The following is a 288,358-nucleotide window of genomic DNA, read 5'->3' on the forward strand; positions in this document are numbered from 1 at the left end:
GGCACTTTATCTTCAGGGTGCAAAAATCAGATGGTACAGAAGACAGTAGGTGATACAACTCATCATGGTCGGAAAACCGTTATCTGTGAGGAAAAGTGCAGATACAGATTTTTAACTTCTAATGAGGTCTTGTGACATACAGGGGAAAAGTTTCTATAAAGCAATCAATCTATTAACACTAAATTATTTTAATAAAACACCCTGAGTCTTCCTTTTGTCATCGTCTTTGGATATTTTTGGAAGAGGAGGAGCCATTTTTCAAATTAAACACAATTGAGGTAAGAGGATAAACTCGTGTTTCTCAACCTCTTTGACACTGTGCCCTCCTTGGCTCTTGTTTCCTTCCTTCCACTCACTCCCACTCATGTGCTTTTCACCTGGGCCCCCCCTAGAAAGATCCTGGGGTCCTGTATGTCCTCTGGTTGAGAAATGGTGGATCAAGTAACTGGACAATGAAAGCCCTCACCTCAGAGTCGGCACTTGATAAATATTTATTGAAATGCCTGTTTGTGAAGTGAAACTATAAGGCTCTTCTGCAATTTGATATTTTTCCTCTTAACAGTATATGCTTTGGGCATCTTTCCAAATGAGTTCCTGGAAACCATTATTGTCTCTGGCCTCCTTGTTGATTGCAGGAGGCACTGCAATTCGTTTGGCCAGATTGATGGACACAGATTCTTCCTGCTTCCTGCTTCCCTTTCTATCACAGTCAAAGTCCTGTTGTACATCCTTTGTGTTATCTTTACGCACAAGTATTAGTCCTTCTCTAAGACAAGCCAGCACGAGGGAAGACATATACAAGACGGGATTTCAAGATAAAACACTAATACTTCTTCAGCACCTCTAAGAGAGGATCAGAAAAAGGATTAAGACTTCTCAACTCTGTCCCTTCCTTCTAGGGTCTCCTGTTCTGTTCTCAGAGGGGCTTCACCAATTGTCTGATTTCAAGTAGGCAAGTACTCAAATAGACAAGTACTCAAGTGTTTAAGTGGTTGATTCGTCTGGTGAGCTTAGGAAATAATATGGAGGGGGTTGGCTAGGGTGATACTGGAAGTATAAGGGGCATCAACAAATCATTTCCCACGTGAGCAGCTGGGGCTCTAGTCTACTAGTGACATGGCGGAATGTACATGGCCCAACCCAGATCAGCCCTGGCTATGGGGCAAGGGGGCTGAATATTGACCCATTAGCCCATTCCTTGTTGTTGAACTGAGCATTGAACATTTGGCTCTTTCTACCTGTCTGGGTCCAGCTCTAGTGGGTTCCTATAGCTGGCAGTTGTAGAGCTTCAGCTGGTCAAAGCTCATCTGCCCTTGCCTGGGTGAGGTGAGTGCGGTGGTTATAGGGAGGATGTGGGACAGCATCTGCTCCCTCCTTTTTCTGCAAGTGTCTTGCTTGCTAAAGAGAACCAAAAAGACCTGAGTTGGAGAAGCCTGAAATTGACATTTGTCTAGATGGACACATGCCACTTGGCTGGGCTGCCAGAACTTAACACCCCTTTCTGCAAATAATAATGCACAAAAGGAGAGAGAGAAAGAAGAAAGGTGCCTGCCACAGAGGCAGGCGGAAGCAGTGGGGGTCCGAGGGGTTGTGGGAGGGAAACTGGGGATATTGGTGGTGAGAAGTGCACAGTGATGGAGGGATGGGTGTTGGATTATTGTATGACTGAAACCCAATCATGATCAGCTTTGCGGTGGTCTATCTCACTATAATTCAATAGGAAGAAAGAAAGAAAGAAAGAAAGAAAGAAAGAAAGAAAGAAAGAAAGAAAGAAAGAAAGAAAGAAAGAAAGAAAGAAAGAGAGAGAGAGAAAGAAAGAAAGAAAGAAAGAAAGAAAGAAAGAAAGAAAGAAAGAAAGAAAGGAAGGAAGGAAGAAAGAAGGAAAGAAGGAAAGAAAGAAGGAAGAGAGAGAATAACAGGAAAAAAAAACCAACCCTTTGCCTCTGTGCAGGGTGGTGGGGGAGGGGAGAGACCCTTTGATTCTGCATTTCCCGGAGGGAGTTGAGCTCCCTTCCTACCATGAAAGTTCAATAGAGGTTATAGAGGACCTATCTCACCTGAGTGGTAGGTGTGGCCCCAAGATTTGGGGTCATCATGAGCAATGCACCGTGGCTGGAACTGGATTCAGAACTAGAGCAGAGCTGCTGTGTGTCGTAGCAGGATCCCTCTAGGGCCCTCTCCCAGCCTCCCACCTCCCTCAGTTCCTACCCATTTTCCAAGGCTGCTTTGATAGTGTCCATCAACATCAGAATTCTTTTTATTTTTCCTTTTGTGTGTGTGTGTGGTGGCAGGTATGCATGGGGGGGCAGTGTGGGTGGGGAAGAGGGGGCTGTGGTGTGGTAACACCCAGCTGTGCTCAGGGTTTTACTCCAGGCTCTGCACTAAGGAATCACTCCTAATTGTACTTGGGGAACTGGGGTTTGAACCTGGTTCAGCATGGCAGGCACCCTACCCACTGTACTATCTCTTGGGCTCCTTACATCAAAGTTCTTAAGACACTTTCAAGAGAGAGAGGAAAGACACACACACATACACATATAAACAGAGAGAGAGATTATGATTTTAGTAATAAAATAGTGTTAACTAGAATCATTTATTTCTCTTCTCCTCACATCATCTCCTCAAAGAAATACCCATGTACTGTAGCACTGTAGCACTGTTGTCCAGTTGTTCATTGATTTGCTTGAGTGGGCACCAGTAATGTCTTTGTTGTGAGACTTGTTGTTACTGTTTTTGGCATATCAAATACGCCATGGGTAGCTTGCCAGTCTCTGCCATGCAGGCGGGATACTTTCGGTAGCTTGCCGGGCTCTCCAAGAGGGATGGAGGAATCAAACCCAGGTCAACTGCATTCAAGGCAAACGCCCTACCCGCTGTGCTATTGGTCCGAGTGCAAGGCAAACGCCCTACCTGCCAGGTGTTTGTCTTGCACGTGGTCGACCTGGGTTTGATTTTCAGCATCCCATATGGTTCCCTGAGCACCGCCAGGAGTAATTCCTGAGTACATGAGCCAGGAGTAACCCCTGTGCATCACCGGGTGTGACCCAAAAAACAAAAAACAAAATGAGTCCAGAGGCTAGTGATGCCTTGCCAGGGGGTGAGACCAAGCGAGCTGCACCACACAGACTGCAGAGCTAATCCTGATGCTCAGAATCACAAAGATCAATTTTCCTTCACCCATGTACACAGCTCAAAAGTTGACAGATATTTCATGGGCTACAAACTCAGGAGTCTCTTCATCAGTGAGAATAAGGATTGAGTTCAAAGGCTGGTTTCTGGAGTCATCACACAAAATCACGAAATTCCATTGATCGTCAAATTTCTTGAGCGGTCTCAGTAACCTCTCCATTCGTCCTATCCCTGAGATTTTAGAAGCCTCTCTCCACTCGGCCTTCCCAACGATGCTGCATTGGAGGCTCTTTCAGGGTCAGGGGAAGGAGACCCAGTTTGTTACTGGCTTTAGCATATGAATACACCACAGGAAGCTTGGGAGGCTGTCCCATGTAGGCAGGAAATTCTTAGTAGCTTGCTAGTTTCTCCCAGAGGGAGAAGTAGGTTATAAGATATTGCACGACTGCTTTGCTTTTAAGTCTGGGAGCTTGCTTTTAAGTCTCTGGATGTTGGCCGTTGATGGGACTACTCACACCTGGGTTCCTCTCCCGGTACCTTCATGCGTGAGGCTTGTCCAAATGTGTGGAGAGGGGCCTTGAGCATGGCTGTGGCTAGGTTCTGGAGGTCTTCAGCTGCCAGGAGCTCTGCTCGGGACGGGAAGGGAAGCTGGAGCCCATCCCCTCTGAGGGGCCCAGGGGAAGACAGCTATGTGTGCGGGCAAGAGACTCTCTGCCATAGGGAGAGACAAGAAAATCCTAGGAGTGTCAAACTACCCTCTGAGGGGTTACCACCTGTGAGAGTTCATGGCCAATAGTATGGGCACAGCCATTGGGGCAATTGCACTGGTTGCCACAAAGACATTAAAAGTGAGCTGTGTCCTGCCCTTCCCCAAAAATATGCAACTGGAGAAAATGAAGCAAAATTTGCAGTGTTGAGTAAAAAAAGGTCCTGGTTACATAAGGGAGGGAGCCCATCCCCAATCCTCATCCCAATCCCCAATCCTCATGCACCAATGGAGCCAGTTCTAATGGAAGGAGAACAGAAATATCTTTAAAATGAATCTTTAACAAGATGACCTGAAATTTGACAAACTCGTTTTCTTTATTTTGTTTTTAATAACCAAGGATCTGGACCTGGGGACAATTGGTGGTGAGAATGAAAAACGTGTTCTGGAAATACCAATGAGGAAAGCATCACACAGCTGGTGGGTTGGGGTAGGGGGTAGGAAGGAAAAAACCCCTTGGTTTGAGGAGAGAGCCATCCACTGTAGACCTGGGCAGCCTGCAAATAATAGGAGTGAGATGCTAAGGGTCAAAAGCATATGAGGAGAAAATGATATTAAAAAAATAATGAGAGAAAACTCTTGACTGTAGAAAAACTCACATTTTCAGAATAAAAGGATTCATCCACTTCCAAAAAAGATCAAATCACAGCTTGGTGAATTTCTCAAATTCAAAAATAAAGAGAATCCAATGTGTTTTTAGACACAGAGAACACTTACTTATAAGAGGAAATGAATGAGATTAGTTTTAAGCTTCTCATCTGTAACAGTGGAAACCAGAAACCAGTGAAATAGGGATGCTAGATTTTGAGAGGAAGTGGACTCGGTCCAAGAACCTCAGATCCGGCCAAGTTACCATCATCTGTTAGGTCTGTTTTGCTGGATATGCACATAACCAGAAAGAATTCTAGTGTTTTCTAATTATGCTCAGATCCCTTTGCACATAGGTGTGAAAGTCCTCTAGAAAGGTTACATTAAAACAGGAGATAAAGATGGTAAGTTAAAGAATACAAAAATACATTTGGGAATATGTACATTACAATATCATATAGTTGAATCTAAAACCTGATGTTTATGTGCCTGGGGATATTGGTATCAGTTAAGATTAAGATATCAGATTGCTGATAAGCATTTGTATATGTGTGTGTGTGTGTGTGTTTGTGTGTGTGTGTGTTTGTGTATGCTTGTGTGTGGTTTTAGAACAATACTTGGCTGTGTTCAGGGCTTATTCCTGATTCTCTCTTTTTTAAAATTTTTTATTAGTGAATCACCGTGAGGTACAGTTACAAACTTATGAACTTAGATGTTTGCATTTCAGTCATACAGTGATTATTTACATCCCTCTACCAGTACCCATTCTCCGCCACCAATGTTCCCAGTGTCCCTCCCACCACCCCCACCCCAACCCCCACCATCCCATCCTGCCTCTGCAGCAGGGCATTCCCTTTTGTTCTCTCTCCTTTTGGTGTTGTAGTTTACAATAGAAGTATTGAGTGGCCATCATGTTCGGTCTATTGTCTACTTTTGGCATGCATCTTTCAACCAGAGTGGGTCCTCCCAACATCCTTTATTAGGTGTTCCCTTCTCTATCTCAGCTGCTTTTTCCCCTAGCACATGAGGCCAGTTTCCAAGCTGTGGAGCAGACCTCCTGGTTCTTATCTCTACTACTCTTGGGTGCTAGTCTCCCATTCTGTTACCTTATATTCCACAGATGAGTGTGATCTTTCTATGTCTGTCTCTCTCTTTCTGACTCATTTCACTCAACATGATAGTTTCCATGTTGATCCACTTATATGCAAATTGCATTACTTCATCTTTTCTAACAGATTCATAGTATTCCATTCTGTAGATGAACCAAAGTTTCTTTAACCAGTCATCTGTTTCTGGGCACTGTTTTTTTTCCAGATTTTGGCTATTGTAAACAGTGCTGCAATGAACATACAAATGCAGAAGTCATTTCAACTATACTTTTTTTTGCCTCTCCGGGATATATTTCCAGGAGTGGTATTGCTGGGTCAAATGGGAGCTCAATTTCTAATTTTTTGAGAATCATCCATATTGTTTTCTAAAAGGGCTGAACCAGTTGAAATTCCCACCAGCAGTGAATGAGAGTCCCTTTCTCCCCACATACGAGCCAACACCAGTTGCTTTTGCTCTTTTGGATGTGGGCCAGTCTCTATGGTGTGGGATATCTCGTTGTTTTGATCTGCATCTCCCTGATGACTAGTGACATAGAGCATTTCTCATGTGCCACTTAGCCATTCAGATTTCTTCTTTGAGAAAGTTTCTGTTCATTTCCTCATCCCATTTTTTTAAATTTTAATTTTTAATTAGTGAGTCACCGTGAGGGTACAGTTACAGATTTATACATTTTTGTACTCATGTTTCCCCCATACAAAGTTCGAGAACCCATCCCTTCACCAGTGCCCATTCTCCACCACCAGTAAACCCAGCATCCCTCCCACCCTCCCCAGTCCTGTCTTCCCCCACCCCACACTGCCACTATGGCAGGGTATTCCCTTTTGTTCTCTCTCTCTGATTAGGTGTTGTGGTTTGCAATAAAGGTGTTGAGTGGCCATTATGTTCAGTCTCTAGTCTACATTCGGCACGTGTCATCCTTTCCCCGCATGACCTCTGACCACATTTTACTTGGTGTTCCCTTCTCTGAGTTTCCCAGAATGAGAGACCAGCCTCCAAGCCATGGAGTCAACCTCCTGGTACTTATTACTACTATTCTTGGGTGTTAGACTCCTAGTCTATTATTCTATATTCCACAGATGAGTGCAATCTTTCTATGTCTGTCTCTCTCTTTCTGACTCATTTCACTTAGCATGATACTTTCCATGCTGATCCACTTATATGCAAACGTCATGACCTCATTTTTTCTAACAGCTGCATAGTATTCCATTGTATAGATGTACCAAAGTTTCTTCAACCAGTCATCTGTTCTAGGGCACTCGGGTTTTTTCCAGATTCTGGCTATTGTAAACAGTGCTGAGATGAACATATAAGTGCAGATGTCATTTCAACTATACTTTTTGGCTTTTCTGGGATATATTCCCAGCAGTGGTATTGCTGGGCCAAATGGGAGCTCAACCTCTAGTTTTTTGAGAATTGTCCATATTGTTTTCCAAAAGGGCTGAACTAGTCGGCATTCCTACCAACAGTGTAGAAGGGTCCTTTCTCCCCACATCCTCTCCAACAGTGGTTGCTTTTGTTCTTTTGGATCATCATCCCACTTTTTCATAGGGTTGGATGTTTTCTTCTTGTGGATTTCAACCAGTGCCTTGTATATCCTCGATATCAACTCCTTCTCTGATGGGTATTGGGTGAATATCCTTTCCCATTCTGTAGACTGTCTTTGTATTTTGATCACTGTTTCTTTTGAGGTGCAGAAGCTTCTTAGTTTAAGATAGTCCCATTTGTTTACCTCTGTTTTCACTTGCTTGGCCAGTGGCGTGTCATCTTTGAAGATACCGTTAGCTTCAACGTCTTGGAGGTTTTTGCTGACCTTGTCTTCAATGTACCTTAGGAATTCTATTCTGATGTTGAGGTCTTTAATCCATTTTGATCTGACTTTTGTACATGGTGATAGGTAGAGAGTTGAGTCCATTTTTTTTGCATGTAATTCTCAAGTTTTGCCAGCAAAATTTTTTTAAAATGCTATCCTTGCTCCACTTCACATTTATTGCTCCTTTATCAAAGATTAAATGATCATATATTTGGGGGAGAGGTGTCAGAATATTCAAACCTGTTTCATTGGTCTGCAGCTCTGCCTTTGTTTCAGTACCATGCTGTTTTAATTATTACTGCTTTGTAGCAGAGTTTGAAGTTGGGGAGGTTGATTCCTCCCATTTTCTTTTCCCCAAGAATTGCTTTAGCTATTTGTGGGGGCTTATTGTTACATATGAATTTCAGGAGTGTTTTTTCCATTTCTTTGAAGACTGTCATGGGTATCCTTATAGGGATTGCATTGAATGTGTACAATGCTTTGGGGAGTATTGCCATTTTGACAATGTTAATTCTTCCAATCCATGAGCTGGGGCTATCTTTCCATTTCCTCGTGTCCTCTTTTATTTCCTGAAGTAGCATTTTGTAGTTTTCTTTATACAAGTCCTTTACCTCCTTAGCTAAGCTGATTCCGAGGTACTTGATGTTTTGAGGCACAATTGTGAATGGGATTGCTTTTTTTATGTCACTTTCTTCTCTCATTATTTGCATATAGGAAAGCCATGGACTTTTGGGTATTGAATTTATAGTCTGCATCTTTACTATACAAGTCTATTGTTTCTAGGAGTTTCTTGGTAGAGGTGTTAGGGTCCCCTAAGTATAGTATCATATAATCTGTGAATAGTGAGAATTTGATTTTTTTCTTTCCTATCTGAATGTCATAAATACCTTTTTCTTGCCTAACTGCTATTGCAAGTACTTCCAGTACTACATTGATTTTTTTTTTTTTTTTGGCTTTTTGGGTCACACCCGGCATTACTCAGGGCTGACTCCTGGCTCTGCACTCAGGAATCACTCCTGGCGGTGCTCGGAGGACCATATGGGATGCTGGGAATCAAACCGGGGTTGGCCGCATGCAAGGCAAATGCCCTAACCGCTGTACTATCCCTCCAGCCCCTCCAGTACTATATTGAACAGAAGTGGAGAGAGTGGGCATCCTTGTATCATCCCTGATCTTAGAGGGAAGGCTCTTAGTTTTTCCCCATTGAGGATGCTGCTTGCCATAGCTTGTGGTAAGTGGCTTTGACTATATTGAGGAAAGTCCCTTCTATGCCCATTTTGGTGAGAGTTTTCATCATAAATGGGTGCTGGATCTTGTCAAATGCTTTCTCTGCATCTATTGATATAATTATATGATTTTTATCTTTTGTTGATATGATGGATTATGTTGATTGATTTCCAGATGTTAAAAAACCATCCTTGCATTCCCAGGATGAATCCCAGTTGGTCATGGTGTATGATCTTCTTGATGAGTTGTTGAATTCTATTTGCTAATATTTTGTTGAGAATCTTTGCATCCATGTTCATCAGGGATATTGGCCTGTAGTTTTCTTTTTTTGTGGTGTCTTTCTTTGCTTTTGGTATTAGGGAGATATGAGCCTCATAGAAACTGATTGGGAGGGTTTCTGTTTCTTCAATTTCCTGGAAAATCTTGAGAAGAACTGGCAATTGGTCCTCTTTAAATGTTTGGAAGAATTCACTAGTGAATCCATCTGGACCTGGGCTTTTGTTTTTGGAAAGACATTTGATTACAGTTTCAATTTCCTTGATTTTAATAGGACTATTCAGGTATTCCGGGTCTTCTTGATTCAGCCTTGGGAGATTATAGGAATCCAGGAATTTATCCATTTCTTCTGGGGTCTCTTGTTTCATGGCATACAGATTTTCAAAGTAGTCTCTCATGATCTTTTGAATTTCTTTGGTTTCTGTTGTGATATCCCCCTTTTCATTTCTGAATCGGTTTATTAGGGTTCTATCTCTCTCTCTTTCTTTGTGAGTCTTGCTAGTGGCTTATCAATCTTGATTATTTTCTTGAAGAACCAGCTCTTGGTTTCATTGATTTTTTGGATTGTCTTTTGGGTTTCCATGTCGTTGATTTCTGCTCTAAGTTTTATTATCTCTTTCCTTCTGCCTGGTTTGGGCTCTTTTTGTTCGTCCTTTTCTAAAATCTTGAGCTGTGAAGTCAAGTTATTTATGTGGGCCCTTTCTTCCTTCCTGAGAAATGCTTGCAGGGCTATAAATTTTCCCCTTAACACGGCTTTAGCTGTGTCCCACAGGTTCTGGTAGCTCGTGTCTTCATTCTCATTTGTTTCCAGGTACCTTTTGATTTCTTCCTTGATTTTCTTCCTGTATTTTCTGGGCTGTTCACTCCATTGTTTCTTTCAAGTCCTCCTTTAATTTAATGGATACCTGTTCCATCTTTACATTGAGTTCACTGAACATCTTCAGCATTTCATCTCTGAATTCTTAATCGGATAGCTCAGGTTTGTGGGAAACGCCTATTGAGGCTCCTGGACTCTGTTCCTCATTCTCTCCTTGTGGTGGGGATTTGCGCTGTTTCTTCATGTTGTTGTGGTAATATGGAGGAATGGCCTTCAAGATCACAATCCCTATTCCCTCTTGTTGTGAAAAAGGATTCTAGATGGGCTTGGTCAATGGTGGTCACCTTTTTTATGTTCCCCTTCTAGAGCATGTCCTTCTTCTCAGATGTTCCTCCATTCCTTATGTGAGGCCTCAAGTGATGCTTTCGGAGAATGTGCTCTTTAACATTGGGCTTGTACGGCTGCTTGTATTCATTGGTATTTCGGTGAAATTGGAATAGAATAGGCTGTTAGCCTATTGGCCTACTGGTTTTGGGATAGCTAGGATATTACTCACAGACTTAGGTGATGAAGACTGAGATGTAACAACAGATTGCTTGGTTTGAGGAAAATAACTGTGACTGCGTGAGTGGCCACCGGCTCCAAAATAGGCCATGCCCACTTCTACGGAGCCAAGCCCACTACTGCGATGTGGGTGGAGTGCCTTGGAGGTGGGGTGGGGGTAATGGCGGCCAGGTCCGGTTCACTGACCTGCCAGAGGGAGCAAACTGGGCGTAGTGCTGGAGGGTGGCAAAGGGGCCGATGGGGCGGTGCTCGGGGAGGGTCTTATTCCTGATTCTATGTGCAACGATCATTCCTATCAGGGCTCAGGGGGCCTTATGGGGTGCTGGAGATTTGGCGCTTAATTTGGTTTTATGCAAGGGCATTTGCCCCACCTGATCAACATTTTTAAAAGACACCAGGGGCCTAAAGGGCTAGTACACTGGTTAAGGTACTTACTTTCTCAGGGTAACTCAAACTGACTCAGTTAAATTTTAGGCACTGCCTATTGGTTCCCAAAATATGGCCAGGCATGATCCCTGAGCATAAAGCCAGGAACACTAAAGAGTCCCTGAACAGCACCAGGTATGGCCCCCAAACTTCAATAAACCAATCAAGTACAAGAGCCAGAGTGAGAGCACAGTGGGTAAGGTGCTTGCCTTGCAGGAGACCAACCTGGGTCCAATCCCGTGTCCCATATGGTCCCCTGAGCACCACCAGGAGTGATCCCCAAGTGCAGAGCCAGGAGTAAGCCCTGAGCACAGCTTGGGTGTGGCTCCCAAACCAAAAATTTAATTCAATTAAAAGCTGTTAAGAAGAAACAAGTTTTGGTCTGCTATTTTGGTTTTCTTATGCTATTGTGTTTGATGTGGGGTGTGTTGGATGTTACTCTGGAGAACTTCCTCTGCCATAGTACATGAGGGGCTGTGTGGGTCCTGGGGTCAAAGCCAGGCTTCAACACATGGGCACCCCATGCCATCCCTTTGAGCCTTCTCCCCAAGATAAATTTTCTATGAAAAGCAATCACCATTCTTATTCTCCTTATGACTAAAGAGAGTGTTTAAGGGGAGTGGTCCTTTTCTTCCATTCTTGAATGGTCTGTATCTTCAGGGATGGCTCCCCTGTCCCCCAGGCTCTGGACCTCTCCCTGCTGTTCTGTAGGAGAGCCCTGTTCACAACAAGCCTGGGCAGACTCCCACTCACCCCGACACACTCTGCCCTCTGTCCTGTTCGACCATGGCGAGCCTGTGCCTCCCCCAGCCCATGCACCTGCTGCTGCTGGATCGTCCCCTCGTTCACTGGGTGGTCTCTGTGTTCTCCGACCTTCCTGTGATGTGGCAGTCCTTTCCACTGCTCTAGCAATTCAATCTAATACTGGACATTGACTTTCAATGTTATTCATCATATTCAATTGATTTCTTCATAGCTCTGGTTATGAAGTTAGTCTTTTTCTCCTTTCAGTTAATATTTTATCTCTTTCGCTTGTTCTTCGGTTTGAGGTACACACCCAGCTGTGCTCAGGGCTTAACTCCTGGCTCTCTGCTCAGAGATTACTCCTGGCAGACTTGGGGAACCATATGGGTGTCAGGGATCATACCTGGGTTGGACTGTGTGCAAGGCAAGTGCCCTACCCACAGTGCTATTGCTCTAGCCCAGTCTAACATTTTCTTTCTTCCACTAGGTCAACAGCTCCATGAAGGGAAGGGCAGGGTCTGTTGTATTTCAGGTCTAAACCCCTGGAGCTAGCACAGTGGCTGACTCTTGCTGGGCACCCCTCCCTTTGGAGTGAGTCTAGGGGATGGTTCCTGGAGCACAGCACATGCCGGCCTGCCTTCAGGAACAGGGTGTCTTATGCTGCTTGCCAATAAGACTGTAGGGATTGACAGCATTGGCTTTGACTCTGACCATCTCCGCCTGCTACACACACACACACACACACACACACACACACACAAACACACACACAGATACATACTGATACACAGAGACACACACAGAGACACACACAAACACACAGAGGCACACACAGAGATACATACAAACACACAGACATACACAGACACACATAAACACACACAGAGGCACACACAAACACATTCACAAACACACAAGTACAAACACACACACATACAAACACACAGACACACTCATAAACACACAAACACAGACAAGCAAAAACACAGAGACACACAAACACACACACATACACACACACTCCAGGAAAGTTTGAGAATGCATTTGGGCAGCATGAAGCTGGACAGACTGTGTGTAGTCCCATTGGTCCCTTGTACACACTGGCCAGGATTCAACTGTATGGTCTACATAGAGCATTTTGGGGACATGTGTGCCCAGATAGGCTGAAAGCTCAAGCACAATTTATTTTCACAGCCCAAGAATAGTATGCAGTAAATCAGAATCATTTAAGGAGCACAGTAAAAGCAGGTGGTGGAGTCAGATCATAAGGGAGGCGAGGGGCTGGGAAGAGAGCTCTGATATTGGGGTTCATCCTTGTATGTGGACCCAGTGACCCAGTTAGATTCCTGCCACGATACCATCTGTCCACTTCGGCACTGCTGAGTAGCACCACTTTACTGGGCCTGAGCATTGGTGGGGCCTGTCTGGTTGCTAAGTACCTCAAAGTTCTGAACCATTTATGTGAGGCACCCCAAAGTAAAATATATAAAGGAGTGGTAGGGTTTTAAATTTTTTGTGTTTTGTTGTTGTTTTTACACGAGCACCCTGTTTTTCAGTTTTATGAGCACCTAGTATTATTTCTTACAGTATAAAGCAAAGTCTAAGCAAGGACTTTGGAGCTAAATAAGGCCAACATTAGAACAGGAGACCATATGGGATGCCAGGGATCGAACTCAGGTTGACTGCGTGCAAGGAGCATGCCCTATCTACTCTACCATCTCTATGATCCTGAAAGGCCATTTTAGGGGGTCTTTAGTGACTGGTTACCAATCAGGTGCGGGGTTTTAACACAGAAGCCCCAGTGTTGTAACCACAGTAATATGACCTAGCCCAAGTTAGCCTGGATCAGGGGCTGAGTTTGAGCCCCCAAACGATGGACCACCAAGGTGACAATAGAGCATTCCCACCAGTGAGAATCACACCTGCGACACCAGGGTCCTTGTCTGGTCTCTGCCTCCTTTCCTGGAATCTTTTTCTATCATCTCCCTCCACACCCACTAATGACAACAGCGACAATACCACTTCCACGACCTCAACTTTGCAGGGACAAATGGGCCGTTCTTGGAAACTCGTCTCAAGCCTTAAGGCTTGCTCTATCATCAACCTCCTGCCCCCCTACCAGGCAGATGTGGGACCCCAACCCTCCATAAGCAGCCTCCACATGGCCCTAGTCTGGCATCTTCAACCCCAGCCTGTGCCCCTCAGTGCCCTGCACACTGGCCCCTTCCCTTTCTCTGGGCCAGCTCAGGACCTGGGTGGGGCATGCAGCCCCGGCCCACGGCCACTCAGGAAACGCCTGTCTCTATTTTGAGCAGAGGAATGAACATGTCACACCTCCCTGGGCCAGGACACCTCCTCCCTTGCCAAGAAATCATGCTCCAACTGTGGCTTTGCCCGGGAGGTGGTTCTGAGGGCTGTGCACCCAGGATCGTGGGGAGAGGCTCGGGGCACCCAGTTCCTGGGGTTCTGGAACATTCCTCCTGAGTCCAGTCTCCCTGCATCATTTCAGAGCCTCCCAGCTTCTGATCATCCGGGGGCTTTCTGTATTAGACTATGCCATTATAATCATACCTCAGGTTCTCATGGAAAAGCATCCTTTTGGGGGCTTTTTTTTTTCCTTTTAATGACCTTTGAATCCCAGTTTGCAAAGGCCTTTGGGAACTTTCGATTTGCTTAAATCCTGAGTCTCCAAAAAGTAAATCTGATTTTCTCTTTCTTCCCCCCAGTCAGCTATATTTAGCAGCATGCACAATAGCTAACCTTGGAGGCGCGGCCCTTGGACAGGCCTGGCCCTATTGTCTGCACAGCCGCCCACGTGCGCCAGAGGCACCCCAGCCGCCCACTGGGAGCTGCCGGCAGGGAGGGGCAGCGGGCGATGGAGTCCAGCTGAGGACTCCTCAGGCCCCGCCCTGCCTGTTCTTTGCTGGAGACTTGGGGATTTGGGATCCCTGAGCCTTGGCTTATTAAACTGACAAACGATTGTAAATTTGGAAAGGGTCAGCAGGATTACTCCACAGATTTGTGAAGCATCTGACTCAAGCCTGGGGTCATGGCGGTTGCTAAACCAATATTCACTGCTAACTCGACTTTCTGGAATCATTCGGTGTTGGGGGGAATTGAGGAAAATGCTTTGACTCTGTGTGTCTGTCCCTCAAACACAGCAGCCTTGAAAGGACACCCACTCACTCCACTCCCTGGGAAGTTTGGACATGTGGTGCCCGCATCACCTGTGGCCCTGAAGCTGCTTCCTAGGGGTTAATGGTGGAAGGCAGAGGACAGAGGATGGGATAAAGTCTTCTGGAGATACCATTGCCACATGCTGAAGTGCTCATAAAATGCATTTGACCTGTTCGTGTATTCATGACACCATAAATGGAGTCGGATTGAGTACAACCAACAGTTCCAGGAGGTACCCCATCGCCTTTAAAACTCTACCTTACCTTCCAAGTGCTTAGAGATGTGTCTCAGTGGTCCACACATGTCTCACATCTGTGAGGCTCAGGATGGGGTACCTGGCACCGCATTAATAATAAATCAAGGAATTGTTTAAATTCTTCCAATCTCTACCCCATCTTCTACACTCTAGTTTTCTGTTAAGATGAATAATATGGAGAATTTGCATTTTCAGTGTCTTGTAAGGGAAAGCATACATAGTATCCATAGTATCTCTCTCTGCCTTTTTAAATTTGGGGGTTGCACCTGGCAGTGCTCAGGTGTCAGAAGTAAACTATTACTTCTGACAGTGCTTGGGGAACCATCTATAGTGTCAGGGATCAAACTGGGGTCAGCCTTTATCCCCTGTACTATCTCTCCACACTCTCCCCCCCACACACACACCACTTGTCTTCTTAGCACTTGTCTTCTGATTACCCGCCACACTGAGGCATGACCAAAGTTTCAATCCCCTTTTCTGTTGAGTAGTCTCATAGTATCCCATTGTACACAGGCCGTTTATTCACTGACTGGTTTGTGGGTATTTGCATTGTTTCCTGCTTGAATTATTTATGAATTCATATGCTAGGAGTAGTGGGGTACATGAATTTGTTTCTCTTCTTTTTTTCTTGAGTGCCCCATGTTAGAAGTCCTAGATCAGAAGACCTGTATATGTTCTGCCAAAATCTTTCTTCCAGAGTGGTTGTACCATTCTATATTCCTGCCAGCAGAGTTTGAGAGCTCTAGGTCCTTACAGCCTTGCTCACACTTGGAATGGTTAATCCTTTTCATACAAGCCATGATAACAACTGAGTATCTTATGGTGGTTTTAACTTACACCTGATAATTTGTGAAGCTTTCAACCATGTGTTTATTTGCTATCTGTGTATCTCCTCTTTGGTAGAAACGTCTGTTCAAATATTTTACCCACTCAGAAAAGTAAGCTGTTGATTTTCTTACTATTGAGTTTTTCTACATTCTTTATGTAAGTCTTGTAGGAATCTCCATCGACTACCTGTCCATTTTTATGCCAGTATCACTCTCTTGACATTAGTGCAATCTTACACATGGATTACGTGAGCCCTCCAATAATAGTCCTTTCCAGATTTACTTCAGCTGATCTATGTCTTTAGTTTTTATAAAAATTTTTAAATTGTTTTTCAATTTTCAGTGTTTAAACCAGAGCCAAACCCACTGGGATTCTGAGGAGCTGAGTCCACAGAACAATTTAGAGAGAACTTGAACTGTATCTGATGGATGAGACTTCCCACTGACTCTGGTTTTCTTGCATTTGACTCCATGACCCTTTTGGGTTTTCAATATGTGGATCTCATACTTGAATGTCATAATCACCCCTAAGTACTTCCTTACTTTTGATGTTATTTTAAAAGATATCTTTTTTTAAACATTGCCATTCTGGTTGTTTACGACCATAACTGGAACTACAATTGCTCTGGGGCCAGCTAATGGTGTAGCCAGCAAATTTAACTGGGCTGATTATTAGTTTTAGTACTTTTTAAAAAAATTCCATCAGGTTTTCTATAGGCAATGGTGTCAGTGGCCAATAAGAACACTTCTTCATTTGTGAATTGGACAACTTATTCCTTTCCTTGACTTATTAGACAGATAGAAGCTTCAGGATAACGTTAAACAAAAGTGAGAAGAATGGGCATCCTGGCTCTCGACTGCAAGGCAAGGCCGCCAAGTCAGGTGTGTTTGACACAGCCCTGTGACACATTCCCTCTTCTTAGACTGATTTTCTGATTCCAGACAGCTTCCCCAGCCCCTCCAGCCACCTCACACGACAGCTCGGATTGACAAGTGAAAGGCTCTGAGCACCTGTCACCATATTAATGGACAATGGCCAGACTGGAGTCATGCCACAGCTTGGCACAGGGAGCTGCTGCACTCATTTGTACCTAAGTCCAACATACCACACAAGATCCTTCAGTGCAGCAGTGTATGACCAAACCTCTTGATTCTAAGGCTTTTGATGACTGAAATCACCCTCTTACCTCCTATCAGGTCTGTAGTCCTGGCAAATGGTAGATGGTCTATGAGGGCCAAGTGAATGAATAACTCCATCACCTAGTCCTGACCAGGGGAACCCCTTCACTGGGAAGGTCCATTGTGCCATGTTTGTGGGGTTGTACTTTCTTTGGTGGTTCTCTGACCCTCTTTTATGGGCACTCCCCTTCTCTGGATGTGAGGCTGATCCTCCAGCCTGCTGTATCACTGTGAACCTCATCCACTGAACCAGCAACTAACAGGGTGGTGCTGGCTAACTGATGCAGGGATTACTGGAACTCCCACCTTGTGTCCCTCCACTCCCTGGGCATTTGGGACATGTCTGGCAAAAGCTTGTGTTGGGGGCAAGATTCTTAGTGACCATAGAGAGGTGTCAGGAGGGAAATCAACCCTGGAAGGTAAAGCCTGCCTCAGCCCCTGCCTACTCAGTTTGCTCCTCAGCGCTCTGTGTTCATCTTCCATGCATGGAGCTAATGTGGAGTGCTTGCTGCTTCTGGGCTGCAGATGCACTGCATGCAAGATAGGTGTGGCCCTGCCATGCTCGGGTCCTCTGTTACACTTGGGAATGCTTAGATCGGCAGGTACTTGCTAGTTGAGGAAAAACATGGGTGAATGTGACCGAGGAAGGAGCGGGTGGAGAGGAGAGAGGGGACACTTCAGATAAGGTGAGAGTGTGGCCCCAGAGCTGGGATTCCACAGGCTGGAGGGACAGTACAGAGGTACAATACAGACCTTGCCTGCAGCCGACTATCTTTTGATCACCACACCATATGGTCCCATCGCTCTGCCAGGTGTGGCCTGGATGCCCCTGAGAACTGCTGAACTGGTCCAGGCAATCCCTGGCTCGGGCTGCCAGCCTGGAGGGTGAGCACTGATTGGGAGTCCCCTCAACATTATTTCTTTGTTTTTTGTCTCCTCATTCTCTTCTCTCTCTGCCTATTCTTTCTTCCTTTTTCCTTCCTTCCTTCCTTCCTTCCTTCCTTCCTTCCTTCCTTCCTTCCTTCCTTCCTTCCTTCCTTCCTTCCCTCCTTTCTTTCTTTCTTTCTTTCTTTCTTTCTTTCTTTCTTTCTTTCTTTCTTTCTTTCTTTCTTTCTTTCTTTCTTTCTTTCTTTCTTCTTTCTTCCTTCCTTCCTTCCTTCCTTCCTTCCTTCCTTTCTTTCTTTCTTTCTTTCTTTCTTTCTTTCTTTCTTTCTTTCTTTCTTTCTTTCTTTCTTTCTTTCTTTCTTTCTTTCTTTCCTTCTATCTTTCCTTCTTTCTTTCTATTTTAAGGAAGGAGCTGGAGAGACCACACAAGGATAAGGTGCTTGCTTTGCAGCATCCCATATGGTCCTCAGAACACCGCCAGGAGTAAATCCTGAGTGCAGAACCAGGAGTAACCCCAGAGCATCTCTAGGTGTGGCATAAAAAGAAAAAAAAATCAAATAGATTAAAACGAAGATCAGAGGGCCAGGGCGTGTGGAAGAGAGATGAGGGAGACAGAAAGGGCGTGCGTGAGGGCAGAGAGAAGTGGGCAGCAGACCTTCCTGTCAACAGCATCTGAGCCGGAGCCGAGAGCAGACATGAGGCTGGGCTCTGAGCTCTGCTTCGGGACTGACAAAAGTTGGGTGATTTTCTGACAATCCAGGGACTTGCCCAGCAGGGGGAGCGCCTGGAACACACCCGCCGAGTCCTCCCCAGTTAAGAGCCAGTTCTCATGGCGAAAACCTGACTCCAGGCTCCCGAGCCAGGGCTTGATCCATGCCGGGATGGAGGGTGGCCAGGAGGGAAGTGAGCAGAGGGTCTCTGCTGCCTGGGTGCCTGCGCTGAGAGCATCCTCAGGGCTGAGCTGCTCAACCTCCAACACACCTACCAAGAGCCTCATTTGGGACCACAGTTTGGCTGATGCTGGGCCAAATGTGTCTGTCCTACAGCAATTCCATTTCTGGGAAATGATCCTCAAGAAAGACCCATCCCTGAGGCTAAAGAGGCTTGCTGTGTGCTGGAGTGCTGTCTGTGAACTAGTGGAAAACCCAGAAACGGGTCCGACCCGGGGAATTGGGAGACAAACAATGGCTCCTGGCTCTTGGGGAGTCATAAATAATGAGCCACGTCCAGCGCTGTGGTGGGAATCTCTCCACACTGCAATTTCCCACAGAACTGTAGCGCCTTCCCACTATAGCAAGCAAAATGCGGCCACAAGCCAAATACAGAGGCCTGACTCTGATTGACCTCCCCAGAAACTTCCAGAAAGAGAACTCAGAAGAGAACCACAAACTTGTAAAAGAATCGCTGTAGCTTGGGCCAGAGAGACAATACCATGGGTAAGGCACTTGCCTTGCATGCAGCCGACGGGTTCAATCTTCCACATCTCCTATGGTCCCCAGAGCACCGCCAGGAGTGATGCTTGAGCACAGAACCAAGAGTAAGTCCTGAGCATTGTCTGGTGTGTCTTCACAACTGCACCCCCCAAAAAAACCCCCCCAAAACTCACCATTGTGACTTATGGAGTAGAGAGATAGTCTGGAGGTTAAGATACTTTGCACACGGCCAATTCCAGTTTGATCCCCAGCACACATGGTGCCCTTAGCACTATGACTGAGCTCTGAGCACAGCTGGGTGTGACCCCAAAATAAACACCAGCAACAAAGGACTTAATAAAACATTTGAGCTTCAAGTTGCACAGAAAGGAAATTGGGGAGCAGTGATTCTATGTAGGGTGCAGGCATCCCTGTTCCAAGCACCATGTCACCCCTCCCTCCCCCCCCACACTCACTCATCAGCACCTGTTTATGAAATGTGGCCCCTGCACGGGCTAGGTGGGAGCCAGCAGGATGAGGCGGGAGAGGCTTTGAAGCACACAGTGAATGGAGGCGGGGAGCTCTTCTTTCCCCAGAGTCAGACTTCCCTTTGTCCCTGAATAATGGTATCACTTTCGAAGGTCCTAATATTTCCATTACTCAGACTCAAAGCTTCAGTTTATCTGAAACAGGGCTTCATTATTGGCATCAAAGTGAGTGGCTTTTGGCCAGGAGAAGAGAGTTGGCATCGGGGTAAGGCTCAGAGCCCCGGGTCCTTCTTAGCTTGTAGAGAGTCAGCTCCTGAAATCCTCCCACAAGACTCCGGAATAGCAAAGGGAGGGAGTGCGTAGAGGTGTAGAAATTCACCTTCCTGGATCTAATGCAACGCAGGAGCCTTTCTTTTGCTTTTGGGTTTGGAGCCACTTCCTGTGAACCAGTGGCATCACTGTCTGTGCTCAGGGGCCATACCTGGCAGTTTTGGGGGGGCCCATATATAGTGCTGGGAGTTGAACCATTAAAGCCAGGAGGTCTGGACCACTTTCTAATGAGTGGATACTCATTCCTTTTTTGCTCTCCTCCCTGCTCAGTTCTCTTAGGGGGGGTCCCTAAGAAGGCACAGTGTCCTGTGCAGAGATGACACAACTGGTCTCTGCGCTGTGGGCACTTTCAGGGAGGAATCTGGGCCACCCCTGCCTGCTCCTGGCTGCCCAGAAAAGCTTCTGACAGGAGAGAATTTCTCGGGACTAACCGTTGCCCTTCTCCCTCCTGCCCTGCACCCTTTCTTCCCGTCTGGGACTGAGCTGGAGACTGTAGCGCTGACTGCACTGGGGACCCTCAGGGTTGCAGGGTGTGGTGGGAAGGTGACACACCCAGCTGAGAGGCTGCAGGGTGGGCCGCGAGGCACCCCGGGATCATTTATTTCCTTGACGCTTCCAGGGACTGGCTGTAGCTCCAGGGGTTACTCTGCCACATTGGACAGTTTTCATTCCTCTCTCGGGGATCCCAGCCCTGGGGGTGCCGTCTGACCCTCTCATGTGGTCTGTGTCTGGTTTCTGTATTAGCCCCTCTTCCTAAGCTCCTCATTGACTAAACTAATTCGTTGGCCAGGTGACTGCTAAAGGAAACTGAGATCACTTAGAAGGTTGAAGAGTGTAGAGGGACCCTCATCCCCACCCCATCAGCCTCATCCCATGAGGTGAGCCCCACCAGCCACCAGCCACGGCAGCGAAGTTAGATGCAGACGAGGGAAAGAAACAACAGCACAGAGCCCAGAGCCAGGCAGCCAAGCCCCGGCTCCTCCAAGCAGGCGTGGAGAATGGGTGGGTTCACTCCAAGGCTCCAGGACCAACCCCCCAGTCCTCCTGACAGTCCTCCAGGCCCCATCCTGGAAGTTCCTTTCCAATCTTCAAATGCTCCAGATCGCTCCCTAGTGGGCTGAGCCTGCCCCTCTTCTTACGTGGAATCCAAGCCCCGGCCCCTCTGCTCCCAGCCCCTCTGCATCCTCTAGCCTTCACTGACAGCCTGGCGTGATTTCAAAGGCACTTCAAGTGTGTTTTGTTAAATGGGATTCGTGTGTGTGTGTGTGTGTGTGTGTGTGTGTGTATGTGTGTGTGTGTGTGTGTGTCTCAGGGGAGGGGGGTTCCCTTGCAGGGCACAAGCTCCAGAAGGGGTGGACTTCACACTTCCCTGCACCCACCACAGCTAGCAGGTGTCAAGCTAATTAGCCTGAAATAGTAGGGCTAAAAATTGTAGCTGGAGCATGAGCTGAACTACAGCACAGATGCGATGCGCCCCAAGCACTTTTCATGTTAAATTCCCTTACTTAGCCTTGGCTGGGTGCATCATGTGCAAAGTTTCAGGGCCTCTGCCAGAAGTTCCCTGCAGGGAGGCCACCCCAGGCTGCTCTGAGGCTCTGCTCAGCCCTCCTGGCCCTGGAGTTAGACCGACCCACTGCATCCCCCACCCTTCTTGACCTGGTGTGGTTCCCCAACGCCTCCTGTGTTACTGCTATCAAAAATTCCCAACTCAATCATCCTCACCTACATCATCTGATACCAGTTGGAACCATTCCCCCTTTTTATTGAGATACACAGTTACAAAGCTGCTCAAGGTTGAGTTTCAGTCATACAGTGTCCCAACACCCATCCTTTACCAGTGTACATTTCCCACCACCAATGTCCCCAGTTTCCCTCCCCCACCCCCAGCCTGTCACTATGGCAGACATTAGACATCTCTCTCTCTCTCTCTCTCTCTCTCTCTCTCTCTCTCTCTCTCTCTCTCTCTCTCTCCTCTCTCTCTCTCTCCTTCCCCCACCCCTGCCTTTGGGTCACTATGGTTTTCAATAGGTACTGAGAGGTTATCCTGTTTGTTCCTTTACCTACTTTCAGCATGCAGTTATTTATCCAGAGTGCTCATTTCCAACTATATCTGTCATAGAGAAGACACTTCCCCACTAGCTTGCACACCCTCCCCCACCTTTATTCTTCACCCAGTAAAGTGCTCTGCCTTTGGCATGAGAAGAGCAAGGCCAGCTCGAGCCTCTGGGGTCCTGGTAGGAGGAGGAAGTGAGCCAATCCAGCAGGCATGGGAGCAGGGCTGGAGACCCCCCCCCACCCCGATCGTGAGGGAACCCGAGAGGAGACTTCATGTGCTAAGGAGGCAGCTGGGCCAGTGGTGGGTGGGGGCGCCTCTTGGTGCCCCCTCTTCCAGCCGGCACTGCCCTGCCCCCGTGAGCTCACACCAGTGCCGCTCCCAAGGGTCAGCTGAGCCCTTAGCGCTGCTGGCCGGCCGGGTGGGGCCGCAGCTTCTGCATGCTTGGCGCATCTCGTTGGTGTCTTGGTTTCTGAAAGATTCACGCAGGGCCAGAGAGAACAGCTGGATCTGAACGTCAGCCTCATATGACCTCCCTGGAGCCAGCATGGCCGCTTCTCCTGGACATGAGTGCTAAGGGGCCGCTTTCATCCCTGTGGGCTCGGGGCCCCCATTCTCCCCTGAACTCCCACCTTCAGCTGGATCTGTGACCCCAGCTTCAGCTCTGAGAAGGGCCCCATCCCTGGGGTTTGTTTAGAAGGTCCTTTAGAAGCATCCCCCCACCCCACCCAGAAGGCACTCAGGATGCAGGAATGCATTTTGATGGAGGAGGAAATTCCTGGCACCTGACCTCTGGGCTAGACATCGGCAGGTGGCCTGGGGTCTCCCTCCTCACAGTAAATCATTTCGCCATTTCTCCCTCCAGTCCAGGGCTTGGCATGTAGCAGGCATTCAGCACCTACAGAACCACTTTCTCTGGAAGGTTCTGACTTTCCCTACTTCCCCAGGCCAGGGAAATCCTCACAGCTCTCTGGAAAGAGGTGCTGGGCTCCCAAAACTGATGGAAGGAAAGAAGGGCGGGGTGGTGGGGAGAGAAAAGACATACTCTCGTATCTCCCTGCAGTTGCTGAACCAATAAACATCTGCAGAGAGGGCTGAGCCAGCTCTCATTAAAAATCACAAAGTCAGTGCCTTTTCTTTTTTTTTTTCAAGAATGTTGCTTTTTACATATTTGCATAATGATACCAACGTGGCTGCCTGTGACCTGGTCCGGAAACAGGAGGGTTCCCGCTGGGTTCCAGATGTGGCCCGACCCTGCTGGCTTCCTGTTCAATCCTGCCTGAGCAGAGCTTTGTGAAGGGCTCAGAAAGAGCAAGACACCCCTTCTCTGCCGGCCTGCTCTGGTTCTCAGCCGCTCCCTCCAGAGTTTTTTCCTGGAAGGCTTAAGCAGCTGCCTCCACCCCAAGTTTTTAATCTGAAAGGCCCAAAAGAGGGGGGGTCCTAAGTTTCATTTCTAACCAGTGCCCAGGTGATATTGCTGGTACCACGTTAATAAACAGTTTCAAGCTGTACTTCCAAATCTCAGGGGACATGTGCCACTCCAGGTGTGACCCCATGACCAATAGCATTAGGGGTGCTGAGACCCTCATCTGAAACGCAGAGTCTGAGGCGCCACCCTAGAACAGGTCAACCAGTATCTTACCGTTGACAAATCTGAGAGCACTAGGTGATGAGGGGACTGGCCAGCCCTGTCATCTCCTGGCTTCCCTGGGGCCCAACTGAGGCAGAATCCCATAGGGCAGGGCTCAGACAACAGAGAGCCATCTTCACACCCGTGCCTCTGATGCCGAGTGAAGAAAACAGAACTCTCAAGTCCCAGGGTTCGGTTCAATGACTATTTTCTAATACTAACAGTGAGCAAAGAGCTTGGAGAGAGAGGACATTGGGGAAAGCACTTACCTTGCACACGGCTGGCCTGGATTCAATACCAGGACCCCATGCAGTTCCCCATACAGTCCCCCGAGCACTGCTAGGAGCAATCCCAGAGCATAGAGTCAGGAGGAGGCCTGAGGAGCACCGATGCGTTCCTCTCCAAGATAAAAGGGGGGAAAACGGTGAAAGGAAGAGGGAGGCGTGGATCATGAGACCATGTACCAGAGGGTCTCCAGGGTGGATTCTCCCCTCCTTCCATGCCTCCTCCACTCTCAAGATAAAAGGGCTTTTCTTTGTAATCATTCCTTTAGTTTTCTATTGCTCTGTGATAAGTCACTACCCACATAATGGCTCAAATCAACGCTTGTGCCAGGTGTGACCTTTTCTCTGGTGGAGGGGTCAGGCCTGGGAAGCTCAAGGAATGTTCAATCAGTGTTTCTTACCTGGGGGCTCTGGGACATAGGGAGGATGGTCCACAGGCTCCAGGAATTGGATGTTGGAATCTGGTTCCTGGCTGCAAGGACAAGGGAGGTGTCCTCATGTCCATGCCGGTCATTGGGGTGGGAAGGGGTGCCTGCTCCTTCACCTGCACACCAACAACTTCGTTTCCAATATTTCTGATTCAAACTCTCGGACTCCCGCCCCTACCCGCGAGAACTTGGCTTCTGAAGGGCCGTGAGACTGGATGAGGTGCACCTGGACAGGCTCTCTTTGGCCATTAAGCAGAGAAAGAAAGTGGGCAAAGGTCACAGAGACTCTTAAAATCAGGTCTACCATGAAGCCTGTTTTGTTTTTATCTTGAAACTAATTAATGGTCTGTTTCAGTAAAATAAAAAGGGTGAGCATGTCACATCTGCTCACATTTTCCTCAAGTGATAGGACCTGGGAGGATTTGTCAATAATTTGACAATGGTTGTGCCTGGTTGTGAGAAATATAAATTGTCTCTACTTTTTATTCTTTTTTTTTTTTAATGAAATGCTTGCAAGGGTAAAGTGTTAACATTATAAAAAAAAAGAATAAAGTTATCTTCAAAAGTAAAGACATCTGACTCGACAAGATGTTAAAAGATACTAAATTAACACCAATTTAAGTGGTGTGGTCTTGGCACAAACACTGATAATGCAGATCAAAGACCCGGAAACACAATCTTTTCCCCAGACACATAATGTGATGCAAGAATAAATCTCCAAGGAGGCAGACCAATGTCACAAGGAAGGAAGTTATTGTTAAATTCCTGGGGGAGGGTTGGGGTGGGTCACAATTTAGAGGTGAAATTATTCATTGATTCCTTGAATTCCCATGGCCAAGAAAACCAAATTAAACTTGGGGATTTGAAGATGAACCAGGACATGACAGACATTTAAGAAAATAAAACTATACGTTAAAGAAAGTTGATGTTGCTAAAAGTTGAGAACATGATTAAAATGACAAAGAGGGCTTCTTTACAAACATTATCCCTGGCTATAAAATCCATGAGCGTCAAGAAAGGTATGGGTTATTGAAAACTGACTTTTCTGAGTTAGGCCTGGGGTCTCGCTCCTGGGAGAATTCTCCCCGCTCTGTAACTATACACCACAAGTAAAGGAGCCTCTGGGATGTTGAGAGCTCTGTGTGCAGACAGCATCTCAACCCCGACATGCAAGGGTCTCCCAGGCATGACTGCTGAGGGGAACCCCCCCCCCCCATCTCATCTCTGTCTGAAGTGCGCATGACTTTCTTCTCTCCACCTAGACCCTGGAGGTCTCTCAGCCCTGCTCAGTCTCTGCTTACACAAGACCTCCTGTGTCTGAGCTAAGATGCTTTAGCAGCAGTGGACTTGCTTGCCGCCTTCGAGGAGCTCAGGAGCTGTGGTGTCTGAGTCTAAGATATTTGGAGAGCAGGGGCTTGAAGGCCAGGGCAGATCAGAATGAGGAGCTGCAGACCCCTGTGCGCTTCCTGAGAGGGGTCCCTAGCCACTGGCCCCATCTGCTTTAGAAGATGAGGGATGCTCATTCCAGGCTGCAAATTCACTGGGTCTGAGTGGGGGGTGGAATCCCTTCAAATGGGGCTGGGATTTGAGGCAGCGGAGATGGTCCTGGCTTGGGTGTCAGAATTTCCCCCCTCCCTTGCTCTACTGAAGAACTGAGGGCCCCGGGAGGCGCTTAGACCCTCATCCCATTTTGCCTGCCCTCCCCTCCAGCCTGGCTTGCCTAAGCCCCATCCTTTCTCTCTCATCCCAGGGATCCACTTCTGGGGGCCTGAACGAATGCCTCATCAGGACCCTGTACGCACACAGATGGCTTCCTTGAACTTGAGTTATTTATGTGTTATTGCCAGGAAGCCATGGGGACTCACTGGCCCCCCACCACGGAGAGGGAAGTTTCCCATCTGTTCACTCCAAAGCTCATTTCCACCCAAATGAGGATATTTAATCAGAGGTATCCCCCCATTGCCCTCCCGTCCCCAACCCCCACCCTTCATCTCTGCAGGTCCTGAGTCTCAGACCTTCTTTCTCAAAATAGAACTGAAGGAAAAGGGGACCTGGGGTGGGGGGGGGGACTCTGAGTACAAAACTTCTTCGTTCCTAGATGGGGATGAGAAGGGTGGGTCCCCTGCTCAAACCGAGGTGACCCCCCCCCCCCCCCATGCCGTGAGCAGGCAGCCAGATTGCTTCGATCACTCCAAGATCCCTCCTTATGAGGCCTGCGGGCCCGTGGGGCTTTCTCTGTGGGGGGTGAAGGGGCTCTTCTTAGAGGTGGTTATGCCCGCAGGCCGCCCCCTGCTTTCCTGATGTAGCTCCTCCAACAAACCAGAAGTGGGTGAACGGCCCAGAAGGACGCCCCCAGTGTCCGGGAGCCTCCTCTTCCTTCCTGGGAGCCCCCCTTGTTGGACGCAGCCCGTGTGTGCTGTGGGAGTCAGTGGACTCCTGCTGTGTGCCAGGCCCCAGGCTGGCACCAAGGCAGGCTTGGAACAGGCTCTTTGGCCCCTGCGCTCCCCCATGCCCAGCTGCCCCCAAGTGCAGGCAGCCCCACCCCAGCTCAGGAAGCCGGAGAGGAAGCAGGAACTGCTTCCAAAGCAGTTTTCAGGGCCGTGCTGATGGAAGCACAGGGCGAAGCGAGGGTGAGGCCAGCAGGGAGGACCTCCTGCACCCACTCACCTGCGGCCTTCTCCAGGCCCGAAAAACGGCCGCCAAGACTAACTTAATTCAAAGCATGTCCACCTCGCTCTCCGTTCTCCAGCGGGCACCTTCTGCTGCTCCAGGCTGCTCCTGCAAAGCCGAGTCGAGGTGCTGTCCATGTGACCAGACCCAGGGCCAGCCTGGAGCTGCTGTCGCACCTTCTCCCCGAGACGCCCCCCGCTTAGGCCGGGTTTCCCAGACTCACACTGTTGACCAGGCCCAGAAAGAGCTTTCTCGGCGGAATCCCTGGGGCCCTGGCAGAGCCCCAGGCTTCCTTGCTATACTTTCCTTAGGTGGGTGCCCCATCACTGTTTGGTCAATGCCTCCATAGGTTGACCCCTCCCTCCTTGGACCCCTCCCCCCATTCTCAGACTGACCTCTTCCCTGCAGTCCCAGCTGGGACCTGCTCACGTGTGAATCTGTGCACTGCCCGAAGAAGTCCCTTGTTCTCTTCCCAGAGGAAGCTTCTCTCCAGTCTTCTGCATTTTTGAAAAAGCAGCACCACCATGAGCTGGCTGAGCCCTTCTCAGTGAAACCATGAGCATCGCCCTTGAGTGCCCCCGACTCATGCTCCACTCCAGCCCATGGTCATGGTCAAGAGCAAGTCTGTTCTTCCCCGATAGCTCTCAAGTCCTTGCATGTTCTTTCATCTACAGAGCCATGGCCGGCTTCTTCGCTGTGTCTAACAGGGACTGACCATATCGGCCTCCTACTGGTTTCCCAATTTGTGCTCCTTTGGGGGGAGACTCCCCAGCAGAGCCTAGAGGCCACTCATGTTGTGTCCATCCTGGAGGTGGGTCAGCAGTGCGGGCTGGATCTTGAAGGGATCTTGGGGGAGAGATCGGAGCAATCTGACTGCCTGCTCACGGCACAGGGTGTCACCTCAGTTTGAGCAGGGGACCCACCCTTCTCGTCCCCATCGAGGAACAAAGGAGTCTTGTGCTCAGAGTTCCCAGGGTTCCCTTTTCCTTCAGAGCCTCGTGACGTAGTGCCACTTGGGCCCAGTGGTGCTGAGGGCCACTGGACGACCCCTCATGGTGTTCAGGGGCACCCCGCAGTGCCGGGGACTGAATTTGTGGTCTCACCCATACAAGGACTCTTCTGTATGGCCTGAAGCGTTCATGCTCACCCACTCTACCCTACACACTGAAGTCCCAGCAATTTTTTTCCAAACAACTGGGAAATTTAGAAAACAATTATAATAAACTAATCATAATAAACTAACCTAACTTCTTCCAAAGATTTGTATACTGAAAAGTATATAACATCATTAAAGGAAGTTAAAGAAAATAGATACATCCTATGTTTAGATGTATCAAACTCAAGAAAAAAACCAGAAACAATTCAGAAATAGGTAAATGACTTGGAGAGACAGTTCTCTAAAGATATATACATGGTTGATACTCCCATGACAATATAAGATTAAATAGAAATTAAAAACATAAGAAGACACCACTTGATGTTTAAAAGGATAGGGGGAGAGAGAGAGAGAAAGAGAGAGAGAGGATGGAGAGAACAGACGGGAGAGAGAAAAAGAGGAGAGGAGGAGAGAGAAGAGATAAAGAGAGAGAGAGGAGAGGAAAGGACGGAGAGGAGAAAGAGTGACAGCAAGAGTGAGCAAGAGAGCACTCGCATGAGACAGAGAGAGAGAGAGAGAGAGAGAGAGAATAACAAGTGTTGACAAGGGTGTGGAGAAACTGGAGAATGGCACAACTACTGCGGGGAACAGCATGGGGGTTTCTTAACAAATTAAAAAATCCTACTGCTAGATGCAAAGATCTTCAACAAAATACTAGCAAATAGAATCCAACAACTCATCAAAAAGGACTCCTCCAGGGGATGCAAGGACAGTTCAACACTCGCAAGTCAATCAACATAAAACACCATATCAATTAAAAGGAAAGATAAAAAACCATATGATCATATCAATAGATGCAGAGAAGGCATTTGGCAAGATCCAGCATCTATTTATGATTAAAAACTCTCAGCAAAGTGGGTGTTGAAAGAACTTCCCTCGATATAGTCAAAGCCATCTACCACAAGCCCATAGCAAGCATTATTCTCAATGGGGAAAAATTAAGAGCCTTCCCTCTAAGATTGGGAACAAGAAAGGTTGCCCACTCTCACCATTACTATTCAACATAGTACTGGAAGTACTTGCCATAGCAGTTAGGCAAGAAAATGATATCAAGTGCATCCAGATAGGAAAGGAAGAAGTCAAGCTATCACTATTTACAGATGACATGATACTATACTTAGAAAATCCTAAAGACTCTATAGAAAAGCTCCGAGAAACAATAGGTTTGTATAGTAAAGTGGCAGGTTACAAAATCAATACCCAAAAGTTTATGGCTTTCCTGTACACAAATTATGAAAGAGAAGAAAGAGATGTAAAAAAAAATCCTGTTCACAATAGTGCCTCAGAAGATCAAGTACCTTGGAATCAGCTTAACTAAAGAGATGAAAGTCCTATACAAAGAAAACTACAAAATGCTACTTCAAGAAATAAAAGAGGGCACTAGGCAATGGAGACATAGCCCCTGCTCATGGATTGGGAGGATTAACATTGTAAAAATGGCAATATTCCCCAAAGCATTCAATGCAGTCCCTATAAGGATATCCATGACATTTTTCAAAGAAATAAGACAAAATACTCCTGAAATTCATATGGAGCAATAATAGATTGCTCCATATGAATAGATAAAGAAATCCTTGAGGAAAAGAAGATGGGTGACATCACCTTTCCCAATTTCAAACTGTAATACAAAACAGTAATAATGAAAACAGCATGGTTTTGGAATAGAAATAGGCTCGCAAACCAATGGAGCAGAGTTTAATATTCTGACAGACTCTGAGGTATATTATCATTTAATATTTGATAAAGAAGCAAGAAATGTGAAGTGGAGCAAGGATAGCCTCTTCAAGAAGTGGTGCTGGGAAAACTGGACAGCTACATGCAAAAAAATCAACTCAGACCTCTGTCTAACACCAAGCACAAAAGTCAGATCAAAATGGATTAAAGACCTAAATATCTGACCTGAATCCATAAGGTACATGTAGGAAAATGTAGGCAGAACCCTCCATGACATTGAAGCTAAAGGCATCTTTGAGGATGAAGCACCACTGACTAAGCAAGTGAAAACAAATATAAACAAATGGAACTACATTAAACTAAGAAGATTCTGCACCTCAAAAGAAACAGTGACGAAAATACAGAAAGATCCCGTGGAATGGAAAAAATTATTTACCCAATATCCATCAGATAGGGGCTTAGTATCCAGGATATACAAGATGCTGGTAGAACTTTACAAGAAAAATACCTCCAACCCCATCAAAAAATGGGGAGAAGAAATGAATAGAAACTTTCTTAAAAGAGCAATTCAAATGGCCAAAAGGCACATGAAAAAATGCTCTACATCTCTAATCAGCAGGTAGATGCAATCCAAAACAACAACGAGATATCATCTTATACCATAGAGACTGGCACACATCAAAAAGAAAAAGAACAACCATTGCTGTGCGGATGTGGGGAGAAAGGGACTCTCACTTATTGTTGGTGGGAATGCCAACTGGTGCAACCTTTTGGGAAAACAATATGGACATTCCTCCAAAAACTAGAAATTGAGCTCCTCTATGACCCAGTAACACCACTTCTAGGAATATATCCCAGAGATGCAACAAAACACAGTAGAAATGGCATCTGCATTTGTATGTTTATTGCAGCATTGTTCACAATAGCCAGAATCTGGAAAAAAACCGAGTGCCCCAGAACAGATGACTGGTTAAAGAAACTTTGGTACATCTACACAATGGAATACTATGCAGCTGTTGGAAAGGATGAAATTATGAAATTTAAATATAAGTGGATGGACATGGAGAGTATCATGCTAAGTGAAATTAGTAAGAGACGGAGAGACATAGAATGACTACACTCATTTGTGGAATATAAAGTAACATAATATGAGACTAACACCACGGACAGTAGAGATAAGGCCAAGAGAATGGCTCCACAGTTTGGAAGCCGGCCTCAAGTGCTGGGGGAATAGGCAGTTGGGATGGTGAAGGTACCGCTAAGTAAATGGTGGTAGGAGGGATCGCTCGAGATGGGAGATGTGTACTGAAAGTAGAGTAAGGACCAAATATGATGACCTCTTAGTATCTATATTGCAAACCTTAATGTCCAAAAGTAGAGAAAGAAGGAAGGTGCCTGCGTCAGAGACAGGGGCTGGGATGGGGTGGAGGCGGCAGGAGGGATACTGGGAACACTGGTGGTGGAGAAAGTACACTGATGGAGGGCACGATCATTGTATGACTGAAATTGAATCATGAAAGTTTGTAACTGTATCTCTACAAAAAAATTCTATTGCTTAGGATTCAACAACACGAGTTCTGGATTCCTTCCATCCCAAAGGATTGAACTTTCACAGATACTGGTCCTCCTATGCTCACAGCAGCCTTACGGATAAACAAAATGTGCTTAGTCCACAGTGGAACATTGTTCAATCTTAAAAGGGAAGGAGATTCTGAGACTTGCTACATCACAGTTCAGGTGAAGCACCCCCCTCTGAACTCATGGGATACTTCACCAGGCTGGGCTTAGAACTCTAGGGCCCCCCAGCACTGCTGAGAGGGGAGAGGGTCTCACAACAAAAATGAGAATGGATAATTCCATGCCGTGTCTATTCGACCGCAACTTCAAAAGGAGTGCCCTGTCGCTCCCAGCAAAAACTGTCTTTACATGGGTGGCTCCTCTTTGTCCTAAGGTCCACGTCTGGGATTTTTAGTGCAGACTGTAAGGCCCAGCCCGGCCTGGCTTCCAGACTCTTCCACACAGGGCTTTGCTTGCTCCTTCCACTCCAGCCACACGTAACATTCCAACATTGGCCAGACTCTGCACAACGCTCTTCCTGCCAAATTTCCTTCCCACCCCCTCACCCTTCTGCAGCTGCTCCACTGTCCACCACTGGCACCGGGGTCCAGGGCAGCAAGGAGCCCTGCAGTGGGCCGGGGCTGGCGTGGGTGGCTGTGTTGCCCCACATTCCCACCACCACCGTTATTCTAGAAAGTGCCTTAGCCCAGAGCTTGGCCAGGGCCATGGCCACGGAGCAGATGCGTGTGCTCTCCCTGCCGGGGTGTGAAAGGCGGCCCCGCTTGACTCCTCCGGACGGGTGGACGCCCGGGGCCCATCCCTCATTCCCTGGCTCTCTCCCTGGGCTCTGGAAAAATTTCTGAGAACAATATTCCAGGCAGCTTCTCTTAGAGCTGACACTGAGTTATAGCTTGAGGGGTATTTTCCTCTGCGTGAGAAATTCCCTGCTCTCTCTCCCCTCGTTGTCCCTGACATCCATGTGGGCCGGAGGGCACATATGGCTGCTGCCTCCCTTCCTGGCCTGGCTGCCTGTGAGCGAGGACAAGTCCCGGCTGTGAGGCAGAGACCAGAAGCCTGGGGGGCTTCCCAGCAGGGAGGGGAGGTGGCCTTTCTGGCCACCCTGGCACCTTTGTACTACTTGTCCAGTGCTCCCCAGGTCCCTTCTCCTTGCAGCCTGGGGTGTGTGGCGGTGGGGGGCAGGGGTGTGTTCCTGCCTCTTCCTCCACTGAGAGCTCACACACCGCTGACCCTCTCTGACTTCTGCTTTCCACAGCAGTCAACTGAGGAGCCCACAGACCCTCAGTATCTCCTGGCCCACAGGAGGAAGAGATTGTGAGCTAAGGAGCGTAGCCTGGAGCGGAGGCCACCCCAGGCCGCCTCTAGGCCTCCAGCTGGCTGAGACAGCTGCCACACCCCGCTGAAAAGCCCTTGCACCCGATGCTGAGGGGCCTGGCCATTTTCTGTAGCCTGACCAGCCCTGAATGACAGCAGAGAGGGAAGAGGATCTTCTCAGACTGAGCCCTTTCCCCTTCTCCCTCTTCTTCCTTTTCCTGATTGGAGCTCAGAGGACCCCTGAACAACCTCCTTCCGGGAGGGCTGGACTCTGGTCTCTTTATGTTTTGTTGCTGTTGGGGGTGGGGCCGTTGAGTTGTTTAGGGCTTCGTCCTGGTATTGTGCTCAGGTTGGGGAATGCTAGGTTTGGTCACGTGATAGGCAAGTGCCCTACCCACTGTACCATCTCTCTGGCCCCTCCGGCCTTCTGACAGAGGCAGGCTCACAACTTCCTCCAGCAGTCAGCCTCCTCTGGGAGCATTCTGGACACCCTCCAACCCAGGCTGCACTTCATGCTCACCTGGGTCTCCAGGGAAACAGAAGAGAGAGCACTGAACAGCTGGAGAGTTAGTATAGTGGGTAGGTGTTTGCCTTGCATGCAGCCGTCCCAGGTTCAATCCCCAGCACCCCATCCGGCCCCCTGGGCCTGCCAGGAGTGATCCCTGAGCGCAGAGTCAGGAGTAAGCCCTGAGTACCACCAGGTGTCCCTAAAAGCCAGAAATAGAGGGGGAAGGCTGTTTAGAACCCCTCAAAGAGGACCCCAGCCCTCTTGGGCAGCAGCTGGGCATGATTTTGTACCAAGAAGGCCTCTCCCAGGAGAGGTGAAAGAATACAGTAGAGCCCCTTGGGGGAGCAAATGAGGCCAGGGGCCACAGGGACAGATGGAGGGCTTTGGGATTTTTAAGGATTTCCCATGACACTTATTCTACATTTAAAGATCTTTGAAAGTGAAAGTACTCTCATTTGAACGGGCATATATGCACACGTCTCTGCCACGCTCTCTGCTTCAGCCAAGATCTGGACACCACCCAAGTACCCAACAGAGATGAGCAGACACAGCAGCCGACGACCACTGAGCCCGGAGAAAAGGTGAAACCAGGTAGATACATCCTGGATAGAACTTGCCGGGGCGGGGTGGGGGTGGATGGGGCGGGCAGGTGATGCTGGTGAAGGGTGTCCGATGAGCTTGCTCATAGCTGAGCATAAAGAAACAAAGCAAGGATCTAGACCCTGCCCACTGGAGACAGTCAGAGGATGTGGTGAAGGAGGGCAGGGGACCTTGGGATGACGGTAAAGAGATCCTGGGACTCTAGGGTGGTTGGGGCGTAGCAGCACTGCACACATGAAACAACACCTGCCCTATTATAAGTGAGGATACCTCAACAAAAGCCCATTGGAGGCTAAAACAGTAAGTCAACCCTCGTTTTGGGGGTACAGGTTGTCCTGATGAGTCCAGGAGTGTGTCCTGAGAACTTGGCCCCCAGGAGGTGCAGGATTCCCTTCACCCCAGGTGTTGGTGACACCACAACGAAACCCCCAATCTGACACAGCATCTCTCTGGGCCCTGAAGCCCTTCAAACAAATGGGGATCTGAAGGTGGGTGGACATGGGGGGTGGGGTCTGAGTCCAGGGCAGCCGAACCAGCTTACTTGGCGAAAGTGACCCTCTGCGGCCCAGAAGACGAGTTCCCACCCCAGAGTGGCCACTTCACTTCTTGTCTGAACAGAGGTACTCCCTCTTCTGAGCCCGGGTCCTCGCCCCTTCAGAATAAGGAGATCCGGGCACCACTTAGCAGGATGGTACCCAGGGCTCATGAAAAGTCCCACACAATGTGGGGAGTCTGAAGGCTGGAAGAAAAATGGGGGCACAAGGCAGGAGCTGGCAGAGATAGGAGTGAAAATGAACTCCCCCTTAGACTCGGGTTCCGGAGGTCCAAGAGAGCTGACATCTTCTGGCTGGGCTGCTCCAAGCAGACACATGGGCCAATTCGGCACGGGCGCGCGTTTCTCTGGTTTTATTATCACAAACACCCCCAAACTCTGTCACATGTGGGAGATCCTGGGCTCCACCCACCCTCTCAGGAGCTCCCCCTGCCACATGTGAACGTGAGACACGCTCCCCAGAGCAGTCCGACCATAGCTTATCAGGATGCCGCTTCTCCAGCTGTGCAAGAGCTTTACCAAAACTGGGCCAGGAGCCCCCAGGAGGCCAGATCACATCCACGCTTGATGGGCCACTAACACACGGAGCCCTTTTACTGCGGCACTTGGCACGGGCAGGAGCTGCCGCCTTCGGGATGGGTCCTTCCGGGAAGTGAATGTCAGGCTGTGACATCCGGGTCTTGGCATGCAGTGGGTTTACACACACAGAGACACGGACACAGACAGACACAGACACACACACACACAGACACATATACACACACACACAGACGCACATACACAGAGGAAAAACCACTTGTCCCTCCTTCCTCCCCTCACCCACCCGGGCTCAGATCTCATGACGGTGCGGCCCCCATGTACATGGAAGTGGAAATTTTGGTTTCAAAAACGTTCAGTCTCTTTGGCAAACAGAGAAACTGGCGGGGGGCTGCTGAGGTGCCTTCCGCCTGCGGATCTTCACCCTAGTGCTTCATCCTCTCTAGTAACCGCTGATAGACGGGGGCTGAAAGAGAGTAGGGGGCAGTGAGCAATGACTCCCTGAGGCTGGCTGGGACAGCGCAGACCCCCTAGCAAGGGCCCAGCTTTACCTCTCCCGCCCCCCCTTTTTCTGCATAGTGTAAGCTCTGGTTTGCGAATGCCTTTTTTTCTTTTTTTAAGTTTTGTCTGGGGGCCACACCCTGCGGTGCTCAGGACTTCCTCCTGGCTTTGTAGAGAGGGATCACTCTTGGGGACCAGATGGGGTGATGGGGATTGGATCCAAGTCAGCTGCATGCAAGGCAAGTGCCTGCCCATAGCACTATCCTCCTCATCATTGGAGGTTCTGGAGTCTTCCTTCCTTTCATGCCTGAGATGGAACCTAAGACCTTGAACAAGCAAGGCAAAGCCTCCACCCCTGAGCTACCCCCCCCACCCCCAAACTGGGGTTTCCTACATCTCTGAGCTCAGAACCGTGTCTTCACTATGGGCTCCTGCTAAGACCTGGTGCTCACCCACCAGCCCGCCCCCCACCACATGGTGCCCACTGGGAAGGTGTGCTTCTGCCTCCACCCTCGGGTAAGGGGAGGGACTCGCATCTGGCCTGTGCTTCGCTTATGCAGCAGATAGCAGGCAGGGGCCTGTCTGGGGGTAAGACCCATCGAGGCTCAGAGACCTTCAGTGCAGTCCAGACTTACCTAGTCTCACGGAGCTGTGGGAAGCCTGGAAGAAAACACGAGGGGTCAGGCTTCCTGGTAAGAAGTGTCCCTACCTGCTCACGGCCCCCTTACCCACAATGTATGCCGGCGAGGAGAGAGGGGAAGGGGACCCCGGAAAGGCTGGGCCTGAGGGTTCCCCTCTGCAGGCCTCCGCAGCCCTAAGGGATGTGTTAGTCCCTTCCTGGGAGAGTCTGAGAGGTCCTTCCTGGGACACCCCAAAAACTAGGCTCCTACAGTCTGGGGCTTCGGAGTGTTGGGAAGGCTCACAGGAGCAGGAGCTCAGGGCTGAGAGGACTTTCATGAGGGGCATGAAGAGGGAAGAAAGGAGAGTCAATGCAGAGTGAGTCCCCCCCCACCCCAGAAGTCTCTGCATTAAGGACGGTCTCCCATAGTCTCTGAAAACTCGACCTTCCAAGGCACCCCAGCTTCCCCAGGGGCTTCCCCTGATGCAAAGCAGCAAAGAAAGCTTGAGTGAAGCTCTGGGAGCAGCAGAAATGGCCCAGAAAGAGAAAGGGATGTTCTGAGAAGGAGGAGGGTCTCCCTACCGCCCTGCCCCCAGATTGCCCCTGAAGCCCGAGTTGAGATGCCCACCACCGCCCAGAGAACCCCCTGATGGGCACATCATGGAAGGAACACAAGTGTGATTTGAAGGTGCAGGCTTGGGGCAGGCCAGGCACCGGGAGGCAGGCGGTGTGGGGGAAGGACGGAATCCAGCCTGTCCTGGCCCTCCCCCTCCCCCTCAGCAGGGGTCCCACACAGCAGTCTCAGAGGCCCACCGGCCAGGCTGCTTCTCTCTCAACCCCACATGTGGAGAGTTTTCAAGGTTGCTGTGGAAGAGCAGAGTCAGAAGACGGGCGCAGCAGCCCCCCTGAGGCCGCACAGGCTCCTACCCTGGCATAGGCAGATGCCTGCTTGAAGATCTCCAGCGCCGAGTCCGCCAGCTCATCTGTCCTCTCCTGAGGTCTGCTGGCTGTGGGGGCGAGAGGAGGAAAAGCGGAGACAGGAAACGTGAGCATGCGATCGACTGGGGCCGAGGGGCGCAGCTGCGCCTTCCAATTCATGCTCAAAAGAGACTTGATTTTTTTTCCCCCTTGAATTTTCCTTGGGGTGGAACCTGGTTCCTGATGAATACACAAGTGGGGAATAAAACTGGCCTCAGGTTCAGCTTCACTGGAGGAAAAGCGCATTGGCACCAGGGGAGATGCTAGGAGGCGTGCTTTGGGTGTTTGGTTTTAGAGCCACACCTGAAGGTGCTCAGGGCTGACTACTGAATCTGCACTCAGGGATCAATCACTCCGGGCAGGCTCAGGGGAGCGTATGGGGTGCGGGAATTGAACCTAGGCTGGTTGTATGCAAGGCAAACACCCTCCCCGCTGTACTATAGCTCCGGCCCCAAGGAGGACTGCTTTCAATCCTGCTAATGGCATCCCCATGGCCAATAACTGGGCTTGTGTGAGCAAGGCTAATGGCCCAGCTGAGAAGCCACCAGGAAGCTATCCCAGGGCGTGTTTGCAGCTGAAAGTTGCTCCTTGCTTTGATGTCATGCAGGCTTAGCTGTTGGTGTTTGCTTAATTTTCCTTTCCTCTGCTCCTTGCTGAGGCTCCCAGACTGGGAAGCTGCATATGGCAGCCCTGGGCATCAGATGCAGAACGACACACTCACCTGGGGCACTGGTAAAGCTCTCTGAACCATCTTCTGGACCCCAGGATAGATTTTCTCCTGAGCATGCATGGCCATGTGGACAGAAGGGCCAGCTGCTGGCTCAGTGGAAAGCTGGTGCTCTGGGGCCTTACCTGGAGGCTGCAGGACACTGGGGATGGCGTAGACCACGCCATTGGTGGCCATAATGTCGACCTCATCCACAGGCTCCTTATTGACATTCACTACGTTGTTTTTCTAGGGAGGAAAAGGGGTAGGTACTGTTGAGTACGAGGCCTACTTACCTTAGGCATTCAATGATTTGTCACCGAGTACTTCTAAGTACCAGATCATGAGTCAAATGCTACTTCTAGTGCATGTATATGTGTGTGTGTGTGTGTGTGTGTGTGTGTGTGTGTGTGTGTGTTGGGGGGGGTGATGGAACCCTCCCTACCTGATACAAGGGAGGACCTCTATTTTCCCAAAGTTGCAGTACTGCCTTCCAGAGGGGTGCTGGTGGTATCCATACAGGTGGTAGCAATTGTGGGAGTAATTGTGCAATTTTAGGGGAGCTTCTGTTTGTAGGACAGATAAGTTTGGGAACCTCTGTGCAGAGAGAGACTGCACAGACAAAGGATTATGAAGGTGTTCCTTTGGGCCATTCATGCAGCCCTCCCAGAGGCCGATGCACTGGGGAAGAGGGGGAGACAGACTCGAGAGGCCAGACATGGCTTAAGCTAAGTGGGTGGGAATTAGGGGACAGAGGCCAGGCCCCAGATCTGGGTTTATCCACATCTTGTCCAGCAGATGTTTTCCTGACAGGAAGTGCCTGCAGGGTCAATCTTTCTCACGCCTTCTGTGGCCTACCTGAGGCCAAATGGGGAAGGGTCAACCTCAGCCTGTGGCACATGGGACCCTAACACCCAAATCGGGGAACTGTGACATCTGGGGCACAGAGATGTCAAATCCACCATTCATGTCCCAGTACTGCTCTGCGCCCTCCACGCTCTCCATGGTCTCTCTCTCCGAGAGGCGCTTCAGGGCACAGTGTGTCAGAGGTCAGGAGCAGGAGTGAGTATGGCCACTGCGGAGGCCCGTGCTGGAGCAGCTACGCGCCCAGGTGGCTCTGTGCACTGCACAGATACACTTCTCTCTCTTCAAGGCAGAAGCCCTCTGACATGCTTCCTGCATCACCGATGTGCAGGGCAAGGGCTGAGCACAGGCTGGGCGGCATAGCAACTGCACCTCGGGCTCATGGCTCATAGCACAGGGAGGCACTGAGTCTGGCAGTGGGAGGCAGGTGTGTGTGTGTCTGTGTGTGTCTGTGTGTGTGTGGGAGGGGTGAGGATGGATCTCTCAATATACCCAAGTAGCTTCCTATGCTCTACTTAAGGGAAAGAAGAGCTAATAGCCTCTTCCAGATGCCAACTAAATGCTTTATGAGTCGGCCAGTCTGGAGTTTCTAATCAACATCTCTATGGACTTGCCCTTTTTTCTCTTTCTCTGGTCAAAAAACAGTCAGAGACCAAAAAAGTGCCCTGAAGACTCTATGTCTCTCTATGTGTGTGTGTGTGAACTGCCATGGTGGCTGAGATGGGCTTGGGAGTCCCCGGGCTGGGCCAGTCCTCGCACCTTCCCGTGGACTCACCGAGCTCACTTCCAGCTTGTCACCTTGCAGGGACTTCAGCCGCACCAGGGCCCCGATGCCGCCGCTGACCAAGATTTCATCACCAATGTGGTACTTCAGGATGTTGGCAAGTTCCTTGGCATTGCCTACGGGGTAGTGAGAAAGGGAGGCAGAGTTCACTGCCAGGCTGGCACGACGTGGGCTCAAGGGAAGCCCCAGAGAAGAACAAGAGGTGGCGGTTCCCGCACAGCCCCCAAGCACTCCCCGAGCCCCTCTAGTCCGCTCAGTCCTTGGACCCACTGAACAGCCCTCAGGGCCCCCGTCGCTGGTCTGGCCCGGAGTTGGGGGGCCGGTGAGCGAAGTGCGTGCGCTCTGCGATACAGAGAAGGAGTTAATCCATACTTCTCCGGGTGACTCATGTTTCCATGAGCTAAATATTTGCCTGGAAAGCTGGGGACCTTTCCAGCCCCGGCATCTGGGACATTTCATCATCAGCGTGGCTCCCGACAGTTATAACACAGTAGTGAAATATTTACACATTCTGCCCTCAAATGCATATTTCGAGACGGCTGTTTCCTGAAGGGAGGACTTGAAAGAGTCAACAGCTGCGCGCTGGAGGAGCGGTGGAGCCGATGAGGTCAGGGCCGCGGTGGAGGGGGGGTGGGGGGGACGCCTCCCTGGCCCTCTCCGCATTCCTTCCATCCCATATCAGCCTCTCCACCAACTGGGGAGAGCGGGCGATTGCTCATAAAGGTGCACAGGCATTTCCTAAATGAAGTGTGGGAGGCACTTCTGGACGCGGCCAGCTGCCCTTGCCGCTCCCATCACCACTTTCAGGGCTGTGCGTCCCCGGGGCCCCCGCGGCGAGGCTATTTCCAGCATCTTGGAAGTGCGCCCGGTGGGCGGGGGAGAGCATTCTGGAAAGTCCCCTTGTTTGGCTGCTTGCAGGTTATTGATAAACCTATTTGAGTACCCGAGAGGACTGAACCCTCGGTGCCCAGGGACCCCCAGATTCGCAACCTGCAGCCTACAGGAGCTGCCCTATAAAAACACCCCTGCTGGAGGGGAGGAGGGGGTGCGAAGGGGCTCCTTCCTGCCTGCGCTTTCCTGTCTGGACCCCCCTCCGTGCCCCTAGTATGCCGGGGTCTGGGGCTGCACTCAGCGGGAATAGGGTTCTACATCCCAGACAAGGAAAGGAAAGCCAAGCTGGCTTGAGCCCAGCCTGGGGGACACTCCAACCTGCTGGACAGGGGACAGTGGAAAGTCTGTGCTCAGAGGGGGAGACAGACAACCCTCCTTTCGGGAGCAGATGCTGGGGGTGCAGCTAACAAAGGAAGAAAAGGAAGTGTGACCTCAGTTCAGCTCAGCAGCTGAGCTTTCTCTTTCCTGGCACCCGGGGGAAGGGGACGTGGGTGAGCATGGCCCTGCCTGGCCCAGGCTCGGCCGCAGCCTCCTCCTCAGGCCCATCTTTCCCTAGGGGGCAGCCAGGTCTCTTGAGGAGGTGCAGCCCCTGTAACAGCCTGCCCAGCCTCCTCCCAGCGCCCCCCCCCCACCCCCGCAAGTCCTCCAACCCAGGTTTTCTACAGGGGGACACTGCAGCCCACAGGGGACAAATGACTTTTCAAAGGCCACTCAGAGGGGAAGTGCCAGAGCTGGGGTTGGAGGGGCTGGAGTCTTCAAGTCATCCAAGGGCGCATGTCTTCAACCCCTCTCTGGCTTCTCCAGGGCTGAGTTTCCAGGGCCCCGGGCTGGCTGCTTGGCCAAGGGCAATGTCCCCCTCCCTGAGAGACAGTCCCACTGTCATTGGCAATCAGCTGCAGTGCTGGCCTGACTCTACACTTCTCTCAGCCCTTCTCTGCCTTGTTTGGGGGCCTAGGGAGGTTGATGGCTCCCAACACCTCCCCCCTCCACATAAATACTCTCCCTTGCCCAGAGGGAGGCAGGCAACTGTGGGGGTGAGGGAGGGGTGCGGAGATGTGCGGAAGCCCAGGTCAGCTGCCTGGACCCTCCTCCACAGCTCCCCTCCTCCTGGAGAGCGGACGGGCTCCTGGATGCCCTTGGCTGCCTCCCTGAACTGCACCCACCCCTCTGCGAACAGCCGGGGACCCCCAGCTTTAGAGCAGTTGAGCGCATCCTGTAGCGGGCCTTTACCCAAGAGCTTGTTCAGTTCTTCCGGGGGCATGGCTTGGAAGGCATCATTCGTGGGAGCAAAGATGGTGTACCCCCCTTCCCGGTTGAGCGTCTCTGTCAGCCCGGCAGACTGGATGGCGGCCACCAGCATGCTGTGGACACAGTGGGGTGGGGGAGTCACCTGCCTGAGGCAGGGTGGAGCAGCAGCACTCGGGCTCGCAGTCCCACCCCGCCCCCCCCTTAATCCAGGTACAAAGAGTGGCAGGTTCCAAGCAGCTGCTCTTGCCATCAGGGGCCAAGTTCAGCTGACTGGCCAGAAGGCAGAGGGCAGAGGTCAGGGTCAAAGGTAGAGAGGCAAACGAGGTGAGAGGATTCCTGGGAGGCCCAGGTGGTGTCCTGGGTGCCTGTGCAAAGGAGACACACCAGGGGACAGCACCTGGGGGTGGCGCAGCCAGCTGAAGAGGAGGGTGCAGAGCGAGGAATGAGAGAAATGAAGTGGGGTGGGGTGGGGTGGGGTGAGGTGGGTGGTGCTGAGATGGAGCAGCAGGGGTGACTCAGCACCCCAAACCAGTGCCCTCTGCTGGGTGTTTTCCTTACAGTTCGGTGTGAAAAAGCAATTCTGGGGCTGGGATGTTAGCACAAGCGGCAGAGCACCTAGCTTCTTAAATCATGGGATCACAACTGAATGCAGGGGGTCATGGAAACATTTTTCTTGGTTCTGTTTTGTTTGGGGCCCACACCCAGCTTACTCGGGGCTCTGCACTCAGGAACCACTCCTGGCGGTGCTCAGGGAACTGTGTGGGGTGCTGGGGATCAAACCCAGGTCGGCCACGTGCAAGGCAAACGCCCTTCCTGTGTACTATTCTCTCCGATCCCATGGAAATATTTGTTTTAAAATAAGTTGAGCATGTTATCAGTAATTGTTTCTTATGCCTATTTTATATACCTAGGGGCATATAAATTTTTTTTTTTGTCAAAAAAGGAGTTGCAAGAGGCTGGACAGATAGTACAAGGGTTAAGGCACTTGGCGTGCAACACAGCTGACCTGCGCTTGATCCTCAGTACCCCCCAAAGGTTCTCTACACCCTGAGCACCACCAGTGTGACCCAAAAACAAAAACAAAAAAGGAGGAGGGGGTGGCAAGCAGACACGAGATTAAGAAGCCTCAGAAGAGAAAGCAAGTGCTTTGCATGCACAAGGCCCAGAGTTTCATCCCTGGCACTGAGCAGCCTTGGGAACAGCAACCAGTCTCCTGCTTGGAGAGGACCCTACACAAGAAGACCCCGGGGCCAGAGACAGTCCAGCGGGCAGGCATTCCCCGATGCGTGGCAGACTCAGGCTCCATGCCCAGCATCCCGTAAGAACCATCAGGAGTGATTCCTGAGCTCAGAGCCTGGAACAGCTCCTGAGCACTGATGGGGGTGCCCCCAGACTTCATTAAACTTGAAATCAAAACGAATTTAAAATTCACTTTCCTCCCTGTTCCTCAAGGTTGGGACTATGCACCAGAAGAAACCTGCTTCCCCATGTCATGCCCAGACGGTCAGGACAACGCCCATGACATTCACTCACCCTACAGCAAGAGGGATGCTTGACACCCAGCTCCACCCAGCCCCCGGCCCCAGCATGGGCACACAGGTGGGACAGTGCACTTACCTGAAGCGACTGTCACCCTTCAGGACATCCATGACGGTTCCCATGGGAGGGGTCAGCACCCGGTCCATGGTGAACAGCGTCCCGTAGCGCCCTCTCTTGTCATGGGCAGCAATGCAGCTATTCTCAATGCACAAGCTCTGGCAGGAGGGGGCAGAGAAAGGGCCCGTCACCTCACGACAGGACCTGCTCATCTGCCTGGGGTGTGCCCACAGCGCCACTCACTAACTTCCGTGAACACCGCGGTGGGTCTTCGGGAGGAAATGGTGTATTTCCTCCAGCAAAGGGGAAAAAACAGTGCCCTTCTGGAAAGAGCCATCATCACAGAGGCCCCAAGAGAGCGGACCGGGTGACAACAATGATGTCTGCTCATTTAGTGACAATCTGATCTGGCCAAGTGCTGCCCGTGGGGTCCAGACACAGGCAATGTGTACTGGGTTATTTTCCAGCCCTCCTCGGTGAAGGAGGCTTCTCCTCTCATAGGTGAAAAAGGATTTAAACTCCTCCCCCTCTTCTCTTCTCCTTCATCCTCTCCTCTGAGCTCCAGGTGGACTACTGAACCCCTTGTCCTAGGCTGGGGTGTGGATCTTCCCCAAAGACCTTCCCAACAAAGAACAGGAAAGGCGAATCCTTCCGCAGATTCCCGCTCTGACCTCAGACAGAATCTGCACAAGTCCCTCCCATCCAGAGCTCAGAAACACCGACCCAGCTCCAGGCCTTGGCGCCGGTACCTCAAGGGACTGGGGCTGAAGGCCCAGCACTTACATTCCGATACACAAACACTCTCAGCTTTTTGCCTCCCAGGGTATCCAGAGTCTGCCCATGGTACAGGTACTTGGAGGCCAGCTGGTCTTTAACCAGGTGGTTGAGAAGCAAATTCTTAGTAGGCGCATCTGCAGGAGGGATCCCATCTGCAAGAGAAGGCACAGGCAAGAGGCCAGGCATGAGCTGGAGAAGGAAGGCGGGGAGCAGAAGTGCTCGAAGCGAGAGAATGGGGTGAGGGCTCCACCCCCTTATCTGCAGATGGGGATTGGGAAATCAAAGGGGGCTGCCAAGCCTCCTTAACATCTGCTGTCGTCTTTTTCTGATTCAAAAACAAACAGAAAGGCCTAGCTAACCGAGGATGCTTGGAGTTTGGCATGGGGTGACACGGGAGTGTGTGGCCCCTTTTGTCCCTTCTCTGTAGCTGTGATTTAGCTGCACCCTGACTCCAACCTCTGTTCTAGCCCACGGGCCACAGAGCCCAACACTCAGATGGTGAGGGACAGCTCTGCTATCCTGATGAAGTGCAGGCGACCTGAGGACTGAGCCCCCCAGGTGCAACTACTCTGCCCAATGCGACAGCAGCAGCTCCTGGTGGCAAAGCCACACGTGAGTATCCATCAGAGGGGATGGGTGCACTAAGATTCTAAGGGGTGCTGTAACTTGGGGAGTCCGTGGTGGAGGGTGAGGCGGCAGGGTTAGAAGGAAATGAACAGAGCTGCCTCTGCCCTCTCTCCCCACCCATGTTACCTTTGAAGACAGAGTTCAGGGGGGCCAGGAGAGTCAAGCGCTCGCTGCCGGAGAGGTGAGCGCTGAGGCCGGCCTGGCGGAAAAGGTCCATGGCGGTGGAGACGTCAGACTCGGCAGCCAACTCGAACAGCGTCTTGGCTGCGGGGGAGAAGCAAGCGGGTTCAAAAGTTAAAAATGCTGTTTTCATTGACCATTTGTCCAGCCCAAAGTGTGACATGCAGCAGCAGGAATGTCATCCCGTGAGTCAACAGCTTTTCTGGACACTGCTGGGCCACCGCGGGCTTGTGTCATCTGGGGAACCGTGGCCCAGAAAACTGCACTGGTGGGAGGAGCAGGGCGGGGCGCCCCGGCCTCTGCCCCCTGCCCCCAGCAGCTGTGGTGAGGGCGCTCGTGGTCCACACCAGGGGTGAGGGCAGTCCTGGCTGTGTCTCCAGGAGTATGGCTTGCATTTGCTGTTTGCCCATGAAATCCCTCCACGGATGGGCAGTTGACCACCGTGGAAGCCTGCATGAGGCCAGAAGCTGAGCACAACGTGAGCTGGAAATGTGTTCTCCCGGGCTAGTGCTCAGGGCTGGCTTGGACATGCTGAGGTCAGCCAGAGGCCCTCGCTGCCCGGTGGAGCCCGCAGACCTCCTAGGAGCCTTTTGGAATAGTGTCCTGCTCTCCCCACACCTGCCATGGCGTGCCCCCGGCCCCTCTCACTGCACCGAGAAGCCTGGCCTACCTGAATCTGGGATGAGCAGCTCGTCGATGAAGTGGATCACGCCATTGGTGGCCAGGATGTCTTTGTTGGAGATGATGGCTTTGCCGTTGATGGTGAGCATGTCCCCACTGCAGCCCACCTCTAGCGTGGTTCCCCCCAGGGTCTCCATGGACATCCCTGCCACGATGGCCTCGGCACACATGGCCGACTTCAGGATGTGGTTGTTCAACAGGTCTGAAGGGACAACAGGTCAGGCCCAAGTCAGGGTCCCTCCAGTTGCCCCTCCTCAGGGCCCGAGTCCTCCTCCCCTCTTGCCTGTCACCCACTGGAACCTGTGGGAGCTCTCACAGGGCTCCCCCAATCAGTCATGTCTTAGCGGTGGATACTGGGTAAAACATTAAGTCTCTGGGTCTCAATAGCCTCATCTAGCGGAGATAAGAATTTATGTTCAGGGGCTGGAGCGACAGTACAGCAGGTACGATGTTTGCCTTGCATGCGGTGGACCCGGATTCAATCCCTAGCATCCCATATGGTCCCCCAAGCACCGCCAGGAGAGATTCCTAAGTGCAGAGTCAGAAGTAACCCCCAGCATAGCTGAGTGTAACCCAAAAAGAAAAAAAAAATTATGTTCATTGAAAGGGTGGGGTGCCTGCCAAGCAGGGGTCATTGGTAGTGGGAAATGGACACTGGCAGAGGGATGAGTGTTGGATCATTGCATGACTGAAACGCAATCGTGAACAACCTTGTAACTGTATCTCACAGTGACTCGAGAAAAGAAAGAGAAAAAAGAATTCATGTTCATCATCTAAGGCTCACTTAAGGTTGGCTTGAAATTCAGGGAAGACAGCACAGTATTTGGGGTACATGCTATGCATGCCCTGGCACCACTTGCACCCCCCACCCCTGCCCAGCATCCCCAGGTCCAGCCCTGAGGGGGCCGGGCACTGCCAGCCTGAGAAACACCACACCCTCCGGCCTGAGCACTGGACACCTGCCGAGTGAGGAGACTCGCTACACATGACCCCCAGCCCCTGAGAACTACTTAGGGGAGCTCCTACCACCCCATTAAAAACTAAACCTTGAAGATCGATCGCCCTGCACAGAGCCTGACAACAGAGGAGATGCCGAGAAACTGTTTGTCACTGGGGAATGCAAGGTCACGGAGAAGGGAAAACCTCAAAAGGAGTTAATCTGTGGAGCTTTGACTTCTGTGAAAACAGTAGAAGAGGTGGAATGCTATCACAGGACTAATTACGGGCACACTGCTGCCTGTTTGTTTCACCCAGCTACCAAGGTCTGTGTCACCTCGTGCCAGCCACCCTCTGGGGCTGGGGGGGGGGCATTCAGTGCCCCTGGCCTTTGCCGCCCACTCACCACACCTGTAAAATACACATACATGCATTTATGCATCCAGGCACCATCGAGTGACAAGGCAGGGGCTGGGGCACCGGGGAAAGGACAAGGAGCCCCCTGGAGGGTGATCCCGGCCCAGCTAGGCACAGCAGGGCCCGGGCTGCTGCCCCCAGGGCTCCTGGCCCGGAACTGAGACAAGTTTCATTCCGGGTTTCAGCTGTGTATGGGAACCGGAGCCGCACTGCCCTGCACAGAGGGAGTGAACAGAAGTGCTGACAGCCTGAGACACTGGCCCCACACACCTGGCCACTGCCGGGATGCTCACTTCTCGGGGCAGGAAAGGAAAGGCGGGGACAGAAGAGCTAGGAGCGACCTGCTGGGCCCTGGGAGGAACACAGCCAGGGCCGGAAGTCAGCTGTCCAAAGGGGCGCCGGGCTGGGCCCTCTGATGCCAGCCTGTGGCAGCAGCCCCCAGTGAGGGCTCTTATTCCAAACAAGATAGATAACATATGGATGGGTTTAAACACTTGCCTTGCAGATGGATGACCCCGATTCAATTCTAGGCACCACATCTTGTCCCCACCTGGGCCCCTCCTGGCCCTCAGAGTGATGAGCCAAAATGAAGTCCTGAGCATTACGGGGTATGGCCCAACAACAAACTAACAAAACAGGAGCCAACTGTTACATATTTCCTGGGGATCGGGGGCCATGGAGTGCTGGGTTTAGAACTCAGGGCCTCCTACCTGTGAAGCATGAGCCCTGCAAGGCCACCATCAGCCCAAAGATTACAGGTGTTAAGGCATCTCGTGTTACCCACAAGGCCCAGGCCAGAAGCACACTGGGGAGGTAGGGGTTCCACTTCCAGCATGCAGGTGACTGTCCCTTCTGCCCCAGGCTCCGAGCTGCAGCCCAGCTGTGCCCCATGGGCCTCTAATATTCCCTGAGTCTGGCCAGCACCTGCTTTGGGCCTCCAGCTCTGGCGGCTTCCTCAGTGTGGCTGGGTCTGCAAAGGTGGATTGACTCTATCCTGCCCACAGATGGGGCTCACCCTGGGCTCTGCAGGGCCACAGCGGGCTGGCCAGGAGCCAGGGGCCGAGGGGCCAGGTGGGCAGGGTGGGCCTATCTGAGAGGCCCAAGTGGCCTCGGGCTCAGTCTGGCCACTCCCAGCAGGGGGCGCCCACCTCTCAGCGCGTCCGGGTCGCCGAGAATTCGGTTCAAGGTCGCCGTGGGAATCTTCTCGAAGGCCTCGTTGGTGGGAGCCAGGAGAGTGTACTGGCCATCTCCCTCGAGCACCGTGTTGAGACCCGCTGCAGCCACAGCAGCCTGTGGGGGGAGAGCAGGAGCAGGTGCTCCGTGTTGGCGCTGGCACTGTGTGCAGAGATGCACAGGCCCCTTTCTTGACCCTGATCCTGTCTCACGGCAGCCACCATGGTCTTTGTGTAGCCGAGCACCAAGCCACGTGGACGACACCTCTCGGTCCCTAGCTCCTTCCGGCCCACCGCCTGCCTTTGCCCTCTGACCCCAGCCCCCACCCCACTCTTTGCTCCTCGGACTCCGGTTCCTTTTCAGGGCCTGGGGAAAGCAAGACAGGCAGCTTGGCATGGACCTGTTCCCCTGCCATCCCTGAGGAGACGAAGGCTTGCATGCTAGCTTTTCCTCTTACCCTCTGGTCAAGGAGTTCCCGGTGAGCTAGCTGGGGGGTCGGGGGTGGGTGGGAGGGGCTCCATGAGGGCAAAGACCCCATCTCCTGTTCTCTCTGGAACAGCCAGGAAGACGGCTCCTCTGACTGCAGGACACGGGGCTCCCCTCACGGTCATCTGCCGAATCTGCTTCTGGGCCTTTCCTTTTGCCCCTTCCCCTGCCTGGTCTCCCCAGTCCTCAGCTCCAAAGCCATCTTGTCCTGAGGGCCCCGCTCCTGACTTTGCCCCTGGCCCCCGGTTCACCCGCTTGCTCTTGTTCACAGATTTCAGTGACTGTCAGAGGCCATCCTGCCAGTATGGCCCTCAGCTGTTTCCCCAGGAAGAGGCGAGTGAAGACCCCCAGGGTGTCTGCCCTGTGGCCTCGCAGGGGGACTAGCTAGCACTTGGCAAGGCTGCCAGTGCTGAGGGGAAAGGGTTCGAGGAAGGCCACAAAGGAAGAAGGGAAGGAGTATTCGCCCAACTGAAGTGGTGAAAGAAGGCTGCTCTGTGGGGGTCAGCGGCTGATAGTCCAGACGAGCCCCCAACTTGCTGGGACACCACTGCCTACAGATCCCAGAGGCGAGAAAGCAGGGGCGGGGGGGGGGGAAATTGATATAACTACTTAAAAAAAAATAAAAAGGAAAGCAGGGGCGGGGAAGAGCTAGGATCCTGCGTCCCGTCAGCGCCAGGCTGGCCCGTGTTTGCCGCTCTGTGTTGGAGATCTCCAGGGGCGGAGCCCGCCCTCCCACTTGGTATCCTGTGGTCAGGAAGTTTTCCCGGAACCAGGGCAAAACCCCTGACGGGGCAGTGGCCGGCACTTCCCCCCTCGACAGAGCCAAGAGGTGTGCCCCCGCCCCCGCCTGGTCTGCTGGGAGACAGATGGTGCTGGGCACGGGGAGGTCCGGGAGCCCCAGAGCCCACTGGAAGTCCAGCCCCCGAGTCCCTGAACCACACCGGGGGCTTCCGCTGCTCTGGGCTCCAAGGACACACAGGTCTAGCTCCAGCAATAATTGGGGATCCTGTGGTGGGCACCCAAGCGGCCTAACGTCTCACATGTGAGGACCCCCATGTGGGAGGAAGGGCCCTCCCACTTTCTGGATCCCCAAGACAGCCTCTGCTGCCCAGGACTCCTGGTGCTCTGCCTCCGGCAGCAAGAAACACCTGAGAGGCAGGAGGGAAAGCACAGGCGTATGGCGCCTGCCTTGCATGCAGCTGACCCAGGTTCGATCACCGGTGCCACAAGTGGTCCCCTGAGTGCAGAGCCAGGAGTGATCCCTGAGTGCAGAGCCAGGAGTAAGCCCTGAGCACCGCTGGGTGTGGCCCACAGTCAAACAAAAAGGGAAACCACTGAGCATTCCCAGTGAGCCAGGGAAGTAAAGGCACCGGACGAGGCAGGCCTGGGAGCACTGGGTTTCCCTGTGGTGGAGCCATGTCTGAACAGCAGATCCTCCCCCTGCCTGGGGCCATTCCAGGAAACTCGCTGACGTCCCCTGGATGCTGCCAACATGGAGACAGTCTCTCGGGAGGCCGAGTGTGCCCCCTCGGGCTCCCCCAGGGGTGCCCACTCACCCGCAGGGTCTCGAACGTGTCCTCGATCTCCACGATCTGCTGGATGCTGTTGGTGGTGGTGGAGATGACCTTGTCGATGAGGTGCACTACACCGTTGGTGGCGTGGTGGTCGGCCTTCAGCAGCCGGGCGCAGTTGACCGTGACGATCTGCCCGGTGACAAACGGGGGCGGGTGAGGGAGGTGATGGGTTCCAGGTGATGCAGGCCCGGGAGAGGAGAGAACCCGGGGGGAGGGGAGAGGAGAATGAGGGGCAGAGGCCAAAGCTGTAGGACCCAAGGGGACAGAGGCCAACATCCGGCTTCCGACCTGGACTGCAAGATCAAGGCCGGAAACCAGCCCCCACCTGTGGGTGTGGGGCGGGGGGGGGAGGGCAGCAGGCCAGCGGGCGCTGCTGGGGGTGGGGGCTCCCTACCCCATTGGGATAGTGGTGGATCTGGATGCCCGAGTTCTGGTACATGGAGGTGAGGATCGTGCCGTGCTTCATCTCATCCGTCAGCACACGCCTGTCCACCATGTGGTAGCGGAGAGCGTTGAGCAGCTCGATGTTGATGTTGCTGACCAGGGAGTCCAGCACTTCCTGAAAGGGAGGGATTGTGAGGGGGGATGCTGACCCCCACCCTCAAGGGACCACCGTGGGAAGCCCCGCTGAGCCCCAGCTCTTCCCGAGCACTCCACGCTGTGCCCTGCCCCTCAGGTCCCCTATCCCCTGTGACCACGCAGCCCCTAGGAAAGGTCCCTCTGCCAAGGCGGCAGAGGAAGAGGCTGTCTCACCGCTGACAGGGACGCCCAGGCCTCATTGCTGGGGGCGAAGATGGTAAAGCTGCCGGGCCCTTCCATCTCGGGCCTCAGTTTCTCCGTGCGGTCTGTGTACAGCTGAGTGGTGGTCGAGCCCACGACGCCCAGGGTCTCATAAAGGTTTGACAGTGGCAGGGCTTCCCGGGCAGAAGACAGAGAAGCAGGATGAAGCTGACGGTCCTCCGCAGCCAGACCCCACCCACACCTTCTACCTGTCTGCCTGGCATGTCCATCTGTCCATCTGTCTGTGGTGAAGAGTGTGAGAAGCCCTGAGCCTGTGCCACACTGTTTTTAATAAAGTGTTTTGGGTCACACCCAAGCAAGGTGACCCTTGGCTCTGCACCCAGGAATCAAGTTTATGGAGGTGCTCGGGGGACCCTAAGAGGTGCTAGGATCAAACCAGGGCAGGCCACATGCAAGGCAAGCGTGCAGCCTGCTCTACTATCTCCCAGCAACCGTGCCTGGCTTCTTCACGCAGTCCTGGAGCCCAGGGCCTCCCTGCTTGAGCTCCCCTTCACATCCATTCAGGGGCAGCGGTCAGGGTGGTATGGCAGAAGCAGGACCCTCATCCAGACCAGCCTGGCAAATGCACTTGGAGGCCGGGAACAGCTCCCTGCCAATGGTGGCCTCCAGTGGGAAGAAAGAACTTCACGATATTTATGGCGCTTTGTGAAATCATATTTAAAATGTTATTCTAGGAGCCTAGAATGGCCGTCCCTCTCACACAATGAGCCGGATGTTGATTTTATTTTTTGTTTTTTTTGTTTTTGTTTTTGGGTCACACCCGGCGATGCACAGGGGTTACTCCTGGCTCTTCACTCAGGAATTACCCCTGGCGGTGCTCAGGGGACCATATGGCATGCTGGGATTAGAACCCGGGTCGGCCGCGTGCAAGGCAAATGCCCAGCCCGCTGTGCTATTGCTCCAGCCCCAGGATGTTCATTTTATTTATATTTATTTATGTATGAGTGTTGCTGGGGTCACATTGGTGGTGCTCAGGGCCTACTGGCTCTGTACTCAAGGGTTACTCCTGGTGGGGCTCAGGGGACTGACTATATGGGATGCCGGGGATTGAACCCCGGTTGGCTGCGTCTGCAAGGCAAGCACTTTATCTGATGTACTATCAGTCCCTGGGCATAGTTTTTAGAGGTGTATCTCTATGGAGCCAATCTCCTTTCCCCACTCCCCAGCCCCCGCTTCCCAGTTAAAGGCCCTACAAAGGCCATCCACTACCTTCTTGAGACCTTGGCTACCCCTTCCTTTCCTGACTCAGTCTCCCATCCTTGAACACAACAGTGAGCATTTTATTGTAAGCCTCCACATGACTCTGCACATATCGCCAAGACTCTGTCACAAGTCCTTGGTGGTACATGGGGCTGAAGGCAAGAGCCTGACCACATTCACAAAGGCTCATGAATGTAGTCACTCCTGGTACCCTCCATGGGAACTGGGCAAGCCTCCTGGCCAGCCATGTCTCTTCCTGATGTCTTTCTAGGGCCACATGCATCTGGAGTGTGATTACTGGAGAGCCAGACCAGGCCTGACCGAGCCGATGCTATCCGCTCAGAAACACGGCGGGGGGCCCTTGGGAATCTCTCCCAGTCAGTGCCAGCCAGGTCAGAAGCTGGGTCGGGGGAGAGGGAGTGCGGGCAGGGCAGAGCCAGAGGCTGCTCCACCAGCTCCGCTGAGGCTGCGGCAAGAAGAAGCATAGCAGGACACCAGCTGGAAGCTTCCCTTCTCAGCAGTCACAGAGCCCAGAAACCCAGCACATGGGGGAGACCCTGCTGTCTTCCGGTGGTGCATCTGTTCCCCCGACTCTCCCCACCCTCCAGGCCCACAGGCCCAGCTTGCTCACCTGCTGGACAGCCCTTTTCTCCTGGGACCTTCTCGTAGCCGGGACAGCACTCGTAGCTGATGACGCTGTAAGAGATGCACCCAGGCCGGATTAGGCACATTCCCCTCTTCATAGACCATCGGGCCCCTCTCCAGGGTGAAACAGCTGCGCCCAGATGAGACTTGGCTCAGAGGGTCGGCCCTACTGCTGGGTCAAGCACAGGGCCCTGGCGGCTCTCCCTGTGGCTCTGAAGAACGATGCCACTGGTGCTGTCACCTACACACCCCAACTGGCACCGAGTCAGAGCACTGTGGGAGGGACGGGCCCCAGAGTGGGCCCTGGGGTATGCTGGCCAGGGATCCTGATGTCCCGATGGTAGCGGGTAGGACCCAGTCCTATCCAGTCATCTGCCATGGACTAATGGGGCCCTCTGCAGCCAGCTCTGGCCTCCTCCCTGCGCTGTTTCCCCAGAACTAGTTCTGGCAACAAACTGGTTCCTTTGCTGTGGAGCTGACCCTGGCTTGGACCCTGACACCCCAAACACCACCAAGAGTGATCCCTGAGCTCAGAGCCAGGAGTAAGTCCTGAACACATTCGGGTGTGGCCCCCAAACAAAAACAGAAGTTTCCTGATCTGGGAAGCGCAGAGATGTCATGTGCCAGGACAGCAGGAGGGGCCCTGACACCACCGCCCCTCGCTTGGATCTAAGGATTGGGAAGGTGGAGGCGGTGTATCTGGACCCTCATTACCCCCAGTTTTGAGAGCCGGACTTGAAGACTCTCAGAATGTCAGGGCTGGGAGGTAGTAAGGTGGTTAATGCACATGCCTAGCAAGTGTCTGTCCTGGGTTGGTTACCCCCATACCACATGCCCCGCCCCCCCGGCACTACAGGGGCAGCCCGGGGCAGCCCAGCACCACCAGGCCTGACCAGCATTAGATCTGACTGGCTGAGAATCACTCCTGAGGCCTCTGGGCTCCAGAGCACAGCTTGGGAGGCCCGAAGCCCCAAACACTAACGCTCTCAGAGTTAAAACCAAATGTCTTTTATCAAGATATTTGTTTTTTAAATCTCTTTAAGATTAGAACACTTTTAATCCATGAAAGCCTGTGCCTCGTTTCAAATGGAAAAATATGAGAAGGTATTTCCCATCCACTCCTGTTCAACCACCCCACGATCCTGAAACAGCCGGCCTTAGAGTCTTCGTGATTGATTGGAGGGAAGCCAAAAAGACCGTCGACTGGATTAAGCTTTGATAAACCTCAGCTACCCCCTACAACTCGAAACAGCACGTCGTGCTCCATGAACCACCCTTCGGGGCTCTGTAGCACGGGTTTCAGGGACCCCAAGGTTCTGGGAGAATTCAGGCAAAGGCCTGCCCTGTAGGAAGCCCCATCTCAGCCCCATCACAGCTGTACGTGAGCCCCCCACAGCCACCCCTTCTTCCTTGTCCAATGCTCTAACCCCTTAGGACAGGGTTCAGCCTGGACTTTCACGCTCTGAGGGCTTTGCACCCATGAGATGCTCACTGGACATCCAGTGACATCTGCAGAAGAGAGACAGCAGACGTGGAAGGAAAAGTGGGTGCTGGAGTAGCAGTGGGGAGCTCTCCCACCCCCCACCCTGAGCTGTCATGCAAAGGAAGGCGTCTCAGGGCTTCCTCCATGAGTCCTGTGGTGAAACCGGTCCTTGGGGTAGGTTTTAGAGGGTGCTTGCTTAGGTGAGACTCTCAAGCTCCAAGGGGGCTATCAGTAGTCCCTGGCCAGAAAGGGTCAGGGCCATGGTGCAGTGGGTAGAGCACTTGCCTTGCAGGTTCAATTCTTGGCTTCCCCCTATGGTCCCCCAAGCATCACCAGGAGTAAGTCCTGAGTGCGGAGCAAGAAGTGACCTGAGCACAGCCAGGTGTGACTCAAACACAATCGAATTTTTTCTAAAGCCCCTCTCCCCACCCCCGGAAATGAGTGCACAGGAGCAAGTAGGCCCTCCCTTCCCAGCCCTGCCCTTTCCATCTCCCTACTTCCTCCCCCCCCCAAACCCCTGTTTCTTTGAGTCTTTCCTCTCTGTGCTGACAAGGGCCACACCAGGGCTGGGAAGGTCCCAGGACTGACTCACATTTCCAATCTTTGGGAACTCAAGTCAACTCTGACCCACAGAGCCAGCAGGGAGGCAGGAAAGCACCTTCTCTCTGCTCCTCCTTCTCTAAAGTGGGATCAGGTTTCACTGCCGGGAGCATTCTGGTTCTTTCCAAATTCACACTCATTCCCAACCAGCGAGATGATTTCCGAGATAATTTCCAGGGGGATTATTTCTCCTTCTGAAGGAGACAGCTTTCAGTGTCTCCTAACTAAAACTGGGGACAGCTCCAAACCTCAACCCACAGGGCGGGAGGTACCCCTAGGCAGAGGGTCCTGGGCTTTCTCTGAAAAGTACCAAAACTCTGGTGGCTGGGGCAGAGGTGGAACCACAACCTCAAAGTCTAGTTTCTTTCCCAAGACATAACTGGGAGGCTGGGAAGTGGCCTTGTGGGACAGCGAGAGGGCCTTGGTCCTGGGTTCCATCCCCCAAACATCCTATCTCTGAGCGTGAGCTTGGGGACCATGGGGGCGGGGAAGCACAGCCAGAGAAGTGCCTGGGTAACCTCGTACTCTGCGGGGGGGTGGGTGAGGGGGGTGCATACCGGCCCTGAGAGGGCTCCAGACCTCCCCAACAAAGGCCTATTTCCTGGAAGATAGAGCCTCTCTCTGCCAACACGCTCCCACTCACCCTTCTTGAACTCACCTCCATGGCCCCTCCCTGCTGCTAGGAGGGCGGGTGTGGGGTACAGGGAGAGGAGGTGTGTGCTGCCAGGGCGGGGATACTTTTGTGTCTGTTTCCCAGCTTTTCACACTCCTCAGCCCCCCCGGGAAAGCCAAGAGCATCAGGGAATGGCGGATGGAGAAGACACCGGCCATGCCTTGGGGGTGAGCACCAAGTCCTCAGCCAGTGTGCTTTTGCCAGAGCCTGAGGAGGAGCAAAAGCTATGGAGAAGATCTGAGGGGGCCCCCAGCCTCTCTCTAGAAAAGGCAGAGGAAAGGAGGGGAGGTGGGGCGTGGGCTGGGGCTGAGATGTCCCCCAGCTCCTATCTTCCCTTTGCAGGAAGGATGGATCTGTCAGTGGACAAGCTGTTCTCTGGCTTCTCCTCAGCCTGACACAGCCCAGAGAGTGGAACACCTCATGTCAGAGGGAGCCAAGCCTCTGGGGCAACGCTACACTCACCTTCTAATTCTGGCTGCCTGAGTGGGGACAATTTGAGGAAGAAAGTGAGGGAAGGTGCCCAATTTAGAAGGGCACTTCAGGGCAGGGCTGGGAAAAGGACAGCGTTGCTCTGAGGTCTAAGAATAGAGCGGCTCAGGCCTCTCTCCGCTGTTCCCCTCCAAACGTTGACTCTGGATGAGATAAGGAGAATTATTGGCCTGTCTCTTCCCCAAATCCTTTTCCAAGACTTAATATGAGAAGTGAAAGCAATCCCCGCATTCCAAGCGCGCTTTTGGGTCTGGGCCGGCTTTTGGGTTGTCGCCGGGATGGGGAGAGCCCACGAGTAGGTGGGTGGGCGCAGCGCCGAGAGCCGTTTCCTGTAACAGAAGGTGAACTGCTTCCTCCGTCTGTCCTCGTCCCCAGTGAATGGCAAAGCAAACACAGACACACATACACACAGGTCTCCAAGACATCCACGTGTCCATGGGCAGACTGCCCTGCTGGAAGGGGCTCACGGCTTAGCTGGCCTGGGAAGCTCCATTCTTGATCTTCTCCGTAGAAAATTTGAAATTTCCCATACACGCCATGAAAAGGGGCTTGTTGGAACTTTCCATCCACGGCCAAAGACCCCACCACTGACCCACTGCCGGGGGTGAAGGGCAGTTAATGAGAAGACAGAGTCTCTAAAAGTGAATGTAAGCCATCACTGCAGCACTAGGCCCTTCATGCTTGTGTGTAGTGTTTCAGTTGTTACGCCCTTCAATTTCTTTGGGTCTGGGGGTTTGGGAGGGCCCCCTGGCAGCTAAAGGCAAGAAGGGTTTCCGGACCAGAGGGAACTACCCAGAGAAGAGAGCTGCTGACTTGGGGTCAGAGGCCACCCGCACATCTAGAAGGCCTTCTCTGGGCACCACTGGGTGCTGGCGAGAGAGACCTGGGTGGGCTGCTGAGCTTAGCCATCTCGGGCCCAGGTGGTGCTCACCCCCACGTGACCAGAATGACTTGAGCGGGCTGCAGAGGCCCATTGTTCTGCATGGACATGGGCGAATACTCCCACGCACAAGGCCACCGTGTGACTCTGAAGTCCAAGGTGACATCAGAGAGACACTCACACAATGCTCACTCCATTGGCAAGTTCTTCAACGAACACAAAATTGTCATCCTACAGGCTCTGGGTGTCAGACAGCGTCAAAACCTGGCATTTTGAGGTCAAAAGCAGAGGCCCCTTCTCAAGTTCTAGGGGAGAAACTTATCTTTCTCTGCCTCGAGAGGCCTCCTGTAAGCCCAGGCTTGTGGGCCTGGCCTTTCCCTTCAAGGTTGTTGGTCATGTCTGTTTCTCCGACTCCCTGGGCTCACCAGAGAAGCCATGCCAATCCCCCATCTGAGTCCTCCACGGAATTGGTTTCTGCAATCTCTTTCCCTACTACCTGGAGATGCTTGCAGATCCACAGACTGTGGTACAGACCGTTTGGGCGGTTCAGTTTTCTGCTCACCACGTTCCCTTATTCCAACATGGTACTTGGCTCATGTAAATACTCAGTAGAGGAAGAATCCCGTGCCAGCCAAGCTTCCCCCAGGAGTTAGAGAAACGGACTAGAACCTGTGGAAAACTCTGCCTGATACAGGTGTTTGACAGAAGCCTCACTGAAGATCAAATTTCCGTTATTTGGGGCAGATTATTCATGGGGGGCAGGGGAAATCCTAGCTGGTCACTCATGAAATTTTTGTTTGTTTGGGGGTCACACCCAGCCATGCTCAGGGGCTATTCCTGGCTCTGTGCTCAGAGGACCATTTGCAGTACTGGGAATTAAACCTGGGTCAGCACCTTAACCTCTGAGCTATCTCTTTGGTCCAGGAGACTTAATTTTGGTGGGAGTCTTTCCAAGTGGTGCTTAGCAGGGGGACCAGGATTTCCTCCCAGCCATTCTCCTCAGCCAACCAGGTCCCACTGGGCAAGGGTTCTGGCCCAACAGTGCAGAGCTGCTTCAGTTCTGCGGCATCAGAGACCATCAGGACTGTACCTGGTGATGTATGCAGGGCCATGAACTGGGGTCCCACACATGCAAACACGTGCCCAAATTCCTGAATGATCTCTTAGTGCCCATACAGGAAACATAAGATAAGGCAGGAGATGCTGGGGTGGGCGTGGGGCAGTCTGGCTTCCCTCATGCCTTCTTGCCATCTTCCTTTCCCTCTTGGGAGACCAGGGTTGTGGGGTACTGGGACAGGGGGTGAGGGTGGTGGGGCAGAAAGGCCCCTGGCTCAGCTTCACTGACTGGTTCTGGTGCCCTGACCCAGGATGAGATGTACTGGAAAACAGCGCTGGCACGCTGGGAAAAGTTCACTTTCTCTGCTTTCGCGCAATGCTAAATGAGGGAGCAGGAATGTTTCAGCCCTTGGGCGAGGCCATGCTTGCTACCCAGGGCGGCCCTGCCAGCTCATCTTGGGTGCAAAGAGAGCCAACTGCACTTGTGAAAAGTAACGCAGCTTGTGAAAGAACTTCAAAAGCTTGCAAGGGGATGGCTGCCACCCTCGTCTGCTGGCTCTGGCTGGCAGAATCTGCCAGGACCACGTTTACACTGTCTGGGTGCCCGTGACGGCTATCCCAACCCTGTGACGTCGGCACCCCAAGACTTGGCCGTGAACCCTGAGGAGCCCTGAGCACAAAGGCGGCCCGTGGAAAGGCTTCCGACCGCAACTTCCCACATCTCAGCTCCAGCTGTGGCTCAGGAAAATGCGACAGTGACTGATGGTGGGAGGCCTGCAAGCCAAGTGGGAGGCCAGCTTCCTGCTCACCGTGTTTGATGAGCTACCGTGGTGGCTCCTGCACTGCTTAGGATCTGAAGGGAAAGCGCCAGTGAAACTTCCGAGTCATCCAGTGCCTCATTCATTCACGGAGTAGACTTGAGACCGGGTAAGCACTTCCGGTAATGAGATCCCTGACCCGGGCTTAACAAACTCAAGGGTTTCTCTTTGGGGAACTGCGAAAGAGCGAGTGTCTGACATTCTGAAAACAATGTCTCAGCACACAGGCGGGCTGAATGTGGCTCGTCCCCTCCTTCCTTCATTGGCACATGGGGAGCCCGCAAATCAGGGCGGCAGAGGGGCGACGCCAGGGTCTCTGTCAGCCCACAAGACACAGTCCTCACCTGCTGGCCCAGAGCTGGGCGTCCATGCAGGCTTTCAAGTGGAAATTCTCCCGTAGCCTTAGGGCATCTCGAGACCTGCAGCCCCAGATTGCCCACTCTGCACCCAGTGCAGCCCACTCAGCTGCCCCAGCCGTTTGCTTGCAGTGGCTGAACTGCTGACCACAGTATATTGGCACTGAAGGGTCTACTTTGCTCTGGCCACTGCAAAGCTCTCCAATGATCAGTGTGGCCCTCACCTGGATAAGTGCACCAAAAGACTCCTTCCTTCCTTCCTTCCTTCCTTCCTTCCTTCCTTCCTTCCTTCCTTCCTTCCTTCCTTCCTTCCTTCCTTCCTTCCTTCCTTCCTTCCTTCCTTCCTTCCTTCCTTCCTTCCTTCCTTCCTTCCTTCCTTCCTTCTCTTTCTCCCTTCCTCTCTCCCTCCCTCCCTCCTTGAGGTGCTCAGGCCTTACTCAGGAATCACTCCTAGCACTCTCGGGGACCATATGGAGTGCTGAGGATTGAACACAGGTTGGTCATGTGCAAGGCAATCATCGCACCCATTGTTCTATCATTCCAGTCCCTCAAGTGACCCATTTCCAGGGTGCCATCACTGCAACCCACACCCCCTGCCTTCTCCCCCTTCTGAGCCCAGCAGGTGCATGGCTCCCGGGGACAGATGGCAGCTCCCTTCTGAGCCTGTATACCGAACGCTCAGGAAAAGGCTAGGGCCTGGCCTCAGCTCTCTCGGAAGCTCAGAGTCAGTTCAGCTGCTTCCCCTTCCTGCCCTGCCCTCTCGGGCCTCTTCCAAGTCAGGACTGCCTTCCTGACACGGCACGTGACAGTCCAGCAAGGGACCCTCTTGGCTGGGATCAGCCCCTGTTTTCCTAGCCCTGTTTCCTCTTTCGAAACGCCTGGAAGCAAGGGGCACGCTCAAGCAGTGAAAGTGCCTCTGGGAGCCCAGGCCATCAGCAGTACCTGGGACTGGCTCTGCTCTCCCCGGCTCTGCCCCTGGTTCTTCCCACTGCCCACACAGCCCTACCCAGCTCTCCCTTTCCCAGGGCCTGTACCTCCCAGGGCCACCTCCTTCACATGCCTTCTCACTGTCCCCTTCACAGCCAGCCTGGCCAGAGGGGAAGCTGGCCAGGCCATCAGGAACCTTGGCCTCTGCAGGGAGCACAGAGGAAGCTGGAGGCAGGCTCTGAGGGGAGGGGGCAAGGGAGGGAAGGAGGAGGGGGAAGGCAGGGGGAGGGAGGGGAAGAGAAATGAGGGGAGGGAAATGGTACTATGAGGGAGCCAGAAGAGGGCTTCAGCATAGAGCCCCCCTGAGACACCATGGCTGGTGCCACCCCACTGCCAGCTCTAACCAGGGATGGTTCTGGAGGGATGCTGGGCTCTGGGATATGGAGGAACTGGACACTTGGTCTACGTTCCAAGAAGCAATTATCTGGGGCCTGGTGGTGTGTGCAGATGCGCGAAGAAGGGCCTGTTTCTTTGAGCAGGCCAGCTTATTCTGCAGATAAGGTAAAGCTACTAAAGGTGCTACTCTGCCCTGGTATCATGGGGCATGTGAAAGAGCTGGCATCATCTTTGGCGGAGAGCGGTGGCAAGAACAATCCTGCTACTGGTTGGTTCCCCTACACTTGAGGGTCCTCTTAGCTCACTCAACCTTCAGTTCTGAGGCCAGGATGGGTCTCGACAGTTCTCAACAGGTAACCAGGGAGCTGCTGCTGTCTCCCTTCCTACGTGGTCCCTAAGTTTCCTCCAATCACACTAAGGTTGATAATCGCCTCACATGATGTGGGCCCCCTGGGGGAAGGACAGTAATTCCCCCTCCATTCATATGGTTTATGAAGTTGGAGGAGTTGTCTGCTCAGTAGCAATGTCACAGGCCAAATGATGACAAATCGGGGCCATGGGAAAGCGTTGGAGAGAGTGGCTCTGAGCCTCTTAATCCTCCTATTATACAGCGGAAGAAGGTCGGGCCCTCACAAGTGGCCTGGAGGCTTTGCAGGGGCCTCTCCCTGTTGTCGGGAGAGAGCTGGCTGGTGCCGCAGCAATAGATTCGGTTCCCTGGAATTCTGTTAGGACAAGCTTCTGTTGGGTGGTAGGGAAGTTGGGGTGAATGCCACCCTCCACCCTGTGTGGATGGAGACACTGATTAGCACTATTGTAACCACAATAGGTCACACCCCAGGGACAGGCTCTCTTCCTGTGTGGCCCTGATTTATAGATAATAGGAAGTAGGCTTACTGAGCACTTGAGGTAAGCCAGGTGACTGATTCAGTCCCTGCCTTCTTTCATTCCATCCCCACAAGGACCCCCCAGGACTCCCTGACCCCAGGACTCTGGCTGCTATTCCTGGTTTCTCAGATGATGTAGCTGAGGGTTCCAAAGGTAAAGCTCCTTGCCCAAGTGGCAAGAGGCAGGGTTTGAATCCGGGAGCAGAGCTCAGGTTGCTAATGAACTGTTTTGTGCCGGGGTGAGCATTCATCTTTGGGGGGATGCGGCCCTGGACTAGGTTAGCAGGTGGGATTTAGAATGACTTTATTGATGTGTGTTCTTGGTCCCTGACAGAGGCTGGTGCCTTCCACCCTGCTCTGAAAAACATATCCGATTTTTCTCAGGAGCTTTGAACATGCAAAGCAAAACTGGCCAGCCGACAACGGCCCTCCCCAGCACACAGTTTCCAGACAGGTTTGCACATGCATCTTCCGGGCTCGGCAGGCAGCCTACCCTTCAGAAGTCTGACCCAGCCCACGGGCCCCTGCAGCCTGGCATCCCTGCAGCCAGGGTGACCTCGTGTTGGCCTGCAGCAGTCACGAATACTCACGTGGACTTGCCACATATCTTCCTCTGGTACCACTGCTTGCAGTTGGTGAAGTACTTCTTGTTGGTGCCAATGACCTTCTGCACGGCGCACACGTTGGGGCTGAAATCAAAGGTGGCAGCGTGAGCAAGACGCCCCGCCACCTCACGCCATCCCTCAGAGGGTCATGACAATGCTGGAGATACAGAGAAGGGGCAGCGGGGTGGTCTGGGAGTACCCTCTGGTCCTCCTGATCGAGATCACCATCTCTCCTTGCCACAAGAGGCCCCCCTCCAAATTAAAAATGACCCAGATACAGGTCACGCATTGACAGCATTCTTTCTTGGACGTCGACACTTGCTCACTCCAAGTACATCTTCAAATTTAAAGAAGCGCCTCTTGAAGCTCTCCAGACCGTGTGCTCCAGATGGAGAGAATGAAGGTAAGTGAAAGAGGCGGGTCTGGCAGGAGCAGCTTTGAGAGCAGTTAGACTCCTCTCGTACCCCATCTCACGCCGAAACATAACGGGCACATGCCCGGCCTCGCCAGACTGCCATCGGCCCTGTTGCAGGAGCTCAGATTGTGTCAGTCCCAGGAAGCTCTGCAGATACGTCCCCTGGTCAGCTGCTCCCCCACCACCACAACCACCACCACAGCCTACAAGAGCGCCCACCTACACACTCAAGGGTTCGGCCAGCTGCTGCTGAGACCTCCCAGCTGGTGTCCACCACTCACTGCCACTCATTACTCAGGCCCCAGTTCCAGTCCCCCTTCCCCAGAGAGCTTCTCTCTCCCCCTAGGAGATGCTTTTCTGTCCCTCTGACCAGCCTTGCTTTGCTGCTAGGGACTTAAGTGGACCTTGTAGCTTAAGTGTATCTGGGTGTAGCCTCTCCTCTCTTCAACCATTCTCCCAAGAACCTGAGGGCAGGTGCTCTGCCTGGTTCTTTCCGGCTTGTTCTAGATGGGGTCCAGCACCAGGTTCGGATGAAGGAGGAGCCGGGAATGAACTTATGGAAAATACCATTGCTGGGCTGCAGAGACAACTCAGTGCGCTGGAGCGCATGCAGGAGGCCTCGGTTCTATGCTGAACAGCCCCTGGAGCAACCCACCCCCACCCCCCAAAAGACAGACCAGAAACAAACCAGATACATGAAAAATGGTGGTGGGGGATATTGGTGGAGGGATGTGGACACGGGTGACCAGATCGGTGGTGAAACATCATGTGCCTGAAACCCAATCATGAATAACTTTGTAATTTCATGGTGACTAGATAAATAGAACAAACAAACTGAAAAGACTGTTCTCAGGCCCTTTAAGCTTGGAAAGACCCCCCAGTACTCCTCAGGAAAACTGAGCACGAAGCAACTGCTGGGTCCTGCTTAGATGCTCCCAGAGCAGCGGGGGTCTTGGTTTCATGGGTTTTATTCAGTGCATTCGGTCCTGAGGTCCTGAGGCTGGGCAGCTCAAGCCACGAGGTGGCAGGAGTTCTGGTAGGAGCCTCCCAGGGTGGGGTGAGGTCAGGAAGAGGCAACAGGAGGTGTGATGACAACTGGAAGATTTTCCGAGGGAGGTGGCAGTTATGTCAGGGGTGGGTGTTTGGGCAGACTGAGGGCACCTGCAAGCACGCAGAGCTCAGCGTCCCCGGCTACACTCTTCCCAAACTCCACGCCCTGTTCCATGTATGTGCTGGAAGATGCTGGTGTGTGCTGGGAGCACCATCCTTACACCCTGCCCATCGCCTGCTGACCCCCATCAATGCTGAACACGATCAGGCTAAGGCTTGAAGGGTGGTGGGGAGTGAAGGGGGAGCCCTGACCCTTTGTCTCTCTTCCTGCTTGCTTCACCCATGTGGCTGTCATCTCTCACCCACCATGTGGCTGAGACAGGTGATAGATGGGGAAGGCGGAGCAAACAGTGGGGCTGAGGGTGAGAGGGGCTAAGATGGCCGTGGAATCCTGGGACCTACAAAAAGAGCATCCCATCATCTGGTCCCCAGCAACCCAGCTGGGTCTGACCCAAAGCCACAGCCCCCAGAGATTTGAGCCAAAGCCCCCCTGATTCTCTGTGTGGCAGGCGACTCAGAGAGCACAGCCAGTCACCAAGAATCCATGGCGGGTCCCTCCCACTGAAGCCCAGGAGCTGGCGACTACTGCACGATCTCAGACGTCTTTCTAGGGGAGCGGGTGGAAGCAGTCATCGTGGATGAACTGCTGCTTGTGGGTCGGCGTGGGGAGTCCACAAGTCTCTAAGGACTGCCCGGCGGAGGTGGCTCTGCAGAGTTTCTGCCACTTATGCCCTTGAAGAAACGGGTGTGATGGGCACCCTGGCCCCTCGGGTGGGCTGTGTGGACGGGAAGTGTCGGCTGCAGTTTAATTGAGAAGCGTGAGTTGTTTCTGGGCCTTCTGCCTTAAGCACAACGGCTCTACTGTTCCACATGCTCTTCGACTTGATTGGAAAATCAAGGGTGGCAGGAAATGCAGTCCTGTGTTGGGGGGTGTGTATCTGCATGTCTGAGTGCTTTGCTCCTTCTCTCAGTGTTTCTCCCCCCTTTCCCCCAGTCCTCTACCCCAGGGCAGAGGTGAGGGCTGCCAGGGGAGTCTCCCTCCCCCCAACCTCAGAAAGGAACCCTGTGGTCTGACTCCGGTACATGATTGGACAGACACGCCTGCTTCTCATTGGCTGCCCGAGTCTGCCAGTGTGTGCTGTAGGGCCAGTGGATGTTATAAATATACAAATAGCCCTTGGCAGAAAATAACCTTCCCCACCCCTACCCTATGGTAACATAGACACAGATGGAGTCCAGCGGCCAGACCGCAGTCTCTGTCCTCTCAACCGCTTTCTGGGTTCTCACCAAGTCACTGCATCTCACTAAGCTCAGTGTCTCCATCTGCAAAATGGGGCCAGGGAAAACTGGCCGCCCTGTGTGGTGGAGATGATGCATGCAAGCCTGGTCAGGGGTGACCAAAAGCTGCAGGACAGCCCAGCCCTTCCCGTGTGGCTCTTTCTTACACACACATCCCCTCCTCCTCCTTACTCGTCTCCCCACTGCACTGGACTAGGCTGCCCCGTGGCAATTTCAGGGACCACTAGTGAGAGGAGACGCCAAGGGCCACCGTCTGTGGCTGCTCATGTGGTCCCCAAGCCTCATCTGTCCATCACCAGTGTCGGGTGCAGAAGGGTGCGGGTGGGTGGGCAGTAATCTGAGCCGCCATGAGAAGGTGAGCAAGAGAATTTACCAGTGTGTGTGTGGGGAGGGAGGGGTGTCAGTGACAGAAACTAATGAATCACCTTGTGGAAAGCCATCGGGAGGTGGGGGACACTTGTAAGAACAAGAAGCCTGTCTCCCCTGCTCTATCTTTTTAGGGTCCAAGGAGTAGGAGTTCTGGGAGAGGGCTGGGGCTCAGTGGAACCCCACTGCCCACCTGTGTGGGCGTTTAGGGTGGTGGTACCAGAGGGTCTGGCCAGGCTGTTGTCTTAGAGGGTAAGACTCTCTTTCTGATAGGGGTGCTCGGGATCACACCCAGACACCATCCCTTCTACCACCGAGTCACACCCCGCCCTCCTTCTCTTTCCGAGCTGCCCCTTCAGGTTACCCCTAGGTCAAAGTGCAAAGTGATTCTCCCTCTTTCCCCTCATGGTCCTAGGCAGGAGGGTGGGGACAGTGAGGTCTGGTCTGGCTTGGTGTCACCCCCAACGTCCCTGTCCCTGCAGCCTTGGGCACCCAGAGGAAGAAGGAACAGGGTGACCCATCCCTGAGGGAACTCTCATAAGGGCGCATAGTCAGCGCCTGGACAGTCCTATAAGGCCAACCCGAGTGCCCCCACCCTCACGGCCATGGGGGTCCCAGGACAGACAGTCCCAGCCACACCGCAGCCTGACAACGACCCAGCGCCAGAGCAGGTGGCATCTGGGTAGCACATGCATCTGCTCCCATCTCATCTGACCTGGTGGTGGAGAAGGAGTCGGGGCCGGCCAGGGTGGCTCATGGAGGGGCTACAGAAATCACATCCCCTTCTGCCAGGCTATGTGCGGGTCGCCCTCCGCCTGACTCTGCCTCCAAAGCCGCAGGGTTTCCACCTTTCACAAGAATATCTGCGACCATAACTTTTCCACACCTGCAAGCCCAGCCCTTGTCTGAACAGTTACATCTCTTTACTCTTGCCTCCCGGGCTGCAGCGCGGACCGGCGGGCGCTCCCCAGACTCCGTTTCCCTTCTGTGCAAGTGTGTGAGGCCAGGGACTCCTCATCCGGCAGGGGAGGGGACAGGGCGGGTTTGGTAGCCCACGGCCGCCAGCCGGCTTGGCCAGGTTAGGTGAACAGAACCGAGTGACGGCGGCGGGGTGGGCTTCCCCTCTGCCCCGGCCAACTCTCCGCGGAGACTCCAGGCCAAGAGCCGCCCACCCCGCCCTCCTCTCCCGGGGACCGGTCAGTCTCGTGCTCCTGGCCAGGGTCATGGGGGTCCGGGCCCGCTTTGCCAGCCCCTGCCTCCCTCCAGGGCGTTCCCTGCCTCGCCCCCTCTCCGGGGTGGACCAGCCCCTCTCGGAGAGCGCCCACGCTGCCCCCTGGCCCTGCGGGGGGCTTTGTCCCCTTGCCCCGAGCTTACCCGTGCTGCCGGCCCCGGAGCCGGCTGTGCTGCAGGACCAGCTGGTAGGGCGACTTGAAGGGGCCCGCCCAGCTGGCGGCGGGCGCCAGGGCCAGCGCCAGGGCGAGGGGCAGCAGCCGCACGAGGAGCGCCATGGAGCGGCGGGGCGCGAGCGCGGAGCCGGGGAAGTGCGCCGCGCCGCCGCCGCGGGCCAGGTTAAGTAAGCGAGGGGCGGGGAGCCGGGCCGGCTGCGCGGAGGAGGAGGGCCGGTGCCCGCCTCGCCGCCCCCGCCTCCGAGCGCCCCGGACGCGCGCCTGCCCACGGCTGCAGAGGTGTCTGGAGGGCGCTCCCCACCTTACACCCGCGTCTCGGGAACTCCTGAACTTCCAGAACCTACAACAAACAAACAAACTAACAAACTAACTAACAAACAGAATGCTCCTACCAGCAGGAGACAGACAGGTGCTGATGTCCGGGTACTTGCCTGCTACCCTCCTCTCTGTATTCCCAGTACCCGTTTCCTCCCTGCCAGGGCCACAGGGAGCGAGTCTTACTTAGCATGGACGCGCCACCTTCAGCACCCCTGTGAGCAGCGGCTCTGAAAGGCTGGGCGCAGAGAAGGAGGGTGACACCTTCTCTCCGGGGCACAGTCATTCTCTCAACACGCAGCTGGGCAGTGCCCAGTGCCAGACAGATGCTGGCGGGTGGAGAGATGGGAGAGCAGCTCCCTGCCCAGGGTGCGGCAGCCCCGGGGCACAGGCCGTCACACAGCCTCACGTGGCGTGCATGAGTCGGGCTGTTTCTGGAAAAGCTCCCCTGTTGCCCTCCTGGACACGCCAGACCTCCACGAGGCCTGAGCACGGAGGAGGTGGCCCAGAGACCCGCGGGGAGCGGAATCAGCACTCATGGCCGGAGTCTGGTGTCAAAAGAGCAGGAGGGATGGCGGGTCATGAGCCCAGTCCCACGTGAACCAATGGAGACGTGGGCAGGCGATGTAAGTTATGTCAGGAGTGGGTCGGGGAGGCTCTGGTAAGTAGAAATGAGGGGAGTGAGGAGGTAGGGGGACCCAGCCAGGAGGCAACCCGGTGAGAACCCGCCTGGAGGAGGCCGTGGGGGGCATCAGAGGGGTGGCAATGCCGCAGGGCTTGGGGCTGTATGTGGGAGAGGGGAGTGCTGCAGGGAGTGGGTGCCGATGGCATGTGTGTGTGTGTGTGTGTGACTACTAGACTGAGCTGTGGTAGACAGGGCATAGGTCTGCCAGGAGAGATAGGAGGTTTGGGATGCTCACAGGTCATGCGGATGGCTGGTGTGTCCCATAGGCAGCTGCGAAGAAGGACGTGGTGCCAAGTGAGGAAGCCAGGGTAGGAGTCAGAGGTGGGGCAGCCTCCGGCGATAGGAGCAGAAGCAAGAGACTTCTCTGCAGAGGGGAGCAAGAGGTGGGTGACAGCGGCCAGTGGCCAAGAGTGGGAGGGCAGAGAGCCCAGTGGGGCAGCAGCCGCGGGTAGGGAGCTGGGCTGCACAGCTGGATCTGAGGATTGTGCATGCTGGTGGGGGGGGGGGGTCCCAGGGTGTGGTGGGCAAGCAGTGGAGCCAAGGTGTGAGGGTCTGTGGGAGGAGGCTTTCAAGGGACTTGTCTGAGGAGGAGAGGCCCAGGTTGGTGGATGCAGAGGAGGCCAGTGCCAGGGGTGAGGGGGCTTCCTCTGAGGGACAGGAGGGGAAGCAAGGAGAGGTGTGGGGCAGGGGGTTTTGGGGGCTGGAGGAGCAGGGGACCCAGGCAGTGAAGCCACGTCTCCACCGAGAGCCTGACTTGGCAGAGCACATAGAGTGAAGGGACAAATTCAGGGAGATTTTAGAGGTGGCATTCACTGGCCATGGAGGCAGGAATCTAGGGGTGCTCCCGAGGCGTCCCCCGAGCTGTGCCTTCAAGGCCTATTGGTGCAGCCTAAGTCACAGCCACTGGCAGGTGGTTCTATATCCAAGGACCAGGCTGGTCCCAGCCATAGAGAAGAGAGGAGAGAGGGTGAGTGAGGGAAGAGAGAGCATGGCAGGCAGTGCCCAGGGAGCACCCACTGGGGAGATTCGAGCAGTTAGAGAAGGAGCCCCGAAAGTAAGGCTGAGCAGACCCAGCAAGGCCGCCGCAGGGAGGATTTCAGAGCCCCCCTCCTCCAAGGCAGACAGAAAGCAAGCCAGGCAACCAAGGAACACAGTGATAGAGAAGGTTTTCCAGAATTTCTAACTCTGGTTGGTGACTTCTACGTTGAACACTAGGGGATGGCCTGGGGCACTTTGGTGTAAGAAAGTCAAATTGTCCCATCTTTGCCCCTTCCCATCTTTCCTGCAGTCAGGGCCAAGGCATCTGTCCCCAGACCATGTATAAGTCATAAGTCTGTGTGTGTGTGTGTGTGTGTGTGTGTGCGTGTGTGTACGTATGTGTGTAGGGAAACTCTTCCAGACAAGGCTCATAGTGGAGTAACCCTCCTGCGACCTTAGGGCCTGTGGTCTGTGTCTGGGACCCCAACAATTAGCACCTCTATAGCCATGATTCTTTTCTCCACTGTGGTATTCCTTACCACTTTCTTCTTTTTTCTAGATTCTCAGGGAGAAAAAATCCAGAAAAGCAGGATAAAAAGAAAGGTTTGGGCTGGGGGCCACAGCCAGTGGTGCTCGACACTGTGCTAAGCATGCAGTCAGCCCTGTGAACCAGTGCTCTGGCCGGGAAGAAGAATTTCCATGATTTCCATGTCCAAAACGGTTCTGTGTGATGATCATATTGGTCAGTGCCCCAAGCAGAGCCGTGTCTTTGGCAATGGTCTTACTCAGGATGTCCATCTGATGGCCACTAGGCTCAGGAGTGCGGAAGGCAGCTGAGCGGGGGCTGTGGTCTGTGCCCACCTCATCTGCTGTCAAACAAACTCGTGGTAAGAAGGTGGTCTGACCTGCAGGGTAAGTGAAAGGACGTTTCCGGGGAAGAAGCGGCCAACCTTTGGCAACTGTGTCTGATTCGGTTTAGGCTGGAGACTTGGAACACTGTTGGCCTTACCTGGGCTCTATGTTGCAGGGTGTGGGCTGTGGAGTATGTGATCTCCGCGTGAATCCCAGGCCCGTGAACTGATAATCAGTGTCGCCTGGGTGCACCATTTGACCCCTCTATAGTAGTAGCCTCAACTACAACTTATCTCATAGAACAGTCAAACCTACCTTCCGCAACTTGTAGGTACGTGACATGATGGTGTTATCCACACCAAGAGGCCAATAAACAGGAGTTGCTCTCTCCTCCCCAGTAATTGTTTTATATATTAAAGGTCACTGAAAAGATATTATCATCACTCAGCAACTGTTGAAGGAATCATCTGAAAGAATGATCAGTTCATTGATTGAAAGCAAAACATCTCTCTGTTGCAACATGACGACTTGGCAGAGGACGTTGTTGAACACTCAGAGTCAAGCTCGGGCTTGAAGTCTGCCCTGGCACAGCAGCACTGGCTGCCCCAATTTCTAGGGACCATGTTCCCTGGGCTGAAGGGCCCGGATCATGCCTGCCTTCTGGCTCAGCTCTCCCTCCAGCAAGATTTAGGGGCTTTGGGGCAAGTCAGGTAATCCTGCTGTAAAACAGCGGATGACTCTAGTTTTCCATGAGCTCAGTAAAGAGATTACAGTGGCACTTCATTTATTGTTCGGATAAGAAAACATTCCACCTCCGTGCCCCACCACTCGCCCCCTTGCCCAAACTGTAAAACTCTGATTTCTGCCACCAGAAACCTGTTGTGCCACCAGACAGCTGCTCGGAAAGGGCTGTTGTGCCTGCAGATGAGCTATGGCATGAGCAGGCTGGGAAGAAAGTGCAGTGGGGTCAATAAGGCACTGGCCTTGCATGCAGCTGACCCGTGTTCGATCCCCAGCACCATCTATAGTCCCTTGAACCCTGCCACGAGTGATCCCTGCGTGCGGAGCCAGGAGTAAGCCCTGAGTGCCACTGGGTGTGGTCCCTGAACAAAACACAAAACAAAACAAGATGCTGCTAGAGAGAGTCACACCCCCGCCCGCCCTGTCCTTCCTCCCCAGGATGACCCGGACCCAGCCAGGGTGAGCCTAGCTCACTGATGGCCTTGGGAAAGAACGAGCAGACTTTTTCACAAACACTATATAAAAACAACTCCTCTCACATTCCGTGGTAAAGACAAGGTTACCCACAAAAAGAGCTCAGTTTGTTTGGTTTTTATTTTTGCTTGGGGGCCAGACTCAACTGTGTTCAGGGCTGCTTTCTGGCTCTACACTCAGGCATCCAGCCTGGCAGGCCTTGGGGGACTCTATGGGATGCTGGGTCAACATTGTACAAGGCAAACGCCCTACCCATTGTACTATGGCTCCAGCCCCTACTTTGATTGTTTTTAAAAAATAACCTTGCTGTGCTTGACAACAGGTCTTAAACATCAAAATGAATTAGTAGTTCCAACAAGTTCTGCGGAGCTGTTGCAGGGCCTGTGGGCAGGAGAGCTGGCGCTGCAGCCTCACTTCACGCTTCCCAATGCCCACCCCGTCCTCCCCAGGGTTCTGGCGCCGTCTGGACACTGGAGGAGTTAGATGACAGGGTCAGATAATTTCCCGAGGGCAGTCAGCCTTGACGGTTACTGCACAGCGAATCAGAGAGTTCTTCAAGTTGTTAACCAAGACATGAACTTGTTAGGAAGAAAGGAGGGTGATCCTCCCCCCACATCCAGGGGCTGAGCTGGTCTCAGGGACCACCAGGACCACATCTGGTGGTGTGGGATTTGGGGTGGGCACCAGGTGTCAGGGATGGATGTTGCGGTGGGGGGGGGGGAGTGGGGGGTGGCACACGTATCTGCTGCTTGAGTCATACCCTGGCCCTGGCAGGGTAAGTTTTGGGCACAAGATCTCCGATTTCAAGGAGCACATGATTCCAAATCTGGGAAATTTCCATGCTTCGTGCAACACACAGCACTTTACCACAGCAATGACGGCAGGCGCCTGGCACACACACAACTGCCAGAAACACCCTCTGCGTCCCAGCGGGGGGCCGTGAACGTGCCAGGGACGGGGATTCGGAGTTATTTGCTCAGAATTCTCCCTAACCTGGCTGCTCCAAATACGGTCTGCACGCAGCAGTCTCCGCACAAATCAGGGCCTGCTAGGAAGGGGGTTCGTTAGAATCCCACAGATCTGCCCCTCCATGAAGGAGCCCAGGAGCCCACACTGACACTGTGTATGTGTCAGTGCCTGAGTTGCACAGGCCCACAGGGTTATGTTAAATAACAAAAGCCCCACTTAATCCTGCACTAGGAGTCAGCTTTGGTAAAATTTGCAAGAAGTATAGCGGTTGACATAAACACGATGGTCCATCTTCCACCTTTACCCCTGGCAATGTGCCCCAAATCTCCCAGTGGATGCCTGAGCCCATGGGCGGCCCGGTTCTCCCCCACCCCCACCTCTCCTATGGATAACATTTGATCTATACAGCAGAGTCGCAGTGACTACTGAGATGACAGAACCATTCCTACCGTGCGGTCCAATACAAGGGATGTGAAGGAGTGTTCCCTGGAATAGGATCCTGGGTATAGTTCTTCGGAACCTCGGGGACCCACAGGTGACAGAAACCCAAGAAAGTGAAGCCACGTGTAAAGGAAGGGGCTACTGCACACCCAAACATTTGCTCCAAGGAAAATCACCACATGGGGGGCCAGTGAGATAGTACAGCAGGCAAGGCACTTGCCTAGCATGCAGCTGATCGGGTTCAATTCGCGGAGCCCCATATGGTCCCCAGAGCCCACCAGCAGTGATCCCTGAGTGCAGAGTAAGAGTACGCCCTGAGCACTGTCTGGTGTGTTCCCCTGCAAACCCCCAAGCAAACAAAACAAAACAAAATGCCACATTGGAGATCTCTGCTGGCACTGTGAGTCAGCTCACGTTGGTGGCAGGGGTTGGAGGACGGCAAGTGGCATTTCCTGGGGCTCGATGTTTGATATTCAGCGTGTCCCCACACTCTACAGGTGAAGGAAAAGGCCTCCTCCTATTCTTCTCCCCTTTAAGACCCACTAAGGGCACCGAGGTGGTCTCCAGTTTTGTAGCAGCAAGAACTTACACTGATAGTGTTCAGCCTCACGAGGGACCAGGACAGGCCAGCCGTTGTGGGCCTCCCCACGTGGTGCTGGGGCCCCCCAAGTTCCCATTCCTCAGTGACTGTGCTGTCAGCAGCCTTTCCCACTGGGCCCGCCAAAAGCTACTCAATGGCTCCCACCCAACTTTATTTTCCAGGGAAACTGATTCTTCAAAGACGCGCATTGATTTGGCTCAGAAAAATCTCTTCAAAGAGAAGAACCCAGAGGCCCTGGGCAGCAGCTTCTGCTGGCTGACCGCAAAGATTCCCTCGGTGCAGTGCCCGCAGGAGAGTGCCCACCCCGGCCTGACTGACCTGACGAGTGAAGCTCAGCCCCGACTTCCCTCTGCTCCCCTCGAGCTTCCTCCCACGGAGGGCAAAGGTCTTGGAGACAGTCAGGCATCTCTGACATCCCCATGGTTCCTCCTCCACCAGCTCTTCACTGGGAAATCCGTGAGCTTGGAAAGCACCGGAGAAGCTAGACGAATGGTAAAAACCAACACAGTCCAGATTCTGAAAGACACGTAGGAAGTCCTGCTCCCCGCCACCCCCTATTGAAGCTGGCCTCTTCAGTCCTTTACAGAAGTCCGACTTTTGATCAATCCGGCCAGCGCAGGGTCTGGCCTCTCTCTGGACACTCCACGCAGTCCTGCCTCTGCTTCCTCTGCTCAGGGTTTCCACTCACAGGGAAAAGCTCCATTGAGAAACGGCTTTGTCACTGAGAAACTCTGTGTCTTCAGGCAAATTCCTTACCCTCTCTGAGCTACTGTGTTTTTCAGTTGCTCTGTTCCACGGCCTTTCCACTTCATGGAGGGTCTAACAGTTGTTGCCTTTAGCCCTTGTGTTTATAGACCTGGGCTCCATTGACCATCTCAGAGAAACTCAGTCCAGAGCCCAGTTCACGTACAGGGCTTCATTCATTGTCTGGCTTCATCTCTGAAAGTCTAGCTTACAACCAGATCCCAAGGGACAGGTGTGAGATACACAGAGCCAGGAACTGCCTTATATTGCTGGACAGGACCGAGTTGGGTCCCCTCTGGGTCAGGCAGAGGCTTGTAACATTGGTCTTGGTTTTCTTTCCTGGTAGGGGTATTCATCTCTGCACAAAGGACTAAACTCTTTCTGAGGCCAGGTGCTGTATCACATCCAGATTCTTAGAATACATCACCAGCCCCCTCCCCCTCCAGTGCTCCCCTCCTCCCCCTATTCCGCTGCTCACTTGGCCCTGGTGGAAAGACAGCCTCAGCTAGAGTACTGTGACAGCATCAGAGCAGAAAGGGGCAGAGAGGCTGCTGTGACTGCTGGTGCCACAGCAGCCATGCTAAGAGAAATCACTCTTATTCTGATACCACTATGCCTCACTCAGAACAGCCCCATCCTCTGAATCCAAGGTACAGCAAGCAATGCGCACTGTGTGGACAGGGTGTAAGAGCCATACATTTTTGCCTGCTGGTTCAAACATTTGGGAACATGTTTATTCTCCATATTGGCACCTTGATCTTGGAATAAAAGGGAAAAAATACTCCCCACTCCAGTTCTCCATGATACATACCGGTTGACTCTGAACATTTCAAATGGTCCCCTGAGCACTGCCAGGAATAATTGCTGAGTGCAGAAACAGAAATAAGCCCTGAGCATCACCAGGTGCGACCCCAAAACTGAACTAAACTAAATAAAAAATAATGCTGAGATAAGAGGCAGCATTAAAAGTGCCTAGAGAGCAGCTTCGAAAGACTGTAAAAGCGGGGAGCCTCTGCAGCACCCCAGGAAGAGGGCCTAAGTGAGACCACGTGGGTCCGAGGCTGGGGACTCAGGACCGGAACCCTCCTTTTTGCAAGCATGTCCGCCCAGAATAGGGCTGATGAAAGACTCGTTTTAGCATACCAACCAGAAAGGCATTACTCTAAGTACTTTCCACGCACTGAATTGCTTTTCATAGAATCCTAAGGCTTGGGTATTGCTATTTTTCTTGCAGATGAGGAAGGCAAGGCCGGAGGAGGGGAGGAACTTGTCAGAAGAGCGACTAAAGCTAGTAACACAAGACTCGGCACTTGAACAGAGGGGGCCCCGTATCTTGCTCCTGTCCTGTCCACTGCACTAGACCCTCTCCAGGTGGCACAGTTGTTTCTCAGAGAGCTCTGTAACAGTACTTAGAATAAAGTAAAAGTTCATTTGTTTCTGATGCTTGGCACAATCTCATAGCTGACAATGGGGCATACTTACCAAAAAAATAAGCCAAATTTCTTTCATTCCTTTCAAAATGACTGACCCATAATTAGTGATCTGTGCCTAAAAATTCTTCAAACTAATAACCTGGTTGTTCTATGGGTGCATTTTTATTTACATTCTCTCACATCTAATACCACAAAAAGCCACAACAATGGAAGCATTGAACCCACGGTGTGGGTGATTAAAAAAGATTTGTTTATGTGGATTAGCACATTTCTGAGGTCACAGGGGAGAATCTGAGTTCATTCTATAGCTCTACATCACTTTTACTTAAAAATTTTTTTCTATGTCATTGAAAAAATATGTGTAGACAGGAAACTTTGAGGGAAATCATGAGGTAAGGCACGCAAATGTCGGGCTGAGAACGCCACGCACCCCAAAAACCTGGGCAGTGTTAGGAACCCAGGTGACTTCACTGAAGAAATATTTTTTAACTAATTTTTTTCTTTCAACAGAAACTAGTGATGCCATCTTATGTATAAACAAGCAAACGGTAACTGACAATGTTCGGGAACAACCAGTTTGTTCCCACATGTGCTTTGGGACCCAATGCTGCATGTACTGAATTCAGCTGCAGGCTGGCCAGAGGGCGGCAGGCAGAGAGACAAGTGAGTCATTCTCGGCGGGTGGGGGCGCAGGGGGGGGCATGGGGGCAGCCGCATGTACATAAATGGCACCCCCACCCCTTGCCTTCATCTATGTAACAGGAACTTCGAAGGGAAGTACCCAACCATGCAGACGATGGGGTGAGGGGAGATGCGGGTCAGCGGAGGGTGGGGGGCAGGGAGCAGGAAGCTTCCCAGTAGAGGTGATTCATCCCCAGCTTGAGACTGCGGCCATGTCAGCAAGGTAGACAGCAGAGCCAGGCTGGTTCTGGGGGTTTGGCTTCACTGTTTCTCATGAGCACCTCACAGCTGCGCCTTCATGCCAGCAGCCAAGAAAACACCATCCTGGTTGTTCTATTCAAGATCTCCAGCCTCTCCCCTCTGCTGTAGAGACAACCACCCTGAAGAGCCTGAGGCTGGATTTAAGGTCTTTCAAAAAAAAAAAAAACGGACCCAAGGTTTCCCTGTGGGCATTTTTTTCATGTCCTCAAACCCAGGATAAGGCTTAGCCGGGTGGGCCCCGGTTAGCCTAGGGGGGCTCCGGGTCAGCCGTGGGGCCCCTGCACCACTGCACCATGCAAGCGCAGCTCTGGGTCCTTCTACGAGGCCACACACTCATCTCCCCTATGTGTGCAAATAGCAATCTACATGCGCGCACCTCCGCTCTGTGCCAATCTCCCCAAGCCCGAGAGACAGAGGTGGCAGGACTCTGCCAAACCTGGGAGGGGCACCACGCTTCAGGCCGAGCTTCCAAAGGCTTGGCTCGGTGATGAAAGTACAATACACTATGCGACTTCAAAAACATGTTTATTTAGATACCAAGTTCCTCCAACACCTCATAAATAAGACCTTGGCTTCATCTTGGGAGAGGTCTGTGACAGATACTGGCCTCTTGTTAACTCTGGCCCCTTGAACTCACGCTGGGGACCGAGCTGATCACTCCAAACCAGTAAGTGAATAAATAATGCCGCAGAAAGAGAGATTGCGGGTCACCAGGGCCGGCGTGCTCACGCTGCCTCTCTCTCCGTTAACTGTTTCCAGATGTGGCAGTTGGCACCGAGTCAGCACCGCGACAATAACTAATGAAAGTCCTTCCTCCCCGGTGCACAGCAGGCGGCTACTGGTCCGGCACAGTGGCCTGTTTGTTTTCATCCCTCAATTGGAGGAATGGCGCTGGTTAAATGCTTTGGGGGCACCGGCTGTGGAATCAATGACAATCAGACACAGGGAATTCAGTGCAAGGTGCCCGGAGAAAAAGAAGGACGTGAAAAGTGCGGTCTTGTACCAGTGCTGTTTGCCGATGGAGCATGAGACAGGCGGGCCAAGAGTCCATCTATCCATCCTGTCACTAAGGGAATGGTCCCTGCAAGGTCAACCCCGGCCTAGGGCTGACCACAGAAAAAGGATTTCCGCTACAGCAGCATTCTTCAACCCTTTTACACCTACGGACCTCAGAGGTCCTGCATACTGGTCCACAGAATGGAGGCTAGACCGAAGCAGTAGACCAGTGACAGTTTTTGTTTTGTTTCAGGGCCACACCCAGCGGTGCTCAGGGCTTACCCTTGGTTTTACACTCAGGAATCACTCCTGGAGGGGCTCGGGAGACATTATGAGATGCTGGGGATTGAACTGGATGCATGCGAGGCAAACGCCCTGCCCACTGTATTCTCCGTCCAGCCCCACAGACCAGTGGCTTTCAACCTTCGACCCCTATGACCCTGCAATGGTCCGTGGTGGAGCTCTGGTTGAAGATCACCAACCGCTTCCGAGTTCCCAAGAGCCCAGGTCCAAGGGATGAGCTTCTGACTTTGGGGTGCTGACATGCAAAGGAGACAGAACAAGGGGAGAGACCAGGTTCTTGTGGGGCTAGTCAGGGCAGAGTCCAGGTGAAGGGCAATGTGGGCAGTCAAGGAGAGGGTTGTCTTCCATGGCCTATAGACCTGTGCCAGGGGTCAGGCTCAGAGGGGGGACGTGACTCTGTAATCCTGCTTCCAGCCGCCTTTGACTTCGGAAAATTTTCCTTCTAAGTTCCATTGGTTGGCCAACTGGCTCTTCTCAAGGGAAAATCCGCTCTGAATGCTAAAACTGGACACATCAGTGAGTTTGCCATAAACATGGCATTCTTCAGCAGACAGAGGGGGGCAGTGTGCCTGTGCAGGCATGGCACTGACCACCTTGGGGTCAGCCAGAAAAATGGATCTCATTGCTTGCTTGAACTCCAGCCCTTGTGGGTTTTTTGGGGGAGAAATTCCACAAGTGGGAATGCTTTGCAGCAGCCCAGAGAATCCGCGCTTTCATACTAGCTGATCTTAGTTTGGCTTTGATTCGTCAGTGACCAGAACTGGCTTCCCGAAGTCATCTGCAGGAGTTATCTATGTGGACCTGAACAGAAAGCTCCAGAAGGAAGAGCACGGAGCTGGCCAGGGCGGCCTGTCTGCCGGAGATGGTGCTGGGTCCTGAGCGAGAGAGCCAAAGGCTTGGCCTCTCTGCCTTGTGTTGGTCTTGGCCAGGCATGCAGGCCGAGACGAGTCACTCCAATCCATCCATCCCGCAGGCTCCCAGCTGGGTGTGCACCCCCCTTGCAGATTATGCGCCTCCATAATCCTGACTCTGGAACAATCCATGGCTGTATTCCAGAGCCTGGCATCGTGGGGATTCATGTCTCAGGGGTCAGCAAGGTGGGGTTCCTTGAGCCTCTTTGTGAGTTAGACAGGGTTCCAGGCCGTGCTGCCCGGAGCCAGGGGTGTAGGATCTGAGCTCCAGGGTTACCCCAGGCGGCCTCTATTTCTAGTAAGTCCAACACCCAACTGGCATTTACTGAAGGGCCAGCTGTGGGTGGGGCGTCACTGAGCAAAGGCACAGACAAACACAAAAGATGTAGAAGATTCTTCAGGTTTTCCAGAAGCTCATCATCATCTGGGAAGAGCCCCCCAAAAGGCGAGGAAAAAATGCAGTTGTCGGCCAACTCAGCAAAGCTTTCCGGCTCTCAGGACGCAGCAAGTTCCTTCTCACCTCCAGCTTGCCCAGGAACACACACTTCCTGCCAGCTCTGTGGCTCTCTGTGGCTCTCAGTGGCTCACAGGATTTTTAAACCACACTTCCTCCATGAAGCCTGCCTTGATGCTCTTTCTTTCTTTTTCTTTTTCTTTTTTTTTCTTTTTAGGTCACACCTTGCAATGCACATGGGTCACTCCTGGCTCTGCACTCAGGAATTACCCCTGGCGGTGCTCAGGGGACCATATGGAATGCCAGGAATTGAACTCAGGTCGGCCGTGTGCAAGGCAAATGCCCTGCCTGCTGTGCTATCGCTCCAGCCCCGATGCTCTTTCTTGAAGGCTATCCTGGCCCCTAGTTTTCAACTTCAGTGGCATATCTATCAGCGTTGGAACTGTCCGGTTACATCAAGGTGACAAGTTGGGGGAGGGCAAGGGCAAGGTCTGCCTCACTCCCTGCCCACTTCCCAGCACCTGCTCAGTGACCTATTTGCTTATTTTTGGAGGATGCAGTGTGGGCTAAGAAGAGAAGGGCTGCTGTGAGGCTGGGTGAGTCAGGAGCGGCCTTCAGAGCTCCACCGTGCCAGCACCCGCCAGAGATGTCCAGTCTCCATGGAAATAGTGCCCGGGGACCATGAACAGTGGGGAAGGTGCTCACAGGCCAGGCTCCTTCTTGGGGTCTCCCATTTGACTCTGCGACAGTCCTGCTGAACAGAGACTTTTTAACCAGGTTTTAATAGCTGAGTGACTGAGCCTAGGAACAGGTGGATTGGCAACTGCGTCTCATTTTAAAATCGACTTGAGGGCTGGAGAGGGATTGCATGGTAAGGTTCTTGTCTTGCATATATCTAACTCGGATTTGATCCCCAGTTCCCCATATGGTCCCCTGAGCACCCTTAGGAGTGATCCTCGAGCACAGAGCTGAGTCCTCAGAACTGCCAGGTGTGGCCTCCAAAGCAAGATAAATAAAATTTAAAAAATCACTTTATCACTGTCATCCCGTTGCTCATCGATTTGCTCAAGCGGGCACCAGTAACATCTCCATTGTGAGACTTGTTGTTACTGTTTTTGGCATATCGAAAACACTGCGGGTAGCTTGCCAGGCTCTGCTGTGCGGGTGAGATACTCTCAGTAGCTTGCTGGGCTCTCCGAGAGGGACAGAGGAATCAAACCTGGGTTGGCGGCATGCAAGGCAAACGCCCTACCCGCTGTGCTATTGCTTGTTGACCATATATGTGAATAACTGCCAAAGACGTCATTTAAAAAAATTATTTACTTTTTGTATTTTTGGATCACACTCAGCTATGCTCAGGGGTTATACCTGGCTCTGCACTCAGGAATTACTCCTGGTGGTGCCCTGGAGACCAGATGGGATGCCAGGGATCAAAACCGGGTTGCCTTTGTGCAAAGCAAACATGCTACCCACTGTACGATCACTCTGGCCCCAAGAGCACTACATCTTAAGTAGGTGTGCTATAGTGGAGATGTTGGAACTGTAGATGTTTTTCACGCAGTTGATAGAAAGTGTTTGGTGTCTGTCAACTCTACCTCTTACTGACCACGAGACTGAGGCACGTCCCTGAACCTCATCTATATTCTCTGTAAAGTGGAAAGAATAAAAGTACCTCTTCAGAGGGCTTTTGGGAGGACTCAAGTGCTCAGAATAAGGGCCTGGTCAGACTGCAATCAAAGCGGTTGCTATGATGATGATGATGATGATTGATGATGATGATGATGATACAATCTCGTTGTCAATAGGAGCCAAAATAGAGTTGCTCTCGGTCAGAAAAGTAGATTTTCTCTCTTTTTCCATTAGAATAAATACTTCCCTCCCTTTGCCCCCCTTACCCTCCCACATCAAAGCAGGCCTCATGACAAACACATCTCCCTTATGAACTGACTCCAGCAAGGCTGGGCGAAGCTCTGGCGGGTGGGCCCAACCTCAGCCTCTGCACTACTGTGCTCGGCTGCCCTTTGGTAAAATGCCCAGGTGATGGGGAGGAGAGGGAACCCTAGCTTTGCTTTGCAGAGTGTCTGAAGGAAGAGGGGATGGAGGAGGGGAGGGGAGAGAGGGTCAGCTCCCAGGACAGTGCTCCCTCACTCCCAGGGGAGCACTTGTAGGAGAATCATTCTGGGAAAAAACCCAGACACCCCAATGGCCCCTCCTCCCAGAGCCCCTCCAGTATCCCTGGGGCCTGTGTGTTCCTGGGTCTGCGAAGCTCAGCCTCCCCTTTGAACAGGCTGCCCTGAGCTGGGGCCAACTTGCCTGGCCGACCAGGTGACAGAGGCCAGAGTTCTCAGTTTCCCACTCCACCAACGTGCCAGTGAGGGGAGAACTGTCTACGAGACACGGCATCTGTCCCCAGAGTGCTGCCTTGGCCACCGACCAGTCTGGTTCCGTGGACCAGCCTTGCAGGCACAGCCTCTAGCTTCCGAGACAGCCCCCTGTGCCCCACCTTGCCAGTTTCTGCTACAAACCCTTGGTTTTCACTGTGGCAGCAGCCTCGGAGTCCCACTGAGTCCAGGGAACTTCACACAAATATAGATGGCCCAGGCCACGCCTTTCCCCAGTTCCGCCCAGAGTCCCAGAAGCCATTCTGGAGCTCCTGGGAGCCTCTCGGTGGAGTGGCTGATCCTGAGAGCCCCCTTTCCACTAGCTCTTGCAGCACCCACCACTTCTCTCGCTGCCCCCAACCTTTGCCCAACCTCTGCCAGACCCTTCTCTGCCCTCCCACCTAGCCAGGGAGTGGATCTCCCTTCGCACTCAGCCTCAGCTCCCCACGTGTGCGCCTCTGATCTGTCCACTTCCTGCACATCTTTGGAGGTGCCTCCTGCCTCGGCCTTGAAGTCCTGGTTCCCTCTGCCGGGACATGGTCTCCCTCCTGTGTTTTGCCTGACATCTGTGGCCTTTCTCCTTCCTACTTGGGAGTCACACGGGGTCTCTCCCTTCTGCCGACCACTCGCCCCTAGACTGAAGGCTGCCAGGGCCTAGTAGAGTGGCACTCAGCCTTGTTTATCCCCCCCCCCACCCCTGGCTGGGCACACGGAGCTGTTCCTATGGAAGTGCTCCTCACCCCACCCACCCTTCCGGAGCTAGAGGGCAGGACCAGGACATTGCTAGAACCTGAGGAATTTAGGCCAGGCCTGGGCGTCCGCTCAGCCTTCGAGACAGCTTCCCCACCCACCAGAGCTTATTTGGCATGGCGGCTTCTTTCATGGATTCAAAGCTCTTTTCACATGACTGTTCTAAGGGGAATGAGCAAAACCCACAGGAGGCACGTCACTTTGGTCTCTGAAGCACAAACATTGCCTAGAAAGAAAACGTTCTCTCCCCTGTGCAGTGATGTTAATGCTGGACCTTCAAACACGGGCCCCTCCCTTCTCAAGAATGGCACTACTCTTTACTTGGAAAAGATAGGTTCATTACCATGGCTGGCAGAAACCGGACCCCGGAACTTCAAAGGGGATATGCACCAATGGTTCCTTCCCGCTCACTCTCCCTGCCCCAGCCTGGCCTTGGTTCAAGCCCATGATAAATGTGCTTTTAATGCAGAAACTTGCATTAGCATTTGAGCTTGGGCTCCACCTCTGTTTTCCCTTCACGTTATGGAAATAATTTAGTAATTTGCTCCCATAAAATCCCGGCATTGAACCAGCTATTTAATGTCTAGAAGCAGGATGAGAGGGATGAGGGCTGAGGTGGGGGGAGGGGCCGCCAGCTCACCCTCACCCTCACCGCTACCCGCTTGCTTACGTGCTTACTTGCTTCTCAGCAGAGCCTGCCACAAGCCTCCCTCCACAGGGGGGTTTGGAATTCAAGCTGCTGCCTGCTTTGGGTAGTTTTCTTCCTGCCACTTCCGCTCTGCATTCAGTAGAGATCTAACTGACATACAGCATGGGATTCTTTAGAGGTCTACAACATGAAACCTACATAATGTATTGTTCAGACATAAATAACCACTGTAATAAAGTTTAGTTAGCATTTTTCACCACACAGTTGCACAATTTTTCTCTTCTGATGGGAATGTTTGAGCTTTAGCAATGCTCAGATATGCAATAGAGCACTGTGGGCTGCCCAGCAGACCCCAACACGCATTTGCCTTATGGGGGGAAGTCTGTGCCTCTGAACCCCTCCACCGATGTTGCCTACTGTTGGCTACTTTGGCAGCCACTGGTCCATTCTTTAAGTGTGTGTGTTTAAAATTCTACATGTAAGCAAGAGCACATACAGTTCTGTCACTTGTCCTTCTCCGACTTACTTCATTTAGCATAATGCCCTAAGGTGCAAGGGATGGCGAGACAGTACAGTGGAGAGGGTGCTTGCCTTGTACACAGCTGATCCAGATTCCATCCCTGAACACCATATGTAGTCCCCTGACCACTGCTAGGCATGATCCCTGAATGCTGAGCCAGGAGTAAGCCCTGGGCAATGTCCCCCCTCAAAAAAATCCCCAAGAATCTCAAATAATAAAGCCCTAAGGTCCATCCATATTGTCACAAATGGCAGGATTTTTTTTTTGAGTAATATTCTATGGTGTGTTCTATGATAATAATTGGTAAGCTACTTCCTCTTCTCACTGTGCCTGTCTTGATTCATATTTGTATTTGTGTTTGCGTTTGTAGATATACACATATATATACATAGTATATTCTAGACACAATATTTTAATTTTTGTAGTTTTGGGGGGTCAGACCTGGCAGCACTCAGGGATTATTCCCAGCCTTGGCTCAGGGATAGCTCCTGGAGGGGCTTGGGAGACCATATATGGAAGCAGGGGTCAAGGGGTCAAACCTGGGCTGGCTGCTTGCAAGGCAAGGGTCCTACAACTATATGACTGCTCTGGTTCTGGTTTTATTTTTTAATATGCATTTGTTATATTTTTTTTTTGGAGGCCACACCTGGCAATGCTCAGGAATCACACCTGGCTCTGCTATCAGAGTTCACTTCTAATAGTGCTTGGGGGATTGTATGGGGTGCCAGGGATTGAACTTGAGTCCGTTGTGTGCAAGGCAAGCACCTAACCTGCTGTACTAACTCTCCAGCTCCTATAATAGCATATGTTAAAGTCTATGCATCCACCAATTTCCATGTCTTGACTGTTGAGAATAATGTCATAATAAACATTGTGTGTGGGGGGGCTGTAGACATCTTTCTAAGATACTGCTTTGGGCCCCCTCTTCCCAGGCTTCTGTTTGCCCATCATTTAGATAAGGTCTGGGCAAATCTCGGTGATAGTGTTTGTGTGTGGTGGGGGGGGGGACTCTTGCATTCAAGTTGCATTTATCCTGTGGTCTGCATCTGCACACAATAGGTCTCTAGAAGAAGGATTTATTAACACTGGGCAATCCTGAATATATTCACACCAAACCTAAGGGAACATGTGGAAAGTGTTGCTTCCTGAGATCACGAAAGTTAAGAGGAGAGGTATTCAGCAGGGGCAGAGCTGAGGAGGTCTGTCTCCGCACTCACCCAGACATGGGGTGGGCTAGCAGCACCTCTGGAGACCTGGATTAGCAAGGGGAGGGTTGAGCGGGGAGTGTGCATATTGACAGAAACTGTTTAAGAGACGCTCTTCTGTGCTGGGCTGGGTCAGGTGACAGAAACAGCGAGGTGGGTCCTGAGCGTTTTGAGACCTTTCAGTCATCTATTATACTTGGCTGAGGACAAGCGTGCTGAGGGGTGGGGTGGGAAGAGACCCTTCTACCTTGGGGCCCTATGGCACATGCAACTGGCCTTGAGCCAGCACCCTGCAAAGCTGCTGTTTGCCTCTAACTTTGCTTCAACGCCCGTATCCCCACAAACATCGCCAGCACCTTATCTAGTTTTCACTCTGCTGGGAGTTTTTCATTTCTCCAGAAACCTCAGCCCCCATGGGAAGAAAACAGTGTTGACCGAACACCAAGAAAGTTTACTTTGCACAAGTTGGCACCTTCATCTCTTCATGGGGGGCACAACTATTGAAGATCTAAGATCTAAATTTGGATCTCAACTTGTTTTTGAAGAAATCTTTAGGAAAATGCCACCTCAACGTGAAGAGGGTTCTCAGAGATCTTTATTCTGAGTTGAAAATTTCTGATGAGAGCTGCAGTTTTGCTGTGTACTGGGAAAAACATGAATTAAGACAGGCGCAGTGAGAAGAGGAAGTGGCTTACCAACTATCAGCATTAATCCTTGAGATTCTGTTTAATTACACAATGCTCTGCTTCCTCTTCTCAATTAGCACGAACAAGCCGGTGTCAGAAATATGAACTATCCAAAAACCAGAGGAAACACGAATGAATCAATCCTGAAAGGGTGAGCTCTTTACGTGCAGAGTGTATGGCACTGCCCGAACACAGACTGAACGTCGCGGAGATTCTAGGAAGTCATTTTGTAAGTGCATTTCTGATTTTCTAAGTCACATGTCGAAAACAACAAACAGCTTTGAAATCTTTGGCTACAGCCACCCAGAGTAAATTGCTCCCTTATTAATCTCAGAGGACAGTTACCAAAGAAAAGATTCTCTTCTTGGTTCACAGCCATAATTTGTTTCAAATGTATCTATTTAACTCATCCCCCGGGCCCCCACATTGAACACACAGACCTTAGAATAAGTTTTCTATTTACTGTCATTAGGCATTACTTTTCAATTAAAAGAGAAGATTTCGAAGATCATCAAATAAAAAAAAATATTTGAAAGCTTAAAACAAATCCTCTTGTATTTCTAATGAGTTTACAACTCTTATCACAAGGTTAGATTTAGCAACACCTTTGGCCAATCTCCCAAACACCCTGGCATATTTTATGTGACGTGTGAGTCATGGGGGCCAGAGTTTTTCTGGAATGGGATTATTTCCTTGGGGCGAAGTCTCATAAATGGCAATTTCAAGTTATTGGTGATGATAGATTGGGGAAGTGACATTTATCCAAGTGAAGACAAAGTGAGGAAATACTGCTTGCTACTTTTAAATAAAAGAACAAGCTATCTTATAGAAGTTATGCCAACGGAAAAGCTTGAGGTGGTGGCTGAGGCTGCAAGGGCCTGACTTTAGGGAGAAGCACTCTCTGATTATTGTCAGACGCCAGAGGAAAACTTGGGCTTGTAAGCATTTCAAGAATACATGCACCTTGTTTTCTCTACTCTGGGTTGTTTCCCATGTGGTAAATTTCACCATGGCAGTTTTAGTAGACAGCAAAGCCATTGAGGTTATTTCCTAAATGGTCTAATTCAACCCACTGACAGTTGAACATCTGTGTGATGAGACAATAAGTGATGAATGCCTTTGAAGTTAGTGCCTCTGCCCGGGACAATCCCTCTGAGAAGAGCCATTTCTGTAAGGTCACTTACTGCCACATTTGTGTTCTCAAATCAAGGTAACAGAGAAAGAAGGACCCACAGTAGCAGGTGTGCAAGGAGACAATATCAAGGTCAGAGAGATAATATAAAGGATTGGGCACTTACCCTCCATGTGACAAAACCGAGGTTAGGTTCCCAGCACTTCATATGGCCCTGAGTCCTGCCACGAGTGATCCCTGAGTGCAAAGCCAGGAGTAAGCCCTGAGCATCACCAGATGTGACCCAAAAAACCAAAAGGCAAACAAAACAAAAAGAAAACTAAGATATCTTTGGTGATCTGACTCAGCACTAACAGAGAGATAATGTGAGTGACAGATGAACTTCTATATTTCTAGAGGCCATATTTTAAAAGGTCTAAGAAGCACCAATTAATTTATAAGTATCAAAGGTGAAGTAAAGAGTGTATTTTTAAGACCCCATATAATTAAAGAGTCATTTCAATATAGATGCCATACAAAAGGAATTCGTCAGATATTTTATATTCTTTTATTTTTCAAGATTCAAAATTCAGTGTGTATTTTACATTTAAAGCAGATCTCAAATCCCACTGGCTACATTTCAAGTGCTTAATCGCCCTCCATGTCTACAGGCTTCCATACTGGATACACAAGTCTAGAAAATGAATGACTGGAAGCAGGGAGGAGAGATGAAGAGGAAAAGTAGGCGTACTGTGGATTTTGAAGTGTTTGGCAAAGGTAAGAGTTCTAAGCATGGCGGTGAACTGTCAGGTAGATGGACAGCATTGCCGAGATGCCTGTAGTTTTTTCAGAACCTTCCAGGAGTGAAAATAATTTATTTGAGTTATTTTGAAAATGCAGTCACAGGAGCAATAGCACAGCGGGTAGAGTGTTTGCCTTGCATGCGGCTGACCCGGGTTCCATTCATCCATCCCTCTCAGAGAGTCCGGCAAGCTACCAAGAGTATCCCGACCACATGGAAGAGCCTGGCAAGCTACCAGTGGCGTATTCGATATGCCAAAAACAGTAACAACAAGTCTCACAGTGGAGATGTTACTGGGGCCCATTCAAGCAAATCGATAAACAGTGGGATATCAATGCTGCAGTGCTATTTTGAAAATGATTTGTGTTAGATGCTGCTTGAAACTGGACTGCTAAGCTGTGGCTTTCTAAGGAGGCTATGTGCCTGTGAAGAAGGTAACGGAAGATGTGGGGTAGAAAGATGCTGGCTGTTGTGGATGAACCTAGACCTGCACAGGGCGTGTCTGTCCTTCGCCTGGCATGGGTCACACCCAGCTAAGGAGGGACAAAGTCAGCATCTCCTCTCAGAGGTAAGAGAGGGATACACGGTGTGGATGGCTCATCAGGGTTCTGCAGCGGCCGGAGGAAGCAGGCATGGGTGAGAGACCCAGAGTCTGCCTTGTGGCCTCGGGGAGGCTGGTCACCCTGGGCCAGAGGTGTTCCCCAGCTGCACAAGCTCAGAGGGGCTGACCCGGGCCTTCACAGAGTCAGGCGAGCCAAGGTCTGAGTGCATCCTCAGTCTCCAAGAGGACTCATGAGGGGTGGGTCCTCCTGGATTATCCACCAGCAACTTTTGGGTGATCTGGGCTTGGAAAACTCAGTAGAAAACCCAGTGCAAGGCCCCGGTTCACTGAGTCAGACCACCTTCCTGGAACTAGGCGGTGGGGGGGGGGGTCTCTCTACAGGGTCCTGGATGACACCTGGGATGTGAATCCTGACTTCCTTGGAGCCCCTGGTTGATCCCACATAGATGAAGGAAGGACAGAGAATGTGCTTCCAGAGAAAGATGGGGACCAGAGCCCCTGTGGGTGGGGCTGATGGTTCCAACTGCTCCCAAGAAGCAGAGAGGACTTGGGAAGTACCTAGAAAGGTGTTCCAAAATGTGGGGGCTTCCAAAGGCCCAGGGCCAGGAGAGAGATGCCATTTATTTATTTATTTATTTATTTATTTATTTATTTATTTATTTATTTATTTGCATTTTGGGTCACACCCAGCAATGTTCAGGGGTTACTCCTGGTTCTGCACTCAGGAATTATTCCTGGCGGTGCTGGGGACCATATGGGATGCCGGGGCTCAAACCCAGGTCAGCTGCGTGCAAGGCAAACGCCCTACCTGCTGTACTATCTCTCCAGCCCAAGAGAGATGCCATTTTTTGTGGGGGTCTGAGGGCATTAGAGAGGAATGGTTTCTAGAGTAAGGGAGAATAAAACCAACACCAAGAGAATAAGTGTTGGAGAAATCAGACAAAGGGAGAATTAGTTCTTCTGACCCCAAGCCCCGGGATCCTGTTCAGCCTCTGGAAAGATCCATTTCACTGATCAACAAATCCTCTTTCTGACTTTAGCTAGTTTGCGATGTGTTTTTGCAACTTGCAACCAAAGAGCCTTGGACACTATGTTGTTCGGTGCTTTCAAGGCCAAGCTTGTGGTTTCTGTCCTCCTGGGAGCCATTCCCTTTCTCCTGGTTCCAGACCACAGACATTTCTCTCCCTTATGGATCGGATCCAAACTTGCACGGCCACAGTGAGGCTGACAGAGCGAGCAAGGGGGCAAGCACAAATGCAGCCAAAGTCAGTCCTGCCCCTGAGAAGCTGCATGGAAATGAGAAGGGCCAGCCCCAGAGACGAGGGCTGATCGGGCTTCTTTCTGCCAAGGGCAGGTGGATGTTTGTAACGCTGTTCACAGGCCATGCCGCACAGAGCTGGGCCGTGGGCAGCTGACGAGAGCTATGCACATGTGTCCCATCATGAAGCGGGTCTGGCTAGCATTTCAGAGGCTACCCACCACTCCCAGAGCAGGAACAGGTCCCGCTTTAACCACTGGGCCTTCTCCAAATGCCTCCACACTGGGATGTGCCCCACCCTCCTCCAGCTGGCTCAGGGCACATCAGCGGTTCCACAATTCACCTCGAGTCATCAAACTCATCTGCCCTGGCCTGTCTTCTGCCAGTCTGGACCTTCTCTCTTTCACGGTCCAAGTTTGCCCCAGCCCCTCTGCCCAGCAGTCTCCTCCTCTATCAGGGGCTATTTCCTCCATCTTATTTCTTCCTGCCTCAGATCTCATTTCTGGCAGGGAAGGGCGTGGAAGGGAAGCACGTGTGACAGTGCTCAGGGGCTACTCCTAGTGCTCAGGAGTCGACCCCGAGTCTTCTGCATCTCTTGGCCCACTCAGACCTTAAAGAAGATAGTCCCGCCTGACCTCAATCTCTCTCCGCTGCCCTGTTTTAACTCCTTCATCAACTGCTATGAATCCCTTTGTTTTGTTGGTGGTTTACCATCGGTCTCCCCACAATATTAAAACTCTTGTGTGGGCAGAAATCTTATTTGTCTTGCTCACTGCTCTCCTCCTGGGATCTGCAATAATGCCTGGCCCAGATTAAATAATCAATTTATACGAATCAATCAGTGACACAAATGGAATACCCACGGGCCACGTGGGCTGACAGATACCGCTGGACATCTGGGGAGTGTCATCCTTTGCTCTTAAGCAAAGCCTGGCGCAGACGGACTTCCTGGGTTTGGCAAATCACTGCAGTGCACACACACCGTGCAGAGGCTCTGCCAGCGGAGTGAACAGGACACGGTTTTGAACCACAGAGGAAAGACACAGACAAGCACCAAACAATGTGGGAAAACACTGTGGTCTGGCTGGGGAGTGGGAAGGGAAGCCCGTCTTTCTGTGGGATGTGAGATACTCAGGGGGTGAGGCTGGGAGAAGCCACGGGAAAAGGGCATTCCTGTGGCATGGAGATGTTGCCCTTCTTCCAGTCTCTCACCCACACTTACTCTAACTGTGACTCTCCCCCACCTCAGCTCCCACACTCCACCCCTGCTAAGGTGTGGGTAGGTGTGAAGAGTGTGTCCTGACAGCAGGTGAGGGGGAGGGTCGAGCATGATGCAGTCTGCTTTTGCGTGAGAACAGCCAGTGCAGTGACTGGTGTCCCTGGGGCGGGTTGCATCCACTTGAGTCTATGGTCTTGGTGCTCTGTGAAATATCTTGACCTGGGTAAGGAGCCGTCACTGAGACAGGTGTGGAGGCGGTGAGCCTCTTGGCTAGTATCTGGGAGGACAGCCATGGGAGGACAGGGCACAGGAGGCCTGAGTCTCAGATTGCACCCAAGAGATTTCCACCCAAGATGAACTTGGTCAGGTGACAGGAGCTGCCTTGCTCTTCACCCCGCCACTGACTCACCTCTGCCTGCCAGACGCTTGCAGGGGATACAGAATCCTGAATGGGGCAGCGAGTCCACCTGCTGCACTGGGCAGGTGCCCGGGGGGCACACCCTGATGTGTCAGAACCTACTCATGAGGGCCTGAGTCCCCTCGTCTCAACTCGGCCGATGAAAGGATCCTGGCTCTTGTCAGAAAGAAGGAACGGCCAGCTCCTTCTGCTGAAAGCATGGATCAGTTGAGCACGAGATGACTCCCTTGCATGTTCTCCCTTCTACAATGTCACTTTTAAAGGGACGCCTGAAATCTCTGTCCTGCTCCATTACACACACACAGACACAGACGCACAGACACACACACACACACACGCACACTACACACAGAGAATGGTTATAATTAATCATTGGTTCTCCCATCAAAGCAAATGTAGCAGGCAGAAAGACAAGCTAGAGAAACTCGAGCCTCAGACTTGGATGCACACAGGGACCTCCAGGCCAAGCACAGAGACCGGGCTCTGACTCAGAGATACCTACTGTGTGTTTCTTTGTGCCCCCGAAGTCACACATAGCCCAGGCCAGCGGGTCCCTCCTCTGCGGCGCCCCTCTCAATCACAGCAGCCCAGGCAGGCGATGAATGCTGCAGTTGGAGGCATGCTGGAAACTTTCGACACCGATCCCCTCATTTGTAAACAACGCAAGAGAGTTCCAGAAGGGAGTCCTGCCTTGTTTGGGGTCACACAGCCAGTGCACACAGGAGGCCGGCGTTCATGAATCCCAGCCCAGGCCCTCCCCGAGCACCCGTCACCCGGGAGTGATTTTCCACGGTCTCCATCCCAGCAACCTGAGGAGACTCTGGTCTCCCTGGATGGATGACTCGTTGTCAGAATGAAGGAACGGCCAGCTCCATAATCCCCTAGAGCCCTTTAACTGGAAGTTCCCTTTGGGCTTCGGTTTCTAAATAATACTTGGTAATAACCCCCTACTGAGTACTATTATAATACTTGGTAATTATAATAATACCAAGTATTAATAATAATACTTGGTAATAGCCCCCTTCTACCCCCTACTCAGTAGCCCCCTACTGAGCTGCTCCCAATATCTCATGTAAATACCTAAAACAACAGGGAAACAAGGAAAATCCCCCTAATGTGAATTATGCAAATGTAAAAACCGGATTTTAAAAGAAAATGCTATTTTCAAGACCTCATCCCACACTGTGGACCACAGAGCCTTCACCCTTCCTGACCTCCATTGCCTGTCCCCAGCCAGAAGCATAAGAGCTGAGTGATCTGAAACACTGGGTCCAAGCATCCTGTGAAGTGAAGATGTGAGGAACTGGGCTCCAGGCTCGGCTGGGTGAGTCCCCTATACAAGGCATAAAGGCAAGGTAGGTAGGGCCGAGACACTGGCACTCCATTCTGGTTCTTTCTACCTTCTCCATTTCTTACTGTTCCAGAGCCTGAGGGTAGGGCAGGAGAGGAAGGATTTCGGGTGAACAGATGTTCAGTAAATGAGAGTCTGCCTGCCGGTGACTCACAACAAGGCAGAAAGTGGCACCATGATCTCACGGTTACTCAACCAGTGACCAGTCTTTGACAGACACCCATGGGGCCAGAGGTCATAGCCACAAATGCCATCTCAGCCTCCCTACTGAAAATGAACGGACCTAGAAAGAGCTACTGTTGAGGGACAACGACGACGACAACAAAGGCAGGTTGATTAAAAACAAAAAAAGGAAGTGATCATGGGACCGCTGTGAACAACACTTGGCTTTGACATGGCCACGGTTCCAAGGCGGCAGTAGCAGCTTTCACAAGCAAGCAACTGTCTGAGGTGCACGAGCAGCAGAGCCCGCTCCCTGGAACAAGGAGTCAGGAATGAGGGGCTACGTGAGGTGCAAAGCAGGATGGCTGAGTGGCGTTTCCACGGGAGCTGGGGAGGAGCGCCAGATAATCGAAATAATCCAATTGGTCACTTTACATTCCACCTGCCTGGGGTGCAAGCCTGTCAGACAGCAAAAGCAGCTAAAGGTGGGAACAAGTAAGAGAGAAAACGAATCTCTGCCTGGTTCTAGGTTCTCTCAGCTCTCACTGCATGCAAGGATAGAGAACAAAGATTGCAGGCCGCGGGGCAGAGAGCACCAAGCAAGGAGAGGCAAACCGCAGAGCACCAGCGGCCAACCAGTAGACTTCTGAGTACTGGACATTGTGAGACCCAGTCACCATGGGACCTGGGCAGCGTAGAGGTGGTTAGGAAAAATGACAATCCAGCATGCCAGCCCAGATGCGGACGTTATAGGAACTGCAACTGGCGGCCAACGTGCACCTGCTTTTGCACAAGTTAGCTGCAAAATAAATAGTGCTCATTTTTCATTATCTGTGTGATCATTTTACCCACAGCCCTCAAGGATTTCAAAGCTAGTGGAATCCTCTGGAACAGAAGGAAAAAGGATGGAAGCAGAGGAGGGTGATGCCCGGGAACATCTCCTTCCCTCCCTCCCAGTCCCAAGCACCCCTTCCTGCTTAAGGAAGAAACTGGTCCCTTTGGAACTAAAGCAGTAATGAAAGATGTGATTAGAGGGGGACTCCTTGAGTGTGTAAAGGGAAAGGCCTCCTGGTATTCTACGTAAAACAGAGTTAAAGGGGACCTTGGGAGGAGGTGACAAAGCAGGCCTGAAACTGCTCTCCTTCGAGATGCTTGCTTGTATCTGGGGACTTGGCTGGAAAATAGTTTCCTGCACTGATATGCCATATTTCACTATACAATCATAGATTTTTTTGACAAAATCTTTTTTTTTAGTTAAAAAAAAGTGATATCCAGGGGCTGGAGAGATAATACAGGAGTATTATCACTTGGCCTTGCGTGAGCCTGGTTTGGGACACCCATGTCCTGTTTGTGGAGGCTGGGGGAGGGAGGTCAAGTAGAGACCTGAGGAATACTGAGTACAGCCATGTCCAGTACTCGGAAGTCTACTATGGCAGCTGAGCCTGGTTTGATCTCGGCACCACATATGGTCCCTGAGTGCCACCAGGAGTGATCACTGAACGCAGAGACAGGAATAAGCTCTGAGGAGAGCGTGGCCCAAACCCTTCCTCCCAAATAATTGGAGTGAGAACAGTACATGGAACTTCTAGAAGGCTAGAAACCAGTTGGGGTGTGGGTGGAAAAAACAAAGTACGATAATTATGCAGTGAGATGTGCCTGAGTGCTCGGAGGGGCTCCTGGTGGCTTCCTCTTTCCTCGGGGCGTCTAGACTCTGCTGGACCCCAGGTGGAATGCTGGGATGATCAATCCTCATAAAAGAACCGGGGGAAGCCAAGCCTCTAATGAGCTTCCTTAAGCAGACATGCGCCAAATATGGTTCCCTTCTCCCTGCAGGGCCGGGCTGTGTGGGAGCCCCGCGTCAGGCCTGATGGGAGAGAAGAGAGAAGCCATCACCGGATTCCTCAGGTCTCTGCTCTGCCTCCCTCCCCCAGCCTCCACAGGCAGGATGTAGATCCTTGCTACGTTGCTGTAATAAATAATTCGTCTTGGCCAGCAGTACTCTTCATGCGGAGTGTTATGAGTCACTCTTGTGAATTTCCAAACACAGCGATGGCCCTGGGGAACCCTGACACAAGGATTTTACTCAAAATATATCCCAGAAAAATATCTGAGTTATAAGAATAATCCAAGGAGGAAAAAGCAACTTCTTACAGAGAATCTAACACTTGATTGGCTCAGACTTTTTCTTTGTCACTAAGCTATCAGAGGATTCTGAAGGGAGAAAGTCGGGGCCCAATAATATAGCAGCCTTCAGAGCAAAGGGAAGACAGACGTTCTTACTCATGTAAGGATTCAAAAACAGACTTACACCAGTGGCTGAGATCATCCCCTTTAAGAGTGTCAGAATAGGAAATTCTGGATATATGCTGTCCTTGTTTTAAGAAACTCTTAAATTCAAAAGTCCAAAAGACGAACTTCCCACTTAGAGAACACAGCAATTTATAGACAATCTTTTGCTATTTCCCTCAGCTGCTATTTATTTTCTGCTCATGCAGTTTTATGGAAAGTAAGAGATGAATTTCTTGTGCTATTTTTTTTATCCCCAAACTTAAGAGACATCTTTAACCAATGTTGGTGGCCACTTGAACTATTAAGCAATTTAGCTCACTTCCTAATAATCCCTAAATAGTAAGGCAAGCAATAGGTCTCAATTTGTGAAAGCTTTGGTACTGAGGATTGTCGTTCCTGAAGGATAGCTGGGCTCCACGGAAAAGCAGAGCAATGAGCACGGTCTGGCCGGGGGCATGGAACACATCAGTCTGTGCCATTCAACTACTCTTCCAGGTCTCATTTTCATAACGTAGTGGCATAAAAATGAATAAACAATATTGATTGTGCCCACAAAAGAACAGCAGCTCAGTGCAATAAAAAGACTATTTGCATTTCAAGAACTGTTTGTAATAATTTCCTACATTTATGAAATTAACACCGAACAGACTGGGAACGGAGCTCAGTGGTAGAGCACTTGCCTTGCATATGTGAGGCCTTTGGTTTGATCCCTAGCACTGTAAACCACACACACACACACACACACACACACACACACACACACACATGCACGCACACACACACACACATACATAAACCACCACAAAAATAACTTAGCAAATGAACATTGGGGAAAAACCTATTCCCTCTGGGTGTGTGTAATTGTGTGTTAATGTACCGGGAAAGTTAATGAACAACTCAAATGCAATTACTATCTGTCATCAAGTCTTTTTTTAAATTGTTTTTGATTTGTGCCTCTAATTGTGCCATGGTTAAACTACACTTTAAAAAGCAACAATGGAGGGGCCGGAGCGATAGCACAGCGGGTAGGGCGTTTGCCTTGCATGCGGCCGACCCGGGTTCGATCCCCGGCATCCCATATGGTCCCCCAGCACCGCCAGGAGTAATTCCTGAGTGCAAAGCCAGGAGTAACCCCTGAGCATCGCTGGGTGTGACCCAAAAAGCAAAAAAAAAAAAAGCAACAATGGAAAAAAAAAAGCAATAATGAGGGCTCAGAAGAGAGCACAAGGTCTAGTAAATGCCTGACCCCAGGTGGATTTCCAGCACCTCATGCCCCTGGCCCCCAGCATCAGCAGTAATAACCCTGGTTGCCCCCAAGGACTGATGGAGTGGCAACCCAGAGCTAACACTCCATCCTCAGGTCCAGCTCCACTGCATGATTATTGCCAGAGTGGCCCCTCCAGGGATACCGAGAACCCATTGGGAGACACCTCACCCAAAAAAAAGCACCTAAGGATTATGATCTTCACATATTAAAAAGCCAGGTTTGGAGAGACAGTACAGCAGATAGGACACCTGCCTTACACATGGCAGACTTGTGTTTGGTCCTCAGCATCCCATAGGGTCCCACAAGCCCTTCCAGGAGTCATCATTGACATAAGAGCCAGGAGTAAGCCCTGAACACCACTGGGTGTGGCCCCCAAATTCAAACAAACAAAAAACATATTTAAAAGCTGTTGACAAAACCACCAAGTTGTGGAGTGACCCATTTTTACATCTTGGATCTTCAGTTCACACTGCCGCAAAAGTTCAATTAGAAACAACAGGATAAAAAACTACGCTTAGAGGCTGGAGCGATAGCACAGCAGGTAGGGCACTTGCCTTGCATATGGCCGACCCAGGTTCGATTCCCAGCATCCCATATAGTCCCCCGAGCACTGCCAGGACTAATTCCTAAGTGCAGAGCCAGGAATAACCCCTGTACATCACCAGGGGTGACCCAAAAAGAAAATAAAAATCTACACTTAATGTTAAAGTTTATCTAACAGTTCTGGGGAGGAAGGAAGCTTTAGTAAACAGTAACTAAAGAAGGTACAAAGAAAGATATTGATAGATCAGTTATGTAAAATTTTAAAGCTTATCTGACAAAAGTATACAGAAACAGCTTTGGAGTTAATACAGAAGTTAAGGTGCTTTCTTAGCATGCAGCAGACCCAGGTTCTATCCCTGGCACTGACTATGGTTCCCTAGCACTATGGGGAGTGATCCTTGAACACAGAGCCACCAGAAATAAGCCCTGAGCATAACTGGGTGTGGCCTCCAAACCCCCTCCCCCCAAAAACCCCCACAAAACCCAAAAATATCTTAAGGGAAAAAAAGCAGATGATAAAGTAGGATGTGTATTTGCAACATAGATACCAATATCCTTATGTAATAGACTTTTTGCAAATAAATTGTCTTGGGAGGGTCAGACCGAGCTGTGCTCAAGGCTTACTCTTGAATCACTCCTGGCAGTGCTCAGGGGACCATATGTGGTACCTGAAATAAAACCTGGGTCAGCTGCATGCAAGACAAGAGCCCTACCCACTGTACTATCTCTCTGGCCCCTGCAAATCAATTTGAAAAATGAATCACACAATAGAAAAACATACATAAAGACTGCATAAATGCATAAATTTACAAAAGATTCAGTAAATTTACCAAAGAATATAATAACTAAAAACCTGAGTCGCAAATTCAAAAAGTGAATCATAATTTGAAAAAAAGAAAAATCCGCCCACCGCCGAGATGTGATCCCGGGGGCCGCACGCATGTGCGGCCTCTCCGCAGCTGCACAAGCGTGAATCCAGACCCAGCAAAACCTCTTTCGGCGTGGGCAACTCCTCGCAGAATGTCTCCAGCCTGAGAACTAAGCCTCGGCCCCGTGCCCGCCCTGGAGGGGAAAGGTATTTCTCTCTCTCGCCTCTTTCTCTCCGGGGATGAAGGGCGCGGTGGCCGCCATATTAAGACGACCACAGATTGGGTTTTCAAGCCTGCAATTATCTAATATCTGGAAGAAATCTCCCTGGACTTCTTGTTAAAGTACAGAAATTCAAAACCGCGCGGCCGCAGTAGCAGACCTTATTTGTCTTCACAGTAGGTCTGAATCGAGTGGGGTACTCCTAACAACAATAGTGAGGTTTGTGTTGAAATATTGAATGTAACCAAAGTAAACAGAATGTAAAATGAAACTTATCAGTTACAAGGTAGGGGGTGGGGGGGCGGGATGGGAGGTGTACTGTGTGGGTTTTTTTTGTTTGTTTTTTTTTTGGGTGGTGGTATATGGGCACTGGTGAAGGGATGGTTGTTTCAGCATTGTATAACTGAGACCTAAGCCCGAAAGCATTGTAATCTTCCACACGGTGATTTAATAAAAAAAAAAAGAAAGAAAAGAAAAGAAAAATCCTTGGGGCCAAGAAGATAGTCCAAAGGGCTGAGGAGAGGGACTGAAGAGATAGTCCAGTGGGTAGGGCATTTGCCTAACACAAGCCAGCAGGGGGTTGATCCCTACAGTCCCCTGAGCCTGCCAGGAGTAATTTCTGAGGGCAGAGCCAGGAGTAAGCCCTTAGTACAGTTGGGTGTGGCCCCCAAACCAATAAATAAATAAAGCAATGAGTGCATGCTTTTATGTGGGAGGCCTGCGTTCCATCCCAGGACCACAACGTCCCCCGAGAACTGCTGCGTGTGGCCCAAACACAAAGAAAATAATCCTTGTTAATTTGATATATAAAAGATTATAATACCCAGTGTTGCATGTATTAATCTCCCAAAGGCAATATGCCACATTTTCCAAAAATTTTTGAAGTAGGCATGCCTATTCATAAGGAAACTTTTATTATGACCAGTCATGGGAGTTTATATCAAAAATCTCAGAATTGAGTAATCATCCTGGGATTAGAAGGGCAAAATTTGGAGCAATCTAAAATCAGAGAATTGACTAAGTAGGTTAAGACTAGTCTATATAAGTGGGATATCCATGCAGCCCTGAATATCATGTGCAAAGAACTACAGACTTAGTATGAAAATTGTCTCTTTGCATTGGTTAGTGAAACATAGGCTACAAAGTAGTTTGCATTCCATACATAATTTGGTGTTGATGTTTCTGGATCACACCTAGTGGAGCTCAGGGCTTACTCCTGGCTCTGTGCTCAGTGATCACTTCTGGCGGAGCTTGGGGACAATATGAGCTATCTGGCATAGAACGAGGTCAGCCACAAGCAAGGTAAGAGTCCTGTCTGCTGTACTCCAGCCTATATTCTGGGGTGGTGTCAAGCTGTGGAATATGAAGTACCCAATTTGCAGCTGTAACCTGTACCCTCTGAACTGGTCTCTTCATTTACAAAAGTGGCTTAAAGCACTTATCTGATTGGTTGTACAATATGTAGCCAGAGATCATCCAATATATAGCTGCACTGTGAGGCTCACGAGTGCTTATTAGGCCATGATGGCTTTTTAAAACTAGCACTGTAGCACTGTCGTCCCATTGTTCATCGATTTGCTTGAGTGGGCCCCAGTAACGTCTCCACTGTGAGACTTGTTGTTACTGTTTTTGGCATATCGAATACGCCACGGATAGCTTGCCAGACTCTGCCGTGCGGGTGGGATACTCTTAGTAGCTTGCTGGGCTCTCTGAGAGGGATGGAGGAATCGAACCCGGGTTGGCCGCAGTGCAAGGCAAACGCCCTACGTGCCGTACTAAAAAGATGAGCAGATCACACACTAAAGTCCTTGGGTGCGGGCTGGTTTGGGTTTCCTTGTACAGATGCAGACTGCATAGGCAATGTTAAAACACCGAGTGAGTGTAGCGTTAGGAGCAGGCTACCAGGAGTCTTGGGGAAACAGCTGAAAGCCATCTTTCTAGGAAGAAAACAAAGAAGAAAGGGCCAATTTGGGGGGTAGGGGAATCCACCCCCACACTCTAGGAAACAAGCTCCCCGCCTCTGGGCCTGTGGGGCGGAGGAGGAGGGCCGTTCCCCCCAGCCAGGCAGCAGCCGGGGTCTCCGCTGCGGCCGCTCAGAGCGGCTCACACTGCCCCATTGTCTAACCGCAGCCCCACGCGTCAATGAGAAGCAGATGGCAGGATGCGTCCCCGCGCGCACCTCGGACGCAGGGCCTGCTCGGAGCCCAGGGGCAGGCAATCTGCTTTTCATTTCACGGGCAGAGAAAAGCCACAGAGGAAGGAGGGAGGGAGACCATCGTTTTCAGGGTGTCGAGGGAGTTGAAGCAAGAATAATTCAATTCTCTGAAAAGCAGCCCAGGCCCGCAGGTTACCTGCAGCGCCCGGCCGACACTCAAGCTCTCCTTCTGCCTCTTCGGGCCAAGCCCATCCCCAAAGCTGGGGTCCGGGCCCTGGGAAGCAGCAGGGGAAAAGGTCAGACCTAGGGCTCCTGGTGTTTGCTTTGCAGGGAGTCACTGGGAACGACCCGAGTGGGGCAGGGAGCAGCAGACCCAGCAGAGCCCAGGAAGTGGGGCTAGCAAAAGGCTGGGCTGGTCCTCCCAAGGTCATTATTCATTTTTTAAATTTATTTTTTAATAGTTTTTAAAATGAAATTGTGATTTAATAGAATTGTGATTTGCAAAATGATCGGTAGTTGTGTTTTAGGCATATAATATTTCAACACCAATCCCACCACCAGTGTCAGCTTCCCTCCACCAGTGTCCCACAGTCCATTCTGCCCCCTCCCCTTTCCCCCCCCCCACCCCTAGCCCTCTTGACAGCCACATTCCAAGGCCATTATTTTGCAGCAGCCCTTCAGGCTCCCTTCTCCCCTTGCCTGGAAGTGCTCTCCTTTCCTGGATAAGAAGATGCGTGCTGGACTGGCTGCCCTGTCCAGAGATCCCAGCTCTCTGCTTCCTCCATGTGCTTCCTTAGGCAAGCGCCTTAAACTCCCCGAACCTCCGTGTCTGCCTCACACAGATGGGCAGGGCCTGGAGTGACCTCACAGGAAATCTGAGGGCTGCGGGAGATGATCTATAGGAAGTGCTGACTCGGAACTTAGTTTACGAGCACAGAGTGAGTGTGCCTTGCCTGCTGGCTTTGAGAACTGTTATCACAGCCAGAGCCTCCCTGAATCTTCTTTCTCTCTCCTTTGTCCCGCGCCATCACTGACACCTCTGAGGCATCCTGCACTCTCGGTGGCTGAGTTTTTTTTTATTTTCTCCCAGCAGCAGCTATTTTCAGTCTGGGCCTGAGGGTGGTCTCTGCCTGTGTGCCACATGGGGGTCCCCACCTGCAGTCGCCAATGACTCATGTTGTCTTTGGGAGGGGTCCAGATCCCTGCATGTGCTCCCTGGGTGACCGCCAGACACAGCCCAGCACTTTCCTCCGGCAGGCAGTTGTGTAGCTGGAACCACCATCTTGGGAGCCGAAGATGGTCCCAGAGAAGGACCACCCGGAAGCCCAAGACAAGGTGAAGCAGAAGAAAGCCCAGTACGCAGAGGGTGGCAGAGACACGATTTGGATAAGATGATGGATAACAGCTCTTCCAACTCGAGTCCACCATCAGAAAATAAGGGAAGGTATAGAGCAGAATCCTAAGAGGATCATGCCCAGACTCCTCTCTTTATAGTTAGAAGCTGTGTATGTGTGTGTGTGTGTGGGGGGGGGGGGCAGATGCCAAAGGAGGCTCCAAAAGTGGGGAGGCTGGCCTCTAAGGTAACCCCAGGATTCCTGGCTCCTAATATGACTGTGTCCTGCACCATATCCTTCTGTGAGCCTGAGTGGGTCCTACACATATGATGGGTATCACACAAACACCACTTTGCGGGGCTGAGGCATTGTGCAGATGTGATTAAGGCCCCTTGAGTTAACCCAAAGTGATGGTGGGTAAGCTTGACCTGCCAGGTGAGACCTTAAAAGAACAAGAAGCAGCCATAGGCATGGAGATGTCCATCAGGAAAGGCTCTGAGGATCAACCAGGCCGTGGCGACTTCGGCCCGAGACCAACTGAGGGGCCTGCATTCTGCCCACCACTGAAAGGAGCTCTGAGCTCTTCTGAGCTCTCCCACTACCTCCAAAGAGGACCCCCGAGCTCCAGACCAGAACACAGTCCTGGCGAATGTTATGCTATTAGCCTGGTGGAACTCTGTGCAGAGAACCTAGCCACCCTCTACGCCCAGATTCAGATCCATGGAAAATGTGAGATAAAAAGAAAAAATGTGTTTTATCCTCAACTTCTCTGCTCCGCCCCACCTCAGGGCATGCCTTTGCAGCTGGAGAGGCCAAGCTGACTTTGTCCTGGAAGCAGTCAGAGAAACAAGTCCAACTACACACCCTCCTCTCTTCCCATTTCTCCCTTCTTCGCACCAAACCACCTACTATACCAAAGAAAAGGGAATCTTACGAAAACTCTATGCTCACCCACGTCTCATTTTCTTGCCTGAGACATTCATCTGGATTTCTAAAACCAATATTCAAAGCCTCTAGGCCTTTCTCTCTCCAACGGAACACAAACTCTCTATTCCACCTCTGCCTGTAAGCATTGCCCCCTACTTCATTGTCTCCAGCCTGCTCCTGGGGACAGTGCTCCAGGCCCCATCTGACAGGGCTTTTACATAGTACACCCCACCCCCACCCCACCCCATCACATGACACCAATATCCCTGCTGCTGATTGCACCCAATAATAAACTTCCACCCATGCGCCATCACTTCCATCTTCTCTTCCTGTCAAGATTCCCATCTCTCCAAGAGCAACGATCACGGGAACTCCAGGTGCTACAATCAGAACCAGAAAAGGCATTTGTAGTCTTAACACTCCCAAGCTGGAAACTATCCAGATGCCTATCATCAGGTAAAATGAGAAACAAATCGCATTATTTCCCTAGAATGGATACTGCTCACTAAAAAAAAAATTAATAACATACTACCACATGGATGGATCTCCAAAGCATGATGATGAACATAAGGCATAGCAGGGCATATACTGTGATTCATTTATAGGACAATCCAGAAAGAGCAAAAACCAGTCTATCAATGACAGGAAGCACATGTGTGCTTGCCTAGGGACAGAAATCAGAGGAATGAGGGCAAAAATTTGAGGGGAATTTCTCAGATGACAAGTAGCTGCCAGGCAGCCTCTCCACTTGACCAAATTCCTGAAGATTTCTCCCTGGATTCCTGAACCTAATCAATAGTACAGCCAGCCCCACCCTCCACACAGCCCTGACCCTTCTCTACACCCAGTCTGAACTTGGCTCTCCTCTCTCCAGAGTCTGGGCCTGACTGCTCAAGGGAAGAGGCTGGAATTGCCCCCTCTCCGCCCCCGCTGCCCCAACTTGCTGAGTTGCAGCTGTCAGTCATGAGAAGAGGGTCAACACATAACAAGTTTTTACTATCCCAGACATTTCAACTGGACGTTCACTTTATTATACATCAATATTTAAATAGCGCAGCAGGTAGGGCGTTTGCCTTGCACGCAGTTGATCGGGTTTGATTCCTCCACCCCTCTCAGAGAGCCCGGCAAGCTATCAAGATATCTCTCCTGCATGGTAGAGCCTGGCAAGCTATCCGTGGCATATTCAATATGCCAAAAACATAATTGGAGACGTTACTGGTGCCCACTCGAGCAAATCTATGAGCAACGGGATGACAGTGACAGTGTGACAGTGACAATATTTAAATCCCAGAATAGAGCTAAGAGGTGAGGAGTATTTGCTCCACTTTGCTGATCAAAAAAAGCCCTGGCCTCAGAAGATTTAGTCCAACAGCTAGTTAGGGACACAGGGTTCAAATCTCCCTCCCGTCAACAGTGTCCAGACAGACCTCATATACAGGGCCACTGGACTCATTTCCGTGATAAGATCCCTCAGGGGCTCCCCGTTGCTTACAGGCAGTATTTAAAATAGATATTTTTTGCAGTTATAGACTGTCAAAAAATTATTAATGTGGATCACTAAGTAATCCCACAAACATCACAGAGTTCATCACTAAGTAATCCCATGGTTACTTAGTTACAATGGTTACAATGGTTATGGTTACAATGGTTATGGAAATAATTTATATAAAATATTCTGAAGTAATCATGAGTAACATACACATCTACAGCACTCTGGACATCACAGAGTTCACCCTGAGTGAGGAGGTGAGACCCAGCAACGCTTTGCCCTCCTGAGAGTCTCAAGGCCCTCTCAGTTGAAGCCCTGGGCCCTGCCTTCTTCCTGAGATGTCAGTGTTTACATGTGTTGGGAGCCTTTGTTCAGGGGCCCAAGAGACATCCTTCTCACCTTCTTCTCCCTCACCCAGAGAGATGCACCCAGATCATTCGCAGCTCTCACTTGGCTGGCCTCAGCTCTTTACTGCTGATAATACACAAGGCCTCAAGTGCAAGTGATGACAGTATCCTGCCTGGGAGGGCGGTCCAGCTCCCCACGTCCACCCTTGCCCCCAGTCAGAGTGAGCCACACAAAAGGAAGGGGGTTTGGACTCGGAAACCTCCTGATCATAAAGGAACACGGTCACCTTCTCAACCTAACCAGGATCTTCTCACTTTTTATTTTATTTAAAAAATTCTTCTCTAACCATGAACAGGAGCTGAGAGGACATAGAAAGGGGTGCTGGCCCCTTCATTTGTTGTGGAACCACTAGACGGTGCCAGCCATAGAAGAATGTTCTTCGAATGCACTCCTGCTCTCCTGTCTGCAGTGGTTATGGAAATAATTTATGTAAAATATTCTGAAGTAATCATGAGTAACATACACATCTACAGCACTCTGGTGCTTCTCTGACATGAAATAATAAATGTGGGGATGGGGACATCTGGTTGACAGGTTGATATTCTAAGATATAAAACAAATTTGATGATGTAATTAAATACCTATCTTTCCACTTCTTCTTGTATTTAGACAAAGATTCCCCTCAGGATCTATCTATATTTATACACAGAGTTGGCCACATGGTCCTATAAATCATGTGAAAATTCAGAGCAGATGTTAGTTGGAATTCTGTTAGAATTCGGTTTTAATGGCCAGATGACCGAGAGCCGACTTCCCGTGTGCTTCACTGATTGGGTAACAGAGCTACTTGAAAGGTGTATTTACAGTCGAGGGGGGCTGATTTTTAATCAACAAATGTGATTGTTTCTTATGGAGTTTTGGATGACTCACACTGTGGAGTGTGAAGGTCTTTCTGGGAGGGTCAAGGATGGGCCAACGCGGAAAGGACTTTCCAGAACCTTCCTTGACCTTGCATTCTTGCTCTTTCTCCTACTGTTGGCCCAAAAAGAATTTTTCCTGGGTTTGATCACAGTAGTCTCTATAAGCCCGCAGTCTCTGAAAGGTCCTTTTGAGAGCAAAGTGGGAAATGTGAGTTAAACCTACCAGTGGGAGAAGGCAATCCTAATCTCATTTTGAGATGGCTGTGTGCATCTCAAAATGTTTCTTGAAATCCTCTCATTTAAAAATATATTTTTATCTTATGTGAGTGTTTACTCCTTTGAGTCTGTTTCATTTGAAGTCTGCATTTGGATCTTTGAAGTACAATTTTCCAGACGTGGTTTTCAAGGGAGGTAAGCACATCCTTCTGCACACAGGCCTGTGTGTCGGAGATAAAGTCAGTGACGTTCTGCTTCGTGTGATGCTCTGACCAGCCCCCCTCCCCCGCCGCCCGGCTTTTATCTCACCCTTTTATGTTACCAAGTGAAGCCTTACAGAGCTATAGTACATATTTTTTCTTTTATAACTTGGAAAACAAAGGAATAAAGTGGCAGTGAGCAATGTGGGAGGTCCAGTGGATACCAGAATCACAGGACGACTTAACCCAAACAATGACTCAATGATATTTTCTGACATAGAATAATGTGATTTAATTCTACAGGTCACTAATGAGGTTAGGTGTTCTTAATAACTCAGCTGGGCAAATAGCTGCAATTTCAGGGTAAAGGGTGTGTGTGTGTGTGTGTGTGTGTGTAAGAGGAACTGTACTGAATGCCCAAATACATGCTGCTATGGGGTGGGGGTGAAGAGATGATTTGAACATTTTTCTCTCCCTACCATCATTGCAGCCTGTAGGGCAGCTGTGAGGCTAGACGGGCAGCCACAGACCCCACACAACTTGCACCACCTCAGAGTAGCCTGGATTCCGTCTCTGTGTGAGACACAAGGAAGAATGAGAAAATCATAAGCCCAAAATTACTTTTCTGGTTGAGACCATTACAAGAATCACAGCAAACAGTGCTGATGTCATCAGCTAGTTTCATGGTGAGCTATGGGGCTGTTATTAAGTTTCAGTGCCAAAGCTGCACCATGGTGCCTTTTTGATGCGTTGTTTCATATAGTTTCTGAGTACTGACTTGGTAGGTGCTAGATTCTATGCTAAAATTGTGATCACGTGACTTTCCAGTAAGCAATTGTATATGTTGCTTACATCAGCCTGGTGTATAATTATTCATAATATATTGCCAGATGGAAAAATGCAGTTTGTGCCACAATCAGACAGACAATAAGAATATAAACAAAATGATTAGTAATGGCTGTTTGGGTTATTAGATATTGGGTCATATTTATATAGCAATATAAATATGTCATGAAACTAGGTGATAACATCAGCACTGTTTGCTGTGGTCTTTGTAATGGTCTCAACCAGAAAAGTAATTTTGAGTTTATGACTTTCTCATTCTTCCTTGTCTCTCACACACACTCTTCGACTGAACCCATATTTATACAGCAATGTAAGTTGCTGTATAAATATGACTCGCTATCTAATATCTATATATGCAATTATACTGCTACTCAGGATATGCCTAACTTGAGCTACCAAGCATAGAAAGTCATCTGCAATCAAGGAGGACAGCATACTAACTTTTGCTGTAGTTACACAAATCTTCCGGCTGGAGAGATATGATAGTGGGTAGGATGCTTGCCTTGCACACAGCTGACCTGGTTTTGATCCTGACGGGTATTCCCTATCCTCCTCCAGGACTGCCAAGAGAGATCACTGAGCACAAATCCAGGAGTAAGAATTGAGCACAGCCAGGTGTGGTACCAAAACAAAAACAAGTGAACAGAAATTACACAAATCTTCAATGAATGACAAATCTTTCCACTTATACCTTTACAAGGGTTCACTTCAGAGGAATTGCCCCCCCCCCACCAACTTAGATCTTTGTCGATTTCTTCCTTGCTCTGAAGAACACAGCTCCTAAGTGGGCAAGCTGAGCTCATGTTCTAGAGAGCCTATATGTCAATGACAACGTGTTTTGACATTCTTTTTGCATGTAAGAAAGTGGAATTTACGTCAATGTCAGTGTCAACATAAAAACCAGTGCTTCCATTTTCCATGGAAAACTGCATCAGGCAGATGCTTTTAATTCTTGGGCCAAGTTTAGACATGAGCCATAAACCCCAGGTGACTGAGTTGAGATATACAGAGGGACCTGTAGAGGAACTCCTGAGGGCTCATGGGTGGCTCTGGGGACACCCCACCGGCAGCAGTGGCCCAGAATGTAACTTCTCGCAAACACCAAGTGCACTGAATAAAAAGTTTGGAACTTCATGTAAGTGTCTCATTTTTTATGTATCTGCAGACTTTCCAAGAAATAAAACAAATGGAATGCTTGCATGGGGGAGAGATAGTTCAAAAGGCTGGAGCACATCCTTTGCATATGGAGACCCCAAGTTTGATCCCCAGCATGGAATGTCCCCTGAACACTGCTCGGTGTAGCCCTGGTGGCCTCCCCGCACTGAACTGTCAGGCCCGCCTAGCTAGGGTAAGTAGGGAGTGGCCCATGGCCCACAAGCAGTGCTGGGGAGCTCACTACCCCACAAAACCAGGCAAAAAAGAAATACCTGGCAAAGGAGAGATGATCCAAGGTCATCTTACTGCAGGAAAGAGGTGTGTGGACTTGTCAAATGAAATGTGAGGTCTTTATGAGTCATGGATACACCCCAAATCATGTGACCCTTTGCTAATTCGCCACAGTCTGAGGGAGGCTGCCTCACCATTGCTATAAAGTTCAAGGCACAAAGTGTATATTATTTTTACTCTGTAACCAACCAGTGGAAAATACCAGTTTTGAATTTGGACCTGCCAACGTGTACCTCTAAGTTTTGCTTTGGTTATCTCAGCATAAATTTCCTTAATATGTTTGCTAAACAGGGTAACATTGCCATGGCTACCTTCTACTGCCCCAGAACTTCCTTTACACATTCTGGCACTTTCTCTTAAAACTACCACATTGGACACCAATGGAACACATTAGCACGTTCTGTGTTCTCAGCATGGATGAACAGCCCAAAGAAAAAGCTACAGGAGAGAGGAGGCATAAAGTTGGGCAGAACCAGAGAGAGACGGAGCTCCAAGATCTGCATGAGAAGAATGCACCGTGCTACATAACCGTTTCCTAGCATATAGAGCCTCATGTTCAGGCTCATCAAAATCACTTTCTATGTGCAGGGCCAGAATGGACAAAGCAGTTCATTTGATGGAGCGAGTTTACAATGGGTGGGGGGGCAGGGCAGCATCTTCTACAGAGCTGGAGAGAAATGGCTGGTTCCTGAGACTGCAGAGTCTGCAGGGGCTCTGCGCTCTGCTTTCTGCTTTCCACTCACCGAACACAAATGTATTTCCAGCAGTTGCTTTGGAGGATTGGGTGAGCTCCAGACCATTTGAGTTGTGTGTCAGGCTCCTCAGAGAATGATGGCCACCAGATGCTTCTTCTGCTGACCTGGGATGAGGACATTGCAGGTGGGGAGAGCATAGCAGGACCCAGTGTGACCGTGGCTTCCCTGCCACTGTCCCGAAACCTGTCTACATCTCCTCAACTCCACCGCAGCAAATGCTGTGAGTACTTCAGTGTCCACTGTCCCTCTGGGTCCTTGTCTGCTGTTCCCCCCCAAACTGTCTCCTCCAGCAGTCAGAGTCCTGTCTCAAAACGTTTGCCTAGGTTCGGAGCTTTCCTGCTGTAGTCTGGGGCAGGATCTAAAGTCCCATTGGCCTAAAGGCACATGAAAAAATGCTCCACCTCACTAGTCATCAGGGAGATGCAAATCAAAACAACAATGAGATATCATCTCACTCCACAGAGACTGGCACACGTTCAAAAGAACAAAAGCAACCAGTGCTGGCGTGGATGTGGGGGAAAAGGGACGCTCTTTCACTGTTGGTGGGAATGCCGACTGGCCCAGCCTTTCTGGAAAACAATTTGGACAGTCCTTCAAAAACTAGAAATTGAGCTTCCATATGATCTCACAATACCACTTCTGGGAATATATCCCGAGGATGCAAAAAAGCACAGTAGAAATGACATCTGTACCTATGTATTCATTGCAGCATTGTTCACAATAGCCAAAATCTGGAAACAACCAGAGTGCCTTAAAACAGATGAATGGTTAAAGAAACTAGTACATCTACACAATGTAATATTATGCAGCTGTTAGGAGAGATGAAGTCATGAAATTTGTTTATAAATGGATAGACATGGAGAGTATCATGCTAAGTGAAATGAGTCAGGAAGAGAGGGACAGATATAGATGGACTGCACTCATTTGTGGAGTACAAAATAATATCACATGAGGCTGACACCCAAGGACAGTAGATACAAGGGCCAGGAGGATTGCCCCATAGCTGGAAGACTGCTCATGAGCCGAGGGGAGAAGGCAGATGGAATAGAGAAGGGATCACTAAGAAAATGATGGCTGGAGGACCCAGTTGGGATGGGAGATGCGTGTCGATAGTAGATAATGTACCAAACATGATGACCCCTCAGTGTCTGTGTTGCAAGCCATAATGCCCAAAAGTAGAGAGAGTATGGGGAAAATTGTCTGCCTTAGAGGCAGGGGTAGTGTGGGAAAAGGGTGGATATACCAGGGATATTGGTGGTGGGGAATGTGCACTGGTGGAGGGATGGGTGTTTGATCATTGTGAGATTGTAACCCAAACATGAAAGCTTGTAACTATCTCACGGTGATTCAATAAAATAAAATTTAAAAATAAAAAAATAAATAAAGTCCCATTGGCCTTTACAACCCATGCAGAGGGTTTCTCTGCTCCTCCACTTGCACCCCCACCCCCCCATGCCACTGGCTCCTCTCACCCCACCTTTCCCTCTTATCCTCATGAGGACACACTGGTCATGTTTCAGCACATGCTAGGTCACATGTAGAGTACCACCCTCTCTCCCCTACTGCTCTTTTTGCAGAGTTTGGCTCAGGCTGACTTCCTCGGAGATTATGGATTATTCCGGGAGACTGATCCACGTTCTTCCTCTCCCTGGTACTTCCTTACATCTGGAGTGAGGCACTGAGCAAACAACTGTCCTGATACTCAGGAATGGCTCTGCCTCGGGGATTAGGAGCTCTGTAAGAGCAGGGCGTGATTTCTCTTCGCCACTTCAACCCAAGCACTGGGCCTGGCGTGAAGCAGGAGGTCTAGAAGTGCAGGCATTAACTTGGTATGTCCCCAGGCATCAACCATCTCACCCCCCAGGCCCCTAGACAGCACTGAGAGCAGCTAGCGGTTGTACCCTGTATGGATGTACCCTCCTTTTCTTCTTTCTTTTATATTTCACCTCTAAAGAATTGACAAAGTCAACAACTAAGACAATTACTTTTTTTTTTCTTTTTGGGTCACACCCAGTGATGCACCAGGAATAATTCCTGTCGTATTCACTCAGGAATTATTCCTGGTGGTGTTTGGGGGATCATATTATGGGATGCTGGGAACTGAACCCAGGTTGGCTGCGTGCAAGGCAAATGCCCTACTACTGTGCTATTGCTCCAGCCCAACAGTTACTTAAAAAAACAAACAAACAGTTTTTAAGTTGATTTGGGGGCAGGAGGGGTTAAAAGGGGGTAAAGACACCCAGTGGTGTTCAGGGGCTACATCTGGCTTCGTGCTCTGTGCTCAAGGGCCATCATATGTGGCACTGAAATTCGAACCAGGGTCCTGCAAGTGCCTTAAGCTTATACTATCCCTCCAGCTGCAGGGGTAACTCTCTCCAGTGAGAACTCATACTTAAAAACAAGGAGAAGAGGTAACCTCGTTTTACTCCTTATCTCTATCTGCCGTCTTCAAATACCATTTCTGGCTAACACTGTAGGCCATTGCAATGGCAGGAAAACTTCAAATGCTTCCAGCTTAGAAGCTTGTCAGAAGCTGCAGCTGAGCTCCTCTGGCCCTGAACATCATCAGAGCTGGTATTCTCTGCCTGGAGCACCTGAGGCGTTCATCCAACTATAAAACAAGTACAAGCAAATGGGCTCCCAGGCCAGACGGTGCTGCTCCTCAGAATTCAGTTCCCAGGAGCCTTGGCAGCGAGACCATGCAGGTCCTGTTCATAATGGTGAGAGAGTGCAGAAACCATACTCAACACAGAGAATATTATAGTGAATGGCCCTTACTGGGAAAAAGAATGCCTGAGAAGCAATTCCGGAGCTTCCCAGCTTAGAACCTGCCTAGAAGATAAATATGTTGAAAGAGCAACGACTTCTGCTTCAGGATCTGTTAGTGTTGTTGACTTCATACAGCTATTCTCAGAGCTCTTCAGACACACCCAGTCTACTGTTAAGCCCAAGCACCGAGCTAGTAACTTCAGGCTCTCACCTCTCCAGATTAATCCACTTGGAAACTCAGCTACAACAGAGCTTACCAAAATACTCAGAGTAAGTCAGAGGCAGAATCAGGTCCAAGAACATGCTCCAGTTCTCCAGGCCAGCTCAAGATTCTTTTGTTCAGTTTGCAATTACAAAGCGGTTTTACAAGGTGTGGTCCCAGGGGCCACCTGCGTCAAAACAGCTGCAGAGTAATTGTCAGAAGCTCTCTGTCTCAACTGTCTTCAGTGAGACAGAGCAGAGCAATTGTGCTCAGAGACCTCACTAAGGGTCATTGGATCTACTACCATTTGAGTCTCATGGAGCGAGGCTTCCAGAATGTTTGTCTGGAAACATTCAAGACAAAAATCATACCTTCTCCAGTCTATGCTTCAAGTTGAATTTATACTCCTTTAAGATAAAGATGGTTAAGGATGCAGAAGAAGTTCAAGTCTTCTTGTATCTCCTGCTGGGAGTCACTGGTCCTAAGGCCTGGGAAGGGAGCACCAGCATTGTAAGAACTGGGAAGAGAAGGGATGTTGTGCAGAAATTAGAGGGAAAGGTCTTCCTTTCAGCCACCTCTGGTAGAAATGGTCCAAACCACTGATTAGAATTGGTGTCTGAACAAATTTTTTATAGCTAAGAGGACCAGGCTGTGGGACCCAGGACTGCCAAGCAGAGGAAGGGAAATGGGATACCCCCGGATTTGGGTGGAGACACTGAAAAGCCATACTACAAGTGGGGAGAAATAGAAGTAGGTAGGTCTTTGCAAAGATTATAGCCCCATCTCAGTTTTGGAATTGCTTTTGAGCATGCTGGGATGATATGGGATGTGGCAAAAGTGATTCCTCCTTGGAATTATAATCTAATATTTGCCCTCTATTGCACAAATTCTCTCTACTGAACAACAGAAGATTCAAAAATAACCAGAGCCATGATATGGGAGACAGACGATATGAGAGACAAGACAATATAGAAGAAAAATGAGGAAAAGAATAGGGAAAAGAAACATACCTATAAGGGTTTCAGATGTGAGTGATCAGCCAGACCTTGGTGTGTAGTTGCTATGCACCCTATTACCCAACAGAACCAAAGGGCAAGTGTGAGGGTTTTTTGGTTTTTTTTGGTCAGAAGGAAGGAAGAAAATTGTATGCAAGTTCCAGAAACTAGAAATATAATGAATGACATTAGTAAGTCAATGGAGCAGTTTAATCATAGATTAGATACAACTGAAAAGAAAATTAGTAACCTGAAAGAGACAATAACATTTTGACTTCAGCTGTAAGCACTGTTGTCCCGTTGTTCATCGATTTGCTCGAGCGGGCACCACTGTAATTCATAGAAGTCTGTGCTCAGGAGTCATTCCCAGAAGCACTAGGGGCTCAACTTCAGGTGGTTTTAAAGACATTAAAATTTAAGAAGGATTGGGGCTGGAGCGATAGCACAGCGGGTAGGGCATTTGCCTTGCACGCAGCCAACCTGGGTTCGATTTTTTCCCCTCGATATGGTCCCCTGAGCACCGCCAGGGGTGAATCCTGAGTGCAGAGCTAGGAGTAACTCATGTGCATCGTTGGGTGTGACCCAAAAAGCAAAATAAATAAATAAATAAAATTTAAGAAGGATTGAGTAGAAAAAAGGAAAAATACTAATGAAGCACAAAGAGAAAAAAATAAAGGAAAATATAGAAAAAAATGTAAATGGTTATCCTGAGAACTATGTAACCCTCCACATGGTGATTCAATAAAATTTAAATTAAAAAAAATGTAAATGGTAAAGACAATGAAATGCAATGCAGGTCTCACACATTTCTAGTGAAAGTCTCCAAAGGAGACTTATAAGAGAACAGGATAGAAACAGTATTTTAACAGACAATAACTGAGGGCTTTTCAAAACTGATAAAAGCTATCAAGTCACAGATTCCATCTCCAAGAAGGCTAAGCAGGATAAAAAGAAACCCACACTTAGGTAGAGCATAGGAAATCTGCTGAAAACCAAAGACTAAAACAAACCAAATTATAGTAAGGGCTGCCAAAACACCTCAAAAACCTTCAAAGCAGTAACTGACACTCAGTTCTGACTTTTAGACAAAAAAAATGCAGATCAAGAGACAATGAATTGTTATCTCCTAAAGGATGGCAAAATATTAAACCAATGATACATAAAAACATATAAACTTTCAGGATAATATAGGGATAGATATTAGTAAGAAAAAACTGATATGTTCTTCCTGATCTTATGAGGAAAAGCTCCTAGTCTCTCATCTTCAAATACACTAGCAGTACACTTGTTTGTTTTAAACTTTACTATGTCATGTTCCTCCTCAATTTTGAGTTATTAATCATAAAATTATTTTAAATCTTGTCAAAAACTTTCTCTGTTTCTAATAATATGTCATATATTTTAATATTTTCTTGTGTTGATGTTAAGTATTAATATAGCACATACAGAAACCAGATTTGTATATGTTGAATCATCCTTACATTCCTGGAATAACTTCAAGTTAATCAGAATATATTATCCTTTTCAAATACTGGTGACTTTGGTTTACTTAGATTTTGCTAAAGATCTGCACATAAGTGTTTATTAGAGATATAATCCAGTTTTCTTTTTTCCTTTTTTATGATGTCTCTGTCTGCTTTTGGTGTCTGGAAAACAGGGTTTGCATAAAATGTATTTTGAAGGAATTCCTCTGTTATTGTTTTTTTAATATGGTTTTTGGGTGACACCCAACAGTCTCAAGGCTTACTCCTGGTTCTGTGCTCAAGGTTAGGGGGACTCCTGGTAGGGTTTGGGGGACAGCATGGGGTACCAGCCACAAGTTGGCCGCTTGTAATGTAAGAGCCCTACCCTCTGTACTAGCTCTTCAGTCCCATCTCTTTAACATTTTGCATTTTAAATAAATCAGCATATTCAAGGAAAAAAATGAAGGGGGTGGGGCAATGGGGTACAGAACATGCAAGAAAACTGCACGAAGAGGGGGATGGATTTAAGGGAAATGTATCAGTTTCCACTATACTTGATCTTAGCCAAAAAGGAGCGATAGCACAGTGGGTAGGGCGTTTGCTTTTCATGCGGCCAACCCGGGTTCAATTCCTCCATCCCTCTTGGAGAGCACAGGAAGCTACCGAGAGTATCCCGCCTGCATGGCAAAGCCTGGCAAGCTCCCCGTGGCGTATTCGATATGTCAAAAACAGTAACAACAAATCTAACAATGGAGACATTACTGGTGCCCTCGAGCAAATTGATGAGCACTGGGATGACAGTGATACGGTTGATGCAGTATCAGTTTCCACATGAAATGAATCAGTTCAGATAATAAAGAATCTGCCTCTACCTTTTCTATGTTGTGTCCTGGCAGTTTTAAGCTTCATCCTGAAAACCGGTGCTCCCTTCTTTGGCCCCTGGGGGAAATTCCCTAAAGGGCATTCTCTCCCCAAATGAATTGTATCCTCTAATCCAGCCACCTTCAACCTTTTAATACCTGTGGACCATACCTGTCCTGCACACCAGTCCAGCTGTTAGAAGCAAGGCAGCCTGACCAGCGGTTTCCAACCTCTCTACACTGCAGCCCTGCACGGGTCCGTGGACCCATGGCCAAAGAACACTTACTGCCCTTCAGAGCAGTTTTGAGCTTGCATGGCAAAACCCAACTGTTCTCCCTGCCAGCCTTGATTACAGTGTGAGAGGCAGGAGCATGTCCTCTCAGGTGTGTTGTCCTTAGTCTCAATGTTCTGCCAGGTCTGGGGTGGGCCTCTAGCTCATTCAGGGCAGCTAGAGCCATTTACATGTTTTCATTAAGATTCTATTTAGACCTGCAGGTTCAGTTAGAGACACTTATAAGAGCTTTATCTAAAACACAGGGATACAGGATGGTGGAAAGTATAAGACTGGAAATGACAACATGGAAATCACTAAATATATAAGGTTTTGCGATCCTAATAACCAAAGATAAGTGGGCTTTGAGGCAAAGTACATTTCCAGAATACTTTTTTAAAAGTGGTCAAATTTAGAGGTTGACCCAATTCTAAATTGTATTAAGTCTGATAGAAAAGCCTCAAAATACTGTATCACTGTATCACTGTCATCCCGTTGCTCATCAATTTGCTTGAGTGGGCACCAGTAACGTCTCCATTGTGAGACTTGTTATTACTGTCTTCCCCTTGTTCATCGTTTTGCTTGAGCGGGCATCAGTAACATCTCCACTGTGAGACTTATTGTTACTGTTTTTGGCACATCGAATATGCCACGGGTAGCTTGCCAGGCTCTGCAGTGCGGGACCTCAGAATACTAATGCAAAAATTATACTTGAAACATCAAGGAAGAAATATGTGATCCTAGTGGGAGAGAGCTGCAGTTATTCCAGTAACAAAAGAATCAGTGACATAAAGCCAGTAGAAATACAAAAAATGTAAACAATGAGTCTGGCCAATTGACGGAATGCACACATTGTCCACACTTTTAACTGTATAAGATACGTTTACTTTTTACTCAAGAAGATGCATTAGTAACCAAAAACTGAGTGGCAGTTCAGGGAAGTTTCCTTTTTGAAAAGTCACTGAGTTTTACTTAAGTTTTAACTTGATTTTTACCTGGTTTACATTTCTGTTTTAGTAATATTCTCTACAATAATATGAAAGTTTTCTGTCTAGAATTAGGTCTTTCGTGGTGTCAATGCCTCAAGATCTTTCTACCCTGCTGCCTCACCATGCAAATGCCTGCAAAAATGGGCACCAAAGCTCCAGTCATGAGAACCACATTCCACACACAAGAAGAAGATAAGGACTTCATAATCCTTTTAAGAAACACTTTCTAGAATTTTAAGTGCTATTTCTGCTTAAATCCAACTGGCCAGAACTTGGTTATTTTCACATCTAACTCTCAAGACTTGGAATAGAGATTTACTTTGGTTGGCTATGTACCGTGCAAAAAAAAAATATTTGAGCGTTTCATTGCTCCACAAAAAAAAATTAAAATAGATCCATCTAGTGAAATAAAGGGAAAGAAGGAAAAAGATTCATATTGTGACCTTCCGTAGTGAACATTTTATCCAGCACAGTTCATCACCATGAACAACAATGTCATATTCTGCTCTCTAGGGTCCTCTTTGCTTCTATTCTTTTGGTGTAATTTGAGGTAAGATTGGATGGGTCGGGACAAAACAGCCAAGCTAATGATTATTAAGTCAAGTGGACTTTCATTCATACCTTAAATATAGGTTTAATGAGTAGGCTATGGAGGTCTTGCTTTTCAAGTTGAGTGCATTGCACAGAAACTGAAGTCATTAATAAATACAGCCTCTATTTCATGAAGGATGTCCAAGTCTAAATCAAACACAACTGTGGAAAGGCCAGATGTTATTCCCATTGCTACATTGCAGTGTTTTCCTGGAAGTGATCTCACCCTGATGGTAATGCCGTTGTCCAACTGTGCATACTATTTATATCCAGAAACCTGGGCTTTCAATTTTAATATGCAACAAATTGCAAACATCTATTGCTTTAAATGCTGAGCCTGTCACAGGGAATTCAGGCAGAAGCCTGGGGCTGTGATGTGTTAACTTTGATAACTGTAAAGAAGGCAAGAACTTGTGCAACTTGTAAATATGTGGCTATGTTGTCAAGAGGACTTTAATGTATGGCTCAGAGAAACACCTTCCCATTAACCAACGTGAGTAATCAAAGCCTCTGAATGCCCTTCTGTGAAGAATTCACTGCAATTAATTATCTCCTGCAGATTAAAAAGTATATAATCCCAGAGCCAACAGCAACATTTGGTCCAAATAATAAACAGAGTGCCAATCCTTAAAAGAAAAGGAAAAAAAAAACTATCAGGAAAAGGTGTGTGGTGTCCTTTTATCTGGAGTCTTTTCTTGTTTTTGTCTTGATCTTTTTAAATGCATGCAAAGAAACACATCATGAAAAAAAATAAACTGTTTTTGAAAAAAAAAAAACACAACATTTTTTCACCAAGATGGCATCCTTTGGGTTTTATGCATTTACCTCACAAGACATTATTTATATGATGAAACATAAAAACAATATAAATGCTAGTTCAATATATATCTATATATGATATATATTAGGTCATTCAAATTATACATGTGAATTAGAACATTTTGATGCTTCTTATGTTGAATATCAATGTGAAAACAACTCTTGCCTATGACTGACAAAATCAACAGCTAGCATTCCTTAGGTGCCTCCTTCCTGGAGGGCAGGTCCAGGTGACTTGTATGCTTCACCTCACAGACTCAAGTTCTGATACCATCTCCAGATTCAGCATAGAAAACATTCCTTTCACTTGCTATCACCCATGAGGCTCTTGAAAAGAGCTGAGACTTGAGCCCAGGTGGCTGGTTCTAGAGCCTGACCTGGATTACATGGCCTGGGATTAAATGATATACTCTGTGTTATGAAAATTGAGTCCAGTGCTTGACTATAATGAACTCCTAATGAAGGCCATTGTGAAGTTATACAAAAACAAACAGAGCAAGCTGCCACTCACTTACCATCCACTTTGTCCAAGGAACTGGCAAAGAAATGTAGTGGGAACCACTGATTGAGTGTCCCTTTCTGGTTCTACTTCTGTCTTCTGCCTCACACTTATCCCTGGGTTTCATTCCATCTCACTCTCTTAGGGTCTGGTTTTGGATCCTTTTCATCTCCTCTATGGACCCGACTTACTTCTATAAAACAAGACAACTTGGCTAGCGTGTTTCCAAAGCCTTTCCGCAGTCTGCTCTGAAAATTCTGCAATCTAAATAACCTTCAATGTTTTGCCTGTGGAAGTTAGGCAAAATATCAAAGGAGACAAGGATGTGTCATATCTGTCTTTAATATGTAGAAAGAACAACTGCCCTACTGAGAAAGAGTTGTACACATACTATAAGGATCAGCAATTTTTACAAAAGATGAACTCTGTTGTGATGGTAACAGGCTGTGGTGGCAAAACTGCAATGTGGGCATGACTCAACACCAGGGAGTCAGGGAAGACCTTTAGAATAGCTGAGGGAGTCAAGTTATGCCAGTGACTTTCATAACCCTGCCCACTGCAGACCTAAATGTCAGTCTGGATGGGAATTGTACTCAGCACACACCAGAGGTCAGAGGCAGAGGCGCTAAGAGCTGCTCAACGGCGCCCACTAGTGGAAGGCTACAACACAGTGTGCATACTTGGCTGGGGTTCCAATATCTCTATCCAGTTTAAGCCCAAAGTCCACCAGAGCATCAGGCAGACAGGGAGCAGGGAGCCAGAGGAAGTGCCTGCCCAACACCACCAGCTCACTAAAGATTGAGCTGAACTTTTAGAAGCCATTTTCGTCCAAACAGAGACGTTATCCTCTCCAGGACACCTGGTTCTCCAGCATGACCTGCCATGTAGTGTCTGTTTATTGCAGACAGTGGTGATCATATTAAAAAGCATCCAAATTTGTTCTATCCGAAGTCCAAGGAAAGAGAAAATATCTAGAGAATTTCTTACTTCTTTTAATGCTGTCAGAACTAAATAACTTTGTAAATAAACTCTCAGGATCCCCCTCCTCTCATGAATCTTTTATTAGAATCAGAGAACTGGTTTATATTAGAAATGGAAATTATTTGAGGAACATTTTGAACTTTTCACAAATCATCAGGAATGTACATTGTAAATTATCAAATACAAATCCCTCCCCCATAAATCCATTGGTCTCAAAAGAAGTTTATGGTAGTCATGCCACTTATTTACTAACTAACCAATGGATACTTCTAAAAGTAGTATTTAATGAGTTTAACCAGGTCAGAGAAATAAAGGCAACATGCAATTCCATTCTTAGACTCTGAGAGGTTACATAAGTTCACATGACAAAACACACACTGGATACCACATATGACCCTACTTCTTCGTGCATGGGTAGGACTTGAACTGTGCCTTGCAGGGTGGGGAGTATGCTGAGTGGAAGCAAAGGAACGGTGAATGTCCAGGGAGGGGGACTCAACAGGGCATGTGATGGTGGTTGATGCGGGCAGGAGTTCAGAGCCCTGCCACAGAGCATCTCATGAGGACTTGAGCTCCCCAACCCGCTCTCCCCTTTCTAGCAGCTTTTGCCTTGTTTCTCTGTCGAGCCCAGAATGCAGGGTCAAACATTCACTCATGCATGTCGATCTGGCCCAAGGCTTTTGCTTCTCTGCTGTCTCCCTCACTGGTCATGCCCTTTGCTTCTCCTCCTGGGTGGTGGGTGACTAGCAGAGTCTGGCTTCCCAATCAGGCAGCCCCCATTATTTGTCTCCCCATTTCTCAGTTGCAGTCCAAAGCAGGTTGAGTCTTCAGCTCATGGTCACTTCTTCACCACCCTCACATGTTCTGCTTATCCTATCTCAGAAGAGTTAGGCTACTCCAAGTGAGCTCCCCAACATATCCAGTTCTCACCTTGAAAGGTTCCATTAGGGGTGGGGAGGGAGCTCTTGGGATCGTATACCTGGCACACAGAGGCCCTAGGGTCATTCACCAGCAACACATGGACCTACAGGTCACCCAAATGTTTTTTTATTGTCATTTCCTCTCCATCCATATTCCATCTTGCCCTCTTACCTTGACTCATCTCTCCCGTGACGCTAACATCTCCAGAAGATGAGAGCATCATCTTGGTTCTGGAACATTCTGTGCTTTAGGTGCATGTGAGACATGCAAGAGGAAAATCTCTACATAGCCAGACCTGAGGCTTCTGTAATTCCAAGAGCCGCTGAGTTAGGCGGCATCCCAAGGAGACGAGGTAGGAGAGATAGGAGAGATCGGAGATAGGAGAGATAATGTAGAAGAGACCTTCCCAGGAGTCAAGGTCAGGCAGTCATCACTTAATTTGTCTGAGCTTCAGTTCTGGCACAAACAAAGGGCAGGAACAAATGAGGTAGCAAGCGCCAAAACAAAAAGGATCTTTGTTCTCTTTAGAAGACACACACCAAAGAATGCAGTCCCCTGAATTGTGAAATGGAAGATTTATGTGTAACCCTTCTGATTTTTGGCAAGGTGTGTGTGCTCGCTTGTGCTTTAACAAGATTTTGGGAAGGGACAAATTGTAACATTTGATAATGAAAAATGTTTCAAAGTACTCGATACTGATCAACACAAACAATAAGTCATCTACTAGGTGGTTTTTAAGAAATCCCTCTTCCAACGCACAGGATTCTTTAATGGCAATCTTGGATAGTCTGCGCTACTGGCTGCTGACAGTGGAGGGCCTTAGGCTGATCAGCGCGGGCATCTCTCTGCTTGCTGGGCATACCACCCGTGCAGTGCCTGTTCTGAGTGCCCTGCTGCTTTCTGCCTGGGCTGGCCCTGGTCAAACACAAAGAGATGTGGAGTGCTCATAAAAATAAAAATATACTAGTAAAACACAAGAATTAGGATGGTTTCCCCAGTGCAAACATTTTCAGTATGTCTCATTTCTCCTCTAGCTCCTCATCAATTATTTTAAATGGAACGGACCATAAGGAAAGTTTTCAATGATACTGTTATTAGGCATATAAAACATCTATAAATGAAACCAACAAAATGGAATATCTTGGAGTCCTTGTGAAGGCCCCCACCGTGTGCCAAGCTTTGCTTCTAGTCCAGCTGTTCAAGTCAAAGTGCGTGGCTAGGGCTAGAAAGAGGTTGAGCTCAAGAGGCTGAGTGCATGCTTTGCATCAGGAGGCCTGGATTTGATCCCTGGGCACCAAAAGGGTGGCTCCAAAACCAAAACAAATGAAAAGCACATAGAGAAATTCTCATTCCTGAAGCAAAGGTGCTAAGATGGTGTGATGGCTCATTTTATATGTCAGCTTAGACACAGAGCCCAGTCCATCTACTCAAACAGCAATCGAAATGTCCTGTGAAGCTATCTTTTTAGGTTTAACATATAAAGCATCAGGGTTTTTTGAGTAAAGCAAATTACCCTCCATGATGTGGCTGGGCATCCCTACAAAAGATACTTCCAAGCTAAGACCATTAGGTTTTCCCTAGAGACTTCTGTTTACTCTGTTGTCTGGCTGAGGTTCAAGGGTAGGTTCAGTGATCTATTTTGAAGGTCATGTTCTCTTACGTTCAACGGGTCCAACTAAGTTCTTTTTCTTGAGCTCTCCTCTTTGGCAATAACAGAAAAAATTACTTTCTATCTTTGATGCATCTTTTTATAAAACAATTTAAAAATAAACCATGAGACAGATAAAACACATGTAAAGCCTTACATAAATGTACTTAAATATCCATTAACCACTTTCCTATCCTTTCTTAAAGCATCCAACACAAATATTCCTGGAGCAATTCCAGATCTCCCAAGAGTCAAATAAAATGCAAAAATTCCATCTTTCTTGTTGGAAACAAGCAGAGTGGGATTAGGTTCGATCTATCAGGCTTTCTGAAATGATTCACAGACCCAGCCCATAACAAACTCATCAACATTCTTCCACCTGGTTCATTCCTGGCAATTCAGCCCGCACTCATTCTCAGGTCCAGAGAGTTGACCCCTCCCAAGAGGTGAGGTCCCTCTTGGTTTGCTTGCCTCCCTACTCTATCTTCTAATTTTTGCAGCATTTTGTTCAGTGCCTTGTATTGAGCTACACTGCTTACCAAATTTGTCACGGCTTGTGTGGTTGAATGGGGAAGCAGTATTATATCTGAGAAGCCATTCATATACACAGTTTCCTTTTTCTGGGGTATCAGTAGAAATAGAGACATTTTAATCATTCCTCAACAGGAGAGCATTACTTATTTCATTGTCATTCTTCATCTACCACTCAGCTTAAGATGTTCAGCTGGTCTGAGTCAATCAGTTTGGTTGGTGCCAAAAATGTGTGTGTTGTAACCTCTGGCAGTGCTCTGACCATGTCTGTGTGTGGTGTAATTTCAGGGTTCAAAGCTCAGTGGGCCAATCACATCTGTTTACCAGGGTTTTGGAATCTAAATCTGTATTTCTCCAGGTGGCCCTCGATGGTTTGCTTTCTGTTGGTCAAAGTGATAGCAAAGAACAACTGGACAACCACATGCAAAAAAATGGGCTTAGAACTCGATCTGTCACCATGCACAAAAGTCAGATCAAAATGGATTAAAGACCTCAACATCAGACCACAAACCATAAGGTACATTGAAGACAAGGTAGGCAAAACCCTCCAGGATATTGAAGATAAAGGTATCTTCAAAGATGACACGGAACTAAGCAATCTAGTAAAAACAGAGATCAACAAATGGGACTACATTAAACTAAAAAGCTTCTGCACCGCAAAAGAAACAGCGACCAGAATACAAAGACTATCTACAGAATGGGAAAGGATATTTACACAATACCCATCAGATAAGGGGTTGATATCAAGGGTATATAAAGCACTGGTTGAACTCTACAAGAAGAAAACATCCAACCCCATCAAAAAATGGGGCGAAGAAATGAACAGAAACTTTACCAAGGAAGAGATACGAATGGCCAAAAGACACATGAAAAAGTGCTCTACATCACTAATCGTCAGAGAGATGCAGATCAAAACAACCATGAGATACCACCTCACACCACAGAGGCTAGCACACATCCAAAAGAACAAAAGCAACCGCTGTTGGAGAGGATGTGGGGAGAAAGGGACCCTTCTACATTGCTGGTGGGAATGCCGGCTAGTTCAGCCCTTTTGGAAAACAGTATGGACGACTCTCAAAAAACTTGAGGTTGAGCTCCCATTTGACCCAGCAATACCACTGCTGGGAATATATCCCAGAAAAGCCAAAAAGTATAGTCGAAGTGACATATGCACTTATATGTTCACCGCAGCACTGTTTACAATAGCCAGAATCTGGAAAAAACCCGAGTGCCCTAGAACAGATGACTGGTTGAAGAAACTCTGGTACATATATACAATGGAATACTATGCAGCTGTTAGAAAAAATGAGGTCATGACGTTTGCATATAAGTGGATCTACATGGAAAGTATCATGCTAAGTGAAATGAGTCAGAAAGAGAGAGACAGACATAGAAAGATTGCACTCATATGTGGAATATAGAATAATAGACTATAAGACGAACAACCAAGAATAGTAGAAATAAGTACCAGGAGGTTGTCACCATGGCTTGGAGGCTGTTCTCTCACTCTGGGCAACTCAGAGAAGGGAACAGCAAGTAAAATGTGGTTGTTGGTCATGTGGGGGAAAGATGATGCGGGCCAAATATAGACTAGAGACTGAACGCAATGGCCACTCAACACCTTTATTGCAAACCACAACACCTAACCAGAGAGAGAGAACAAAAGGGAATTCCCTGCCATAGTGGCAGGGTGGGGTGGGGGGAGACGGGACTGGGAAGGGGGGGTGGGATGTTGGGTTTACTGGTGGTGGAGAATGGGCACTGGTGAAGGGATGGGTCATCAAACTCTGTAAGGGAGAAACATGAGCACAAAAATGTATAAATCTGTAACTGTACCCTCACGTTGACTCACTAATTAAAAATAAACTATAAAAAAAAAAGTGATAGCAAAGATGAAGCTGATTTTAAAACTATGCCCACTCTGTAAGTATTGGACAGTGTGTGGGTTGTCTGTTGACTGGAGTATAGTACATAACTGGAATCTTATAACCAAGTGGTCAGTTATCAGCAAATTTTTTAGGTAGGAATTTATAACCAAAAGACTCTCTTGGTTTTGAAAAGGGTAAGTTTGAATAAAGAATAGGAGTAGAATTTTCATTGATTGCATGCTTATATCTAATAAGAAACCCTTTACTGGAAAATGATCATGTCCAATTTTAATCTCAAAAAGCAAGAGTAATCTTACTCCATTTTGTGAGAGGACTATTAAAGTCCTTTTAGTCTCTTCAAGACTATGCCAGAAATATGGAATCGATGTATTCATAAGACTCATGGGTAAAATATTAGTAGTTATAAATTATGAAAGCAGACATGGTCACTTAAAATTATGAGGAACAGCCTTTATTTTGCTTGTCTTTAGCATATAGTCTAGAGAAGAAGGTAGGAAATTTATATTCTACATAAGCATAGGCACTTTCCATGATGTCATGGTATTTATGGCCAAATACAGTCACAAAATTTACTGAAGACAGTGAGCATTCAACAAATGCTGTCATTAAGGGAAACTAAACATTGTACATACTAGACAAAGACCGCATATCTACTACACTCAATAAGCACAAAGGTCTAAAGAAAATCATGTTTACAGAACTAAAGTATGAGAACCATGCCTCAACAAATAAAGAATTTTTAATAAAGAGGTAGAAAAATATATGCAAATAACCAAATAAGAAGTCTGGAGTTAGAAAAGACAATCACAAGAATTTAAAATTCTCTACAGAGGCTCAATAACAGAGTTGAGTAAGCTGAAGAGAGAATCAGCAAACTTGAAGATGTGTCAACTAAGGTCATTCAATCTAAGGGACAGAAAAGAAAAATGAAGGGGGGCTGGAGCAATAGCACAGTGGGAAGGGCATTTGCCTTGCATGAGGCCAGCCCGGACTTGATTCCCAGTTTCCCATATGGTCCCCTGAGTCACTGCCAGGGATAATTCCTGAGTGAAGAGCCAGTAGTAACCCCTGTGCATCACCAGGTGTGACCCAAAAAGCAAAAGAAAAAAAATAGAAAAATGAAGAAAAGTGAATAGAGGCTTGAGACATGTGTGCTACCCTCAGGATACCAAGATATAAATAATGGGGGTTCAAGAAGGGCTGGATAGAGAAAGGGGGGCACTAAAGCTATTTAAAGAAATGTCCCCAAATTTCCCAAAGTTGAAGACAAATGCTAATGCACACAATTAAGAACTTAACAAATCCAGGTAAGAAACGATTTTAGAATGCTAACATTAGACATATAATAGATTATCCAACTAAGAAAAGTCAAAGGCAAAAAATAGAATCTAGCATGAAATAAGAGAGAAGGGCTTTATCATATACAGGGAATTCTCAAATAATTAAGGCTATGGGTTGGGGCAGAGAAATAGTTTAGAAAGGAACTCTATAGTGTGGTCAAACTAAATCTAGTTCTGAGAGCCACTTAAAAACTTAATCATTCTTTATTCCCATCCAGCAGAGGGACACAAATACAGTAACTTGATTTTACATATCAACCCCCTTGCAGGGGATTGAAATAGAAAGTGGTTTATGTGGATACCTTTAAAGAATGAATTGAAACCGTTCCCACAAAAATAGGAAACAATCCTCTATAGTACATAGGACCTTCAATATATTTAATGAGAGGGAAGAAACTAGTCAGACCAAAAGGGACCAAAAAAAGCTGGGAAGAGACTAGAGACATGGTCATGGCTATTGCTAGTGTTTCACTAGCCCCGGCTCCCTTCTGTATTACTTTCACTTGAAAAGAGGAACTTTCAGTAGACAAATTAAATCCAGGCTACAGAGGTAAACTTTCACAGTCAAAGATACCTCATCCACAGTTAGATTAATATTTGGGGTCAAAATAACCTCCTTAAAACCCACATTTCTTCTCCTCCAAATATTTCCTTACCCACTAATACTCCATACTCCCATGACTTGTTTTTTATGTGAATAGGTATATACGACACTGACCAAGCAATTCTCCATAGCTTAAACCTAAGCACTGACTTAACTATACTAAACTCACACACAATTCAGCCAACAATCAAATCCTACTCTTGAATAAAATGCATATTATGGTCTTTTGGAAAAACATCACTCAAATCCCTACCCATGTTACATATCCATGCCTAGTTTCCCTGGCAACTACCACACTGCCTCCAAAATATTTTATCTAGCACATCACTAAAACCATGATTAATCCTTCATTGGCCTCATTCTCAATCTCTGTCTGTCTCCAATGGCAGAGGTTGTGACACATCAGCTTGTGTCTGTTTCCCATCAAATTGAACTGGAACCTGTACACCTACATATTCCTTTCCTAACATAAACATTGGGCCACCAGCAACTCATTAAGATTTTTTATCTACTTACGTCCTTCTCTCCCGGAAGGGAGCAACATGACACTCACCATAACTATGCCGCCGACCCTGTGCTAGGGTGAGACCCCTCCCCACCCCCAGGGACCAAGCAGCTGAAAACATCCAGAACCCAACCGCCACACTACTCATGGCCATTCTCCATGCCTGAGCCAAGCGTCACCCACCAGTGAACCTTTCCCTGAACCGAGTTGGCCTTAATAGGACACATCCTACCTATAGTCCAAGAGCATCGCACCACGTTTGATGAGATTTAAAAGTAGGAGGCAACCAACTTTAGAGGGAAATATTATATTATTTTGGCTCTGCTTTGGGGTAGGGATTGGGGTTTGGGATGGAAACACCCGAAATATTGTGGTGGGAAGGTGTAATGGTGGTGGGATTGGTGTTTTAATATTAAATGTAATCAAATATTGTGAACTACTTTATAAAATAAAAATATAAAACAAAAGATTTTCTGTATACTTAATGCCATTATGATCCAAAAGAGTACCCATACTCATTACACTAGTAGTAGCATTAGGAATCTTACTGGAATAGCCCCCAGAGTAGGAGCAATGACTTCTTCATATTCTGTAATTAAAATATTACAACCTCTCTTTGGGACTCACACAAACTGTGTCATCACAAAATAAAAAGGGGAGCTCTCTCTCTCCCCGTGCATTCGTACACAAACCATTGACAATGCTATCACCCTTCATGCTCTCCAAGAACAGACTCACTGCAGTAGTTCTCCAAAATCACAGAACCCTAGATATGATCACCACTACCAAAGGCGCACTTGTCAGGAAGACTTTTGCTTTGGGGTCAATCAATACTGACCCACATCCAAGACAATATTAAAAAATAACTTACTGAAAGTCTCTTTCCTGCAGGACATGGCTACCAATAATTGGCTAACCTGGAAATTCAATGGAAACTATTTTTTCCTGGTCAGTAATCCTCTTTAGACATATAATCACCATATTCTAATTCTTGATATTGTTCCTTGCCTTATTACCCAACAACACTAATTTAATGTTATTCATCTCTAGGTACTCAACCTATAACTTGTGTTTCAGCTCAACAACAATTTAGACTTATAAACCGGATGTTTCTGAGTGGCAATCTCCCTCGGTAACACAAGATGACAGAGGTGGGTTCAGTAGTTCATTATCCATAATCAGCCTGAAGCATTTCTGAAAACAGACCATTCTTTCACATTTTTTATTTTAATTGTCAACGTTCAGGGGAGGAAATGCTGTAGACTGGAAACACACACACACACACACACACACACGCACAAACACACCAAATGTAACAGCTATTTCTTTACCTTTTGCCCTATTTGAAACCCTAAAGAAACATGCACCCCCAAATGTTACCATATTTATCCTGTAACTTCATAAATTACCTGAACAACCTCTAGGTACTTCCAGTTGGAAAGCAGAGGTCTAGGAGCCAGAAAGAGAACCTCCAGGAGCAAGAATCATGAGCACATCTGATATCAACTAAGGCAGAAACATTTTCTAGTTTATTTTCTTATGGGAAACATATCTATTAGAGCATAGTTGATTAGAAAAGGGCTTAAAATCTTCATCTCTTTTTGGTCTCATTCCACATCCATCAAACCATGTTCCCAGTGGCTTTTAGCAACAACAAGAGAAGAGTCATTATTCGTTCTCTCTTCAGTTCTGCATTATTAGTCACTCTAACCGAGATCATTAGTTCCTTGGGGACCTCTAACCAGAATCTCCCAAGTCCCTTATCTCCAGTCTTGAAGCACTGTACTAGACATGATACAAAGTTGTATTGTGTGTCTATATTTCATAAAAAGCTTTGCACTGCAGGAGTTCACAACTGAAAGGTCCAGTTTTCCATTCAAAGGATCACAATCTGTCCCTTTCATTATTCCATTAATGAAACAGGAAATGGTTTATTAACAGAATGCCTTTTTAGGTTCTAGTATTCTAGGATAAATCAGCCAGCCCACACACTAGGAAACTTAGAAATTATTCTTCACATCAAAATTATGTTTGTAATCAAATTCCGCCTCCTTGCTTATTTTACCTCCCAAAGCAGTGGTTTGGGACTACGATAATCATTTCCATTCTCTCCGTGTCAGCACAGAGGATTTGTGTAGATGTCTGTGCACATGTGTGCATGGGTGGATGGTGGGGGCTGGGAAAGACAGAACAGATGATTTAAACGTTCAGAACAAAGATGGAAGCTATCAAGTGGGAACTCATCCTTAAGCTAAGACTTCTACTAACCAAAAAGTGTATATTGAATACCTTCTCCACACCAAGCATGAGCAGCTCTGGAAATAGTTTAAAGTTCCTGTATACATGTGCTAATGAATTATTACCTTAACACAGATTGTTTCTAGACAGGTATATTCCAGTGAAACTGTCTGTTTAGTCAGGTCATGCAGCCAGTGACAGAGCATGGTGGCCCTTTTTTCTTCATGAAGACATCCAAACTGAAGATTAAATTCAAGAAATTACTTCCATCCAATATTCTAAGCCAAATCAAAATGATTTTTATGTATAGTCTACCCAAATGGAAGCACTTAGGCCTCATGAACACTTTAACTTTTTTGTTATTTAATGTTCTCTTAAAATCTTTTAGCCTCTTATTGCATTTAGATTTTAGTGCTACCCTCAATTAAAAATTGTATACATATTTAACACATCAATATTTTCCTGAAAAGAAAGACTAGGTAAAAATAAAAATACACAGTCCCAAAATGTTTATGGTGGAGGGGGGTTATATTGGATACATTTTGGAAACTTGGGGATGATTTTTGCAATGAGAATATGTTACTTGCATAATCAGAACAATTTTATTAAAAGGAATTAGCAACAAAAGGACATTACTATCCTTAAGAGAGAAAATCAAGTGTTTTCTTTTACTAATGGCTTACCAGAGAGAATAGGAGAGGAACAAGGGACAATGTCAACTAGTAAGAAACAATATCAGATCAGAAGTGTAAGCAACTTGAACATTTCTCTACAAGATTGAGGGTTTCAGAATCAGAACACAGACCCTGGAGTTTTTTTGAAAGTACATATCCCTCATGTAAATGTGGATATATAACCCCCACCCAAGTTTTCCCACAAACAAGGTATCTTAGAATGAAATATTCTCAGAGCTTTGCTTACCTATTTTAGCCATGGAATACTGGAAAGTCTGAAGTGTATGCCCACTTCAACTTCCTAGTAGACATATAGGTAGATATTGGTCCCCCAAGTAGGAAAAATCTGCTCTAATTATTTCATGTGCTAGAGATTAATCCTACAGTGGAATCGCAGGCCAGTCTGAGATGCTGGGTTACAACCAAGGGCTCTACCTAGGCAGATGACAGAACTGACCCACATTGGGGCCATCTTTATGATAGCAGCCTAACTGACACAGAAATGAAATGAAATTAAATGAAATTTTAAGAAATAAAAAACTTGGACCTAAATAACATCAGCTTTGTTTTGGAAAAGAAGGGAAATGTGGGTCATAGGGGTGCTCAGAGGCTATTTCTGGCTCTCTGCAGGAGTAATCCCTAGTTGTGCTCAAGGGACCATATATGGTGCAAGGATTTGATCCAGGATTATGGCTACTGCAGCAAATTTCAAGACAAGTGCCCTACTTCCTGTACTATATCTCCAGCTCAGAACTGACTTATTTTACCTGGGAAAACACTGCCAAAGATTAGCAGAACTGTGAAAATATTTCTATGGTTGATAAGATACATAGTCAGTGGTATTCTGTTATAGCAGACCAAACAGACTAGTGGGAATGTAAAATATTTTTACGTTAAGATAAATTTGTTCTTTGACTCTTGTAAGATAGTAACCTTCTCACTTTGTTATTTCAACATAAGCTCAGTACCTGCTCAGTAAGAAAAAGAGTTACACAGGAGCAGGAACAATTCAGGGGAAAACCAGTGATTGTTGCCACTGTGTGATGCCGTTTACACTCTTCTATCTTTTCCAACAAGAGATGAGAGTGATGTGCCAAGAGAGGCAAGCAGCATTTAATTAGTTACTAATCAAAAGATCGCTGACATGTAGCAGCCTGCCAAGAATACAGGAAAAATCATTTTTATCACCACTGCCATCAGACTTGAATTTCTCCTCCTTGTTGTTTTCCACTTTTGGTGAAAGTGCTTAGAAAAATAAAATAGTGAAGGCAGAAGGCCTGGGAGAGAAATGAAAGGTGAGTTAATGAACAAATGCTGATAGCTGAATAGATCTTGAAAAAGTTAAATGTCCTTCAGTGCCAACAGTCCATCAATTAATTGTACTTTCACACATATTTCTTGTATGAAATGTAACTCAGAGAAGATCAAGTTCTCATTCAAAGCTGCCTATAATATGTATACCTAATGTAAGGATCTCTGATATGATGCAAACATCTGAACTCTTTACTGATGACACACCAGGGATCATGACAGTGACTTCTGTCCTGGGATGTCACTTAAATAGAGGTCAGCTTCATTCCAAACAAATATCCAATTAGTTGGTTTAGATTTGCTGTAATTTATTTCATATTTCTTTAAATGATGAAACCTATTTATTGAGGTCAATAGTAAAGGGGTTGTGTGGAGGTCATTTAATGTGTTAATGCTCACCATAATATTACTAAACTGGTGAGCTATCATATAAACAAATGCAATTCAATATGCTCTTCATTTTAATTGCAATCTAATATCAGATATAACCTAGATCAGGGTTTCTCAGCTTTGCCACAACTGAAATTTGGACCAGATAAATCTCTGTTGTGTGGATGTTTCGTATCTTGTAAGATGGCTAGCAGTATCCTAATCTCTACAACTATATGCCAAGAGACCCCTACAGCTTTAACATTTTGCCTCCATAAATTAACAGAATTCCTTTGGGAGACACAATAATTCCTTTTGAGAGCCATGTCTTTGGATAAATGTCAATTGTCTAAATGAGATCTGTCTATTCTTCTACCAAAACGAGCTTATTTGCTTCTCCCCAGGTTTGAAATGCTATGTCCTGGGATGTCACTTAAATAGAGGTACTGTCTGCATTTAACCTGTGCAATCTTAAGTGAATTTACTTCATCAAACTGATTCTATGTTTTCTCCTTTGGATATAAATATTATTATACCTACAATTCACAGTGGGTAGGGCATTTGCCTTGCATGCGGCCAACCCGGTTTTGATTTCTCCGTCCCTTTCGGAGAGCCCGGCAAGCTCCTCGTGGCGTATTCAATATGCCAAAAACAGTAACAACAAGTCTCACAATGGAGATGTTACTGGTGACCACTTGAGTAAATCGATGAACAACGGGACGACAGTGCTACAGTGCTACAATTCATGACTCCATATAAAAACATACATATAAAGTATTTAGTAGAACACTTAGCACATAACACTCACTTGGTGCCTGGGGGTTTCAATTAAACATTTTCACCCCAATTTCATTGTAGAGGTTCTCACTAGACAACCATGAACTGGAGCTCTTAGAATATTTACTGGAAAGGGACAGTTTCTGGTTGAGGGAGCAACTACTCTTTTGAACAAGCAATATGCAAAATGGTAAGATGTAGATTTGGGAGTCAGATAGTTGAATATAATGAGCATTTCCTTTGGAAATTCCAAAAAGCATTCTACTTTCAGCATCATCAAATGCAAATTAGGAGTGGAATTACTACCACTCCTACTTCAAAGATGAGTCTGAAATATAAAGAAATGGCCTAAATTGTTGAAAACATGAAAATTACTGCAATGGGTAGTTGGTGGCTATGAAAATGCGGCTCCCAGAACTTTCTCAAGGGAGGTAACTGACCCAACTCTCTGGCTTCTGTGCTTTCAAAACTATCATTTCACCTGTAGCAAAGACCATGCCTTCCTGGCAAGTCTCACCAATGACTGGGTTGGAGGGAGGATACTAAGATAGGCCCATTCCAGGGAGACACAACTCTCCTCTTCTCTGGACTCAAGTGAGATTGAAATGAAGAGATTGCTTAGAGCAATGCCTGGCACCTGTACTGCCCACAGGGTGCCTAAAACTATGGTAATGAACACCTAATCCTACACGTTCATTTCCTACAATGTTTGCTCTTAGCAAGTCCATGAAAGAAAAAGTATTTGAATTTAATAGTGCTATCATAAGGTTTGTGATAATGTTGCTACACAAAGTCTCAAAACCTGATCATTTATAAATTACATATGAGTATGCTTGAGTTTTCATTTGGATGGATTGGAATGTACACAGAATGCAAGCATGTCCACCCAGTTCACTTTATAGTTTTGGAAGCTCTCACCACAACAATCAGACAAAAGATCAAAGGGATCCAAATTGGAAAAGATTTTAAGATATCACTATTTTCATGACAGACATAATAATATATACAAAACCCCAAAGAACTCTACAAAAAAAACTCCACCTCATAGAGATAATAAACCAATATAGTAAAGTAGGCTACAAAATCTATACACAAAAATCTATTACATTTCTATACACAGAACATGAACTATAAGGCAAATGAATTTAAAAAGACAGCATCATTTAAAATAGTGCTACACAGTTGTTTGGTGGTCCAAAACCACCAAACACCTAGAAATCAAACAAAGAATGTGAAAGATTTATTCATTGAAAACTACAACTCACTACTGAAAAAATAGAAGAGGGCACTAGGAAATGGAAAAATATTTCATGCTCATTCAATGAACAATTAACACTGTCTAAATGATCACCTTACTTAAAGTATTATAGATTCAATACAATCCATATTAAAATTCAGTGACATTCTTTAAGGCCTTAGAACAAATTCTACCAAGATTTTCATGAAATCTAAAACTTCCTAAATAGACAAAGCAATTCTGAGAAAAAAGAAGAGGAGGCATTATACTTCTTGACTTCAATTTATACTATAAGTCTACAGTATTCACAAATTTGTGGTACTGGAATAAGGATCTCAGACCTATTGAGAGCCCTAAACTTAGAAACAGAATAGAAAGTCCAATTAATCTATGACAAAGGAGCTAAGTATATGAAATGGAACAAGAAAAAAAATCCCTTCAACAAATAGTGGTGGAAAAACTGGATAGTCACATACAAAACAAATTAAGTCAAATCCATCTCACACCATTAACAAAAGCTAACGAAGGTGGATTAAGGACCTCATGTTTAAACCAGAATCTATAAAATATATTGAGTAAAATAGGCACATTCCCCAAGATAAGACCTCAGAAGTATCTTGAATGATTTGATTCCACTGGTAAAGAAAACAAAACAAAACAAAACAAAATGGGACTACATCAAATCAAAAAGGTTAGCATGTCATAAGTATGATAGTAGAATGTTCAATTCCCAGAACTCCACCCAAGTTCTGTCCCCAGAGCTCCACCACTTCTGGAGACTCTCAGCATGGATGGGGTGACCCAGGTAACCCAGGCACTGCAGAGCCCAAACAGCACGGCATCCTCAAGACCCTTGCATTAAACTGCTGGCTCAACTGACCATATGGGATGCTGAGGATAGAACCTGGGTCAGCCACATTCAAGGCAAGTGCCCTACTAGCTGTCCTATCTCTCCATCCCTATGAAATGTATAGACATTTAAACCAAACAGACCCCCAAACAAAAACAGAAGCCCAAATATTTGAATTCTCTGGCATCATGTTTTTCTCTAGGATATCAACTTGGTTGTTTGCATAGGCTTTCTGCATTCTGCACATCTGATGCATCCTTGAGAGACTGGGTTTGAAGTGGTGCACTCTACTTGGTAGAGGTCTGTTACTGCTAAGTAACTCAATACCCCAAACTAAATGGTTTCAAGTGATAACTACCATTACTCACATATTTATGGGGTGCATTAGGCTGACTTCATCATATGTCGACCAGGAATATTCTGCTCTATGGAACTTTCATCCTCTGCGTGTGGACAGCAGATTGACCTGGGAATGTGTCCTTGAGGGAGATGGTAGAACATGGAGCTAGAGAAAAGAGAAAGCCCCAGAGGGCTTAGGCTCTACTGAAGCTCTGTCTTTTGTTCATCATTACATAGGTCAAAGCAAGTCATATGGAGTCAGAGCAACCATACAGAGGCTAAGGTGAGTGCACTACATGTGGCCAGCTTTGGTTCCACCCCCAGCATTTCATGATCCCCAAGCACTGTTGAACACAGCCCTGGAGGCCCCCGGACACCGCAGTGGTGGCCCAGGTAATCCCATACAAATCAGGGCTCTCAGAGCACTTCATCCTCAGATCCTCACATTGAACTACCAACCTGGGAAGCACTCCTGGACTTCCTAAGCACTGTTTAGAAGACACCCACTCTGTTACCAAAATCATGTCAAAATGTTGAATCACAAATTAAAGGCTTGGAAAGTCCCACTGTCCCCGTGAAACATGTCAGGAGTGTGCACAGACAGAAAAATCACTAGGGCTACACTCTTTATTTCTGCCAGCTGACACATTGTTTGAATGTTTCCTTAGAAAATTCCAGGGTCTCATCTGATACTAAGCATAAGAAGGAGGTGCCAACAGATGTTTGAAATTTACAGAAAATGTAAATATACAGAAAACTACAGAGAATATAACAAATACATGTATCTACTTGTAATAATGAATGCTTTTATGTACTTATGATCTTTTTATTCTTTTAAAGTATTTTAGAATTTAAGTAACCTTTATGTGCCTCTTTAATTCTATTTCTTTCCCTTTTCTGAGGAGGCTATTCTACTATCTTAAAGTTTGTGAATAATTTGCACTTTACTCAATATGCAGTTATACACAAAGATAACAATTTTTTGTTTTAAAATGTTAATGTGTTGTAATACTGTTTCTGATTCAAAAAGTAAATTTTTGCTCCATAGCTTATTTGCAGATCTGGCTGTTGTTCATGTTATATTACCTATATTTCCATGTTAACTAGATGGCTTTAACTTGAACTGTTATAAATCTTCAACTATTAGAACACTCTTTTGTCATAATTCATCTTTCTATAACTGATGGATGCTTTGGATATTCTAATTTTATATTACTATACTCAAAATGACATAAATAAAATGATTTAAATGTTTAAGTATTAAAATTATTTTCAAATATGTAGTTAAAACATGACAAATCAAAAATCCTAAGGGATATACTAAAGGATAGGTTTTAGAGAGTCGTATTATTAATGGTTAATTCTTCTCTGAAATATGTGCTCCCCCTGAGCTCTCTAAAAGTGAATTTTAATTTGTTGCCCCAATTTTTCTCTGTTTGAAATTTTATCTGTGATACCCATCTTTGATCCTGTTTGTCTCCTGGATTTAGATAATTGTTTGAAGAATTAAAGTGAGTGTGTCCTCACATCAAATCAACCATCCCTGGATGTTTAGAACCATTTAAGCTGTACCTTTGAGAAATCATTTGCTCATGGAGCTGTCAGACATCCACAAGACAAATCCTTGGGTTCCATGATGCATGTTATAAGCCTTAAGAGAAGTCAGAAAACTTGTTATGCTTACACATTCCATTTCCTGCAGAACAAGATGGCAGGTGAAATTTGAAGTTTGGTGAAGTGAAACAGATTCAGTTGTCTTCTTCCAGTGGAGTCCCCTTCACATGCATACATCATCACTCCCCCAGCACTATACTGTGAATATGCACGAAGTGTTGCCAACCAGTTCACTGCATGAAGAATAAAAACTCTCTCTCTCTCTCATGTTCCCTCAGAAGTGGATTCCTTGCTACTAAGTGAATCTAAAGACATTCTAGAACTTTGGAGAACACTTATTCTTCTTTTCCCAATCATGTGTGAAAACTTGTGTTTTGGGGAGGGAAGAGTGGGCCACACCCAGCTTATTCCTGGCTCTGCATTCAAGGATCACTCCTAGCAGGTCTCAGGGCACCCGTATGCAGTGCTAGGAATCGAACCCAGTCAACCACAAGCAAAGCAAATACCATACTTGCTTATTTCTCAAGCACCAAATTTGTGCATGTGTTTGTGAAGACAATTCCACTTTCAAGTCCACTGTGATCGCATAAAACTGACTAAACAGGGCACCTACTTTTATAAACTTCATTAAGACATAATTTTGTATTTTCATACAGTTCGGAGTCTTAACTTTATAGCTTCCTAAGCCTGCTGTCTTGCATTCTTCTAGCATTCTGACCCCTTCTTTCCTCAGCGATCCTACTCTAACCAGTGGCATTTCTGATGCTATTTTTTAAATGTCATATTCAAGTGGCAATATAGGGTGTTAAGGTACCCAGTGAAAATTTTTACTCAAATATTTGTTCAGATTTTGTTTGACCTCTAGGCAACCCTGAGTAGCGCACGGTAGGTTACAACAATCAATTAGCAATTCGATGATATGGGTTAATTAAAGAAGGCTCTTGAGCATTTTAAAGAAACCCACCAAACCTATGATATTCCTGAAAACATGATGTTTAAAAATTTAAAAATTTCTCCAGAGAGTGGAGAGATAATACAGCAGACAGGGTGTTTGCCTTGCACACAGCTGACCCAGGTTAAATCCCCAGAATCCCACATGGTCCCCTGAGCACCACCAGGAATAATTCCTGAGTGCAGCTCAAGAGTAACCCCAGAGCACAACTGGTTTTGTGACTCAAAAAACAAAAGAGTGTCCCTGAGAAATGACAGTCTAGCAGACAGTAGCACGTACTCTATTTTTTACATGCTACTCACCTACCAGCAACTGCCCTAAAAACTATTTCTTTGCTTACTTTTATTACTTCCTGTCAATATTTAATCAGAATTTCCAATAAAACTAGCTTCCACTTCAGAGCAAAAACTTATACATAGGTCTTACTAGTGAACCATGGTTTCACATCATGGAATTAGAGTTCATGGAATTAGAGTTCTTCTATTTTGTGATGTATGTATCACACTAAAGAAATGAGAGATGCAGACTTCTAAAGTTTTTTAGCTTCTAGATAGGTAGAAAATATCAATTCAAACTTGAATATTCTTCAAAGATAATAGTGGTTGATTTTATTATCAGAGGAAGAAACCACACAAAAGAAACAAAAGCAAATAGAGAGACTATATGAAAAGTTATTTAGACTTGGCCTAGGACTTAACTGGGACAGAATAAGAAAATTTTAAAAGTTGGTGTAAGAATTTGACTTAGCAAATTCTTGACTTAGAGATAGATACAGAATACTTCCTCAATCATCACAGCAGGAAAGAACTAGAATAATAAATTGCCTAATATTTGATTCAAACCCCAATAATAACCATCAGTTTTCATACTGTTGGTATGATCAAAGTATTGAACTGAAATTTGGCTTCATAGTTAAGCACCTTGAAGCTCATCTTCTAAAATTACTTTAAAGATTATGCTTAGTGATTATAGCCTGTAGTTTCTCTTCATGGGACATATATGACTCTTTAGCAAAATGTCTTTAAGTAAAACCAACAACCAAATAAACAAGTTGTTGGTTTTACTTTTGTTTTTGTCTGTTTTGAGGAGAAAGTATGAGTGTGCTAACCACATCTCTCTGTAAATATTAACAGTGGAAGTCCTGGGAATCCAACCCAATTAAGCATTAATCAAGTTCTTACTGTTTTAAAGAAATAATTTGCTTAAGACAAATTTATACAAGACACAGGATGTCATGCCCCTTTACTCATGTTTTACAGCATCATAATTTTTCCTATCATTGTTCCTACTCTCTTCCCCACCTTGTCTTCTGACTTCATTCAAGGCTGAGTTGGTTTGACATGTCTATTTCCAAGCATGTTTGCAAATTTGAAAGAGATTTCATTTGGCATAAAATAAACTTTGCTAGCTCAGAGTTTGTTTCTTCCTATAATTCAAACATGTTCTTGGATTTGATTACGGAGACCAACTACTCAAGGAACATTTCAAAGTCAGTTTACAATTTCCAGAATTATTTTTGTAATTCATGTTGTTTGATTATTTTGCTTAACCTAAACATAGTGGTTCCCACGCAAAGTAACAAGCAAATCTGAAAAGTAAAACTTATGTCATTAATTAGGGGAAATCCACAATAAACTATAATGACAGACGTTAGTACTTATAAATAAGCACATTTACAAATATTCTGTATGTCCTGAGACAAGATATTGTGACTGAGGAAAAAGGTAAATTTATATCCAAAATTGGGAGTTTTATACAAATGTCAGAAAGTTAAGGGGGTATTCCGAGTTATCTGAATAGCAAAAACAAAATGTTCTGAATCCATTGGGATTCGGTGTGAAAAATGGATATTGGAAAGTTTTAAACTCTGGAAATCTGCCTCTTGTTTCTTCATTTCAGCACTGGCAAGACCATGGGCTAATATATATGCTGGTAAGTCTTCCAATGAGATCGGGATGTGCGACAGCCATGGATGTGGTAAGTACACTTCTCAAAGGTAAGCAGTTTAACAAGTAACATCAAACTCTTACTCTCTTACCTTAGTGTCTTTGCCCTACATTTCCTATGAGGCTCCAATAATTTCCCTTTAATAATTGGAAAGCTCAGAGAGGAAACAGTTACATTATTGCCTTTGGACTCACTTCCCAGAATCCTGCTTCAAAAACAGGCTGGAAATTAAAGCAAGAAACAAAGAAAAGAGAAGACCAAAAATACTGTTTTCCTTCCAAACATTTTCATACTTTATCTTACCTGGTTGCCTGGTGTGAAAATCAAGCTTTATCATCCCATTTTATTGATGAAGGACATGATGGTGAGTGGACTTGCCAAACATCTGGTGAAGGCAAGACTTGGGTTTGGATTTGGGGTTAGGGCTTTGATGTTACTGATCTGGTCCTTGGAAGACTTCCTTAAGTCATCCAAGTGCTTTCTTCTTGTCATACTTGTGACTTTTCAATAATGTAGAATACCACCATGGGATTACAACCCTTCGATGAACTAGCCTTATATCTAACTGTATCATATAATTCTAATTATCATGGAATTCCCACTTACAGAGACTACTTACAAAGAACCTCAATGAGGAACCTGGAATGAGGTTAAGAAACAGAAAATAAGGGGGAAAAAGCTCTCTTAATTTTCACAGTACTCAATGAGTTCACAGCCTAGAGCATTGACATATAATTGGTGGGGGGAGGCAGGAATCCTCCCAAGCAGTGGTGACCCATTTTGTGGTTCTCAGCCACAGGTGTGGTTCACCTGGGCTGGCAATTCAAATTCATGGGCATGAGGATAAGGTGCCTCTCAGTGCCAGAAATTCCCTGGGATCACCTTGGCAATGCTCGGGGGTCTCCTGGGTTACACCTGGTAATACTCAAGGGACAACTGGGGTAGGCCCCATGCAAAAAGTCTTGATTCCTGAACTATCTCTTCAGCTCCTTATACAATAACTTACTGGTTTTTCACTTGGAATATACACACTATTTTTTTAAATCACAATTCTAACAATCCTGGAGATTCTAAGTTTTCAGGTAGAGAAGTTTTTTAGAAGGAAGACTAGACTTGTAAGAGCAGGCACAGTGACAACAGTGAACATCCTAAGAAACAAAATCAAGAAGCCTCATAGTATGGAATCATTTTGTGTTTATGTTCTTTACATCTTAATAAATCAGGAGGTATCACTTGCTATTTTAAAATATTACATATGGGCTGGAGACAATACAAGGGCTGCCTTGTATGCAACTGCCTTGCATGTAGTTCAATCCCTGAGCACTGCTGGGAGTGCTCCTTAGCACCACTCAGTGTGGCCCCAGCCTTCACCCCTCAAACTACTACATATATATGGTGAATAAGCTATATGATTTCTGTATTGCTGAAATAAAATAAGACTAGTATAACAGGTGATTCTTGTAGGATAGGTTCCCATAAAAAGACTACTTTTTCCTAAGAAATCTTGAAGGGATAAAATGTACGCACATGGATTTCTCATTTCCCATAAGTGCCATACAATACTATCCAGTATTTTTAAAAGCTTTTTATGTACCAGATACTATTATAAATGCTTTAATCTTCACATCATAGTTATTATTACCTGCGGGGAGGGAAGTTAAAATTGGGCTAAGCAGAATGAGAAAACATTAACATGTTCTGGAAATTCTAACATGTTCTGGCAGCTTCCATTTCTACTACTCCAGTCTGGGAACAATGTACTAATACCACATTCCTGGGCAATAAAACACACAGAGCAGTTTCTTAGCCTGTTATTATTTACCTCCTAGAAATCACAGCCCTCAATCGAGTGAGGAGATCTTGCACTCTGATGGATCTGTTGTGTCTGCACCTTTTACTGGGAAGATTGTGGACCAGGAGAAACCTTATAAACACAAAAATGCTATCAACAATGGTGTTCAGATAACTTGAAGAGGTAAGATGTAGTGTCTGTATTTGGAACACATAATGGAGATACTTGATGTTTATTTATCTAATGCATGTCCAATAGGGAGACATTTCATACTTGCTTTAACATGATAAAAATCTATAACAGGATACAAAGAAAAAGTACCAAACAAAACTAGCCAACTGATTTTCAAAGGTGTTCCACTACTTTCCCTGAAATCTTTATGCACACGCTCCACCAAACACTATCTGGGGCTTTCCTCCTGCGGCCCATGTGGTTTTGCTTAACAATCTACAAACAAAACTGCTTTAAGCAATATTAACTATAATTGAATAGTTACTTCCATTTACCGAAATCCCACAATTTGAAAATGTTGGCATTTCTTCAAGAGTTGACTGTGGAATGTTTTCAAAGGCCTCAATGTTCTATGTTTAGTTGGATCTCCTAGTACTCTGGAATTGCGCTTGCTGTTCAGTTGTTTCAATTCTATGAGGTTTGTTTAACACATACAGCCAAGTGTACAAAGCATGAATACATTGCTCCATGAATTTTCAGTATGAATTAAATCTATCTGAATGCACCCAACGCCCCCCAAATGAGAACCAGCAGCATCCCAAAGACACCATCAACCACCTTCTAATCATCATTTCCAGCAAGGATAATCATTATGCACCTTCTCAATAATATATATTAGTTTTGCCTGTTTCTTAAAAAGATAAATAGTCTTGACCAGCAGGCAAACTTCTCTTGTGGGAATTCTTTTAGGCCATGTGTTTGTGAGATTCCTCCATGGTTTTGTATGTACTTTTGGGTCTTGAATTCTTACCGATGTATAATATTTCTTTATAGGGATCTAATATGAATAATTTGGTCATTCTTCTCTAAAGAAACATTTGGATCCAGTGCCCAACTGTAGATACTTAAGAAAATACTGCAATACATATTTTTGTATATGTCTTTTAAATGCATTCCTGTTGGGAAGAGTTCTAACATTTACCCATCTCACCCAAACTGTGAGAAGTACTCTGGTGAAGTACTTTGGAGTCTGTCATTGAAGAGTTATATTTATACTCTGTAAGCCTGAAAAAAAAATAGAAACTGCCGCCATTGTGAATGGAGTCAACTTAATGGTCAGGGTCAAGGTTGGCATGCTTGACTAAGAGAAAACAGAGCTGAAGAAGTAATCAGATTTAGTTGAACCAGAGTCCTTCGTTTGAGTGATAGTTAATTATGTTGACTCTAGAACTAAAAAGCAATCTACTATAGCTTTGAGTATGAATGGAATTGCTCTAGGACTGACAGACAAAATACTAACTTCAGTAATCATAATAATATATCACATTTTCCTGTCCCCAACTCCAATTCCAGTTAGTTTCTAATCCCAGGGCCCCTTGGAGGATAGTTAGGCTGAGACTCTTTAAGAAAAAGCTCTGTCACAAAGCCAATAATTTATACAGTAAACCTGACTCTGAGCCATCCGAAAGAGGACCTGCAGTCATTTAACAGCAGGATATTAGATACTCTTTCAAAACTGACACTAATTCCTATAGTCCCCAAAGGCCACTGTGGCTCACCAATGAGACAAGGGACTTCAAGGACAGTGATCAACAGTGGCCAGGAGGGATATTGTAGGAGTGGACTTGATAGGTGACTTTGTTTATGTGTATCTTCACCCTTAGTAGCTACTGCCACATAGTTTCACAAAGGAATAGGAAAACCTTATACTCCTGCTCAGAGCCTATGCAAGTTCCAGCTGCTCCATATACGTAATTTGGTGTTATTTCTCTACCTTTTATCCCTTTCAATCATTTTGATGAATGTGTAGTGATTGCGTCTTTGAATTTAATGTGTACTTTTCTGGATTATGCAATTTGGCACCTTTTTCATATTTAATGATAACATGGATAGTGTCTTTTGTGAAGTGCCTAGCAAGTATTTTGTCCCTTTCTACCTTTCTCTTTTTAGTAGATTATTTTTCTATATTCAGGATATAAGTTGGCCAAAATTTATTGTAAATATCTTTTCCCACTTTGTGGCTTGCCTTTTTACTTTCTTCACAGTTGCACTAAATAAAACTAAAATGATTTTAAACGCAATACAATTTAGTATAATTTTCCTTTAACACATTTTCATTTGTTGAAGACACATTTGCCCACACTGACATCATAAAGACCTTATTTTTGTTTCTGTGTACAACTTTTATTGCTTCACTTTTTACCATTTGTTCACCATTTCATTTATCAGCCATTTAGAATTGATTTTATGTAAGGAATGAGGAAGAATTCAAGAATTTTTAGCCCTTATTGACATCTAATTAGCATGATTAAATTGACAAGGCTATTTTCTCCCTACTGCATGACAACATTTTGTCATAAAACAAGGCCTGAGTATAAGGTTCTGTTTCTGGTATTTCAGAAACAGACTGATTGGTCAATTTGTCAATCTTGCATGATACCACACCATTTTAATAATTCTAGCTTTAAAATACACCCTGATGTTGGAAATCTCTGTTTTTCAGTCTAATTGCCTTGGAAATTCATGATAGTTTGCATTTCCAAATAAATTTAAGAATCAGTTCATCAAGTTGCACCAAAAATTCTGCTGGGACTCTGGTTTTACACAGAATAGACAGATCAAATAGAAAAGATTTAAAAGTGACCCGTGAACATGTTAGAGCTTCCATTTATTCAGACCTTCTTTTATTATTACATAATGACTCTATTTGTTTTCAGTATAGACATATTACATTTTAAAAAATATTTGCACAAAACACACCTTACTGATTTTGTTAAATATCTTTTATAGCAGTACTGTCTGAAAAATATAATATCATTTATGTAATTTGAAATTTTCTAGTTGTCACACTAGGTAAAGAAAAAGTAAAATTATGTTTAATCATGTATTTTATTTCATCCAATACCTCCAAAATAATATTTCAACATCTAATATAAAAATAATCAATAGGAGGGATGGAGAATAGGTAGGGTGCTTCTTGCATGTGGCAGACCTGGCTCAATCCCCAGCAACCCATGTTCCTCAAGCACTGCTAGGAGCAATTTCTGAGTGCAGGAGTTACCCCTAAGCATCACTGGGTGTGGCCCCAAAGCAAATAAATCAGATCTTTTATGTGTAGTAAACTTTCAAAATCCAGCATGTCACACAGACTGAAGCACACATAATTCAGATCAGCTATATTTCTTTCACTAGATGACAGAGGTGACATGGAGAACATACTTCTATCACCTTACTCAGGTTTTTGTTCATCCAGTCAGTTCATACTTATAGTGCTAAAGTTTGCCGTTAGGTAGACTTCTATTTCTCCTTGCATCATCTGTTGTCTTCATGTAGATGGTTCATGATGCTACTTCTTGTATGAATAGTTGTTTGGCTGCTGTTTTTCATTACTTTGAGCACTACAGAGAGTCTTCTGGCCCTTGTTTCAATGCCTTAGTTCCACTATTTGGCAACAGAAAAAACTTTGCTTTACCTACTGCTTCCATTTGCTTGGAAACTATTTGCTTAGTTTTGAATTTTTATCCCTTAACATTTTTGTCATATTTTGTTAAAAACATAGGTATTACTTTAACTTTATTTCTCTAGTGAATCTTTTTTTTAAAAAGTGTCTGGTATTGCTAGAGAGGGGAACACCAAGTAATATGTGATTGGAGATCCTGTGCGGGAAGGGAGATGCGTGCTGAAAGTAGACTAGAGACTGAACAGGATGACCACTCAATACCCCTATTTGGAACCACAACACCCAAAGGAAAGAGAGATATCAAATTGGAATGCCCCGCTACAGAGGCGGAGTAGGGTGGGGGATGGGACTGGGGTGGGTGGGAGGGATACTGGGTTCATTGGTGGTGGAGAATGGACACTGGTGGAGGGATGGGCTCTCGAACATTGCATGAGGGAAAAACAAGCACGAAAATGTGTGAATCTGTAACTGTACCCTCACTGTGACTCACTAATTTTTTTTTTTGGTGATAAACAAAATGATCTTTTATTTATTTTTTTTAGTTTATTTTTAATAAGAGAGTCATCGTGAGGGTACAGTTACAGATCCATACATCTTTGTGCTCATGTTTCCCCCATACAAAGTTCGATAACCCATCCCTTCACCAGTGCCCATTCTCCACCACCAGTAAACCCAACATCCCTCCCCCCCTACCCAGTCCCATCTCCCCTCACCCCACCCTGCCACTATGGCAGGGTATTCCCTTTTGTTCTCTCTCTCTGATTAGGTGTTGTGGTTTGCAATAAAGGTGTTGAGTGGCCATTGTGTTCAGTCTCTAGTCTGTATTCGGCCCACATTACCCTTCCCCCACATGACCTCCAACCACATTTTACTTGGTGGTCCCTTCCCTGAGTTACCCAGAATGAGAGACCAGCCTCCAAGCCATGGAGACAACCTCCTGGTACTTATTTCTACTATTCTTGGGCGTTAGTGTGACTCACTAATTAAAAAAAAAAACAGTAACAATGATGGTCGTCATTCCCCTGACTTTGAAAGAGCCCCCAACACACCATTGGGGCTACACTAGCACACGACAGGGATGAATGGAGATGATACTGGCGCCCGCTCGAGCAAGTTGATGAACAATGGGATGACAGTGATACAGTGATATCTCAACTTTAAATAGCTCATGGAACCATGTCAGCCACATCTAACCAAATATATATCATAGTCACTTTACTTATATTACTACATTACTACTACATACTACATACATTACTACTGAATATCCATATTATTCCTCTCATTCCCCTATTTTTTGGCCACAACCGACATGACTCAGAGTGTACTCCTCTGTGCTTAGGGATCACTCCTGGCAGTGCGCAAGGGACCATATACAGTTCCAGATATAGAACCTGGGCAAGGCAAGCACCCTACTCACTGTATTATCTCTCCAGCCCTAATTTTTTCTTAATTAACAATTAAGTACGAAGGGAAAGACAGTACAAATGTTCAAAGGAACAAAATTATGGCTCCCTAGATTTTACAATAAGTTGAATTAACCATTCTGCAAACTTTTTTAAATTAAATTTTGTATAAATCCTTTTGAAGTTATAAAAATCCAGCATAATGTTCCATTCTTAGTGTAAACATGGGAAGGGAAAATGTAATGAACTAAACTTGATCATAGAGGAAGTGACTGCAAGTAGGATACTGTGTAAGACTGTCCATGACATCAGTATCTGTCATACATAAAATGTGAAACAACTCGAATGCTGGCAACAGAAAAATGGACAAGTAAGTTGTGCTTTAGTTACAAAACAGAATAGTACAGAGTTAAGGAGATAGTACAGGGGTTAGAACACATGCAAGGTGACCCGGGTTTGATTTCCAGCACCACATGGCCTCCAGAACATCATAGAGTGTAACCTTGGAGGTCCCTAAGCACAGTTGTTGTAGACCTGCAGGTCCCCAACACCACAGAGGCCAAGCAGCACATTGTCAGACCCCAGCACTGGCCTTCAAAAAAACTAAAACCAAAAACATTCTGTAACAGTCATAATATATGAACCTCAGCTAAGCATAACATAGATAAATCATAACGATATACTTTTGGGTAAAAAAAAAGTACAAAAGATCACACACAATACCTTTTATAAACATAAAACAAAGAAAATTAAAGCACCATTTTAAGGAGCATGTTTATGTGTGACCTAAGTGTAAATATAAAGAAAATTAAGCAAATAACACTAGCTATTTAGTACTAGAGAGGAAAGGATCACAGATAAAATTTTAAGTGCTATAAATGTTATGAAACTAGGAGGTGATTTCCCAAAACACAAAAACATTAATTTGAAAGGATATATGCACACCTATGTTCATCACCATGCTTAGTACAATAGCCAAGATATGGAAACAACACAAATGTTCAACTATAGGAAAATGGATCAAAAACTGCTATACACACCACAATGGAACAATATGTAGCTCTAAGAAAGAACACAATCATGCAATTGCCACAACATGGATGGAACTAGAGGATATCTAAGTGAAGTCTGCTAGAAGGAAAGGGATAGATACAGAATGATCTTTCTCTTATGTGGGACTTAAAGACACAAAGCAAGGTAGCAGCAAAGGGCCAAAGGCAACACAATGAGAGAACTGATTCACACAACTGAGTTTACGGGAGGGAGTTGTTGAAGAGGAGGGGCACTGAAGTCCTTGGGGAGGGCAGTGGGCACACTGATGATGAGTGTGAAATTGGAATTATGCACATGGGAAACCAGCACTAACAATATTGTAAATCACAGAACCTCAATCGATTTTTAAAAAGTTAAAAAAATACTAGGAGGTTATTTCATGAGTATTCATTATTATGAATAATATTTTAGAGAACAATGAGATTTCCTTAAGGTGACCAGGAAGAATTAATGATTGTCAAATAAGTTTATGCAACACAAATAGTAATTTATCGGATTCAGCTAGACACTATTCTCTATCAGGTTATAACATTTATACAAGGCTAGCAAACTAAGAATTTTACATTTTGGGGGGCCAGTACAGAGGTAAAGGCTCTTGCCTTGTATGTGAACAACCCCTCTTCTATCCAGGAACCACAGAGTCCTCCAAGCATAACCAGGTGTAGCCCTAGAGGCCCTGGAGCACTGCTGGAGTGGCTCAGAGAGTCCTTGGCACCAGAAATCTGAAGCAGTACTACAGTTTGTGACCCTTTCAAGAAGCCTCCCCCAACTACCAAAAAATAATTTGATGATTTAACAAAATAAAACTAAGCACAGCTTACTAAGAAAATCATATCATGTATGGCTTCATTATCTACCTTATTTATCTCCTTAGTCCCAATTAACTCCAGGTTGTTTCCAGAAATTAAATTTGTCTTCAAAGGATAAATGCTGTGGTCCAGTTGAGAAAATACAAAAAAAAAAAAAAAAAGAAAGAAAAAAGAGAGGCTGGAGTGATAGCACAGTGGGTAGGGCGTTTGCCTTGCACTCGGCCGACCCGGGTTCGATTCCCAGCATCCCATATGGTTCCCTGAGCACCACCAGGAGTAATTCCTGAGTGCAGAGCCAGGAGTAACCCCTGTGCATTGCCAGGTGTGACCTAAAAAGCCAAAAAAAAATAGCCATACTTTAGGAGCAATTTTATAGGAGCTTCAAAATTTTTGAACAATGAAGTAAATGATTCACCTTAAGTAACGCATCTTCTGATGTTAAACTTTTAGGAGGCAAAATATATTTGGACAGAGGAATTATTAAAAGTCAGCCTCATTACCTGGAATGAAGAGTTTTCCCAAAGTAGGACAAGAGTGTTGCCTTCTGCCTAGCACTCCACACGCAAGCATTCAAATCTGTTGAACGGAAATGCAAGCTTTAGACTACAAACTCCTTTCTTGGGAAGAACTAGAAAACAGCGCCCTCTGGTGCATCAAAGATGTTTCCATTTTGTTTCATTTCCTTTTCTTTAAAATTTGAGCATCAAAAGGCTGGTTTTAAAGCACTGAAAAGTTCAGATGACAGAAGCAATTGACTAATTTTTTCCTTAGTTAAAGTGACTAAAATATATTCTTCAATTACTGTAGCATCTGGTATCAAGTTCTTGACTGTAATAATAATAATACAGACAAAATAACTTTTTATTTAGAAAACGCCTTACATTTTCTGAAGGCAAGTAATTTTAATGGGAAAATGAGATAAGTGGTTAATTTTAGAGGCCAGGTCTTTGAGAAGAAAGAACTCCTTATAAATTGTGACATTTATCAATTCAGTAACATATTAAAAGAAGAGAACCTGCGTGTTCTCTGTTCCACGGTTCAAATGACCTCTCAGCTTCCCACGGCCTTCTCTGTCAATATGCACCCTGACTGCGTCCTCTTCGGCTTACTCCAGCCTTTGTGATCCTAGTTCCAGCTCTTTTGGCCCACTGGTAACATCTGGAAAGCCTATCAATGGTCTTTTTCTTCTTGGTAACTCACAGGCCTTATTTTCTGTGCAATATGTTTGGAGAACTTCACTTCTCGTCAGTTTATTTTGATGGACCATGGACAATGAGCCAAGACATTGTTATCCACTGAGGATGATGGACTTTCTTTGTCTAGTTTTAGATGCATATTATTCTCTAAGGATTTCTCAGATGTGAATAGATCTAGTCTTCCCAAGATGTACATTTGTGCCATTTTTTTCCTTAGTGTGTTTTTGTTTGTTTGTTTGTTTGTTTTTATTTATTAGCACAGCAGGTAGGGCATTTGCCTTGCACATGGCTGACCCGAGTTTGATTTCTCTGCCTCTCTCGGAGAGCCCGGCAAGCTATCCGAGAGTATCCCGCCCACACGGCAGAGCCTGGCAAGCTACCCGTGGCATATTCAACATGCCAAAGTAGAATTTTCTCCATGTATTATCATAAAATTATCCTTTTCAAGACCCCCTCTGATAAATGAAACATTTTACCTTGAACAGATTTGCTGACAGAACTAAAACATTTTTCAAAGCCTAAAGTTTGAAATCCATCTGCGATAAAAATCATTTTTCTCGACTACTCTAACCCTGTCAATGTACTTTTAAGACTTCTTGGTAAATGCTGTCATTTTCATTTCATGATGCATCATATAGATTCTATTATTTTCTTGGTTTTGGCTGACCTAAAAAATGTTTGCTCTTCAATTTATCAATATACAATGCCAAACCAAGCAGGTTCACTGAACTAATCATTTTTATCAATTTTACTCTAGTCTTTCTAGTGTTTATTCACTAGTTTCAATTATTAGGGTACTGAAGACCGTCATCTAGGCAGCAAATTCTCATGTGAATCAAAAGAGGCCAATGATGCATGCTCCTTATTACTAAACCTGTAAGCCATGGGGGAGAAACTCCCACTGGCTCTTCCTTCTCTAATGCCTGTTTCACTCTTTACAGTGGCTTTCAAACATCAGTCTACTACAGTGGTGATTAACTCTTGGTCCACAGACCAAAGCTAGGATAGGTGCTGATCCTCGCAGGACCTATTGAATCCTGATCCACCTGTTGAATCCCACTCCTCTAATCTCAGTGCAAACACCAACAGCATTTTATTACCTTACCTTCAAGATATCTAATATTCCACCCCGCCAGTGTATCATCACCTCAAAGTAGCCCCAGGTAGGGCCAGAGGTTTATCTCTTCTTTATTTCTTCATTACGCTGCTCTCCAAAGCAATCACCCTACCAGCTATACCGTACCATTTTTCATTCAGATTTTGAGGCTCCTCTGCATTATCTTGAAATTTAAAGTACAAATTATATGTCTGCAGTAATAGTAAATACCTCTAAGAAATCGGATGCGGCCAACCCCAGTTCAATCCCAGGCACTACACCAGAGTTCCCAAATAGTCAGGAGGATCCCCTGGCCACCACTGGGTATGGCCCACCCCTCACACAAAAATTAAAAAAAAAATGAAACAAAATGGTTTATTTATCTTTTAAAAAAGAAATTAGTTTTAATTTTTTTAACTAGAATGATCAGCTCTATTACCATTTCAATATCATGTACTAATATTTTCTATTACTAATATTTCCTATTACTAAGGACATGAAATACTAATGTCTTTAGTAATTCAGACAGAGATGAATACGTTTATGGCGCTCACTATGAGAAAGAATAAGAGACAGCAGCAAAATGCCATACTAGTACCACCTCTGTATAGAAGAATATTAAATATGCTATTTTAAAAACACCACTTACTAATAACCACGGATTTTCCTCCCTTAACAAGGACAGGACATTTAAAATTTTTTTCTTAGAAGATATTCAAACTGAAAAAGGAATGTGTTTCTAGTATTTTAAAATTTAATTTCTTGGAAGTTTAAAATAGTACAAATTCTGAAGATACAATATTATATTGTAAATCCATAAATTGCAAATTTAAAATGTGATAATGCCACAAAGGGGATGTGTTACAGAGTACTTGGATACAATGAGAGCTAAAGAAAAGATCTGAGGAATAAGAGGAAATACTCTAAAAAGAATATGTACAAATGCTCTCTAACTGGGGGGTGCTTGGCAGTCTTAAGAACCTGAGATAGATGGGAGCAGAAAGAGCAGAGAAGCTTAGTGGTGTCAGGCAAGGGGACTGTAGCATTAAGATTCAGGAAGTAATAAAACCAAGATACGGTCAAACAAAGAAGGTTGCCCTTGCCAGTACTAAAGTTCAAAGGATGGATCTCCTTTGGAGATGCAGGTACTCAATGAAGACTGATAAAACTATAAATGACACCTGCACCAGCATAGGGCAGGCTCCCCCTTAGGGGAGGAAAATTTTCAGCTGGAACAAAAGGCCACAGAAGAATATGAAAGGAGACTGAAAGAAGACCAGTGAAAGTTTAGTCTTTGATAACACTCTGGCAACTATTCACAGAGAATTCCAGGCCAAGGCAATCAGGAGAAAAACCGTATTATAATTATTATAATCCCTGCCGCCCCAAAGCCAATCAGGGTTCTCTCCTCTGGAAAAGCTTGTGCTGTGGTTGTGTTCTCCTTCCATCTTTTGGACCAGGTCGAGTGGTCCTCAGAAGCCACCATGGTTTAGTGCAGTTGGGAGTGGGGTATAGGGGGGGCCTCCTGGCAACACCTGGGGGAAGTACCTGATCAACCTGGGACACTCACAGGCAAAGTATGCACTTAAGCCATTGAACTATTTCTTCTTTCTTCTTCCTTCCTCCTTCTTCCTTTCCCTTCTCCCTTTTTTTTCTTTTCTTTTTTTTTTTTTTGTCACTCCTGACTGTGCTCAGGGCTTACTCCTTTCTTCTGCATTAAAGAGATCACTCCTTGCAGGATGGCAGGGCTCCTTCTGCCAGGGTTCTCTTTTGACAGTGTTTTTTTGAGAGTGTTTTCTTTTATTTTTCTCGTTTCCCTTTTAATAAAATGTCTTGTCTTCTCCTGAAACTCTTTTTGGTGAGAATAGGAGACACAGCAAAACTGGGAAACCTGGGTGGAGGTCAGGGCTTCCCTTTTTCTGTAAAGACAAACCCTCATCTCAGCTTGTGACCCTAACTCCAAAACTTGGGTAGTGGGGGCAAGGTCCCACCACACACAAATCAAGCAAATCTCAGGGGCAGCTCAACAGCCACCTTAGTCTCTCTCTCTCTCCCTCTCCCACCCTTTCTCATTTCCCTTCTCCTGGCTCCCCAAACTTCCTACAGCCAGACAGTGAGAAATAAAGAGAAAGCAAGGAAAAGAAAGACCTTGTAGGATTAAGGGGTTAGTTTAAGGCTACATCTTCATCTAATAGGCTACAGAAAGCCAATAATAAGCATTAGCCATGATACTGATTAAATTATGTTACATATAAACTCTAAGGATGTGGCATAGTTTCAGATACAAAGTTATAATGATGATCCTCTCCCAAACACACTCTGCAAAATTTACTTTGATCTCAATAATACATTTATCACTGTATCTTTATAAAATGAAACAGAATTATTTCATTTTAATCTAATATCATTTCCTCCTAAGTCAATATAATAGAATTCAAATTGCACTAGAAATTAGAAGTTATTTATTGAACTATGATATGATTTTATATAGTATCAAAATGAAGTACAATTAAATCTTATATATGTACTACAAACTAAAATATGTTAAATCTGAAATGAAACAGAAGCAATCAAAATGACATTTATGATATAATTTATAATATAAATTTATAATATATAATAAAGTTTTTATTATAAACAAGTTTTACAAACAAGTTTATTATAAACAAGTAAACAAGTTTTCAGGGAAGGCAGAGGAACTAATTTATTCAAAAAAACATTCTGTAGCATATTGTTTAATCCACAATATAGTACCTGTGCCCTGTATTTCTCTTTTCAAATTTCTCATTCTTTCCAAACATTTCTATTGTAATCTACTAAAATAGTCTATGAACAATATCTTACCTAAAATACTTTAGCAAAGCATCATAAAATTTACATTTGCATAGAGAGAAAGAAGCTAATCTTTTTAATTTTTTTAAAAAGTTCATCTTTGGAAACTATTCACCACAGAGGCATCCCTTCTGGGAACCACATTTTCCCCAGATGTTTGGAGACTTCTGTGTGGATTTCATTGAAGTTATAATGAGCATCAGGGATCAAAACTTCCTCCATTACAGAGAGGTGGGTTAGCTTTCTCCCACACAGTTTTACAAACTGAATGAATGCACTGCAGCTAACTTCACATGCACTGAGGCCCAAGGCTCTTAAGTTTCTACAGTATTCACCAATACAAATAAGTTCATCATCAAGCATTTGCAAACTATTAGCAGACAGAACTAACTCAATCAGTCGTGGACAGTTAAGACCTATTCGTCCTAAAACTGCTTTGCTCACTGAACGACCAACATAAAGGTGGGTAACAGGGGTTTCTTCTTTGAAGAATGTCTCAAATTCCTCTTCATATAAAAAGAAATGCATAACAACATTCACTCCAGGGGAGTGTTTAATAAGTGCATCCCAACTTTGTTTTTTAATAGAATGAAATTCGATTTGTCCAGGATATTCATTCACAACATCAACTCGAAGATGTTCAAGGTGAACATGGGTCTTACTTGAAAGTGCTAGGAGAAGTTCATCAGTTAGAATGCAATAATCCAATGCCAATTCTCTAAGGCCTTGACAATGATCAGCTACACAAAGGATTCCTGTGGGAAATGGGGAAAAATCCTTCAAAACAGAGAATCACACTAATAAATTTTATAATTTTTAAGTTTGATATTAGCTATTTACTCTTGCTAAAATAAATGATTCCTAAAGAAATAAATGCTAAGATAATTAAAACTCAAATATGTCAATAATTAAAATAATATCAGAAGCAATTTAAACACAACCTTCAATATTGTTCCATAAATGCATTAGTTTTCAGTGAAAAAAAATTATTGAAGCTTGACAAAAATATCACCCACCATCAGATGAAACATTAGGACAGCTGGTCATTTTTAGGAGTCTTAAAGTATCACTATTATTGGCCACAAGAATCTTTAATGAAGGATCATCCACTGGTGTGTCTTCAATTTTGATTGATGATAACGATTTTGAGTTGACAAAAACAACTGTAAGTGCTGACACAAAGTGAGACTTGCGCAGCAATAAGAAAAATTATAGAAGCATTTAAAATCTATAGTTCAAATCATTGAAACTACTTATATCACCATCACATAATAACAACAGAAAAAGTAATCAACATTTATTTTTCATAATAGTTTAGTAGAAGATATTTCTCTAAGTATAGTTTTATACATTTTTGCAATTGATAAATGAAATAATGAGAAAGAAGTTTCAAAGATCTCATAAACATGTCTCTAATAAAATTCAGTCTTAAGTATTTGGTTTTCAATATAAGAAAGATATAGTTTTATTTATTTCTTACAATATAGGTTGGCAAACTGTGGTCCAGCCTACTGTCTGCATTTATGGCTACTGAGATTTTAAAAGGGCTTGCAACACAGTCATGCCCTCTCATTAATGCACTGTCTATATCTGCTTTTACCCTATAACACTGGGGACTGAGTAGCTGCAATAGAATTATCTGACAGAAAGAAAATATTCCCTGCTCAGGCTTTTTCAACCTATCCTAAGAGAAAAATAATCTTACTTGTTTTATTCATTGCTACACTTCAGCTCTTAAAAGAGTATCTTCTAGCATATCATAGCAGGTAAACAAATATTTGCTAATGATTAAAAGCTACAGTTGTCAGTGATATGCTTTCAACTGGCAAATTAAACCAAAATTTCTTTTAAAAGTTGGTATGTTGTGAATATTGACAAACAAATGCTTATAGTTTGGCACTAAAAAGTATAGAATTCAACCAGTTTTCAGATACAGTACTTTAATTTTTTAATTAACTGTTTTTGGAGGAGGGAGAATTTGGTGAAAGCAGTAGTGTTCAGGGCTTACTCCTATCTCTGTGCTCAGAGACCATTCTGACATTGCTCGGAGTACCGTATGCAGTATGGGAACCCAACTGCAGTTAGCCCTATGGTAGGCAAACACCATATCCTCAGCACTACCTCTCCAGCAGATAGAGTGTTTTTTTGAGACTGACAATCTAGGAAAAAAACTCATGAATAGCTTTTCCTTTTAGAAAATAATTTAGGGTATTAACAAAGGTTCTAATAGCCCCATTAGAAAAATGAAATTGACTCTAAATCAATTTTATTTTTTTGCTTTGAGACCCTACCTGGCAGTGCTCAGAGAGTAGTCCTGGCTGCTCTGCACTCAGGGATCACTCCTAGTGGAGCTCAGGGGACCACATGAGGTCCCAGGGATTGAACCCAGGTCACCATTGCACAAGGCAAGCATCCCACCTGCTGTACTATCACTACAGCACCACTGTAAATCCAATTAATATTTTTAAATCATGGGTTTAAGCTTAGGAAAAGTAGGGGCTGGGACAGCAAGATGTAATATAGGTAGAGTACCTGGGTTCATGCCCAAATATCATATGCTCCCATCCCCTATACCTTTAGGTAAAGTTCTCGAGGTTCTAAGCACTAGCTGGGATGGTCCTGGTGGTCCCTAGCAATCCAGAGCCTGAGAAGCACCATATTCTCATTCTCAACCAATTCCGTTCCCACCACTGCATACGGTACCCTGACCAATGTCAGGAATGGTCCCTGAGCACAGAGACAGGAGTAAGCCTGAATGCTACTGCTTTCACCAAATTCTCCCCCCTCCAAAAACAGTTAATAAAAAAAATAAAATACCGTATCTAAGTATTAGGGCTATCTGAGCAGCCCACCCATTCAGTCACCATGTCAACTGGCTCAGAATAACCAAGAGTGAACTCAGGGTGTGGTGAACATCACTTGAGAGGAATGCTCCATTTAAGCATTGGAGTACATATCATTATCATATCCAGTTAGCACTTTAAAAAACGAGGTTCTTCTCAGCCAGTGCCCAGGTGATGCTCAGCCCAAAAGTGTTCCTTATGGTTCTGTCCTCAGAGGTTACCGGGCTATATCAAGTGAAGCTCAATACAACACATGGTGTTAAGAATTGACAATAATAGTTGGAAATGAGCATTCTGGATAAGAGCTTCATGCTGTAGGTAAAGGAACAAACAAGATAATCTTTTAGTACTCGTACTGCAAACTATAATGCCCCCCAAAGGGGTGTGTGTGAGAGACTCTGTGTGTGTGGGAGAGACAGAGACAGAGACAGAGATGGATACAGAGACAGAGAGAATAGACAGAGACAGAGGTGGGGAGAAGGAGGTGGCACAAGAGAAACTGGGGACATTAGTGATGGGAAATGTGCACTTTATGCCTAGAAAAAATGCTTTATTTTTATCTTGTCTTTCCTCAGGTAATATAAAAAGAAATGAGTCTTAGATCCCTAATTTTTCAGAAAGCACAGAGCTCATTTTATAGTGGTAGCAGAGCTTGAAATGAAGCCAGCTCATCATTGGATGACTTGGTCAGTTCACATGGAAAATGACCCTGGAAGCTGGTGTACCACATCAGAAACTGCTTTTAATCTAAGAATTTCAGGCTGATCTGATTTCATAGTTTACAGACAAGGAAACAAATACTTAGAAGGAGTAAGTTTTCATCTGATTACATCTAATACTCTAATCCCTGCATGACCCAGTTATTTTAGTATAGGTTTTAAAAATATAAACAGGTCAGCCGAAATGCTTGCAAAAAGAGAGCAATGATTCAGTTCATTAGAAGATGGTACTATGACTCTCTTAAAATAAAATCCAAATGAAGAAAAGCCTCCATTTTCCTCTGTTGGGAGCTATCTACTTTCATTCTGTCTAAGCAGCCTTAGAGGCCACTGCATCACATGACACAATGGCTTCTGTCTTGTGGAGAAACCTGGAGAGAAAAGCAAAGAAAATATTCCAAAACTCCATGGCCCAAGACCAAATGTGTCATGTTTATGAGTTACTAGATGAGATGACAGCCTGATTGTACCAATATCTATAGGAGTTCTTTTAGGATGAAAATTTATAAAACCCTGTCCAAATATCTTCCCCCGTAGAGTTAAGCTCTGACTAAGTTAACTCTGAAAAGACAAAGGGATTGCCTTGCAGTTATAGAGATTTTCCTTTTAAAATTAACTAATTGTTTAGAAATCTACCTCTTTTAATAATTGGAAAATTCAGAAATTAAATACTTCCTTTATAAAGAACAATTATGTATTCATTCAGGGCATGTAACTTGCTTATATTAACTGAGACCAAACCTGTAAACTGATCTGAGTCCATTACACAGGGAAATTTGTTTACTGTTCCCATATCTGCATCCTAGTTTAGTTCTAAATACCTCTAATATACTTCTCTTTTACTAAACTTTGAATTCACTTCACAGCAGTAATAATTATTACGAACAAGATGGCTTCTGTTAGCCAGGTTTATTAATAACCATAAATCCATTCCTACTAACATATTATTCTAATTCCAGGTTTATAATGCTAAGTATACAAAATAAGAATCCTTGTCTCCAAAGAGATGTGGTCTGAAAAAAGAAAATACCCATGTTAAATAAATGAAACAATTTCAATATTGACCTATCATATAGTAGAGAGGAACTGGGGGTGGGAGGACTCCATTAGCAAAAATGGTCAAGAAAGTGACTTTTAATTTGAAGTGTAAATGAAAACAGCTATTAGTTTCTGTGGTTAGTCTGCTGATTACCTGCTGACAATCATTCAGCCTATCTTTGATAACCTAGTACCAACTTTTAGCTAAGCACACTGACATTCAACTAAGACTTGGTCAGTCTCTCAGAAACCTGCTTTAGCCATATAGCTAAATTAAATGAAATATAAACAGAAATATCACTTGGTATGCATGGCCTGTCTTGAGAAAAGGATACACCCTTTCTCCCATGATTATTATATTCAATTTTCTAGAACAAGGATGTGCCACGTAGAGCTCAGAAAGCTTCTAGAACAATAAAAAAGGAGGAATCTCTTTGGAAAGAATGAGGCAGCTAAAGGAGATGGGTTCTGAACAACTTCATACCAGCTAGACACTGTCTTTCATGTGGATTTAAGAGATTTCTATCATGTTCATTGATTGTTTGTTTTGGTCACATCCAGCTCTCAGGGTTTACTGCTGACTCTGCATTCAGGGATCACGCCTGGCAGGCTCAGGCAACCATACTGGATGCCAGGGTTCATACCTGAGTCAGCTGTGCCTTATCTGCTCTACTATCTCTCCAGCCCCTCTACCAGGTTTTTTAAAGGCACTGTTGTTTGGGAATTTCTACTATATAATAATAAAAATATAATAATAATAATAATATTCTAATCAGTAGAGTTCATTTAGTTAAGCATTGTATTGTTACCTACAACAGTCTTTAAAATTCCAGGAAAAAAGGTTCACTATTAAGTCTATGCTTGTTATATTCAAAGTAGCTAAGTAAAATGATACTTGAAAATCACTAAATTCAAGTAAATAACACAATGTTTTATATTCACTATACCTACTGTGGCAACAATTACTAAAATTGCAAAATATATTTAAAGAATGAAACCATGCATAAGCTATTTCAATAAAACTAAGTGCTAGATAACTGAACACTATTTTAAATATCTTGCATACAAGTAAGATATGATGTGCTTTGAAGAAAACCACCTAGTTTCATAATATTTTTAAGCTAGTTTCACAATAGTTAAAAATTCTAATCTCAGGGCTGGAGTGATAGTACAGCAGGCAGGGCATTTACCTTGCAATGTGGACAATCCAGGTTCGATCCTAGCATATGGTATATGGTCTCCTGAACACTGCCAGGAGGCACTCCTGAGTTCAGAGTCAGAAGTAACCCGAGCTATTGCTGGGTATGACACAAAAAGAAAAATAAAAACAAAATCTTCTAAGCTCACAAAAAATTTAGCATCCTTACCTTTGACATTTTCATGAAACTTGGCTTTGCCATTGAAATTAAACGCAGAGTCTGGATAGGACAATTCACCAGCTTAGAAAGTATATCACAGGCAGTTGCAGCTGATTCAGCACTACTATCAACCTTTAAAGAAAAATATTAATCTTAATTTCCCAAAGGTAACCTATTTCCCAAAGGTAACATGCCTTAAAGTTACTGACAATGTAATTATTTAATGGAATTTCATTGCAAAATTGTATATATACTTTAGGCTATAAAACGTTTTCAAAATAATCTCAATTCAAAAGTGAGAAACAGATAATAAATTTTCTAAGTGTTTGAAAGTTTTGACAATTACTGGAATTTTGATCACAGCATTCAGATGAAGAAACATGAAGTTTAAATTACTTGATTTTAGTGCAAATTCTACATATCAACTTATGTAAATAACACTTTTTTAAAAGATTTTTCTTTTCTTTTTTAAGTTAATTTTCACACCTAGCAGTGCTCAGGGGTTATTCCTGACTCTGCTCAGGAGTTGCTCCTGGCGGTGCTCAGGGGATCATATGGGATGCCAGGCCTGAACCTGGGTCAACAGTCTGCAAGTCAAGCACCCTACCCGCTGTACTACCACACCAGTGGTTTTCAGGGCTTACTCCTGGCCCCGTTCTCAAAGATCACTCCTGTACTGCTGGGGATCAAACTAAGGTTAGTTATGTGTAAGACAAGCAAGCACCTTAACCCCTGTACATTCTATCCAGCCCATAAAGTGTAGGTCGTCATTTCTATGTAATGCTTTCTTTTACCTTAAAACTGACATACTGGAGATGAGCAGAATGCTTTTTGATGACCTGCTGAATGAGATCAGGATGAGTAGACTTAAAATATGAAGTGGCTGAACAGTTCAATTCAAATTCAAATTTTCTCCAAAGTTCAGGAATATGAAAAACTTCATTCCATCTCCTACATACAGAAGATGCCTGAGCCTGATCTATTAAAGGAAGATACTGAAAAATGCCTGATAGGACATGATGAGGCAAACTCCCCCAGTCTAGAACAGTGTATGTCTGAGTCTGGTTGAGAGAAGAATAAAATTCAAGTCTGGGCAGCTTTACTGCTGGTGAAGAATGGACAATTTTATTCACAACAGCTGAATTGTTCCTCTTCATCCTGTAAACATTAAAAAATGTTATATTATCATTTCTCCTCTATTTCCATCAGATATCTGTGCTCTGATTGTACAGAATAGCAGTATTAGAAAATAGAACAATAGCTTCATAGAATTTTAATAGTAATATTTACTTTCATGCACTACTACCTGCTGGGATACAAAGAAAATAAGAGGGTCTTACACTCTAAAATCTAGAATTAAATGGTGCAGTACAATGATTAAAACCAAGATGAAAAATGGGTCAAACTGCAATGAAAAAACATGACTGAGTATGTATGTAGTAAGGGAGAAGACAGAGAAGTTTCCAAGAGAAAGTGTCCAAAGAAGCAGAATATGTACCAGGGTTATTTCTGGTTAATTATCATATTCTTATTACCTCCCACACATTATAGTATAAAGTATTTTGTTAAAAAATTATTGATTCCAAGAGTATTTTTTTTCCTACTCAGAGGAAACCTACCCATTAAAAAAATCTAGTCCAGTTAACAGAAAAACTGTTAACACTTAACTTTCACTTTAGTAGCTGAAGAGCTACTAAAACAGAAGGCTGTGAATCAAATAATCATAAGAGCTCTGAAAATTCACATATGGAGATATAATAAAATTTTAAGTACTTCATGATTATATTTGTTTATAGGTTGTATAAATCTGTGTTTTCCAGCTGACACAAGTCACTATAGTTATAATAAATTTCATTCTCATTCTCCTATGAAATGTAACCTTGACTGCTCTAATGTTAACAGAACATGCTCTTCTGCAGTTTTTTACTTATATCAATAGGTATAATTGATTTACTACTGCTCAACTGATTCAGGCATATCTCTTGAAGACATGACCAACTTTAGATACAGTAGCTTCTGAATAATTAAAAATCATTCTATGGACATGGAAAAATTAAAGAAAGGTCTATATTAGTGCAAAAATTAGTCTTTGTCATCAAGAATAGATATATAATAAAGTAGCCATATAAATAAATGTATTCTATTACTTTTGTAAGTAAAATTCAACTATCTGGTGGAGGTGAAAGAGGCAATACAAACCTTTCTTAAATCCCTACTGCCTACCATCTGCAGCTCTCAATTTCTCTCTGATTCTGACTTCTAATAAAGCTTTTGAAGGACAGATAGGAAGAACATATTTGAGCCCCATATCCACAGTTTGATAGTCCACTTACACCTATTGCTCTACTACTATCTAAACCACCATTTTTCAGAGAATGGCAAGGCTCTCTCTCTTGCCCTTACAGTCTACTCTCTCTTGCCCTTACAGTCTATTCCAGAATAAGCGGAAAGACTACTGGCACACTTTCAGATTGATACCACAACAAGAGAAAGACAAGTGATCTGTATCAGATAACACACATTTTGATTTAGCTTAGAAACTTTTCCAGGGGCTGGAGAGACAGCACAGTGGGTAGGATGTTCGCCTTACACGAGGCTGACCTGGGTTCGATTCCCATATGCCCCCCAAGCACCGCCAGGAGTAACTTCTGAGTGCAGAGCCAGGAATAACCCCTGTGCATCGCCGGGTATAAACGAAAAAGAAAAAAAGAAAAGAAACTTTTCCACTGAGAAATCAGGTGGATTCTATGATTGCAATCCACCATTTTTTTTTATTTGTTTAGTTTGGGGGCACTACCCAGCAGTGTTCAGGGGTTACTATAAGCTTGATGCTCACAAGATCAAGAGTTACTGCTCCTCAAGCTCCACCCAACTGAGTTATCACCCCAGTACACATGCAACTCTTTAAGATATAGAATACTGAACTAATCTGAAAGTGTACATAATTTGGGAACTATTATCTAAAATTTTTAAGAAGATGGTGAGCAAGTATTAATCTCAGATCAGAGTTCATTGGTATCTTGAAAATCTGATGAATTGCTTTCCTATACACTGAAGGAAACTTTCTGATATTTCTGAGTTACCAGGAATTTTCAAGGGCTATAAGAATGTATAATAAGAATGCAAGACCCCACCAAGTGATATGCCTCACTTTCTAAGAGAGAGACACTGATATTTAGCACAATTCCAGAATATGAAACAAATTTATTAGCATTTAGGAAATAATATGATGATTGGCATTCAAAGTTCACTGGTAGCTTCACTAAATGCTCTAACCCTATTTCCTTTTTTTATATTTTCACTAATTTTGTGCATCAGAGGTATTCTATGAATCCTATCCTCTAAAAGTATTTGGGAAATCTCTCAGAGTGAAAAAATGTCCAAAGACAAGTTAGATGAAATGCACCATCCAAATCTAATGGTGCAGTAGCAAGCTTCATTACCATTTCCTTCCAGTTGGGTAACATGCATAGACAAACATATTTTTTTTAAGTTTCAAATTTTCAACTATCACAACACTACAAATATTGTGTAAGTTCTATAGATAACAAAACTCGAACCAATATAAAAGGTTCAAAAAATGTCTGAAGCAACCAGATGAAATCAACTGAAATGACCCAATGTCTTTTATTTGCTCTTTCTAAACTGAGACACTAGAAAGTGGGGCTGCTGCCAACACAGGGAAATGGATTTTGTTAATGGGTCTCAAATCTCAGGCACGGAGGCGTGGCTGACCAGGAGAGCTTACAACACACAGCGTTCTAGGAAGAACCAACTGTGCTATGGCAATTACCTCCTCCCACTAAATAAAACCTCCGAAGAAAACAAACTGAAAAAACGTAAGTTTTGTTTCCTTTCAGAGACAGTCATCCTTTCTTTACAACCCCGAAGTTTCAAATCTAAAAATCTTACTTTCTAAAATACGAAATCCCAATGCCATCCCAATCGCAACAAAACACCCGAAGCGGTCACACCCCGCAACCCTTCCGAAGGCAACGACCGCCCGCGTCTGGGTGTGCTCACATGTAAGCACTGATTTATTGGGCAATTCTTCGCAGCCTCTCAGAAGTGTTTCAGTGCTGCTGTGTAGCGTTGCTAGTGTGATGCACTTCACAAAGACGTTTCATTATAGAAGAGATGCATGCTTTCAAGGGACGTGAAACAGAAAACTTTCGGAATAAATGTCTTTTTTGGGAGGGAAGCCGCCCACAGAGATGAGTCCATAGACGTGAATCGGGCAGTGGGTTACAAATTCCTAAAGGGCGGGCGATGGGCGATGAGGGGTGCGTCGGGGCATTGTTTCCGGTCCTCCTGAGGAGAGCGGGAGAACAGGGACATCCAGGAGGCCCTGAGGCAGTGAGGCGTCTGCCCTCGCGGCGGGGGGGGGGGGGTGTCCATCACGCCAGGGATCAACAGCAAGCGTTGGCAGCGTGAGTGTGGGAGCATCTAACAACTCCTGCCTGAAGTTCTGAGTTGGGGGGAAGTTTCTGGACGAAAAGACGAAAATCAGGATTGAAGGGACAGGCAAGTCTCCCGGGTGCTGGCGGGGGGGGGGGGGGCGCACCGGTGCCCCGACGTTGGGGGGTGGCAGCGCCGGCGGCGGGGTGAGCTGACTCCGCAAGGCACAGTCACGGGACTGGGGCACCCGCGTGGGTTCCGAGCTGCGCCCTGAAGAAAAGCCAACAAGCAAACCGGGACCTTCCCGGCCGCCCGCTAGGCTCGAACCCCGGGCGCAGCTGAGCTAAGGCGTCGCTCCCCTCACCAGTTTCCGGACGGCCGGGCTAAGGAGGCCGGGTCACGCCTACCGCTCGCGGGGTGGGGGGGGGGGGGCGGAAAGTGCCGACTTCAGGCTCCTCCCTTTACCCCACCCCCACCTCCACCCCCCACCCCCGCAATCAACGCCCGCCTGAGGTAAAATCCGACTCTGCCGCCGACTTCCTCGACGCCCCCGGAGGGCTACCCCGCGCGCGCAGCCCACCGCCACTCTCAGAAGGAAACGCTACCTTTAGATGTGTGCAGCTGCGCGTTTCCGCACGGCCTCTGGTGCGCGTCAGCCAGGTTGAGGTGGCCGTACCTGCCCCGCCCTGTGCGCTCTCAGGTGGCAGCCGGAGCCCGCGGCGCGCGGCGGCACCAGGCCTAAGACCCCTGCGAGGGCGGTTCCTGGGTAGGCCCCGCCCCGGCCCCGCCCCGGCCACAATTAGGCTCCGCCCCTGTCCCTTTCAGGCCCCGCCCAGCTCCGGCCAGGGTCCCCCCCCGCCTCACCCAGGCCCCGCCCCTGTCCACCTAAGCCACGCCCCCTTTGGATCACTCTGCATGCGCCCTGCTGCTTCTCTGCCGGGGAGCACACCCTGCTATCACCTGCTGCTTGACTCTCTGGGCCATACCCCCCCTCCCCTTGAACAGGTTTTCTGCCTGTGGCTCTTCTGCTAAATCGCTGTGATCCCAGGAAACAGAGGGAACAACCGTTCCAAATGGAGATGAATTCGCCCAGTCTTTCAACGTGTAAGTGTATTAATAGTTCTAGCCACTCTGTGAAATGAGGTTAAAATCTGAATGGTCCCAGTTTTCATATTTTAAACGCTCCTTTTCACATACACGTGGTTAAAGGTAAACTTTGAGAAAACGTCAAAAGTGATGGCAGCTTTGTGTCCGGTGACATATGTCATTCCTTGGGTATAATCGCAGCCGTGGCCCCTTGGGTAAACAATCAGAATTTCCATACACACTTGACATATCTTTGTAGGGACTTTCATTTCTCTTGGGTAATTACCTAGGAGGGCGAATGCTACAATGTACAATTGGTGTGAGTTTAGTTTAAAACAAAACACTATCAATGTACTTTACAAAGGAGCAATTTTAGATTCACACCAGCATTGTATTAGAATTCCATTTGGAGCTCCACATCCTCACCCATACTTTTACATCTAATAGGTATCTAGGTACATACATTGCAATTTCCTGCATCTCTCCCTAATGAATAAGGATGAACTTATTTTTATGTGTATTTATCATCTGTTCATCTTCTTTAGTGAAGTGTCTATTCAAATCTTATGCCTGAGTTTAATTTGTTGATTGCTTTATCATTACTGTTTGTGCTATAAATATTACCCTAAGTATTGCTTAAGTGACATGTCAGCATTTCCTAAACTCAGGGAGTTCACCAAACTCAATTGTGGTGTTCCCCCTCCTCAACACAGTCTAGACTCCTTCACATGGCAGTAAGTGAGCAGTATTCAGAGAGCTGCTGTTTCCTTGGAGATTAAAGGATGTATAATGATGGAATGAGAGTATCCCTTATATAGGAATCACAATCCCAGTAAGTATTGTGCCTATTGTTGGAACATTTAGTTTTTACTATTATGAAGCATGCTGTGAAACGTGAAATTGTTGGTTCAAATATTTTAGAGTTTGGTATATATCATATCTAAAATAATCTGAAATCATTGTGGAGTACCACACTTCAACAGTGAATACAGAATTGTGCCAATTATATAAAAACAAAGATCAATCTATAATTCTTTTGTAAGAATTATCAGTCATGGTTTGAAAAAGCTGTGATTATGGTTGTTTGAATCAGGCTAATTTAGTTTATTTTGTAGTAACAAAAATTGTAAAGCCCAGTAATTTAACACAACAAAGGCTAATTTTCTAGTCATGCTAGAGTTCCCTCACAATTTAGCTGGAAGTTCTGGTTCCTGGTGGACCAGAATAGATGGAATAGTTACTATTCAGAAAGCTGTTGGTCTGTGGCAAAGTGAAAGACATAGGAGAATGCAGGCATTCCATCTTCTGGTTTTATGCATGTGTTAATTTTATTCTCATTTCACAGGCAGAGACAAGTCACAGTGGCTTCCTAACTAAGTGGCCAGGAAAGAGTAAGTATACCACATCCCTAGAAGGAGAAAGCAAGAATGTTTGGGAACAATCTCAACTATAATATTAATAAAACTGAGTGGTTAAATTTTGAACAAATATGTTTTCAAGCATAAAAAGATGCCTTGTCTTTGAAGATTATAAACATGAGAGGACAAACCCCAAAATTGCAGTCACTTTAGACACCAACTGTAAATTATGAAGATTGCCAAGATCACCCTGCTCTGATACCAATCATGAATTCTGGGGAACCCACCCACACATGGATAACCTGCTGGAGGAGGAACTCCCAAAAAGTAACCTATTATACTCATGGTTATGATTATGAATGTGAAAGAATGCAGATTAAAGTCAGTTAAGGGAAGAGATGTTAAGAGCAGAGGCCAAGAGAGTGCCACATAGAACCCACTCATTGTCATTTTGCAGTGACATCCTGAACAGTACTAAATTCTCCTGGTAACTACACACTGCCAACAAAGGAAGCTTGTTTGGACCTCAAGATCCTGAGTTTTTATTTGGGGCTTGGGCATGTAGACATGGTTTTCTGCCTGTAAAGCTGACTTTGAATATTCAGGCCCTGCAGAGAGAAACTGATACTGTATGGACCCAAGATCTCATTATAAATCACACAGACTGTTTAGAGTGATTCAATGCCTCAGGTACAGATTACATGACATGAGATGAGGGCAAATTAATTATTCACCTGTTTTTGGCAAGGATAATTCTTTACCATTATGGAGTTCAATCATATTGGATTAAATATCATTTGAGAACTCTTCAGTGAAACTGACTGGGTATTCTATTAGAAAAATGCACTTGAATGGTATCAGAAATAGTTGCTAATAAAAAATATCCTTTTGACAGTGATACAAATTGTCTTTTTTTCTAAAACGAAATAAGGTACACATCCACATTCCCCCCTTTCATATTTTCAAACACATTATTTACAAAAAAAAATACTCAAGGACTTGCTTTCACTATAGTTAGTTCCAGGAGGGCTTTCTAATGAATTTAATTATGCTTTATATATTGATCCTACCTACTTTATAAGGATTTGGTTTTTAATACGTGGCAGGGGGAAGCACACCCAGCGATACTCAAGGGCTACTCTTGGCTCTGTGCTCAGGAGACACCCTGGTGCCACTCAAGGGACCAGATGTGGTGCTAGGGATCAAACTGGGGGTGGCTGCATGCAAGGAAGTGCTTTAACCACTTTACTATCTCTCTAGCCCCAGTTTTAAAAAATATTTTCAGAGATAGACAATGTATTTTTTTAAAAAGTTTAAATTTGTTGTCTCTGCAAAGATCTGTCAAGATTTGAGATTCAACTTCCTTTTCATATTTCCTTAGAGTAAGTTTTCCACAAAAAAGTTAATAAATATTTGATAGAATTTTTTATTCATTAAAAAAACCCTACAAAGCCAGCTGATGTGCATCTAAGTATGAAGAACTTGCTGCTGCTTGCCCCATATTCAAACCCACAATAAACAGTGGGAATTATGACCCATTTTTAAATAGGTCACAGTTAATCACCATGGACAAGATTAATTCAAAGCCATTACCTTGTTGTGAAGAGCGAATAAAGTCAAGGCCATTGTGCTGTGCTCAAGGTTTCATTAATACCGTGTTCGATCTGGTGGGAGGTCGCCTCCTCTTGCCCAGTTTCCTGGATCTGAATCTATCATTTCATAAAAGAGAGAAGAAAAGATGACTTCTATTTAACCTGTTGCTTTTCACTAATGCTTTTCCAGTTGAAACTTTAGGGTATAAAATCTGAAAATAAGATATAACATTAAATTATATTTCCCTTTCTAAAATACTTGTGTGTGTGTGTTTTAGTTAAAACCCAGGTAAAAGAATTCTGCAAATACTTCATTTTTTAAAGAAACAAATTCATTTATTGGCATGTTTAGCACCACATTTCATAGAAACACTTGGATCATCTAGAGGTAACTTTTGGCAGTCATTTTATTTATGAAAAGCAAAACTCTTATTATTATTTTGATTATCAGCATAAACCTGGGAAACATCACCTGAGATTATCGAAACAGGGTCAGTCAATCGAAACCATTTAATAAAAGTAGGCCATGTTTTACAGCTAGAGTGATGACCAGCCATTTTTAAGGGCTTTTCAAGAAACAGTTAATAATAAAAATGAAAATTTCTTAGTTTTTCAACAAAAGACAACATTTCACATTGAAATCTTTTCCTTATAAAGGATGATAAACTTTCTTAAAACATTAATATTTAATTTCCTTGCTTATGGCAAGTTTTTTGGAGCTAGTTCAAAATCTTTAAAGACAGACACACTCAAGACACACTCAAGACTGAGCACTAAGTACATGGCAATTTGACTTACTGGCTTTAGAAAGAAAATGCCTGAAATGGTGTCCCTGATTCTCAATCACCGATGGAGGTCGGAACTCCAGATTCCTTTTCTCACTTGAGTGAAACGTGACATTCCAAGCATAGCTTTTTTGATTCCTCTTTGGGATACCCAAATAGCATTCTCATCCTATTTTCATAGAGCCCTGGTCTCTGAGGCGTATGTTACCACAGGAAAAACAGTGGAGTCAAAAAGATGTGCCTGGAGCTGGAGGTTGTTCATCCTTTTAACAACTTCTTTGACACTCTTGAAGGCATTCCACACCACTTCCTCCTGAGCAGCTCAAATGCCAGGTCCTTTGTCATGTTGAGTTCTCAACCTAGGTACACATAACTACTGCATTTGGAGATGTTCATTCTGTTGAGAGCAAATGGAACGTCAGGAACTAGTCCGTTTCTCATGAATATTGTCTTCATGAGATTCAGCTGCAGTCCAACCTTTCCACACTTATGGTCAAAGTTGGCCAGCATTTGTGCCACTTGGCTAATATTTGGTGTTATTAGAATGATGTCATCAGTGAAGCGGAGGTGGTGTAGTTGCTGACCATCTATCTTCACTCCCATTCCTTCTCATTCCAGTCATCGCATGATGCTCTCGAGGGTGGCACTGAAGAGTTTTGGTGAAATGGTGTTGCCCTGCCAAACTCCTCTCTTTACGTAGATGATCACTTCCTTGTAGAATGGTGAGATCCTAATGGTGAATCCGTAATACAGCTCACAGAGTATCCTGATGTACTGAGTTTAAACGCCCTGTTTGGCCAGAGCTTCAATGACCGCTTCAGTCTCAACAGAATCAAAGGCCTTCTTTAAATCAATGAACGTTAGACAGAGCGGCATCTTGAACTCTCGCAAAACTTCAATGAGCTTGGTCACCCTGTGGATATGGTTGATCATGCTGAATCCTATTACACATAAACCACATCATAATCACACATACACCACATGCACCACACAAAAACTTCACACACACCCTACCATATATACACACTCCCACATATGCCCACTCAAACCCTGTATGCCCCAATCTAAACACACCACACAAATATAATACACACACACTATGACTGTGGTGTTTCAGTGCTCTCAATAGTAGAAATTAAAGTATAGCATATCTTCAATTTCAAAGTTCCATATTTCCTATGTCCAGTAGAGCTCAACAGTTATATAGAATGTTACATCTTTGAATTAAAAACATTGCACGAGAAAGGCAAAACATACAAATATGAATGGAAGGGAAACCAGTTTCCATGTGAATGCAGCAGTTGGTGTGACATAGGTCAGGACTTTGAGGAAAGTCCATTCTTTTGAAAACATAGAAAGATGTGAGTTTAGGGGGAATAACTTCCCTCCAGATGGAGGAAGCAGCTCTCATTGTGAAAGTTGGAGCTGTTTTCTTCCCATAATGATGATTTTCAGCATCTGTACTCAGTTGGAGTTTAATCATAGTAATAGAGTGCATTTGAGATACCCAAATCCTTGTCAAATTTTTTATCCTTTTATTTAATAAAAGAGGCTTTCTCTTCAAAGAAAATTATGTTTCTGATTTTCCTTTCTCAAAATTGATCATACCTTCTTACCTTTGGGAACTCTTCAAGTCTTTGAAAGGAAGTCACGACATCATTCACTATTGACTGAAGTATGTGTCATTAAGAGAAAATTGCTGTTGAGTCATATCCTGAAATTGAGTCCTTACTTTTAGGAGGATAATTGTATGGGTGCTTCAGAAGAGAACCCAGTCAAACTTTTATTATACTGTTATATTTCCCTTTAGAATATAGTTTTCATTTTATTTATTTATTTATTTATTTATTTATTTATTTATTTATTTATTTTGCTTTTTGGGTCACACCTGGTGATGCACAGGGGTTATTCCTGGCTCTGCACTCAGGAATTACTCCTGGCGGTGCTCAGGGGACCATATGGGATGCTGGGAATCGAACCCGGGTCGGTTGTGTACAAGGCAAATGCCCTAACCGCTGTGCTATCACTCCAGCGCCTAGTTTTCATTTTAAATCCAAAAAAATTCCTAACTTTAAACTCAAAGAATAATATATATACACACATATACATATATTTTCTGCATGGTATTGATGATGTGCAACCACTTAATCAGTTCTCAGAATGATTGAGTCACATTTCCTTGAATTAAATATGTAGAAAATTGAGCTAAGATTATTTAATAAATTAAAATGTCTCTAAAAAATTTTAATATTATAAAGTAGTTCACAATATTTGATTATATTTAATATTCTAACACCAATCCCACCACTATTACACCTTCCCACCACCATATTTCTGGTGTTTCCATCCCAAAACACAATCCCTGGCCCAAAGCAGAACCAAAATAATATATTTCCCTCTAAGGTTGGTTGCCTCCTACTTTGAATCCCATCAAATGTGGTGTGGTGCTCTTGGAGTGTGGGTAGAGTATGCCCTACGAAGTGTTGCGAAGTCCAAGAAAAGTTTCACTCATGGGTGAGGCTCGGCCCGAGCGTGTGGAGAGCAGCTGTGAGTAGGGCAGCAGTTGAGTTCTGGAGGTGTTTGGCTGTCAGGGCTTCCTTGGGGAGGGGAGGGGCCTCACCCACCTCCCTCTGGGGTGCCCCTAGTGAGACAGCCTGGAGTGGGGTCAGGTGGCATGGTTATTGTGAGCGTCATGTTGCTCCCTTCTGGGAAAAAAGGACATGTGATCTGGATGGTGGCCGATGACAAGATTATCTGGTGCCAACCAGAGGTGGCTTATGGGTGTGACTGCTCAGTTTCTGGAGACGGGAATATGGGTAAAGGATCTCCATTCCCAGTCCTGTTGAAAAGAGTTCTCAGTCACAAAGTCTTGCATACGTGGGTTTTCTGGGAGTTCACTCAACAATATGTCTTATACAACTGTGATAGCATCTCTAACACTTTACATAATTATCTTTGGTATAGGATTAGTCCCCTTTGATGGTTCACCACCTTATCGTGGTTGGGGGATGGCAATGGTGCCAACCGGTGAAGAGTGAACCAAAAGGTGCTGTCCAGAGACGCAGGCAGGTGCGTGATTGTCAGTGCGCAGATTGTTACAACATGCCAGTCAACCAAAAGCTTGCATTTGGTAGACTGGGAGCACCTGTAAGGGTGATTAGAGACTGCCCCAAAAGTCTCTGTCCCTCTCAGACAGCCCAGCAAGCTACCGAGGGTATCCCGCCCGCTTCAGCAGAGCCTGGCAAGCTACCCGTGGCAAATTCAATATGCCAAAAACAGTGACAATGATGGGCCTCATTCCTCTGACCCTAAAAGAGCCCCCAATATGTCAGCATTGGGAAGGATGAGTAAGGAGAGGCTGATAAAAGCAGGGACGAATAAAGACGGTACTGGCACCCACTCGAGCAAATCGATGATCAGTGGGAAGACAGGTGATATAGGTGATAGGATTAGTACATTATCTAACTGTAAGCCAGCAATATTTTTCACAGACTTGGATTCCCCTAAATTTTAGAAGTTATATAAAACTATTTTCAAATAGCCTAAATTTTTTTCAGAGTTTTATATCTTTCTAAGTAAAATATCAAGTATGATAATGACTGTATTTCCACTGTGCAGAAATAAATCCCCAATTTCAAAATGAAATGCTTCAATTTTACACTTCAATGTACATCCCTTTGTATAGTGAAGAAATAATAGAAACCATTCCAATGATATTTCTCCTACCAGGTAAGTTTAGCATCCTTTTCTTTCAGCCTTGGTTTGTCCAACACCCAATCTGAATCAATAACCTGCCTAGACATTTTTCTAGGCACCAAGAAACAATAAAACCTTTCCCCCCTATAGTTTGGCTCCCAACTGTGTCCTATTTCAGGGGAAGACCATGAATGCTCTCTCTGATTTCCCCCCAGTTGCTCTGGCCTCTCCTGTCTTGGTTTCCCCTCATTACCTCAATCTTTAATCACCTCACTATTCATGAATCACTGCTGGAAGCACTTCTCTCTGAGTGCTTATTCTCTTGATGAGTTTATTCTCTTTTCATGGCTTTAAACTGATGCTACTGATGCTATACCCATGTCTCCAGTCTTGACCTGTCTCATACTTCAGTTTTTTCATATCCAGTACTCCTTATGGAACTTCCTTTGGCTTTCCAAGTAATTGTAAACTTATATTGAGAAAGAAAAAGGGAAAGAGGGAAGGAGGAAAGGAGGGAATGAAGGAAGGAGGGAGGGAGAGGAGGGGGAAAGGAAGAAAGAAAGAAAGAAAGAAAGAAAGAAAGAAAGAAAGAAAGAAAGAAAGAAAGAAAGAAAGAAAGAAAGAAAGAAAGAAAGAAAGAAAGAAAGAAAGGAAGAAAGAAAGAGAGAGAGAGAGGGAAGGAAGGAAGGAAGGAAGGAAGGAAGGAAGGAAGGAAGGAAGGAAGGAAGGAAGGAAGGAAGGAAGGAAGGAAGGAAGGAAGGAAGGAAGAGAAAGGAAAGAGCAATGAGCAAGCCTATAGAAACTTTGGTATAGCCTGTCGCTAATACCACTTCCCACACCCACCCCTGCTCCCACCCCACCACCACCTCCACTATAGGAAAAGTAGCCATGTACCAGTGCAGGATCAGAGATATAATAAATTTTCCCATTTTAGCCTAAGGACAACATATAATCATTATATTTTTTCTCAAAAAGTACATATTAAATAATACCTTTCATTTGAGCATCTAAATGCATGTTGCCAAAAAAGTCCCATAATTTACATGTAGTTATACATCATTATTATACATCAGACAGCAAAAGATGGCTTAATGGATTTACTGACTTTTGAAACCTTTGCATTAGAGTAGAAACTGTAAGCAACAGTTTGACATTTATAGTATACCATTTAATCCTTAGAAAGTCTATTATTGTCTGGCTTATTAGCATAAGAAAAAAGTGAAATGGCTTGTCACCAACCAATAGGAGGCCATAGGTGACTCAGAGCCAGTCAGCTACTTCAGATAGCTTCACTTGATTCTTTCTGTCTAGTCTAGTCAGCATATTTCAGTGCAGAGTCGAACAGATTTCTCAAGAAAGGCTCTGAGAAGGAAGTGGGCGTCCTTCTTGGCGGTTAACCAAAAGCATTTTTGTGAAGTCAGAGTGTGACACGTGTCTGTTATGCTAACCACATTTAAGATGTAAAGACAAGTGTTCTTATGAGACCAGCCCCTACAAAGCTGCAAGATGCATGTGTCTTTGGTGCCTTGGTTTCCCAGTGGCATGCCCTTTAGCATCTAAAATCTCCCTTCAAACTTCACTCTTCTTTCAGATTAGGAAACAGGAGAGCCTCAGATCACAGTGGAAAGAAGCTGTCCCTTTAAGGTTGTTATACTTCCTTCTGAGAGCAAAGCCTGGCGCAAAATGGATAAGGTAGCACAAAATGGATGAGGAATCAATAGGGCACCAGGACTGCCAGTGCCCTAGTGCCATAGCTGAGACACACACCCTCTGCATGTGAAGATCCTTAAGCATCTTCAGTATACAACTGCTCTACTTATTACTATACTATGGACTCGTAGGCCTAAATTTTAAAAGAATCTCTGAAAGGCCTTAAAACCTGTTTAAAAGACTTCTAAAGGGCCTGAAAATTTCTTTTGTTCTATTTCACTCATAGAAGTGAGAGAATTGCGATGGTAAAAGCACTTACTGGCTATGAGCTCTTCCAGGTACAGTTCATGCCTTGTTTTTGTGTGTGCATCGAAATAACTGAACTGCATTTCTGACAAAAGGATAGCACAGACTTTGTGCATCCTCATAGTCTGTAGGATATTTGATATGTGATATGTGTTTCGAAAATGCCGATGATCTAGGAATACAAATCACATCAACTAAGTAGGAGATCTCCAAACTGGGACCAGAAAAACTAACCTGTTCCTTGCCTCCAAACTGGAATGCCCTGTGGCTAAAGGTAAACTCATCATATTTAATATTTAACTTGCCACTCTCTTCCACAAAAAAAAAAGTATGGTGGTACAGAGAGATCACTGGACAGGGGGGAGAAGGTAGATGCGACTTTTAGCTTGGATGTTGTCACAGTCCAGGTATTTGATTTTGGACAACTGTAGGTTTCTCATAACACCCTGGAAATGAGGAGATTATTTGTTGGTCTAGGGCAACAAATGCTCAGAGACTCTTACGCACAGAATGGCCAAAACAAAATCACCCATATGAGACATGGACTCATATGATAAAATATATTAGGAAAAGTAATGATTAAATAGAAGCTGAGAAAATGTACCTCTATGCACTGAAGAGCAGGTGATAAGGGGACACGATATATTGTTATGACTAGGAAAAAGCTGCAAGAGCACTGTCCTTGAGGCTCTAAGGCAGAGGCAAGGTTGAGGTATTGCTGATACCCAAAATGTCTGTTTCCCACATCTTCACCACTGGCCGCCAGCAAATCAAGGCCAATTCATCTATGTTATTTGTAGAGAATGTCATGTTTCCCTGGCAACAGCCCCGTTCCCAGAAGTTGGGACCCAGGGCAGTCCTACAATCCCTGCAACCTCGAGTGGTCAAAGGGAAGTGCCAGGGAGGCAACCATTCTCCCTTTCAGGGAACTAAAAGCTCTTCTTGTAAGTAACCAAATTTAGGACAGGGCAGAGAGGTGAGCAAAGTAAGAGTATAGTACCTTCTTCTTTAAAAAATTAAAAATCCCTCTGGTTCAGAATCTTCACATCTCTCAGAGGCTGGGAGAAACAGATCACCTGGAAGGGGAGATCACACCTAGGTACTCCCGAGTCTTTCCAGATCCAGAATGCATCTGAAAACTGATGCAGGGTAGGAAGCAAGAGGATGATGCTCCAACCCAATTTCACTGATGGATAGATGAGACATATTTCGCCAAAGAGATTTCCTTCTCTCCTAGCAACAGAAATATGTGCAACGAAAAAGCAGGCAACTAAGTTGGAATAAACCCAAGTTCTTTCCTCATCTTGTTTTGGGAAACAGACATCCTTTTTTCTTAAAGTTAATACGATTGGTATGTGCCAAAGTCACCAGTGGCTGTTTCCTTGGGCCCATCGAGGAAGACAATCTATAGAAGGGGAGAAAAGGTCAACACAGATAAGCAAAAGTGAGAGGAAGGCAGCATCCCAGTGATGCTATTGGATGCTGGGATGAAACTCGTTAAGTTGAAAAATTATTTTTATGCCAAAATGAATTTCAGCTCAATTCTATATTTTTTATGGAAAAAATCCTAATACATCTTCTAATTTCTCAAAGAAGGAAAGCAAAGCTTTTATGGAGACAGCAACTCCCTTAAGCATATTGAAGATAAAATTTAGATTTGACTTTCATTCCAGTCAATGTATTGGCAACCACATTGTGCCTAATATATTCTATCTCGTGAATGATCAGTATTTTATTAATAATTATATAGTTTTTTCATACTAAAATCTATTAAAGCAACCAAAAAATCATTTATTTAGGATTCTATGACACAAAAAGGTTTGCATCTAAGCGAATCCAAGTAAAAGATTTAATGATATCAGGATCGAAGGTAGAAATGATATATGTAATTCTATTCCACACACCCCCCCCCCACCAACAATGGAGCAATCTGCTATGTTCTAGGCACAGAGCATACTATGTGAATCAGTTTTATCAATATATTTGTGTATAGTGCCTCACACTGGGCTTCATGCATAGTTGAAGCTCTATAGATATAAGAAGGAAGGAAGACCAGGGTCACAAAGAGGGGAAAAATAGAGGGGTAAGTTTCAAGTAAAAATTGTTTTTGCTACTATTCCACAGAGCTTAAATTTAAAAACCAGACTAATCACTAAATATCACTTAACCTCAAAATATGTCCATAAAGCCTAGTCGGCTTTTCCTAAATTGCACGCAACCACTGCCTTTCCTAAGTTGAATGGAAGAAACTGTGAGTAGTCACAGCCTCCCGTCAAAGCCTCAGACCACAAGCAGTCTCAGGAGGACTGAAGAGCAGGAGCAAATGATGTAACAGGAGATGGTGACACCTGATTGCTGCCCCAGTTGTAGAGGTTCCATGAAGTGGCTGCAACAGGACCGTCATCATCAGTAACATTCATTTCCTATTCCTAGCGTTGTATTAGAGTCAACAGCTTGAAAGTGGGCATTCCTGGATTTAGTAACAATGAATAATGTGTCAAAAACTTGATGATGAATAGATTTGAAGATTATTTGATTTGAATTATTGTTTAGTAATGTGCTATATCATTCTCTGTGATCAGATTTTCTAAACCACAGCCAGGAAGTAGACTAACGGAGAATTAAAAAGTTTCAGCATCAGAAAGTAAGTTGGCCATCAAAGGAGCTTGTTTTGCATGGCCTGGTAAAAACATGCAAGTGTTTAAAGCTATTTTGTAGTATGAAATTCAAGTATTATAGTGTATTATGCAAGGCAGATTCCACCCCATCAAAATCATACAACTAAAGGACATCTCTTATGGTGCTGTAATTAGTTAAAATTTAGACATAAAAATGAAAGGAGGACATGTTTCATAATCACCTTCATTAAAACAGCAAAATAGAATATACTATGTGAATCAGTTATTAAAATAAGTCCTTTTTTAGGTAAGAGATTTTCATATACCTCATACAGAATTCTAAATAATCTATTTTCATTGAGCAATGAGTTTAGTCAATAGTTTATATTCTAAGCAGAGGATATCGTAACAACTATTTTTGAATTTTTAAATATACATAAAACTTTACATAAATTTTGTTAGTATCTACTGTGGCACTAGTATCAACCTTCCATGTTCATTATTAATGAAGATTTTATAACACAAATGCATGGCTCACTGTCCAATAGTAATTATTGGTTTTCTGCATCTCTATTCCTGTCTGTATGTCTCTCAGGTTTCATCACTGTACCTCAAAGAAATACTTGAAGTCTTGGATTTGTGGGTCAGCCATTCAGCTTTTCTTTTGTGACATGCTTACAATGGCACCATATGCAATTTTCCACATCGATTTATCAATTCAAGTGCTGATTCAACAAAGATGTGTCACCATTCACCATTCTGAACTCTGCTGGGACAGAAATCAACCTTGCTTTTGAAGCATTTATTCTATGTGCATGTGAGAGGAGACATACATGAATAAATGAAGAAAAAGATGATGTAGGGATTGATCAGAACTATCAAGGGGACTAGGCAGGCTCCATAATGAAGGCTGTGAGAAGAGGACAATACAGGCTATATCACTCAGGAGCATCTTTACCCAGGTGGTACATTTGAATCCAAACCTGGATGACAAGAAGGAGGCAACCTGCATTTTTCAGTTCTAGAAAAGACAGCAAAAGAAAAAACAATGGGCAGGCATCAAGAAAGAGATGAAGACAGAGGTTGTGAAGAAGGGTGATTCAGCTATTGAGAGAAGTTGGCAATCCAGCATGCAGAATACCAGAGGCCATGTGGCAAGGCAAAGCCTTATTCTTAGAGTCTAGAAAAGGCAGAGCCAAGTACCCAAACCACAGAACCGACATACCAAAATCAAGAGAATCAAACTTTAACAACTGAACTTAGAAAAGTGCCTATCAAGATGACAATGTATTGGGGCTAGAGCAATAGCACAGCCAGTAGGGCGTTTGCCTTGCCCGTGGGCGACCTGGGTTCGATTCCCAGCATCCCATATGGTCCCCTGAGTACCACCAGGAGTGATTCCTGAGTGCAGAGCCAGGAGTAATCACCAGGTGTGTGCATCACCAGGTGTGACCCAAAAAGCAAAAAAAAAAAAAAAAAAGATGACAGTGTGTGGGGTAGGGAAAGATGGGAGGGAATCTGAGAACATTGGTGAAGGGAAGTTGACACTGGTGGTGGGGTCAGCGCTGCTTTATTGTATGTCTAAAGCTTAACTGTGAGTAACTCTGCAAATCAACGTGCTTTAATAAAATTATAGAAAGACATTGAGGATCTTCAAGAAGCAAAGTGGTATCTGGTTTATGGTTTTGAAAGATCACTCTGGGTGCTGGAAGATGATTGGGTCCTCCCCAACAAGGTCAGGCAGAGCAGATCAGTCAGGGAAGAAACTGAGTGTTGACCACTCACTGAGTCCAGTGTCCAGCACGAACTCATTCCCCAGAGCAAGGGCAGCTTTTTCTGTCTCACACAATGTTCTCTATGGGTAGAAAACAGCCTGAAAAGTGAGAACAGGAGAAAAGTTGTAATCTTTGTAAGGAGGATACCAGTGACTTATAGAGAAGGAAAGAAGTGGGTAGATTTAGGGTGAACCAGAAAGGAGTAGGCCTGCAGGACTTACTTATGGATTGGATATGAGGGGTGATGGAATAATAACCTTGAGTCTATAGGGAACCCAGACATAGACAGGGAATGGAATATTGGGAACTGGTCATGCTTATTTGGGAGTGGAGGGGTCTAAACCTCATTTGGGGCTAGGATTAGTCTAAGATACCAGTCAGACATCAAACAATTGAGAGTGAATTAAGGAAATGTGTGATGTAATAAAGTTTAACTTAAAAGGACAAAGAAATCACAGCGTTTTCTCACTCATTGTGAAGTGCAGCCAGAAGGAGGTGGGAGCTAGTTAATCTTGTCTGCTATTCATCACCTGACAGCTAATTTTAAGAAAGTTCACTCATTTCATTGGTGAATTTCACAGGGCAGTCCCAGCAGTGCCTTGGGAGGAGTCTTTGGACCTTATGGGTGTCTTCCTATGGACACCATAGCCAGAGCCCTTAGTTACTTGGTCCTGGCCCCCCTGACCCCTCTGTGTTCATCAGTGACCTCAGAGACCATGGAAGGTTCATGTAGGCTCTGGTTTGCCTTCCTGACTCGACCTCCTCCTGCCAGCTCTCCTGCCCTCTATAGGTCAGCTACTGCCCAAAAGCCTCTTTGGCCCATGGATGCTGACTAATTCTCTTCCTAGTTATAGTTCATGGACCTTAGGGGAGCATGTAGGGTTTTATGTATTTATATCCCATCTTCACCAACATAAGAGCTGGGGATAACTTTAGAGTCGCCATCTAGCCCTGTCTCTGACAGATCATGCCAAACCTTGGCTTGACTCTGATCTGTTCCTCATTGCCAAGCTTTGCAGAAGGTCTGGATGTGTAATGACTTGTCTGAATCCAAAGGAAACAGGGCAAAACTGCTCAACATAGTCCTTAAGAACTATAATGTACCTTCCCCTGCTGGGACAGAAATTTGGAGAGGGAATATTATCAACATGTGTCTGCTCCTGCCTCACCTGACCTTCCTTCTCATCTCCACATTATCTTAGCAACAGAAGAGGTAAACTTCCAACCATTATTCCTCCTGGTATGAAACACAAACCTCACAGCCCAGCCAATAGAGCTAGGGAGCAATTTCTCCTTAGAAGTTGAATCTAAATGTAGTGTGAAGGATATAAAAATTCTTCCTGATCTCACTGTTAATTTGTTGCATGAGTGTGAGAAGTGGTGATATGTTTATTTATCCAGGAAACAAGCTCTAATAAAAGTTTAATGTGTTGTGATGGTAAGATAAGAAACAGTGCAAGTCTCAGTACTGGGTCTATAGATATATAAGTGCAAGCCATGCACACGTGTGTGCATGTATGTGTATGTGTATGTATGTGTGTCGCTGTGATTGAATCCAGAGCCTCATACTTGTGGAGCATGCATTCTACTATTGAGCTGTCTCCCTGGCCCTGAGATTTTATTTCAGAAGCATCAAAGAGAAGTTGGTGAAGGGTGAACTGAATAAGGACATCAAAGTCATAACAGATAACTGAATACTGGGGCAATGCAGTATACAAACTGGAAAAGGGAGAAGGAGTCAGTAAAGGACACTGAGAAGTAGTGTGTGATATGGGAGGAAGTTAAGAGCTTTTGACTTCAGAGAAGCAGGAAGAGGAGCAGGTTTCCAAAGGGACAGAAGTTTAGAAAGGGAAGTAATCCATTTGGGGTCAATTGTCTGAAGGGACCCCCACCTATACTCTTATCTTAGCCTTGACCCTCTATTCTTCTTTAGAAGGACAATGGGGACAAGATGAGTTGTATAAAATGATACCTTGTTTAGAGGGCTCTTGAGTTTTTTTTTTTTTTTAAAAAAAAACTCAGGGGCCGGAGCGATAGCACAGCGGGTAGGGCGTTTGCCTTGCATGCGGCCAACCCGGGTTCGATCCCCGGCATCCCATATGGTCCCCCAAGCACCGCCAGGAGTAACTCTTGAGTGCAAAGCCAGGAGTAACCCCTGATCATCGCTGGGTGTGACCCAAAAAGCAAAAAAAAAAAAACAAAAAACTCATAAATCCTATTCCCATTTCAAATTAAGATGATGCCTTATTCAGTGAACTCTGTCTCTTTGAAAGCCAAACTGAAACCCCATAGGGATGACTGAAGCAATGATCACTGGCCCCGGGAGATCCCCTGCTGTTACTGAGAACTTTCAAGCATCCTCCCCAGGATCTTGCCTCTTATGAAGCATCATAAGGAACAGAGTGACTGTTTCTTTCTTTTCTTCGCTTATCTTTGTCTGAAATCAACTTGGAAAATACATTAATTTTTTCATTTGTCAGGCAGATACTAAAGCATGTGGTTTTGTGGGGGAGACTCTGCTGTCCCAGGTATTTGGGAAATGATAGGAGTACACGATAGGGAACCTTCTGTCTACCAAGAGGAGCAGTTAAACAAAGCTACGAGGTGTGCATGGGACCACATCCTACGGTCTCTTTCCTTGTGCTCTGAATCTTGCTAGGGATGCCAAGAAACCCTCCTCTGATTTCTTTTTAAGTTTTGGTTGTGACTTTAAAATTCTTTTTTAAAAAAAATTTATTTTAGGCTCTATGGCACAATGTTGTTAATGGTAGGGTTTCATGCATAAAACATTCCAGCACTGCCTCGTCCAGCAGAGTGTCCACTTCTCTCCACTCTGTTGTCCAGTATCTCCACTATTCTAATCCCATGCCATGTTAAGCTTTCTACTAAAGACCATTTTCAGTTTCTATTGTCTTTGGGAATTTATTATTCCCATATTCTTTATATCCCACATGTGAGTCAGATCATTCTGTGTATGTCCCTCTCCTGACTAACTTTGCTCAGCATAAAACTTTCTACATCCATTGATTGATTATCATTGCTGTTAAATACATTCTTACCTGCTTAATCAAACTGAGATTATCTTCGAAAATAATGGTGATTAGCATTTGAGTTTACTTGAGTAAACTTGAACTGTTTACCACAATGGTCAAGCTGGGAGGTAAAATGAAATCAAGAATCCAGGAGAGAATCATTAGGATGAATTGTACCCAGGGAGCAGGATAGAGAGGTGGAAATAGAGAGAGATTAATAATTTATGTTTGGGGACAAGCAAATAAAGTTCATAGATCAGAAAAGATGCATAAGAAGTGAATTCTAAGCTACCTCTGAAGTGGTGATACACAGAGGCCTGTCTCCTTAGAGCTGGAGACTGAAGCTGCATGAGTCAGGCATTCCTGGGGCTTTGAGGCAACTGCTAGGGTATTAGGGTGGGCAGATATTGGAAAGATACTAGCTTCTTCCATACCTCAATTTCTTCATCCAAAAATTTCAGGTAGTAGCATCAGTCCCATGGAACTGGTATGAGTTTTAAAAATATGATGATTTCTGAAGCTTCCATTGAAAATATTTCTTAATTAATTTATTTTATTGAATCACCATGTGGAAAGTTACAAAGTTCTCAGGCTTATGTCTCAGTCATGCAATGCTCAAACACCTGTCCTTTCACCAGTGCCCATATTCCACCACCCCCAGCCCCCACCCCCACCTGCATAACTGATAAATTTCACTTCATTTTCTCTTTACCTTGATTACATTCCATATTTCAACCCAAAACTGCGTTAGAGTTTTAACACAGAACTCACAATTCTTGTTGGAGTTTATCCCCCAAAAATACGGCCCTATTGACAAGGAAACATTTGATAATTAGTTTTCCACTGATGAGAATGAAGAAATATAAAGTTTAGGTTTAGGATTTCTGTATTTTAGTAATTAAGTCCAGAAATATTTAAGTTGGAAATTGCATTTGCCTTGCACACGGCCGACCTGAGTTTGATTCCCAGCATCCCATATGGTCCCGAGCACTGCCAGGAGTAATTCCTGAGTGCATGAGCCAGGAGTAACCCCTGTGCATCACCGAGTGTGACCCAAAAAGAAAAAAAAGTAATTTTATAATATGCAAGACTAAATTATGTCTTATTTGTTTTATGTTCATTCTTTTTCCAACATTCTACACATAGAACCCAGTAAGTGCCATATGAAAAATTATATTCCAGTTGGAGACTGGAATAAGGTCTTACCTTAATTTGGTGGGCCTCCTGATGGTCCCTGTATCCTGGTATGTGTGTTCTTGGGTAATATTTTCCCACTAAGTGTGAGCAGGAACCAGTAATTAAGTTACAAAAGACTTATGTCTGGACTTTTACTGACTTTCCAACTTGCACGCTTTGATAAAGTCCACTGCCCCATTGGAAAGACCCATGTCAGCTGATATTAGCCTCCAATTAGTGAGGAGACAAGATTCTCAGACTAACAATCCACAAGGACTGAATACTGCTCAAACTATGGCTGCTTAGAAGCAGATTCTTCCCAAACTGAATGTTAGGATGATAACACATACCCTTTGATGACCTCTTCTGAGAGATCATGAGGCAGAGGACCCAAGTCAGTCCCATTTCTTGACAGAACAGTGTGAATAGATCTCTGTCATACTGCTGTCAGCCAGTGAAATAGAAATACAAGAAGTCAGGTTATAAGAACAAAGGTGAGCAGAGACAAAGGTCAACTTTTGGGGAGTCTTCTAACTAAAGAAACTATAGTAGCTACTTAGGATAGAGGGAAGTGAGTCAGGTAGCTGTCTGACAACTGCCTCCTTGAAGAAAGGCATAGAGAGGGCAGGGTTTTCCTCTGGATACAGGAGCACTCTATGAGGTCAATGAAAACCAAAACAAAGGCTCTACAAACTTCTGGGGAAGTCCAGCTTTGGGGGGAAGATGGGTGCCATGCACCTGAGTTAAGTGAAGTTCCACTCAAGTGACTCTCACCTCTGTTTACAACACCATCACTATCCTGGAAAAAATAACACCCAGTGGGTTCTGAATGAAGAAGTCTATGACTGAATTTATCTTGGAGATTTGCTAAGGATTGAAAGAAATTACATTGGCTTTCACCATCCCTCTTGGGACCCATCTCAGCAACCAATCTTGATTATCTTTCTTAAGAGTTATCCACATGCATCAGAGAAGCAAAAAATTTCTGGCTGTATAAAAATACTCATCATTTAAAATGGCACATCTGAGTGAAAAAGCACTTAGTAAAAAGTGTATTGCTTCCATTTTCTGTATATAAACTTCATAATTCTTGTTCTAACATTTCTAACATTGCATTGATAAAGTCAGAGTAGGCTGTTAAGAGAAAGAAATAATATTTAAATATCACTGAAAAATACAACTGTACAACTGGAAAAAAAATAGAATGAGCACAGCTAGTTTAGATCTTGCTTTCTGATGCTATTGTCCAAAAAAGGTATCAATATTTTTTTGGAGAAGTGGTTGATTCTAGGACTGGTTCAGGAAATAGACAAGATGAGTTTACAACATCCTATATTGCCAGACAGTAACATTGTACTATATAATACTTGACAAAATTAAAGGAAAAAGCACTAATGTGGGATTAAAAGGGAACTAAAGACAATTGAAACATCTCTCACATCTCCAAAGCTGTAACAATTTGAACAACAAAATAAATTAATCTGTTTTTGAATTATAACTTTAAATATGAAATAAATGTGGGTAGGAAACTCTCGGTAGCTCGAGAGTTTCTGCCCACATGGGAGAGCCTCACAAACTCCCCATGGTGTATTCATATGCCAAAACCAGTAGCAATGCTGGGTCTCATTCCCCTGACCCTGAAAGAGCCTCCAATGTGGCATCATTGGGAAGGATGAGTAAAGAGAGGCTTCTAAAATCTCAGGGCTAGGATGAATGGAGACATTACTGAGACCCCTCGAGAAATTCAGCGGTCAACGGGATGATGATTATGATGATGATGATGATGAAGATGATGAAATAAATATCAAAGTGTCCATACTGATATAAAGAAATAACTTAATATTTTAAAATTGGAGACAGATCTTCCATGTAGAATAATCACAAATAATTTATGTATATACTCAGCTCTCATGAAACCTAAGTCCCCAATTACTTATATGTGGGCTGTGTACGTGGCTTCTTTTCAAAGATTTCAGTGTGAAAGGTGAATATAGAATAACAGCACAATGAAGAAAAAGTCTAACAACCTCTATGTCAGCCTGCTGATCAAGGGAACACCAATAGGTACTTTTGATTATGATTTTCTTCTAAGACACATATCACCAGTTTAAGTGTGAGAGAAATATCAAGCAAATTTAAACAGAGGAACATGCACAAAATACCTATATTCCTTAAAACTGTCATGGAAAAATAAATAAAGTCTGAGAAACAGTCAATAGGAACCTTAAAAGACATAGTGGCAAAATGCCACATGGTATGTTACACGGAATATGGAAACAGAAAAAAGGACATGAAATTAAAACTAAGAAAATCTGAATGGGGCATGGACTTTAGTTAGTAGTAAGATATTCATACTGATTCATTATTATACAAAAGTATATTAAAGTAAGATGCTAATAATGGGGGATACCAGATTATGTGGATTATGTGGTAATTTTCTGCATAATCACAGGTTTTGCTAAATCTTGTACTATTAATTTAAAATTTTTTAATTAAAAACAATAAAAATTAAGAGACTGGGAAGATGTGCAACTGAGAGATGTAGACTGGAACCCCCAAACTCATTTAAACGTCTGGCATAGGGTCGGCTTCTTTTGGAAGTGTATACTGAAATTGTAAAATTAAATATTTATCAGTGGGAGAAAAATTTCAATAAAGGCCCTTGACATCTATAGATCATTAAATTGAAAATTAGAAGACCTAACCTAGGGCTGGGGAGATAGTACAGGGTTTAGTGACACAGGTTTTGCATGCAAACCCAACACAGGTTCAATCCCTACAGCAAGCAAGGGGGTAGCCCTGGTGGTGCCCAGACACTGCCAGATAACCCTGGTGGTCCCTGGCACCTCAGGGCCCAAGCAGCATCACATCCTTAGGCAACCACATTGAACTTCTGACCTGGTTGGCTACCACCAGGCTCCCTGAGCACTGCTTGGGTTTCCCCCCCCCCCTCACCCCAAAATAACCTAAACAAAAAAAGTAAAACCAAAGAACTAACTCAAAAGTTCCCTAGGAACCAGAAATAAAGAGTGTGGCATGAAATTTAAGAGATAGTACAATGAGTAGGGCACTTGCCTTGATGTGGCTGACCAGGATTTGATCCTCAGCAGCCAATATGGTGCCCTGAGCCCTACCAGGAGTGATCCCTGAATGCAAAGCCGGGAGTGACTCCTGAGCACTCCCAGGTGTAGCTCAAAAACAACAACAAATAAATAAATAAAAGGAATTTAAGGGTTAAAAAAAAACCACCTAAGATATATAAAAGAGGTTTAGGAGATAACATGTACAACAGAAACTGTAGCAGGAGAAAAACATAAGACTAGATTTGGGAGAACTAATAGTTACTGGAGAAATATGATCTTCTGATCCAATGGACTAAAGAAGTACAACTAGACAAATATGGGTGACATATTTTAAATTTCAAAGATGAAGGTCATGAGGATAGGAATAAATGAAAAGGTTACCAACAGAAAAAAAAAACAATAGAAACCTCATCAAAGCAAGCACCATGACAGCAAGAAAAACTTTGTGATACTGCCAGGCCTGGTTTGAAAGAAGGTGACTCCGTGTCTAGTAATAGCTGTGCGAGGCCCAGAAAAGTACTATTTCTTTTTTTAAAAAATTATTTATTTATTTTTAAAATTTTATTGAATCACTGTGAGATAGTTACAAACTTTCATATTTGGGTTACAATCACACAATGATCAAACACCCATCCCTCCACCAGTGCACATTCCCCACCACCGATATCCCGGGTATACTCCCTCTTTCCCACCTTCCCCTGCCTCCGTAGCAGACAATATTCCCCATACTCTCTCTCTATTTTTGGGTATTATGGCTTGCAACACAGACACTGAGTGGTCATCATGTTTGTTCTATTATCTACTTTCAGCAAGCATCTCCCATCCCGACTGATTCCTCCAGACATCATAGAAAAGTACTATTTCTTACAACTTCAAGTCCATATCTTCAGATAACGGTATCAGCTACTTAGGGACATGGCTACTACTAAACTGAATGCCAGATACTCTTCTAGGGGCTTTCTCTATCCTCATTCACGACCCCATCCCCAGCCTCCCATGTAATATTTTTCTGTTGCTCTTCCATATTACAGATAAGGGAACTAAAACAAAGAGAAGACACTAGTGTAAGGTGACAAAATTAGCTGGGAAAGATATTGTCTCTATTTTTCTCTTCAACCACTAGGCAATAAGGGTTTCTTGTTGAGCCTCATGGGATTTTATGAGGATTTGGTGAGATAATGCAAAAGCAAAATAGCGTGGAGCTATGCTTGTTATAGTATGTCATAAGCTGGAGCTCCTGTTTGCTTAAAACATAAAGCAATTGTGCAACTCAGTGAGCTAGGAAAGAAATAATACATCTAAGTCAAATAATAAGAAAATAAAGGCAAAAATGCTCAATTAGAAAGACTATACACACAATCTGTAAATAATAGTTGAATCTTTGAAAATAACTTTATACTCAGATTTCTTACATTTTTTATTTAAAAGAAAACATAAGTTAAAATGTACAATATTACTAAATCATTAGCACAAATCTGGGGTTATGTCCTAGGAAAATACACATAAAAGTGAATGAGTAGGGGCTGGAGAGATCACCTTGCAAGCAATCAACCCAGGTTTGATCCCTGGCAACCCATATGGTCCCCCAAGTACCACCAGTAGTGATCCCTGAGCACAGAGCTAGGAGCTAAGCTCTGAGCACTGCCAGGCGTGGCCCCAAAATCAAAATTGAAAAAAATAAAAATTAATGGGTAGATCAAGGACAAATGTAGACAAGGGATAAATCTCCATATCTATGGTCAGGTAATTTTCCACAAAGGAGTTGAGAACATGAAATGGAATAAAGGTAGCCTCTTCAACAAATAGCGCTGAGAAACCTGGATAATGACAAGTGAAAAATTAAAGATGGATCCATATTTCACACCTTACACAAAATTCAAATCAAAGTGAATCAAAGACCCTGCAACTATCCTGGCATCTATGTAGTAAATTGAGGCAGTACATGTAGGTCTATACAGTACGTATAGGTAGAATGCTCCCAGATTTGGACCTGAAAGGGGTCTTCAATGAGATGATGCTAATGATATCACTCCTAGTGGAGCTTGGGGGACCATATGAGGTGCCAGGAACCGAACCTGGGTTGATTGATGGCTGAATAAAAAAATAAACAAATGGCATTACAGTGAATAAAAAAGTTTCTGCATGGCCAAAGAAACATGGACCAAAACTAAAAGACAGGTAACTGAGTGGAAGAAAATATTCACCCTCAATTCACATGAGAAAAATGGTTGATATTGAGGATATATAAAGTATTCACAAAGATCAACAACAAACACAAAATCCCTATCAAAAAATGGGGAGAGGGAATAAATAGGCACTTTTCTAAAGAAGACACATGAATGAATAACCAATAAGCACAGAGAAAATTGCTTGTCATCTATTATTAGGGAAATCCAAATTAAGACAATGAGGTATCATCCCACACCAGTGAGAATGGCATATATATATAATATATATACACACACATATATATATGGTGCAAACGGAACTTTCATTCATTGCTGGTGGGAATGTTGTCTGTTTAAATACCTAGAAAAAAAAGTGTGAAGATTTCTCAGTAAAGTGTGAATTAAGGGGCCATATGACCTAGCAATTACACTTCTGGGTAGCTACCCCCAGGACACAAAAACATTCATTAAAAAAATCACACCATTATTCTTGCAAGCACTGAGTACAATAGTAAATATATAGAATCAATTTATGTGTCCAGTGATGAAGATGTGGTATATATACACAATGGAATACTATTCAGCATCAACGGATGATGAAATCATGCAATTTGCTGCAACTTGGATAGAACTAGATATAATGACGAGTGAAGTAAGCCAGAAAACAGATGAAAACACAGGATAATCTCACTTATTTGTGGTATATAGAATAACTAGATGATGACATGCATGGTTTTAAAGGGGGATAACTCAATAATTCTTGACTCCAGAATATAAGAAGATGGACAGAGAGGATAAGAATTAAGGAGGTAGCAAGAAGAAGTGGACAGGAAGTAAGGATGTGTCAGTGGTATAGAGAATAGGTATAGCTACAGATCCAAACCACAGAGTTGACATGAGATTCATACTATACCAACCAAACTGTCCATCAAGTAAGCATAATAGGGATTTGGGAGTGGGTAGAAGCCAGAGACACTAGTAGAAGGAAGTGACACTAATGAAGGAATCAGTGCTGAAACATTGTATGCCTGAATATTCAACTATGAGTAACTTTGTAAATCATAGTGCCTTATGAAAAAATTAAAAGAAAAATAACAGGTAGAAAATCTATTAGAGTACTACAAAGAGAAAAGATAGAAAAAAGCCAAAGAATTCACCTCTGAAAATCAACAGAACCAGTTTTCATGGACAAGTTCTGTCAGAATTTTATTTAGCCAATACTTGACAACAATACTTTTTTAAAAAATTTTTTATTAATGAATCACTATGAGGTGCAATTACAAACTTATGAACTTTCATGTTTGCATTTCATTTATATCCCTCCACCAATGCCCATTCTCCTCAATCAATGTTCCCAGTATCCCTCCCACCACCCCCACCCCAACCCCCACCACCCCACCCTGCCTCTGTGGCAGGGCATTCCCTTTCGTTCTCTCTCCTGGACAACAATACTTTTATGTGCAATCAATTGCCTGCTCACGACAACTTCTGGATGATCAATGGGCATCTCAAACTAAAACAAAACTTGCCTCAACAAAACAACTCTGCACCAACACCTGTTTCATCTGCAGGCTTCCTTATCTCAGTGTTCCTTTGTTGGGGACTGTTCAGGACCCTGAACAAAAGAGGACCCCGAAACCTTTACCCTGGACAAACCGGAAAATTCCATTACCAGAGTTTGCATAACCTGAGGCACAGGTGCCCTTGTGACAAAGAAAATAGCTAAACTCAAGAAGTAAAAGTAGCCCAGGGCAGGTAACCACGAGACCCCAAAAAGCCCGTAAAGTAGAATGCCTTCCTTTACACTAAAAGCCTTGTGCATTCCTCCTGACAGATGCTCCTGCCAGATAAACCCTTGTCTTTTCCTCCCCACTATTTCTCAACCTATTCTTGGAGAATGTTGTAAGCCCACCAAAGTACGCCTCGAACCTTTCCTTATTTGGTCTGAGAAGACACTTCCCTGATGATTGACAACTTATGTACCAACCCCCTGCTAAGAAAGGTATAAAACCAGCATGGCTGTTAATAAAGACGCTCTTGATTGGTACTTATCGTCTTGAGCCCCCTATTTATTATCCTCACCAGTTTTATTTTCAGATCGGGACTGCTCATAGAACCCACCCAATTAGGAGCACTTTCCACTGTTGTCTCTCCGTGGGCCGGGAACGCGCATTCCTTTTTCATTTTTTTTTGTGGGGGGCAGGGGGAAGGTTGAGCCACACCCAGTGGTGCGTGGGGATGCTCCCAGTTCTGAGCATGGGGTTACTCCTGGTGTTGTTCAGGAGACAGAACTGTAGTAAGCGTATGAAAGGCAAATGCTTTAACCCTGTATTCTCTCAAGCCTCACAGTTCAGTTAACGACTCTCCATTTTATCAGTTTCTTGGGTCAAAAACCTAGGAGTCTTCTTTGTTAGCTCTACTACATCATTCATCCAACCCACCATCATCCTATAGAATCTACCGTACACATAACTATATCTAGATTCTATGCCATTCTGCCACTATTGATACTTTGATCCAAGCTACCCTCACCTCTTACATGGACAATCTCAACAGTATCCCAACTCATCTTCAAATTGTAAAGACTTCACATTTTACTCCTTTTTACTCCTTTTGAGGGGTGGGGGATACCAGGAATTGAACCCTGGGCCTCATACATGGGAGCTATGCATTCAAATACTGAGCTACACCTCCTGCCCCTCAAATATTCTACTTATACCCTATCAATTTTACATGCAGCTATCAGAGTAATCTTAAAATATGGGCCATCCATGCTAGGTACTGCATTCAGCACTCCAATGGCCCACACTTTACACTTAAGGACACTATTACTGCTTTTCTGGCCCCCTCTCTGGTATCAGACTTTCTAGTCTTTCCTTCAGTCACTCTCTATAGAAATACTAGCCTCCTTGCTGTGCTTCCTCTGGACTGGCACACACTAACCCCGGGGCCTTTCCACCTTCATTCTCTCTGCCTGACAGCTTTCAGACTCACTCACTTGCTTATTCTCTTTGGGCTCTGCTCATGTATCACACATCACCTTATGAGAGATGCCTTCATTGGACACCTAAATAAACACAGTTCCTGCTTCCTACTGCACACAGATCCTCATTTGTTAGAACATGTCACGATAGTTTTATTGAGGGCTTCATTTCTTTCTAGGCATCATAACATTAGGGATTTTGTTTTGTACACAACTTTTCCCCATGAGCTTCAAACAATGCCCATAAAGTCTTAGTAAACACTATTAAATAGATAAGCTGGGGAATGAAGTTAATCAAATGATGTAGAACCTATTTAAAATAACTTACTACACTGAATTGAGGTGAATTTTAAAGGTTTGAATAGACAAAGACATATTATCCTCAATAGAGACCCCCAAATTTAAGGATGCAATTTTTTTTCCAAATTAATTTAAAATAGGACACAATACCACTTAAAATCCCAACAGGATTGTTAATGTCAAAGGAATTTATCAAGTAATTCTAAAGCCTATCTAGATTAAATGTTAGGAACTAAGACACTTTGAAAATAACATAATTATAGGAGGGTAGACAGGTCTGAGAGTATGCCCACATATATTTATATGAAATATATAAAAGAGTTACACAAACTAGGTGGCTCCTCTCGCGGGGATTGGCTGTTGGCGGTGTTGCTTCTCAGCTCCTGTGCGGCGGAGGTGTCAGCAGGGGCTGCATCGAAAGTGTTTGGCACCATGTCTACACCATTTTACTGGTCCAGCTTACCAAGAAGCCAGAAGGCAGAACTTATGCTGACTATGAATCTTTGAATGAATGCATGGAAGGTGTTTGTAAAATGTACGAAGAACATCTGAGGAGAATGAACCCCAACAGCCCCTCTATGACATAGGATATCAGTCAATTGTTTGATTTTATTGATGATCTGGCAGACCTCAGCTGCCTTGTTTACCGAGATGATACTCAGACATACCAGCCTTACAACAAAGACTGGATTAAAGAGAAGATCTATGTGCTTCTTTGTTGGCTGGCCCAGCAGGCTGGGAAATAATTAAGCTGGAAGCATTAAGGGGATGAAGGTAGGCTTGGAATATAGGTATGTACAGCAAACTCTAGTAGATGTTTTGTATTCTAATAATCCGTTTCCATTTGGTACAATCTAGCCAGGGTTGAATGTATTGAATGAAATATGACGATCTTGTTCAACCTGAAAACCCCCATTGCCTCCTTCCCTCTCCCTACACCCTCCCCCTCCCTTTTTTTTACTTAGAACATTTTTACCATACTTTAGATGGAAGTTGTTCTTTGTCAGTTATTGTTGGTTTCAGCCCTTCCAACTATTTGTTTCCACTTTAGTAGTACTCACTATACTAACCATTCTTCAGGATTGGGTCGGGGGAGTGATGACACAATTATGTCCTCAAGATAAAATCTCAGTGAAAGACAAATAAATGTTCTTTAGTTAAAAAAAAGAGTTACACAAACTAAAGATGATGGTGTATAAATAATACCAATATAAACAGCTCATTTTGATAAGTCACAATGTTTAGAAACATACCTAAGGAAAGCAGGAATTTAGTATGTAGTTAAACTGGTATTTCGAATCTGTAGCGAAAAGAGATATTTAGCGAATAGTGTAAACCAAACTTAAAAATAATTAGATTTCTTTTGTTTAGGTTTGGGGCCACACCTGGCTGTGCTCAGGGCTTATTCCTAGATCTGCACTCAGGGATCACTCCTGGGGGTGCTCAGTGGACTATGTGGGTTGCTGGGGATTGAACCCAGGTTGGCTGCATACAAGACAAGTGCTCTGTCCACTGTACTATCACTATGGTGCCAATAATTAGATTTCTATATACCCTAAAATAAACCCCAAAGATAAATGATTTAATTTCTAAAAATGATTTCATTAATAGATGAGGAAAGTAGTAGTGAAAGCATTATATATTTTAAACACATGAACATATTTATACACATCCCAGACTACTATAAGCAGAACAAATAGAGGAAAATAAATACATTTGAAAAGCAAAGATATACAAGGAACACTTAGAAACCTGTGAGGAAAAATATCAACAGAAAACTGGGCGCACTCTGGTAATACGCAAATGAAGAAATTAACATGAGTAATAGTTCAGCAAATTCATATTCGGATTTATTATGTGCCAGGCACACTGGCCAAGGTTAATAAAAATCAGGCCTTTATTAAAACTTGGAAGAATGTCAGAAGTATTCTGAAATTTGACAAATATGAGTATTCTAAATTACATATTAGAAAAACTTCCTGGAGGGCATTTTGGTAACAAGTGCTGAAATAAAAGCATTAATAATGCTGGGCCATTAGTTAGGAATCCCTAATTTGTGTCATCATGTCTGACTGTGACACTTGGACAGGAGGCTGTTATCTTGGGCCACACAGCAAAGTCATCTTGCAGAGGAAGAGAGCAGAGCACTGAAGTCTTGGCCTGCCTAACTGGAGTCTTTTCCACCTAGAGACTCAGTGTTTTGTCAGGGGGATAATTTCAAATCAGGGTTAGTTGGGACTTCAGCAATTTGTGGCCAAAGTGATAAGGATGACCTGGGGCCATACCCAACACTTCTCAACTCCACGGCTTCCTAGCAAGCACATCTATGCTTATCAGTGGCTTTCGATGATCCCAACATCCCAATTTAATCTTGGACTTCTGGCCTCCAGAACAGGTAGAGAATCCATTTCTGTTGCTTTAATTCACTTGGTTTGAGGTGAATAATTAAGGCAGGCCTAGAAAGCCACAACTACTGATCTCTAGAATCTCTATTAACCTTCCTCGGCACCAAAGTCATTTGATTTTCTGACCATATTAAATGAACTTGGAATAGAGGCTATTTAAAAATGGGCTGGCAGAAACGGAGATTGAGATAAAGGTAGCAGAGATGAGCACAGACTCTGGGGGAAACACCTCTGATTGTGATTGTCAGCTGAGTGGCTAAGGAGACCTTCTTAACCCTTCTCAATATCCACTTTCACATCTGTAAGTGCAATGGAGACTGTTGAAAGGGCTGAGGGAGGTACAGGTTTATCCCATTCTCTGAAGAGTGGAATGTTTCTGTGCTTAGGGATTACTCCCAGTGGAGCTCAGAGGACCCCATATGAGTGAGGTGTCAGGGATCAAACACAGGTCGGCTGTATGCAAGGCAAGTGCCCTGCCCACTATTTCTCCAGCCCCTGAAAGTTAAGTGTTTTTCTGAAATATTTCCTTAGCCGAAATGTCATAAATCAGAAGAGCAATTACCTTTCACTTCCACAGAAACATCTTTGAGCACAGACAAATACCAAGGATAACACCTGCCAACCAACACACAAATGTTAACTTAACATTGAGGTGTAGCAAAGGCAGGAATGATACAAATACATCTGGGTACAAAGCAGTTCCTGGGGACACAGCTGGGGTGCCACTGCCAGGCGAAGAGCTGCTGCAGTGCCAGCAATGATCACTTATTTCCTGCTCACTACTTGTTGGAAACAGAAGATCCTTTTAGCATCTTCTATTAGCAAAACAGACACTACTGTAGGTCTGATGCTAAAGTTCACATTCTGCAAAACAGACAATACTGAAGGTCTGTTGCTAAAGTTCATATTCTGCTTTCTAAAAGTAGAAGTGAGATGCTATCGGTACAGATGTAACATGTATGTGTATAGATAGTGCTTACTATGTTGCCATGTGTGTAGTAAAGTTTCAAGTAATTCACCTGTGCCTTCCCCATCGTGAATCCAGAGCAAGAGTTCTCATCCTTTCTTAATGAGATGGGCACCAATAAATGAGATGCAACAAAGAGGACCTCAGACTCGAACAAATAGAGAGGCAGCTTTCAGGGGATGATGACCTGTGCTGATCAAAAAGGTGAAACTTCCATTTACAATTAGAGTCTAGAATGGTATTCCCCATGGTGAGGACTGGAAAGAGAGGAACATGGATCTCAGGTAGGTCTCAGTTGCTTTTAAGTGGGGATTCAAGAAGAGAAGCACAAGCTCGCAGAGAGAAGTCACTGTCCTGCCTCAAGGACACTACATCCAGGGGGAATGCCCCAACACACTTGGTTGAGAAATACTGAACTAGAAATGACCAGAGGATGACAAAATTAGTGTTGGAGGATTCTCATAATGAAGTATATCTGTGTTGCTTAGAGAAAAAGGGTAAAATAGGTTTTACTCAGAAAAGCAGTACAGTTGTTGTATATGTGTGTCATTTTCTTTGTTTTATTTTTCTGTAACTTCTCAGAAAAAAAATAAGCATTTTGTTTTATTCCTCCAGAAATAATCCATGACACATGAGTACTTTATCACAAAACAAAAATGTCATGCTTTATCTTTGGAACAAAATTAATGGCTGAGTATTATCTTTTGTCACTTATTGTAAAATATATTATCTATGCTAATCTTGATAAGCATCCACTTTCCAATCTTCTTGCTATTTAAAGTAAATGAGTAATTAATTTCTAAGCTTGGTGTGCTTCCTCTGTAGAAGATTATTTGCATACTTACATTCTGATATTGAAATAAATCCTAAAGCTCAATTTCAGAAGTTGTCCACTTTGCCTAGATAAACATCTGGTCTTTTAAGTAGTGTTTTAAGCTGAATTTAAATACTCTGAATTCTTTTCCTTTTTAGAATTGAGTAGATGGGCAGATGGGAAATAATTGTGAAAATTTTCACCTCTTTCCCTCTCTCACGCTCTTGTATTCTTTGCAGTGTTGGAGTTCCCCAAAATAAGCCTTCATGCAGCTACTATGAAAGTTGAAAGGAAGAAGAAATTGAAAAATCTTTCAATATTCTCAAGGAGGATTTATTCTATTCAGCTTAATCAAATGCTTCCCATACTCAGGCTCTTAAGATATTACATCTGCTCTTTGTTATTGATCCACTGGAAACTTGAATTGGTTACTTAATAAATATTATGTGTAAATTTAGGGGAACCTCCTGAGTGACAAATAGGGGGCTGGAGGTCCCTCCTGGCAATTTCTACCAAACAGGCCAGATTCAATGCAAGAGCCTGGAGATGTGATGCCAGGGATTACCTGCATCACCCTATCAATGCTCAGGGTCCTTTAAGGTTGTACCTGGTGATGCACAAGGATCCACAGGATGCCAGCATTGAACCTGGATTGGTGGCAAGGAAGGCAAGTGCCTTAATCCCTACACTATTTCTCCAGCCCTTAAATTTAATAAAAGTTTTGCACACTTGTTTGGTTCATTAATCATTTAACCAGTAATTCCTAAAAACAAATGTCAGCTGTGCCCATCAATACATGATGAACAAGAGTCAATTAAGTCAATCACATCCACTTGTATGGAGCATGCCACAAACTTTGCAAAGATTGTGGTCAGGGAAGGCCTCTTGGAAGGCCTCTTGACGTGCATCAAAGAATATGTGCACTGGTGAAGGGATGGGTGTTTGAGCATTGTGTAACTGAGACTTAAGCCTGAAAGCTTTGTAACTTTCCACATGGTGATTCAATAAAAAATAAAAAAATAAATAAAAAAAGACTAGAAGGATGAGCCTGGCGAATGCCTAGAACAGAGGGTGAACATCTCAGGCAGAGCTTAGAAAAAGCAAAGGCCTGGAGTTTGGAAAGAGAAAGAATCTAAGGTGGCTGGAAGGTGGTGGGTCAGAGAATGCAGGTCCTGAATGCAATCCAGACTGGACTTCCAAATGGAAACATCCTAATCAGAATACATCTTTCCTTCTATGGGTAAGGATTGTCCCCAGTGTCCTCTGTAGATTATAGCACACAGATACTTAGAAAGGCTAGCAAGTACCATGTCCATTGACCACTTCTCTTTTCAGCAGCTCTTGGTTTGGGTAGGAAGGGGGTGACTTGAGACTAGTTATGTCAGCATGTGGCCCAGAGAGAAAAAATAAGTTAGTTCTGTCACTCTTCTGATTTCAGTATGTGAGACTCTTGATAGTAGAGCAGAGTCTATTGCAGGGACCAGCCTCACCAAGAGAAGACCTTTGGTTCACAGAATCCTCCGAGTTCATGCAAAACACAGCTCAGGAAATGAGGGGTTTCAGCAAGCCCTGACCCTGGCCAGGAGGGGAAGCAAATAGATGGCATTACCTGGGAAGAAGAAGTGCAGTGTGTGTACTAGGTTGGACTGGGGAAATGTATTCTGTAAAGGCCATACAGTAAATATTTGGGGTGTACATATTCGGTTGTACATATACATTTTTATGTGTTTTTTTAAAAACAGCAGTTAAAAACAGTAAACAGCTGTTTTTAAGTTGCAGACCTTACACAACAAAACTCAATTAAGGCTCCTTAATACTTGTTATGTACTGAGTAAGCCTTTAAAAATTTAAAAGACTCCTTCAGGAAGCATTATATGACAGTCCCATCCCACCACCTTCACCCTTGTGCTCGTTAAGAAGCTCGGAGAGATCAGCAACACATCCAAGCCCTGTGGGCTGACCAGGTGAAGCAAGGCTGGAACCCGAGTGGCCCAAGTCCAGGGACACTGGTTAGAATCACCACCCTATTACTCCTTGCTAGCAACTAGAGACATGGCTTTGGACAGATCCATTTTTCTTTCTTCATAAAACCCCCAACTGTACAGTAATAGCTGTTCCGGGGATTCCCTCAGTGTGAGAGCATATGTAACAGCATGTGGAGTATTTTATACAGGCCTTACGCACACATGTATTAAATGATAATTATTCATGGGGCCCGAGAGATAGTACTAGAATGAAAATTCTTGCCTTGCACTTGGCTGGGCCCAGTTCAGTCCTTAACACTATGTGTGGTCCTCTGAGCACAGAGCCAAGAGTAAGCCCTGAGCATCACCAGGTAGTCCCCCCAAACACAAAATAAAACAAAAAGTAATACTGGTTCAAACAATAAGAAGATGATCCAAGTCTCTTTTGAAGTCTTTCCATGATATCAGAAGAAAAGATTTAATCTGACACCAACATTTCTACGGCATATGTTAAGCTTCATCTTATAAGAGTTTCAAGGCTTATAAGAGTTTCATCTCATAAGAGTTTCAAGGCTCAGAGTCTTAATTTGGCAGTGATATCTAGGAAAAATTAGTACTACTGTTGTATTCTTTCTTGTTGTTGTTTTGGCGTTTTGCAGGGGTTCACACTGTGCTGCTCTCAGGGGTTACTCCCAGCTCTATACACAGGGGATTGCTCCTGGTGGTACCCAGGGGACAATGTGATGCCAAGGATCAAATCCCAGGTTCTTGCATATGCAGCCTGCTCTCAGCTCATTGAGCTATCTCTCTCAGCCCCACAATTGTTATTTTTATCATTATCTTTTATTGTTGCACTCATGCTTTTATTTTTATTATTTTTCATGATTATTTTCTCTTTATGCAAACCACTGGGCATTGCTGGGCTGAAATTATTTTGTCTATTTCTTCATAATGAGGCAGGAATTCAGGTGGGTGGGGGTGCTCTCTCAGAAATCCATAAATCAAGAAATGTTAGGAGACAAAATATAATCCCCCAAAAAGTCATTCTGCTACTAGCTCAGAACGAAGGTCAAACCCTGGATGGAAAAGGCTAACAAGCAGGAACAAATATCCAGATAAACACAGAAAATCAAGGAACCAGCAGGGCGAGAAGTCCTTCTCCTTGACCGTTCCCTAGCAGCAGTCCTTGGCCCAAGCTGAGGCAGCCTGAAATAGACCCTGTCAATTCTATTTAGCTCCACAAAGCAACCCTGGGGAAGCCCATCTTGGAGATGCCTACACCCCTCTCTTGGGTATGTACTATCTTCTTTCAATAAAATTTCTCTTTATAGCTCTTCTTCTCTCTGGAGTAGGCTGCATTCTCCCTTGGACATGCATCCTTCCTTAATAAAACTTTGTTTTGCTTTACAGTTGATGTTCCCCTTAAATTTTTTTCTGTAACAAGATAACCTGAGATCTGTATGGTGGGTGGCACTGAGTACTTTTGTTACAAGAAGCAAAACCTTAGCTCAACCTAAGGACCACGGTTCCTCCAAATTCTCTTGGTGACAGGGGTTTCCTTCCCATGCAGATACAGTGCACCTGGGGTGCAAATTGGTGCCCTGTAGGAGCCTGTGCAGACCTTACCAGTCCTGACCTCCCCAGTTGCATACCTGGCCAGTGACAATATTAAAAGATTGATATTGAGTTTCTGCCATCACGGATATGCCCAAGTTGAAATAAAGGGGAAGGAGGAGCTTCAGCTATTTTTGTCTTCTATTACCAGTAAAGCAAACGGATTCTAAAGATGTGTTGATCAGAATAAATGGCGTGCTACCAGTAGCAGCAAGACCAAAAAAGAGGTGTTTTCTTGTGAACATTGTCACACTGAACTTCTTGAGGTTCTACTGACCAAAGGTAGAGGGGGGATTATGCAAATAAAGTGTTTGTTAGAGGATTGGAGGCCTTTGAATCTTCCTGGTGCATGCAGAAGATAGACTGGGGAGCAGATAGGTGAAAACATGTTGGGAATTTGGTTAAAAAGTCAACTCCATTTTCCTTGTTCACCATAAGATTTCTCTTTGCCAAGAGACCTCCTCCTTCCCCACTGTGTGTCCAAACACAGCTGGTTCATCATCAGACCTAGGGAGACACAGGTGGGGATGAAGGTGATTGTGCCACACACTCTTGGAGCAGTGGTAAGGAAAGGTCACAGGTTTGTTCCCTTGGTTACTATGGCTCCAAATGCTATGCAAAAGAATCTCCACTTTTCAGTCTATTTCAGGAAGAGGATGCAGTTCCTTACGCACAGTTGGCTCCAACTATGTACCCCAGAATCTAGAATTTTAACCTTATCAAATCTCAGTTTATATACTCCTTTCTTAGTATTTTGAAAGGTCCTTTAGAAATTAACATTTTAATTCAACAAGCTTTTTATAAATAGTTACTGTTTCCAGAACTTTCCTGATACTGAGCTAGGGAAGAATTAGATCCACTCTAACAAGAGGAATGAGGAGGAAAAATAAGGTGGGAGGGGAGAATCAAAGGCTTAACTTGGGAGCCAGATTTCTGGGTGTCATAAAATTTGCCACTTCCTCATTAACTGCCACTTTGTGCCTCAGTTTCTCCATATATAAGCAGTGCTCAGAATACTTACCTCATTGGGATATAGGGAGATAGTTCTCTGGCTCATGATGTGAAGCATAGCTCCATCAAAGGGCGAGGGAGTTAAGACAGCGTATTTTTTAAAGGCAAAATGAGATAACAAGTTAGTACCTATTCCATTTAGTGGCTCCAGCTATTACCTTGCTTAATTTCTATAATGTGCTCATAATTGTATGTAGTAAGTGCTTAACAAGGATTAGTTATTATTTCAAGCTTAGAGTTTTTTACTTCATGCTTGGCAGTGCTATATTACTTCCTTGAACATCCCTAGCAATACTTGGCTATCCTAAGGGCATTTTAATAAGCACCACTGCTATACTCCTAAGCTTGTAGGTGAATAGCTCTTCCTTCAAGCACCTGCTCAAAGGAACTCTTTCCTAAAGAAGCATATGGCTAGTGTCAAGAGTCTGGCCCTAGGCAGAAGTGTCAGACTTTGAAATAATGTATTGTAAGACGGACAGTACAATAACTTGACTGAACTTGCCAAGGCAGAGGTAAGAAAAACTCCAGGAAACAGATCAGCAAGACAGTCCCCTCCCCTCTCTCTCCTCCCACCCTCCTTCACTAGAACACCTGTGACTGGCTATTATATCAGCATTTCCAATAATGTAAAAAGGGGAAAATACAGACGTGGGCTTTCATGGAAAGTATTCAAACTCTCACAACCAGAATTTCTGCCTTAAAACAAATCGTGATGAAAGTTTAAAAATCTTTAACTTTCCCTTCAGCATCTCCATCCTCAGCTTCTTGAAAAGCATGTTTTCTGAGGAATGGTATTTCCTGCCACAGTATAGTATGATCTCTTCCAAGGGACTCAGTTGGATAGATAAAATACACATTTTTTTCAATGTTCATATATAGTTATATACCCTTTCTCTGTAAGTGGTCCAAACTTACAGAGAATAAAGTGGGCACTTGGTATCAGTTTGATGTCAGGGTTTCCCCACATTTGCAAGGGAGCTATAAATGGGACTCGATTTGAGACCTCTGCAGGCAAAGTTCCAACCCTGAGTCAAGATGTTCCTGGTCCTTGCCTCTGCCTTGCTCCTCTGCTCCATGGCCACCGAGGGATGTCTGACTTCCTCGGGGATTCGTGATGTCCAGTTCCTCATTAGACAAAAGCAGGTAAGCCCCAGAGGAGGGCATGGACCAGAAAATATTAGTGAACGCGAAGCAATATGAGCATTGCACAAACCATATGGGTTCTTATCTCTCTACCTATTTTAGATACAGAGTTCAAAATGCAGCTGTGGCACCAATGTGAGTAGCTCTTTTAAGACCTTTAAAGAAATCCACTCTTTTAAGAACTTCGCAAACTAATGTCAATGTTCACAACTAGAATCTTTATGCTGAAATTGTCTTTTGCAGGGGACAGACTGTTTGTGCCTGCCTATTCCTTCGGTAAGTACATTAAAAGACTATCTTAATGGTGCTGGAGAGATAGTACAGTGGGTAGAGTGCTTCTTTTGCATGCAGCTAACCTGGGTTGAATTCCCAGCATCCTGTATGGTCCTCCAAGCACCACCATATATGGTTCCTGAGTGCAGAGTCAGGAGTAACCCTTGAGCATCGCCAAGGGTGGCCCCAAAACAAAAACAAACAAAAGAGAATATTATTTTAATCCTGTTATTTTAAAGGGTTTTTAATATAAAAAGAAATTGATTTCTTATATAAGAAAGTGTTACTTTATTTAGTATTTCCTTCTAAAACCAGGTTCTTGAAATTTTTTACTATAGAAATTCTTTTGTAGTAAAGTTTATTTCCCTAGAAAAATTGGAGTAATTTGAAATATTTGGAAAAGAATCTTGACCATATTAACAAATTAGTGGCCAAGTGCACACTAACTCCAACTGGAACTGAGACTATAGCCAGTGAGCTGCTCCCGTTACCTTGTTTATAACCCATTTTCCTCATGGTCGAACAGTTGCAGCAGTAAGTTATGTATTACAGACTAAGTGCTCCGCTGCCCACTGGCCCCCTTCAGTCCTAGAATCTATTTAACCAACCTAAGGTGATCGCCGCCGCATGGTTTGGATGCACCTGCTAGGAGGACAATGTGTCTGTGGCTATATGTGGGTAAAGAGAAGTGACAGGGGGATTCAGAGGGTCGGTTCCTTGTCTTGGCAGAGAGCAAGGGCAGGGTGAAGGACTCAGCTGCATAAGTCAGAGCTAGCTTTGCTCTCTCACAAGCAAGGCCTGGGAGCCTCTGAGCTGCTCACCAGCAAGGATCCAGCAACTAGGAGAGACTAGGACAGGAAGGAGCACGTGTTTATAGCCACGCTCAGCTCCATGGGATTTCTGCCCATACTTTGAACTACAGCTGGAACACAGGCACACCAGCGCTAGCAGTGAATTGGCACATCCCATCAGGCTGGTATGAAAGACTTTTTCTTTCCACTTTTTTTCCTTTCTGGGGTGGGGGGCACATTTGGTGGTATTCAGGGGGTTACTCCTGACTCTGCATTAAAGGATCACACCTGGCAGTGCTCAGAGGACCATATGGGTTGGTGGGGATCAAACCCCAACCAGCTGCATGGAAGGCAAGTGACTTACCCACTGTACTATTCCTCCAACTCCACTTTTTCTCTTGTTCCTTTCAAACTCACTATTGCAGAGAGAGTATTGGTTTAACTAGAGACTGGGGCTGGGATAATATAGGGGTTTGAGACATACAAGGCTCCACATGCTCCCCTGAGCATCACCGAGTATAGTCCTGGTGTCCCCTGAGGCCTTGTGGAAAGGACCATCACAGGGAAGCACCATCACAGCTATGAAAGGTACTGCATTCTCATGCCCCAGCACTGGGCCACTGGCAAGTGACTGAGAATCATCTGGAATGGCCTCTGGGGCCCTCTGTGTATTGCTTGAAAGGTCCCTGAAATAAAACAAAAACATAACGCAGGAGACTTGGACCTGACTTTTTCAGGTCAGCTCCCCTTTTCAGAGCCTCTTGGCCCCGTGCTCCCAGGATGGAATCTAATGGAATTCTCTAGGGAGTGCCAGGCACTAAGGGATAAGAACCTGACTTTGAAGATACTTTCTGAGACTGACCAGGGATTTGTTTGAAACACGTGCAAGTAATTTAGAATAGTCTCTAAGAGCATTTTCTGTGACTTCTTCTCAAAGCCATCTCTGAGTATTTCTTTTATGTACCAGGACAATTGCACTACTCCCTGCTTCAAAGAAGGGCTGTCGCAGATGATCAACTCCACAACGGAGGAAAAACTCCTCATGAGTTTACATCGGTTGAAAAAGGCAATTGAACACTTAAAGGACCAAAAGTGCTCTGTGAGTTTGTTTTCAGTCTGTGGTTTGCTCTAGTTAGCTTTTCTGCCCTTGAAAAAAATTGGGAGATCACAATTGGCAATGCACAGGGGTTACTCCTGGGCTTAGGGAACCGTATGGGATGCTGGTAATCAAACATGGATTGGACCTGTGCAAGGCAAATGCCCTACTTACTGTACTATCTCTCCAGCCACATATATATAATATATATGTACATATGTATATGTATATATGTCAATTGGATATGAGTGAGAAAGAATGATTTAGTTGGAAATGGTAGTTCCAGGTTGATAGCAGGGATCTAAGCAATGCCATGGGGATGCCAGTGTTTGTGTGGCCTCTGCTCCACAGGAGCCCCTGTCTCCCCTGGTTTGAAAGGCTGTTCACACCTATGTAGCCATTTGCTTCTCTCTACCTGTGGAATAATCAAAGAATACATCTCAACTAAAATCTGAAGTTAAAATAGAATCAGTGCAATAGCCCACACAATATTAAATCACCCTAGAGGTTCATGCATTGGCCAATACTCTGGCCTATACAATGAAGAATGTGAGTCTTTAAGGAGCAACTGCTCCATGGGACCATGGGAGGCTGTGGAACCTTTATCACTGTGATCCAGCTGTGGGTGCTTGAGCCAGCAATGCAGGCAGTTCTGAATGCTTTGTATAGCCTATTCCATTGAGTTGTTGCCTTTGGAACATTTGTTAGATTTATCATCCTCACTGTATAGAGGAAGCTCAGTGAGGCTAACTGCTTTGCCAACAACTACATATTTAATGAGTGGCTGAGGGGCTGGAGCATGCGATTTGCATACAGGAAGCCCAGGTTTAATCCTTTGGCACACAGGGTCCCCGAAGCATTGTCAGATGTGGCCCGAAATCCAAAATAAATGAATGATTAAATAGAAAGTGGCAGAGTTAAGATCTAAACTTAGGTCTATGTGATCTCAAGTCCCACTCTAAATCATCACGTTAGAAGCTGGTGTTGGATCATAACAAACGTGTAGGTCTCTCATGGCCCCAAAAAAAGGTTTCCTAAGGAAGAGATTTGGGACCATTTGAGAGGCATTTGTGTATGTGCATGCATGTGTGCACACACATGTGCACACTAGATCTTTGAGTTTTGGCCACACAGTCAAACGCCATAATATATACCCAGAATGCCCCTCTGGGCCTCTTCATCCAATCAGTCTATGTCACAAGCGCCCTGGTGTTCACACACCTTGCTCCTTGCTGCCACACCTACTGCAACCCAGACCTGGTCTTCTTGCAGGGATGGTGAGGGGTTGCGGGCTCCACATTATTTCACTCTCTCTGCTCTTTTTTATCCCCACAGTTCTTTTCCTGTGAACAGCCGTGCAACCGAACTACAACAGGCAACACTCTGACTTTCCTGGAGAGTCTCCGGGAAACTTTCCAGAAGCAAAGGATGAAGGGCAGAATATGAGGATGGAAATAATATTTATTCTATTTATTGAGTCTGTCAAACCCTTTCTCTTTTAAGTTGTTTCCATTGGGGGGTGGGAGGGCGGAATCGAGGAAGCCATGCTAAACCAAAGTCAACTGTAATCACTCAATTAAGTTTGTATGCCCTTGCTCTGGAATAAATGCATATGGAAAAGAAAGATCACAACCATGCTCCAGCGACAGCTCTGGAGAGCAATGTCTTGTTTTTCACTCCTGTATCCCAGATGCCCGTCCTGAGCCCATTCTACTCCTACTCCAGAGGAGATACGACACAAACACAAACTAAATGGAGGGAAGGCCTTAGAGATGCAAAAGTACAAGATGGTGTGTAGGTCAGAAAGGTGGAGTCCCAGAGAAGAGATGGTACCCAGAACACCATGAACATGCTCAGAAAGGTGGGGGTCTCAGATAGACCCCCACACCTGGGGGTCATGTGACCTGAACTCTTGGAGGAGATGGTCTGCTGGCACTCACCCTTCCTGGGCTCTCTGGCTCCCTCTGATGGGCGGAGCGGGCAGGGGTGGGAGATGAAGGTGGCAGGGTGGTGGGGGGTGGGGGTGGGGGTGAGGGGTGGGGGGTGTGGTTCTTGGGCTGCACTCACTGATCTGGTGATCAGAACAGCATCATTTTGAGGGGGGCTCCCAAGAACTATTTGGGTAATCCCTGCATGCTTTCTGGTGGAATTTCTGGAACTGTGCATCTCTGGGACAGGATTCTGCCACTTGAGTCATCTCTCTGACCCTGAGGATAATGAGGCAAGTTCAGCCCCCAGGGACAGAGCAACAGGGCTTCGCCCGACTTTCATTTCCCATCTGTTACAAGCTTAACCGATGTGACCTGCACAGCAAAGAGCTGTGACCAAAGGTGTGACCAAAGTCTCTTATGCCTTAAGTCACCTAGCCCCAGGCTGGCACAGGTCCTAGAGAGAGCCAGTGGCTCACGTTCCATTCCCTGCAGTCAAGCCCCGCCAGAGGGGAGGGAGCTTTAGCAGTGGGGGCGCAGGTCAGGGGAGGGTGGGCTATCTTCCAGGGCGTGGGCATTGTGGGGGCATGGAGCTTTCTAATCATAGTGTCCGTGGTCGTCATTTGGTGCTGATTGGTCATTTCTGGTGACTTGTTTAGTGTGACCTGGAGTTGAAGGGAACGTGTGAGATTCTAAGCCAAGAGGCTTTCAGAGCTGCCACCTCCTGGTTCCACTTGGCCTCCCTCCCTCCTCACTCGGTGCCATCCAGCCTTATCAGGGGGCACAGGCCCTGACAGACAAGTCACAGTCTTCAGAATACCTGCTTGCCCAGAGAAGCCAAAGCCGGGAGTGGGGGGTGGGGGCAGGGACCCCAGGCCTCTCCCAGAGCAGTGGCCTGAGTGTTTGCTTCCTACCAGCCTTGCTTTTGTTCGGAAACTGCAGCGCTTCTTATACAGACCGGAAGCCCTGCCCATCAAGGGTCCTCAGGGCTTCCCTCTCCTAATACTGGCGCCCGTCCCTTATGGGCACTGAACACAGGATCTGGGGGTGGCCGTCCTGCCTGGCTCCAGAGCTAGCTGGTCTGCGGATCCCCATGGACTCAGAGCTGAGACAAAGGCCTCTTAAAATAGGTATTTGCTGTTATTTATTCATAACATCCAGGCAATTACTGAGCTCTTCCTTAGTGTGTACTGAGCATTCATCATCTCCTTTAGTTCCCTGATCACCGCAGGAAGTCAGGACGGTTATTTGTTTTACAGAGAAGATCCAGCAAGGATAATGCATGGACCCAAGTCCCCACAGCTGGTAAGGATCCGAGCAAAAGCCCCTGGCCTCTTGGCTCGGATCCACGCCCCCTGCCCGTTTTTTTTCCTAGCTCTGGATGTATCAAGCCTTTCTGGTGTGTTTGCTCTTGACTGTGGGGGAGGAGAACCCCCCCAATCTCAGTAACAGGGCTCCTTTATCCAACAATCCAGAGCCTGGAGCATTTGCAGATTCAAACCCGTCAGCGCTCTTGGAAGGTGAGAGGTGGTTCACTTGCTGCGCGTTAGGTAACACCCAGAGCAGGGCCCGGGGCTGGGCTCGGTAATTAAACCCATTAATATTCTGCAGGCGGAGAGCACGAGGCGGTCAGGCCTGGTAGGCAAATGAGTCCCAGCAGGTCTTCGTATCTCAGCCCTGGGACAGGCATCGTGACGGGTGACGAGCAGAGCCTTGGGGACTGCAGCAGGGGCACGGCTGGGTGCTGCTCTGCCAAGCGCATACCTGCGACCTGCGACGGGGCTGGGCTTCTCCAGGAGAAACTGAGGCTTCGGCGGCTCCTTGGACGGCAGCGCCTCCTTCACGGCCTGCTGGGTCCTGGCCATGAGGCTCCCCTCCTCGTTCTCCTCCGCCCCGGCTTTCCAATGACCCGCATGGAGCTGCGTGGGCTTATACAACACAGTTCACTGCCCGCTGCCTGCGGAGCGCCACCTTGGTGACCCGGGAACACAGCCTGAGCAGACAGAGGAGGGGTTCAGTCCACAGCCCCGCCCAGATGCGCTCCCAGAGGCTGTCGCAGATGAGTCACCGCCTCACGCTGGTGGTTTCCCTCCTTGTTTCTGTGAAAGTCGCCCCCAGCTACAGGATACGGCTCCCCCTGCAGGCACGCGCCAAGACAGTGGTCGCGGTCCCGGAGTGCGTGCGTGCGTGCACTGCCGTCACCGTCCTCCTCCCCATGCCAGGGGAGTTGAGGTTTCCCTGGAAGGAGAACGGGAAGAGGAACATCTTTGGAGGGTCGACGCTGTAGCGGGCACTCTGCGGAGCACGTCTGGGCGGGGCCGGGAAGCTTCACTGCAATCCACGTGGAATCATCCTCCTGGGGGAGTCCAGGTGCCTGGGCGACGCAGCTGAGTTGCAGTGAAGAGGCAGAGCTCACCCAGGGCACTCTGCGGCACCGAGAAAGCCAAGTCTCCACCCGGGCAACTGTCTAGAGAGCCACATTCTTCCAGCGTGAGGCAGTGACAGACGGGCAGGTGCCAGCTCTCTGCCCAGCCTGGTACCCTTGCCAAGGAGGGCAGGCCCCGGGGTAGGGCAGTTTTCAGGAGACTCCAGATCAGGGCACAAGGCTGCAGGCCAAAGCTAGGTCACTGCTGCTGCTGACTTTAAACTTGTCCTCCCAGCTGCCCATCTCTCTGTTCATCGATCCAAGTGGAAGCTGGAAAAGGTTGTGAAGTCTTAACCCTGCAACTTATTTTCTGGTCACAGTTTTCCACCCTGCTCCCCCCAACCCATTCACCACCAAACAAGATCTCCCAGGAGAAGGGGAACCCTTAGGGGGAATGCAAAGACCATCTAACTCATTCAAAAATGTACAAGGAGGGGGGTGACCATGGAGGGGGTGGCCTCAGGCAAGAGGCTGTGTTCCACCCACAGCACTGTTCCCCATCCGCACTGCCAGCGGGGTCCTCAGTGTGACAAAGTATGTGATCTCCATCACACCGGAACTAAGAGTGTGAGAAACCCTCCCCCCCCTCCCCTGTCCCCCCAGACCTCCCAAAAATGATGGGAAGGGAAAGAGCAACAAGTGAAAAATAATCAAATTAAATTTTAAGGAGCAAATGTATAGTTTAATGGCTTTTTGAATATCCACAGGGTGGGCAGCCAACACCCCAATCTAATTTTAAGATATTTTCATCAACTTCCAAAGGAACCTCTTGTCTATTAGCAATCAGGCCCCATTTTTCCTCACCCCAACCTCAGTTCATCAGTAATCCAAGTCTTGTCTCTATCTGTCTTCTGGATTTTTCATATAAAAGGAACCTTAAATGTATGTTCTTTTATGACTGGCTACTTTCACTGACTTTCAGGTTATTTATGCTGTTTCATACACCCACACTTCCTTTCTTCTTATTGCCAAGGAACATTCCATTGTCTGGGTCCATGCCTTTTCTCTCTCCGTTCACTGGTTGCTAGACACTTGTTTGGACGCTTACTGTTCTTTGACTTACTTTATGAACGATGCTGCTTTAAGGCCCTCACACTGGCTTTTGTGAAGAATTCTCTTTTCCTTTCTTTTGGGCGTGTGCCTAGAGCTGGAACTTCTGGGTCATGAGAATCCCTCCCTCCCATGTTCAACCAAGGAGGCTGCATCCATTTCACATTTCCCTCAACAATCTCAGAGGATCCCAATCTCCCCCATGTACCTTTCAACCCTTACTGCATCATTTTCGCCATGTCATTCCAGTGAGTATAAAGTGGTACTCATTGTGACTTTGATTCCAGCTCCCCAAGGAACAAATAGATTCCTGGGCCTAATTCCAGTGCAAGCATAAGTGGAGGCTTCTCTAACCCCACCTGGCAGAGTCAGAGAACACACCTTGTGCAGGACAGCTTCTGATCCCACAGGGGAGGGGTCTGGTTTCCCCCACCTGCTCTCCACTTGCCAAATCAGACTCTCACCTGGGCTCCAAGCTCCTGCCGAGACGGTGAAGGCCACAGAATGTTAGATGCAAGAGCACAAGAGGATCAAAGAATCCAGGAAACCTCATTAGCTAAAGGATTACACTTGGTTACACAGGACACTATTCAGCAGCAGCCAGTTGAAAGAGGTTCACAGGACAAGGTTTAGGGTGGGGGGGGTGAGGGTATGGGGTTTCCATGCCTTCCCTGGGGTGCCTTTCGCCCTGTGCTCACCAGCTCGGAAGATCTTCTGGATTTGGGGGATAAGGGTTACAGAGGCTTGACTGATTGAATCAATTAAATCACAGACATGATTGAGTAAATCACCATTGGCAACTGACAAATTGAACTCAACTGTGAAGCACCTCCCAGCCCTGGGGATCAGGAGGTGGGTCAGGAAGTTCCATCCTTTATTCTGATTGGTTTTCCTGGGAACTAGCCCCTACCAGGTGTTTTCCCAAAGTTACTTTCATTTTCATTCACTTGAGCACTCCCAACATCTTAGGAAAGCCCATGGCTTTTGGGAGTCCTGAGACAGGAACAGTGCATTAAGAACAAATATGTATGAGAAATATATATATATATTTTTTTTTCCTTATAATGTGATAGTATCATACTAGAGATGCATCTTTGCAGGGGTTCTTCATCTATCTTCTTTAAAGGAATGACCATTCAAATACTTTGCTTATTTTAACACTGGGTTAAAATAAGTTCTTTATATATTCTGGATATAAATTCCTTATCTGATATTTGCAATTACTTTTTTCATTATATGGAACTGTTTCACTTTCTTGACAGAATCATCTGTAATATCAAAGTGTCTTTAAATTGTAGTTGACTTATATTTTATTATGTCATTTATGCTTTTGGTGTTCTAAGAAACCTTGCCAAATGCAAGTCCACAAAACATTTTTTTTCCCTAAAGTTCATTCTCTGTCAAACCTCTTATCTAGGTCTATGGTCCACCTTAATATGTATTTTTTTGCATATTAAGGTAAGTTTACAATTTTAATCTTTTTGACATGTAGTTACTCATGTCCCACAGATATTTGTTAAAAGGTGTCCAGGCATCCTTGTCAAAAGTCATGTTTATTTCTGAACTCTCTGTTTTATCCCCTTAATTTACATCAATGTAATGTCTTGGTTTGCTGAAACCTTGCAAGATAGAAGTGTGAGTCCTTCAATTTTTTTCTGTATCAAGATCATTTTGACTATCTGGGGACTTGAGTATTTCCATAAGAATTTTAGTAATTGGTAGTCAATATCTGCAAAAGGTGAAAGGAGGGCAGAGGGTTTGGCTGACCTCTGCTGCCACCAAGTGGCAACTCCTCAGCTTAGCAGCCAGGGGAGACAGCGACAATTCCCAGCTTGCACATAAGACATGTACAAACAGATATTATAGATGCAAATAGCACCTCTCTTCACTTTTCCATGAATATGCAATGTATCATTTTAAGTCAAAAAACAAAGCTATCACAACATCTTGAAAGCAGAAACAAATATGGGGACTGAACTCTTCTTTTAAAAGCAGACATTTGGGAATATTGCAAAATTTAAACGAAGCACAATTTTTCTCATTGATTTTGTGTTGGAAGAATAGTTATTTTTTTAAAAAAACATGTAAACAGTGCCAGATATGTAGTACCGTGATTCAGGTGCTTGCTTTGCGTATGGCTGACTCAGGTTTGATTCCCAGCATCCCCTACGGTCCTCAGAGGCCTAAAAGGAGAAATCCCTGAGCACAGACCCAGAAGTAAGTTCTGAAAATCATTGAGGATGGCCCCCAAACCCAAAAATCAGTAAAAATATGTAAATTTCTTTTACATTAAATGTAAAGACATGTCATGGGTTTATTATACTTTAAATATTCATCAAATTGCGTTGTCATTTCTGGTAAATGTTAAACTTATGTAAACTTTCTTGTTGTGTCATGGTTACTCTACTTCTTGTATCCCTTCCCAGTAAAATAAAGGTCATGTCTGAAGTTCTGTGAACCTGGGAAGCTGTCACCTACCTGGAACTTCCCCTCAATTCTGTGTTCACTCTTCCTTCCACGACCTCCGAATTTTATTGGGTTGATCAATATAATGGCATGTATTAAAAGTATAAACATTGGTGACCTGACATAGTTTATGCTGGGGAATGATGGCTGAGATGAAGATAATGAACACATCACCTCAAGAATTCCCAGGGCCTCCCCGCCGTGAAGCTTCTGGAGAAAACAAACTTTTAGAATAATGACAGCTTTCAGAGAACCACCCCCTGGATAAAGTCTTTTATTTTGTTTATTTTGTTCCCCATGGAAACAAGAGGCCTGGAGACACACACCTCACAGGCCAGTACAGCTGGGGCTGAGGTGGGGGGAGAGGGTCTCTTCCTTCTTCCTCTCTTGCCCTGCCCTTCAGCCGCAGTGCCCACCACCCACCTGACAGCTGGAAGGGGAGGAGTTCTGCTGCACTCCCAGGCAGATGCATCAGTTGGCAAAGCCTCAGTGTGGGAATAGACGGGGCAATGTCTATGCCTTGGCAGGGCTCTCTGTAAAGTGCTCACTTCCCCAAAATGCTATAGGAACGATATATCTTCTTTCCTTGAGGATGAATTTTCCTGAACTTGAAAGTAGACCAAAGAGGCTGGTGTATGACGGGTCACAGCCAGGAGGCAGGTCAGCAGATCTCCAGGTAGGTTGTGGAGGGAAGCGATGCTGAGGGCTTCTGGGACAACCTAGGAGCCGCTGCTGGCCTGAGGCAGGGTCCCTACCATCACAGGCCAACTCTCTCGTCTTGTCTGATTCTGCTTTCTTCCTGTGAATGGATGAAACAAAGAACTCATGACACAACTGTCTCCATGACCTAAAGGCCCTCTGTCACTCACATGAGTGATGAGCCAGAAGAGAAGACTGAGGAGGTGATTAAGAAGATGCTCTTTCTTCCTCCAGAGCCTTGACGGGGGCTGAGGGCGAGGACGGGACTGGTTCCTGGGGGGAGACTGGAACTGGTTGGAGCCGAGACGCATGTTGACAGCAGTTCTGGGCATCGCCTGGCCCCAGGGGCTCCTGGGATCCTCTTCATCCGACCATTTCTTTGGAACTGTAGGAGCCCCTGCTTCTCTAATGCACCTCTGTCCCCATCCTTGATCTAGACCAGGTGGTACTGGTCTCCACATCCTCAGAGTGGCTGTCACCTCTGCCTGTAGCTGGGCCGGCCCCAGTTCTCAGAGCCACTTGACAAATGCAGCTCCGGGATGTGTCAAAGGGCCTCTGTGTTCTTGGGTTCACGCCGGAGGTGAGGCTGGTTCTAGATGAGCTTCTGGAAAAGCTGCTAAGCAGCTGCCCTCCCGCTGGCAGAGGATGACAAGCAGGTGTCTGATTTGGAGACACGGGAACATTTCCAGAAACAAAAGCTTCTGTGGGGACTGTCTAAGAGGGTCTGCATCCGAGATGGTCATGATTTGGCCTTCTAGAGACTTCTCCCAGTGGGCTGATGTCATCAGTCACCAGGTGGTCACTGTGGTTGGGGCTGCAGCCCAGGCAAGCGTCCAGCCTCTCTGTGACTGGCCGGGACGTGGCATTGAAAGCGCCTTATAGATGAAGGTTTCATGGCATGGAAAATGCCCCTGACGCACTATGTAGTGGCCTGGAGAAAGACCATACGAGGAAGGGCTAGAGACCATCACCTAAAGGAGGACCCCATTTGGGGTTATACATAAAAATTACATGCAACTTGCATTGCAAGTTCTTGGGATTACATCTATTTTTTTTTTTTTTAATTTATTTATTTTTAATTAGAGAATCACCGTGAGGGTACAGTTACAGATTTATACACTTCTGTGCTCACACTTCCCTCATACAAAGTTTGGGAACCCATCCCTTCACCAGTGCCCATTCTCCACCACCCGTAAACCCAGTGTCCCTCCCACCCTCCCCAATCCCATCTCCCCCCCACCCCACCCTGCCACTGTGGCAAGGCATTCCCTTCTGCTTTCTCTCTCTAATTAGCTGTTGTGGTTTGCAACAAAGGTGTTGAGTGGCCGCTGTGCTCAGTCTCTAGCCCTCATTCAGCCCGCAACTCCCTTCCCCCACATGGCCTTCGACTGCAATGTAGTTGGTGATCGCTTCTCTGAGTTGACCTTTCCCCGGAACGTGAGGCCAGCCTCGAAGCCATGGAGTCAACCTCCTGGTACTTATTTCTACAGTTCTTGGGTGTTAGTCTCCCACTCTGTTATTCTATATACCATAGATGAGTGCAATCTTTCTATGTCTGTCTCTCTCTTTCTGACTCATTTCACTCAGCATGAAGCTTTTCATGCCCATCCACTTAACTACAAAATTCTTGACCTCCTTTTTTCTAACAGCTGCATAGTATTCCATTGTATAGATGTACCAAAGTTTCCTCAACCAGTCATCCATTCTGGGGCATTCGGGTTTTTTCCAGATTCTGGCTATTGTAAACAGTGCTGCGATGAACATACATGTGCAGATGTTGTTTCGATTGTACTTTTTTGATTCTCTGGGATATATTCCCAGCAGTGGTATTGCTGGGTCAAATGGGAATTCAATATCTAATTTTTTGAGAGTCGTCCAAATTGTTTTCCAGAAGGGCTGAACCAGTCGGCATTCCCACCAGCAGTGAAGAAGGGTCCCTTTCTCCCCACATCCTCTCCAACAGCGGTTGCTTTTGTTCTTTTGGATGTGTGCTAGTCTCTGTGGTGTGAGGTGGTATCTCATGGTTGTTTTGATCTGCATCTCTCTGATGATTAGTGATGTAGAGCACTTTTTCATGTGCCTTTTGGCCATTCGTATTTCTTCCTTGGTAAAGTTTCTGTTCATTTCTTTGCCCCATTTTTTGATGGGGTTGGATGTTTTCTTCTTGTAGAGCTCAACCAGTGCTTTATATACCATTGATATCAACCCCTTATCTGATGGGTATTGTGTAAATATCCTTTCCCATTCTGTGGATAGTCTTTGTATTCTGGTCACTGTATCTCTTGCGGTGCAGAAGCTTTTTAGTTTAATGTAGTCCCATTTGTTGATCTCTGTTTTTACTAGATTGCTTAGTTCCGTGTCACCTTTGAAGATACCCTTATCTTCAATATCGTGGAGGGTTTCGCCGACCTTGTCTTCAATGTACCTTATGGTTTGTGGTCTAATGTTGAGGTCTTTAATCCATTTTGATCTGACTTTTGTGCATGGTGTCAGGTCAAGGTCTAAACCCATTTTTTTGCATGTGGTTGTCCAGTTGTGCCAGCACCATTTGTTAAAGAGGCTTTCCTTGCTCCACTTCACTTCTCTTGCTCCCTTATCAAAGATTAGATGGTCATACATTTGGGGTTGTGTGTAGGGATATTCCACCCTGTTCCATTGGTCTACGGCTCTGCCTTTGTTCCAGTACCATGCTGTTTTAATTGTTACTGCTTTGTAGTAAAGTTTGAGGTTGGGGATGGTGATGCCTCCCATCATCTTTTTCCCAAGAATTGTTTTAGCTATCCTTGGACGTTTGTTATTCCATATGAATTTTAGGATTGCTTGATCCATTTCTTTGAAGAATGTCATGGGGGATTACATCTATTTTAATCTGCTTCTTTTTGTTTATTTCTACTTTCTATTTTTCTATATAAATATACATTGGTTTTACTGTAGGATTTTTTTTAAAGAATCCTTTTTGGGGTGGCTGGAGAAATAGTACAGGGGTTACGGTGTTGCCTTGCATGTCACTAGCCCAGGTTTGAGCCCCAGCAGTACCCTGAGCACCACCAGGAGTGATCCCTGAGCACAGGGCCAGGAGTGGGTGTAGCTCCAAGGCCCCAAATATAAATGATTAAAAAAAACCCTCCACTTTCATCTTTTAAAAGTTGGGGAACAGCTGGCCTCTGAGTGCAGCTTAAAGAACAAGACAATTTCTCTTCAAGTACAGAAAATCTTCAGCCAAATCTTCAGTGCTTAATCATGCAAAGCAAAAAGCCAGAAAATTTGTGACTGTGGCTATAAAAAAACTAAAAGCATTTGCTTTAAAGCCAATTTCCAGCACTTGTCCTTGTCCTGGTCCTCAGAGAGGCCCGAGGTACCTTCCCCAGGGATGGAGCCCCAGGCTCTCCCGGCCCCCCCCCCCGAGTCCTGGTGGGGCTCAGCTGCCCCAGGGGAGGTGGCTGAGGGTGAACAGGACCTTCCTGATGGAAGTCATCAACCAGAGTGAAACGGCCTCCTGATTCACTAGAAAATTCTGCGACTCACCCTATTATGTTTTCTGAGCTCCACAAACAACCAGCTGGGGGTCAGAGAAAGAAATAAGGGAGGAACAGAGAGGATATTGGTATGTGTGTTTGTGTGTGTGTGTGTGTGTGTGTGTGTGGTGCTGGGGACTGAGCCCAGGTCCTCACACATGCCAGGTGAATGACCCACGTCCCCAGCCTCTTGCAGATATTTTGTGATGACTGCTGGTGCTCTGGGTTCTGGGCGAGGCAGTAACTGCAACGAGAAGAACAACTCATCGGCGCTCTCCTGGGACTTTCCTGCTGGGTGGACAGTTAGGATGCAGAGGTTGGCAGGGCAGCAGTGCTGAGCGGACACACTCTAGCAGAGGCCTTGGGGCAGGCTTCCCTGAAGAGGAGACTTCTTGATTAAAAGCCGGATGACACAGGGGGACTGTCGAAGCCCAGCTCAGTGAGACAAGGGTGTCTGGGTGGGCACAGCAGGAGTAAAGGCCGGAAGGTGAGAGGAGACGGTTCACTTTGGATAGTGGTGAGGATGCGACTACGTGACATTTTAGAGGGCAGTGGGGAGCACTGGGAGCCCTTGAATGTGGGGTCACTTGCTGAGTGTCTGACTTTAGATGCCTGGGACCACGGTGATTGTGCAGCAATGACAAGAGGACAGTGAGGAAGAGTGGGGGCAGGAGGCAGGGGGTGGGGTAGTGGGGCTCTGGGGGCTCATCGGTGATGCTGACCCAGACTTCAAGGTCAGCAGGGAGGTGGGGTCACAGTGTCTATGCGACAGGAGGTGGCCCGTTGCTTTGAGTCCGCATGCCTGGCTCTGAGAGTTCGTGCCAGGTGTGATTCTCTGCGTGGGGCTGTCGGGGCCACTGCAGGAGAGCTCGGCAGGCGTCTTCACTCGAAACTGGTGAGTTCTGCTCACAGGTGGGACCGGGAGGACCGTGACAATGACGAGGAGGAGAGGGGCCCTCACTGAAGGTTCGCACACAAGACAGGTGCCAAGGAGAAGACCGCCACGCCGTGGGGACAGAGTTTCCAGCCGCAGTGGGTGGTGGGGAGGCAGCGGGGACAAGCACTGACCTGGTGCTAGGGGCTGGGCACCCCGTAGTCCCCGCGGAAGGCCTTCAGCGAGAGCTCGTAGCCCAGGAACATGGCTGCGCTCATGGGGAAGCCCCGGACCATGCTGATTGTGGCGCCTCTGAAAAACACCTTTGGCGGGAGGCAGCGTTAGCCCTCGGGCTGAGTGGCACCTCCCGAGCGGGGCCTCTGTTGAGTGCCCACTCCCGGTCTGGCTGGGCCCCGCTCGGGGATGGTCTTGAGAGTGGGGAAGGGCTTGTGTTTGGATTAGTCCTTCGGGTTCAGGGAGGAGGAAAGAGAGATGGGGTCAGCTTCCTCAATAGCTGGGACCAGGGATCAGGGGGCCTGGACTTGGGGTGGAGGTGGAGGCAGGAAATGAAACAAAGAAAGGGGTCTCTGGAGGTGTGGGGCCCGAGGGACGGCAAGGAGCCTAGGGGGCCCACATGCTGGAGGCAGTGAATGAGGCGCTGCGTTGAGTGGCAGGAATCCTGAGCCTCAGCACTAGTTACAGACAGACAGACAGACAGACAGACAGGCAGACAGACAGGCAGGCAGAGGTGGCCTCAGGGTCGAGCTCTGCCCTGTTCCAGCTGCATGTGTCGGGCAGCTTACTGGGACTCTCTAGATCTGGGGCGGGGAGGGGTGGGAGGGGAGGGGCAGGTCAGTGGCCGGCTTCAATACCTGCTTCCTCCTGCCTGAGTTAAGGACTAGCTAAGAGCAGGGCTACTCACAGGGGGTGAGAAATGATCATCACCAGCCTCAGTTTCCCCAATCTCCTCGGGGCTGACCCTGAGCCCCAGGGTCACCGGGTGCTTACTTTCAGGCCTTCCTTCCGGTAACTCTGGGAGATACAGTCCAGGACGCCTTTGTATTTAGTCGTATAAACCCCATCAGCTTGGAGTCGACTTTTCACGACATCCATAGGAGTCGCTGTCCCCCAAGAAATGGCTCCTGCAAAGACAGAGGTGGACAGGGGGCAGTGCGGTGGGTGGGGTGTAGACTCCCACCATTCAAAGTGTCGGGGTGTAGACTCCCATCATTCAGAGTGTTGGTGTAGACGCCCACCATTCAGACAGCTGGGTGTGGGGTCAGAGTGATGTACGGGCAGAGTACAGTGGGTAGGGCGTTTGCCTTGCATGTGGCTGACCCAGATTCAATCCCTGGTATCCCATATGGTCCCCCAAGCACTGCCATGAGTAATTCCTGAATGCAGAGCCAGGAGTAACCCCTTGGCATTGCTGGGTGTGACCCAAAAAGCCGAAGAACAGAAACAAAAACAAAAACAGTGTGCTGGGTATAATCGCCAACCATTCAGAGTGCTGGGGTGTAGACACCCACCATTCAGAGACTCAAGAGGCTGCTGCAGGGGGGCTGGAGCGATAGCACAGAGGGTAGGGCATTTGCTCGCGGCCAATCCAGGTTCAATTCCCAGCATCCCATGTGGTTCCCCGAGCACCACCAGGAGTAATTCCTGAGTGCAGAGCCAGGAGTAACCCCTGTGCATTGGAGGGTGTCACCCAAAAAGCAAAAAAAAAAAAAAAAAAAAAGAGAGGAGGCTGCTTGGGAAGGGGATGGGTCAGCCCGGCAGGCTGGTCTTGGCCATCACTCTGAGACTCTGCACTCCACTGCCTTCTCTGGCCTCAGGTCTTTCATCTGCTAACGGGGCAGCGCCTCTCTGGGTGGGGTTGCTGTGAGGACCAATAAGTGGAGCCGGGAAGAGTCAGCACAGACCAGTCCCACGGTCAGGGCTACAGAAGGGGAAGCTGAGTAGCAGCTTCTGTGGGAGAAACAGGAACAGGCCCCACCAGGGCAGCCTGGCAGCCTTCATGGGGCAGCTGCAGAGGCCAGGGCGGGGCCAGAGGTCGAGGCCAGGGCTCCCTGAGGCAGTCTTTCTCTGGCACACACCTGCTGACCGGGCAGGGCCTTCCTGGACGGGGCAGAGGACAGTGGGCAGTTGTCTTTAAAACCCACTTGTTTTTTCCGGATCTTGGGGCCACACCACTGCCTGAGTCATCGCTACAGGATAACTCGGGGCCCCTGTTTGACCACTTTTGTGTTCCGAGGTCTCCAGCACCAGGTTAGCGTACAAACACAGAGAGTGGCACATTCTTGAGTGGGGAGAGAAAAACAATGGATGCCCAAGTGCAAAGCAACAGGTTAGTGAGGTTTTATAACGGGAGCCCAAGGCTTCCCAAAGAGGCTTCTCGTGTCCTGGGCCCTTTGCCCATGTGGTGTCCAGCCCCCAGAGGCCCCTGCCCATGGCCCGCTGGGAGCCTCCCGCCAGGACTGCCTGCAGCTTCCCCTGCAGGGGGCAGGGCACTGCTCTGGGGTGAGGGGGGTCACCACTCAGACCTGCTCCTACCAGGAAGGAGGGTAGACGGGGCTCTTAGGTGAGCACTTACTAGGCGCAGGGCCTGGGCTAGGACGCACATGGACGGGGCTACAGGGGGAACAGTCTCATTTGGGACTAAGCCACGTTATGCGTTTGCCAAGTTTCAGAGTAGGGCTAATTCTGATGACAGTGCTGGGGTTGCGGATGGGGGGACGGCGACTTTCTTCTCTCCAGCACGTCTTTCCCATCTGCAGCAGACACGCTTCGGAGCCCCCACCCTCTCCCCTTCCTCGGCCTTCGGCTGCATTTCTCTCTTCCCCATCGGGCCCAGCCACCTCCTTCAGGAGGGTGGTGTGTGCAGTGTGTGTGCACATGTTCTCCAATCGCCCTTCCCCTCACCAAAGTGGGTCTTGCCTCTATTTGGCAAATTCCTCTGAGGCTGCCCCGTGGCTAGGCCTAGGCAGCAGGAAAGGCAGGTGCAAAGGCCCAGTGGTGCTGTCCGAGCACGCTGCTGCTGCTGCAGATAGTCGTGTGGCTCTAGTGGAGCAAGGAAGTGGGGATGGGAATACACAGTGGGGTGGGGGAACGGCGTGGGTTGTGAGTGTTGAAAACATCTGCAAGGAATCAACGTCTACCCGAAAAGAAACGGAGTTGCAGTGCAGGAATTAGGCAGGAGGTTAGAGGGTGCAGACATCCCTGGAGGGCGTCAGAATTTCCACCTGCACCTTTGTCCGTGGAATCCCTGCGAGGCTGTCAGCCCTGGCTGTGACCCTTGCTGTAGTGACTATGATCCCTGAACCATAGCTTTCCCATCTGGAAAATGGGAGACTGAGGCCCAATGCAGTGAGTGAGCAGACACAATCCCCCAAGAGGGAGCTTGGCGGCGGGCCGGGTTCAGAAGGGCAAGCATGGCCATCGGGTCCTTTTGCCAAGCCCAGGAATGCCTGACCCAGAGAAGATGCTCCACAGAACCTGGGCAGAAGTCGATGGAGTCCCCCCCACTAGAGATTTGCCTTCTCCCCAGCGGCAGAGGGGAGGGGACGGGGCTTGTAATGAACAACCAACTCAAGTTCTAGCATTTCCTTTCTCTGCCTAGCACAGAGCAAAGATTGGTCCTGGGGGGCAGGGAAGGGCCTGGCAGGCTTCCCAGCTGCAGTGGCCTGCACAGAGAGAGGATCACACTGTCCCCCTTACCTGCCACGCCGCCCGCCAGCCACACGCAGTAGGGGCTGGGGCCCGCGCTGCCCTCGGGTGTCAGCCACTCATTGAGGAGCACGTAGGGGATGAAGTAGAGGCAGTAGCCGGGAACGTCCCGCAGCAGCATGGCACTGAGGCCCCGGTACAGCCCGGCCAGGCCCTCGGTGCGCACGATGGTGGTGAGGCAGTGCACGGGCCCCTGGTAGGCTGGCCGCTCCCCGAGGGCCGCTTTCTGGGCCGGCGAACCGGGGCGGCCTGCAAAGGAAGGGGAGGAGAAAACAAACCTCTGAGGCAAGGCACTGCCATTCTCCAGCCCTGGGGCCACCAGGCAGGAGTTCCTGGTCACATGGCCGCGCATCTTTCACCAACCCTAACCTTGGCAGCTCAGACTGTGATTCTGAAATCCCCACAGGGAGTTCCTGGCAGCAAGCTGAGCTAGGTTGGAGACAGTTCCGGCCAGGTGATGACGTACCAGCTGCCTAAAAATCCAGACGTCTTTCTCCACCATCACTGTCTTACTAAGAAGACAGACTGCTTGCCAGCTCTTCCTTGAAGAAGAGACTGAAAAATCCACTCTGTGTGTGTGTGCGTGTGTGTGTGTGTGTGTGTGTGTGTGTGTGTGTGTGTGCTGGGGGGGTGTTTACTTAGCAGAGAATGGTAAGAGTAGACTAGATTGCCATGGGTCCCAGCCCACCACTTCAAGCCCTTTTCCCCTTCTTTTTTTTTGGTGGGGGGCCACACCCTGCATGCTTAGGGGTTACTCCTGGCTCTGCACTCAGGAATCACTCCTGGCAGTGCTCAGGGACCATATGGTGTTCTGGGGATTAAACTTGGTTGGTCACGTGCAAGGGCAAGTGCCCTGCCTTTTGTACTATTGCTCAGGCTCCCACCCCCACCCCCACTCTTAGGGCCACCTTTCCAGCCTTTGCTTCCTTATCTTTCAAAAGATAAGCCATCACGGTATTAGATACTTGAAAGTTGCCAAATAGCTCCTAAAACATCTTACCACGTGCCGAGGAGGTCATGGAGGTGCTAGCTAACGTTATTTTATGATCTACACATAATTGGCTCAGCATGTTGCCTGCCTGAAAAATGTCAGAAGTCAATGATCTCTCAATGAAGCTGGAAACGTTCATGTGTGTTGGTGCTGGGGATCCAGCCCCCGGTCTTACACTTGCAAGGCATGAGCTAGTCTAGATCCCTGGAAAAACATTTTTTTAAAGGAGAGAGACAGAGAGAGACAGAGAGAGAAAGAGCAGAGTGGCAGCACAGCAGGAAAGGCTCTTACTTACCTTAGGTGTGGCCGATTCAGGTTTGATCCCTGGAACTACAACATATGGTCCATGAGCACTACCAGAAATGATCCCTGAGCACAGAGCCAGGAGTAGAGAGAGAGAGAGAGAGAGAGAGAGAGAGAGAGAGAGAGAGAGAGAGAGAGAGAGAGAGAGAGAGAGAGAGAGAGGAGAGAGAAGAGAGAGAGAGAGAACTCTGTGCATGTGACTAAGGTAAGCACCTGTACAGCATGGTGGAAGGAACACAGGTGGAATACATTGTCACCTATTATAGCTGAGCCTGCAGTGTCCAGGACAAATCAGGGACAGGATCACTAGCTGGAGGGCTGGGCAGGTCCTCACTGACTCACTGTGGCCTGGGTGGGACTGTGGGAGAATCCTGGGTGTGTGGAGGCCCGGGAACCCAGGACAGCTGTCTCTTAGTCTGACCCTGCACCCGCCCAGCACACCATGGGCTCCTGCATCTGCCTCTTCTTCTAAGGACGAGGTGTGGACAGCAAATAGAGACTTGCTCTCTCCCTTTGAGCCCTCCAACCTGATTCTCCCCACACTCAGCTGTCGCCTCCCACTTCTACAAACCCTTTAGCACAACTTTGACTCAGGGTGGGACTCCAGGGAAGAGACAGACAGCATGTTTCCTCTTGGAAAATGAACATGATGCGGCCATGAGGGAGCAGAACACAGCTGGCTGGCCAGCCTGGCCTAACTGCTCATTGGCGGCATCTGTCTTGGGTCTCTCAGGCGCTGGCCAAAAGGCAGGCCACTTCCTTCCAGCACTGCCCTCCCGAGTCCCTCCCCTTACTCCCCCACCCTGACAGTCCCATCTTTATGGAGTGAAAGGTTAGGATCCACTCCTGCATCATGACTCCAGAGTCCAAACTGGAGCTGGGGGAGTAAAGGGCAGCCTGGATTCTTGCTCATCCCAGAAGTAGGTGAGGTCAAGCGGAAACATTCTGTTTGCTTGGGACATAGCTTAAGTCAACTCAGCCTGCCTGGGGGCAGAGCAGTCCCTGCCACCCACCGCAGGCCTCTCAGCCAGGGCAGCACCACACCCAGGGGAATCTCATTCACTTCTGCTGAGATCCTAGAACCGTGATCATCTGGTCCCACAGGCTGGGGCGGGTCGGCAGGTGGGGAGAACAACGCCCACCACCATGTTTCTATCTGCTGGTCCCTAGTCCAGTGGGCAGGGCAGGTGCTGGCCTGCAGGTGTAAGAAGGTTGATGAACGCCAGGTTAGAGTCATGGGCAGGGACAGGAACCACTTTGGGGGCAAAGATCATCTGAGTTCAGAGCAAGATCAGATACAGTGGATTTCTGAAGACCCATCAAGAGAGCACTGGACAAGTCCTCCTCCCAGATTCTCCGTGAGATGAAACAGCCATTGGCCCAATGCACAGACAGTCTGGTCCATGCTCGTGCCCCCATCACAATGATATGACCTCGCAGTCAAGGTTTCCAGCAATCAATTTCGGCTCTGAGGTGACTTTTCAGAGTTACTGATTAAAGGGGAGCTTCCTGCCAAGAGGCTGCTTGTTTGGGGGAAATGGAAAATGTTGGGGAAAGCTTGGCCTGGCCTCTAACTGGTCTTGCCACCAAAATTCCTGTTGTCTCCATTTCTTTCCAGGGGGAAACAACAGAGAAATTCATTCACATCTGTCTGGGCTTAAAGCATAAGCGATTGAGCTTTTATTGCTTGATAAGCATCTGTTTCTGACTCGCACAGCATTTCGAGTGAGGTGGAGCCTCCATCACCTGGAACAACATAGTATGGAGCTAGCAGAAGGAGCCTCTGGATAAGTTTATACTGCAAAGCCTTTTGCATCTCCTTCCACCCTCCTCGTTGCCAATGTATTATTATTATTATTTTTCTTTTGGGTCATACCCAACAATGCTCAGGTGTTACTTCTGGCTCTGCACTCAGGAGTTACTCCTGGTGATGCTTGGGGGACCATATGGGATGCCAGGAACCGAATCCAGGTCAGCCACGTGTAAGGCAAGCACTACCTGCTGTACTATCACTCCGGCCCATATATATATATATATATTTGCAAAAACGTGTAAGGCAAGCGCTACCTGCTATACTATCATTCCAGCCCCCAGATATATACATATGTATATATATATATGTGTATATATATGAATATATATATATATATAGTTGCAAAAACTTCGTTGTGGTAAATCTTATGGGTAGTATCTTCCCTTTGACCCCTCTGATCTCACTCAAAGGCGTGGTGCCATGAAACTGAGCAGATGCCACTATCCCGTAGCTCTGACTCTACTTCGGTCATGTTCAACAGTCCTTGCCCCGTAACACTGACCTGACCTCAACTTAAGGTTTGCACTGAATCAGCTGGGAGTATGATGTGGCTTCCAGGAGTTACTGATAGAAGGAGCGTGTCTGATAATATCTTCCTCATTTGGAGGAGCTGATACTAGTCAAACATTCACCAAACCTTGACCTGGCCTTGCCCACAAAACCCAAACCACAACCAAACCCATTCTTTATTTTTCCTCCCAGGGTAGCAATGAGAATTTTTTTACACACACACATGCATTTTCCTTTTTACATATTCCTGCATAATTTTACTTTCTGAACCAATTTAGGGTCAATTTCTTTTTTGGGGGGAGGGTGGTTTGGGCCACACCAGGCTTTACTTAAGGCTTACTCCTGGCTCTGCACCCAGGGATCACTCCTGCCAGTGCTCAGTGGGGATCGAACCTGGGTCGGTCACATGCAAAAGCAAACAACTTACCTGCTTTACTATCTGTCTGGCCCCAGAGCGTCAATTTTATATAAGTGGCCCTTTCTTCACCCCCGAAGACTTCAGTTTGCTTTTCTTAAGATGGGGGAAATTTTCTTAAGATAAAAAATCCATAGCACAGTTATCAGCTCCTAATCTACACTGACAAAACTTTAACCTAACGTACCATTTATATGTGAATTGTCTTGGGAGCTCAGAGTGACCTTTATAGTCTCTCACCTGCCACTCCCCTCACCTGAGTCCAGGATCCAGTCCAAGATCCGGTATTACATCTCATTGTAAGGACTCTTGAGACAGGGCATGTCTACAAGCTTTCTTTGTTTTCTATGACACTGACATTTTTTTAAGAGTATACGTTCCTGCTTTGGACTAAGAGAACCTTCCTCATTGCTTGTGTGATGTTTCCTGCATCGAGATAATGGGTTCTTGGCAGGATTTCCTTCCCTTTCTGCAGTCTATCCCCTTCCCGTGAAGATCAATCACTTTCAGTTGAGGTCTAATTTGGGTCCAACAAAAGGCACCACTTACTGAGCGCACCGTTGCTGAGCTTTGCCAATTGCACGTCCCCGTGTTTCCACACCCTGCTGGGGAAATGATGTCTCATACTTGAAATAAGCCAATCAACAGTCCACTTACATGGACTGGAGTTCTAACCACCATGCCCTCAAGGCGACAGAATTCGAGATAGGAGCTCCCTCTCTGCTTGCTGGATTCCGTGCTGCTCTATTCATCCACTGTTCAACCAATCCAGGAAGAGCTTGAAAATTATCTTAATCATGAAAAAGAACTTTGTGAGGTCATGCGATGTTGTTCACGGAGACCCGGAGTGGCCATTAGGCCATGGAGATCACAGCTTCGTGTGCATCTGCAGCTGTTAGGGTCTCCCCTCTGGTGCTCAGACCCAGAGATGCCCTGCCTGGCCCTGGGGGACATCTCTGGGAGCCCTGTCTACGAGCCTCAGCAAACCTCTGAATCAGAGCCACTGGGGAGCCCAGCAATGGACCAACTTCCACTGTGGGAACCAAGCATTGGTGATTCTTAAAAACTGGCTAGGCAGGGTGATGGCCAGCAGCAGTGACCACAGCACTGGTGGACATGCATACTAATGTGAGGCACAGAAGGATGGAGTGAGGGCCTGGGGGTTCCCTGCTCACAGGCCCCTCAGGCTTTCAGCTGTTACTCAACCCGCAGGGGGCTGGGCCTGAGTAGGAGCATGTGAGGTGAAGAGCTGCAAGCTATCATTTCTTCTAGGCAGACATGTATTTCTTTCTCTAGTTAGAATTTTTTTATTCTGCTCTGAGGATAAAATGATGAATCAAACTGATCATTATTTAAGAGCATTTGCCACCTCTGGGTTCTTGAAATAAAGAGCCCATCAGGGCCTTTTGTTAGGAGAAGTGCCGGTTCCACACCTCAGCTACTTAAAATGCCCTCAGCTTTCTGTTTTCGGACTCAAGACTAGCAGGAAATTCAAGATCAATGAAACCGTCTCTGCATCCCTCCTGGGCTCCTGGCCTTCAGGACTGAGGACAGGTCTAACCAGGTCTAAAATGATACCCTTGTCCAGATCAGTCCCTACCACTGCTTCTGTCCCTGCTTCACCACATGCGGCGACTGTCTGGCTTCACCAGTGCCCAGAGTCTACGGGCCTCCTGCACTGCCAGATCAGGGCATCCCGCAAGCTTAGCTCTTGCAGGGGTGGGCCACTTCCAGGTTTGAAGAAATACCCACAGAGCCATCTCGTTTGGGGGGGTCTTCCCAGCTTGGAAAGATGGAAACTTAGTCATAGGTGGGGGTATCCACAGAGCTGCCACTCGTATCCCCTTTTCCAGAAGCAAGGAGCTAGCCACAGCCCTCTCCCAGACAGACTCTGCATCTCATTTCTCTCCCACCTCAGACACTGTTTGGTTTCTTCAGCAGACCGTGACCACAGAAACTGGGAAGGTAGACTAGGCTGGCTCCGCACTTAAAGGCACAGTGTGTGTGTGTGTGTGTGTGTGTGTGTGTATGTGTGTGTGTGTGTGTGTGTGTGTGAGAGAGAGAGAGAGAGAGAGAGAGAGAGAGAGAGAGAGAGAGAGAGATGTATGTGTGTGGGGTAAGGGGAATATATGCGGGATATATGTCTGTGTGTGGTGCGTGGTATGTGCTATGTGGACTTGTGTGTGGTATATGAGGTGTGTATGATATGTGTGTCTGTGGTGGTGTTATGTGGTATGGGTTTGTATGTTTGGTGTGTGGTGTGGGGGTGGGGATGAGTGGTAAGTGGAAATATACAAGGAGCATGTGTGTGTGTTAAGGAGGAAAGTGATAGGGAGTGGGGAACATATATTTCTCAGGGCCACTTTCTATAGACCATCCTCGACAGGCAAGTTGGCCATCTACAGATGAGGCTTCTGGTCCCTGCTCAGATTTACCTTCTGGGCTTCAGTGCATCTAGGTCAGGGGTCTCACAAATAACAGTAGAAGCCATGGAACGATTCTTCGGGAGCCACGGGTCTATCAGCATCCCAGATGCATGTGACGGGCAGGAGTCCTAAAGCTTCTACACACTTACAGGGTCATTTCCCTCTTGTGACTTTAATATACAAACAACCCACAATAACTGGGGTGTTTTCTTAATTCACAGACACTAAATTCTATGAGTTGGACCTCATTTTTAAAAAAGAGTCCTTTTAGAAAACTCTGGGACCCCCCAAAGCTGGACCCTCTATTAGAATGGGTCCTTTGCGTGCCATTTCTGAGTATGTTTCTGGACGACTTTCCTGGTGGGCATGTGATTGCCAGTCCTACATGACCTCTTGGTGCCTCAACGTCTGCTCAATGAGCACAAGAGTGTGAGTGTTGGGGGGATGTCTCGGCACCGGGCCCTCCTTAGTCTCACCTCCTAGGCTGTGCCTTCATTCAAACCCAGCCCTGCTGAAAGATCTGCCGTCCGGGCCCCAGTGACACACGTGTCTAGGGTGCTGTGGGAGCGTCCATTCAGGGCGACATCTATCAGGCACTAGCTGGGGAGCCTTTATAGTTGGGGGTGAGTGGGCAGAAGCACCCTTCGGGCACTTCCCTGGATCTGACCCACTAAGAAGAGCCTGTGCCACTCATCTTGCTGTTTCTAAGGAATCTGGCAGCATGTGCCAACAGCCTCTTGAGATAGACCCGTGGGTTAGCAGAAAATTCTGGACGAGGAAAAGCCAGGATTTTGCGATGGGGCTCAATTTCCTTTGCCACCTGGTGCAAAGAATGTCTCGGCCTGAGTTTTCCTCAAAAAAGAGCAAGAGGCCTCTCCCCCACATTTGGATTCCATGAAAATTAATTGAGAACATTGGCAAGTGTATTTTATTTTTTACCAAAATTTTTGTTGTTCAAGTGAACTTTACTTGAAGTAAATGGTTATTCTTATTTTTATTACTCTGTCCTGATGTGACTCCAGATTCCGGAAGTTTTGGACCTGTCAACCTCAGGCAATTGTGGCCTGATGCCAAATTTTTCTGGCAGATGGCAGATTCCACACAGACCAACACTTACCAAGAACCACTGTCAAGTCTAGAAGTGAAACAACACTTGCTCTTGTCCACTGATTTAAAGAAAAAATGGATGTGTCATCAATGTACAATCACTTGTTATGCCATATGGACCTTCATTAATCTCTAGTAGATTTTTGGGACCACAGTTTGACAAAGACAAATCCAAATGCCCAGAACTCAAGGCAGAGTTCTTCAACTGCAGAACTATGTGGATTATAGGACTGATCTCTCCACCAATCTTCTTGTGCTACATTTGGGCTGTCATCGCTCCAGCTAGCACTCCCTACTACCAGCCTACACACTACTAGAAATGTTCCTGGGTCTATGGTCCTGGCTTGTCAACAGGTTTCTTACATGTTTTCTTATGCTCCTGCCTTCCCACTTAGACTCCCTACTTTACTTGTTGGATGGCTGCCCCTTGCATGAACACAGCATCCTGAATTCTTGCCCTACACTGAGTCTTAGAAAATATGCTGTATCAGAAGTTGCTCCTCCCTGAGGCCATTGTGCCCAGAGAGAGTGTTTTTCCTTGGCAGGCACATATCTTTATGGTGGCAATTAAGCTACGTTACCAAAGAGACAAACTGTCTTCGGGGCCTGTGAGGTACAGTTGGTGACATCCCCAACCACCAGCCATTTCGGAAAAGCCAGGAAAGGGTTCTGCCTCACTTCCTCTCCATGGGGATTCTTGAGCTCAGACCATCTTGTGTTCTGGAGCATGGCGTTGACCTTCCCTCCCCAGAGCCAACTCAGTTAACACTCTGTTCTTCCCATCTGACCTGGATTGTTCCCTCCTCTCGGCACGTCCAAAACTAGAACCTTCTCCTGGATTTCAGACCAACCTCTGCCCCTTTATTCTACCCTGATGATCCTGGATCCAGAAGAGCAGGTTTTCAGAATCAAGCCTTCAGTTCCTTCCTCAGAGCCTCAAAATCCCCCCTAAACTGTTTCTTTTATTCTCTTCTCCGATTGTGGGAAAGGAGCCCTTTCCCTTCTCAATCCCTTTGTCTCTGGCCTTGCTGTCCCCTACTACTTTCCTCACTGTCACTGTCACTGTCATCCCATTGTTAGTTGATTTACTCGAGTGGGCACTAGTAAGGTCTCTATTACATTCAGTTCTGAGATTTTAGCAGCCTCTCCTTACTCGTCTTTCCCAATGACTGGAGGCTCTTTCAGGGTCAGGGGAATGAGACCTATTGTTACTGCTTTTGGCATATCGACTATGCCATGGGTAGCTTGCCAGGCTCTACCGTGTGGGTGGGATACTCTCAGTAGCTTGCCAGGCTCTCTGAGAGGTCTGTATATATCTTCTACAGTATTTGGGATATGAACACTCCATGGGGAGCTTGCAAGGCTCTCCTAATATGACATGCCCCTTTCTCTGTGCAGCGGATGAATGAACAGGACAAGGGACCCACCCACGTCTCAGTCTCTCTACCTAGGAAGAAGAGAGAATGACAGTGGCTGTTTCAGAGTCGCTGCAGAGATCTTCACAGAGAGGGGAGAGTCTGTCTGCAGCTCCCAGGGCCATCGCAGCTCTCACTGCTACCCCGAGTCCTTGACTCACATGTCCCTTCCATGCTCACCACCTTCTCTGTTGCAGTGCGCCTCCACATTTGCACCTGGTGTCATAATTCCAACGACCACATCTCTGCTGGCCATACACCTGTCTCTCCCTCCCGCCCTGGTGTTGGTTCCTCCGCACCTGTGCAGCCTAACTCGGCATGACCCCACACAAGTTGCCCCACCCCCACCACCTATTCCCACCAGGTCCCCAAACAGAAGCAGCAGCAACCAGAGGCAACTGCTGACCTTCGAGTCCGTGCCAAGGGGCAGGGAGCTAAGACAGAGGTCAGGGCACATGCTAGCACAGGTCTAACCTGGATTCCATTTCTGGCACTGCAGGGTCTCCCAAACACCACCAGGAATGAGCCTGGAGGCCCCCAGCACCACCAGGGTGACTCAATGGGCCTGGGAAGCACCTTACCCTCAGACCGTTGCACTGAACTGCCAACCAGTTAGCCAGGAGTTGCCAGTCGGGCTCCACGACCTTCTTAGCAGGTTCCCCTCCCCTGACACACTCACCTTGATGCCAAGCACCAACTCACACACTTCATCTGCCACCAATTCTCCGTGGCAGGTCCCCCCTCCTGCAGACTCACTCAGCCTTTCTACGCTCCGGTTGGATGTTGGTTTGATGTCCTCCCTGGCTCTCTCCTGTCGGCCACTTCCCGTCTGCCCCACCCCCAGTCGTTAAGTCCAGGACACTGGATCTGGGGTGGCCAGCATCTGATCTGTGACAATCTCCAAAACTGCCTCCAGTGCTCTAATCCCAGCTCCTCCAGAAGTTGGGTCCACCTTCCTCCTACATAGTTCTTGGCTGGACTAAGAGTTTCTGGGGTTCAAAACCCTTGACTATCTGCTGGATCTCAGCCCATCGTCCACCAAGAACCCCAGGTGCTGACCCTCACCCTGCATCTTCCAGCATCCCCACCCCCGGCCCCCACCTTGCACTAACCAAAGAGCTCCCTCAGGCTGCCCCTTGGCTGCCTTGCCCTGACTCTATTCCCTTGCTGTGAAACCCTCTCCCTCCCCTGCCCCGGTCCCAACTCCTAGCCCCATTCAAGGCTACCACCTGTATGGAGCATCCTAACATGCTGAGGCAGAGATGAAGTTTCCCAAACCTCCTACGTTCTCTCACTGCTGTACCTGAGAGTCTCGCCAGCCAGTGCTCCCTCCCTGCAGGCAGGGGCTTGCATCTGCTCTCTCTGACTTGCCTACTCTGCTCAGCTCTGAGGTAGCAGTGCAGGAACAGAACTGCAAGACTTCCAACAGCAGCCCTCTGCCTCAGGGGACCTGGTGCCCCTGCCAGTGGTCAGCATAGAGTTAAGGCCACCTCCCCCCGGGTCCCCCCTCCTCCGCAACGCTGCCTCCTGTGATACCACAGGCATTCTGCCTTGCATGTTAACTAGGCCCTTAATGAAAACCCAGACCCACAAGCTCCCAGAGTGGGGAGGCAGGAGCGTCCTTGGCCACTGCCTCCAGGATGTGACTTGGCCCAGGCGGCAGGAGGGTGGCCAGCCTCGAGGACCACAGCCCTGACTTACAGCTCAGACCCAGCCGGGCACCCTGGGAGGCCTGAGTCCACTCACAGGGTGCTGATGCCTTGAAAAGGGGAAGGTTTATTCACAGGTGCCTTCCTTCCCAGGGCACAGCCTGAACTCAGTGCAGGTCTCCTGGCCTGCTGAGTGCAGAGGACCCAGGAGAAATTCTACACCTGTTCTGTGGAAAGTTTTCGTGAGAAATAGCTACTAAATGTACAACCAGAGTCAGTGCAAATGGAAGTTCCCTTTACATTTCAGCCACTGTGATGCAACTGGGTACAACACTTCTGCATAATAGTTGCACAATATGTACCAAGAATCTCAAAAATGACCATACCCTTTGACCAACTCATGAATCAAAGAACCCACACATAGCACTGTAGTCCCGTTGTTCATCAATTTGCTCAGGCAGGCATCAGTAACATCTCCATTGTGAGACTTGTTGTTACTATTTTTGGCATATTGAATATGGCACAGGTAGCTTGCCAGGCTCTGCTGTGAGGGCGGGATACTCTCAGTAGCTTGCTGGGCTCTCCGAGAGGGGTGAAGGAATCTAACCTGGGTCGGCCACATGCAAGGCAAACACCCTACCTGCTGTGCTATCGCTCCAGCCCACATGGAGGAAAAGGATCCCAAATGAAGGCAACTCTTTATGGACAAACATGCTGATCACATCCTTAGTTTTCAAGGAGGGAAAACTGTAAACTGCCTAAATGTTCATCAGCGGGAATACAGTGAAACAGTGAGTTTAAAATCTGATTGCTAGCACTTATTTGGTTGTTTTCAGTGTGTGGGACACCTTGCTGAGTTTTGGACCTGGTTGTAAAGCAGCTACTACTGTTAAGTCCTGCCTTGCACTCCAGGCAACTGAGGCTTGGTGCATGGTCCATGAGTTCTTGGCTCTGGTGAGGGGAGCTTTCAAAGCAGGAAGACTAACTCTGGAACCGGGATTATCACCACACTGAATGTGAGCACTGAATGGCTGAGCACAATCTACTTTAACTGCGGTCTTTCTGTTTTAAGTCATTTTACATGCTGTTTCAACAACATGGAGTCATTTCTGTTCTATTGCTGAGTTCAAAACTGGATATGAAAACTGGGTGTCTCCTTTGAAAACATTTCAACTGAGTGTACAGAAAAGGAAAAGGAAGCTGATTCATATACTACCAGGGACAGCCTTGGGACGTTTGGCATTTTCTCGTGTTTTAGGATCTGCACTTCCCCTCATTGCCCCATTTCCAATCCAGGCTCATCCCTCTCAGAGAGCCAGAATGGTCTCCCGTGGACCTGCCATGCTGTCTTGAAGCAGAGAAGACAGTGGCCCTGTGACTTCTGGCTTCAGTATGTGGCCACAGGCCCTATGACTCATCACCACCACCCAGGAAGTGGATGGCAATTCAGGGGGGAAGGCTATAAGCCATGAGCTAGCCCACAAGCCCTGCCTCAGGTATGCATCTGAGGGGTCAGCCCCTGACACAGAGCAGAGCCCGGCAGTGCGCTGGGCGCTGGTGGCACACACAGCACTTGGTTCTTTGCACAGCACTCCCAGACGGGGCAGGGAGCTGAACCAAGGCACCCCGGCGACTGGGGTGCTCCTAAAGGAGGTTTTGGGGTTTGGCTTGGGGGGCACAGCTGAGAACATCTGGGAACAGAGGGGTTACTTGGAAAGCTGCCAGGGAGCAGAAGCCTGTGAGAGCCACCAGCCCCTCCTGGACATGGGAAGTGACAGGGGAGTGACAGGCCAGTCATCGAGACCTGAGAGGAGGTCAGCCGGGAAGGGGCCAAGCAGATGGGGAGACAGGAGAGCTGGGAAACAGACCTCAAATTCTCAAAATCTGTCTTTGAACACCCCCAGTTTGCTTCTCCACTCAGACCTGACTCATGGGTCTTTCCATCTTCCTTTGTCCAGCATGCCCGGAGAAGAGGCGGAAACCTCCTCCCAGCCAGACAGGCACGAGTGGAGTGGCTTGTGGTCCAAGTCACACAGGAATGAAGGTCAGGGCGTCGGGCTAAAGAGAGGTGTGGGAGGGAGGGGGGCAGGACGTGGCCCCTTCACATCAGCATCCTCTGCGGGAAGCCCCCGGCCACTGGAGCTGCCACATGGGCAGCATGGCTAGGGGTGAGGCAGTGCGGGCTCAGGTTCAGGGCCCCTACTTGCTCCCACGTCCTGCTGCTCAACTTTTAAACTTCTTGATTAGGGGGCTGGAGAGTTAGCACAGTGAGAGGCTAGGACTCTGGATTTGCACGTGACCAACCTGGGTTCGATTCCCAGAACCATGTAGGGTTCCCTGAGCTCCACCGGGAGTGAGCCCTGAGCTAGGAATAGGAGTCAGCCCTGAGCACAGCTGGGTGTAGCCCAAAAACCCTAACAATTTTTTTTATATGAACAAAAAATTCTGAGGTTTCATTTCATACCAATGAAATGCAGCGGGCCCTCGCTTTTGAAAAATTAACTAGGAGTTCTTGAGTAAGGTTTTCTAGCTTTGTGGGGTCCTCAGTTTTCTTATCTGTGAAATGGGGAGAGCAACAACACCTGCCTCTCCTGAAGGGGCATGGGGCAGGTGATGGGAATACATACTTAGTTCTCAGCAAGTATTCAGCAGCAGCAAGCATGCAGTCACCCCAAGTGATGGCAGTAGATGAAGCAGAGTGACAGGGGCTGGAGTGATAGTAGAGCATCTTCCAGCTTCCTTTTAAACTTCTTGATTAGGGGGCTGGAGAGTTAGCACAGCGAGAGGCTAGGACTCTGGATTTGCATGTGGCCAACCTGGGTTCGATTCCCAGAACCATGTAGGGTTCCCTGAGCTCCACCAGGAGTGATCCCTGAGCTAGGAATAGGAGTCAGCCCTGAGCACAGCTGGGTGTAGCCCAAAAACCCTAACAATTTTTTTATATGAACAAACAATTCTGAGGTTTCATTGTATACCAATTAAATGCAGCGGGCCCTCGCTTTTGAAAAATTAACTATGAGTTCTTGAGTAAGGTTTTCTAGCTTTGTGGGGTCCTCAGTTTTCTCATCTGTTAAATGGGGAGAGCAACAATGCCTGCCTCTCCTGAAGGGGCACGGGGCAGGGTGACGGGAATACACACTTAGTTCTCAGCAAGTATCCAGCAGCAGCAAGCATGCAGTCACCCCAAGTGATGGCAGTAGATGAATCAGAGTGACAGGGGCTGGAGTGATAGTAGAGCAGCTACAAAACTTGCCTTGCCCACAGCCAATCTGGTTCGATCCCTGGCATCTGCCAGGAGTGACCCTTGAGCATAGAGCCAAGAGTAAGCCCTGAGCAAGGCTGGGGGTGGTCCCAAAACAAACAAAAAGAGTGGCGGGTTCTTACCTAACAACACTGATGCCCTGCTTGGTGAGAAGGACATTCAAGTCACATCCCAGGTCGGGGGAAGCAGGCAAGATCCCAGAGCCCCAGGGGTCCCGTGCCGGCCTCTTACCTTCCCGAAACGGCCGTGTTTGCATCTGTAGCCGAATCTTGATGAGGTCCACAGGCGTGCTCAGCCCCACGGACACCACCCCCGCCACCATGCTGGCCAGAAGCAGGTGGGACAGGGCAGTGGGCGGGCTGGCCTCGGGCTTGTCGCTGTAGTGCTGGTTGAGGAACCGCATGGTATTACTGAAGACCCCAAACACCAAGCAGTTATTGATGGCGATGCTGGCCAGGGGGAAGGACATGCCCTTGAAGAAGCCAAAGATCTGTGGGGAAGTCCAGAGGGGGCAGTGTCAGGGCCCAGGGTGGCCACAGTTGGGTGTCCATGTTCTCCGAGTGGCCCTCCATGCTAGCCCTGCTGCCTGGAGTTGCTGGCTGGCGGGGGCCCACGGCAGAGAAATAAAATCAATACACATGTGATGGGAGTGGAAGTTGGTGCTGGGTATAAAAGAGAAAAAAAAAAAACCCAGTGTGGGTGTGGGTGTGAGGAACCTTCCACTGCTGGCCGGAAGGTCTGCTGACGGCCTTTTCGAAAAACAATGTGGGCCCTCCTCGAAAATATAAGAATTGAGTATCCATAAGACCTTGCAATTCCACTTCTCAGCATCTACCCCAGGGACTCCAAAACTCCATTCTGAAAAAAAACATCTGTGCTCTTAGTTTCAGTGCAGCACTAATCACAGTGCCCGAGATCTGGAAAGATCCGGAACGCATGGCTGGATCAAGCCATGCAGTGGGACACACTCTGCTGCAAGGAAGGACGAAACCCTGCAGTTTGCTGCCATGAGGAAGGAAGTGGAGGGCGTGGTGCTCAAGTCCAGAGAGGGTGAGACGAGTGATCTTGCTCCTATGTGGGATAGAAAGACACATAGGAAGGAAGCAACTAACGACCAAAGGCAACAGGCCTGGAGGGCAACATGAGCCTGCCTGCGGGCAGAGGGGTGAGGGCTGCAGGGGGAGGATGTGGCCTTAGGATGATGCACGCAGGAAAGTGTCCTTAACAGCATTGAGCATCACAGAACCCCAGTGGAAGGCGGGGGAGATGCTGATGTGAGAGGGGAGAGAGGAGAGATGGGCCCATAGGGCGGGTCTCCTAGTCAGGAGCAGCTGGATCTCCGTGGAGTCTTGTCCCCCGTGCCACGGGGACCAGGTCTGACACCCATGTTTGCTGCTGGAGTGTTCTCGCACAGGAAGGAAATCAGCCTGTGGCACAGGGAGCCTGCAGAGTCCCAGAGCCTGGTGGGCTTTGGGCAACAGGCTTGACCTCCTCATTTGCCACAAAGCATTGTCAGACCCTTCCTGAGGGCCAGGCCCTGGAGGAGAGGGCAAGGGAGGAACAGTTCCTTCCCACCCTGAGCCCAGGGTCGGAGCATGGGGAAAGGGGACCCGGGACAGACCCCCCGAAGGGCTGAGTCTGTCATGAGGATCAGCCCCAGGGGCACTGGGGTCAGCGCAGCAGGTGGCAGCCCTGAGCTGTCCTGGCACCTATTGGCACAAGAACAGAGAGGGGACTTCCCAGGACGGCAGCTGGGAGAGGCTTCTGTGCCGGGGAGAGGCTGTTCTGGGGATCCACCCTCACTGCGCTCCCCACACCACAGACGCTCCAGCCGAGGCTGGAAAATTCCACAGGTTCCTGAAGGAGCCAGGGCCGAGCACACGATTTAGCCGGGGGCAAAGTTGACAAAGTGCCAGAAGCTTCCGCACAGATGCAGGCCCTGCGCAAAGCCACACATCCTGGTGTGCAGGTGTGCGTGCACACACTGCACCTGATTCGCCAGAGAAGGACCCCTCACACTCACATGTCCACATGCACACACACACAGACACAGACACACACACACACACACACGCAGGCCAGGCACACATGCTACACACAGACACATATACACACATGTAACATGTGCACGCATACACACGCGCTGCTCAGGATCACCCTCGGCGACTTGGGGTGCCAGTTGGCCCCGTGCCATGTGTTTCAGAGAAACGCCCACAGCCCCCCCGTGCGACTTGGAGCTGGGAGGCCCGTTGGCAGCCACTGTGGGCAAGAGGTGCCAAGGAGGAGAATCAATGGGCGCTTTCAGAGGAGGGAGGAATCCCACATCACCCCAGAATAGCAAGAACCAGGCTGGCCAGCCGGGCCCGCCGGGTTGGAAAGCCTTTGAACCCAGAGAGTTAGAGCAGCAGCTGAGACACATGGACAGCTGTGGGGGAAGCTCCACATGCAGGCAGAGGGTCCCCCACTAGTGCAGGGCACATCCTGCATGAGGTCAGCTAGGGGTCCCGTTCCCATGACTCAAGGAGAAGCCCGGAGCTCACGCTGGGCACGTATCAGTGCTTCTGTCATTCTGAATTTGACGGCGATTTCCAAGGAAAGAGGGGCCTAGTACCGTCTTGCCAGTGCACAGGAGGATGGCTGAGGAGAGGAGGACTCTGCAGAGGCTTATCGAAAGACAAAACCCTTGGGTCCCCAGGAGGACCGGAGCGACCTCTGGGATAAGCCAGTCCTGGGCATGTGGAATGAGGAGCTCCGGGCTTTAGACAAAGAGGTGCCTGTGTGTGCGGGGGTCACCCGCCACTCCTTGGGACCGCGGAAACTGACAGGTCCCCCTGTTTGTGCAGGAATTTTCCACCCATGTGACTCTAAACATTTGCAGAGATCACACAAAGCATGCTGTTGTTCCTTTCGTCAACAACAAAAACAACATGTATGAAAACAACAACGAAAACAGCGAAAGCATGAGGCAGCAGGTACGTTTAGGGGTATACAGTGTCTGGCAGGGGCACAGCCAGAGTGGAACTCGAGCCAAACGCCCAGAGCAGAACAAGCAGGCTCCCGGGCCCTGCCCCTCCCTAGGGGACTCCCGCTGGGATGGCTCGGGTGCACTTACACTCTCCCTCCTATACACCGTGCGGATACAGTCCAGGGTGTTCCTATAGCCAACGCCAGCCTGCAGGCGAGTCTGCAAAGACAAACAAGGCAGTGAGGGGCCAAGCAGGGGGTGCAGGTCCCCACAGTGCCCCGGGGTGCTACACTTCCGTGCCCTACCTGCTCCCTCCCCTGCAGCTCATTCAGGCCTTGCTACCCCCTTGGGCTCAAGAGAATAAGGGAGGCCTGTTTGCAGGGGAAAGAAAAAGCAAATCAAACCAATGGACACTACAATCACTATAATGGCTAAAACTGGAGCACAAAATGGGGCTGGAGTAATAGCATAGCAGGTAGGGCATTTGCCTTGCACGCGGCCAACCCAGGTTCGATTCCCAGCGTCCCATATGGTCCCCTGAGCACCACCAAGGGTAACTCCTGAGTGCAGAGCCAGGAGTGATCCCTGTGCATCGCCGGGTGAGACCCAAAAAGCAAAAAACAAAACAAAACAAAAACAAAAAAAATGGAGCACAAAATGCGGTTGTCACTGTCGGAAATACTCCCAGGAGTGGCCTTCTCTTATCCTCCAAACCCCTCCTGTCCCTCCTGGCGCTGGCCCCCTGCACCCACTCACCCCTTCACCTGCATCTACTTAGCACCCCAGCCTGACCTTCCCCAGCAAGTTAGAAGGCTTGGGCCCAGCTATGGGAAGCAGGGAGGGGCACTGTCACCCTGGGAACCAGCTCGGGGCCCTCCAAGGCCCCAGGAGATCCTACCCGGGCCCCCTCTCACCCACACGCACGTCTCTCCCATGCCCCCACCCCGTGCCCACCATGTGGTGCAGACCCAGTTCCTGGAATATCAATTCCTCCCTGCCTCCAGAAGGTGCTCCCTGTGGCTCCTCCCCCAGAGGTGGCTCCTCCCACTATTGCTTATCTCTGGGGGCTGAGCATAAGGGTTGAAACGGTGCCACTGTTGGCTTGGCTTGGCTTGGTTTGGGCTCCTCCTCCTGGGCAGGTGGGTGAGAGGGGGCTTGAGCCACACACTGTGTGCTCAGGGATCATTCCTGGCATGGCTCGGGGGACCATGGGTGGTGCCAGGGATCAACCCCAGGGCAGCCATGAAAAAGGCTTGATTCTCTCTCTCTCTCTCTCTCTCTCTCTCTCTCTCTCTCTCTCTCTCTCTCTCTCTCTCTCTCTCTCTCTCTCCCTGTCCCCTCGTCTCTCTCTCCCTCGTCTATCTCTGTCTCTGTCTGTCTGTCCGTCTCCTCCCCCCTCCCCTCTCTCTCTGTCTCCACACCCAGAGGTGGTCTGGACTCTTCCTGGCTCTGTGCTCAGGAGCGACCCTGGGCAGCACCTTGAGGTGCGTATGTGTTGGTGGGGATTGGAACCAGCCATGCAGGGCGAGCGCTTGCTCCTGTATTATCCTGTATTCTTGCCCTGACTCCGAGACTGCACTTCTTTTAAGATGGCCAGCCTATGTTTCTGCACCAAACACTCGGCCAGTCCCTACTCTGCACCGAGGCCGGCCGAAGAGACCATGAGAGGTGCAGAGGGAGAGACCCAGACGCTGCTGCCCACAGAGCCCAGGGTGGGCTGAGACACGAAGGCCCAGAGTGCCAGCGAACACGTCACTTGGGACAGCCTGAGCTTAATCTCTCCACCAGTGGAGAAGGCCCTGGAAGAAGCCACATGTTAAAGGGCTGGGAGGTGAAAGTCATGGGGGTATTTTTTTGCATTGAACTTCTGGTTTTCCAACCACTCTAGAATAATCAGGGGCTTCTTTCATTATTTTTCACATGTATGATTAAGAAGGAAATGTGAGAATACATTTTCTTAATAAAATACATTTCAAGGGCTGGGGAGAAGGCCTGCATGGTAGACAGAGCTCAGGGCTTGAGGTGCTGCTTTTGATCCCCAGCACTGTATGACCCACCTGAGCAGCTCTGGGTGGGACCCTAGGGGCCCACATATATTTCCAGACCCATATCCCTGGGCTGGAGCATGATCCGGAGTGAGGCAAGGTCAGCACCATTGGGTGTGGCCCCTGTGAAACCAACTTTCAACATTCCCTGAAATTTCCGTTTGCTGGCCCCTCACCTGCACCTCTCCTCTGAGCTCATAGCCAGGCCTCCTCACATGGAGAAGAGTTTGATAAATAACCATCTAACTAGTTTATAACCACAGAAGATACACAACACCGTTGGCATCGCTGCTCCCAAGGATGACTTTTCATGGTCAGAGGAAGCATATTATTTATCAACTCACTCGGCCAATATTTCTTTTTCTTTCTTTCTTCTTTTTGGTTTTTGGTTTTGGTTTTGGGGCCACACCTGATGATGCTCAGAGGTTACTCTTGGCTCTGTACTCAGGAATCATTTCTGGTGGTGCTCCAGGGACCATATGGGATGCTGGGGATCAAACCCAGGTTGGCCGTATGCCATGGCAAATGCCCAACCCACTGAACTATTGCTCCAGTCCTCAGCCAATATTTCCCGAGGGCCGATTCTGTAGCAGTCCCTGTCTCAGTCTCCAGGAACTCAGCAACAGGGCCAGCACCCTACCCTCAGGGAACTTACAGCTGAGGGGGTGGTAAAGATAGTCAATAATCTCCACCAGGTAAGGACAAGGGCCATGGAGAGATACAAGCCAAGGACCAGAGGACTGGGGTGGTGGTGGAGGAGAATAAGGATTTTACGGGGGAGCTGAGGGATGTGGCTTGGCAGTAGAGCACATGCTTTATATGAGGGGCCCTGGGACCAATCCCCAGCGTCCCAAAAAATCCATACAAACAGACTGAGGGGTGGGGAGGCCTTGTAAGATGCAGCCAGGCCTTCGTGTTCATCAGCTTAGGTAGAACCATGAGGGGTGCCTCAAGGAACGCTGTTCCGGGGAGAGAACAATGCCCTGTCCTGCTGGCCACAAGGGCAAGGTAGCAAAGCTCTCGGGGGCTCCTGACATGTACAAAGCCTCCTAAGCCAATACTTAAAGATTTCTGTAAGTCCCTGCAGTGGGCTGAGATTTTTCCCTGAAAAAGACAAGTCCAGGGGGTCAGTTATAGTATAGCAGGTAAGGCACTGGCCTTGCACACAGCTGACTGGGTTTGATCCCCGGCATCCCAGATGGTTCCCTGAGTGCTGCCAGGAGTGATTCCTGAGTGCAGAGCCAGGATCACCCCTGAGCATTGCCAGGTGTGACCCCAAAATAAAACAAACAAAAGCCAAGTCCAAATCTTCACAGCCCAGCGCCTGGGAATGTGACCTCTCTGGGAACAGGCAACCTTAAGCTTAGGTTCCGGAGGGGGTAGGAGGGCAGCTGAGAGGTGAGGGACTTGTGCTCAGGAAGCTTCTGGGATGGGTCCTCCGGACAGCCTGGCAACACCTTGAGGTGGAACTTGTGGTCTCTTGAGCTCTGAGCAACTAGATTTCTCTGCTCAGAAGCCGCCCATTTGGTGGTCATCTGTGACAGCTGCCCAGAAAATGGTTCTGGCCTTCAGCAGCCCTGCCTCTCACACCCAGTCGAACATTACCTATCACGGGCTCACCGTTTTCATGTCTACTTGGTTTTGAAAGAAGAAGCTTCCACTCTCCATGCCGTGACACCCAGAGGTGGACAGCCAGGGGGCAGCTCCATGGCTGGGCCACTGGAGAAGCATTTGGGATACGCCTGTCTGCCTGTCCTCAGAGCATCCCGAGTGAGTGCTCCCCAGAGACTCAGGGCATTTTAATCACGTGTCCCAAATGGTTACATTCTAGCAAGACCTTTTTACGTGATATGGAAAACTCAGGGAAAAAATTAACATAGAAGGATGTTGTTGAAATAGCAGCTACCAATTCTGGGTTTTTGGGGGGTGGGGGGCAGAGAAGGGGTCAGGACACACTGGGTGATACTCAGTGGAACAATGTACAGTGTCAGGGATAACCTGGGGTCAGCTGTGGGCAAGGCCAATGCCTTATCTGCTGTACTATTTCCGGCACCAGCAGCTGCCAAATCGGAATGCCTGCCGGGTTCTGGGAAGGCTCTTAACAGGAAACAGCATCTACCTCTAACGTATGTCCACCCTGCAAGGGGGCACTTGTGCTGTGGGAGAGAAACAGCCTCAGCAGGACTCAGGCGCTGGACTCAGGACTCTGGTCCTGCTGCCTCCTCTTGGTGACACTGTCCCCGGCTGGACTGTCCATGGGCAGACTCAGGAACCTGCTGGGTGAGTTTTCAAGGGGCTGGGGAAGGCGGGACACAAACTGTGCTTTCACTCTCACTGAGACCTCAAAACAGTGCCCCAGTCTCCAGGTCTGATGGAAGCCACACCCTCCCTCCCTCCCTCCCTCCCTCCCTCCCTCCCTCCCTCCCTCCCTCCCTCCCTCCCTCCCTCCCTCCCTCCCTCCCTCCCTCCCTCCCTTCTTCCCTCTCTCTCTCTCTCCCTCCCTCCCTACCTCACTCACTCACTCACTTGTAGGGTTTCCAGAGACCTGAGGCAGCCCAGCTGTGCTCTGAAGCCAGATCACTCAGCTGGGGGCAAACTGGCTGTCCCTGGCAGGGCGTGGACACTTAGCACTGGCAGGGCATTCTCTGGGCAGGCAGAGCTGACCCCCCTGCTCAGTGGCCCCAGGACTAGGGCAGGTAGGAGACAGATGGCCCCGGCCCCAAGGCTTCCCCACTCCCCACCTGCCTATTCTCCCCAGGCTGCTCTCCAGCTCCCATGCCCCACCCCTGCTCACCTCAGCACATCCATCTTCACACACTGGCCTGGCTGTGCCTTTTGGAGTAAACCCCACCCTACCTGCCCTGGCTCGTCCTCTGACAACCCCCCCCTTACACACACACACACACACACACACACACACACACACACACACACACACACACACACACACACACCGCTCCCCAGTGGTCTGGCCCCAGCTCCTTCCTTCTGGCTCCTTCAATCACTAGGGTCTCACCTCAGCTGCCTCTCCCTCTCCAGAGGGGCCATGGCCGACAGCGCCCCCTCGGCTGTGCCCACTCCCCAGCATCCCCCCCACCGCCTGCGCAGCCTGACACATTTCTGGCTTTTCTGATCTGTCATTTTCCTACGCACCCTCCCTCCTTGCTAGATCCTGAGCCCAGTGGTGGGGTGGGGCGGGGAGGGCAGGTGTGCTGTCTGGAACCCACCCACCCCTCACCCCCACTAACCTCCCCTCAGATTCTCTGGCCAGAATGCAGCATCAGCACTTCTGGATAAACCAGAATCTTCCTCCTCCTCCTCTTCCTCCTCCTCCTCCTCCTCCTCCTCCTCCTCCTCCTCCTCCTCCTCTTCCTCCTCCGATTACCTGGGGGCGGCAGGTGGGGCTCCAGGATGGCACTGTCCCTGCATGGCTGGAGGAACCAGGGCCCTGCCTTTCAGCCCTGCAGTCACAGCAGGGCCAGAAGCACCTGTGGCCCCTGGGGGTAGCCTGGGGAGGGGGGAGTGGAGGGGCAGGTGGCCTGGGACCTCCTGCCTTGGTTTCTTCATTTCCTCCGGAGCTCAGAGAAGGCGTGAGCTGAGGGGCAGGAGGCCCAGAACCAGACCCACTTTGGGGCCTGGAGCCCCCAGCCTGCCACAGCCAAGCTGAGAGGTTGGCACCCCACTCCCCTCCTGGATTGCAGGGGAAGGTGGGAGCAGCCCTGGAAGGGCAGCACTAAGTGTGCACCCCCACACCCCTGTGTCTCCATCTGAAGTGTTTCTCCAACTCTTCAGGACACATGGGGCTGACCTCCCCATGCAGGGGGAAGCAGGGCCCCCCAGAAGGGCCTGAGGTTGCTCGGGGCTGGGAGGGGTGGGATAACTGTGCAGAAAGGGACCTGCAACAGCTGCGGGATGGGGTATCTCCCGGCACGGCTTTGGAAGGGGCACTCTGGCAACCCTGTTCTTGGGACCCCTCTGGGAAAGGTAAGGGAAAGTAGGGGACAATGTCCCTGGCACCACCTCATGCCTCGTGCCTGGACTTGCTGAGTGAGCTGAGGCCCGCTTCTATATGAGAACACGGTGCGGGGGGTCTCTGTATGAAAACAAGAGGCTCACTAAGAAAATGATGGCTGGAGGAACCAGTCGGGATGGGAGATGCATGCCAAAAGTAGATAATGGACCAAACATGATGATCTCTCAGTGTCTGTGTTGCAAGCCATAATGCCCAATAGTAGAGAGAGAGTGTGGGGAATATTGTCTGCCTTAGAGACAGGGGGAGAGTGGGAAAGAGGGGGTATACCCTGGATATTGGTGGTGGGGAATGTGCACTGGTGGAGGGATGGGTGTTTGATCATTGTGAGATTGTAACCCAAACATGAAAGCTTGTAACTATCTCACGGTGATTCAATAAAATTTGAAAAATAAAAAAAAAAGGATAACAAAACATTAGTAAACCTATCACAAAAAAAAGAGGCTCTCCCAGCCTGACCCTCCTCAGACCCCGACAGCTTCCTCTGCCCGCCCATGCCTCAGCCCTCACACGTGGCCCTGAGCATGAGCGCCAACCTTTCGAGTCTCATGCACACCAGGCATGTGTGTGAGCACTGACCCACCTCCTGCCTGGATCCTGGCTTCGGTCACAGTCAGGAGAACACTGGCCACAGCACCTTTTCCTGCATACGGCCCGTCCTGCTCCCATCTGGGCCTCTCCGTCCATGCCACTCCCTGGCCAGGGCTAAGCTAAGCGTCGCTCCCAACGGGCCCAGAGGCCACCTCTCTCTCGAGCCCCATCCTGGTGCCTTAGCCGCCCCACACCTGCAGGGGGACACTTACAGGGCCCGCCCCTCCCCCTAGGCAGAAATGGGACAGTCACTGAAATGAAGTCACTGTCATGTGAAGAGGGAAGCCACTCCAGAGCAGGCCCCTGAGCCTGACCCCCATCCGGGCTGGCCACCCGCAGCAGGTGCATTTCTGCACACACTCCTCCGTGCCCCACTCTGCAGAGTGTTGACCAACAGGGCAACCGCACCTTGACTGTGTCCAGAGGGTGGCCGATGATGACGCTGGCGGCACCTGGGAATGGAAGAAGCAGAGTGGTCACTCAGCCCCTGCCCTGGACGCCTCACCAGCTCTCAGAGGGCCTCACATACTTCTGCTGTCACTCCCCTTGTCTGGAGCAGAGGACTGTAGGGCAACGCCCCCTCAACCACATATGGAAACTAATTCCGGCTGGTTTGTTACATGGAAGACCTTAATGGCAACACTGAAATTGACCTTAGATTTGTGATAGGTTCTTACTCAGGGCACCTATATATCAGGCAACCAAAGGAAAACAAAGCCGGACACAGAATGTCATAGAAATTGAAAACTTTTTGTATGCCTAAATTTCAAGGATGCAAAGACAATTGAGAATTCAGGTGGGACATAGGGAAATAGGGATTTTCTCAAGTTACGTAGTTGACTAGTATCAAAAGAAAGAACTTTTGGGACTGGAGCAATAGTACAGCGGGTAGGGCACTTGTTTCACACAAGACCAACACAGAGTCGATCCCTAGGATCCCATGTGGCCCTCCAAGCACCATCAGAAGTGAGTCCTGGTAGAGCCAGGAATAATCTCTGAGCATCACCAGGTGTGACTTCCAAAGCAGAAAGAAAAGAAAGAAAGAAAGAAAGAAAGAAAGAAAGAAAGAAAGAAAGAAAGAAAGAAAGAAAGAAAGAAAGAAAGAAAGAAAGAAAGAAAGGAGGGAGGGAGGGAGGGAAAGAAGGAAGGAAGGAAGGAAGGAAGAAAGGAGAGAGGGAGGGAGGGAAGGAGGGATGGAGGAAGGGAGGGAGGGAGGGAAAGAAGGAGGGAGGGAGAAAGGCAGGAAGGCAGGAAGGCAGGAAGGAAGGAAGGAAGGAAGGAAGGAAGGAAGGAAGGAAGGAAGGAAGGAAGGAAGGAAGGAAGGAAGGAAGGGAAGAAAAGAACTCTTATAGCAGTCAAAAAATTAGTTAAATGGGCAAAGGGGGCCAATAGAGAGATTTCTCCAAAGTAGGTGTACAGACAGACAGCCGTATGCACATCACAAGCTGCCCCATTAGTTATGAGCAGAATGCAAACTCAAGGCACAGTGAGATTCTCCTTCACTCTCACTTTTTGCCCTATTCAAAGAAGCCAGTGCTGGGGTGAGGGTGGAGGGTGCATATGGGGGAGACTAGAATTCTGGGGTCTCCTGCTGGGAAAGTTTAGCAGTTTCCCTGGAACATTAAACAAAGAATTGCCCTAAGACCCAGCAATTCCATGCCTAGACATATCCCTAAAATGACTGAAAATGGGCTCTCAAATGCACATGCCAGTTCTCAGCAGCAACATTTGCAGCAAAAAAGAGATGGGACTGGCCCCAGGGACCCATCCACTAAAGGCAGCCCGAGCAGCCAGCTCCCCATGCAGGCAATGAGACGAAAACAGGCCTGAGATGACACACTGACACATCATACAACAGTGCATTAACTTTGAAAACTTTCTCTAAGTGAAACAAACAAACAAAAAGGTAACATGTGGTATAATTTGTTTCTATAAAATTTCCAGAAGAGGGGCTGGAGAGATAGGACTGTGGGTTCAGTCCTGGCACGGGGTGTGGGCCCTTGCGAGTGGCTAGGAGCGATCACTGAGTGCAGAGCCAGGAGCAAGCCCTGAGCACCCGCGGGTGTGGCATGAAAACAAACTAATTTCCAGAAGAAATCCACAGAGAGCAGAATCAGATTAGTGGTTCAGGGAGGGGAGTTGGGGGTGCTCTGTGGTGCTCTACGGGTGCAAAGTTCTCCTCGGGTGGCAGGACAGTATCTGGGGAGATCCTGTTTACACGATGCTCTAGAGTGTACAATAAAGTAACCACACTTATGTGCATTTCATCTTTTAATCAATGGGGAGGATTAGGGAGATAGTACAGGGGTTAGGGTGCGTGCATTCAACCTGAGTTCAATCCTGATGTCATATGGCTTCCTGAGCATTGCTGGGCATGACCCTGGGGACCCCCCAAACATGGCCATGGTGGTCCCTGCATTACAGGTCCCCAACAGCTGCATTTTGGACCCTACCACGGACTCGCCAGCCCAGCTGACCAAGTATCACCACAAGTGGTTCCAGGATCTCCTGAGAACTGTTTGGAAGAATCCCCCCCAAAAGGGGAAGAGAGTAAAGAGAAATCCAGCGGATTATGTACCATTTCCACCCTTCTAGCCTGTGAAGGTGGAAATGCTATTGACCCTGGCCTCCTGGGTCCCCTGTCAGAGTGAAATGAGGGGAGGCAGGACAGCGGGAAGCCAGCCTCTAGGATGGTCCACGGAAAGGACTCGCTCTTATTTGGTTCTTCTCTGCTTTGAAGGAGGCTTTGTTGAAATGGTGGCTAAAACCCTGGATCTTTCTGTGGGAAAACTGCACACGCACACACGTATTCACAGGGTCTGAACACTTGTTGGGCAGGAAGCCGGACCCCACCAAGATCACACAGCTTAGAAGCTCTGAATGTCACTGAATGTGAGACCAAAGCAAGAGACATTCTCCCAAGGCAAATTCCCCAGATGGTCACTGCTCAGTGGACGGGTAAGGAAGAGCGGCAGACAGTGCCGGGACTTAGCCGGGGACTGTGTTATGCTACGGGTGGGAGCATGGAAACTAAGTCAGACCAAAACAAACGTTCTTTTGGCACAGCCCCTGAAGACCCTCACCCTCTTCTTGCCAAAGAGCAGGGCAGAGGCAGAGGGAAGCTGGAGCAGCTCACTGGGCAGCACCTCAGTTACAGGAAGCTCCCCCAAAGAGTAAGCCCTTCGCTGCAGGCTCCAGGCCATGGGCTGTGTCTCCCTGCTCACCCATCTCAAAGCCGGGATGCTTTCAACAAATGGTTCTCAGGTCTCTGGACCACCCAGGCCAGGAATCTTACAGATCAAATGTGAGGACCGGATGGGGAGACTTGATCGGGCAAGGTCATTCAGGTCACCAGGGGCGGAACCAGCTGGAGGCGTGCCCAGGGGGTTGAGCTGTCCCTGGCACCAGACAAGTCTGGGTTGGAATCCCTGTGCCCAAGCGTGACCCTCAGCTTTGGGCAGCCGCTGAATTCCTCTGTGCATCCACTTCCTTCTGTGAGGAGAGCAGCTCCCTGGCTGGGGCTCAGCAGAAACACACAGAAACAGAAACCAAACCGCACGCAGCACAATTCAGTTGGTAGAAAATGGGCACCTGTTGGAGCCAGAAAGCTCAGGAGAGGAGGAGGGGAGCGGGCTTAACTCTGAATGCACACAAGGCTCTTGTGAGGGGAGGGGATGAGATGCAAATGCTCTAAGACAGCTTCGTGGCACATATGCTGCCTGAACCCATGTGCTGATTGTGCCCACGTGGCCGAGCACATGCAGTGCCTGAGCACATGTGTCGCACGCATCTCCCCTCTTGAGATGTGTACTTTCATGCTTTCGTGTCCAGTGCTAGGATGTGTGTAGAGCTCTCTCCACCCTTGGAGAAGCCCGCATTCTCTCTTGAGCACGTTATTCTTACTATCCTCTTTCCCACTTATCCTTTCCTCCTTCCCTCAGAAACCTCTAAATAAAATCTGTTTACTTCAAAAAAGAAAAAGACAGCTTCGTGACTTGATCACAACACTTGGAAAGTTTCTGAGAGTGCAGGACCTGGAAGCCTGAATTGGGTGGAATCTGTGATAGGCAAAATAATATTTTTTGATGTTTTCAAATTTATTTTTTAAATTTCATATATGTAGAGTTGACTCCAACTAGCAATGGACTGGAAGATTACAGCAAATGGAAACATTTCTTTTGTTCCCCCAAACTATATAGAACAAGCTACAAATTCCTGATGAGAACGTTTAGTAAAATGAGCACCAACTTCAATCAGGACTTTCTACAACAGCCCATTTTTACCAAAACAACTCGAACATTTAAGTTTTGTGCATACTGAAAATGCACAATCTTGTTATAGCACTTCCATTAAAAGAACAATTCCCAAAGTGACAAGTGTTATCTGCTTTGTATAATGACATTTGATAGACATTTCTAGGGAAAAAAATCCATTTTATCATCTTGTATTCTTTGAGAGATAAGCAAAATAATATTAAGCACACACATAGATATCACCCTACCCCTTACTAAGTCTTCACTGCCATTGGTGCCCTCTCATTTCATGGGAGGAAAATCAGAGTTTCATGAACAAAATCAGATCAATCTAAGAATAAACAGCAACTCATGGCTTGCCCCGTGAGTTGGGAAGGGTCTCTGCAGTCTTAGATGGCGAGCAACGAGACTCAGGCTAACGGTCTGATGCGTTTCTCAAACAAGCCTTTGGCAGCCCTGACTGAAGTCAATCTGGAGACCCAGCTGGGTGGTGGAGGGAGGAGTGTCCCTCAGTTACCCAGGGGCTGCCCCAAGGGTCCTACTCTGCTCCTAGGGCCCTGAGCACGGGCAGCCCCTGACTGGTGGGTCTCAGCCACCCTCAAGGCAGCCTGTGTCAGAAGTGCTGCCCGCTGTGAAAGGACGGCCAGTGCAAAAGCCCTGTGGCCATCTGTGGGGGATAGACCCCTGCTCTGTGGCAAAGAGGAAGGGAAACCATTCACCTGGTTTAGTTGGTAGTTGGTTTGGTGTTTCCTCCCCGCACCTGTCCTGGTCTCCTGCAGGCCGACAACCCTGGGAAGGGCGCCGTGCACACAGCCATCCACTCTGCTCAGCACCTCCATCTCTGATTGGGATGTGGGGGTGCATCTGTCAAATCTCAATTCTGACGATCCTCTTAGATGGGGCTCAAAGAAAGAATATTCAGGGCTGGAGAAATAGTACAGGAGGCTGCCAGTGCTCGGGGACCCAAGGTCCCAAAGGCAGGGCTCTTGCCTGGCACCCAGCGGACTGTGGCTCAATCCCCAGCATCCCATATGGTCCCCTGGGCTGCCAGGAGTGATCCCTGAGCAAAGAGCCAGAGGGCTGAGCACTGCTGGTGTGGTCCCCAAACCAAAAAAAAAAAAAAAAAGAAGAAGAAGAAGAAGAATATTTAATGCTAAGAGAGATCTTTCACACCCTTCCTACAGGTGAGAAAGGAAAAGTTCACTCAGAAAGAACAGAAGAACGGAGAAGCAAGGAAATGCACAGGTCTGGAGGGGGACCCCGTGACAGTGGCTGCAGACGGACCCCTTCCTAGCTGGCACCTGATATTTGCAGCACCAGATCTTCTTGCTCTGCTTCTCGGGGGGGGGGGGGGCGCCCCCATGGCCTGGCCTGATACCAAATCGGGCTCCCCATTCCGTGCGGGAGGGGGTCGTGACTGCGCCACTCGCATATACAAGCTCCTGCGGGCCATGTCCCCAAATTCAGGTGAGCACCAAAGGTAGGGTGTGCGTGCGCTGGGGCGCGCGTCCGGCGGCCACAGGGCTAGGCCTGTGGTTTAATCAGAACTCGGTCTTTTTTGCGGATCCAAACTTCGAGGCAATAAGGAAGCTCAGAGTGAATCGCGGTGAAGCTGGCCAAGTTAAGCTCGGCCAAGAGCGCCGAGCTCCCCGGACCCGAGGTGGACACTCCGGCCGCTGCCCGACCCTCCCGGGGGCGCTCCGGGGAGCGCGCGCGCGCGCGCGCGCGCACACACACACACACACACACACACACACACACACACACACACACACACACACTCACCTCCGATCCAGCCCGCCACGAAGTCATCCAGCTGGAAGGTGCCCATGGCCTTCTGTGCCCATTCAGTGCCCACGGGCCCTGGACCCCCGGCGCGGACGCACCGAAGGGAGGGGGAGGCGGACGCGGCGAGCGCCCTGTGTGTCTCACTTCGGACGGGGTCTCCCGGCCCCCGGGCGCGCCTGCAGCGAGCCGAGCTCAGGTGCCGCGGCCGCCGACTGCGCGCCCCCAGCGGGCCTTACGGGCTGCGCACCCTGGACGCGGGCCGGGCCGGACACCCGGGCCATCCCCGGCACGCCCTCGGTCCTGCCGGGCGCAGGCCGCTGCCTCCTCCCCCCACCTCCTTCACCCTCCTCCTCCTCCTTCCTCTTCCCCCTCCCCTCCCCTCCCACCCCCCCCCCCTCCTCCTCCTCCTTGCCAACTGCAGAGCCTCAGCAGTGCCTGTAAATGATTTCAGGGACACTCTGCAAAGTTCACTACAAGAAGCAACGACCTGAGTCCGTCTCCCCCACTCCACTACCCCCAGGATCCTTTCTCCAAGGAGGGAAACCGGGTGGGGGGGGGGGCGGGGGGGAAGGGGAACAGCTCTGTAAAGTACACAGGACTTGGCTCCCGGTAGGAGAGTTGGAGAGCTCATCTTGCACGTGAAAGGCACAGAGTTCAGTCCCTGGAACTGCAAAAATAAATAATAATGTTATAGCTGGCAAGCTACTGAGAATATCCTGCCCCCACAGCAGAGCCTGGCAAGCTACCCAGGGCTATTTGATATGCCAAAAACAGTAACCACAAGCCTCACAATGGAGACGTTACTGGTGCCCGCTTGAGCAAATCAATGAACAATGGGACCACAGTGCTACAGTGCTAGTAATGTACGGTTATATGATATTTATTATAGTATAATGATGCTCTATAATGTATGATGTATTATATAATTATTACAATAATGTATTGTATAATGATTATTATATTGTAGCACTGTCATCCCCATTTGTTCAAGCGGGCACCAGTAACGTCTCCATTGTGAGACTTGTTACTGTTTTTGGCATAGCGAAAACACCACGGGTAGCTTGCCAGGCTCTTCTGTGTGGGCGGGATACTCTCAGTAGCTTTCTGGGCTCTCCGAGAGGGACAGAGGAATCGAACCCCGGTTGTGCGTGGAAATGCCCTGCATGCAGCAGACCCAGGTTTGATTCCTCCGTCCCTCTCAGAGAGCATGGCAAGCTACCGAGAGTATGATAATGTATTATTATTATTATTAAGTACTCAATTTCCCGCAGATTTAGTAAAGATTAGGTCTTTCCCTTTATGTGTGGGAAGCAGCTTGTACAGGGATCAACGGTATGTTAGTATAACACAAATCTTAGCTATACTAACACCAGCATTTTCTCAGTGAACTCATTAATGGGGCTGGCGGGGAAGTATCACACTCTTCCTAGATGAGGAAAAGAGATCAGTGTTTCACGTACATTACACACACTTATATGCATATAGTTTTGTTTTTTTGGGGGGTCATACCTGGCAGTGCTCAAGGCCGACTCCTGGCTTCGCAGTCCCGGCTCACTCCTGGCAGGGCTGGGGGAACCATATGTGGTACTAAGGATTGAACCCAGCTTGGCTGCGTGCAAGGCAAGTGCCCTGCCAGCTTTTACTATCTCTCCAGCCCATATTTGCATTTACATTCTAGACACACACACACACACACACACACACACACACACACACACACACGCACACATGCACGCACATACACACCATAACCCACAGGCTCTAATATCTGAGAAGGGGCCAGATGAGGGGATGGATCTGTCTCATCTGTGTTCTACACTTAAAGCTGAGGCTCACTTGAACTTTTCCCCAAAAACTTGGCCCAGAACTAAAGATCCAGACACACCCCATGCTGAGTTCCACCCTCCCTCCTCACTCCCTCCCTCCTTTCCTCCTTCCCCCTTCCCTTTCTCACTACCTTTCCCCTCCTTCTCCCCTCCTCCTCCCCCCTTCCTCCCCTTCCCTCCCCTCCTCTCCTTCTTTCCCTTAACCTTCCCCCTCCCCTCCCTTCCCTTCCCCTCCTCTCCTCTCCCTCTTCCCTCCCCTTTCCCCATCCCTTCCTCCCCTCCCCTTCCCTCTCCTCCTTTTCTCCCTTTGCTCAGCCTTCCCCCTTCACCTCTCCCCCTCCCCTCTCTTCCTCTCGCTCCCCCTTCCCTCCCTCCCCTCATGCTGCTGAGAGCACCTGGCCAGGTGGGACTTGCCAAGACCCCAACAACATGCAACCTGACTCTGGCTGAGCCAAGTGTAGGGTCAGGAGGGCCGATACCTCTCTGAGCATTGTGGGCGCATGGTGCGTGGTGCATGCTGCCCATCTCTGGAGACACCTGCTTCAGAGCTCCCAGAGGTCGCTCACCTGACCACCCCCCAGGCTCTCAGCATCAGGCCTCCACATTCTTCCCAGACAAGGATGCCACAAGCCCTGTTCACCACCTTCCTCCAGCCCACCACACCCCACACACATACGCCTGTTGCTTGACAGACCCACACGTACTAAGCTCTGGACAAGCAAACGCCATCCAGTCGCCAGCCCCCTCCCCCCACCTCCGCAGCTGGGAACAGAGCCCACGGGCGCCCCCATGCTCTTAAGTCACCCTGCTGGACAGCAAGCACCTGGTGGTTCGATCTAATACTGACTCCGAAGATCATTCCAGATGTGCTCGCTAGCTCTGCACGGCTGAATTTAAGGCAGGGGGATGATCCTGAACCACGGGATCAGGGCAGGCTCTCTTTGAGTGGCTGGGTCCTCACGTTGGTGGGGTTACCCTGAGGAGGCGGCAGTCTCACCTGTGAAACTCACCATCAGCTTCTGCTTGCAGCTCAGACATGGCCAGCCCGGCCCACCATCATGGAAGACAGATGGTTCCCTGGTGGCAGCCTGGCTGGGTCCCACCGCCATAGGGGGAGACAGAGGCTGCAGGCAGGGACACCTCTGTCAGGGGCTGCCATCCCCACCACCAGGAGGCCACGAGGAAGTCCCAGGACAGCAGAGAGCTTGCTGTGTCCATGCTGCCCTTCCCCACCACCTCTCGGCCCCCACACCCCACTTCCTCGCTCAGCGCCTCCTTTCACGAAGTGGTGTTTGGTGGGATGCTTTCCTGTCCTGGTATTAGGACCAGCCGGCCCGCGGGCCTTCTTCCCTTGTCCCACCTAGGGCAGACCCACATTTGCAGCCATTGAACCTGGCTCCCACACAGTGCCCTGGCTCAGAGCCCTCTCTTTCCTGGGGGCCCCGGGTGGGGGGCACGGCTGGCAGTGTTCTCCTGAGCCCTCCTCATACCAGCACCAGCAGGCCCATACCCCCGGGGTCACGGCCCAGCATGTAGCGGGTCTGGTCCAGTGGGAGTGCCAGAGAAGAAAGATGATGTGACATTCTACAGTGTCCAGCACACTTCCAGCCTCAGCAGCCACCAATCACCCTCAGTGGAGAGAAAGGCGGGGGCAGGACCTGCAGCAAGCGCCCTCTGGGCCAGCTTTCCCCTTCCACCTCTGTGTCCTACGGTCCAGGCGAGCTCCAACCCACCCACCCAGCCTCCTTGCCCTGCAGAGCGAGTCTGCACTGGCCAGAGCAGATCTGCCAAGAGGGACCATTGTGTGACTCACCACTGGGCACCCTCTCTAGGGTTCCAGATGGACCACCCTCCCCTGGTCCCAGGGCTGCAGTGCCGGGGAGGACCAGGTAAGCAGGGTCCCTGGCAGCCCTCAGGGCGAATCCCCCAGCCCAGAACGCTGCTGCGTGAACTGCTTGTGGGCTGGAGCAGAGAAGGGGTGGGCATTTTCCCAGAAGGAGCCTCTGCTTCTCCGGGCCCACTTCTACCTCCTTCAAGTGTCCCTGCTCCCCGCCTCCCTCCCCGGGTTGGCTGGTGGAGTGCTGCGTGGGGCTCAGCCTGCATTCTTGGGCTCTTCTGCCAAAGAGATCAAGATCAAGGGCAGCTCCGGGAAAATGAAAGACTCCGAGGGGTATGTGGCCATGGGAGTCCTGGACGCCTGTGTCCATGCAGCTGACCCTGCTGTTGGCCTCAGCGGAAGCATCTCTGAGGTCCTTTCCCGCCTCCAACAGGAGGGAAAGAAGCATCTGGTGATTTTCAAGGTGATGTGCCCCCCGGCACCCGCCCTTTCCTTGGCAGCACTTTTCAGAGGTTCCCTGGGAGCAGTTCATTCTGTGAGGTTTGGAGCCCACTGAGTGTGACTTGACTCCGGGCAATGCCAAAGGACTTAGCAGCCCCTGGAGGCCAGGCTGCCTGGTGCTGCTCTCTGCATTCACTCTGGGTCCCTGGGCTATGTTTTTAGGCCCCATATGTCATTTATTGATGCCTTAATGGCAAGGGACTTCCAGGAAGTGCTTACGGCCCTCCCTGGTCAGATGATCAGAGCCAGCAGTGTTGGGGGCCTCCCAAGCCACAGTCAAGGTGCCTGGGGAGCCAGAGGATGCAGGGATGCAACTCACGGCCTTATATATGTCAGGAATGTGTCCCTGACCCCTGAGGGCATCTCTCTGTCCCTTCTTCTCTGTCCTTCAGAGGGTGGGAATAGGATTCTTCTTAGGCTGTATCCCAAAGTAGCCTGAAATTCTGTGTCTTGAAGACACCAGCTCTGGGTGTCATGTCAATATCTGACAGCAGAGGGCGCTGCAGCACAGCAATTGGAGGCTGAAGAGTGGATGCAGGCAGCCTCCACGTGACCGGCGTGGGACTGTTACTTTTGAGCAATGAGAGAGATGTTGGTCCTGGAGGCTCAGGAGGACCGAGTGGAGCCAGAATGGACCTCCGGGGTAAGGCAAGGACTTGGTAAGGTAAGGACTCATGTGCAGCTCCTTGGGACCTGGCCTTATACTTGGAGAGGTGGGTGTTCTAGTTAAATACCCCCAGATATCTTCCCTGCCTTGATTCTTCTTTTATTTTTTTTGTCACACCAGGCAATGCACAGGGGTTACTTCTGGCTCTGAACTCAGGAATTACTCCTGGCGGTGCTTGGGGGACCATATGGGATGCTGGGAATTAAACCTGGGTCGGCCATGTGCTAGGCAAACAAACACCCTGCTGTACTATTGCTCCAGCCCGCTGCCTTGATTCTTTCAAGACCTCCAAGGTACCCTCCGCTGAGGGTCCCAGCTGGCCCCTTGTGATCAATGTTCTGCTACTCTCCTCTCATCAAATTCAGAGATAATTCCCTGCTTTACAGGTGAGAACAACGAGGCTCAGGGAGGTCAGGCAACTTCTCCAGAGTCACACAGCCATTGAGTGACTGTCATTAGGCCCCTGTCATTTGGCTCCAGGGCCCTTCGCATAACCAAGATGCTGCCCAGGCCAACGCTCAGAAAGTGGAATTTCTTTCCCAAAGCCTCATTCCCTGCATAAAGGTCCTGACTTCTCTGTTTCTCTGCCATCATCTGTGAGATCTAATGACTCTTTGCCGACCACACCCGTAATCTTAATAACCAGGGGAAATGCCCACCCTGTGAGCTGCGGAAGCTACTCCGTCCTTCCTGCCCCCATCGGGCCTGCCAGCCCAGCTGACAGCCAGAGGACAGCTGCACCCTCCTGGTCTTTTCCTTTCAGGCCATAAGTGGGCTGACACCAGAGGCAAGTGAGGCAGGGCAGGATGGGGCTGAGGGGTGGAGTGAGCAGGAAGGGGCAGGAGTGTGAGCAGGGGAGGGTCAGGGAGGGGCGTGAGGGGCCAATGCACCTCTGAGGTCCCACCATGGATCCCCGCTGTGCACTAGCAGTCCAGAAGGCCGATTTTGAGACACTGATGCTGGAGGCGTTTTATTTGCGGCTATCCTTCATTTGTGAGGTGAAAGGGCCTGAACCCAGGGCCCTCACACATGCCAGGCAAGTGCTCTACCGCTGAGCCACACCGCTGGCCTGAGGTATTGCTACAGTCTGCCCCAAGAGCATGTGGCAAGCTCACTTGTCATGTGTCCAGCAGCAGCTGCCCCTGGGGGACGCCCTGGCTTCCTACCATTCCACGGGAGATGCCATTGGCCAGGGAAGGAGATGCTGTGCCCCTGGGAGGGTTGTGGAGAAAGACTTGAGAAGCAGAGGGAAGAACCCAATGCTGCATGGGGCTCAGGGAGGGCGAATCCTGGGGTCTGAGCAGGGAGGCTGCGGCTGGGCGAGTGAGGGTGGCTGTGACTGCTGACACAGAGAAGCCCCCTCCCCCGGGGCGCCCTCAGAGGCAGATGCAGGCTCTGCACCCCAACTGCTGCCTGCAGGGACCTGGAAGGCTCGCCCGGGGATGCAGGGTCAGTGTGGACAACTGTCCCCATTTCCATACCGCTGCCCTCAGAGAACCCACACGAACCCACACCAAGGCTCCTCCCAGAGGGTGCCCTGGGGGGCTGGAATAGGAACTGTCACCAGCTCCACGGAGCAGCTTGGATCCTGCTTCTGTCTGGCCTCAGTTTCCCCACACTTGGAGAAACACAAGCATGACCAGCCTTGGCTCTGATGCCCCCCACCCAGCCCCAATGCTCTCCACTGCAGGCTCAGCAAGGGGAGAATGGACAGCAAACTCCCCAGAGGGGAGAGTTTTAAGGTCTCCAAAAGCATCTTATTTTTGATGCAAATACTTAAAATAAAATCCCTGAACCATATGGATTCAATTTTCTCTTGGAGACAGATTCTTGACAACCTTGCCCAGGGAGGGCAGGCTGGGGAGCAGGAGTGGGAATGAGACGGGTCCCCCTGGGGAAGGGACATCCCTGAGCTCTGGGCCCTGCTCTTATGGCAAGCCCCTCCCCTCTGCAGCCCTGCACGCAGCCTCGTCTTTCTACCCCCAGTGACCAAGGTGGCCCTGAAGGAGGGAAGGCTGCGTCAGACTTTACTCAGCTGTCAGCTTCTCACCAACGGAGTCAGTCCCAGTCCGGGCCAGAAGCCCCCATGGAGTGTCCACGTGCCTGACCCATCTGTTGGTTGACCGCGCCCCTTCCCTTCCCAGGGAGCAGTGATCCTACCCACCCCACTTCCCCAGCCTGGACTCCAGGGCCTGCTGAGGAGGTGCATTCTCCCTGTCCACTACTGGGCTATACCACTCAGCGGATCACACAGCACAGCCTTGGGGACCCTGCGTCCAGGAGGGCCCCCATCCAGGTGGGGCTCCCTCCACACCATGGAGAACTGAGTCAGTCTGCAGAGCCAACAGTCGGTGGGGGTAGCCAGAAGCGCCTTGAGCAGCTGAGTGGTCAGGTGTTGGAATATAGTTCTAAACGTTTTAGGTTTAACACCGGTTCATCCTCTCTCCTCTGCCCCTGCTGCCCCAGAGAGATTAGGTTTATGGGGTTACTCCCATCACAGTGCTCTTGAGGCACTCCCATCCCTCTATGTTCATCTTTAACCTCTCCTCTGTGTTCTGCTTCCCCTCTCTGTGAATCGCCTTTATCCCCAACTCAGACCCTGTGACTTGTAAGGTCAGATTCTTCTAAAGACTCTGAATTTTTTATTTAAGTGAAATATTGCTTTTCTCTTTCCCTTATGTCTTTTGTGTAGTTTACTTTAGAGCAGTGTTCTTTTTGTATAGACACAGGGAGAGAGTTAATGCTGTGCTTTTGTAACTTGGGAGATAATTGACTCCAAATAATAGTTACTCCTTGGCATGTCATATTTACTTGGCATAAGCCTCAATTGCCCTTAGTTCCTAGCACCCCCAAAGCAGGGTCCCGACAAAGGGACTAACTAGATGGACCCAGGGCAAGTTGTGAGTTACCCTGACACTGAAACTCAACAGGCCAAGTGCCATAAAACTTAACTATAAGTTAAGAGCACTGTTGTGGACAAATTCTGTCATGATCCAAAGAGAAACAACAGGACAAGGAGTCTGCTGGAGTTAGGAAGGACTAATCTGGCCTGAGGACTATAGTCTGGGACCTACAGCGAGGTGTCCCCAGGAAAGCCACCCTATACGCTTTATATAGCTCTTACTTTGTTCATACAAACCAACCAGTATTATTGAGAAGTAGAATTAAGATGAATGTTTAAATGGTTACTGGACCAAGGAAAGGAGAAATGCACCCCTAGGTGGCATTTCGCCCTTAGGTGGACCACCTCGCTGGATGAGAATTTGTCCTAGAAGCAGCTTCCCCTGAGGGAAGGGCTTTACATCGATTGATCTTACAACCACTAGGGGTCGTTGCAACCCCCAACCCTTGGAGGGTGGGCTCTTGACGAAGGCTGCAAGATGGGGCATGGGGAGAGTGGCATGGCGGCCAGTAGGAGACGGAAATGAGGGGCAGCGTGAGACTGCAATGGGCGCGCAGTGAGACTGGAACAGGTGCTCAGGGAAAATGGAGTAAGTGGCAACTGATCACCAGCCAGCCCGGCCCTGTTCCCTCCTTCATGCGTCTGTTGGTGGCGGCTGCAGGCCGGGGTGAGGAAGTGGCTCAAGGCCACTGAACACAGGTGGCCAAAGAGAGTGCCACATTTATTTTGTGAACACATAGTCGGGGCCCTGCCCAATCCGTCCCATCTCTGGGAAGGCCAGTCATGGCGCAAAACCTATGGCCACCTCTCCGTGGCCCTGTGCCCCTGTGTCCGCAGCCATGTGCAGATTCTCCATCCCTGACAGTCCCCCAATGCCTGCAGCCCCCCACCGGACCCCACAAAGCTTCATGAGACCTCCAGACAGAACCTTGCAGTTGAGCCATGGCCAGACCTGAGGGAGCCCCCCTAACTGAGAGCGTAAGGCCGGCCTAACACCACTGCCAGAGACAAGAGACCTGCACACACCCCGGCTCAGAGCACAGCCTCGAGAGTTCCTGCTCAGGCCCTGCCTCTGCTGTGTTCTCTGAGTCTCGCCTGCCCCACCTCAGCTATCTCACCAGCAAAGGGGGCCTGCGGGCTGTGCCCGACTTTGTACAAGCAGCACTTGGCACTGGGGCTGGCACCCAGCAGACACAGTGGGAGATTCAATCACTCCTGCCTTTATTCTGGCCTCAGTCCTGAGGGTGGGCAGCTGCCTGCCAATGCCAGTGGGACAGCTGCGATGAGGCCCAGAAGACGACAGACCAGAACCTTCTGCCCAACACCACCCCCCCCCCAGCCCCTGTGCACACACATACACATACACGTGTGCACATACCCATGCATACACACCCATGCATGCACACATGCACACACATGTACATGCACCCCACATGCATGTACACATGCATATATGCACACAAATGCATGCACATATGCACAGACACAAGCACACATGCATACACGTGCTCAAGCACATACATGCACACACATGCTCAAGCAAACACATGCACACAGCATGCATACATACACACATGCACACACACTCAAACATGCACGTGCATGCACACATATATGCACACTCTCCTTGGGGAACACACAGCCTTGAAAACTTCCAGAGTCTCCCTGCAGCCGCCCCTCCCCCAACATGCATACCCACAACTCACGGGCCCGACTGTTTCTACAAGGGCAGCCAGGGCACTGGTCGGACCCTCCCGGTAAAACATTTTATTTACAAAACCAGCCTGCAGGGCCCCCTCAGCTCTTCTGGGGACCCCGCTCAGGCCTTCTGAGTGTGTGTGGGACAGGGCAGTACCAAGGCTGAAGCAGGAACCCGCTATGGAGTCACTTCAGGGACTGTGGCTCTTACCCACATGGGCAGATGGAAGAGGGTGTAGGGCTGTGGGGCGACTCCCCAGGGCACGGGGCCACAGACATGACTGAAGGTGGGGTGCGGGGTGCTGCTCCGCCCTGCTTGCCACAGAGAAAGGCAAAGGCCCAGCAAAGCCAGAACTTCCTGCTTGTCCAGTCAGTGGATGGAGGGAGCAGGGGAGGACCTGCTAATGGGTGGGCTCCCACCGGCTCTGCTCCCCGTGGGCCCAGAGGCAGCGGAAATATAGACCTGAGAGCCGGGGTCCCAGGAGGCGGCCGGGCCCGGGGCACTGTGAGCCCTGACAGTCTCACGCTCCGCCATCTTCAGCCCTTGCTGATGCTGTTCGAGCATGCAGGGTGTCCAGTCTCTGCTGGGCCCTGCGACCACCAGCTCGGGCCCCCTCCCCCCAGGACTGAGCCAGACCTGGGCAGCTTCCCTGGGGACAGGCCCGGGGGCCGCAGACAGGGCAGCTGGAGGCCCGGGGCTGGAGCAGAGCGCCCCCTCCGTGGTTCTGTGGTATAGCAATGGCCCCGAGGTCCGCAGGACCTGTTCCATTGAGGGGGCATTGCTGGAGACAGAAGGGGTGTCCAGGCCACCATCATGCGAGTGTCCTGCCGGGACCAGCAGAATGGAACAGCAGGTGAGAGGGCCCGAGGACCCAGCACCGTGGCTGGAATCTGCCGAGGGAGCCTAGACCAGAGGGAGGCAAGTGAGGGGCCCCTAGCTGGGGAAGGGGTGGTGGGGTTGGAACCCCCCGGGCTGGGCAGAGTGGTACCCAGATTCACAAAGCAGGAGGTGGCTCTGTGCAACAGCCCAGGCTTCAGCCAAGCTTCAGATCAAACCCAAGGGCTGTAACGCATCTCCAGACCCACGAACAAGCTATTCCGAGACTTGCTTTTCCCATCTGTGAAATGGGAACGGCAAAGAGACCTGCTTTGCAGAAGTCTCGTCCGCATAAAGGGGGCATGGCTGGGTGCTGAGTGAGCCGCAGGGACTTGGCAAATGTTCCCAGGATGGCAACAAAGACTGAAACTGGCATACGCAGTGCATTCATGTGCAGGACTCTCTGAGAGAAGCTAGGGAAACTGAGGCTTGAGGAGGCTGAAATACACTGTCCCGAGCCACTCTCCCTCAGTGCTCTGGGAGTCCTCGGGGGTCTGCAGGGGAGGAGGTCTGGAGACAAGCAGGTCTGGAGGGTGCCAGAGACCCCGGCTGCTGCTCCCACCCTTTGTTTTCTGTGTCCCGTCCCCACCCCACCCCCAAAGCCCTGGGTCCATCCCAACTCACAGAGCACCCGCAGTTCAACGCCATCCTATAGAAGTAGCCAGCAGGCACCTCTGTCCTGGCGGGTGGGTCCTGGGAGCTGTCGGGAAGGGCCGGGCTGGGGAAATTCTCCTCCTGGGAGCGGTAGTATGGGACGAAGCCGCTGGGCGGCGCTGAGGTGTCGTCAGGGATCGCGGACCCCCAGCGGCCCTGCTCTCCTCTGTGCTCTCCTTGGACCTCAGGCCTGGGCGGCAGCTCCTCCGTCAGGAGGTGCCCGGAGGTGCGGAAGAAGGGCAGGTACTCCAAGGTCACCCTGGGCCCACGGGAGAGGTCAAGGCCGAAGAGGGTCTGGGTGCTCTTCGAGCCGGTGGCCTGTTGCTGGACCAGGTGCCCCGGGTCGTCGGCGTCCAGGAGACTCTGAGCCGGATGCAGCGAGGGCACAGTCTCAGGGCTGTCCTGGAAGGGTTAGAAGGAGAAGGGTCACTGCAGCCCACCCGGCAGCCCACCTCCACGACCCGGCCCCCAAGTGCTGCCTGCCGGGGAGTCCAGAAGGGTCTTCAGCACTGCTGCTCCCACCTTCACCTCACCTCCTCCTCCTCCTCCGGCTCCCACTGCCCTGTCTGTGACCCTGCCGAGCTCCGTCTGGCTCTGGAGACAGTGCTCACATGCTCTTCATTTCTGGGCTCTCCGCCCCGCCTCCCCAGTGGCACCTATCATGTCTGACACTCTGGAACTTCTGTGCTTGGCCTGTCCGGTGTGGGGGTTGGGGGGCTCTCTGTCTATCTGGCACTCCTGGCTCAGAGCAAATCTTCCCTGGGTCCCATTTCAAGAATCATTCTCATCTCCTGACTCCATGCCTGTGTCACATCCCCTGCACTTTGTCCTCTCAGCCACACCGACCTTCTCTTGGTCTCTCTCGCCAGCCCAACACCTGCCTGCCACAGGGTCTTTGCATGAGTCACTCCTTCTGCCTGCAATGTCATCCCCTCCTTTTCCTGGGTTGGGAATGTCTGAGGTCAGCCTGGGCTCAGGGTGGCCTCCCTTGCTTTTCTGTCATCAACACCCACCACCTCCATCCATGCTCCCACCCAATTTGTCATGATCACCATGAAGGAAAAGCCTGTCTTCTGTCTACTTGGGGACTGGAGCAACCCTGGTAGGCAGTGTGCAAAATACCGGAAGAAAGGAGAGGAAAGGTGGGAGGGAGGGAAGGAAGGAAGGAAGGAAGAAAGGAAGGAAGGAAGGAAGGAAGGAAGGAAGGAAGGAAGGAAGGAAGGAAGGAAGGAAGGAAGGAAGGAAGGAAGGGAGGGAGGGAGGGAGGGAGGGAGGGAGGGAAGGAAGGAAGGAAGGGAGGGAGGGAGGGAGGGAGAGAAGGAGGGAGGAGGGAGGGAGGGAGGGAAGGAGGGAGGGAGGGAGGGAAGGAGGGAGGGAGGAAGGAAAAAAGGAAGGAAGAAAAGAAGGAAGGAAGGATGGAAGGAAGGAAGGAAGGAAGGAATGAAGGAAGGAAGGAAGGAAGTGAGGGAGGGAGGGAGGGAGGTAGGGAGGAAAGGAGGGAGGGAGGGAGGGAGAAAAGAAGGAAAAAAGGAAGGAAGAAAAGAAGGAAGGAAGGATGGAAGGAAAAAAGGAAGGAAGGAAGGAAAAAAGGAAGGAAGAAAAGAAGGAAGGAAGAAAAGGAAGGAAGGAAGGAAGGAAGGAAGGAAGGAAGGAAGGAAGGAAGGAAGGAAGGAAGGAAGGAAGGAAGGGAGGGAGGGAGGGAGGGAGGGAGGGAGGGAGGGAGGAACAGAGGGAGGAATGGTCAGTGTGTTTGTAAGACAGAAGTGTGGACACGGTCCGGGGAAGGATGGAGCAGGGAGGGGAATGACCTGTCCACTCATCAGTACATACCCCGGAGGGTCAGCACCCCTCAGAAGCTCTCGGAGGGGCAGGAGCCCCGAGGAGGTGTGTCGTGGCTGGGGGCATCGCTCTCCCCAGTGGGGCCCAGGCTTCACCTCCCCAGTGAGCCCCCACATTTCCACCAGCCCCCCCGAGGGGCTCCACCAAGGGGGCACGCACAGGCTTGTCTGGGGTCCCGCCTCCAGGGTCCATTCTCAGGTCAGCATTATCCCCCGGCGTGGCATAGCTCAGATCTTCACATTCCAGCTGGAAAGCCCCCCTCTGCTGCTTCCTCCCTCCTGCTGCCTCTGCCTACCCCCCACATGCTGCCAACCTCCCACTCCCACCCCCCCCGCCCCAGCTAACCGAGAGAAGATTCCATCATGAAGTCATAAGGCCGGATGCCAGGCAAGAAAGTCAGATGGCTCTGTTACCACGGTCACTTCCGCCCAAGGAGCAATCCCGGGGATCCTCATCTGCCTCTTAATCCCTGGTACTCCAGATGTCCCCAATGGGCCCGGTGGGCTGGTGGGGGACGCAGGGAAGTGAATACCTTCTGGAATGAGATCAGTTCTCCATGCCGGGGCCAGGGTGCTCATCCAGAGTCCCCCAAGTCCTCCCAGCACCCCTGGGGGAGGGGAGAGGGGCTCTAGGAATGCATTCTGCCAGCCAGAGCTGTCTGGACCTTCTCTTACTGGGCGCCTCTGTCTCCCTGGGGCTGTGGCCAAGGCTGAGACCTGCTCATGTCCTGAATTGCAGCCAGATTCTCCTCCGTGGCTGCCCCAGGCACGCTGGGCACCCTGTGAAACAGTCAGGGCAGCCCCGATTATGCCCAGTACCTGCTTGCCCCCAGGGTCCACCGAGCAGAGCACAGCTCCCGGGCCCCCTTGCCCCCTACCCTGGGGTCTGGCTCTCCCATGCAGAGGCCAGGGAATGTTCTGCCCCCTGCCTAGTGTCACCCAGCCCTGGGCTTTCCCACGCGCCCTCCCTGAGGGCCTCACCCCAGCCTTCCGCATCAGGCTACCTCACTGCCAGTGCCAGACTGTTGTGCAGACCACAGAGGGGACCCTCGGGGAGGCCTGGAGGAGAGATTCTATGTCTGTCGCCGCCCGCCAGGAGACAGGAGCATCCTGGCTCACCATGAGCCACAGAAGCTGGGCAGCTCCGGCCTCAGGGTCCCCAGCCTCAGTTTCCAGGCAAAGGGTGGTCCTGCTGTGTTCCCAGGGCCTGGGTGAGCTCCCCACATTTTTTTTCACCCTGGAACCCAGTTACTGTGGGCCACTGGAGCTGACTTTTCCTCTTATAAATGGACTTAACGCTTTCATCTCTATGGAGTTTGTTTCTCTTGCAAATGATAATAGATAAAGTTCCTAGATGTTTTTGTTTGTTTGTTTGGGGGCCACACCCACTGTGCTCAGAGGTAACTCCTGGAAGGCCTGGGAACCATATGGAGTGCAGAGGGGATCACACTTGGGTCAGATGTGCCCAAGGCAAGTGCCCTGCCCACTGTACTATCTCTCTGGCTCCTAAAGTCCAGTTTTATTTAATATTTCAAATGATGAGTCAGATGGCTCAACATCATTCTTCCCAAACCTGATCTGAAATATCAGAATAACAACATTCTCAATTCTATTTTTTTCACTTTTCTACATTTTTTTAATATTCTCATTTTTTAACCATTGAAATCTCAAGTCAGTTCCTAGAATGTTTTGCTTTTCTCTTTGTCTTGGTACCAAGACCACAACTACTTTGATATCCTTTGCTTTATCAACATTTTCATTTGTGGTATATTTTAAAGTCAACTTGAAAAAAATGAGCTTTATCAGGGTGCAATTTACATACATCATAAAGTTTACTATTCACAATCTATAAACCCATTATACAACTCCAAAATTATGAATAAACCTATGTGAAAATGTTTGTTAACACTTATTATCCAGGAAAATGAAAATCAAATCAATGAGATAGCATATCACACACGTCAGATTTGTATCTATTAAAAAAGGGCTAGAAACAATAAGGGGCTATCTGGGACATGGAGGGAAAATGAACAGTAGGGGGATTTCTCAAAATACTTTTTAAAATTTCATATGATACAAAAATCCTCTCTGAAAAATACACAAATGCACTGATTCAAAAAGATATGCACATCTATGTTCATCGAAGCACTAGTTAACAACAGCTAAGCTACAGAAACAACCCAAGTGCCCAATGACGTGAGTGGCTACAGACTGTGGAACATGGAACATGGAACATGTGGACACATGGAACACTGCTCAGCTACAACAAAACATGAAATATTTCTCTTGGTCATGGAGAGTATCATGCTAAGTGAAATGAGTCAGAAAGAGAGGGACAGACATAGAAGGACTGCACTCATTCGTGGAGTATAGAATAACATCACATGAGGCTGACACCCAAGGACAGTAGATAGGAGGGCCAGGGGGATTGCCCCATAGTTGGAAGACTGCTTCATGAGTGGAGGGGAGAAGGCAGATGGAATAGAGAAGGGATCACTAAGAAAATGATGGCTGGAGGAACCAGTTGGGATGGGAGATGCATGTTGAAAGCAGATAATGGACCAGACATGATGACCTCTCAGTGTCTGTGTTGCAAGCCATAATGCCCAAAGATAGAGAGAGAGTAGGGGGAATATTGTCTGCCATGGAGGCAGGGGGAGGGTGGGAAAGGGAGGATATACCAGGGATATTGGTGGCGGGGAATGTGCACTGGTGGAGGGATGGGTGTTTGATCATTGTGTGATTGTCACCCAAACATGAAAGCTTGTAACTACCTCATGGTGATTCAATAAAAGTTTTTTTAAAAAATATTTATCTTCGTTACAAAGCAGGCAGAACTGGAGGGGACTGTCCTGAACTAAATAAGCAGAAGGAGAATGACCAATACTGCAGATCTCACTCCTATGTGGGATATAAAGAAATATGGCAAGGAACCATAAACTAGCCTGGGGTGGCCTAAGGGGTAAGGAAAGAGAAAATTGGAAAGGTGGAGGGGGGTTGTTTTCAATCAACAATGAAACTAGGGTTAGTACTGGGAATATTTGTAACAGGGTGGTGAGCTTGGTGCCATAATACACATAATACACATTCTAAAGAAGAAAACTTTATCCTTGAAACACAGAATCTTATGACTTGCCTCAATTAAAAATATCCTATTTAAAATAATCCAAAAATTAGTATAATATAAAAGGTCTCTTTTCAGGTCATCTTTCTCCCGATTCCTGACCTCAAGTAATCACTGGTTTGCCGTTTGATGCAATTGATTTATTTTGCCTGTTCTAGGATAAGTGGAATCACGGTTCCTGCTTCTTTGGTGTACAATTTCTTCAGCATTATTTTCTAAAGATTCCTCCTTACCATGCATGCTATTTGCTCCTTTTTTATTGGTGAGTAGCATACCACCATGTGGCATAACCCAATGTGCTTAGCCCTTCATCTGTGTAGAAATTCCCATCGTTTTCATCATGAATAAAGATGCGGTGGGGTTGTGGATGGAGGTCAGTGGTTGAGGAGCCTGAGGTTCTAAGAGGATTCCCGGACACAAACAAACTGAAAAATCCCACAAACGTAAAAAACAAACCTCTTATAAATAGATATATGACTCTGTGTGGACATTGTTTCCATTTCTCTTGGGCAAATGCCTCAGAGTTGAATGGCTTGATCACATGGTAAGTGTCTGAGTACGAAACCACAAAGTGCTTTCAAAGTGATGAAACCACTTTTACATTCCCAATAGCAAAGTACAAAAGTTCTAGTTGCCTCACATTCTTGCCATTATTTTTTAATTTCTGCTGATTGGCACACACTTGGAACTCTATACCATTATGGTTTTAATTTTCATTAATGAACAATGAATGGCATTGAACACCTTTTCACACATGCACTGACGAAAATTTCTCTATTTTCATTTGCTACAAGCCCAAATCTGTTGCCCAATCAAAAAATGTACAGTTGCAAAGTACAATAAACCACATACACTCAAGATGTCCAGCATGATCCATTTTCATGGATGTTATCTTTGTGAGGAAACAGAATCGCAATTGGGATAATGTGTGCAGCAGCTCCCAAATTTCCTCACACACTTCTTCGATCGCTCCCGCTCACCCATCCTCAGGCAGCCACAGGCCTGCTCTCTCTTACCATCAATTATCTCAGATTTTTGCATAACTGGGACAATGCAGGGTCTACTGCTATTGCTATTTATCTCTTCACATATAGCAAAAGTGCTTCTGAGACTCCCTGTGTTCTCAGTAAGGACTGATGAGCATAGAATTTCTTGCCATTATTGAGTAGCTTCTGTGCCTAGATAAACCAATCAAATTCAACACTGGGTCATCCTTTTTTTTCTGGCTGCTTTGAAGCAACTCTCACTGGTTTTGGTTTTTGGTCACGTATGCTGAGTCTAGGTATGGTTTCCACCGACCTTTTCCTTTGGACGGTTTGTTGAGTTTATTGAACATGTCCATTTATGACTTTCACCAAATTTGGGACACTTTTGTTCTTTTATTCTTCAACATTTCCCCTATTTCTCCTCCCCTTATTCTCCACACCTGTGTTAAGTTTTTAAAATATATATTCCCACAGGTTGCTGGGGCTCTGTCATTTTCCCCACCCTGCAATTTTCCTTTCTCTGTTCTTGAGATTGTGTCATTTTTATTGATCTATCTTTAGATTTACAGGTTTTTTTCCTCTCTCATTATCACCAATCTGCTACTGAAATAATCCAGTGAATTTTTAAATTTCAGATCTTGTATTTTTTTTTTCAGTGTTAACATTTCCATCTGGGTCTTTTTTACAGTTTCTATTTCTTTGCTCAAAATTTGCGTCCTTTTATTCATTCCAAATGTGCCTTTCTTGACCTGATGGCGCCTAATTATAATAGCACCTTTGAAGTCTTTGCTCAATCCAATAATGGATTACCTTGGGGTTTGCATCTATTGTTTTTTCCCTTGCGAACATTTTCCTGGCTCTTTTTACATTGGGCACCGTTGGTTGAAACATCCCAGATATTGTGAATGTTATGCTGTATCGGCTTTAGGTCCTGTTTATAATCCTCCAGAGAAAGTTGTTTTTCTTTTAACAGGCAAACAACTCTATTAGGTTCAAGCCTCCAGTTCTGACTTGCATTCTGTGGACAGCGGCTCAGCTCTCTAAGCCTGTACTGGCTTGGATGTGTCTGAAGCACGCATTACTTAGTGATTAGGTGAAACTACATAGAGGCACCAGAGTTAAATCTCAGCTTTGGTCTCATTTGTTATGCTGGTTTGGATCTGTTCGCCTCAAGCTTGGGAGTGAGGCTGAGACTCATGTGTGCTGACCTGTCCACATCTATGGTGATCCCTTCTTCTGAATTCTCTGCACACACTCCTTTCCTCTGGGTCCCTTTTTGCCATTGCTGTATTATTGCTGCTGACCAAGTAGAGCTTACCCTATGGGGAGCGGGGAGGGAAGGGACGGGACAGAGACATGATGGTGGTGGTGGTGGTGGGGTCCTCTTTACAAGGGTGACTTTGTCCAAGTTTTGACTCTCCTCCAGTGTTTTTTGTTTAATCTCCAGTGTTTTTTGTTTAATCTCATGTAGTTGGGGTGGCATTTGCTCTAGAGTCCTTAGTTATAATTAGTGGGAGGGAGAGACTAGGTCTAGAGTGAGCTGACACCATGCCCTGCGGGAATTGGAACCACTATTTGTCCACCTTTGTCGGGTTGCTTGTCATCTTATTGTCACATTGTTGAAGCTCTTTAAATATTCTGGATATAAGTTCTTTGTTAGGAAAAAATAATGCATTGTGGATATGTTCTACCAAGCTGGGATTTAACTTTTCTCTTTTGTTTGTTTTTGGGTCACATTGGGTGGTGCTCAGGGGTTACTTCTGGCTCTGCACTCAGGAATTATTCTTGGTAAGCTCAGAGCACACATATGGGATATTGGGGATTAAACCTAGGTCACTCATGTGCAAGGCAAGAGCCCTACCCACTGTACTCTCTCTCTGGTCCCTAATTTTTCATTTTCTTAAAAAATCTAGGAAACAGAAAGAAAAATTCGAATAAATCCAATTTTGAAAAATTTGTGTCTTTGTATTCCATTGAAGAAATGTTTGCTTAATTCGAGATTGTAAAGATTTCTCCTTTATGAAGTTTTACAGTTTTGACCTTAATTTGTAGGTTTTAGGATTCTTTTTTAGAAGTTGAGGTGGGGATCAAAACATCTTTCTGTCTGGATATTCACTTTGCCAATACTATTGGTTGAAAAGAGTTTCCCTTTTCCCATCAAAAAACCATGGCATCTTTGTCAGAAATCAATAATGTCTGCATGGGTCCACACAGCCTGGACTCTGTTCTGGTCCATTGATATGTACCACATTGCCGTAATTACTGTGATGAGTCTCTTAATCTTGTCCCAGATGACTTGAGCCAGATAATTCTTCATTGTGGGGGCTGCTCTGCTCTGTAGGATGTTTAACAACCTCTCTGGCTTCTACCTACCAGATGTTAGCAGCTCCCCTGACCCAAGTCATGACAACAAAAACTACTTCCAGGCATCACCAAACATCCCCTGGAGAAAAAAGAAAGTTATACTTAGTTGAGACCTATTGCCATCAAATTACAGCAGGGCAGGAAATAAGCTAGGGCAGATTGTAAACTTTGTTCTAAAAACACATTATCCTGCATGTAAAAAACAAAGATAAAAACAACCTATAGTATAAAAATACATCCTGGGTCTCTTGCACTTTCACTTGTGTTAACTTTCACTGTCACTGTCACTGTCATCCCGTTGCTCATCGATTTGTTCGAGCAGGCACCAGTAACGTCTCTCATTGTGAGACTTATTGTTACTGTTTTTGGCATATCCAATACACCACGGGTAGCTTGCCAGGCTCTGCCGTGCGGGCTAGGTACTCTCTGTAGCTTGCCGGGCACTCCGAGAGGGGCGGAGTAACTTTATCTCCCAATATTTCAAGTTCTCTCTCTTTTCTAGTCCAGAAGATTCACTCTTTTGAATGTCGATGTCTGCATCTTGGTAAGTACACCCCAACGTAACCTCTGTCATCATTAAGACCCAGAAGAGTCCAATTATCTCCACAAAGCTACCCTTTGCCCCTCGGTGTGCTGATGAGCCAGCTTCAAGCACTGCGACACAACCAAGTCCCAGCCATGCAGTTGCGAGTTTCCCTGGTGCAGACGCCCATCACCTGGCCAGTGCCAGCAGCCAACACTCAAGGAATTGCTAAATGCAGAGCTGGGAGAAGATGAGATGTGCGGGTTGTGGTTGTGCCCACACAAGGGACTTGTGGACTCTGGTAGGAAATTTTTTCTCCCCCTCCCCCTACAACCACCACCATTTAACCGCTGATCCGGTCGCTGTCCCCATGGGTTTTGCCCTACTGCGCACAAACGGAATCATGCAGGAGCTTCATGCAACCTGGCCAGCTTGGACCCAGAGCTCTGCCCTCTCCACTCAGTCTCTTCGCTCTCCACTCCCCACTGCATTCTTAAAGTGTCTCGGGCAGAGAGCCGGCATGATCGCAGGGCTCGCCTCACTTGTTTCCTTTCTCTGCTGGATTCTTTCCTGCATTCTGTTTTCCACTCTCTTAAAATAGGGGCCTCCTCTTCAACTCCGTTTTTCAGTGAGAGCAAATCGCTGGCAGTTCCTTCCACGTGCCTGAAGCCCCAGCCTCTGTAACCAATTTGTAATCATCACAGTTATCTAGGCGATTACTCTATGCCAGGAACCACATTCATCATTTTTCGCTGGCTATTTCATTTTCTCTTAATAATCCGACGGGGGAGGGACCAGCATTATCCCCTTGGAAAGATAAGGATACACGACTTAAAGAGGCTGGGAATTGATTGAGTAATAAATGGCCAGGAGGAAAGAGTGGAGCTGGTATTCAAATTTTGGCAGTTAGAGATTCTGAAACTAAAGTCTTTCATTTTGTCACTGAAAAAAAAGTAATTTTAGGTGACTCATAGGTGAACCACTTTTAACAGCAAAAACATTTAATGAGTTCTGTGGGATGATATAATGATCACATCAGAGGAATGGTTTTACTGGTTGCTCCTCCCCCCTGTTGGGACAAGAGTAAAGTCATTTTTTTTCTTCTTTCTTTTTTTTTTTTCAACAAAAGGTATGCGTATCATAGATTTAAGCAGATGTGGCAAGAACATGCAGGAATGTGGGAACAGCTGTGCTCTGGGCCACAGGCACACACCATGTCCCTTCTGACTGGCTTCAGGCTGGCGCCTGTGTCCACCTGTCTCTGTAGGTGAATGACAAGCTAATTGCCCACGAAAAGAATCCTACATCCCTCACTCTCTTCATTTCACAGCATGCTCTAGACTTTGCTCTCACATAGTTTCAGCCGCCTCCCCCCCACCCCAGCCCTTCCTGTGGTATTGATGCTCTTCCTTGTGGGCAGGAGAGAGCCATTGCCTCCTGGTTGCAAAGATCTGGGTCTCTGTCACAAGCCTGAGTCAAGGGGGTCAGCGTAGAGCCCTGCAGAGCTGTGCTAGACTCACCACAGAGGCTAGAGCTGATGCAGACAGGTCCTCAAGCCTCTGGCCCAGCAGAAGCACTGCTACGGGGACACCTCTGTCGGCTGGACTCAGGTCCACCCCCAGACTCCTTTATTCTTTTATTTTTTTAGTTTTATTGAATCACCGTGAGATAGTTACAAGCTTTCATGTTTGGGTTACAATCTCACAATGACCAAACACCCATCCCTCCACCAGTGCACATTCCCCACCACCAATATCCCGAGTATAACCCCCCTTTCCCAACCTTCCCCTGCCTCCATGGCAGATAATATTCCCCATACTCTCTCTCTCTTTACTTTTGGGCATTATGGCTTGCAACACAGACACTGAGAGATCATCATGTTTGGTCCATTATCTACTTTCGGCACACATCTCCCATTCCGACTGATTCCTCCAGTCATCATTTTCTTAGTGATCCCTTCGCTATTCCATCTTCCTTCTCCCCTCTGCTCATGAAGCAGGTTTCCAGCTATGGGACAGTCCTGGTTCTTGTATCTACTGTCCTTGGGTGTCAGCCTCATATGATGTTATTCTATACTCCACAAATGAGTGTAGACTTTTATGTCTGTCCCTCTCTTTCTGACACATTTCACTTAGCATGATACTCTCTATGTCTATCCATTTATAAGCAAATTTCATGACTTCACCTCTCCTAACAGCTGCATAGTATTTCATTGTGTAGATGTACCAAAGTTTCTTCAACCAGTCATCTATTCTAGGGCACTTGGTTTGTTTCCAGATTTTGGCTATTATGAACAGTGCTGCAATGAACATGGTATTGCGGGGTCATATGGAAGCTCAATTTCTAGTTTTTGAAAGACTGTCCATGTTGTTTTCCAGAAAGGCTGGACTAGTCGGCATTCCCACCAACAGTGAAAGAGTGTACCTTTTTTCCCCACATCCACGCCAGCACTGGTTGCTACTATTCTTTTGAATGTGTGCCAGTCTCTGTGGTGTGAGATGATATCTCATTGTTGCATCTCCTGATGACTAGCGATGTGGAGCATTTTTTCATCTGCCTTTTGGCCATTTGTATTTCTTTTTCGAGGAAATTTCTGTTTGTGGAAGTCGATGTGGAGGTCTCGTTCTGTTCAGCAGGGAGAACCCTTCGTAGGGCGCAGCTGAAAGAACAGATGCAGAGCCCGGAGGAGGGAGAAAAGGCATTTATTCTATGGCAATTACAGTATTTATACCTCCCTGTTGGGAGGAGGTGGTGCCAGGACCCCCAATAGAAATGCAAGGTGTGGCACGGGATTTAGCTAGTAATAAACAAATGCTGATAAGATAAAATCAGTAAGATTAGGAGTGGCAACCTTTGCTAGGTGTGGCATGGGGTTAGCTAGTGATTAAACAAATAGTGACAGGATAAGATCAGTAAGGTATAATGGCTCCCTACATCTGTTCAGTTCTTTTCCCTATTTTTTAATGGGGTTGGAGGTTTTTTTCTTGTACAGTTTTACTAGTGTCTTGTATATCCTGAATATTAATCCCTTATCAGATTGGGTAAATATTGGGTAAGTATTCTTTCCCATTCTGTGGGCTCTTTCTGTATTTTGGTCACTGTTTCTTTTGAAGTGCAGAAGCTTCTTAGTTTGATGCAGTCCCATTTGTTTATGTTTGCTTCCACTTGCATGGTCAGTGCTATTTCATCCTTAAAGATGCTTTTAGCTTCAATGTCATGGAGAGTTCTGCCTACATTTTCCTCTATGTACCTTATAGATTCATGACTGATATTTAGGTCTTTAATACACTTTGATCTGACTTTTGTGCCCCCCCCCAGGCTCCTTTAACCCTCGCTGGATCCCCAACTCAGTGGACCACTCGAGGATAATCTGGCCTAGAAATGAAGCATGAGTTTCCCAGGTAGCAGAATGATGGAGTCAGGATTCAGCATCTGTTGTGGTCCTGAGGAAGCCCCCCCAACCCCAGATGTCTTACATTCCACTGGGGGCTTGGTTTAAGAGTTGGCACTCAAGGTCAGCCTGTCTCTGTCATGTCAGGTGGTATAAGCCTGTGATTCACACCCCCACTCTGCAGGAGTACCATCCTCAGTCCACTCAGATGGCATCAAGATGATACCAGCCATTCCTACTGTCAATACTCTGCATCAGACGGGCCCAGGAGACCTGGGTATCCAGGACTCGCAGCATCCCCTACTCTACTGAATGTACCGGAGTCTGGAGAAGGCAGAGATTCATTTGAAAAGGCTGGAATGATAAGGAGAGGCTGCCTCTGAGAGCCAAACTCATGGGATTCCGGGAGAAGGTAGCAAAGGACGCCACACAGAGGCAGTGGAGGAAAGAGTATAGACAGAGTGTAGCACAGGAGGCCTATGGGGGTGGGGGGCACCCACCCCAGGGTGCTCATGGATCATGGCACCCTCACTCTGTGAGACCCAAAGCCCGAGCTCAAACACAGAGCAGATTCTGTTTCAACGGTCATCTTGGTTTTCTCTGGGTACAAAAAGGTTCTATGATGTTTTTGTCTCAGCAGCCAAAATGGCCCTGGACCAAATTGGTCCAGGTGTTCTGGGAGTTACACCTGGAAAGGAGGTATCGCCTGGACCTGCTCAGAGGAGGAGCTGAGCATTAAAACAAAAAATCAAAATACCTTTGCTTGAAACACTGCATACCCTTTTGATTATGGCTTTATACTTGAATAACTGTGTATTGGTCACATGATCTTTATCAGGTGCCTATTTTCCACCCAGCACCGTGCTACAGAGCCCCTTTCCTTCCCTTCTCCCTCTCCCTCTCCCTCGCTGCTCTCCACCATTCTGTTCTCAGAATCCTTAAGGATTTGTTTTGTGTTTATGTCTTTCCTTCACTAGTGAAATTATGTAGTATTTGTGTCTCTTCCTCTGACTATTTCAGTTGGCACAGTCTGTACATGCTGTTGCAAATGCTAACTATCATCTTTTGATCCGAGATGAGTATTCCATGGCATATACACACCACATCTTCGTTTAAAAAAAATACTCTCCCTCCCTCATCCTGAGGCTGTTGTTGGGTTTGCACACATGCACGGGGGCCACACATCGGCCTGCAGTACTCACAAATTCAGCACAACAGCAAGTGGGGATCAAAGATGTTACCGAGGGCTGCACCGCTTTATTTGTGGTGCTCAGGCATATTCTAGTCATGGGGCTCAGCAGGACCCCAACGGCACCAGAGCACACATGCTTGCCAGGGGCCAAACTTCCAGTTAAGGTGCTCAATCATCTTTTTTGGTTAGCTGTGGTGTTTGCCAGGGGGCACACCCCTTTCATTGTCTAACACACACACACACACACACACACACACACAAACTCACACACACCTGGCTGCAGTGTAGTTGGGAATCACCCATGGTGCCAGGGATTACAGACAACACCATGGCCGGGTTCACAGGGCAGAGCGGCAGGGCCATGCCCAGCGCATGTGGCAGTGTCAGGGATTAAAGTGGAGACTGAGCACTTGAAAGGCAGGTGTTGTGAGCCACTCAATGATCCCCACCCCATCCCCGCTCGGTCCCCCCATCTTCTCTCTACTGCCTCACCGAGTATGTTAGGCTATTTACTCGTCTTGACTATGACAGAGGTGGAGAAGAGAGAACTTCTGTGAACTGTCAGCAGGAATGTAATCTGGCACGGCCTCTGTGGCAGTCAGTACAGAGACTGCTCAGAACCTTAGGATGAGAACTGCCATGAGAAGCAATGCAGCTTCCGGGTCTTTCTTTCTTTCTTTCTTTCTTTCTTTCTTTCTTTCTTTCTTTCTTTCTTTCTTTCTTTCTTTCTTTCTTTCTTTCTTTCTTTCTTTCTTTCTTTCTTTCTCTCTCTCTCTCTCTCTCTCTCCCTTCCTTCCTTCCTTCCTTCCTTCCTTCCTTCCTTCCTTCCTTCCTTCCTTCCTTTCTTTCTTTCTTTCTTTCTTTCTTTCTTTCTTTCTTTCTTTCTTTCTTTCTTTCTTTCTTTCTTTCTTTTTTGCTTTTTGGATCACACCCAGCAATGCACAGGGGTCACTCCTGGCTCATGCACTCAGGAATCACCCCTGACGGTGCTCAGGGGACCATATGGGACTCTGGGATCCGAACCCGGGTCGGCCGCATGCAAGGCAAACGCCCTCCCCGCTGTGCTATCACTCCAGCCCCCCGGGTGTTTCTTTGAAGACTACAGAAGCACACATACATATTCCCATGTTCATAAAACAGATGCCTCGGGGCACAGGTCACCCACTCAGAGTCCTTCCATTCCCCCTTGCTACCAACCCATCCTCCACCTCCCGGGTCTCCTTCCCTCTTCTCCCAGGATTTTCTCATTTCCCTTTATTTTTCAGGGAAACTGCCCATAAAACGTGTGTTCTGAACCCTCTCCCAGCAGGCGCATGCCGAGGCTTCTGCAACTTTTGGAATATGTGAAAAGCCCCTTCTACCTTTCATGTGTTTTATTTCTTCCTGAAAGCACTGATGATGTGTTGAATTCTCCTCTTTCACCAGATCACCCCATAAGCCGCTCACCCAGCCCTGCCTCAAAAACTCAGGTAAAAAGTTTGCAAAACAAAAGAACAAAATCTTGATATGGGCAGAGTTAACACCGAAAATTTGATCTCCATGCACTCTTTGATTTTGTTTTTACTTTAGAAATGCTCTACCTGCTGTATTATTGATCTAAAATTCACCACCCTGCGAGTATAGGAGCATGTGTGGGTAACTAGGGGGCTGGTTCTCTGAGTGACACATGAGTAGGTTGCAAACCCTAAGTTATGTCTGGGACAGGACAGAACTAGGCTGACTGGTTTCCTGGACGGGAGAGGAAAGGAGGACATAATGCTTAGCCTGAATGCGCGAAACACGAAAGTTCCAGCAACAAGGGTGCCCTCTCCGTCCCATACTGTGCTCTCCTCCCTTGCCAGCCAGTGAAGCAACCAACTGGGAAGCTCCATTCTTTTTCTTTTCTCTTTGTCCCACAGGTTCGCTATGTTGCCAGAAATTTCCATATATAAAGTGCTTTAACCCTCCCTGCTCTGGACTATAATTTCAGGTGGTTGCCTAGGTGTGGTCCGTGGAAATTAAATATTCAAACCTCCTTGCTTTTTGGCCTTAAGATCTCAATGTGGTTGATTAAGCAAACTCCGTTACAACACTTTGCAAAGAAATGTTTTCTATCCAACACATGTGACTCAAAGAGGGTGCTTTAGATACCTGTCATGGGGACAAGAGGGGGTCATGCAGGAAGGGGGTGCTTTCCAGGCCTGGAGCAGCTCCTCTCACCCCTCCTTCCTCCCTGGGCTGGTCCTGATCCCGCTAGCCTGTCAGGCTCCTGTGTCAAGCCATCCAACAGGGGCCCTCTCTGCCCTGTCCCCTCTCCTCTGGCTCTTGAAACTCTCATCAGGACAACTGTAGCCCCCTTCAATGCTGCACCTTTAGTCCAACCTCATGCTCGATGGCGCTTTTTAAAACCCTGATTCAATCCTCTCACTTTCGTGCTCAAGCAGAAGGCTCCCTCCCGCTTAGAAAACCAAACCCAAGTTCTTGGGTCTGATATTTCACAACTCAGCCCCTCTCTTTACCATGGAAAGCAGGGTCCCCTAGCACCCTGGATGTGCCACGCCCCCAACAGACCCCAGAACCCCAAACTCTCCCCCCACCCTACCATCCTACATCTCTCTCATGGGACCCCGTTGCCAGCAGCAGTCTGCTACCAGGAACCCTCTAGATGGACCCGGCCGCTGCCAGGATTGTGATGTGTGCACAGCACCTACCGCAGACCTGCAGGCCCAGTCGACACCGCTTATATATCTCACAGTCTAGAGGCTGCAAACCTGAGATCAAGGTTTTGGCAGGACTGGGTTTCTCGAAGGCCTTTGGCCATGGATGGTTCTTTTCTCCCTGTTTCTTCCCTGACAATCTTCCCTCTAAATATTTCTGTCTTTGGGCCTTCTTCAAAGGACCCTAGACCAGACTGATAACCTCATTCTATCTTTTTTTTTTTTCTCAGTATATTTGGCGCTCACTTTTTTTTTTTTATTGAATCACCATGTGGAAAGTTACAAAGCTTTAAGAACTGAGGTCCAGAGGGAGTTAAACCAAGGCACTAGGGCCTTGCACTTAAACACAGGAATTTTAAAGGGCTCAATGTAGCCCATAACAGTGCTCCGACCATGTCTGGCCCTCTCCTCTCAGACTACGTTACAGAGGATGGCTGTGATCTCCCACGGGCAGGAACCCAGCACCCCTCCTTGCTCCGGGTCATCCCAGCCCTGCCCATCACAGACTAACCCTCACACAATCACCAGCTGGGGAAGAGGCCCAACCTCTCTGAGTCTCTGTTTCCTCAGCTGTAAGAAGGGGTTACGAACAGCATCGATTGTTATGAGCATGAACCCAGAGAATTGTCATCAAGGGTATGAGCAGTGCCCGGAATCCAGTAATCTTTCCACAGGTGACATTGGCCTGAGGGTTGTGAGTCTCTAAGTTCCTTGTTCATAACTTCTTGGCATAACCTTTCAACTTAAAGAATCTGGTCAAGGACATAAAGATTAACTTATATGTTGTGGTTATCATTGCACTAGGTACTTAGGACTGAACACCCCCAAACTTGGATGTTATTCTCTTGTTTATGTGTATTAAGTATTAAGCTTAATCCAAAATCCATAACTATAATGTGTATGTCACTGGTACTTATTTTTGTGGGCTTTAAAAAGGAATTTAAGTACAATGTTATCAACAATAGAGCTTCAGGCATGCACTGTTCCAACTCCATACCTACCACTACTGTCATTCTTGTGGACCTTCCTTGTTTTAAAAAAAAATACCAGTAAAAGCTAAAAAATAATATCTGTAAAAATTAATCCAAGCAATTAGCTTTTACAGAGATATTTTGTTACCCGAACACATGTTAGATAAAATGTACTATTACTTTTATATGCGAAAGATTAAACACACACACACACACACACACACACACACACACACACACACACACACAAAGATCCTACAGTTCCTTCAGAACTCACATTAACTGTTAGTGGGGAAAGTAGGTACTTTCCTAGTTATCCACAAGGGGGAAGACTGATTCCGTTTCTTTTGGAAGGTATCCGTTAGGTCATCATTAAAGATTACTTAAAACTGATCACGTCTGATATGTGTATGTGACTATTTCCTTCCAAGAAATAACATTTTTCTGGACAAAAAGGATGCTGTTTTTAAGACGACAACTTGCAGATGGCCACTGGGTCAAAAACATATTTCAAAGCTATTTACATATGCATTCTTTGTGCAGTTAGTCACTGGGGATCCAAACAAATGCCACATCCAGAGCATAAGAAAACTGTAGTCTTTCCACTAGAAAGTCAAGCAAATTATTTAAATTCACAGGAAGGGGGAAAAACTCTTTCTTTAACATCAAACAGAAAACGTTCTCTCTTTGAAAATGTTAATCCCTTAAACATATTCAAGATTTAACAAGCATCCAGAAAACTATCTTATTACTCTTTGAAGCTCATAAAGAGTCTTCTTAAAATAGTCCCATGTTACCAGGGCGGGATAGAGGGCTTTAAAATGACAGTGGAGGAGTAAGCTCTGCCCCCAGGACCCCCTGAGTCCCCTTGGACCTTCTCACAGAAAGGAAGAACTGTGCAAAAAAACCAGTAAGCAAATGATGGGGTGGGGGTGGGGGGGATTTAAGAGTGAGGCACTGAATTAATTTCCCATCTGCTTTACATATGGGGTTTGAAATAGGACACAGAGCCGGCCAGCAGGAAGAGACTAAAAGAAGATATTGAGGAGAGAGAGAGAGAGAGAGAGAGAGAGAGAGAGAGAGAGGGAGGGAGGGAGGGAAGGAGGGGAGGGGAGGGGAGGGGAGGGGAGGGGAGGGGAGGGGAGGGGAGGGGAGGGGAGGGGAGGGGAGGGGAGGGGAGGGGAGGGGAGGAGAGGAGAGGGGAGGAGAGGAGAGGGGAGGAGAGGAGAGGAGAGGAGAGGAGAGGAGAGGAGAGGAGAGGAGAGGAGAGGAGAGGAGAGGAGAGGAGAGGAGAGGAGAGGAGAGGAGAGGAGAGGAGAGGAGAGGAGAGGAGAGGAGAGGAGAGGAGAGTCACTTTTGGCATCTGTGTCAGGGCTAGGGACCTTCTAAGAGAAAAAAACACCAAGGAAGAAGCAAGCCAGAGTAGAAAGTGGTTTCACGCTCAACCCCTTTCCCCCTCTTTTTGAATTAATAGCAAACATTTGCTTTAGTTCAAGGAACAGGATCTACATTTAATGTCAGAAAAACAAAACAATCCAGGAGATAGCATTATTTCTTTCCAAGAAGGTTTTTCCTAAGGAAATTTCTAAAGATACTTGCAGAGATGTGGCTTAAAGGTATTTATCATAGTGTGTTTATAAGAGGAAAAAAATGCAACTAAACAAAAATTTTAAATAAGGAAAAGCCATAAATATCCAAGAATGGGAACTTGGTCAGATAAATGATGTTGTATTCAGACAAGTAAATATTATGAAACAAAAAATTATAACATAGAAATGTGCTTATTTTCATGGAAAAAGAGTCATCAATATATTGATTGAAAGACAGATGTTAGGAGTCAGTCAATGCAGGATGTATATGTATATATATATGGATATATATATATATACATGTAGACTGGTAGGCATTTTAAGTCTTTCCTGCTAATTCTAAATTTCAACTTATTACAAATAGATTGTTTCTCATTATGCTTTTTCTATTCATGAGATTGCATCATTTCTCTTGACCTATCTTTGCGTTTGCAGGGTTCCCCCCTCCCTCATTAGCATTCAAAATAACATGTAAAATACATACTACTTATAGAAGACCAACTTTTAAACACAATTTTAAAATTACATTCCCACAAGGATATTTTGTAGATAAAATTTATATGGAAATACAAAAGTACTGTGATAGTTAAAACAATTTGTTGGGGCTGAAGCGATAGCACCCTGGGTAGGTGTTTGCCTTGCACAAGGCCGACCCGGGTTCAAATCCCAGCATTCCATATGGTCCCCTGAGCACCACCAGGAGTAATTCCTGAGTGCAGAGCAGGAGTTACCCCTATGCATCGCCAGGTGTGACCCAAAAAGAAAAAAAAATTGTATCAAGCCCTTAGTGTAAAATACAAATATATGCAACTTTTAGGGAAAAAAATAGAAGAATTTTTTTAGAAGCAGGAAAGATTTCCTGAGCACACAATCAAAAATGTATGTATAAAATTAGAAAAGCTGATGAGTTGAAAATCAAATTTTGTCAAAATTAAAAGCCTTTCTCTGAAAAAATAAAAACCATTATGAGAAGAAAAAATGATTCAGAATAGAATAGATAATATTTGCAAACCATATATCTGATCAATAACTAGAATCTAGACTATGGGCAAAGTCAAACAGTAAAAAAGCCTCATGTAGTTCAATTAGAAAATGGACAAGAATCCAGAAGAGATTTCATGAAACAGGATATACACCTGACTAATGAGTGCATGAAAAGATGTTTCTTCGAGACTAGGGGAATGCAAAGTAAAGCCACAATGAAATACCACTGCATAACAATCAGAGGCTAAAATTCAAAAGGAACAATGCTAAATGTTCGCAAAGAGACCATTCAGCTTGCTAGTTGTGAGGATAGTCACTCTGGAAAAAAGTTTCTGTAAGAGCTAAAATGCTGCTACCATGAAACTCAGTGATACAACTCCTGGGCATTAGTTTCTCTAAACTAAAACTCATGCTCGTATCAAAATCTATATGGAAACATTTACATCAGTTTTATTCATTGCAGCTTCAAACGTAACACTCCAGGCATCCTTCAATGGGTGAGAGGTTCTACAGACTGTGGTATATCCATACCATGGGATGCCCAGCAGTGAAAACAAAGGAATCGAATGGCTCTCTAGAGAATTAGACTAAACTATAAACACTAACCCCCAAGAGTTATTTCAGTGCAATCCCCTTGTTACAGCATTGAGAAAACAAAACTATAGAACAGATTAGTGGTTGCAAATGGTTGAGGAGGGATGGAGAAAAAGTCACAAAGGTGTGTGTGACTATGAAAGTGGGACAGTTACTATGGGACAGTTACTATGATGGAAATGTCTACATTTTGACCATCGAGGCCAGTATCCCGGTTACAATGGTATAGAACAGCTATACAAGACTTACCACTGGAAGAAGCTGGGTGAAGAGTATATAGATCTGCATATGATGCTACAGTGGCCTCAAAGAGTCTCATTGGGAGGCTCCATAGTACAGGAGGTACTATGGAGTACATAGAACAGCTTGCCTCGCATGCCGACAACCCAGGTTTGATTCCCAGCCACCCCAGAGGGTCCCCTGAGCCTACCAGGAGTGATGAAAGTCAGGAGTAATCCTTGAGCACAGTTGGATGTGGGCCAAAAAAAAAAAAAAACCCACCAACTTTAATTGGGATAAAAAGACAGCATAAGACAGCTTCCAGAGAAGGGGCAGGCATAAGCTTGTACACTGTGCTGTTTGAGGCTTACTCAAGGTCTTGAACCTGACTAGGGTACACTGTGCGTGTCTGGAATATCTCAAATTAAAAAGTCACAGGGATGGCAAGAATTGGGCCATGAGGAAAGGGTTCCAAAGGCTTAGTTCCCTCCAAACCCATGGGGCTTTCTGCCTCTCAGTCCTTCTACGTTCCCTTGGGCTGTTGGACAGAGCTGGGCACTGCTGAGGTCTCCTGCCTTGTACCCCGGAGCCAAACCTGCCTACGGCAGCGGGAAAGAGTCAGTGTCCATCAACAGCCAGTAAATGAGATGGGCATGGCGTGCTCAGGGGCAGTCTCTCCCGGAGCGAGCATCCTGTTTAGCTAAGAGTGTTAATAAGAATAGCTTTCTCCAGAGAAATAACCACGGGCAAGTTTTTGTTTGGCAAGCACTCCACCCAGTAACCAGAAGGTAAACACAACCTGACGTTTCTTCACCAGTTCCAAGAAATGCGATCCTTGATCTGTGAACTGCCTCTTAATGAGGGCGCATCTCTCGGAGGTGGATGCAAGCCACGAGGCTGAGGGCACGGAGGGTGAGGAGAGAGCTGAGCATTCAGAAGAGCTTCTGTGACACCAGAGTGCCCGCTGCATGGTTGCACCCTGGTTGCACGCAGAACCAGGCGCCCGTGCGGGAAAGCAGCGATGACTCAAAGTGATATGGGAGGGACACAGCCCGAGTAGCTGATCTGAGCAAGAGGCGGGCAGCCTGTTTGCCTAACGCGGGCCAGCAACTCCGGAGCTTCTCTGCAGTCAGCAGCGCTGTGGTTGAAGCTAAAACAGCATCCTTCCCTTTCTCTTCTCTGTGCTGCCCATCTCCCTGCTGTCCCTCACCTCAGGGCCTTTGCCGTTTCCCCTGAGAGTTCTGCTTCCAGGTCTGTGGAGATTCCTAGGCATCTGTTGGGCCTCCACAAGGCTTGCTCCTGCCTCAGAGGATGCCCCTGGAGGCCTCCTTCAACTTGGCTTTAACATACCCTCACAGCACCCACTACCCACGTTCTGTCTTCAAGAAGTTTCCTGGTTTCTCAATCCCACCTCCACGGATGTTTCATAAAGACAGATGACTTGTCGATGTCGTCCTCTCAGATGATCCCATTATTTGACACAGTTAGTCTCACTAAGCATCTGCTGAAGGAATCACTGGGTGGAATGCCTTCTCTCCCCGAGGCTACCTGCAGTCTGCCAGGGCAAAGGTGAGGCTGACCACCAAAGACCTCATCTGAGGGAGTCCCGCTGCCTTTGGGACACTGGGATCCTTGTCCATGCTTTGTCCCTCCCGCCCTGCCCCACTGGCTCCTCCTGCCCTGCTTTGTCTCTGCACAGCACTGGAACAACAGGACAATTCTGCAGCCTCTCCTTCATCTGAAGCTGCTGTCTTGAAATTGCTTCCCACAAGGAGGACAGAGCACTGGACACAGGCCCAAAGGTCCAAACCCTAACCTCCTGGTGCCAAAGACCCACCCGTGACCTGGGGCAGAGGTTTCCCTGTCTCCGGGCCCCCATTGCCCATAGTAGCCAGCGGGCTCCATCCTGCAGCATTTGTGTGGAGTGGAGGAAGGTCACCCCCCACAGCCAGGGAAGTGCAAACAGACCAAGCGGTTTCATCCCCCAGTTTTATATGTTGAAACCAAATGCCTAATGCGGGAGCCCTCGAGGATGGGGTCAAGGGCCCCAGTGAAGGAGAAATGATAAGGCTCCCTTGACCCTTCTTCCATTACTGGTGACAGCAAGGAAGTTAGTTCCTCACCAGACATTGGAGTCTGCCAGCACCGAGAATTGGACTTCCCAGCTCCTAGAAGTAAGTGTGCGTTGTAATAATCTACCCAGTGTGTTTTCTCACAACTGAGTGGGCTTAGGCAGCCCAACTGCTCAGGATGCCTAGACAACAGTCTGCCCCAGAAAAGGCAGAGTGAGGAGCTGGATGGAGCAATGGCTCACCCACAAGTCACAGCTGGCTCTGCGGGGCTGCATGGCACAATCGAGAGTGCCTGGCTTCACACAGTCCATATCAGCATTCTGAACCCCAGTTTCCTTAACTGGTAACCGCAGGTAACCACAGCAGCAATTGATGGGGCTAAACAAATAACAGTGCAACAACGTATGGTACCTGTAAATACTCAACAAATGGCAGTTCTGAGATGATGCCCATGATGGCAACAGAGGAAGAGGGAAAGATACAAAAGAATTCACACTGGAGGGTGCCTCACAAGGCGCCAGCTGTGGCTGTGCATGTGTTTTGTGGAGCCTGACCCAGAGCCTACCTGGAAGGGGAGGCTGTGTGTTTACCTGAGGTGCCAAGAGCTCCAAGGAAGTCTCTGAAGGGCAGATATTTCAAGAGGTCATTAGCACTGAGAAATGACAGAAACAACTTAGATGCCTATTTCCCTGCAAATGTTGGATCTTGCAAATATTAAAGGAATGGTCATTTAGGAGCATGCTGAGTGAATTCTAGGAGCTACAACCTAGTGGTTTGTTTTAAAAAATGATGCCTGTGGAGACCGTGTGGCAAAGAGAAGCTGGGCTTGAGAAATAAGGAGAAACAGAAGGCAAAGCTGTGCTCCAGTTCCAGCCGTTTAGAAAAATGTCTGCTTACAGACAGGCCCAAGAAGGGAAGATTAAAAACAGTTGATTTGCTTGAGTGATGGGATTAGGAGTGATTAAAGCAACATTTCTGTTATGGTTGTTAGACTGTGGTTTGTGCCATTTTTAAGTCAGAAGGGGGGAGGGAAGAGGATTGCAAGGCAGTGTGTGTACCTCAGGGGAACCTCAGAGAGAATGCCTCCCTCCTTCTGCTCTCCCCCCACAGCCCTCCTGCTTCCTCCTGCCTTTTCCTGCTCCTGGCTGCCAGATCCTTAGCCTTCCTCATTTACTGTCATCTCCAAAGGCTCCAATCTCACTGGGGTCAGTTCAAGAGAGAGGTCTGCAAATTTGCAGTAGCTAAAAAGATCAGAAAAATCAGCTGGCTACTGGAAGAGCAGTATTAGATTTTCTCCTCAAAGTCTTCAATGGCATGAAAGGTTTAGACATAACTAAGAAAGGAGGGTTTGGAGGAACCTAACTGTGAAATAGAGGCTTGCAGGAAGCTGCTGGAATCCTTGTGCCCACAGAGTAGAGGTTTTCAGGGTCCAGCTACATGTCAGCTAGGAGACATTGGGCATGCAGGCCACTTGGAGAAGATGCTCCTCTTGGGGAGCAAAATGGCCACTTAGGGACATCGTGTCCCTGTGCTATGGCCTGCCTGGGGTGACCCCTGTGAGCAGCCTGGAGGGAGAGAATTATTGTTTGGAATAACCACTCACATCAGAAGCAGTAGAGTGACCCCCCTGTCAGTGTCCCCATGGCCCGGGGTGCTAAAGGATGCCCTGGAATGCCAGCCTTGACCTCCTCCACAGTCAGGGAAATTGAGTCTCTGAAGAAGTAAGTGATGTGCGACTCCTGACACAACCTCATTCCTCAGGTAAGGAATGTGCAGGCGCAGCCTGGAAAGGAAGAAGAAATGAAAGTCTCAGGCTGACCTTCCTCTCCCTGCACGGGTCTCTTGGGCATAGTTCACACAGCCAGGCTGCCCAGAGGTAGCGCTGTCCCGACAGTGGGAGGAGCTGGGAAGCAGGCAGTTCTGCTGATGCTTCAGGTGGACAAGTACGTGACAGCATTGACACAGAGTCCCACAAACTAACTCTGGGCTGTTTTCGCATAATGTCAACGCAAAACAGAAATGTTACTGACCTGGAAGAAACGCCAGATCCCGCCATTCAGGGGATGCCTGAACTGGAACTGCTCAGCCCTAGCCCTTCTCAGACCACAGTAGGCCATGTTGCGCCAACGTGGTGTCGTAGTGCCAAGGGCATTAGGGACAAAACGCTGCCCACGGCTGCAGACAGAAGAAGCGCCACATTCCCAGGACGCAGCTTGTTCTGACCATCATGAGTGCTCATGGCCACAGGCCCTCACCAGAGTCATCCGACAACCCCTGGGAAGGAATTCCAGGACCATAGTCTCGTCTTCCGAAGGCTGTGTCCGGGTTCGTCTGTCTAGGGCTGCCAGCTGCCCAGTAGTGGCACCCAGTTCTCATGTGGTGTGTGTGTATCTGTGTGTGTTTGTGTGTTTGTGTGTTTGTGCATGTGTGACTGTGTGTTCTGTGAAGCAATTACTCAGTACAGTGCCTGGCACCCACCAGCAGGCCACAACTCCCTTTCTCCAAGGGCCCATCAGTGCCTCTAGGCCTCCAGGCCTACCTTCAGCCAGGCTGATGGAGCACTCCAGGGGGCCTGCAACAGAGGTGTCCATCAAGGAACACTGCGAATTTCTCCTGGGTCCGGGCAACCTCCATATCCAACAATTGGAGCTTCTGGGGCCCAAGACATAGGCCTGGATGAGTGGACCAACTGGTGGGAATTTAGCAAGGGCCCCAACCCTGGCCCAAGAGGTCCCAGGCCAAGGCAAGTGTAATCCAGAGTCTCTTCTCAGCCCTGGTCAGTGGCAGTGTTGATCCTGCAGCCTACGGTCGGCGCCAGCTAAGGGTACTGTTCTCCCTGCCTCCCCCCAGGCCTGCCTTAGCCCACCCCTTGCTGAATCTGCTGGTGGCCCCTTGGCGGCGTCCACATTCCTGGGCAGGTCCAGGCACTTTCCCTGACTTTAGGTTCTTTACATTCCCTGTGCTGTCCCATCCCTTTGCATGTAGCAGCCTGATCCCCATCCCTTCCAGCACCCCCCTGCTGTTCCTTTGAAGGTGCCTCAGAAATGTGGGGAGAACCCTCTCCTGTCTCCTGCCAGCTCTCCCAATTCCCTCCCCCGAGGGCTCCCCCAGGATGGACAGGAATGAAAGCCAGGCTTCCATTCTTCCTGCTTCTCCTGCCTGTGTGCTCAGCGCCACAGGCCACCCCCAAGTAGCACTGGGACACACACACACATGTACACTCGCTGCTCCGTGCCAAGTGGGCCCTTCATACACCTCTTTGGTCCACTTGACAGCAATGAGGCTGTGGGCTCGGACAACATCCCTAAGGGAAGACAAGTCCTACAGTGTAATTTGAAATTGTGGGTCAAAAAATAAAGAGGCTATTTTCAATGTTAGCTATGCTGCATTTTCAGATAACTGCAGATTCACATGCATTCGAGGGAAATAGGTGTCGGGAGGAAACCTGACCAACTTTTCCTTGATGCGCCAACCTTGTAAAGCCATCCACAGCACAAAGAGGACCCAGATTGGTACAACCTGCCAGGCTCCGTCACTCTGCCCTGTCTTCCCCATCCCAGTCAGACAGTGTATCAAAGGCACATCACAGCCAACTCACTGCTCATTTCCAGAGCTGCAGAGTCCCTCTTGGGACCCTTTACGTTCCCCCAATCCCTCATCCTTGGTTCTTACTAAACAAACTCCCAGTTTCTAAAAGATTTTCTGGGGCTCATTAACTCAAGTGTCTAACCCAAAACACCAGACATGTGGCTGGTGCAAGTGACTGAGGGGTTGCCCTGTCAACAACAACACTTGGTCCTCTTTCCTTCCCTGATGCATGTGCTAGAACCAGGAACCAAGTAAGACTGGAGGTGAGGGAGTGGGAGTTCCTTTTTTCAGCAGGTTGTAGCTTCTATCAGAAAGAAAGAAGGGACTTGGCCAAGATGTCTTCTCAACAGTGAGAGTTCTTTTCCCAAGTGACATTAGGGGACAAGAGGTCCAAGCAACATCATCCCCAAAACTATGGAGTAAATGACACCTAGACACTGTGTTTGGGGTAACTGGCAGTCACTAGGGCTTGGGATGGGAGAGTCCAGCTCCACAGAACTGTTGGCTTCAAGAGAAAGCGCAGAAGGAAAGAGCCCCACAGCCCAAACTGGTGGGTCGGCACTAGGGCAAGAACCTGCTTTTAGCTGCAGAAAACCCGCCTGGTCAAGTTGGGTCTCCCGGGCCTGGAATAAAGGGCCACAGTTTTAATGAGTCACGGCTTCCTAATTACAGGTACAAGTGGTTCCAGGAGAGAAGAGGCTGCGTTCTCCAAGTTGAAAGTTTTCTTTCAGGAGGCATTAGCACACAACGGATGGATTAGTAATTGAAGAAATTGTTTATTCCAGCAAGGGCATTTTTAAGCCAATGCTCGGGTGTCCAAACCTTTCATCCATCCCCTGGGGCTTTGGAGACAGTCCTGAGAGGTGAAGTCACCTCTGGCCAGTCACAGCCTCCCACGTACCTCAGGTAGCAGCCCCCCAGCTCCCAGTCTCTGTAACAGCCAGGGCCGGGGCCGGGTTGGGGGTGGGGAGGACTCAGAGTGGGAGGATTCGGAAAGGCCATCAGAGTCCCTGTGAGCCAGACTGGACAGTGCCCCCACTTCACGGGGCAGCTACCTGAGCATGACCCCACAACCCACTGCATCCTTGCTCTTTCACTTAATGCTCAGAGAAGTGTCTGCTCTAGGCCGGCAGCCCGGGTGGAGGGGAGCCAGGGCCACGGAGGGTCAGCGGCCACATTCCAGGGCTGGTGCTCCAGCTCCTTCTTATGTGGCTCGTTCACTCGTTATGAGGCCGTCTCTGCCTCAGTTTAGCCCTCCGTGCCTCATTTTGGCCCTGAGAAGGTGGCTTCCTTGGAGCTTCAGGAGGCCCGTCTCTTGCCTCTCCCACAGGGCCCCCAGGATGCTGCCTCTGGCCCTCCTGGTCCATGAATCAGACTTACCCCTGCAGTGACAGCCTCCGTCATCTCCAGCATCACTGCCCCACACACCGCAGGCCTGGGTGGGGAGTGCGGATGGACTGCCCGTCCCCTTTGCGCAGGCGCACTGCCCTGCATGGGCCGCAGCCAATGAGGGCCTCTTCTGCTCAGCAGTGGGGGAGTAGTGTATGGCCAGCGAGAGCTCTCTTCGTAAGCCTCGAAAATTCCTGCCTTCGTTTGGGGGCTCACTGCAGCCAGTATCTAGGTCAACGTGCAGAGGAAGGCGATGTACTCTGAACCCCCAAATCCCAACAAATTGAAACCCCTCAATGCCTCAGTGGCTTCACGCTCTTCACTCCCTCCAGAGCTTGCGGTCCAGGACCAGGCGAAATCAGTGCAGGACGACGATGGGTCGCCACTACGAAGTCAGACACCTCTGTCCCCTTCCCTTGCCCTGTCTCCACCCTGGCACCGGTTTCCAAGGCCATGCCAGGGACAGAAGGAATGGGGTGGTGCAAAGCCCTCATCTGCCCCTTCCCTTTGTGGCCGGTGCCTGGGGAGACTCAGAGCCTTCTCCACTCCACAGTGCCCCAAGGGTCTGACCCTCACTCTGGGCACCGCCGAGGAGCCAGCTGCAGTGGGTGACCAGAGCCTAGGGCCCACTGGAAGGGGCGCTGGGAGCAGACGTTCTGACCTGCAAGCTCCACACCCACAAACTTCTCGATCCTGGGAAGACGTTGGGGGAAGGCTGGAATGGGGGGTAAGCAGTAGGTGTGTCCACCCACCTCTAGCCTCAGGACTTGGAGGGGCATGGACAGAGGCCTGGAGCTGTGTGCCACCTGCAGGCCCAGGTGGACTTTGTTGAGTGTCAGGGGCTTTTCTGCCCCCTTACAGAGCAGGAAATCTATTCCACAAGGGAAAGGTATGAGGTGCCCCCCCCCCCCCCGCCAAATCTCCCTACACCAGAACAGCTAAAAACTTCTAGTCCCTTGGAGCTGGAGGGTAGAAGCTGAGCGATGGAATTTCAATTCTGACACTTGCGAGCCAAACTAGAACAAGCCTGGACCTATCTGAAGCTTCTCTGAGTCTATTTGAATTTTCTCACATGCAGAATGAAATAATGCCCACCGAACTGTCTCCCTGGAGGCCTCAGCGACTAATTAAACTGCAGCCAAATGCCAGGCCTGCGCAGGGGCTGCTGGGAGAAAGCCACAGGATCCCCAGAGCCTCCGGGAACTCCGCGGCCAGCTGCTCTGATAACCATACAAACTCCCATCGTGAAAGAGCTTTGTAAGAGTGCAAAATGCCAAACCGCTGGCATCATTAACACGAAATGTCTTGCATTAAAAGTAATTATCTGCGGGAAAGGGCAGAACGTCTATTAAGTCGGTGCTGCACCAACTTAGCGCATGTGAGAGTCACCTGGGGATCACATTAAGTGGAGACGGGGATTCGGAAGGCCCGGGCCGGGCCTGACAACCCGCCTCTCTACAAGCTCGCGGGACCTGCTGATGCTGAGGCAGCCACCGAGCCACAGAGTGAGCATGATTAGGATGACAAAACTCGGGGGTTTTCAGATCAGCTGACTGCAGGACTCTGTGGGAGGGAACTGAGGAGGGCGTGTCTTAACAGGGACCCCAACATAGCACATTTCTGCCCCCAGGACCTCTGGGGTGGCCTCTGCAACTCGAGTACAGCGTGTACCACCAGGGCACTTGAGAGAAATGGGGTCCGCAGGTGGAATGGCTAGTCTACTCCAAGGGCTCCCCAGTGTCTCAGAATGGGTGGGCTGCCCTGGGGACAATATTTCAGTATCATCTGGGCACAGATCATAGGCGGCTTCCTCTGGGGCTCCCTCTTCTCCTCTAGGCATTGAGGGGAAGGACTGGAGTGACAGTACAGCAGGTAGGGTGTTTGCCTTGCACCTGCCACCCTATATGCTCCCCTGGGTACCACCAGAAGTAATCCCCGAGCACAGAATCAGGAGTAAGCTCTGAGTAATGTCAGGTGTGCCCCCCCAAAAACCAAATAAATAAATAAATAAAAGGAGTTCAGGAGAGGAAGCTTGGCATGGGGTCAGTCTGGAATGAGTGTTTGGACTCAGGGAACATCCCCTTCGGGATGGAGCATCTGCGCGCTGAGCACATGGCCAGACACGGTCAGATCACAGGAGGAAGGGGTTGTGGTTGGTCTCTCCCCCAGCCCGTCTCTTTTCTCTCATCTCTCCTCTTCTCTGTGTGTTCTCCAAAGTATGCGATAGAAGGGACTCAAGGAGATGCCCCCAAAAAGAGGCCGAATAAGTGCGGGGTCATAAAATTAACCTTGAAGGAAGCAGCACCCTCAGATGCCTGTTTTACAATAAGAATGGAGTTGGGGCACCTGGAAAATTCTGTTCTTCACTTGATGAACTCTTTACTCCAAAAATAAAGCCCATAAACTCGTT

The 288,358-nt window shown here is 47.5% G+C and overlaps 5 protein-coding genes and 1 pseudogene across 5 annotated transcripts; 3 read left to right on the forward strand and 3 right to left on the reverse strand.

Moving 5' to 3' along the window:
• Nucleotides 1-34,787: 34,787 nt before the first annotated feature.
• TGFBI (transforming growth factor beta induced) lies at nt 34,788-66,582 on the reverse strand. Its single transcript, XM_004609881.2, has 17 exons — nt 66,409-66,582; nt 61,830-61,928; nt 52,664-52,728; nt 50,785-50,945; nt 50,426-50,590; nt 50,014-50,160; nt 47,947-48,088; nt 45,435-45,647; nt 44,711-44,848; nt 43,964-44,109; nt 43,202-43,338; nt 41,567-41,697; nt 39,437-39,561; nt 37,944-38,046; nt 37,041-37,120; nt 36,130-36,154; nt 34,788-35,459 (listed from the first exon to the last, which is right to left on the reverse strand). The coding sequence occupies exons 1-17, from the start codon at nt 66,540-66,542 to the stop codon at nt 35,419-35,421; spliced, it is 2,052 nt and encodes a 683-aa protein (XP_004609938.2). The 5' UTR covers nt 66,543-66,582; the 3' UTR covers nt 34,788-35,418.
• On the forward strand, nt 66,541-139,334 carry LECT2 (leukocyte cell derived chemotaxin 2). The gene is made up of 3 exons (XM_012933028.2): nt 66,541-66,607; nt 137,316-137,412; nt 139,193-139,334. The coding sequence occupies exons 1-3, from the start codon at nt 66,541-66,543 to the stop codon at nt 139,332-139,334; spliced, it is 306 nt and encodes a 101-aa protein (XP_012788482.2).
• An 11,955-nt stretch (nt 139,335-151,289) lies between these two features.
• FBXL21P (Putative F-box/LRR-repeat protein 21) lies at nt 151,290-158,296 on the reverse strand. Its single transcript, XM_004609880.2, has 4 exons — nt 157,931-158,296; nt 157,146-157,268; nt 152,195-152,366; nt 151,290-151,933 (listed from the first exon to the last, which is right to left on the reverse strand). The coding sequence occupies exons 1-4, from the start codon at nt 158,291-158,293 to the stop codon at nt 151,290-151,292; spliced, it is 1,302 nt and encodes a 433-aa protein (XP_004609937.2). The 5' UTR covers nt 158,294-158,296.
• A 13,707-nt stretch (nt 158,297-172,003) lies between these two features.
• LOC101543576 (enhancer of rudimentary homolog) lies at nt 172,004-189,888 on the forward strand (annotated as a pseudogene).
• Nucleotides 189,889-189,910: 22 nt separating this feature from the next.
• On the forward strand, nt 189,911-202,666 carry IL9 (interleukin 9). The gene is made up of 5 exons (XM_004609979.3): nt 189,911-189,916; nt 198,953-199,060; nt 199,304-199,336; nt 201,092-201,223; nt 202,556-202,666. Exons 1-5 carry the CDS (start codon nt 189,911-189,913, stop codon nt 202,664-202,666), a joined length of 390 nt encoding a protein of 129 aa, XP_004610036.3.
• Nucleotides 202,667-209,354: 6,688 nt separating this feature from the next.
• Nucleotides 209,355-247,805, reverse strand: SLC25A48 (solute carrier family 25 member 48). Its single transcript, XM_055142436.1, has 8 exons — nt 247,464-247,805; nt 241,834-241,877; nt 234,907-234,978; nt 232,026-232,284; nt 217,895-218,152; nt 215,186-215,319; nt 214,372-214,500; nt 209,355-209,888 (listed from the first exon to the last, which is right to left on the reverse strand). The coding sequence occupies exons 1-7, from the start codon at nt 247,507-247,509 to the stop codon at nt 214,378-214,380; spliced, it is 936 nt and encodes a 311-aa protein (XP_054998411.1). The 5' UTR covers nt 247,510-247,805; the 3' UTR covers nt 209,355-209,888; nt 214,372-214,377.
• Between the last annotated feature and the right edge of the window lie 40,553 nt (nt 247,806-288,358).

Source organism: Sorex araneus, chromosome 6, assembly GCF_027595985.1.
Source record: "Sorex araneus isolate mSorAra2 chromosome 6, mSorAra2.pri, whole genome shotgun sequence".
Taxonomy (NCBI): domain Eukaryota; kingdom Metazoa; phylum Chordata; class Mammalia; order Eulipotyphla; family Soricidae; genus Sorex; species Sorex araneus.

Coding starts and splice junctions, on each gene's coding strand:
- IL9 (XM_004609979.3), top strand. Junction 199,061..199,303: donor TCCTCATTAGACAAAAGCAG/GTAAGCCCCAGA, acceptor TGTCTTTTGCAG/GGGACAGACTGTTTGTGCCT. Junction 199,337..201,091: donor TGTGCCTGCCTATTCCTTCG/GTAAGTACATTA, acceptor TTTATGTACCAG/GACAATTGCACTACTCCCTG.
- LECT2 (XM_012933028.2), top strand. CDS start 66,541: ATGGAGCGGCGGGGCGCGAGCGCGGAGCCGGGGAAGTGCGCCGCGCCG. Junction 66,608..137,315: donor GCCGCCGCGGGCCAGGTTAA/GTAAGCGAGGGG, acceptor TCTTCATTTCAG/CACTGGCAAGACCATGGGCT. Junction 137,413..139,192: donor GGTAAGTACACTTCTCAAAG/GTAAGCAGTTTA, acceptor TTTACCTCCTAG/AAATCACAGCCCTCAATCGA.
- TGFBI (XM_004609881.2), bottom strand. CDS start 66,542: ATGGCGCTCCTCGTGCGGCTGCTGCCCCTCGCCCTGGCGCTGGCCCTG. Junction 50,591..50,784: donor CCTGGGCGTCCCTGTCAGCG/GTGAGACAGCCT, acceptor CCTCCCTTTCAG/GAAGTGCTGGACTCCCTGGT. Junction 48,089..50,013: donor ACACGTTCGAGACCCTGCGG/GTGAGTGGGCAC, acceptor CTCCCCCCACAG/GCTGCTGTGGCTGCAGCGGG.
- FBXL21P (XM_004609880.2), bottom strand. CDS start 158,293: ATGAAGAGGAACAATTCAGCTGTTGTGAATAAAATTGTCCATTCTTCA. Junction 152,367..157,145: donor GTTTCATGAAAATGTCAAAG/GTAAGGATGCTA, acceptor TTGCTGCGCAAG/TCTCACTTTGTGTCAGCACT. Junction 151,934..152,194: donor TCCTAATGTTTCATCTGATG/GTGGGTGATATT, acceptor CATTTCCCACAG/GAATCCTTTGTGTAGCTGAT.
- SLC25A48 (XM_055142436.1), bottom strand. CDS start 247,509: ATGGGCACCTTCCAGCTGGATGACTTCGTGGCGGGCTGGATCGGAG. Junction 241,878..247,463: donor CGTGGCGGGCTGGATCGGAG/GTGAGTGTGTGT, acceptor TTCCATTCCCAG/GTGCCGCCAGCGTCATCATC. Junction 215,320..217,894: donor GCTGGCGGGCGGCGTGGCAG/GTAAGGGGGACA, acceptor CTGTCTTTGCAG/GAGCCATTTCTTGGGGGACA.